The sequence below is a fragment of the Lissotriton vulgaris genome, chromosome 6, assembly GCF_964263255.1.
Source record: "Lissotriton vulgaris chromosome 6, aLisVul1.2, whole genome shotgun sequence".
Lineage (NCBI taxonomy): Eukaryota > Metazoa > Chordata > Amphibia > Caudata > Salamandridae > Lissotriton > Lissotriton vulgaris.
The window spans coordinates 1,730,971,567-1,731,259,924 of NC_141694.1; the positions used below are offsets into that span (position 1 = coordinate 1,730,971,567).

Below are 288,358 nucleotides of genomic sequence, written 5' to 3' on the forward strand. Positions count from 1 at the left end.
AGATCCCCCAATTCTTAGCCATGATGGCTCTAACCTTGTTAGCTGCCACTGAGTAGTTGGTGATAAGTCTAATGATACCACTTCCTCCTTCAGGGCTGCCTATCTTCTTGTCCTGTAAGAGGGTATCTCTATTGACTTTCTCTGCCTTTTTCTCAGCTTGAAGGAGGGTATTTACGGAGTAGCCGCGAGATTTGAAGCGTTTAACACTTTGTTGAGCGGCCTCTGTATAATCTCTCTCCAGAGAACTGTTGCGCTTGATCCTCAACAGTTCCCCGTAGGGGATACTTTTAACCAGGGAGGTCGGGTGGCTGCTGCGTCCGTGTAGGACAGAGTTGCCCGCCGTCTCTTTTCTAAAGAGGGCGGTCTGGATTTTGCCTGCATCAACGAAAACTCTGAGATCTAAATAGTTAACCTCACTCTTGCTGATTGTACAGGTGAAATGCAGGTTAAGGTCATTCTGGTTCAGAATCTTGATATACTCCATAGCTGAATGTTCCAACCCCCTCCAGATAAGGAAGAGGTCGTCGATGTACCTCCTCCAGCAAATCACCTTCTCCACCCAAGGGGTACTTGCCTATATCGTTGGTTCTGGAAAGTAAAAATGTTGTTATTCAAACAAAACGATATAAAGTCCAAAATCATCTGACTGTGTTGCAAGTAACGGGCGGATCGTAGATTCAAGAATGTCTTAACAGCTGCAATGCCATCATGATGACTGATGCTCGTGTAGAGGCTCGAGATATCCATAGTAATCATCAAGAAGTCCTCCTCCCACTCCAAGTCTTGTATCTGCCTCAAGAAATCCTTAGAGTCCTTGGTATAGGAGCTCAGTTCGGTAACCCAAGGTGCCAAAAATGAGTCGATAAATTTTGACATATTCTCAGTTAGCCCACCTATGGATGACACGATGGGCCTCCCTGGTGGTTGCGTGGAGTGTTTATGAATCTTGGGGAGGTGATAAAAACTCGGTAATCTCGGTTGTTTGTTCTGTAGGAATGAGTATTCCTCCCTGTTTAGTATGCCCTTGCCATACCATTGATCGACTAGGGAGTGATAGTTCCGGATACTCTCCTGATACTCTCGTTCCGTTGCCGGCATATAGTTATTGCAGTCTTGTAGTTGAGAGAGAGCTTCCTTGCAATACTGTTCACGATTTAGGATAACAACGTTCCCGCCTTTATCTGAGGGCTTTATTACTATAGAGTCATCCTGTTGTAGACTCGTGATTGCTTTACGTTGTTGGAATGACAGATTCCAATGTATATCCTTCTTCCGTGCTTCTTCAGTTTGCGAAAGCTTTTGTAGGTCCTGGTTAACGGCGTCTGAAAAGATGTCCAAAGCATCCATAGGTGTCTGTGGGAGAAAGCGGGAGGTTGGCTTGAAGTGACTTGGTTCTCCAATCTGGGTTATACCCATGGACATACCTCTCCCAACGGTGTCAGTTGGAGGAGCAATTTGACTTAGTCCTTCTTCCAAAAGGTCTTCGAGCACCGCTAGGCCCTGTCACTGACCATGTCATGAATGATGTAATATGTGACATCATCAGCAGTAATTGCGGGTGCGCGATATATAGTTAGTGCAACTAACTATATATGCGAATTTCAATGGTTTTGTGTGAGTAAAATAAGGTTTTGTAAATGCTAATTCCTAACTATATATGGTCTATAACCTATGGTTTTTTCAGTGAATATATATATATATATATATATATATATATATATATATATATATATATATATATATATATATATATATATATATATATATATATATATATCCCATAGGTTTCAGGCACGTTATAGTTAAAATTTAGCATTTAAAAAACCACTGAAATTCACTGAAAAAACCATAGGTTTCAGGGACGTTACACTTAGTTGGACATTTTACTCGTACAAAACCATAGAAATTTCACCGTTATAGTTAATTCAGCTAACTATAACTCACACCCCCGCAATGCACTGCTGATGACGTCACATATTACATCATTCATGACATGTTCAGTGACATCACTGATAACATCTCAAATGACTTCACTGATGACATCATCCAGTGACTGAGTGTTTCTATAAAGTTTAAATATGTTTAAATATGTTTTATATAGATATGCCAAACTGTATTGAAGAATGAGCGGGTGTATAAGTGTCTGGATTGAGGATTTAGTAGGTGCATGACTGACTGTATAAGTGAGTAATTAAACGTGTCTTACTGAATGCATGGGTTAGTGACCAAACTGTGTGAATGTCCGTATCAGTCTGTCAGTTGGTATGCAAGCAGCTTCATGGATTGGTGAGTAACTACAAGAGAATTTGTATGGGTGCCTGAGTGTGTGTGTGTGGGTGGGTGGGAGGTGTGTTACTCTGTGCATAGATGTGTGAATGGTTGATTCACTGGGTGTATGGGTTCAAGAGTACATGTGGAAACAGCTGTGTGGGTGGGTGAGTGTGTGCATGGGTGTGTTGTTGAGTGAATGGATGTCTCAGTGGTACATGTGCGAATAACTACATATGTAAAAGGCAGTATATGTGAGTGATGGTGTATATAAATAACTATATGTAGAGTGAGTGATTGTGAGAGTGGCTGTATGGATGAGTGTGTACTTGCATCAGTGATTGTATAAGAGTGTAAGTATGCATTAGTATCTGTATGAATAAGTGAGGTGGTGTGTGTATAACTGTATAGGTGAGTAAATGGAAGTGTGATTGAATCTTTGCATGACTGACTAGGTGTGTGAGTAGCTCTGGATGAGTGGCAGTTTGTGAGTGGCTGTATAGGTGTATGAGTGCATATGATAGTTTTGTAATGAAGAGTGACTGCATGTATGAGTGACTGTATGGGTGAATGAGTGGATGTGTGTGTAGACCTAGGAATCAGTGAGTGTGTATGTAGTAACTGGTATTCGTGTGTCTAAGGTTTCGAAAATGGTAGTCTGTATTTTAGAGTGGGTGTATGAAAGGTTATATTAGGGTTTGAGGAGGTGCATCAGATTATCACTTGGATGATGTCATCAGTGATGTCATTTGAGATGTCATCAGTGATGTCACTGACCATGTCATGAATGATGTAATATGTCATGTCATACACAGTGCATTGCGGGGGCGCGAGTTATAGTTAGCTGAACTAACTATAACGGTGGAATTTCTATGGTTTTGAACCTACGTTTTTTCCGTAAATTTCAATTTTTAAAAAATGCTAATTAACTATAACGTACCTGAAACCTATGTTTTTCAGTGAATTTCAATGGTTTTTAAATAATAATTTCTAACTATGATATTCCTATTAGGTCCTCTTGAATCCTGAAGGTCCCTGGTGGCCAAGTAGCCTACCAGGTACATTCAGTAAGCGCCACAGACCTGCGTTTCAGAGAGGTGTTCTGAAGCCATGCCCCTTTTTACACCGCGCTGCAAACGCGGCTTCTGGCACACTGCTGCTCAGAGGATGAAGTCCACTTGAGTCTTGACGTCCTCAGGAAACAAGAAGACCTCATTGCACCACTAGCAGTGCACCAGAAGCCGCGTTTGCGGAGTGGTGTGAAAAGGGGCGTGGCCTCGGAGCACCTCTCTGCAACGCACCCCTGTGGCATTTACAAGAGGTACCTGGTGGACTAGTTGGCCCCCAGGGACCCTCAGGATTGAAGGGGAATTAATCCCCCAATTTAAAATGCACTACAAATGCAGGCAGGGGGCGGGACCTAATGTGACAAGTGTGCAAACGCGCCATGTGGCATGTTTTAAGTTGGGTGATTAAGTCTCCTTGAAACCTGAGGGTCCCTGAAGGAGGCCAACTAGCCCACCAGGTACCTCCAGTAAGCGCCACAGAGCTGCATTGCAGAGTGGTGTAAAAAGGGGGCATGGTCTTAGACCACCACTCTGTTATGCAGCTCCCTGGCGCTTACTGGAGGTACCTGGGGGGCTAGTTGGCCCCCAAGGACCCTTAGGATTCAAGGGGACTTAATCCTCCAACTTAAAACGGGCCACAGGGCATGTTTGCACACTTGTCAAATTAGACCATGCCCCCTCCTAGCACCACTGTGCAAACGCGCCCTCTGGTGCGTTGTAATCGAGGGATTAAATTCCCTTCAGTTTTGAGGGTCCCTCGGGTCCAACTAGCCCACCAGGTACCTCCAGTAAGCACCACAGAGCTGCGTTGCAGAGAGGTGTAAAAAGGGACATGGCCTCAGACAACCTCTCTGCAAGGCAGCCCTGCGGCGCAATCTGGAGGTACCTGGTGGGCTAATTGGTCCAGCAGATATTTCTTAGTAATGCCACTGGGACCTGGCCCACCAGTGGGCCTCAATTAAATGAAGCGTGGGAGCCCTCGCTTCCTTTTTTTTTATTTAAAAAAAAAACGCTTTTTTGGGCCCTGTGGGTCCTTGTGGGACTCCCTGAGCAGGCCTAGGGCGTCGGGGTGTTTTTACCCTGCCCCCTTTTCTTTTTTTCCACCTTTGTTTTTCTTTTTTCTTGTGACTCGGTTTGACTGACTCACAAGATGGCTGCCAACACTTCCTGGTTTGGAGTGTTCGCAGCCAATTAGAATGAAGCGCGTGGTCGGAAGGGTCGCGAACCCACCGCCATAGATATCAATATTCTTATTTTTTGATTTTCACAGCAACTACTGAACGGATTTGTGTAATTTTACAAAAGGTCGCTTTCTAAATCAAGAACTACCTTTTTGCCAAATGTGGGGTAATTCCGTTCAGTAGTTTCGGCTGTAGCCTCGCCCAAAGTTTCCAATGGGAAATTGATTTTTGACTCTTATTTTTTTAATTTCTCAGCAACTACTTAATGGATTTACACCATTTTTTTAAAAAAGGTCGCTTTCTAAACCAACCTCCAACTTTTGCTAAATTTGGGGTAATTTCGCTCAGCAGTTCGGGCGGTAGCGCGTCTCAAGATATCCATGGGAAAAACGTGTTTTGGAACCCCCCTTTTTTCTCAGCCCCCGCTTGACGAATCACCCCCAAACTTTCAGGATAGAAGTTGACCTTGATAGACTTTTGTTTTGAAGAATTTCGTGAAGATTTGTCAAGCGACGCCAAAGTTATTAGCAAATCAAAAATGCTTTGGAAACTAGGTTCTAACTATAACTACCTACTGGCGACTGCCAGTAGGATATATATATATATATAGATATATAGATATATATATATATATATATATATATATATATATATATATATATATATATATATATATATATATATATATATCTATATATCTATATATATATATATATATATATATATATAGAGAGAGAGAGAGAGAGAGAGAGAGAGATATTTACACACACACACACACACACATATATATATATAGTGGAGGAACGCTGTGGGGGTGGGGCGAAGAGCAGTACCAATTGGGAGAGACTCTAAAGACTTTAAAAATCAGATGCCCCCACAGTTTTGTTCCAAATCGGCAGCAAAACGGGCACTGAAGAAAGCCGCAAGGCTGAAACGCATCTGCCCCTGCGTTTCGCATTTCAACAACGAGCCCTGTCAATTTCCTTTAAAGTCTGAACCAGCTAGCATGTGTCGGTTCCCTTTCTGTTGGATGGGGAGTGGTGTGGATATATATATATATATATATATATATATATATATATATATATATATATATGTATGTATGTATGTATGTATGTATGTACGTACGTACGTACGTACGTACGTACGTATGTATGTATGTATGTATATATATATATATATATATATATATATATATATATATATATATATATATTACAACAAAGGTTTGATCCCTGAGGAAAAAACGATGGTCACACCAGGAAACTCTGTTTCAATTGTCCTTTAATGAATTTAAAACAAGCAGCTTGCGGCTTAATTCCGACATGTTTCGTTCCGCCTGGAACTTTTTCCAAGGTAAGCCTCGCTCATGCATCACCCCACAGTCCGATGTTAAAGTCATTTTGTTTGCCTCCAATGGCATTCATTTATGGAATCACTTCCTGTTAAAATGCATTATGGGACTTGTGGTCGTGCCCTAATCCCAGACCCTTTGGTGCACAGTCCGAGTTCTTTAAGGGTCGTTTTTCATGGTTTATTTTGTGTCTCCCTCGGTGTTGTCTCCAATTAAATTGTTATTTTCTGACACTTGAGGTCGGACTTGTGATTCAAAGAGTCTGTTTAATTTTTAAAAACCCTCCAGTGGGTAGAGCGCTACGCTGCTGTTCTTGCGGTGCTTGTTTCAAAGTACATCAGTTGAATGACGAGCTTCCGCGGGTCAGCCTGCATGGAGACTGACACTGACGAACCAATACCCAGATTCAGTCCTCGGTGGCACCCATCTCCCTTTCTTTGGTTTTCCCGGATTGCAGCAGGATGGTTCAGGGCGGGAGATAGCTGGCGCTCTTGTGGCGGTGTGAGACCTTCGGCTGAACCCCGCCGATACGTATTACAACAAAGGTTTGAGAGAGAGAGAGAGAGAGAGAGAGAGAGAGAGAGAGAGATATTTACACACACACACATATATATATATATATATATATATATATATATATATATATATATATATATATATATATATATATATATATATATATATATATATATATACACACACACACAATGGTATATCATATGACTATCCTAAAGGGGGGATATTGTGGAAGAAAATATATATCCAGATATCCAGGTTGAGGTATCACACAGATGTGGTAGTCAATTCCAATTCCCCCCGCACTATGTCAAACCCACTGAGCTATATCTGTTTCTGATCAGGCTGCTTGCTCAGGTCCTCTGCAGTGCTCCCCCCTCCTAGAGCTATTTCAGCCCTGAGTCAAGGCTCCACCGCTGACCTCTCTGACACCTCCACTAACTATTCAAACCTCTTCGAGTCACATTAAGCTTAGCTCCTGTCTCACACATTCTAGCTTGTCAGGACAATCCACAAGCAAGGTTATATCTCCCTTTAGCCTACAAACAGTCCACCCATTTCCGTTAATTTATGCAGTTGCAACAGATTTTTGACACGATGTTCCTTTTAGTTTACCCATATGTGGCAATTCTAACTTCTATATGTTGGCTTATTTGGATTGTGCCTTTCTTGGTTTCTGCTAAGGGTTGCATTTCTGTAACAATCTATAAATGCCACACAAGAATGACTCGGGCAGAAGAAGCTTGTTCTAAGACGCAACACTGGAATGCGCGTCTGCCTTCTGCCATCTAGAACTTGGTTCCTACAAATACATTTCATCTGGTCTGGAGCTCTGCCTGGTGTCTATCTTTTCTTTGTGGCACTCTGAGGAGGGTTGGAAGTGTTATTCCCTAACAGAGGCCGCTGAAGATATTAATATAGGTGCAGGTATAAGCGGTCATCCCTGATGAAAGCTCTCAAAATGGCAGACAGTATGCCATAATAAAGGGAGGGGTTCCTCAGCTCTTGGGTTTGGGGAAGTACATTGTGTGGGGCGCATAGGGGTAAAACGTCCTCAGAGGATGTGACTAGTTCAAAGGGAGCAGCTGTAATTGTGAGACATACGAGGGCACTTTACTGGAAGAACATATGGGAGGGGAGAGGGAGGGCAAAACCAAACATCAAGTTGAGGTCAAGATAATAACCTGGAATAAAACATGGAATTAGATCTAGGAAGAAGCAAGGTCTGGTAGTAGAACATTTAAAGATGGAGGCTTCCTATAATCATGCTACAAGAAACCCACTTGGAGCATCCAGATTGTAGAGCTTACCCATAAATTCAGTTGGGTACAGGATGCTGCATGCTCAGAGCAACTTGGGGATCACAAAGGGGTGGCTATCTTGGTTAGGAAGCGTTCGGGAATAAAACGTGTCTATTATACCACAGGGAGAAGGTTAGTCTCTACACTACTCATAGGAAACAAATATCTAACATGTGAAGTATACAAGGGCCCCAATGGTGATGACCCCACATCACTAGGGACTTTGCAACAACACCTGTTAGAAATGTCTACACCCATTCTAATAGGAGTGGATTTTAATATAGTTTTGAATTCAGAAATGGAAAGAACTTCAAAAGCAAGATATATGAATACCTCTTAAATGTACCATGGACTAAAAGAAACAATTAAAGATTTAAATATAATAGATATCTGTCAAAAGCAAGAAGGGACACATAGAGGGTTTACCTTTTAAAGCAAAAAAATATGTTCATCATTCCAAAATAGATTACTACTTTGTAGATTAGACCTTAAATTATTATGTTGAGTCTGTGGCACACCACCCTGTCCTGTTATCAGACCACCCTTCTGTATGCCTAAAGCAGCGTTTACCTGAAAGGCCACACATGAGGTGGTGGACACTAAATAGAACGCTACTCTTAGAAGATGCCCTGGGTTTAGAGATGGCGAATGAAACTGAAGACTTTTTTATACTAAATATAGAAACAGTCAGTCAGCCTAAATAGGGTATACTAATGAGGCCTATCTGATGGAAGTAATTAGTAAATTGGCAAGTAGGCGAAATCAGGAAACACAGAAGAAAGAAGAGGCACTCAAAGATTAAAATCTTAAGGAAGGAAGCAGAATTACAAGTTGCATCATTAAAGGATGCTTTTAAATTGGGAAAATGTAAGTCATAATTAGAGGAGCTCCAAGGCACATATGTTATGCTATGTTATGTTATGTTATGTTATGTTATAGAGGCTTATATAGTGCTCAGCTGCACCAGCTAAGGGGTGCCCCAGCACTTCCAACAACAGAGAACTAGAACTGATTGCTACCGCGGCAAGCTCTAACATAACAGCGGCCAGAATAGACTATTTTAGAGGAAAGAGGTGTGATGGCAGTCTAGCAAGGAACGTCCAAGATAGGTGGCAAGCTAGTGAGATGCAGCATTTTGCTTATGGTGAACATTGTAGCTCACTCCTCGCCTGGTAAACAAAGACAGATAGAGCTAGGAACTCCATTGGCACTCTGGTAGACTCAGAAACTGGGAAGACAATCTGCACCAACAGAGAGATAAAAGGGGAAGTATTGAAATATCTGAGCATACTATATGGAGAAGATGTACACCCAGATAAAGAACGTATTATAAAATGGCTGGTAGATAAAGATATCACTGTGCTCACTAAAGTGAAGGTTAAATCCCTTAATAAAGAGCTCTCTGAAAAAGGGGTGCGCATGCAGATCATGTAACTAATGGATGCTATGGCAACTGGGGCAAATGTGCTTACAGCTGAATTGTATAAAATGCTGGTAGATACTCATGTACCTCTGTTGAAGTCATTATTTAATGTAGTTTACCTCCAGGGACAAAAAGGTCCGACCCTCAGTGCTCAATTTCAACTAGTGGTTTCAGGTGCTCAGCACAGGCACTTGATTGTCAACACTGGCACTTATGACAGTCTGCCACATGGTGGCGCTGTCTGTATAATTTAGAAATGAAAAATGCAAAAGTCATTTATTAAGTCAATATACATTAAAAAGGAATAAGACCTGCTGTGCAAGCCATCCTTATAGTGTTGGGTGCCTAGAACAGTGTGAATAGTCACATTTATAAAAGTGTGCTTGTTAGTAGTTGTGTTGGTATGATCATTTGCAGTCCTGGCAGGGGCAATGGGTGAAGCAAGCTGCAGTGGCCTTCAGATGAGGGCTTTGGCACTTAATTTTTAACAAATTAACTACTGTCCACCCTCTTAGTCGGTGGCTACAATTGTGTTTTTTTTAATGGAGTTTTATATGGCGCAAACTTGACCCGAAGGTATCGGGTTTCAGAGTGCTTTACATAGCCCCAGTTGTGTTACATGAGGACACATTCATTTTTTGTTTAGGCACAAGGAGATTAAGTGATTTGCCCAGAATAACAGGATGTTCAGCGCCATTTCTGGGACTCGAAGCCGGTTCCCAAGATTCAAGCCTGGCCGCCCTAGCCGTAAGGCCAACTCCTCTCCCCTTTGTTGATCCTGAAGGCAGAAAAAGACCCTACCAGAGCTGAACCCTACAGGCCAATATCCTTATTAAACACAGACTATTAAATCTTTGCTGGAATATTGGCCGGTAGAATAACAGGAGTAATCAGAACAATCATACACCCAGACCAGAGGTATTCGCTCCTGATTCAACATCTAAATGAGCTGACCTATCTCTTGATTGGCACACCAGACTTAGCTACTACTCAGAAGGTTCCATTGGCAGTGGCTGCCTTAAACGCAGCTAAGTGGTACAAAAAGGGGTGGCTTTTGATACAATTAAAAGGAGCTACCTCTGGGAAGTCCTTGTAAAATTCTGATTCAGTCGAAAAGTTATTATAACAGTCCAAAGCCTGTACCAATCACCTACTCCAAGAGTAATAGTAAATGAAGAATTGTCAGATAGCATTAGTATAACAAGAGGTACTAGGCAAGGCTGTCCTCTTTCACCACTTTTATTCAATCTCTATTTAGAGCCTTTTGCGCAGCACATTAGGTCGGACTCTTTTAGTAATCCATTTGTTGTCGCAGGGTTTGAGATAAAATTAGCGTTATGTGCAGATGACATCTTGCGATATACGAATAACCCTATTCCCTCAAAATCTAAGGTAATGGAGCATGCAGGAGGTTTTGGTTAGATCTCAGGCTACAAAATAAACCAAGATAATGACATGGGAGACAAAGAGCAGGGTTACCAAGAATCAAATGAGGTACCTCTGTATCCATCGTCCATAGCCTGGTAGACAGGGCACAAGTCGGAGTACACATGGGTGGACGGCTTCCACCCACTAGTTTCACAGGGTGGACGCCATCCACACTGCCAAGAAGTTGGGCCCCAATGTAAAATGCAGACCTCGTCCCGGTGTAACTTTTAGACACTAGGACACATTCAGCAGCCCCTATATGAAGTCTGCTTCCGATCCGAGCAACAACGTGCAAGCGATGGGGCTTATTAGAATGCAGCTATTCCCATAACAAAAACTTGTTGTAAGGGGCTTTCCGACCTCTTTTTGTTGGAGTATCCTTAGCTGGAAGCTATCTGGAGACTCACACCTAGATGCAAATGCAGTGGAGGGGAAACATAAGCACACAGCCTGTTATCACTTCACACATACTTAACAGAGGCACACTTTTGACTTTGTTCAGTCCCTGTATATGAGAGATATGCATTCACTGTGAGAATGTCAGATGTGGTGATCTGTCCCAGTATTTACACAAAATAACAATGTAAATACTACTATGTTTCTATTTCTATTATAGCTCTACTCATCAAAATGCATACTCATCACACTGAAATAAATCATACAAGTTTGTACATCAGTGTCAGGATATGATACATAAGACAGTTAGGGTTAAAAGGTGTAGGAGTCACATATCACCCTTCACAGCTCACTGCACTATATTAGAAAGATTACAATTTATGAACTGCAATTTATAAAAATATGTCAGTGTTTTAGTAACGCACATACCTATCTGCATAAAATAAAAATCTGCCAGCTGCATGTGATATGATGTACTTTGCAGGAGACACATTAACCCTCTAAGTTACTTTGAGTTGAATCGGGCACTAGACAAAACACAGATCTTTCCACCAAATGTGTTAACCATCAAAATTATCTTACTATTATTATTAATCACTCAGATTTACTGGGAACCCAAAGATCTCTACAGTAGGTGCCTTAACCCCAAAAGATATTTTAAAATTCAGACTTTGCAACCAATTAAGCAGAACAGATTTACTGCCATGTTTCTCCTTGTTGCAAATTTCTTTGCGGCAGAGTTTTATAAAAACAAATGTAGAAGTTCAGGCTCAGATTTTGTGTATGTGTTGCGTCACTTTTCTGGCACAGTCCTAAAGAAAAATCTATTTTGGAATTTACATCGTCACACAAAATGTGTTGCGTTGATGTGTTAAAAAAACAAAATAAACATGGACGCAATATGGCACACTGCCCTGCCTTGCTTTACCTTGCATCAGGTAGGTGTTACATGCGCAGGCAGCCAAAGCAATCTCATCTACATGGAGATGTGTTGCATATGGACCATTATGCGTAACCAAGATAGTTTGTTCAGTCCTTTGGTAAAGGAAGCTATACACTAACAAAAGGCAACATTGTTTTATGTGTAGCCTACAAAAATGTGAGTTCTGTATGAATCAGGAGTGTTTGCATATTTACACATAATGCACTCAAATGTACTCATGATAGCCCTGTTAAACATTTGTGTGAGGTCTTAAGATCTGATGTCACTTCTTGTGAAGTCACTTCCTGTAAATTCTAGATTTTTATGCCATTTTCTGTATGTCACTTGCGATGTCAAACCGTGATGTCACTTGCATTCTGCCTAATTTGGTTAGTCCCCCCACTTCTTTTTTAAGACCTTGTGCCCTGCTTGTAAATATCCCTTCAGTAAACCTAAAGAAACTTTCCCGAAAAGGTTAATCAGACAAATCCAGGACAGAGTCAGCAGCTTCATTTGGGCATCTAAGTGCATTAAACTCTGGTGGAAAAAGCTACACTTGTTCTTTGTGGGATGCTTGCATGTTTCACAACCCCTGTCACCTCAATGATGCAACATTGATTGCAGCACACTCACTCTGAAAATTGTTCAAGCCCATTTGTCCTAAATATTCCTTTTATTTTTTACCAGCAAGCAGATTTCAAAAAGTTAGGATTGTTTGAGCTATATTTATATTCAATAGTACTTCAATAACTTTAGGTTATTATGAAAATTCTAGTTTGTGGAAGAAAATACTATCACCCCCTTGCACCTAGGGACTTGAGCTTCGCTACTATGGCGACAGCCCAATGCTATCCTTCTAAGGTAGCGGAAGTGACGTCAGAATACGGCTTCCTCTTTTTTTCTGCAGGAGAAAAAAAAATCAAGATGGCGACTACGGAGGGGCGGATGGAAGAAGTAGGATCCACAGCTGCCTCCGGCTTCCAGCAGCGCCTCTGCCCGTCTCCGCAGGACTCCACCATGGAGCAGATGCACCAGAGCAACACGCTGGTGGGGCTGCCCATCGTGGCCATTGAGAACATCCTCAGCTTCATGAACTACGACGAGATCAGCCAGCTGCGTCTGGTGAGTCCCGGCACGCAGAGGAGGGGCCAGGGGGAGGGACGAGGGCAGAGGGAAGGGGCATCCGTGTTGACTCGGGCACAGATGTGAGAAAGGACTCAGCGATCAGGATGGGTAGCGGCCCGTGGGGAGTAGGGAAGAGAAGAGCTGAAGCAAGGCAGATCAGATTGAGGTTACATGTATCAATCGTTTACATGCAAGCGCGAGGAAGAACAGACAGGTGAAAATAAGAAAGGGCAAGGAGAGTGAAAGGCAGGAATCGGACGTGGCACAATTGAGATTGTAGACAAATAGGAAAAGAAATTGAGCGAGGCAGCAATTATACAGGGCTGCATGCATGGGGAGCGGCAATCATAAGATAACGTTGTAGGGTGAGACAAAAAGACGATCTGATGACAGTAAATATTGAGTCTGACTCGAGACAAGTCAATAGGAGAGAGTCGAAGCGATGAGACAGTGTCAAGTGCTGCGGGGCGGCAGGGGGGTGACAGGGAGGTCAGATGAAAACACAGCTAGGGGAGGTAGTTTAGCCTTCACTACAGACGGGATTGAGTTTTGTGTTTTGATTACGTGTTCCAAATACCGAGATTGGGAGGTGTTTGTTTATTATTGTGATTTACGAGACAACTAGTGAAGGGGGTGGTGGTGGTGGTGGGGGGGGGGGGGGTAGATTACATAGGAGCGAGGAAGAGTGGTGAGTGAGGTTCCCAGGCGGGACAGCTGAAAGAGTTATCTGGGAATTCGGGCGGTGGAGATGGAGGCAGGAACACTTTGTGTGACTATCCTTCCCATATATCCCAGTCACAAAAACAATCTTGTATCATTCCTTGCCCCTAACTTAGAAATGTTACCCTATTGTTTCCTGGCCAGGTTTGTGCTATTTGCAAGTACCATTTGACACGTAAAATACTGTCTGTTTCAACCACGAGAATAATCTGCTCTCCCTCCATTTGGAACGTTCTCCAAGAGATCTGAAGTTTTCTCTGGGGGTGCGTCGAGATATACAAAAACAAATATATAAACACTGGCTTACGGGCAGAGGCAAAATATTTTGAAGAAAAAGGCTGGATCGAAAGATCGAGTAATAACAGGCTGATATGACTCCTTGCAGGTAGACCTGTTAAAAGTGGCACAGGCTGTAGGCACTGTGGATATGGTCAGAGCAAATGAGTGTAACCGAGTAGGCATGTAAGGTGTTTGGTAGAAGCTCTACAGCGCCCTCTGGTTGGGAGCTTAAGTAAGAATTCAGTTTGATAAAATAGGAGCCCATTGGCTGTGTAAAGTGTTGTGCGATGTCCCTTGTATATGCAGTGTAAATGCTCGGATTATTAACCTGTGTTTTTCATTACTCTTCACCCTGCACTTCCCATCACAGTTGTTACTGAGGGCCGTAAGCAGTGTGATAAGGAATAGGGACTTGGAGGCATTGCTTGCATTACTTACATGAAATCAAATCAATGGTCCTACAATTCTTCGTGCAGTCCTTACGTGTCCATCACTGAAGGGCAGTGACGAGTGAAAGAAACAAGGGAATAATTAAGGCTTTTGTTTCCAATCTTTCCCCTGAAGAACTTCTGTAGGGAGGATGCATAAAGTATAAGGTACATTACAACAGTACCCATAGTAATTAAGGGAATCTCATGTACCTTAGTTTGGAGTCAAATCATTGACGGTGGTGAAAAAGGGATTCCATCTTAACTGACTCAATCTCTGCTGTAATTCTCTTTTGTAGGATGCTTGTAAAGTGAAGCCTCCAGCTTATTGTTTAAGTGTTTGTGGGAGGCACAAAGTGAGCAAACACATTTCAGTCTTGGGGGCTCATTATGATGGTGGAAAGACCGCCGGGCCGGCAGTGGCAGTCCTTCCGCCATCACAAGGTGAGTTATCCACCGCCAAATTAGGATGGCAGTGGGTACCGTGCCGCCGCTTTCCCACCGGTGGCAATCGCGCCGATTGCCTGGCGGACAGAGCAGGGCCACTAATATAGTGTCGGTGCCTACCTGGCACCGTCCGCAATATTAAGATGTGGGTTTCTAGGAGGGCTTTCCATGGCGGCGATGCAGCCATGGAAAGGCTGGCAGGGATTGGCTTTGTGGTGCCTGTTGCGGCCCCCCCTTGTGTGGGGGTGATGCTGCACGGGGGGGGTCGCCATGGTACTCCCTGAATTTCCATTCACCAAGCCAGCAGCACCGCCCGCAATGATAAAGGCCCAGGATGTGCTGCTGCATGTCTGGCGGGCGGTCCCAAACACCGCTATGGTGGCGGGCGGACCAAATCCACCCGCCATCATAATGAGCCCCTAGGACAGGGTAGCCTTGGTTCAAGCAGAGCTGGGATGCCACATTTGAATTCCTTTCATACTTCCTTGGTGTTTAGAAGTTCACTGGTAAAACCCTGTTTTGCTAGGAAGCTTGTCATGGGTGTCTAACTTTCATAATGTGTCCTGGCTGTTTGTAGGAGCAGACTCTGAGTGGCGCCATAGGGCTTAGTGCAAGACCTTTTACCTGTAAGTGGAAGAGGTATCTCTTTAGACATCTCTTCAACTTTGCAAATTCTATTCAAATCTTGGGGAGAAGGGGTCCTTCATGAGGACAGAATCTTGTACATTCTGAGCTCTGAAACTGAATATCTTGTAGATGGGCGGGCAGATGGCGACTAAAAACATGTAGGCCGTCAGCTGGCCTCTGAACCTGGGGGACACCTCTTAAATACCTCGTATTTCAGCCCTCGAAAAAATTTAACTTTCTATGACTCTTTGACTCTATGCCTAGTAAGATTTTATCAGTTCGAGCTATTTTTAGGGACTACAAGCCCAATGTGGCGAAAGAGCGCCTGGCAAAGAACAGGTGTTCTGAAAGGGAATGAGCTATAAAGATGCATTTTTAGGTCTCGCCTGTCGATGCGCATGCGCATCGAGCAAGGCGAGAGTATTGGCACTTATCCGCTCTTTATCCACACTGCAAGGAATCGTGGCGATTCCTTGCAGTGCACGAGAAATTTAAGCTCAATGCGCATTGAGCTTAAATGCGCGTGCACATGCCCCCAGCCTCCTACTCTCTCACACAGCCTCCCCCAGCTCCGCCCCCTCACTACTTGATTGCACGGCCGCTAGGCCGTGCCTCCCCTACTCTCCTCCCCCCTCCTCCTCTCCTCCCCTGCCTGCCTGCCGCTAGGCCGTGCCTCCCCTACTCTCCTCCCCCCTCCTCCTCCTACTCTCCTCCCCTGCCTTCCATTCCGTGTCGCACCTCTCCCCTCTCCGCCCCCTCCCCTGCCCGCCCCCTCCCCTGCCCGCCGTGTTATTTCCGTTTGTCTCTCTCCTTTCAGGTATTCCCTTCCTGTATTCTTTTTCCTCGAGCTTTACCCCCTCTCCTGCCCGCCCCCTCCCCTGCCCGCCGTGTTATTTCCGTTTGTCTCTCTCCTTTCAGGTATTCCCTTCCTGTATTCTTTTTCAATGGCCTTCCTCTCCTCGTCCTTCCTTCCTCTTGCCTCTCTCCTCCGTTCCCGGTTCCCACGCTGCCTGTCCCTGCCTCCTGCCTGTCTTTGGGGTCTGCATGCCTCTCCTGTCTGACAGGGCGGCTGGAACTAGAAGGTCAGTGTGGATTAATGAACAGCTGGTGTGTGCGCAAACAGCACTCGGCCTCTTCACCCCCCACCTCCGTGTTCAGGCTCACTGGGGCTGCAGTGCAAATCTGGGGAGAAACTCAGCGAGCACGTTCAGAGTGCCGCACGTGCTGTGCACAATTGCGAGAGACAAGGGGAGCGTCACACTCAGTTTTGCAATGTTACCGGTTTTCTGGATGACAATAAAATGATTAAGCCAGATTAAGCCATTTTAGATGCCTCGATTTCCTTTGTTGATTAAGCCTGAGAGGCTTAGCCTCAACCAGAGGGGTTGTTGAGACTTCACACACTGTAGGACCTGTGGTTTTAGACACAAATGTCGAGTTTTGGTTCCTCTCTGTACTGGCGGACTTAGGCAACACCCAGCTCAATGCAATGCTAGTTCAAGCATGTGATGTGGTCTAGGGGTGGGGTTGATGGCTTCTAATGGTGTGTTATCCGATGGCCCGGTTTCTAATCCTGGCTTCTCTATTCAAGCACATTGTGTGATTCTGAACAATTCATTTTTTTTCTCTAAATGATTAAATTCCGCTATTTGTCAGAATTGGGAGTGCCTTAAAGTGGACTACTAACCGCTAGGCCAATAGCCACAGTATTAAGAGTTTTATAAAAACACTAAACATCTACATGGATCATGTGATCCAGTTCAGTAGGGCTGGTCGAGCTCTGCAACCGAGACCTTCCAATGGTGTCATGCTGTGTTGCCATTGCTATAATTTTGTCATAGTCTTGGTTGTTGACACCTAGCTGTGGTTCGATACAACACTTGGGTTTTGGGGTTCTAGTTACAGCTCCATGCACTATTTTTATGATAGAACACGTAGCCATGAACCGGCCCACTATGGCATTGTTGAACACCCGATTGCGCTTGTACAAGAGAACATGGCATGCCGGTATCTCACTCACGTTTTCACAGGTCACACGTAATTTTAATATGAGACATCCCATACCGTAGCCACCCTCACTCACCCTCACCCTCACTCACCCTCAACCCCTCACCCTCAACCCCTCACTCTCACTCATCCTCACTCACCCTCAACCCCTCACTCACCCTCAACCCCTCACCCTCCACCCTCACTCACCCTCAACCCCTCACCCACCCTCAACCTCAACCTCACCCTCACTCACCCTCACCCTCACTCACCCTCACTCACCGTCACTCACCCTCACTCACCCTCACCGTCACTCACCCTCACTCATCCTCACTCACCCTCACCCTCACTCACCCTCACTCACCCTCACTCACCCTCACCCTCACTCACCCTCACTCACCCTCACCCTCAACCCCTCACCCTCAACCCCTCACCCTCAACCCCTCACTCTCAACCCCTCACTCATCCTCACTCACCCTCAACCCCTCACCCTCACTCACCCTCAACCCCTCACCCCCTCACCCTCACCCCCTCACCCTCCACCCTCACTCACCCTCAACCCCTCACCCACCCTCAACCTCAACCCCTCACCCTCACTCACCCTCACTCACCCTCACTCACCCTCAACCCCTCACCCTCACTCACCCTCACTCACTCACTCACCCTCAACCCCTCACCCTCACTCACCCTCAACCCCTCACCCTCCCTCAACCCCTCACCCTCACTCATCCTCAATCCCTCACCCTCACTCACCCTCAACCCCTCACCCTCACTCACCCTCAATCCCTCACCCTCACTCACCCTCAACCCCTCACCCTCACTCACCCTCAACCCCTCAGCATCACCCTCACTCACCCTCACTCACCCTCAACCCCTCACCTACCCTCACCCTCAACCCCTCACCCTCACCCTCACTCACCCTCAACACCTCACTCGCCCTCACCCTCACTCACCCTCAACCCCTCACCCTCACTCACCCTCAACCCCTCACCCTCACTCACCCTCACCCACCCTCACCCTCACTCTCACTCACCCTCAACCCCTCACCCTCACTCACTCACCCTCAACCCCTCACCCTCACCCACCCTCAACCCCTCACCCTAACTCACACTCACCCTCACCCTCACTCACCCTCAACCCCTCACCCTCACACAGTGCAATAGGTCTCGGAGCATTTGAGTTAGAGCTTTTAGAAATGTTTATGGCTTTTTTTTTTTAATTCTTTAGCATTGGCTACAGGAAACAACAAGCATTGGAAATGCAATAGGTCTCGCAGCATTAGAGTTAGTGCTTTTAGAATTGTTTATGGGTTTTTTGTGGTAAATCTTTTGCATGTTTATTTTTTGTAGCCAATGCTAAAGAATTACAAATCAAAAAAGCCATAAACAATTGTAAAAGCTTTAACTAAAAATCCTCTGAGACCTATTGCACTGTGTGAGGGTGAGGTGTTGAGGGTGAGTGAGGAGTTGAGGGTGAGTGAGGGGTTGAGGGTGAGTGAGGGGTTGAGGGTGAGTGAGGGGTTGAGGGTGAGTGAGGGGTTGAGGGTGAGTGAGAGTGAGTGAGGGTGAGGGTGAGTGAGGGTGATTGTGAGTTAGGGTGAGGGGTTGAGGGTGGGTGAGGGGTTGAGGGTGGGTGAGGGTGAGGGGTTGAGGGTGAGTGAGGGGTTGAGGGTGAGTGAGGGGTTGAGGGTGAGTGAGGGTGAGTGAGGGGTTGAGGGTGAGTGAGAGTGAGTGAGGGTGAGTGAGGGTGAGTGAGGGGTTGAGGGTGAGTGAGAGTGAGTGAGGGTGAGTGAGGGTGAGTGAGGGGTTGAGGGTGAGGGTGAGAGTGAGTGAGGGTGAGTGAGAGTGAGAGTGAGGGTGAGGGTGAGGGAGAGTGAGAGTGAGTGAGTGAGAGTGAGTGAGGGTGAGGGTGAGGGTGAGGGAGAGTGAGAGTGAGAGTGTGAGTGAGGGTGAGGGTGAGGGTGAGTGAGAGTGAGAGTGAGTGAGGGTGAGTGATTGTGAGTGAGGGTGAGGGTGAGTGAGGGTGATTGTGAGTGAGGGTGAGGGTGAGTGAGGGTGATTGTGAGTGAGGGTGAGGGTGAGTGAGGGTGATTGTGAGTGAGGGTGAGGGTGAGTGAGGGTGATTGTGAGTGAGGGTGAGTGAGGGTGATTGTGAGTGAGGGTGAGTGAGGGTGATTGTGAGTGAGGGTGATTGTGAGTGAGGGTGAGTGAGGGTGATTGTGAGTGAGGGTGAGTGAGGGTGATTGTGAGTGAGGGTGAGGGTGAGGGTGAGTGAGGGTGAGTGAGGGTGAGGGTGATTGTGAGTGAGGGTGAGGGTGAGTGAGGGTGAGGGTGAGGGTGATTGTGAGTGAGGGTGAGGGTGAGTGAGGGTGATTGTGAGTGAGGGTGAGTGAGGGTGATTGTGAGTGAGGGTGAGTGAGGGTGATTGTGAGTGAGTGAGGGTGATTGTGAGTGAGGGTGAGGGTGAGTGAGGGTGATTGTGAGTGAGGGTGATTGTGAGTGAGGGTGAGGGTGAGTGAGGGTGAGGGTGAGTGAGGGTGATTGTGAGTGAGGGTGAGGGTGAGTGAGGGTGATTGTGAGTGAGGGTGATTGTGAGTGAGGGTGATTGTGAGTGAGGGTGAGTGAGGGTGATTGTGAGTGAGGGTGAGGGTGATTGTGAGTTAGGGTGAGGGGTTGAGGGTGAGGGGTTGAGGGTGAGTGAGGGTGAGTGAGGGTGAGTGAGGGTGAGTGAGGGTGAGTGAGGGTGAGTGAGGGTGAGTGAGGGTGAGTGAGAGGTGTTGAGCGTGAGGTGTTGAGCGTGAGGTGTTGAGCGTGAGGTGTTGAGCGTGAGGTGTTGAGCGTGAGGTGTTGAGCGTGAGGTGTTGAGCGTGAGGTGTTGAGCGTGAGGTGTTGAGCGTGAGGTGTTGAGCGTGAGGTGTTGAGCGTGAGGTGTTGAGCGTGAGGTGTTGAGCGTGAGGTGTTGAGCGTGAGGTGTTGAGCGTGAGGTGTTGAGCGTGAGGTGTTGAGCGTGAGGTGTTGAGCGTGAGGTGTTGAGCGTGAGGTGTTGAGCGTGAGGTGTTGAGCGTGAGGTGTTGAGCGTGAGGTGTTGAGCGTGAGGTGTTGAGCGTGAGGTGTTGAGCGTGAGGTGTTGAGCGTGAGGTGTTGAGCGTGAGGTGTTGAGCGTGAGGTGTTGAGCGTGAGGTGTTGAGCGTGAGGTGTTGAGCGTGAGGTGTTGTGAGTGAGGGTGAGGTGTTGAGGGTGAGGAGTTGAGGGTGAGGTGTTGAGGGTGAGGGGTTGAGGGTGAGGGGTTGAGGGTGAGGGCGAGTGAGGGTGAGGGGGTGAGTGGTTGAGGGGGTGAGGGTGAGGTGTTGAGGGTGAGTGAGTGAGGGTGAGGCTGAGGTGTAGAGTGTGAGTGAGAGTAAGAGTGAGGGTGATTGAGGGTTTCAGTGTTAGTGAGGGTGAGGTATTGAGGGTGAGTGAGGGGAAGGGTGATTGAGGGATTGAGAGTTAGTGAGGGTGAGGTGTTGAGTGTTAGTGATGGTGAGGTGTTGAGGGTGAGTGAGGGTGAGGGTGAGTGAGGGGGAGGGGGAGGCGTTGAGGATGAGTGAGGTGTTTAGGGTGAAGTGTTGAGGGTGTGGGTGAGGAATTGAGGGTGAGGGAGTTTTTGCTTTATTGAAATGTAAAAACCACGTTAATATTATCTGCCTGCACGCCTCGCATCCATCTCAGAAGGATGGATGAAAGGCGGAGCAGGCCCTACTGATGGTACGTACACATGTGTGACCAGCAAGTTTAACGCGAGCCTTTATAAATTCTACTAAAAGGAAATGCAGAGATACATTTACTTATTTCATTTAAAATGTTTATTGCAAGCATGTGGCTGGCATGATTAAGGGGTGACATGTGTCTTCCTTCTTGTGTGTCATATGCTTGAAATATAAACAATCTAACTATTGCACCACCTTACCAGGCCTATTGGCTTTGTCAACCCCTTGTTCTGTGGTACTTTTGTGAAGAAACTGAGTAGCAAAGAGGAGAAGCAATTGGACAGCAAACAGGGGAGAAAGGTGGAGAGTCCAGACAGAAAAGAGGAAGTGACAGAAAGATGAAATGTGGCGAGCCGTGAAGAAAACTAGAGGGTGGTGTGGGGGAGAGCAGAAAGGAGAAAGAAGAGTGGCAAGGAACAGAACGTATATATAAAATAAAAATAAGATTGAGATAAATCTATGGAAGCAAAGGCGAGAGACAGGCTGGGTGAGGAAAGAGGGTGGAGAGATGCAAGAGGAGAGAGGGCGAGAGTACAGAGAGAGGAGGAGGGGAAGTGACATGCCCAGCGCTTCTTGGGGGAGGGCCCGTGCTGTACACAGCGAAGCTCACAAGTTTCAGCCCGACTTCATTTTAACTCGGTTCCAAGACCAGGGGGCGGGAAAAGAAAGCACTGCATGAAAAACAGTCACTGCAGGAGAGAGACACCCGGCGCTGCCTAAGAGTGATTCTATCATGATTAAGGGGTGACATGTGTCTTCCTTCTTGTGTGTCATATGCTTGAAATATAAACAATCTAACTATTGCACCACCTTACCAGGCCTATTGGCTTTGTCAACCCCTTGTTCTGTGGTACTTTTGTGAAGAAACTGAGTAGCAAAGAGGAGAAGCAATTGGACAGCAAACAGGGGAGAAAGGTGGAGAGTCCAGACAGAAAAGAGGAAGTGACAGGGGAGAAAGATGAAATGTGGCGAGCCGTGAAGAAAACTAGAGGGTGGTGTGGGGGAGAGCAGAAAGGAGAAAGAAGAGTGGCAAGGAACAGAACGTATATATAAAATAAAAATAAGATTGAGATAAATCTATGGAAGCAAAGGCGAGAGACAGGCTGGGTGAGGAAAGAGGGTGGAGAGATGCAAGAGGAGAGAGGGCGAGAGTACAGAGAGAGGAGGAGGGGAAGTGACATGCCCAGCGCTTCCTGGGGGAGGGCCCGTGCTGTACACAGCGAAGCTCACAAGTTTCAGCCCGACTTCATTTTAACTCGGTTCCAAGACCAGGGGGCGGGAAAAGAAAGCACTGCATGAAAAACAGTCACTGCAGGAGAGAGACACCCGGCGCTGCCTAAGAGTGATTCTATTACTGCATGAGCGAGTGAGAGCTAAGCATCAACAAAAGAGATGACGGCGCAGGAGAGTGGCAGCACTGCACGAGAGAGACATCTAGGCTGCGCGCGAGCAGCTGCCAGCGCTGCATGAGACACCTTGCACTGCTTGGGAGTGTTTCTCCACACTGCAGGAGAGACACTGCAGTACAGGCGAGAGACCACGCTTAAGCAAGAAGACAGATTGCGCCTCGGCGGAGAGACTGCAGCACTGCAGGAGAGACATGCTACACTGCAGTAGAAAGGGGGCTGACCTCCGAATTTCACGAGAGACCCCAACACTACTTGAGAGAGATTCACAGCACTGAAGGAAACAGCCCTGTATCGGAGACAGCACCAGATTTTAAGAGACCCCAGGGCTGCTTGGGGAACAAGCCTTTCACCGTAACACGGCGGGCAGGGGAGGGGGCAGAGAGGGGAGAGGTGCGACACGGCAGGCAGGCAGGGGAGGAGAGTAGGAGGAGGAGGGGGGAGGAACGGCCTAGCGGCAGGCAGGCAGGGGAGGAGAGGAGGAGGGGGGAGGAGAGTAGGGGAGGCACGGCCTAGCGGCCGTGCAATCAAGTAGTGAGGGGGCGGAGCTGGGGGAGGCTGTGAGAGAGAGTAGGCAAGGCAGGCGGCTGGGGGCATGTGCACGCGCATTTAAGCTCAATGCGCATGCGCATTGAGCTTAAATTTCTCGTGCACTGCAAGGAATCGCCACGATTCCTTGCAGTGTCGATAAAGAGCGGATAAGTGCCAATACTCTCGCCTTGCTCGATGCGCATGCGCATCGACAGGCGAGACCTAAAAAGTGCTAAAGATTTACAAAAAAAACCATAAACAATTCTAAAAGCACTAACTCTAATGCTGCGAGACCTATTGCATTTCCAATGCTTGTTAATCTTGTTTTTTTCATGTTACTTTTGCTGTGGGTTGAAAGACAGGTTAAATGTCAGCTTATGTCTTTTAACACATTATTGCTTATTTTATCCTGAAGATTGGTGTTTACGAAATCCTCTAACTTTGCAGTCAAAGAAAGTAAAGAGAACTGTCTGACAGTCATGCGGGGCGGGGTACAGGCAGTGTAAAACGAAAGGCTGTAGGATGTCATATTTTTCTAACAACATTTGATTAGCCTGTAAATGAACAATACAAATACTTCAAAAACATTTGAGTAATTAGGAAAGCACTGTTTGGACATTTCTAAGTGCTGATGGAAACAAAGATTTTAATAGGAACAAAACACGTTACTTGGTGCTGGGCAAATAATAGTTGCTGGATCCCGATTTCCACTCATTGTTTGTAGGCTATGTTGTTGTATCAGTAAAGCTGCTTATCAGTGGAAATGTGCTGTCTGTAAAGGACCGTGCACTAGCATATCATGCTTAAGTAATATATGTATTAAAAGTGAGAGTTTTCAAACATGAACTGAGAAACAACCCTGCACCCTCCCTAATGACTATGCTGTTAGTGAATTAAGAGGCGAATCAGTGGTCGTGTATCCTTATGTGGGTTACATTTGTTTATTATACATGGAGCAAAAGTTTAGCCTTTAAATCGAGAGTTTTTGCACAGCAGACATGCTGAACTCACACATTTGAAGGTGCTATCATATGTGATAATTGAAGAAAAAGGCGACTCGGGGAAATACATTATTTGCCTACGATCAGACAATTTGAGACCAGTGTTTGTGTCAAGCGCATTATAGTTTTGTCGATATGATTACTCAAGTCACTCGACCTGCAGGTCTAGTAAAATGTTTATGATTTTCTTGGCTTGTACTCAGAGCCTTAAATTGCGACCTTATTTAATTGGTGGCCAGTGAATCAATCGTCTATAGTGTGGATGTAATGTGATCTTGGTTTTTCAGGCCGAAAGCTAAGCTGAATTGTGTGATGTCTTTAGTGGTTCAACATTTTGAACCATTAAACATTTTGAACCACTATCCACATTTTAAAGCATTTTTAACTTTTTTGATGATGGATTCTTGCAGTATACTTCCTTTAATTAATATTTTCAGTAACCAGTTAAGCAAGTGCTGTCTTTAATGAGTTTGCTGATTCTTGTGATGGTTTATGCAAATTTAAACCTACAGTAATACAAATATACTCAGTTGAATGTGAAATACTCTTCATTCTTGGACCGGAACACCGCTCGGTTAAGTAATTGTATACGTTGCATTTCTTGTAAGTGTGTTTTGAAATGTGATATTTTTCCCCATAGCTTCCTTTTAATACTTTTTGGGTGTTTGTATTTTGTGTTGGGGTACAGGATACATTTTTGGTGAAAAGATAGTTAGCTTGCCAAGTTCACAAATAAGAAAACTTTTTTTAGATTTCCAAATTGACAACTGTATGAATATAAGGCGAGAGTATTCGGGCCGCTTTCCTAGTTGATCAAATTACTTGATCGTGAGCAATGCACTATATTTTCTTGTGCCTCACTTTTATTACTCGCCACCAGTGACGTTTGCTTGCGTCTCAGGAAAGACTGTCTTGTTCGACCTCTGGTTGGGACCACAACTTGGGAGCCTCCTAAATCTGATTACTTAGTGGTAACTTCTACCCAACTGTTTTGATCTTCTCCACAGACCACGCCTTTCTCGTAATTTACTCCTCTGGCATTCAGTATATTTGCTTAAACAAAGTCTCCAACTGCATTGCCTTTGGTATCTGCTCTGTACCACAGAATATACCCTAGTACAGTTTTAGCAGAGCGACCCTAGTCCATTGTAACTGTTTATAGACAGCTAAAGGCTTGTTTAAAGATTATTACCCTGCGCTCAAGTATGTTGGTGTCCAGCAACCACTTAATTGTGAAGTAGCTGGGGTTTCCCACTCTCTCTGTTCGACTGACTGAATCTGAGTTACGCGTGGGCAGCTTATTCAGTGACACACGGCCATTCGTAGCCAGTAGAGCTACCATAGGTCCCCACTGGCTATTTAAGCTCTCCTGTCAGGGTCCCTGTGCTTGGCCTCCTTCTTCTTCCTTGCTTGGCTCTTTTAGCTCCAGATAGAGCCTAAGGCCAAACCCCCTGCCTTTTTTCATAGTGTTCCTAGCTAACATCCTTCCTCCTACTCTCTTTTTCTTAGTAACATTAATGCTTTCCTTCCACTAAATTACCTATATCCTTCCTCTTTGGCCTCCTCGGTGGCAGTATCACTGGTAGTTTATGCTGTCTCCTTTGTTGAGTGAACCATATAACCCAGCTGAACACATGATGATTCACATGAGCTGCTCCTGCTGACCCTAAGTAGACTCCTATCTCTTTGCTTTGTGTTGTTCTCCAATAGGTGCTCCTTTTCCTGCTCTTGGTGTACATTGTATAATATTCTGTGGGTGCTTATCCTTACCTCCTGCGGTTGAATTTCTACTCCGGAACTGGGGTTGAGCTTCTACCCCTGAATGTACCTCATACAATATTCTCTGGTTGATTAACTGTCCCTCCAAGCAGTTGGTCTTCCTTTGCTCCCAAGTGTACCTGATATAATAGTCTCCATTTACTTAGACATCCTGCCATAGATTGGGCTTCTTCTGCTCATTGGTGTACACATATATACTAATCTGCGTTTGCATACCCACTTTTCCAGGAGTTCGACTTTTTTCCCTGCTCCTGGACTCCATAATTAATTCATGACCATTTAACAGTTCTCAGGGATGGGACATCTGTAATCAAGATCAGCTCGTGCTTTAACTCTGAAGCAGTCCACACTAAAGATGGTGCGTACACACTTGCACAGCTATGTCTGTTCATACCCTCTCTGCAACACTGCATGCTTAGGCACAAGGACACCTCATCACATTTAGAACACATTGCCAAACCTTACCTAATATCTCCCATACAGAAAAACTACAACCAACAGCTTTTTAACCATACACTCCAAAGGGGTGCCCAGAAACCTGATGCAAATCAACACTTTAGAACCTCCTCAGGGCCACAACATGCCGTACAAATGCTGCAAAACAATACAGTAGCAGCAAGTTAAATACAGTACAAAAGTGCTACCGACCCAATCTCTGGTCGCTTAAATTGGCAAATCGATTCACCTTAGTTGTGTATAGTTTACCTGAGTAAACAGCTTTGGGATTTATGTATGCCTTAGTACAGTGCTTCTTAAGCACTTTCTGAGTGATCTGAATTTAAGACAACATATAGATACTCAGACCCATCAAAAGGGCCACAGTCTCGATCAACTTTGGTCATTGAATTTAGCCATTGATTTTATTGATATTAAACCTTGTAGCTGGTCTGATCATTTTATTATTAGTTTCTCATTTTGTGTTGAGAAAGCTCTTCAATTTAAGTTGAAGGCTACCAGTCTGACTCGGAAATGGTCCTCGTTGGACATGTCTGCTTTCTTAAATCTGTTAAAGTCTACTCTGCCAGAGCAGAGCTCAGATGTGGAGATAGCCGAAGGTAGGCTTCAAGACTGGCTAAATTCGGCCATTAATGTTTGTGTTCCCCTCACTCGTTTTGATAACTCGCGTGGCGCGGATGCGCATAAATGGTTTACACCGGAGTTGAGGAAATTAAAACTTGAAGTGAGGCAGCAAGAGAGAACATGGCGCTCCAACTATTGTCCTCAAGCAAGGATCGCTTATTGTTCTATCCGTAAAGCCTACCAAAAAACATTGCACACTCACAAAACTGCTTATTTCTCTTCTAAAATACTTAATGCCACCAACAAGTCGAAAGAAATTTTCAGGATTGTGACGGAGTTGTGCAATGATGAGAGAACCTCTCCCCCGGTTGTCCCCTCACAATTGCTTTGCAATTCGCTGAATGACTATTTTAATGACAAAATAGCGCTGATTAAGGACACTTTATCCAAACTTCCAGTTTGTGCCCCGATAGACGATATTTTTTTAAATCCTCTTACCCTGCATTCCTTTCCCTTAATCACTCACCAAACCCTTCAAGACTTACTCACTAGAGTTAAATCAGGATCTCCCCAGGATGCCTGCCCTCCCCAAGTAATGAGAGAAATTGGTCGGGCGCTCCCAAATAGCCTGATTCCACTGCTCAATAACTCCCTCGTGACAGGAAGTGTCCCTAATAGTTTTAAACAGGCCTTATTGATTCCTTTGAAAAAAAAACCTGGCATTGACTCCTCAGACCTCTCTAATTACAGGCCAATATTGTTACTGCCTTACTTATCCAAAATATTGGAGGCGCATGTAACCAACTGCCTATCAAGTTTTGTGGAGGCTTCAGGGTATTTACAACCCAACCAGGCAGGCTTCCGGCCTGGTCACTCCACTGAGGCAGTGATATTGGCCGTTCAGAATACTCTAAGGTCTAATGCAGACAGGGACTTACACCAGGCTTTGGTGTTATTGGACCTGTCTGCGGCGTTCGACACGGTTGACTATACCATCTTGGTCAACCGTGTCGAACAGGCCGGTCTTCGAGACTCGGCCTTGGCCTGGCTCAAGTCTTTTATTTCTGGACGTACTCAATCGGTTCGACTAGGTTCCTTCACAGCCCCAAAAAAAATCTCCTTCTGTGGGGTCCCTCAAGGATCTTCCTTGTCCCCTTTATTATTTAATTTGTACATGCGCCCACTGTTATTTTCTCTACGAGAGTTCAAGGTCGATGTCTATAACTATGCAGACGACCTGCAGTTGGTTTTTGTGCTAAACTCCCACAATGCTGCCGAGGAATTTCGAGCCACCATGTCTTTTATCCAGAGGTGGATGTCTCTAAACCACCTTAAGTTAAATCCGGGAAAAACGGAGCTCATTCTACCTGGGAAGAGTGAGATTAGCTGGAGTCCCAGTTTCTGGCCATCGGACATGGGCTCGCCCCCAAAAAAATCCCGTACAGTGAAAAGTTTGGGAGTGACTCTTAGTGAGGACCTTACCTTGGTGAGCCAAGTCGGAACTGTGGTCTCCTCGGGGTTCTTTCAATTGAGGAAGATCAGAAAAATAGCACATCTTCTTACAGGCCTGGCTTTAATTCAGACAGTCAGTGCTCTAGTCCTGTCCCATATTGATTTCTCCAATGGCCTCTACTTGGGGGCACCTATTGGCCAACTTAAAAGATTGCAGTACTTGCAAAATCAAGCTGCGAGACTTATCTGCAAAGTACCTAAGTGGGAATCAATCAGACATGGACTAGAGACCTTGCACTGGCTGCCTGTGGAACAGAGAGCCACTTTCAAGGTGGGTTGCATTGTGTTCAAGGCTCTGGAGGGCAAGGGCCCTATGTTCCTTAGATCACTACTGCGCAAATATACACCTTCGCGTAGTCTGAGATCAATCCACAAAGATCTACTCGAGGTCCCTCGTTTCAAAAAGAAACGTCAAGGAGGCAGCAGTTTTCAATTTTTAGCCTCCTCATTGTGGAATTCCCTCCCCTTGACCCTACGACATAGCAAGGATCTCCTTGCTTTTAGGAAGGCATTTAAAACTCTTCTTTTTTCCCAGGCCTATTGTAAAAAATAATTGTATTTCTTTTATGCACTGTTATGTTTGATTCTCTCACCAGCGCCAAGAAGCCCCAGGGCGTATGCGCGCTTAACAAATAATAAATAACATAACATAACATAACTTAAGCTGTAGTCTGGGGACTCTTGAGGGTTCGCGAAGCCTACTCAAGGAGTCCGCGACTGCTTAGAAAATTAATTAATATTAACAGATTAATAATGTTTATAAAAATGAACAAATTTCAACCCTCGGTAAATGTGAAGGAATTTGAAATTGGAGGCTAAAAACAAGTTAGTATTCTCAGATTGATTCCTGGAAGCAGTGCAAGTGCATCAAACAGAATACAGTATGGAAGATGAGCGATGTCCGTTGAATTAAAAAAAGGTCAAACTTCCCATTAAAATGAACACTTGTATTGGTTTTATGTTTGTGAATATTGTGTAATTTTTTGTTTCAATGCTTTTTTCTGTATTTTTAGTGTGTGGTTTCGCAGTTCAAATCATCAAAAATACTTAGGCCGGAGTCCCCAGATTCCTGTAATGACTCATTGATGGTCCCCAATTTCCAATAATGGATCAGTGGGGGTCTCCGGGTTGCAGTAATGCAGTGGTTCCCAAACTTTTTTGACCTGTGGCTCCCTTGACCTAATTGGCAATTGGTCGTAGCTCCCCACCATTTTCTTACCGGTGGCCGGGTGGGAGGGGATGAAAGCCCGACCTCGGTAGTACTTCCTGTTGTCTTCCGTAAATTAATTTGGATGCAACGAACAATGAAGGTATTATAATCATTTATAACAAAACAAAAATATAACAGTTGTTTAATAAAAACTTGTTGAGTGAGAAACAATACATATTCTGTTAATGTGTTGTGTAAGGCTTTATATGTGTTTGTAAAAATGCTTGAATTGGCTGTTTTTAGGTCTCGTAGGCATTAGCCGCGCGAAGCGCGGTCTCGCCAGAGAACTATAGTCAGCGAGTCTTCTTTCCAGGAGAGGAGACAGGAGCTGGCCGCGCGTTCGGAATTGAGCGGGCTACGCGCACGCGAACGCGCTCGCTGTGGCCAGCTCCTGTCTCCTCTCCTGGAAAGCTGTACCACACAGCCACACCTCCCCCTGCACGTATGCGCACAGAGACACACACACACGAGCGCACCTACACACACACACACACACATACAGAGACCCCCACCCCCCACACATACACACACGCGCAACCTCCTGCCCCCTACAACTAAGCCCCACTTACCGGCACTCCGGACTTCTGCATCCTCCGCGGGGCTCTTCCCTCAGGCATGGGAGCCCGCGTCACCAGCACTGCTTTTCTGCCCAGTCACTCCGTGGGCGCGGGCTTCCGAAGACGGAAGTCCCGCCCCACGGCAGGTTTCGTTTTTGCTCACGGTTTCGTTTTTTCTTTACCTCCTGCCGCCCCCCGTGTCTCCTTTCTTTGCTGCTGTCTGGTAGGTGACAGATTTATTTATTTATTTATTTTTAAGGTTTTATATAGCGCGGACAAGATCTTTGCAGGTATCAGAGCGCTTTACAGAAACAGGAGGTAGGGTAGACAAACTCTTGAAAACAATATAATATTCAGTAGTGAGTGAGTTGCAAGGTAGGGTAGCAATCGCATAAGAGTATACACACTAATAACAATCAGGAAACCAATAATATAGAAACCCTGCAATGTCTTTGCTCCAGTAGCGATTGAATAAGATTATAGCACCCCAGAGGGTGAGTAAACACACTGTTGAAAACAGTATAGTAGTCCGTAGTAAGTGGATTGCAAGTTAGTAGAGCAATCAAATCATAGTGTAAACCCTAATAAACAATCTGGAAACCAATAATATAGAATCCGTGCAATGACTTTGATCCAGTAGCAATCAAACAAGAGTATAACACAGATAAACACTCAGGTAGCCGATAATATAGGAGCCGTGTAATGTCATTGTTCCAGTAACAATAGGGTTCAGGTGAACTTAGCCATAAGGATGGCTTTTACCTCTTTCTTGAAGAGTACAGTGGAGGGGATAAGCCTAGTTTCTGGCGGGAGTGCATTCCAGATCCTAGGTGCCATTCCTGAGAAGGAGCGTTTGTATGTTTTTTCCTTCCGGAATCTACGAGGTTTCAGGAGGAGGTTTTTTGTGCTTCTGTTGGATCATCAGCCTCCTGATATAGTCAGCTTGTGAGTGAGGTAGTTGGGTGACTTGTGGTGTACGGCCGAGTGTGTCATACAGGCAATTTTCAGCTGAACTCTGGCTTCAAAAGGCAGCCAGTTCAGGGCTTTTAAGTCAGGGGATATATGCAAGTGTTTTCTTGAGCCATTGATGAGTCTCGCGGCCGCGTTCAGAGAGGCTCTTAGTGGTGCCGTTGTTGTTAGGGGGAGCCCGCTGAGAGCCACAATTCCGTAGTCTATGCGAGGAATGATTAGGGCTTGTACAACAGTTTGGAAGTCCTTGGGTGGTAGGAAGGGTTTGAGTTTTCTCAGAGTGTTGATTTGGAAGTTGGCTCCTTTAGTTGCTTTGCTAATATGCTGCTGCATGTTGAGATTAGAGTCAAGTGTGATGCCAAGGGATTTCGCAGAGTCCACGATGGTGGGCTGGACATTGAGTGCGGTTAGATGATTGAGCCAGGTTTGGGTGATGGCCTTTTTCGCTGGAAGTGAGATCAGAAGGAACTCAGTTTTCAGAGCATTTAGTTTGAGGTGATTATCGGCCAGCCATGCTTGGGTGTTTTTTAGTGTGGCGTTCAAAAGTTTGATGTCTTCCGGGGATTGTAGCTTGAGGTAGAGTTGAGTGTCATCGGCGTACATATGGAAGTGTACATTTGATGCTTGAAGCAAGGTAGTGAGTGGTTCCATGACGAGGTTGAACAATGTGGGGGATAGGGAGGAACCTTGAGGGACGCCTAGTGTTACGGGCACAGGTGAGGACAATGCGTTGTTGATCTTGCACTTCTGAGACCGGTTGTGTTTTTACTTGAAGGGGGTGTGGAGGACGCGGCCCTGGGGATGCTGAGCATGTGTGTCCCCTCTGCAAAGAATGCCAGTAGCGCCCCGTTGATGGGTGTCAGCCCAGGTCTGGTTGATCGCACAGTTCTTATCCCAGTTATTTGTGTCCCTGTGTGTTTGAGGCCACATTTCCTCAGTAACAAGTGGGAATCTCCAACCCAAGGGCGTAGACAGTTTAAACCGCATCAAATATTAGCCTCCATTGAGACTGGTGTTTGTATGTGCTGTCTGCGCAAGACAAGTATCCTGAGATATTGGGTAATAGTGTTACCCCCAGTTACCTTGTTGCTCCTTACGGTTTACCTTTAAAGATATCAGTTCTGAAACCTAATTTTGTCACTTGTTCCCACGCTCCCGGCACTCGCTACTCAGCACTTGCACTTTGACTCCTGAACTGGCTCATGATGATGCAAATAACTTGGTGGTCCCATAGCTTGTCCAAATAAGTTGCTGTTAGACTTGACTGCCCCGACTACAGATGTTTGTCCTCTAATTAGATTAGTCTGGCCGTCCGCATGTCACTCAATCGACTGCAAATCAGACCCGGCTCCAGAATGTGGGATTTGGATAGGCCAAGAAGAAGAATGGGTAGGCCATAAAGATAAGCTGGGTTGTCCAGAGACCCACAGGTGTCTGTGATCTGGGTCTGTGAATGTTGGGTGGTTTTGTGCGGTTGTGAGCTGCATACAATACCTATTACCGGGTTCTGACTACTAGTTTTGACTGAGCATTTCTAGAAGTTTAAACCTACAGGGTTGATCTCTTATGCTGTCTCCACCTCTCATTCCTTTCTCTCCGTGTCACTCCCTCTCTTCCGATTTCACCCTTCTTCTCTCCATTTCACTCTGCTGTCCTGCTAACTCCACCCTCTACTTCCCCACCCCACTCTCTTCTCTCCTTACATCATCCAAACTCTCTCTCCATCTTAGCCACCTGTTTCCGTACGTACCTTCACTTTCTCCACTTCCCTTTAATTTACCTCTCACCTCACCCCCTCTCTTTCCACCTTTTCATACTTTTTCGCTCTCCTGACCTCGGGATCTTCTCGCTGTGGCTCAAGTTACTCTTGACTAGAATTCACACTTCTATTCCCACCTCACTCTTCTCTCTCCACCTCACCCTTCTCTCTCCACTTAACCTATCTCTCTCTTCCTAACCCATTTCTCTGTTCATCGCTCTCCTCTCACTCTTCTCTGTCCAATTTGCCCTCCTCTCTCCCCATCACAGTTATCCTTTTGTTCTCACTACCCTCCGTCTTGCCTCCTCCTTATTAACCCAATTACCCTCTCATCTCTCTGCTCCGCCATCACGTCTCCCCACCTCACCCTTCTCTCTGTTATCAGTTTAGGGCATAAATAGGACAAGTACAATAATCAGGGCTTCTGGAATTATGCAACAGGGGAGGACTAAATTATGCAGAGGGGTTGACCAAATTGTACTGTGTAATGCAGGGTAGTATTACTTCACTATTGTGTCATTTTTTGCACGCTATCCCTCTGTGTATAAATGTTTCTCCCCAGTAGTGATGAGTAAACCTATGTGAAGGGCCTTCCACTGTGCAACACATCACCGCATTTTTAGTAACATTTGATCCTTTTATGAGTTTTTTTTGTTAAACATTTTAAATGATGCTGTAGATGATGGATTATGTAGCTAATGTATCAAATCCATAAATATCTGGAAAATGCGGCTGCACAATCACATAAGTCCAGTGGCCCTGGTTGTAATCAATTTCTGTCTATTCATATGACAAAATGAGAGAATTTATTGGTAGAGAATAAATGCAGTCACTAGTAACCCAACGTGGAGTATGTTCTTTAAGTTCCTTCTATTTATGTCAGAGTTCCGCCTTCTGCGTGTACTTGGGGAGAATGAGAGTAGGCAGAACAGTGGCAGCACATATTTCCCGTGCTTTTCTTTAGACTATAGGCACTTGCACTGCTCCTTCCCATTCTGTATTTTGTGTTGTATTAGTGAAACTTCACTTAAGAGTAAAAACCTTGCCATTCTCAGAATGTTATTGCTTAATATACTGCTGTAAGCAGGGCCACTGGAAATATGTGATTCTGAGGGTACAGAATCTTCCACATAATTAGAGATTTGCCATATTTTTCACCTAATTCATCATCTGCTACATACTTTGCTGATGGTAGGAGAAAATTTTTTTCTGGTATAAACTGATCACAATAGGAACAGTAAAGATACATGAGGAGAAAATTACAAGTGTGCAAAGTACAAAAGCAAATGTATAGCAGCTGTGAGCCCGTGCCTGAGGTGCATCATCGGAGCTGTGTGAATAATAACTGCGTCAGCCCCGTGCGTGAGGTGCATCATCAGAGCTGTGTGAATAATAACAGCTGTGAACCCATGCCTGAGGTGCATCATCAGAGCTGTGTGAATAATAACAGCTGAGCAACAGCATACTCTTGCACACACTCTCACTGCTCACCAATTCAAAGTTTGCAAAAAATGTTATGCAACGCATTGTCATACACAATGCCTGAGGTGCATCATCGGAGCTGTGTGAATAATAACTGCGTCAGCCCCGTGCGTGAGGTGCATCATCAGAGCTGTGTGAATAATAACAGCTGTGAGCCCATGCCTGAGGTGCATCATCAGAGCTGTGTGAATAATAACAGCTGTGAGCAACAGCATACTCTTGCACACACTCTCACTGCTCACCATTTCAAAGTTTGCAAAAAATGTTATGCAACGCATTGTCATACACAATGCCAATAACTCCAACTTTAATGCTGCGAGACCTATTGCATTGTAAATGCTTGTTGTAAATAGGGAGCTAGTGAAGCTTCTTGAGGTGCAGTGTGATGTGGGTGCGGCGTGGGAAGTTGAGTTTGAATCTTGCAGCAGTATTCTGGATGGTCTCGAGTCTGTGAAGGAGTTGTTTAGTGATTCCGGCACAGAGAGTGCTGCAGTGGTCCAGCCTGCTGGTGATGAGTGCTTGCATGTAGGTCCGTCCGGTGTTCTGAGGCAACCATTTGAAGCTCTTTAGGTGCACGAGACAGAGGACAGCATGTCCTCAGTGATGAAGCAGCAGAGGTGTGGTAATTTTTATTGCAAAATTACTAACATTCCATATCACCTGTACATGGTCAGATGCAGAGGGCTAATATGCAGCAGTGCAGGGGTATGGGAATGTGAAGACATGATTCTGATGAATGTGTATGCCTCATCAGTATTGTAGAAAGTGACGCTGCAAAATCGGGGCCGACTGCTGGTAATCATGCCCCCCACCCCTTACGGTGCTGGAAGGCAACTTCAATCCAGTACTGAAATCTCTTTTGGACAGGATGAACACTAAACCAGAGTGAGAGGTGACAGCAGGAATGCTAAAGGTGTTCACACAAGCACTTGGCTGGGATATATTCAGCGCTCTCTACATGGACAGGAGAGAGGCGATTCTTTCTTCTCCAACACACAAACTATGCTGCTAGGTTAGACTGCTTCCTGACACCATTGGTCGCCATGCATAGTTTCACAGCGGCTAGGTGTCTAGCATGGGGATCACTGAGCATTCCCGCCTGCAGGTTTCTCTGACTTCAAATAGACCACTAGAGCATAGTGAATGGAGGATGGAAGCCTGAAGACTTGGGAATAAACAGGAGGTGAAACACCTAGATAGGGCTACACAGCAATTTTTCAAAGATAATACAGGGTCAGTGGGAAGTGAATACACAGCCACGATTGGGGGAGTGATCATAGAGGGGGGGTGGTGGGGGAGAAGAGAAGAAGGATAATGCACTTGTCGGATTTGGAGATAGAGTTGCTGAGGCTGGAATATGAGTATGTTGCCTCCCTGATGCCCCTGCTGAACCTCAGTCTCGCACGAAAGCGTGAAGAATACTGCATAGTAGGGCACCAAGAGATCAAAACTTCTTATTTAGCCAAACACAAAAGAATATCTGAGGCTGGTGACAAGGCTGGGAAATTGCTAGCTTGGCTGGGGAGCAGGGAGAGGGAAGGACTGCACGTTCGAGAGCTTAGGATGGAGAAATGGGACACAGTGACTGGCTGCAGGAACACAGCAGAGGCATTTGTGGATTACATGATGGATTTCTTTGAGACCAGACTGGTTGTGCCATGGGCAGAGTTGAGGGAATTTGTGCAGGATTGCATGACAAGGAAACTGAACTCGGCTATTGGGAAGGAGTTGTAATTTCAAATTGGACAAGGGACGAGGCAGGGCTGCCCTCAATCACTGATGTTTGTCACACAGGAGGTGAAGGTGCAGAATGGGTATATGTTGATGCACAGATATGGGGATGGACTGGAGGCATGGACTGGGAAGAGAGGATATCATTCTATGCAGATGATATACAGTTGTACCTTGCGAACTCGGCCCAATCCCTTACCAGTCCGTGGGATATCTTAAGTATTTATGTGAGATACTCTGGATTTACGATCAATTGTGGTAAATCTCTGATGTTTCCTATGGCTGGCAGGACGTCAGATGGGCAGCTGCCTCTGCCGCTTAGGCGGGAGCCCCATAGGTTCAAGTACCTTTGCATTTGGGTGACAACAGGAGCTGAAACCTAATGTGAGGCAAACTAGGGACCAATGGTAAAAGCGCTTGATGTTATGTTATGTTGCACGTCTGTTCAAACCAAAAATAGCTCTCGCTGCAGCATTCTGCACAACTTGGAGCCGCTGTAGCAGATACTCTGGCAGGCCCAGGTAAAGAACGTTCGAATAATCTAACCTTGAGCCGATCAGGGCCTGCACAGTCTGCTTCCTGTGCTCCTCAGACAAAAGGGGAAGAAACCTCCGCAGCATCCTAAGGAGGCCGAAGCAGGTGCCCGACACACCAAGGATCTGGGATTTCAACTTTAGCCCCTTGTCCATCTTGACCCCCAAGTTCTTAGCAGTTTGGGATGAACAAGACGGAGGGAACATATTGATGGGCCACCAAGCCTGCCAGTCTGGCTCCGTATCGACCCAAAGAAGAGTACCTCGGACTTATCGGAATTGCACTTGAGGCTGTTCAGTTGGAACCATTGAAAAACAGGCCCAAGGCAATCCCGGATACTCTCCCCATCAAAGTCTCCTCCTCTCTTACACGAGAAGAGGAGCTGGGTGTCGTCTGCGTAGGATACGATCTGGGCCCCAAACGACTCCGCCAGCGCCGCCAAAGGGGTCATGAAGATGTTAAAAAGGGTCGGGCTCAAAATAGAGCCCTGTGGGACCCCGACTCCCAGAGGCGGCATCACGGCGGAATCTGGCGAGGCCCAGACCGTTTGCCGGCGGCCAGCTAGAAAGGAGGAAAACCACCTGAGCACTGTCCCCCGCAGTCCTATCTCATAGAGTCTTGCGAGAAGGCCATCATGGGGGACGGTGTCGAAAGCCGCCGACAAATCCAGCATCACCAGCATGGCTTTGCCCCAGTGTCCAGAACCGCTTTAATGGTTTCTGAAACCTCAAGGAGCGCGGTCTCTGTGCTGAGATTTGGACGAAAGCCCGACTGGGTGGCGTGCAGAATCTCATTTGTCTCTAGAAAATTGGAGAGCACCGTCTGAACATGCTTTTCCACAATTTTCGTGAGAGCCGGCAACAGAGAGATAGGCCTATAGTTGACTGGGGCCTTCGGGTCCAGACCAGGCTTCTTAAGCAGAGGAATGACCATTGCCTGCTTCCAGGCCTGCGGAACCACTCCCTGGCTCAGAGAGAGATTCAGTAGCGGGTTCGCCAGCGGATTAATCACCTCCGCAATTTTCGCCAGAAATTTAGCCGGGCACGGGTCCAGAGGCGAGCCCGATTTAAGATTGCCCATGAGTGCTAGAGAGGCAGGGGCAGAGATAGGTGGAAACACGCCCAACGTCAAACCTGGCGAGGCCAGAGGGGACAAATTAGCCTCAGGGTTAATCGGCCCCGCAGGTGCAACCGCTGGAAAAGAGTCCTGTATAAGTTTGATCTTGCTAGTGAAAAAGTTAGCAAGGTCCGAAGCCCAGGAATCAGATAGCCTCTCATCAGAGGTATTGGACCGTGGAGATATAAATTCTCTCACTATGGAGAAAATCATTATTGAGAAAAATGTTAGACACTTGAACATGCTGCTGCTCTCCATACTTGCCAGGATGGCGATTTTTACGATGATTACATTGCCTAGGCTCCTTTTTGTGTTACTGAATAGCTCATACCACCTTCCCCTTCAGACCCGTCTTGAACCAAATTATCTGATCTTTTGAAAACAAATTATAACCGTTCTTTTTCCCTAAATATCGCTCGGAGCTTTTCTGACTGCACTGTTAGCAGCGCTGGGATGCCCTCAGGTAACCACGAGCTTTAGAAATGCTGATTCATTAATTCATTCATACCGTATCCCAGATGCCTTTTTCTAAAATCTGTTTTATTAACATGCTCAGCATTCAGTAATTAACTTAGGTTACATTGCAGCACAGAACAAGTTACGTCTTCTTTTTCAATTTTCAAATTTGTGATAAACATACGTTGAGACAAACTAACTCAGTGCCAACCCACCCCCACCACCTATCCTTAGTACATGTGTCAGTGGTCCCCCGCCCCCAGGTGCCTTTTTTACCAAGTTGGATACCCTGCTCTGAATACTTCTGTGGGAGGGGCACAGGCCTGTATTGCAATGTCGGTGCTGCAGCGCTCCAAATTTGAGGAGGGGTATAGATAGTGCTACCAAATGTCAGGAAGTACGATGAGGCCTCCCAGGATTGCCCGCTTTCTGAGTCGTTAATGAGCTCTGTGAAGTCTGCCTTTTTACACTAAAAATAATGCGGGTGATACAGGTCTAAAACAGAGGTTGGGCAGAAGATCAGCATGGCATTTGATTAATAATTAATGATAATCAAATGCCCTGCCGATCTTCTGCCCAACCTCCGTTTTACACCTGTATCACCAGCATTAGTGTTAGTGTAAAAAAAGCAGGCTCCACGGAGCTCGTTAAGAAATCAGCTGCAACAAGCTTGATTTTCCTAACGTGAGCGGGGCGCCCCTGGCTACTCATGACGGCGCACCGCGGTGCCGCGGCGCACAGTTTGGGAACCACGGCAGTAATGAATAAGTGGGGGTCCACAGACGTCAAAAGGTTAAGAACCACTACCAAAGGGCATTTGTATGGACTCTCAAGGCCCATGCTTGTTGTGTAAGTCAGTGGGAATGTCTGGTGGCCATCGAATCTGTTTTGGTATGATATCCCAGAATAACTTAATCCCAGATTAGTCACAGAGCATAAAAGTGCCTCTGCAACTATTTCAGTTTCAGCAAACCTCCCTGACCTCCCTGTGTTTTTGCCCTGGGTCTTGGCCAGTGGCTTCTGTCACTTGTATAGCTCATAGCCCAGGATCACTATCTTTTTATGTTGCTTCCTTCGAGGTCCAAACAAACTTGTTTAAGAATGTTCTGAGGGTCTTAAACATTCCTTAGCTGCTTCATTACCATGCCTTACCTGGAGTACATAATCATTAACTTGCTAAATCTCAGCCAAACCATGAAACAATTTGGAATTTGTAAAATAAGCACATTCATGCTTTGATATAGCACGCTTTTACGATGTATGTGGTCCCCTAATGTTTTCACTATCACATTTCAAGCCCCCTTACTGCTATCGTTTAATCATTTCCAGAGTTTAAGTTTTTCAAAATTATCAATGAAAATAGCCTGTTCACTTTTTGTATTAATTTAGGAGTTTTATAATGTGCTGTGCATAACTAATAAATCACACAGTGCCTGGCCCAGTACCCGAATATCCCACCACTGACGCACACTTTGGATATCCTTCTCTCATGCGGTACAGATCGCAAACTGATTTCTCTCCTGTACAAGGCTATGAAACAGGATTCCTCCCCTCTGGTACCACCGTCCCGAGCTGAATGGGAGAAGGATCTCGATATTCAGCTGCAGGAGAAACCATGGGCACGCATAGGCTCCCTCACACGCGCAGTCTCATGCAATTCCAGGTTTAAGCTGAAGCACTTCAATTTCCTGCACCGCACTTATTTAACTCCGCTAGCCCTGAAACGCATCTCTAGTGACAGGGGAGATAGATGCCCTAAATGTGCAGAGGAGAAAGCGGGCTTTCTGCATTTGGCATGGGATTGTCCAATGGTCCGACAGTTTTGGGTGGAGGTGGTTGGAAGGATTGTTACAGCCACAGGTCTCCGGATAACGCCTGAACCCTTACATTGTTTGCTTGCACTAGTCCAGAAGCCCAAGAAAAAGAAACTCCCCTACAAGCTTCTACAATTAATGCTTGTGCTTGCTAGGCGTAGGGTAGCCATAACCTGGATGGGGAAAAGGGCCCCAGAAGTCCCCATCTGGCTCAAAGATGTCCATGAGTGGTCCCTGGCCATAGAGGCCAACATGAAGCGGAGGAGGAGCCCTCTTCATAGGATACCTCCGGCAGCGGGATGAGTGGATTAGATATAGCCGGTGGGACCAGATCCGACTATGAGTGAGAGGGTCGAGTAATGTCTGTATTGGAAATCGGCACCATGCCCTGTCCTTCCCTCACTATGAGATCGCTGTCAATGATTCCTTTTTCTTTTGTTTCGCCACATTGTACCCCCCCCCAGATGCTGCCCTCTGTCCTACATGTTAGTCAACGATATGTCTACATATGCCGATTTGTTGGGTTGATATTTGTATTGTAACGTGTAAACCGAAAAATAAAGTTTATTAAAAAAAATCACACAGTTGCCTGGTTGTACCCTTCATCTGCTCCTTAAGTGTGAATGTACACAAAAGTCCCAGTTTATGTGGTGTATTAAAATATATTGCATATGTTATGTTACATTATTGCATATTAAGTTATTACGGTCAATTTACTATGCTCCTTCAGTGTTTCAAGATATGTTGTCCATCATCAGTGAAGCATTTCCCAGAATGAATGTGGTACATATTCAGATTTCATACAAAACATCAAATCGAATGAAAGAGCCCCCAAAATTAGCATATTCTGCACATTATCCTGGGTGCTGTGCCACCAGGGATTGAATAGCTATGCAGTTAGTATAAACTTGGTCAAGCAGTCCGATTTAGGAATACATGCTTGCTTCATGAAACATTTATGGACACATAAGACTTTTTAATGCACAGACTGAAAGACAAGTGCCTCGATGCAAGTTAACAGCACGATAACGTTCTGTGTGCGACTTCATCACTAGAGTATTGAACAGCCTGAAGAATCACCGTCTCACAAGTTATGATTAATACAATAAGATGACAAACCACTATACTGAGGAATGTATCACAGAGAAAGAAGCACGATTAAGCAGTGTATTTGAAACCCATAAACTAAGCTCTAGTCTGGACTCTGCACTTACAGAGTATAGCTGATAACTAGCCCAACATTAACGATTTAGTAGCTGTTCTGAAAGAAGTATCCAGCTGCAGTTGAATTCAATACTATTCTCATGTGTCTCGGCTACACAAAAACAGCATACTTATCACATGACTTCACTTTTAAGAATACTTCTACGGAGGCACCCCGTCCAGGCCTAGCCCTTGCGAGGGCATTTCAAATTAAGTGTTTGACCACCCCCACCCACCCTTCCCAGAAGTCAGTGGGCCTGACACATGTTTTACAGCATCTGCTGTGAAAGGATTAATGGGTGCATGGATTGTACTGAGCTAAAGCCAAGGCTCTAAAAGTCAACTTGTGCGTGTGGAATCGCTTGTGCAGATGCAGAGACACATGCTGCAAAAGGAATAAAAATGCCAAAAAAAACAATCTGTCTAGTTTCTGCAATGTTTGTTAGGATTTCTGTTGTATCGCCTGCAAGACTCAATCTGGGCATGTAAAGGTGTTTCGACATTTGATAGTGTTTTAACGGAAATGGAAGGCCGAGCAATGAGTTTGGGGACACAGACACAGAAAGAGTCCAATTCAGCATGACACTGGCAAGAGACATTTGGTGAACACGTAAAGCAAAGCTTTGCAGCAGAATATTCTTAGTTAGACTGGTGGATATGTTAACACCTTAACCGCGGGGGCAATTCTGCTGCGGTGCGGGCGTTCTGAAGAGTGGGCAGGGCCGCGACGGCCAGCGGACGTGCGCAGCACTACGAAGGTAGAGCTCGCGGCTGCTTTTTGGCCGACGGCAGCAATAAAAGGGTTGAGGGGGAATAGCAACAACATAACATTTAAAATGTCACATACTTCACTATTTTTTGGTTTAATACACGACTCCCCCGCGTCCACCCTACCCTGCGAAGATAAAAGGAAGCAAACAAATCTTTAGAGCTTTTAAATTCTGAACCAATTGGCCTGCTTCCCTGAATGTGAAAGGGGCTCAATAAGATCTCCTTGTAGGCCTTTGTTGGAGTGTGCTGCGTTTTAACAGCTCATTGCAGTGCAGGACGCCTCTTCTACTGCAAGCTGTCCCGGTGGCTCAGATCAAACCCGGCATAGTCAGATCAGTGGGATTTTCAAACAAAACGACAACTAAAATTTAGGACTCCAAAAGAATCCATGGCTAGGTCTGGTGAGATGCAGCCATAATTACAGCAGATACAGTGCAAGGGCAGTAGATGCTATCTTTAGTAGTCAGATGACTGCAAGCCGTGTTTTATTTATTTACATGTTCTAAATGTCCGTGTGAATGCAAGCAGCAGATTTCTATGAATATTCTTAGTAAACATGCGCCCTCGTAATTCGTACGCATGGGTAGATTTGGCTGCATTGCACTTGCAAATAATCCGCAGCCATGAGCAGACATCAAATGGTTTCAATGTTGGCTTGGTGTGTCAGCCAGTATCAGCCAACAATCACATACTAGCAGACAAATCATATAGGGCCATTCGTATATTCAATAATGTGTCTTAACGTCACAAAATAGCTGTAATGATGGACTTGGTTGAACATAAAATCTTTACAAGCAACAACATTTCATTATTGCTATTTTAATCCCATGCTTGCAACAAGCTCAAACGTGTGACCAGATGACGCGCTCAGATAAAATATGGCTGAGTTATACGCATAACAAAATTATGAAACAAAGTTTCCAAATGGTTACCAACTGCATCGTTATTATTATCAATCCGAGTTGAAAAATTCACACACATTATGCCACTAGAGTAAAACGCATTCTATAGGCGCTGCCACCCCCACAACTCTTATCCTTTTACTACTCTGAACAATAAGTAATGAACAAACATATTTGGAGTTAGAGTAAGCAACCCTTTGAAGTCAACGGGCGCCCTCCAAATACAGCATCTGACATCTGAGCTTATCTTTAAATGCACTGCAAATGTGCGAGATATCAAGATTTATAGGCCTGTTTAAAAGAGGTCAGGGCGATTGAAAACCAGAGGTACTCGTGTTAAGTGCATTTAAAGAAAGACCAGCATCTACGGGCACTAAAGCTGAACATTGGCAAATAATACAAGCCAAGCAGGAAACCAAGAAAGAATAGTTCACCAAGCGACAGATGAACAGCCGAAATGTAAAGATGCAGTACTTGGTCCCTGCTCTGTGGTAGAAAACGAAAGGGAAAAATAGGAAGGAATGACCACTAGCAAGCAAGGACTTTTAAAGGACACTGAAACAAACAAGTGAAAAGCAGTGGGCAAGCTTTAAGCCCCCAAAGAGAAGTATATACTAAAGTATACACAACATATCATGAGTCAGACCGAAAAAAATTAATCAATACTCTACTCTTTATCCGCTTGGTGTGAAAGTACTCTGAACCTGGCAAGCTTTGTATGAACATCCTGCGCCATGGAACATGTAGCCATTTCTATGAGATATTTGCATGTGCAAAAGGCTCACATTTGATAAATGTAAACCATGACCGAATATTGTTTAGTCTGGTCAAAAGTCTGATATCTTGCGTTCTCGATCACTGCAGAAATGTAAATATGACTAATTCAGAGTTTATCATTTTACTATCCGAGCACTTAGATTCCTTATCCAGAACTGCAGAGGCTGGAAGTACAGGTGATTTATCTGGTGATTAATAAAGGCTACAGAAACAACATTGGAGTGAGCGGGTACCAACTGTAATGACAAGTTCGTCCTTAATCATCTTTCATTCAGCATCACATGCTCTGGGACTAGGAGAATTGTGTGGTGACTACCTTGAGGCAGCCTCTATATGGCTGTAGTGACGGGTGTTTTCCATAGATTTCGTTATACGGAAATAGAAACATATACTTAAATGGACTGCCGCCTTCCTCATCAGAGGTTTGTAACTCCTATTTATTAACCTTCTCTAGGCTGTTATAAAGGAGCTGGTTGCTTAGATTTGTGAAATCTGAGGTTTTATTACAGTGTGATTTACCCCGGAGGATAAGGGACTTAACCAAAGAAATATTTTGACGCAAGACGTAGTATCTGACAAACTAAAAAGCGCCAAAAGAGGAGCAGCAGGAAAAACATTTGATTTATTGCCTCTGCTGCTTAGTAGCAAAGTGTACCTGTGAAGGAGAGTTTTGTAAATTGCAGAATGAAGATAGTAAGAGTTTGCACAGACGTGGGAATAGATAGTGGCGCTGTAGTTTGCTGAAGTTGAGTGATGATAAAGTGGTGTCCACTGACTCTGTAGCTATGAAAAGAACGGGGCCGGGGAGACACGGAAGCAGAAAGGCGCGGAAACCTACCCCTGGCCATGGCCATCTCAGGTAAACTGCCTCTGGAGCCGCAGACGTTTCCCAAAGTCCTAAAGCCATTAACATAAAGGAAAATTAAAGCACCATGTATATTACCATTAGTTAGATTTTAGCGCGAAGTTAAGCCGCACATTAAAGCGTCCACCCTCCGTGGAGAATAGGGTATGTCTCAGTGTACACAAGGAAGAGCTAGCTATACGACGGTGGAGGACAGGCCACTAGCTATCTTCTACCCGTGGGATAGTGATTTCATACTATGTAAGGCACCCGGAATTACTCATACCGTGGTGGGGATTGTTATTTTACAAAGTGCGGAGTTACTGCATTGCATATCGGAATGGACTATACAGTGGCAATGCTTTTTACCCGGTTCCGAGTCGGAAATTCGGAATATTAGATTTTTTTTCCTGCACTAATTCCAACAGGTTTATACCTCGTGAAAATCTTGTTGTGAACGACCAACGGGTTCGGTAATTACTGCAAACCCCGGAATCCTGACTCGGCGTCTCCGTGCAGGAGGGAGATGGCGAGCGAGTGTTTTGTCCTTGATGTGAGCGACGGCAAAGCTCTCTGGTTTAGGCTCTGGCGACCGCGTGAATGAGCGCTGTTCAACAAGTTCTAGTGAGAAAAAAAAGCATTGCGTTTGTCTCGGCGACGCAAACCTCAAACTTAATCCTTCTACAAGTAAACTTCAACAAGCAACACAACAGCGCTCCAGACAGTGAGCCACAAGGCCCGAAGAAACCCCCGGCCGGGGATCGAGCAGGAAGGGGGGGAAGAAGGTCACTCACCTCCAGACCTGGGCAGCAAGGAACAAAAGAGGAGACCCGTCCCGAGCAGCAAGGGAGGTGCCGGCAATGCCGGACCAGATTCGGGGGCGTTCCCGGCTTTTGGCTGACGTAGCGTGACGTCGCCAAAAGCCAAAAAATCTTGGGAACGCCCCTGAATCTGGTCCGGCATTGACGGACAGGCCCATCTTCCAATGGCTAGCCTCCATTTATGGAGCTAGCCAATAGAAGACGGGGGCCGTTCCTAACTCCACTACAATACTCATTAGGTTTTCGCCTGCGCGAAAAAGATGCGCAGAGCGCATCTTTTCGTTAGACAAAACCTAAAAACCTGAGTATGGGAATATAGCTGCATGCTGACTGGGGCATTTCCTGCCATGGCAGACACAGCAATCCTCTATAAATGTTTCCATAGAGTATATAACCCGCTGGTGAGCCTAAAGAAACAAGGCATGCACACTCATGACGAATCTTCGGAATGTGGCTCAGCTGAAGCAGACATTATTCATCTGGCATGGTTCTGACCAGTGATTGCATAGTACAGGGAAAATATTTGTTGACCTCTCCCAGATGATTGAGAGAGACATAAAGCTGAATCTTCTGATGGGCCTACAAGACTGTACTGGACATCCCTAAAATATTGTCAAAAGAAATATCCCCTTTGAGTAAATATCACACATCAATTAAAATGTTGCCATAGACACTTATTGCACACCGGTGAGATGAACAGAGGAAATATAACAATAAAATAAAAATGTATACAATTTATTCAAAGAATTGTTAAAACATATCAGACAAATTTTCCGGAAATGTTTGTTCTTTATCACAAATACAATTCTAATCAATTAAAAAGAAAGCAGTTGCAATACAAAATTAAGCCGAGACATACATAAAAACATTGCAGAAAGCATATAATTGGGAATACATTAATGTCCAGTACTGTAGATCTGTTGTTCAACGGAAAGTTACTTAAAAAGAATTGCTAGGGGCCGTCACTTGTCCGACACTGAATCCGGGTTAAATCTTAATTTGACTTCTCTAACACAGAAGTGTTTACATCAAATTTTGCTGAAAATCCTTTATTCGAATACATGTCCTTTCCTTTCCCTTGATCAAAACTCACAGAGATTGAACCACTCTGCTGACCAATTACTGTGCAGTAAAATAATCGGTTTTCGCTCACCTTAGGGCAGAGCACACCTTAAGTCCAAGGCTAAAAGGCCCCATTTAAAAATACAAGTAACAACCTTAGTGTTTTTTCCAGAAACGTGTAACCGCACCAAAATGATAGCACAGAGATTCTTTCCATTGGCTGGTTTTCCCAGAGCCCCCTCAATGCGAATGAAGGCTGGTAATCTTCTAAACACTGATGTACCCCGTGGATGCTTCTTTATACTCAAGCTCTTGTGATACTTCGAAGACTCTTCCAGGACAACAATGTGCAATCATCTGGACCCAACACTAGGCGGCGATCTATGCACAGATATGAATGTCAGCAGCCCTACATGCCAAGAACAGATGCATACTGGTAAGTATTCCTAACACGCTCTCTTCTTGCATTTACACATTAGATAATATTGTCCCATCTGTTGTAGATATTGTGCAAGATGAAGTGTCTGCTTTGTACCACGGTCAAAATCAGTTGCGTTCGCTTATGCAGTTTGCATGGACATTGCAGACCCTTAAGGCAGGTAAAGTGCAGTGGTATTACATGAATACATCCTTGTTTACCCCTTTTAATTTGACTGACAAGCAACGCTTACTGTCGATGAAAGATGCTTCTTTTTCCATGTTACACATTGAAAGGTTGAAGCCTTTGCCGTATTCTGTGGCAAAAGTCAATACTGCTACTTGGCTTATTCACGGTTTAGTAACTCTTCCGTTTCCTTTGTTCGAGTTTAAAAACTGTATGAAGTACTTTGCCATTGGTAGTTACGAGCCTCTTGGGAGTTCTTATCTCCATGAAGCCTGGTCGCTTCCTATTACATATAGATGCCCTAGGGAGGGAAAAGAAGTTTATTTGAATGGTGCAGAATGCACTGAAACACTGGATCATTCTTTAATGTGACAACATATCCAATTACATGGCTCTTGTAATCAAAATGAGCCTAATTTAGCCTGTATTTTGAAAGGTACCCCCGTGCCTGCAATCGTTCCCACGTTCACTTTACTGGCAAATGGGAGTTATTTACTTTTAAACAATTGGGATTGCTGTGGGTTAATAAAAGGAATTGCTTATGTCGTTACAGTCAGTGAACATGTAGTTTGTTGCAAGAATGTAATGTATCCACCCCCGCATGGGAAACTTGATGTTTTCATCTGGCCTAAGATTCAGACCTTGAAAGCAGAGTTCAATAAGATGAGTCGCATAAGAGCTCTATTGTCCCAAAAAGAAGTTGCCCTCACATCTAGCTCGTGAAACGTTTGTCCTTCACTTGGCTAACACCCGCACAGAGGTGCATGCCTTATTAAATACTGATTTGCCCTTGCACTTCGGTGAATTAATTCACACAATCTTCAATGCGTCCTCCACTTCGGGGCTGGCTCCAAGTTGTAAGCAGTGGCTTAGTGACTTCCTTCCAAAAGATTTTCGGAGTCATTCCAGCTCTCTTCCATTCTATTTTCTCCAGCCTGTTTGGTGGATTTCCCTTGCTACTGGCTCTTGCTGCTGGTGTGCTATTGCTGTTTTGTTTATTTCAAAATGGATGCACATCCTGTGTTACAAGACGAGCTGTCTCGGCTAGGGCTCCTTCGCGCCTGGATGCTTGAGTTCCATGGTGCGCTGCCTCTTGCTACACTGAGTGCAGCTTATGGATTATCTTTTTGATTTTCCTACTTTACATTATGTTGCTGCATATTTTGCCTATTCATTATTAGGATGAACTGTGTTTGCAGTCTCATTTTCTTGGCCGACACCTTTCCTTGGATTATTGGATTTTTTTAGACCCTAAATTTTTTGAAACCCTTGCCTATTGACTTTATCATATGTCCAAAAAAGGAGATTTTTTTTCCTCCTCAATTATGTTTCTTTTATCTCTGTATTTAAGGTACCAAATTGGAGACTTGTGTTTCAACTATCGATCTTGAACTCTGCGTTCCTAAATTTGCCCCTTCTTACTTGTCCTATCAGTGCTCGGATCAAAGGGAGGGTGTCTTGTGTTTTGGTTTCAACTTCGCACTGTGTTATGTTAGCATGAGCTTGTTAGGAGTTTATACGCCATTTTCCTTTTCTGCTGCCTCTGCACACAACACATTTTGTTATTGAAGCTTTTTGCCTAGTTGGATATTTTGCTTCACACGAGAATAACATGTTTGCTTATAATATCAGCCTTGCTTGGTAAGCTATGTCTGTACAGTGAGTGCCGAGGTCTTTAAGGTTTTTTCAACACAGCGCTTGTTGTTTGGATTGATCAGCGCACTGAGTAGACATATGTATGCAGCTGTGGCCAACTTAGGGTTTAGGCGCAATTAATAATGCAATGCACTGCACAGAGCATGAGTTACACACTTGATGAATATCCGTATGCAGAGAGTTGGTGCAGGAGATGCTGTGATCGATTACTGCTGAATCCAAAGGTATGGACCCGCCCTTCTAAACCCAAAGAGACCTTCTGTAGATATAATATAATATACTAGCTAGGGAGGGTAAACAGAGGTTCTATTTGGACCTTTTCCCTTTAGCATTTTAACATGCTTTCGCCTTTTGTATTCTATGGAATAGTAACCATGCTGTTAACCTTGTTCCTTATAATAAGGTTGCTTGTATTAGCTAAGATACTGCGTTCGAGAACACTGCATTAGAAATAAACATTTCAAACTCGCACGTGTCCTCATTTACTCCTGGTTCTGGATTGGTATGTTAGTGTAACGAAAGAGTGTTCATGTGTTCCACGTTACCTGAGGTGTTCTAAGTCCATGTTCTGGGTTGTCTAAATCATTGGGGGTCGGTAAGAACCAATGAGACACTGATTGTTAGTCTGGTAGGGGATTTTGGATACTAAGGTGAGTTTTGGCACACCCTAATTCACTGAGGTTCTAAGTCTCTATGCACAGTTCTGTGTAGGAGAAGAATCCCTTCTACGATATCCTTAGTGCAACAACATCAACTGTTGCATGGCTAAACACTTATACGGTCCCAAAGGCAAGACCTATTGGCCAATACTTGTTATAAAGTGTAAGCTCTACTCGAAAGTATTGGAGTGCTTTACATGAGCACCAGTTACAATACACCGCACATTAATTGTTTTGGCACGGGGACATTAAGTGACTTGCCGGGAATCACAGGATGTTGAGCCGATGCCAAGACTCAAACCTGGTATCCCAGTTCCAAAGTCAGCAGCTCTGACCGTTATGCCACACCCCCTCCCAATTATCTGGTGAGTTACAACGAGGGGAGTCACAGTACTCTGCGGTATCAAATTCATATAATTGATACTCTTCCCACTGCCCCAATGACTGAGCATATGTGATAGAGGACGAATGATAATGCTAAGTGACATACATGTGTAAGTGTCTTTAAACATCTGATACAGAATGTATTCATGATATTTTTTGTCCCACATTAAGTGTCTGATTACAGAGGGTGTCCTCCCTAGTACAACTGAAGGCTTCATATTCTCATTTTTTCCATGCAGATTTGCAGGGAACACAGTCTTCGCAATTGAGAAACAACTTGTGTGTTTTTACTGCCAGACGAAAGGTGTATATGATTGATGTCCTAACACATCTTAAGCATCAGCTCAGGTCCTTGGATTCACTAAATCTTTCCTTCAGAAGTGATATTTATGAATGAGTACATGTAGTACTTCGATAGGGTTCTACATCAGCCTTTATGAAAGTCTCTGACCCGCTTGGACAATATAAAAGGCTAAAACATGACACTTCCACTGATGTAGGAGTCATCAGCACTCTTACATTTCCACTCTTTTTTTGTACCTGCACTCTTGGATGTTGGTATATCATCACAAGTTTGCTTCTGGAAGCTTGGCAGTTTGTGTCCTAAAAAAACCCTTTGACATGGTCCGTTAAGTTTCAATCCTTGTTTTAACAGATACCATAAAGGAGGCCAGAAGACCATGTATAAGAGTTTACAATGCCAAAGACTTGTTTGTGAGTCACAACCCTAATTCGGATTTTGAGGGGATCACACTCCCTACCAGCCATTAGCTACTTCTTTCATTGGGTGACTCAACATGGGTTATGGTCATACCAAGAAAAGGCTGTAATTCCACATTTACAAAATGTGACCAAAGCCTGTACAGAGTTGGTAAATTACTAGACGGCTGTGGCACTATGGACAACATTTTGCAAATATTGTATGAAGGTGAAGATGGCAGCCTGTCTACCTGGATTCAGATGTCTGAAAGGACTGACAAGGGGATCAGCCTCCTATATGAATCATATCTCCCCCTGTGAATTGCTTTGTAGTCTGCGTTACAAAGTTTTAAATAAAATAATGATCATATGCTGGAAAGCAGTTTCTTCCTTCGAGCACTCGTTCTTCAGCATGGATGTGTTCCTCAGTGGTTGGAGTTCTCCTGTTTTTCCTAATAATGTTTCGGGGAACGTTGAAGAGACAAATTGAGAATGGCAAATCTCTTTCTGGATAACCTAAGTGTTTTTGCTCCTCCTGAGTGAACCATAGACCCTCTGTACCCTTGGATTCTGGCAGTTTTCTGATCTCTGCATGCCTGCCCCTGCGATGGCCTGGTCTCCATGTGCTGACCTGTCTTCCAGAACTGTTCTTTCTTGACTTTTGGGGCTCCAGTACTCCAATCGCCCTAACAGTTCCCATCTCACATCTTGGAGTTGTTGGCTGAGCCTCTCAGGTGCTTATGTCTCCCTCCTTTGCACTGGGATGTGACACCAAAAAGCTCCTGTTCACTTATTTATTATTTATTTATTTAAAGGTTTTAAATAGTGCTGGCTAGACCCGGAGGTATCGGAGCGCTCTACATGAGTATCAGACAATAATTGCCGGTTACATCTTTACAAAGGTTACACAGTTATTAGAGCAAGGCACCATAGTGACAAGTATGGTTGAGACAAACAAAAAGGAACATATAGGTAAGGGAAAAAGCAGGCAAGGGGAGAGATTCCGGGGAGGGGGGGGGGGTAAGAGCAGGGGAAATAGACAGAGAATGGAGGAGGGAAAGAGGAGGGGAGGGTGAGAAACACAGCATGGCAAGAGGAGGGGGAAGGTGACTGGGAAACAAACCGGTAGACGAGTCAAAGCTGCGCCCAAAGTCCAGTAATGTGTGATCCCAGGGGGAGTGGTATCATTTTCCCCATCTCTGTTGCAAGAGGCTCCCTAAGCGCAGTGAAGTCTCTCAGATGGGTCTCTGAGACTCCAAGGCCTACTTACTGGATCCTTCCCCAAAAAGGGGAGAGGGAGTGCTTTGGCAAGGGGTGCCATACCATACCTCAATTGTGAGTGGCTCCCTTGGCGCTGTGGACTCTCTCAGCGGGTTCGCTGAGACTCCATCGTATATATCTTGGATCTTTCCCCAACAAGGGGAGAAGGAGTGCTTATTCAAAGGGCACAAAAGGGCAGGGGGTTAGGCGGTGTAGCGGGCAAGGGGAAAGATTCAGGTGAGAGGGGATAGGAGCAAAGGAAGTAAACAAAGTACTAAATAATGCTGAATGGGAACAGATAGATAGGTGACAAGGAAAAAGCAGAGTAACAGAAATACGATTGGGGGGGGGCAGACAGGGAGACACAGAGAAAAACTGTGCCCAAAGTCCGGCAGGGTAGGTGACGGTCAGGGGATGAACCAAGGCCGATCTCCTCAATAGCTGAACAGAGCAGCTCCACCGGGCGTCGGACATAGTGCTCGGACTCTGCTGTCAGGATGGAGATCAGGAGTATGCTCCGAGATTGTCATTGTGAGTTGATTAGGTGGTAGTCACTCCCACCCCTCGTTCACCTCTGCTCCATTGCTGCCTCTTTGGTCTGTTTACTCTGCCCCAGGGTCCCAACAGGCGCAGTGGTCCCAGGCACATTCTCTACCGAGTGACGGTAGCAGCGAAGAATTGTAAGACCTTGTTATTTGAGGCTCTTTTGAGTGGCATAAGGTGAGCGCCGTCCGGTCAGCCACCGGCCGCCCTTCGTTCTTCGTGTATCGAAGGCGCTTTCTCATCTGCAGATCCCCAGCGGGGCAAATTAGGAGGAGGAGGAGGGAGGAAAGGACATGAGGTTGTCTACCTGGCCGCTGCGAACGACATCTTATGTTGCGCGGAAGGGCACAAGCTCGGTTTAATGAGTGGCAGTAGCAGTGGATTGGCTGGGGTCAATTTGCACTGCTTGTGGTCATATAGTACTTTACTTTGCATTTTCTACCTCTGGCCCAGACACAAGCCCACAGTATTGAAGCCACACGGCTCAGGCGTGGGTGGGGGTAGCTGGTCAAATCTCTCTCACCCCCATGAATGTTCAATGCTCGAGCCACTTTGTTCACATATGGGTGAGGACCGTGGGGCAACCTCCAACTGCCTTTCTCTTCTTGTGAATACAGGGTCTGAGCGCTCCACTTTGGACCATTGTGACTGCGCCTGGCTCTTCTCCCATCTTTCTGACCTTGAGTGTGGTGCGGTGTCTAAGCCACACAATTATGTTCTTTTTGTGAGGGGCTGCACACGTTGCAGGTGCTCTTTTCTCATTGTCTCTACAACTTTTGCCAGGCCCAGGTAGTCTGTGCAGATACTGAACGCCATTTGACCTCTATAATTGGCGTCCTTGCAGTCACTAGGGTCATGATTTCAATGGGGCAGCAGGTGCAGTAACACCGGGGCTCAAAGCTCTAGGAACCCCGTGTCCCATTAACAGAAGTAGATCAACTTTTAGGATGTATACCGGATGGTGCACTTTGAAGAAATGCCCTGACTGCTGTGCTTTAGTAACAGAAGTAGATCAGCTCACGATGTATACGGGACGGCGTCGTTCCAAGAAATGTCCATACCATGAAGGCTGCAGATCACCCCCATCCTAGGTTCTGCACTAACTTAGCACAGCATGCATAGCACTATTTGCATCTGCACACTTAGAGTAAGGAGCCAGCCACCAAGACAATATATGGGCTTTTCACACCCTCTGAAGAAAAGCTACTCTATTTTCAATCTCAGCACTTTTATAATTGCATTCCTTTTGTGATTGTTTCTGCACAGATATCTCTGAATGTCGGGATCACAATTTACTGAATTTAATCTATTAGGCTTCAATGTTTTAACTTTAACATGAAGGTGTGGTTCGATTTGCAGGTTCTCTCCTCTGCAGGTGAAGCTTTAAATGGGGGAGGGTGGAGCGTGAGCTCCAGGGCCCCCTCAGCAAAAGTGGTAGGTGGTGCCAAGAGGGGGAGCCCCCTATATGTACTTTGCAGGGGAGCACCCTCCCGTTTCGTTGGACCACCAGTACTGCGAGGAGGGTTTAAGATCACACGGGTATCAGGCAGCGCTTAGTGAACTGAGTTCCACTTGATCTATTCACATTTCCCGGAATTTCTCCTAATCTTCTAGCAGCCAAGGGTTTTCTTTTGGAAAGAGTGCTGCCAACACAGACTTTACCGCCATACTTGGCAACGGTTCTCTTCTGGATCACGTTTGTAGTATTCAGCTGAGAAACTGAAGGACCCTCTCAGATGACCGACCAGGGGAGCCACTGTGTACCGCAGTAGTGATCTACTGCTATGTGCCTCGTGGTCCACAGAAGCGCCTTTATCCTTTTATTCCTATGAACAAGTCTCACTTTGACGTGTGCGTTGGTCTGCGCTGCCATCCCTCACTCACCCCGTGACTTTCTCATTGGCGCTGCACGTCGTGCTTTAGCGACAACAAATAGCAGCGGCATAGCTAGATATTCCTTTTACCACTAGGTGGCGGTAGAGCCTAGTAAATGGTTATTGTAACCCTAAATTGATGGTTTGGAAACGTTTATCATTCAGGAATGTAACGGCCCGGGCTGTTTCCAGCGTTACCGTTGCGGTTTACTTGCATACCAGTGGCGCAGGGAGGAGCCCTTGTCAGGGAGTTGTTTCTTTAGTAGGTACTTTGGGTCTGGCTCAGACGTTTATCGTGTTTTCTAAACCCACATTTGATAGGCATATTTGACATTATGGGATTTGTATTTATTTATTTTTTGTTAACTCTGGTTCGACGGCTGTTCTGTAATTGCTTTTTCAAAAGCTCTGTTCTCAGCTGTAGGTAAATCTAAAGGGGTAGGTTAGAGTTTCTTTACGTTTCATTCCTCTGGGGGTACGTGCTGAAGATCGCTAATGTGTTTGGCGGTGTCTAGCCTTCGGTAAGAGTGTGAACTTCTTTATTTCAGAGAGACGCAGGTTCCTCTGTTTTACTTAGGGTATTATTTGTTTGCAACTTCCCCCTTTAAGTCCATTTACGTATTTAAGAGTTGTCTCCCCAGTACAGGGTGCGGTACTAATGGCGCCATGGGAAAATCAAGACTGAGCGTACAGTGATAGACTCTTTCCACTAAAGCTGTAAAATAAAGTTTTCCTACAGTGTTTAAGCAAAGGGTCAGATTCGTGAGGTTGTGTTAGATATTCTGTGAGAACTGGCTCACAATAAAGCATCTCTTACATTTAACCTTCAATTATTTGGTTATTCCAATATGGCATCCTTTAGGGCCAAATAAGTGGATAGTTTGACTAAATGAGTTTCGATGGCTGTGTTTGTATGGCAAGTCGGTGAACATGTGTGTGGTGGGACAAGAGGAGATTTGGAAGGGGAAGTAAGGGGTGGGGATCTCCGTTTGACTAGCTCTCCCAATCCTTTTCCCTGATGGGCTCTTTACACGTGGCAGTGGCACCACAACAACTGAGTGCTACCTGTAAGCAACAGCGGTACATGAATCCAAGGACGTAGAGTGGTCACCCTCCCTACGTTCTCAAGGGTGTTAAGATTTCACACATGCCTTCTGTAGGTTTTGTGTTGCGGTAGGGACTTCGCTTCCCTACTTTGGGTTAGTGAGTGTCCTTGCTACATCCGTCCGGGTTATGAAAGTCAACGCATATTTCCAGCTTCACAGGGCTCCTGTTTCTTTTAATTACTTGACTTGCTGACTTAGTTTATTTATTTCTGGTAAATTTGTAGCACAACCAGTTTTTCAGCTTCCTGTGCTCTAGATTTGTTTTCTGGAGAGTACGTTTGCAGTCCCGGGGCCTTTTTACAAAAATACGGTACACTTTTCCTGTTTGCGCCACAGTGCACCTTTCAAAAGGTGCGCCCTGTGCAAACAAGGAAAGTGCAGTGTATTAGAATGAATGCGCTGCCCCCAGGGCAGCCGTGAACTTGCATTGCAGCCAAGGCAGTGCATTCACGTGAAATACGGAGCAGGAGCCTTATTACATATACTGTAACTGTCCCTGTATGCGTCACTGCGCATCTTCAAACAGGTGTGCCAGGCACAAACAAGGAAAGTGCGCCCCATTAGGTTGAATGTGCTGCCCTCACGGCAGCTGCAAAGTCGTACTGCCTTGGGGGCAGCACATTTCAAATGAACTACAGAGAGGCTTTGAAACAGCTGCTCAGTGTTTCACTGTGCTGGCAGCGCTCGCTCCCCTGCACTTAAAAATGGGAGAGAGATCCCTGTGCAGGCAGGTGCAGTGAGTGACTGCATCTGCTTGCAAGGGGATGTCAGGAGAGGGTCCATAGGGCCCCCTTGACCACCTCCAGAGGGCTGCCTTGAGGGGATGAACTGACAGTGCCCCACTTTTTTGTGGCGCACTGTAAGCGCACTTCCTGACAGCTTCTTTACCTCTGCGCCCGCGTCCATGATAGAGCATGGGCGCAAATATAAAGAGATTCCCACATTTGCATAGGGTGAGAGATTGCCCTATTGAGAAAGTGCTGGATCAACATATGCACCAGCTCGATCGGTATTACAGAAGGGGTCGCACAGGCATCAGCCGCCCTGTCTGTAATACCAAAGTGCCCCTGGGGCTCACAAAGCAGGCGCAAACTCCTGTTGCGTTCCAGGGGCACTTCTGTAATAGGGGACCAGCTGTTTAAAAGCTGCTCCATGTTTCACAGTGCTGGCAGCAAGCTGCTTCCACCCTTAAAGGGGATTGGAGATCTTGTAGGCGGGTTGGAGATCTCCTTGCAGACGGGTGCAGTTAGGAGCTGCACCCACCTGCAGAGGAATGTTCAAGGGGGACTACCAATTCCCCCCCCCCTTTCACCCCCAAGGGCTCCCTTTAAGAGGGGAACTCAAATTGCGCCTCTCAAATGCTTTTTTTCCTCTGCTCCCTCATCGGTAATGCAGCATGGGCGCCGAAGCAATGTGATTTTCTCATTTCCATGGAGAACACCCCCTGCAAATGAGGATACGCCCTCTTATGATATCGCTGTTGCAACATGCGCACCAGCGCTATGTGTATTCCAGAAGGGGACACACAAGCATCTGCGCCCCTTCTTTAATACCGTTGTGCTACGGGGGGATGCTCAAAGCATGCTCTTGCGCCCGTTGCGCCCCCAGTACACAATGTATAATACAAGCCCAAGAGGTCAGCAGCCTCGAGACAGGCAGGCGTTCCCCCATTAGACAGTAGCCACTTTTAGTTGCACGAACAACCTAAGTCCAGTAATATTTTCTTTGCTTGTCTGCGCTGCTACATTTTCTGTTTCCATAGATATCTGAATTCCATACTGTAGTCTGCTCCAAAATGTGCATATATATATATATTCCACGCTGTCCATGAAATGCACTAGTGATTAGTAATCTAGTAGCATGACATACTGATTAAAATGAAATGTCGCACAGGTCTATGTATGCTCGTTTTATCACAAAAGTAATATGCTGAAAATATACAACATTGTTCATTGTTAATCTCTTGACCCGCATTAAAATTTCGGTATGAGAGTGTTTTATTTATTATTTTTTTTTTGTTGCAAACTCCGATGCCCTGAAGTCCGTTTACTGTTGGAGGTTCAAAGAAGTAGAAGGTCAGACCATGGCTATTATACTTGACGTCCTGGGGTGGCGTGGGGCTGGTTAGCACCATAGGAGCAGCATCACCCAGAGATGTGGGGGCCACTGCACCCAATCATTAATGTCCGTTACTGCCCATCCAGGGTTTTACCGGTGAGACCATTTTTAGGTCTCGGCTAGACAGCGCTTGCCCTGTTTCTTCGAGTCATTTAAATATACTTTTTTGCTTCAGCCCGCCAATAGCCTTCCCATTTTCTGTCTAAATCATTACTTTCACATTCTTTCTCCCCATTTGTCCATGTCATGCATTTGTCTTGCCTCTTTCTGGGTTTAGCCCTGCCAAAAACCGGGGGCCAATTACACTATCCCTGCACTGCTTTTATTTTAGGATTTGTTTCAGAAACTACTTTTTTCTTAGTTAAACAGCACCTATCTCGAGCACACACATTTTCACTGGCTTCTCTCATCACATTTGCTGAGTATTTATTCAATCAGGAGTTTGTATAGCATAGCTACTCACCTGTGAGGGCCTCAAGGTGCTGATGGAGGGTGGGGGGCTGCCAATCAATCTGGGCATTTTGGTTCAATCAAAGAGCCAGGTCTTGAGGTCCTTCCTGAATTGGGTCAGCGATGTGGATTGCCTGACGTGAAGGGGCAGGGTGTTCCAGGTCTTGCCCGCGAGCTTGGAGAAGGAATTTCCTCCGGTTCTGGTCTTGTGAATCCATGGGACAGTGACCAGGGCAAGTTGGGAGGAGCAAAGTTGTCAAAGACCAAGTTCCAATCGGTGCTTCAGCCATCCCTCTCCCATCGCTGCTTGTTGACACTGTATGCATCTTGTTTAATGGCTGCCTTGGCTTAGATATGAAACACAAACTTATTATTTGTTGGGAAAATCCTTCACAGTTGCTCATTGGCTGTAGGATCTCGGAAAGTGCACATGCCCCCCGTGGCTCTGTGTTTAGCGGCTGCACCCCCGCCCTCAGTCAGTAGGCGACTCTAGTATTGATAGCGCAAACATGCTGATTTATCAAGGGTGTGTAACTCTGCTCGTCCATTTCGGTGAGCCGATGCCCCAACGTCTGACAGCCGGATGTTTCCCATGTCCATGTTGCACAGGGTTGGTGGTAGTATGTTGACTCTTCCCTAAGGTGGGCCGAAGTCTGAGCTTTGACTCTGCCCAACGGCAGGTTCCTTGGTGCATTCCGCTTGGAAGAGACACCCAGTCTGTACTTGCCTTACCAGCACGTCACCTCCTGCGGTACCCCCTTCTGACTGTCCCTCCTTTCTGCTTTTAGCCCGGGCCTAGGCACAACGCTGTCCCATTGTTGCAGAGATTCCCAACTTTGCAAAGGCCTCAGGCTGACCTCCACAGTTCCTGCTTGTTTAAAGTGAGACCGGTTTCCATGAGATGGTGTCTAAGGGCTCTCGGTCTTTCATTCTGTTATTTATTTCGTGCTAAACAGCAATTAAAAAAAATAATGTTTTAGTGAGTTATATATAGTTATAAATAGCGTGGACTAGACCCGAGACAACGGGTTTTAGAGCGCTTTACATGAGCAACAGTTTCGTTACAGAGAGTCACAATCATTTTTGTTAGGCACAGGGAGATTAAGTGATTTGCCCAGAATCACAGGATGTTGAGCGTCATTGCCGAGACTCAAACACGGTTTCCCAGCTTCGAGGTCTACTGCTCTAGACGTAAGGCTACATTCTCTCCCAATGTCATTTATTAAGGCCCAGTTGTAAAACTTACATTATATGAGTCAAAGTAGCACAAACCACTCTATTGGCTTACTTTCTTATGCAGCATATATTTTTTGTGCCACCAAATCGACACAACCATGTCAACCACTTTGCGTCATGTAACGCAAAAAAATGAATGCAAAGGGGGTTGGTTAGCAGGAGTGGAAAGACACAAAGGCATCTAGAATTTCACTCAAAACCAGATCGACTCAAAGCCAGATCGACTAAATTAACATGACCTGGCTTTGAGTGAAATCCTAGCGTAAATGAAACCCGTTTGAAACACTGGACAAGCGGAATACGGCTAAGTATTCCATTTGGAGCTGTGTAATTTCTGCATTTCATGTGGTTTACCTTTGATCGGTTATCTTTGTGCAGAAATTTGACCTGGATGATATACCTTGAGTACAAATGTCATGCCAGATCCCAAGTGTCAGTATGCTTTTAACTCTGCTTCCAAACTGAAACAGTTGGCATTAATTACAGCCTCCTTGACCTTGCAATCTTGATATTGACTATAAATGGAAAGAGCACGGAGTACCCCGAATCCGATGATCTCAAACACTTCCTGGCAGGACAAAGAGTCTGTGGAGTCTGCCGTCTTACCTGACCAAGTTCAAGCAGAGGAGCAGAAGGACTCACACTTATACCACCGTTGTCCTTTCATCACACTTACGGGAACAACATGCAGATCTTTCAACAGCGGTAGACTGAATCAGATGATTGAGTCACTTTCAAAGGTTAGATTAAAGTCCATGTCCCAATTGAAATGAGACCCTGAATCCTACTTCGCTTGCTACTGCTGGCCCCTTGGTTGCTATTTGTCTGCACCCCCTCCCAAATCTCCCCCTTATAAGCAAACATTGCTGAACTCCCGCCATGATCTGCAAGCTTGAGAACTCTGCCCTGCTAACGAGATGTGCCTCAACCCTGAACGAGTTGCAGCCCTTTATGGAAACCACACACCCATTTGATCCAACCGAAGGAAACTGTAGAGACCATGGCTGCGTAGTCTGCTGGATTTTGAATGAGTTGTGCTTGTCTGTGTCCTATTTCTGCTTAATGTGTACAATTTGCCAACTACCATTTTATATTTTACAGTTCATATTGGTCCACTTCCCCATAATGTGGGATTTTGTGATTGGCCTACTGGACCATTAGTAGCTAGTTTAATGAGTAAAGCTCCTAATCAGAAGTAGTTTTAAAGCTGGTTTGTCATTCGCCCATGATTAGCAGTTCCTTGCCCCCATTATGTTATCTTTTCGTTTTTCCTAGTAACTCACTCAGCTCTTATGGGTAGCATACCTGGCAGTCTATCCTGCGTAGTTTGCTTGAATTGTCAATTTTTTTGTACAGTGACAATTGGCAGACCGACCCAATTGTAATCACTTGTTATCCCGAGTGACCACCCAGATTTCCCTGTGACCCCTGTGATCACTGCCTCTTACATTTATTTCTCGTTACCAGTTTCCATAGTGAGCCATCATCATCTAGTTCACATAACACTGCCCACAACGGGTTGGCCCGAAGCCACATTCCCTGACCTTCAAACTACAGCTCTTCTCATACACTCTATGAATGTTAAAGGCTTATTTAATTATGTCAGGCCTAAGAAGGTATTGCACTACCTAAACCGCAAATTCTGTTTGCTGGCTTTATTTGTTTTGGGCCGTCCAGCTTGAGTGTGTCCCTTCCCTTGCCCAAATTCCTATTTACTGTATTTTTCCACCACTCCTGATTATCTGTAAATTGGCCTTAAAATCTTGTTTTTTCTTGTCACATTTGCTGTACGTTTAAAGTCAGAGGTCAAATGTCAGGCTCTGTCTTCCAGGGAGCGTACTGTATTCTTACACCATTGCTGCATTTCTGTAAACAGGCCTTTAAATCTTGTTCTTATATTGTCACGTTTGCTGTGCATTCAAATACCGAGGTCAAATGTCAGGCTTTGTCTTCCAGGGAGCTTTGTGGTTCATTTTCTTTCTCTGTCTTAAAATTAAGAAGATTAATGTGACAATTATGCTGGCTACTCGGGGTGTGCTTCACAATGTAATTTTTTTTCTAGCACAAAACAACATTTAAATGTCTAAACGAATTGTCGTAGATATTTCAGGATAAGGAAAACACTAATGAAGCTATTTTTTTGTTAATTCTGAAATGTGATGGAAACAGATTTTTAATATGATCAAAACAAACCTATACACTAGGCGATGACATCTTGAGGGTAGCATTCGGGTTGCGGTGCAGTAGTCTTGCCCCTCCCACCCTCACCTGTTCATATGGCCACTTCCACCCGGCCGCGCAGCGGACGAGCGCAGCAGGCGCGCCAAAGGTGCGCCTAAGGTAAGCCCGTCTGCACCCGTTCGCAACCTTTACGCGATCAGGGCCAGGGACGCTGCTCGTTCAAACACCCTTAGTAATATAACTAACAGTCGTCGGGAACTGCTGTCCCTTAGACCTACGGGGTGCCTCCATATACAGTCACTTTCTCCCGAATCTTTTGTCAGAAACTACTCGTGTTAGGCCTGCCACCCGTAGCGGGATTATAATGTCCCTAAGCAGACCCGCCCTCTGCTGCTTGTTTCTTCTTCGTCCCAGGCCCCTGAAGTGACATTTACCCTTAATGCTGGTCTAATCAACTGCCGCTCTTTGGTAAAACACTCTTATGATATTTTCCAATCTCTTAGTGAGAACGACTGGGATTTATTATTCTTGACTGAAACCTGGCTGGGCGAGGAAACTAATCCCGCACTGTGTCTGGCCATTCCCGAGGGATATAACATTCTATGTGCCAACCGTCAGAGCGGCAGACATGGTGGGGGGATTGCCATTATTTATAAATCTCTATGGACAATTTCCTCATTTTATTACGAGCAAATTGACACTATTGAGGCGCTTCCTTTCTGCATTAAACTATCCGCTTCTACTTCTTGCTCAGGCCTCTTGGTATATCGCCCACCCAAATCCAGTCTGTCGCACTTAGCCAGCTTCATGGATTTCATTCTTCAAGCCAGCTCGCTCTATGCAAACTTCACACTGCTAGGAGATTTTAATCTTCATGCGGAAGACGTTACTTGCTCGATCAGTACTAATTTTATTTCCACGCTGGCTGGCTGCGGTTTGACGAAATTGGTCACTTTTCCCACACATAGAGCCGGCCACATGCTGGACCTCATTTGCTCAAATCTCACAGGTATTTCAGTAAGGGAACCCAGTCCGGTGGTTTGGTCTGACCACTATATCATCCCTTTCGCTATTCAATTGTTCCATCAGGATAGACCCATGATATTGGCTAAAGAATACGGCAGAAACTGGAGTAAGATCTCCTCAGCACTTCTACAGGAACACCTTGTCACTGCTAATCCTCCAGGGGCTTCGGACCTTGGCTTGCGTATATCCCTTTTCAACAAATGGGTGACCTCGGCCATTGATCTTGTTGCCCCTCTCCGGCCTATTAAAACCTATCGTTCTGCCCCAGCGGCGCCATGGTACTCGGACGAGTTAACACAAAAAAATCTGCTTGTAAATCTCTTGAACGTCATTGGAGATGGACTTTCTCGGCAGAAAGTAAACTAAAATACAGAGCAGCCCTTAAAGAGTATCGTAAAATGATTATTAAACAAAAAAGGTGCTATCTCTCTTGATAGAATTAACAAAGCTCGTGGCTCTTCCAGGGAGATATTCAAGACGGTTAAATCTTTTACCGATCCACAGGCCCTTAATCGACGATCTCCAGTTTCCCAGACCCTTTGTACTCATCTCTCCGATTTCTTCGGAGAGAAAATAGCCTTAATCTATGCCTCTTTTCCAACTTTCAATGGCCCGGTCACTTGGGACTTACTGCCAACTAATCCTGAAATGTCACCTGTTTTTGCTGACTTTACGGTAATCCCGGCAGATCTCTCCCTCCAGGAACTTCTTAAATGCAAGTCAGGATCACCCAATGACCCATGGCCAGCTAAACAATTTAAAATCTTAGCAGCATTTCTTAACCCCCATCTCAACAGCATTTGGAATGCTTCCCTGAGTTCTGGCATATATCCTGAGTCGTGGAAACATGCTCTTTTGGTCCCCATTTTGAAAAAGGTCAATGCTGGCCCTGAGAATCCGGGTAATTACAGGCCCATCTCTTTACTCCCTGCACCGGCAAAGATCCTTGAAAGACTTGCTCATCAACAGCTTGCCAGTTTTATCGAATCTAATGGCCTACTCCATGATTCCCAACATGGGTTTCGGCCCGGCTATAGTACTGAGTCGGCCTTGATTGAAATGGCCGACCCCGTGCGTTGGACCCTGGACAAGGGATCGAGAGTGGTGTTGGTGCTGCTGGATCTCTCGGCAGCATTCAACACTGTCTCCCATCCAATCCTTCTCACTCGCCTTCGAGCTATTGGCCTTCCGGCAACAGCGTTGAAGTGGATCGCATCATTTCTCTCTAACCGTACACAACAAGTATACACTCCTCCTTACACCTCTTCCAGTTGCCCACTCAAATGGGGAGTGCCGCAGGGATCTTCGTTGAGCCCGCTTCTTTTTAATGTGTACTTTTCCCCTTTGGCCGAACTCCTATCTCGGTCTGGAATTAAGATGACATCTTATGCTGATGACATCCAGCATCTTTTTTCTTATGACGACCCTACTCTGTCTACCTTTGACCCCCTAAAAAACTGTCTTAGGGACATTGCAAAATGGATGGATCTCAATTTTTTGCGACTTAATGCAGGAAAGACCGAGGTTCTTTTCTTCAATCAAACCTCCCCTTTGGACTCTAACCTTTGGTGTCCGGTAGATCTCACCCTAGCCCCCTTCCCCAAGGACTGTCAGAAACGTGGGTGTTAGATGGGATACGTGTCTCTCTCTCCATAATCAAATTCACACGGTCTCAGCAGCCTGTTTCTCTAAAATTAGAATGATAAAAAAATGTATCAATTATTTGCCCAGTTGCACCAGAAAAACAGTTGTCCAGGCTCTAATTACATCACACCTGGACTACGCCAATGGTTTGTACCTTGGCTTAACATCAGGCCTGTGCCACAGACTTCAGATGGTGCAAAATACCGCAGCCCGGCTAGTCTGTGGCACATCACTTAGAGAACATATTTCTCCTCACCTGCAGAAGTTACATTGGCTTCCTGTCCACAAAAGGATTGAGTTTAAAGCCATGACTTTAGCTTTCCGGGTCACCAAAGGCCTTGGCTCAGCCTATCTCTCCTCAAGTCTACGACCTTACTGTAACTCTTGAGTTCTACGTTCCAATTCTAAGCTGTTACTTGTCATCCCGAAATTTTAAAAAGTGCGCATGGGTGGAAAGACATTTAAAGTGTGCGCTTCCACCCTATTGAATAAACTTCCGATCTCCCTTCGCTTGATTCAAGAGGAATCGGCATTCTGCAGATCTTTGAAGACCTTTCTTTTCTGTTAAATTGCTTCCCCTGGCATGATCTAGCAGTCTGAGCTTTAGCGCCGGGACACCCCGTTGGGGTAGCTGCGCGCTTTATAAAATACACAAATAATAATAATACATTTCTACACATTATTGTTTGTGAGCTGTATACTTTTATCAGTAAAACGGTATGCCTGTGCAATGTAATGGTCATTTTAATTGAAGATGTGTTATCTGTAATAGCAGTACGTTACCACACCATGCATACTCCACTTTACCCCACTCTACGCCATTGCACTCTACTCTGCAGCTCTCCACTCTACGTCAATCCACTCTACATCACGTCACTCAACACCTCTCTACTCTACACCACTCTACGCCAGTGCACTCTACCCCACACTACTCTACTAGGCACCACTGCACTTTATGCCAATCCACTCTAATCCAATTTAATCTACTCTGCACCACTGCGCTCTACAGCCCTGCACTCTTCTCTGAAACAACCTACTCAACACCGCTGCGCTCTACGGCGCTTTACTCAAAACCAATACACTCTACGCTACTGCACTCTGTGCCAATCTACTCTGCACCACTACAATGTAATGCACTTTACTCTACTGCAACACGCTACGCCACTGTACTCTACACTATTACACTCTACGGCACTTCACTGTGCACCACTCTACGCCATTGCACTCTACACTAATGCACTTTCTGCGACTGAACTGTACTCTGCGACACTCCACGCCACTGTACTACACTCTATGCCAATGCACTCTAGGCCTCCACACTCTGCGCCATTCCATCTACGTCCCCTTACTGTGCACAACTCTACTGCTTTTGCACTCTACACTAATGCACTATAAGTCACTTTACTCTACACCACTACACTCTAACATTCTACTGTACAGCACTGCACTTTCTGCGACTGAACTCTACTCTGTGCCACTCCACTGTACTCTGTGCCACTTTACGGCAATGCACTCTAGGCCACTACACTCTATACCAGTCCACTCTACGCCACTTTAATGTACAGTACACCACTACACTTTTGGCACTGTGTTCTGCACCACTGTATGAGAGTGCACTCAATCCATTTGCACTCTGCGACACTGCAGTCTGACACTGCACTCTATTCTGCAAGACTGCACTCTGCCACTGAACTCCACACCACCCTACTCTCCACCACTTACCTACACCACTCTACTACACTCTATGCTACTACACTCTACGTCACTCTACTCCACGCCACTCTATTCTACTCCATTGCACTCTACTTGAGTGCCACTGCACTCTATGCCACTCAACTCTACAATGCACCACTCATCTCTACGTTGCTTTACTATACTCTGAATTAATCTACTCTGTGCCACTGTAGTCTGCTGCGCCACTCCACTCTAGGCCACTCCACTCTAGGCCACTCCACTCTAGGCCACTCCACTCTAGGCCACTCCACTCTAGGCCATTCACTCTAGGCCATTCACTCTATGCCACTGCAGTCTACGCCACTGCAATCTACCCTGCACAACTATACTCTGTCACTGCACTCTACGCCAATGTACTATACACCACTTTACTGTACACCAATCTACACTGTACTTTCCGCCACTTCATTCTAGTCCACTCCACTCTACCATTCTCCCTCTAATCTGAGATGCTCTACTCCATTAAACTCTACTCCACTCTGACACACTACTTCATTCTGGGCCACACCACTCTGCGACACTCTACTCCATGCCACTCTGTGATTGTTCTCCATTCTACGATGCTCTACACAACTCCCTCTACATCACTCAATCACACTTTATTCCACTCTCTTCTAGGACACACTACTCCATTCCATGCCACTCTACTCCACTCCATTACCACTCCACTCTACTCCATTACCACTCCACTCTGTGCCAGTCCACTTTCCTACACTCTGTGCCACTCCACTCTGTGCCACTCCACTCTGTGCCACTCCACTCTGTGCCACTCCACTCTGTGCCACTCCACTCTACGCCATTCTGCTCTACAACACTCTACTTCACAACACCTGCTACGCCACTCCACTCAACACTACTCCATGGCACTGTAAGCCACTCCACTCTGACACTCAACTTCACTATGTGCTACTGTGCCCTACTCACTTCCACACCCTTCCACTCTACGATTCTCTGCTCCCTCCACAACACGATTCTCTGCTCCCTCCACAACACCGCACTCCACACCTGTCCACTCTATGCGACTCCATGACACTCTGCTTCACTCCCCGTCACTTCATAACACTTCGCGACACTCCACTCTACCTTACAACAATCCACTCACACTCCTTTACCCCACTACCTTTTAGCCATGATGAACAGCGGCCACGCTGGTGTGCAACATGACTAAAACATATTGGCAGAAACAATATTCCTTGTATAGGCGAGACCTATTAGCTTTCCCAATGCTTGTTGTGCATGTAAACAGGAGACTATATCCTGGAAGTGCTGACACACTAAGGTGAACGGATAGTTAGGTCTGTGCGTCGTCAAATGAGGGGTGATTTTCTTGGATGTAATAGATATTCTACTGTTCATTTGTCAGGTGGAGTGATGAGGCTGTTTATTTTTAACTCTGGGTTCTGTTTAGTTTGCAGGAAAGAACAGTAATTAATAATGCCAGGGCGGTTTTCTTGTTCTAAATTCAAGCAGGGTATAGAATATCTCCCTCGAAGTAGTAACCTGAGGAGGTTAGTCTTTTAGTAATAAGTGGAAGTTTGTTTTAAAACTGTAAAGAACGTAGTGAATGAGATAGCAAAGCTATGTGTCGAAGCTATGCTGCTTGTGAGACATTCACTGACTTGTGGTTTTGTTTGTAGAGCAGCGATGTAAAAAAAATAGCCTTAATGGGCTCTGTTTATTAATGGGGCGTTAGCATAGAAGGTACCTGCCTTTTAATCGTTGTATGAAGGTATTAGTTATTTAACTGGAAAGCATAAGGAAACTGAGTTATGACAATAAGATAATGAGGTATGTCAGGGAAGGCCAGTTTGGTTTTAATATGTATTCTTTTGTGTTAAATAGAACAAAACATTTATAACATTTAAAAAGCACAGGATGTTACAAAAACAATAGTAGGTTTACAATCCTGAATTTATATTTTGCAAATGATATGGTGAGTGGGCTTTTTGAGAAATGTATGACTACTTTTGATTTCCAATATCGAAAGAAGGGTCATCGTAAGATCTGCGATGTTCACAAATATGTGATAACTGAATAGGCGGCTCTTATCAGTGAACACGCGTACCCCCCTCTTCCATGAGTAATCGACCTCACAACTGTCTGTTTGACATCTGCACTAGAAACTTGCCCTACATGCTTCGCATACAATCCACAGGCACATGGGGCTATTCCAAGAGTACCTACTATCCTGATTGCTGGTTCATAGGCACCCTGGCGCCCCCTGACAACTGTGTTCATATTAGAGCGCTAGGCACCACATGGGACTGGGGGCAGTGGATTGTCCTATTAGATGTTTTTTTTTAATATTATAAAGGCACAACTTATTGATATGCTTTACTCAATACCACTGACATTTCTCAGTAATAATCTATCCTTATGAGACTCTACTTACTACTTGACTGATTCGTCATCGAATTGAAATTTTTTGTTTATACAAAATGAAATAAAGTGTGGTTTTAAAAAATCACTGAATAGGCAGGGCTATTGTGCATAGCATGGAGATAAATGTAATCATTTTGATATAGCCATTATCAAAAGGCTGTTGCAGCTTACGGCTCATAAGTATATAAAGTAAACTCGCATAGTGGAGTCTGTGGAAAGAGCTGTGTGATAAGATACAGTTTTGAGGTCTATCGTAGAGCGAGACATCATTAAACTGCGGTGTATGGCTTATGAACATATAAAAGAGATTGTAACTTCATGATACTGTGGGAGTCTGTGCAAAAACAAATGGTTGTATAATGGTTAAAAGAAGAACTTTGGGGAGTATAATAACATATTACAATGGAGATTAAATTAAAGACTTATGTTTGTTATATGTGGTCTTTGGATAATTTTTGTGTGTTGCACATGGTGGTTCATTGGTTTTATAATCATTGATGGATGAATAAATAGATTGATGCCCTGAAAAGGGTAGACAGCAAAAATGTACACCATCGAAACAAGTTTGTTTGTTTGTTTCAACTTTATTTCGGCTAATATAGCCATAAAAGCAGGAAGTACAAAAGAAAAACATTTACAGACAAATATATACAGTGCCCTATACCAACAAATAATCACATGAACAGGTTACAATTAATAGAATGGGGCAAATAGACAATTGATCCATATCAATAATTTTACAATACTGCGTTAAAATCTAGATCTCACTTTATAATTTAAATAAAAGTTATTTTCCATGATTTAAAAGCCAGATTTAAAAGCCAGAGTTTAAAACCTTTAAAAACCACATTTAAAAAGTGAACTCAGTGCATTCTATGCTAACTTATGCAGGGTGGAGAAGACTTCGGACCCCAATATTTCATTACAGCTTGTGGCCAAGCCGTTTTCTAATGAGGTACACGTTAAATAAAAACCTACTTATGCAAAACACTACCAGTTGTGAGGTATTAGACTTAATTATACGCTCTGCCTCTTTGTATGACCTAACGCCCATATTTTTGCAGAGGGGTCTAATCCAACGGTTCCTAGGTAACTTATAGACCGGACAAAAAAACAATAAATGGACATCGTCTTCCTTTGCCTTTAGAGAGCAGATGATACAAAGACCATTATCATTTTTACCCCCCCCCCTCCCCCCCCCATCTGCATGTATTAGCATTCGTCTGGAGCACCCCATATCTAAATTGCAAGTATAACGTTTTTAGGTCTCGCCTGTCGATGCGCATGCGCATCGAGCAAGGCGAGAGTATTGCGACTTATCCACTCTTTATCTACACTGCAAGGAATCGTGGCGATTCCTTGCAGTGCCCGTGACTTTTAAGGTCAATGCGCATGCGCATTGAGCTTATGCGCATGCGCATTGACCTTAAAAGCGCGTGCGCGTGCACGTCCGTCTTTGTTTACCCGCTCCGCCCCTCCCGCCGTGTCGCATTTCTCCTCCCCCTCCCCTCTCTTCCTTCCGGCTTCTTTTTTGTTTATTTGTTACGTTTCTACTTGCAGCTGAAGGAAACTTTTTTTCAAACAATGTCTGAAGTTTGCACCACTGTCCTTCTGTATAGAAATACATGCGTTCGCAGTGTGCTTAAATAAGTTATTTCTCGCGTCACTGCCAGAATAAACGAACATCTTTCAATTTCAATTGTTTCAGAAGTAGACACTTATTTAATCATTTTTTGTCATTTGGGGCTTGACATACGTTAAAAGTTCAGATATTGTTTGTCACATGCGTTTTTTCCTTTCTGTAATATTGCAAGTTCGTGTCGCATTTCTCCTCCCCCCTCCCCTCTCTTCCTTCCGGCTTGATTCTTTATTTGACCCGCTCCGCCCCCTCCCCTTCCCGCCGTGTCGCATTTCTCCTCCCCCCCTCCCCTCTCTTCCCTCCGGCTTCTTTTTTTGTTTATTTGTTACGTTTCTACTTGCAGCTGAAGGAAACTTTTTTTCAAACAATGTCTGAAGTTTGCACCACTGTCCTTCTGTATAGAAATACATGCGTTCGCAGTGTGCTTAAATAAGTTATTTCTCGCGTCACTGCCAGAATAAACGAACATCTTTCAATTTCAATTGTTTCAGAAGTAGACACTTATTTAATCATTTTTTGTCATTTGGGCCTTGACATACGTTAAAAGTTCAGATATTGTTTGTCACATGCGTTTTTTCCTTTCTGTAATATTGCAAGTTATAATAAAAAACACACTTACATATCACCCATTATACACGTTTACCTTCTGAGGCTCGCATTTTGACGTTTTGGGCAATTATACTGCGAATTAATACACTGTCCCTATAAAAAAGAAAAAATTCCAATACTCCTTTTATTTAATCGGTCGTTTGTAAAAATTAAAAAACATGGGCACGTGTGACCTTAGAAAAATCATATCGCCATTAATCGGCAAACAATAGGTTTTAAAAATATCCTTTATCAATAGAATTTTTTATAGAATGTGATGCAATGTTTCCACTCTATTGGCTGGGAAGAAATATTTAACAAAAAAAAGAGACAGCAGATAAAGAAAATACTTCCAGTCGTGGCACCGAGTCACTTCAAACTGCGAAAAGTTTCCGTAAATCCATAATCGCGGGAACGCAATTCATTTCAATTTCACCCCAGTGACTGAGTCAGGCTGGCAGGGAAGAGAAAATATACCTTCGAAGCATCATACGGAATTGGGTTTTTGATGTTATCCTTTAAAAGTCTCCTGATCGTCTTCTAAACGATACCCGAGCACTTTAAAGAACGCGCATCAATGTTTCAGTAGACTCCCTTAAATGTGCATCAATACCGGAAATTCACGGAAACTTCCGAAATCGTATACTTACGCAAGTTAGCTTTTTTCCCCGCCAAATACTACTTTAGCCACGTAAAAAGTAGTTTCCCCCACGTGCATGGCAATTCTTAAAAGCGTTGCGTTGTTATTAAACTGTTTAGCGACGTACATTTTTTTTCAGTGGTTGAAATATAACAAAAGATTATTAGCCTTGCTACCGGTGGAGTTATAGGGTAGCAGGGGAGACTCTGCGAGGAGTCCAGACGGAGCTTTTAGAAATGTTTATGGCTTTTTTTTTTTAATTCTTTAGCATTGGCTACAGGAAACAAAAATGCTAAAGATTTACAAAAAAACCCATAAACAATTCTAAAAGCACTAACTCTAATGCTGCGAGACCTATTGCATTTCCAATGCTTGTTGCTAACGGTGGTCCTATCTCGTCCATGAATGGTTCAAATGCAGCATTATCCTTTACAATCAGAAATTTCTGGGTCAATGTGCCAATGGATTAACTATGAAGTAGCTCACCATTGACATAAGACTAGAGAATGGACTTTAGGAGCTTTTTACACAAGGGTGTCATATTCTGGGGTTCATCCCAAAAATGGCACAGGGAATTAAGAGTTTGACAGGGGGCAGTCTCCTAGATCTGTCAGTGATATTTCTTCTGGAGAAGGAGAATATGCTTGCAGACCACCTGAGTAGGATATTTCCATCCTCTGTGCCCAAATGCCAGTGTCCTACTCTATTCTGACAGATTATTTCCTGGTTTGGTGCTCCATTTCTGGATATGCTTGCTACAGAACAGAATTCCCTTCTAAACAACGTATTGTCTTAAATTCCATCCCAAAAAGCTTGGTGGAGGGTCGTACCTCATTCTCAGAGATAGCCAGCAGGTCTTCTGTATGCTTTTCCTCCATTGCCCCTTAAGCACAGGTTTTTGAAAATTCAGAGCGATGCTGCAAATATCCTGTTGGTAGTATAGTGTTGGACACAGTAGGTCTTTTATCCGCTCCTCCTTCAGCTGTAGTGTCAAGCGCACTGGGTGAAATGAAAATGAAATGAAAAGGAGATTTGTAAAGCGCAATTGCTGCCCTGGGGCGTCCAAGCGCTACAAAGAAATGGTGTTACCTGCCTGACACAGTCATAACAGAAAATTAGTTGTGTATATTAAATAGAAAAGTTTTGAGTTGCCTACGAAAAGAAAGCAAATTAGAGTTAGCCCTAAGTTGGGGCGGAAGCGAATTTCATAGCTTGGCCGCGTTGTACGAAAACGACCTGCCAACTGCTCTAGTTCGCCTGACTCGGGGGACTGTAGCCAGAAAGGCTTGACTTGAACGAAGCTGTTTACTAGGGTGTTAGAGTGATCAGCGCATGGCTGATCACCGGGCCCGTATGCCAATAGGCTTGGTGAGAGATGCACATTGCTTTGAAATTGATTCTTTCCCTAACCGGGAGGCAATGTAGGCCCCTGAGCCCAGGTTTTACTGACATCCTGCAGGGCAACTGAAGCAGCGTACGTGCAGCCCAGTTCTGAATAAAGCTGCAATTTCCGCAGTGTATAATCAGGTGCCCCTAGGTACAGGGCATTATTAAAGTCGAGTCGAGACTGGATCAGGCCCTGAATGACTATCTGTTTGGCTTCCCCAGGTAAAAGTGGAAGAACTTTTCTCAGAAGCCTGAGAAGACCAAAGCAAGTCGCAGATAGCTTGGTTGCCTGGGTGTCGAAGTTCAAAGACTTAACCAACCATACATCCAGACGTTTTATATTGACTTTGGGTGTAGGTGGCGTGCCCAGGCTGGGGGGGCCATAAAGAGTCAATAGTAAGTAAGGTAGGAGGACCAAGGAGCATCAGCTCAGTTTTGTCTCCGTTGAGCTTGAGACAAGATGTTGTCATCCAACTTTTTACTTCCTCCAGACAGTTCATCAAACCACTCTGTGCTGACTGGCCGTTTTCCTGCGCGAGTGAGACCACTAGCTGCGTATCGTCCGCATATGTAATGATCTTTATATCATATGAACGGACGACCTCGGCCAGTGGTCTCATATAAACATTAAATAATGTAGGGCTCAGTGATGAGCCCTGCAGTACCCCGCAGCTCAGGGGTTTACTGGAAGAAACAGTATCTCCCTCAAAGACCTGAAAGGTCCTGTTGCTCAAAAAAGATTTGAGCCAGATTATTGCCGTCCCTGATATTCCCAAGCCAAGAAGGCGACACAGTAGCGTGTTATGATTGACCGTGTTGATTGCTGCCCTCAGATCGAGGTGGACCACTGCCACTGATCCCCCCTCGATCCATAATCCTTCTAGCTTCCTCAGTAACTGTTAGTAGAGCGGTCTCCGTCCCGTGTTTGGGGTTGAATCCCGTCTGGGTGGCATCAAGCAGTTGGTTACTCTCGAGAAAGTTCGTTAAGTGTATATTGATATGTTTTTCGAGGATTTTGCTCACCCAAGGAAGCAGAGAGATAGGGCGGTAGTTGTTTAAGTTGCTGGGGTCTGTGTTAGGTTTCTTTAAAAGTGCGCGCACCATGGCTTGTTTCCAGGTGGACGGAACTATACCGGAGGACAGTGAGGCGTTAAGTAAGTTCATAATGATGGGAAGAACAACATGGATTACCGAGACCAGTGTGTCCGGGGGGGCTGGGTCACATGGGGAGCCTGACTTTACATGACGCATCATCAGTTCAAGGGTCTCCTGATCTAATAAAGGAAACTGCTCCAACGTGACTGAGGGCAAATAGACATCTTCTGACGGCAATGTCCGTTCATGGGCAGAGGAGTCTGGGTTGGCATCTGTAAATGATACATAGATTTGATGCACTTTTTGGTAAAAGAATTCTGCTAAATCGTTGCAGTGAGCCACTGTAGTACGGTTGGACACAGGAGGAAGAGAAAGTTTGGTAAGACTCTTTACTGTTTGATAAATTTCTTTTGGTTTTGATTTAGCCAGCATCATTTTTCCTGTAAAGTAGGCAGATTGCTTCAAATAGTTCTGTGCCCCCCTGCAATGTCTGATTGTACCAGAGACCTCAACGCAGAGACTTTTGTTAGTGATTTGGGATGTTGAAAGCATTAAGTTGCTCCAGCTTAGCATTCATCTTTCTGACTTAGCAGCCAAATTGTTAAAAAGTTTAGTTTTTTCTCAGAAGGCAAATTCTTTGTAACCCTCTTCCTTCTTGGTATCTAAAACTGGGTTTTCAGGCTTCACAAGCACACCCTTTTGAGCCTCTAAAGTCGTCGCCTCTAATGTTTTTATTAGCTACATTGTCGTATTCAGTGACTGTCTGTTCAGGTATGCATATAGTAGGGCTTAGCTGCCTGGTTTTCTAACCATCCATTTTGACGGTTTAATCAGGACACAGTCGGGTTTAGGCCTGACCCTTCCTTTTGTGCCCCAAATCCCTTCTGATTTACATTTAGATAAATGTTTGGCAGTGCTGTTCTGTTTTTGCAACACTCAAATAGGAGGAGGAAGAGCTTTTAGAAACACTTGTATTAGATGGTGAACACACTAGTTTGACTAAATGGTAGTAATTCGCAATTTGTAATTAGGGCATTGTGTTCCTATTTAATTAAGCCTGATGCTCCCTTCAGTGAAGACGTGTGGTGACTTCCTGAGCAATATTTAGTTTCCATAAAAGACATTTGTCTTGTAGTTACCCTCCACCCGCACATTCATGTCTCATGACTCACAGGTGGGTTATGGTTAATGAGCACATTTTGTAAGAGGTTTTCACAGCAATGTCCAGTTCAGCCTAAGTTCTGTTAATGACCACTGGGGATAGCAGTATTATGTGTCTAGACTATTTTGTGGCAGCCTGGTATGACCTTAGGTATCCTCTTACGCTCAGGACAAAGACGAGGCAGATGAACAGGGAGGTAATGCCTTGGTTGCTTGCTGTAACCTTTATCAATCTGTGTCTTAGTCTTTTGCATCTTCGTCCTAGTTCCGGACTTTCCAAAGTGTTTTCAGGAATTCACTAACCTAGTGACTAGTATATGATTATTTGTTTTTGCATTTTGACATGTACAGACATTCGACAGTACATCAAGTAGTATCAAATAATACAGGTGTTGAGTGCCTTACATTAGTTAACTGACAAATTAAAAAATCAAAGCAGAAGCATCATAGTTATGGACTATATGTACGAGATAGCACATCACACATTCATAGCTAGGACAAAATGTACCATGTGTGGGTTATGTGATTGGAGCCATGGTATGAGTTATACAATAACATCATGATGTCTGAACATGGAGTGGCGCAGGAGGCGGGAACCGAGTCAGCGCAAAGCTCTTAGCGATGACTGGCAGGAATCTAGTGACTTGTATATGCTTCAAAAAAACAGAAATGGGTTGTGTGGCTCCTCTCTTTGAGGAATAGGAAGATTGTGGAGTGAAAATAATTGTAAACAAAGCATTTTAACTTGTATAGGAAGCGCTTCCGTGTGCGATGAAAACCTAATTCGGTTAGGACTGTACCGAGGAGGCATAGAACCCGAAGTAATGAAGATTATTGATAAGTAACCGGAGCATTAGCATTCAGCTTGGTAAAGAACAGAGATGCCACTTCAGTGTTTTTCTGAAATAACTCCCTGTGACATTGTCGATGTGTGACTAGAGATAAGTCCAAATAGGAGAACTTTTTTAATGCTAAACAGCACTGAACAATAAGGCTCCCTTGCAAGAGAAGGAAATCGTCCTCGACTTCAGTAATAGCTATTCTGCATGGCACCTTCCTTCACTAACCAGATGTGATTGCCGTCCCCTACTCCTAAAAATACTGCTTCAAACAGAATTGCAGCGTGGGCTAATGATTATGGGTTCTTATTGATATCAGTAGAATGTGTGTGTGCATATATATTATTAAAACCTATTCATTCAAAATGTACTTCTGGTTAAGGGAGTTGCAAGTACATTTTTGTATTTGGTCATGCTTAACAAATTCTGTTGTAGACAAGTAAACTTTCCTTTTAACAAACTGTTTCTAAGCTCAATATTTCCAAATTATGTTTGGAGTAAGGATGGAACTTCGGAAATAAATAGAAGATGTATTAGGGGTTCTAACATTGTGAAATACTGTTTAAAACATTTTGGAACCAGAGGGAAGTGATTGAGGTACATCTAATTCAGAATGTTGTAACACAGACCAAATTCAATGTGTCTGCAGCTCAAGATGGCTCAAAAGAATGAAGAACTGGTGTATGAAAACTGTCTGTAGGTTCAACACAGAGTCTTGACGTGGATGCATTATCCAATCCAACCAAATGTCTCCAGTGCGAGACTAATTACTGAATATGACCTCTATAATGGCAGCTTGAACTTAAAAAACGACTTTGTTTGTTCTATAAAATGTATTTGGTGCTTTGCCATTGTGTGCCTCAGGCTGCCAGCACTTTCTTTCTCCAGCTTAGTATCTGACTAGGAATGGTCTATAATTATTTTTGCAGGAGAATGATACCTTGTTACTAAATGAAACTAACACCGTTCATATTCTTTTCAGGTTTGTAAGAGAATGGATGTGGTCTGCCAACGAATGTTGAATCAGGGATTTTTGAAAGTGGAAAGATACCATAACTTGTGTCAGAAGCAAGTGAAAGCTCAACTTCCAAGGTAAGGTGGGTCAAAATTGACAAAGTAATGTTTAGAGTTTTGTAGTTTCAATGTAGCTCCGTAGATCTGTTGCATGCTGGCATGATTCAAGAGTAGTTATGGCCACGGGAGTTGCTGGTATACCCTCACTATTAGTAGGCCCCCCTCCCACTCTCATGTACCAGTTGTTTCATTTGATTCAGTTGACCGATCTGTGGACGCCAGAGATACAACACTGATACAGGGTTTTAAAAGGGCACCCGAACCCACCACATGGTCATTCAGGTTGGCAGTTCTTGCATGAAACATAATGGTAACTTGACACATGCAAATGCCGGATTATTGTACAAGATCTCTCTGCTTCAAAGTTAATTTGTAGTGTTGTCACATAAGTGTATACATGTTCTCTGTTGATCAACAAATGAAGTTATTCGTGCATGCCATATCCCTGTAATACAAAGTTATTTTTTTCAGCAGCTAAGTCTGCTTCATGTGTAATCTCAAAAGCCAATAAAATGGATCAAACAAAAAAAATGATTCAAGAGCAGTTATGGCTATTACCTTACCCCGATAGAAGCTACTGAAGATACTGCTTTCCTTGGACAGTTCGAGCTAGCTTTAGAAGTCGGCTACGGGAATACTCCATCACAAACGTGATGGATATCACGTCTGCGGTGTTACGATCCCCCTACGATAGAATGTGATTGTAATACGGCAGATGGGATATCCGTCACATTTGTGACAAGTGTTCACCTCCGTCGACTTATAAATGAGGCTCTTAGTATTGTTCTTGTTAACAGGCTTGAATAAAGGAAGAACGGTGTGTAAAAAACTGAAGTTTACTAAAGGCATTCAAGATTTCGAGGTCACAGTGTTTATCACTTGGACAATGGCAAGAGACAGGCAAAAAACAAGTTGTAAAATTCGTATTCAACTGAAATGTTGTCAGAAATAAGAGCTGTAGCATCACTATTGCTAAACTCATTTAAAGTATGCTTAGGTGAAGTGTAGTATAAACGATCAAGTAAGGACTTGGATGATCAAAAAGTATTACAATTACCATTAAAGTAATTACTGATGCAATATAAAGTTGCTCCAAAAAGTTCCCTTGTTTAACCCATTTGTTTCTTGGAGTCGAACAAAAACGTTAATTTGACTAAAACGGGGTGCATTTAAAAGAGCTAAACGTTTGTGTATACACATGGAATGGAAGTTTTCTTAATCTGCTATAGTACAAGCCTGGAAGGCAGTTGGGACGTTCTTTCCTTTTAGGCATTTCACTGCGGCACATACTGTTTTCAGATTGAGGCTGTCCTTTAAGTCCATGATCAGATGTATAGTTTCCCAAAGCTCACTATGATGATGTCTTTCATCCAGGAGAATTCCCTTTTCTGGATCATTAAACTATTTATTTGCCCCACGATATGCCGGTATATCAAGTTTAAGTGGTAAAAAAATAATGGCACTTGTCTTTTTTGCAAAGGGTTGTGAGGGAGGTTTTCTTATTTTTTTAAAATTTTTGCTAATGGGTGACCAACCTTGCTCTGTGCAGATTTATCAATCAGTTGACCTCCCCTGCCCCTTAATGCTCACTTCGATCCACCTTGTTAATATGCGATCCACCTTGTTAATATGCAGGTTATGTAAAACTGTTGATACCTGCATAAGGGAATGGTTCCCTAGCTTATTCTTGATCTAACCTCAGGATTGTACTGTTTGGCACGTCTATGGAAGCTAGAAGCAGTTATCACTCCTGCCTGCTCCTGACTTCTAACTCGCCATGTCCATTGGCATGATCCTATTATTTCGTTGGTGGGGCTGAAAGGAGGATGGGAGGGACTACCTAGATCATTTCTACCACTCCACTTACTTCCCTACTAGCCAAAGAAATTAAAGACCAGCTGTGTCCCAGAAAAGGAAGATCATAGATTGTTCCATCATCCACTACTGTTTTTTTATTGATGGGTTGGACTGATGAGAGAGGATATACAGGTCATGGCTCCCCTGATCCAAATCCATGCATTGAACAAGAATGGAAGGAACTTGGAGCTTTCATAGCGCCTCTCGATTCAACCACTCCTTAGTTGTCCATTTCAGTTGTGTCGGTTAAGGAATGGGTGTGAGGTTGAGTGACCAACCACCTCTTCTCCAGAACTTGGTCCTAATCCTACCCCCTCCTCACCAACCTAAAACCATGAGTGAAGTGGATGACAATGATCAGGCTGGGTAAGAAGGGCATCAAGGTCCAAGTGAATTAATGAGAACTTCGAGCCACAAGTCAATTGTGGGAATATTGAGGCACAAGTCAATGATGGAGGTGTTGAGGCACAAGGCAATTATGGGGTATTGAGGCAAAAAGCAGTAATAGGGTGTCAAGGCACAAAACAGTGATGGGGCGTTTTGGAACACAACAGTGATGGGGCGTTGTGGAACCTAACAGGGATGGGGCGTTGTGGAACCAAACAGTGATGATGGGGCGTTGTGGAACCAAACAGTGATGGGGCGTTGTGGAACCAAACAGTGATGGGGCGTTGTCGAACCAAACAGTGATGGGGCGTTGTCGAACCAAACAGTGATGGCCATGTCGAGGCACAAGGCAGTGATGGCCATGTCGAGGCACAAGGCAGTGATGGCCATGTCGAGGCACAAGCCAGTGATGGCCATGTCGAGGCACAAGGCAGGGATGGGGCATCGAGGCACAAGGGCATTGATGGGGCCATTTTGCTTCGATAAAGGCATGGAGTCAGAAAGTAACAAGTGCATTGCCAGGTGCGGAAAAGAAAAATTGCATTGCTGGGGACAGACATATTAGCATTTCCTATTGAATATCTTATTTCAAAATGTAACAGAGTGGTGAAGTAGATCCATGCAGGGTATAAAAAGTAAGTCAGCTTGTGGAGCAATGCAAATACATAGATCCTAAGTTTGGGGCTATAATTTAAGCTGTTTTTTTGGGTTTGTAGTAATGTTGATGAATTTTATTCTCTTTATGATTAATGAAGCGATGCTTAATCTTCTTAAATTGCTTTCATCCAGATGTACGGTGTCAATCTAGCTCTACCGGTTCATTGGAATAGTACGTTGAGGTGTTTAAAGGAAACAAATTGGGAGAGCAGCATCTCTTAGACCGTTAAGAGTTCTTATGACTGAAGAACATCAGTATATCGAACAAATTGCAGGGTTAATATTTATTTTGTTCAATAATTATGAATTCAGTTATCCGATAAAAAACTCACAAATGGTTGTAGCCTCGGTTTTAAAATAGTGATGTTTAAATATTGTATTGGCTAGCCCAAATATGCTGAATATAAAGAGAGTAGATAAGAATTTGCAGGTCAGATTCCATAGCCAGTTTCTTTCTAGCTGGCCCTGTTGGTATCCAGGTTATATATCAGATAGAAGCCTTTTTAAGGTGTTCATTATGCTGGATTCTAGTGATGCTGGGGTACATCAAGAATTTAGGCGATCCGTTGTAATCAGTGACAGGCATCAATCTAATTCATATTCAGATAGTGTCTTATTACAGCTTATTTAAGGAGCACGATGTACTAAAATCATTGCTGAGGATCACACTCAAGTATTTAACTGTCTTCCAACACCACAAAAGCCCTATCTTAGCATCGGTTTAATATGTTTCTTCCTTTAACTGTATTATCTTGAATTGCCCAAATGGGTAGGCAAGAAAATTTAATTCTCAACACTGAGCTCTATCCATGATCAGTGTAAGCTTACTAGGTAAGGATCGGCCTGCAGTGTGTACATGCACGATAATGTGACATGCCTACTAATGAATAATGTATGTGAAGGAAAATAAACTTCTTATGAATGGGCTTCACCCTTACAGCAGTGTGGTACCAGAATATCTTACCTACGGTGTACCAAATATTGTGCCATTGGAGTTAATAATAAACAAATCTCATCCCTATGGGACAATATCGTTGCAAACAATATTTAGGACATGATATTTGTCAGACAATATTTCTGAATGCAATTTTCAGACCTACCACCCCTATAAGGTAAAAGGTTCATTGCCGCTAGTGCGGGAAGAGAGCCTCTCTACCTTCACCCATTGTAAGTGTAACTTGATAACATGAAACTTAATTTGTAGTTGGGCATAAAGCAGAGAAAACCAGGTAAGGAAGTGGTTCCCACCTACCATTATTCAGGGCACCCCAAACTAAAAAGCCATTTAACTGAATCAAATGCTATTTTGGCTTCCTGCATTGGAGTAATTGTGGAATAAATTGCTCTTGGATAAATTTACATATTGAGAAAGGTACTCATGAATTTGAACTAATGATTTAACATTCTAACATGTATAGATATTCTTTTCGGAGTCCTTGCCGACATTAATATTCAAATAATTTGTCAGATGCAGTCTCCCAATTTATTTTCATACTGAGACTGTCAAAGAACTCAACCTTGCTCTAAATATCCTGACTAGGACTCTGGTCAGTGGTGTGTGTCGCCATACCGCCTTGCAGCACCTGAATGTAATTTCTCTATAAGCTGCTTATTGGAACTTATCTACAGCTTGTCTTATCACCCTAGAATTGGTTTTCACTAGAACTTATTTACTGCTTATTCAAAGCAGAAAATTATTTCACTTTCTTAACCACGTATTTCTTTCACATTAATACAGCAGCCTCTTGGTCAATGCAAATCCTCCCGTAAATCTCACGTTTCCACATGCTCTACCAATCCAAGATTTATGACAAAGAACTTTTTTGTGAAATAACTCCGACAACAGCGCGGTTCAAGCTGCGGTTTTAAAACTTGACATGCACATACTTGTTTCAGGCTCTTAGGAGATGCAGGCACAGGAGTGATTTCGCAAATCCCTTGGTGAAATTTCAATGATTCTGTGGATTGGGCCTTTCAATGTTAGAATCCGATCTAATCTGGGATGTATTGTTCCAGTTTTGTAATACATGTATTGTAAAGCATCTGTGTTATCTGGTATCTGTTGTATACAAGATTGTGGCATACTATCTGCAATTATCTGATTAATACAAGATTGTACGTGCGCTATTGCTTATGCACCCTTCGAACAGATCCAGACAGCGCAGAGAAGAATGTTTTGAGCTATCCATTTGCAGATGAGCGTAGTATTGAGGTCATATGAAACGTGAGCCTAGAAACTCATTTCAACCTGTGGGAATCGGGGCAGTCTTTGGCAGAATCTTATTCATTAATGTAACAGTGAAATCTTCTGTATATCCATGAGGTACAGCACACTTTCGTAAGTATGAAATGTGACTAATTTATATAATTGGACATACCACATTTGATTGGGTCAAATAAGGTCTCTGAAATTGGTGGATCCAGCTGAATTAGTTGTTTTTTCCACATCGAGACTTAAGCTTGCTGTGTGAAGCTCTGGTGGTAAACCTCAAGGATTCGGTGGAGAAATAAGAATTCCCACGTGTTATCACCCAAAAAGTTGTAGCCACTGTCAATTCCCCACCTCTGTAATTACTGGGGTCCCCATGACAGTAATTAGAGGGTGGTGATCTAATATGAAATTTGACGAGAGCCTTCAAGTCAATGTTGAAGTATCTATCCCTCTACAATGTAGTAGTATTCACCTCATTCGTCTTTAGGTAGAGCAGAACATATATATTTTTTTATGTAGTTGATAACGCTTCGAACATTTCACATCTGACTATTGACGTATGTCTATACTGTGCCCAGATTCTGAATAAAATGCACATCCAGTCCTACCTCTCCTAAACACAGTCTTGTTGGAATGTTATAATCTTCCACACTACACCCTTCACCAATCCTAAAATCTCCAACTCGAAGTGAAACAAATGCAACCACAATTTACCTATTGCAACCTTAACCGTAAATGTCCTTACAGCTTAGGCTATGCCAACCGTCCTGTGAGTCCCTGTGGCGGATGCTTGGCTGAAACCAATATTTGAATAATTCTTACCTTTTGAGCAGTCTTTTGTGGAGAGAACTTACTGGTGCAAGTACATTAGCGTTGAGGCTCACGATCCATCAGGGTGTTGTCAGTGGCCAGTCCCTCTGACTTGAAGATCCCTTCCAATAGCGGCACATCACCTTCTGCTTAGGGGTAACGTTCCGCTGCACAAATTCAACAGAAGTGTTTGTTGAGCTGAACAAATGTGTTTCAGCAAATTGTTCATCGCACAGAAAGAGCTGTGCATATTTGACCATGAGTTCTTTGAGAATTTTCTCAATTTCTAGTAAATTGAGTTGCCTCACCTGAGTGAGAAGATCTTAGGAAATCAATTATTGCGCCCTCTTAAGGTATATCTCCCTTTCTTCCAGCAGATTGAAGAATTCTAAATCAGTCTTGGAATTGGATATCTGTCAGCAGGCCAGGAGCAGGGTTTGTCGCAAGAGATCCGCGGACTTGTTCTACAGCAGATGGCAGGAAAGATCTGTGTCAGGAGAGGTCTGATGAGACCAGTTCCTCCAGGGTGCAAGATCTGTTGTCAGGAACTTCATGGGCCATAGCAGGATATTGTTTCCTGCACTGGGCCATGGAGAAGTGATCTTTGTCTTTCTTTCTATGTCTCAGCACATAAATTCATTCCCAGAGTTAGTGTCTGATTTGCAGACTGCAGAGCTCGGAAACACAGGCAGTAATTGGCTCTTCCTGATTCCAAGCTGTGCTGCCAGCAGCACGTGCACCAACCCAGAGATGTTCAGAGTTAATGTTGGCGCTGAAGATGCAAAAAACAAACTTAACACCTTCTGAGCCGGGATTTTGGTGTTATCATTGGCACGTCTAATAGTACTGTGCTTTCTGCACTCTTGGCCCAGCTTCATGTTTTACTTGTATGAAACCACAGATTAGGCTCCAACGTGTTTAGCCTTGCCCCAGACGAACTCTTGAAATCTGTTCTAGTTTCTTCTGCCTAGCCAGAATGTGTATTGACTCTGGCTTTTATGTAGTCACAGCTCCATCCATGCCTGCTGTCGGCCCAACAAATATTTATTTTGCTGTAACCTGCGAGGTCCACACTGTGCTTTTAATCGATTGCTCTTGTCTCTCGGCTCCGCAACATATGACAGCCTTCAAATCAAATGTTGTTTGTTGTTGCTTGCACATCTGTGGCCGGATTTCACCCAAATGCAAGGATTGAGTCAGTTGCTATGCCTCTAGCTAGGGATAAGTTTTGAGAAAGAAACATTTGCTTGTAATTTGCCAGATAGTGTAAGGAAATAATTAATCTTCAAATTAGTAATAAAACGTGTATCTGAAGTCATTTTATTTTAGTTTAGGATTTGCGTTAGTATTCCTGTAACTAATTGAAAAGTAATTTCATTCAAATTAATACAGAGCTAAGATAAGTATTATAGTAAGGTTAATTATGAGTTTGATTGTATTGAAATTAAATTGACCTGTTCAGTTGGTGCTAGTATAAGTAATAAAATCGGCTACATTTATAATTAAATACATTTACATTTAATTAAATGCAGAATTTTTAATTAAGGTTTGCTGATTTATAATGTGCTTATAGCTTTTGTAATTCCACTTGCTGTTTGGAAAAGCTAATTTCATACCATAATATATAACAGTTGAGTTTTGGAGTTAGTATTACGTTATTATAATAAACATTTGTTAAATGACTATCATTTAAGGCCGTGTTTAGGTTTATTGTAGTAACAAAGTAATTTATTATTTTAAATCATTGTTACCCTGTAATTAAATAGAATTTCGGTTAGGGTAGGAGTTGATGTTTAGTAACTTTAGTTCATTGATTTAGAGATGGGGTGAAGGTTGCAACGTTTAGGGCAAGGGAACAAGGTGAAGGGAGGAAATGTGAATTCGCTGTGAGGGTTGAAGCAGTCAGTAGTTGAAAGTACAGAGTAGTAGTAGAAAATGCAAAGGACATTTGCTTTATGATGAGCATTTCTCAGTTTCGCCAGCAGGTGGTAGCAGAAGATGACTCCACACAACAGCGTTTTAGAATCAGCATTGCAGCCTGCTGGATTAACACCGCTCTGTCCTCTGATTTAGAACATTCTGCTGCAAGCTTTTCAGCCCACAGTATACGGTTCGACAGTTATCGGATTGCGGTGAAACACCTTCAGGGCACAGAAAACAAGTGATGTTGTGACGAGAGATGCACAGCTCGCTAGAATCATGCTCACAGTAGAGTCTGTGAATCGGGAAGGACTCTGAGGATCCTTTGCGCTGCGCGCCTACTACCTTGGCCTGGGTGGTAAATTCTGTTCCGCTCGCGGAATTTGGATAATTTTGCATTCCACGGATATCGCGGAATTAGCAAAAATTCTGCGGCTTCGCAGACTTTTTTGCTTGTTCGCGCTTTCAAAATGCATGTACACATGGTATTTCCCCCCGAGCACGCAAACAGCGTTCACGAACAGGGTTCACGAACAGGAAAAAAGCATTGCGAATGTGCGGAACAAACCATTCCGTGTGTTCACGGAACTCTCCATGCTCGCGGAGATTTTTTACAGTTTTGCAGAGCTTTGCGTACTGCGACGACGCAAATTCCGCCCACCTCTACTACTACCACCCAGCCGTAGTGCTGACTGTTCCGGCCCAGGTTCAGGGCAGGCCCCTCTAAAGACAGCAGGCAGAGAGCGGGGGAGTGCTCAAAGTCAGCAGAGGTTCATGCCACCGACACCCGTCAACCGGTGAGAGCGGAGGTGTGTGATGTGCCAAGGAGAATTGAAGCCAGGCGGAGAGACGATAGTGTGATGTCACGACATGCCACACACACAACGCCCAAAGCAGAGGCCGAAAATGGTATCAAGGGTGAAGTATTCTTAAGGAATGAATGTGAAGGACCATGGCGACGGCAGCAGTAAATATTGATTTTTGACAGGGACAGAGATCCCGTGCCCTCAGTCATCCCATAACAACTCCCCACCAGTGCTTCTTTGGCAGGCATTTATTCCGGGAACCGATACATTGGGGCATAGGAAAGGGGTCAGACTTTGAGTTTGACAGTCAACTGCAAACAAATTGGCAACAAGTATACCAGTACATCTGTTGTACATCTGTTGTAGTTTACTGAAATGGGCTCAAAAAGGTTCCATTTTAAAATATCTTATCGAGGTTAAGAAACCCGCTGCAGACATCTTTGTCTGCACCGCAATTTTGAGGCGATTATAATAGCAGTAAGATAACTCTGGTGGTTAATACAGTTCTTTCAGGGTTCTGTATATTGTCCAGTCACAGCGTATAGAGGGTTAATGTACCTGCAGCAAAGCAAACGTGTAGCATGTAGATCACAGATTTGAATTTTATGTTGATGGGTAGGTCGGCTACTGCTTTTAACACAGAGATTATTTTGGTATTCCCAGTTTACACATTGCAACCCATCTAATATAGCTCAGGAGCTTCATGCAAAATAAGTCATGGGTTTTAGATGCTAATTATTTTTCCTCTATCTGTCGTTCTAAGATTGCAAAGGAAGGTTCCTATGGGAACTAATAAAGTCTAGGTAGAACAGACAACCCCAATCACTGTACAGATGATGTGTGATTCCTACACTGTATAACCCTCATTTATTTACTTATAAAGCGCCTGAATCGACTCCCCGAGGAGTATCTCCGCGCTGGGAAATGTATTATCAGAGGGAATTATTGCTCAGACGCTGAAAAGAAAAGTTTTTAATTGTTTCCAAAAGGCAGAATGCTCCGCACTTAAGCGGAGCTGAGCGGGTAGCTTATTCCAATTACTGGGGCCAAGCACAGAAAGGGCTTTACCACCCTGTCTGGTCCGTTTTATTCTTGGTACAGAGTAGGTGTTTGGCTACCGAACGCAAAGACCGTGTGGGGACATATATATGAAATTTATCTTTCATAAATTTTGGGCCTTGGTTCAACAATGCCTTGTGAATGATGCAATGGATTTTAAACTGCACCCGTTTCCGAATGGGCAGCCAATGTAATTGCTGGAGCAATGGCTTGGAGGCTGATCTTACCGGCGGCCAGGCTGATTCCGAATCAACCTGGCCGCCGTGTTCTGCACGACCTGTAGTCTGTCTAAGGCTGATTCATTGGCTGCTAGTAATAAACCATTGCAGTAATCCAGTCGACCCCTAGGTTTTTAATATCTGTTTTAGGAGCAGGTGATATACCCATATCCGATGGCCAACAATCCGGTGACCACAATAACTTGGCCTCTCCAAACAGCATGATGTCGGCCTTTCCTACCTTACACTGAAGATAATAATTATTCTTCATCCACTTGGAAATTTTTCCCATTCCAATGGAGAATGCCCTTTTCACCTCCGGCGTGAATTTTTTTAATGGAAACAGCAGTTGGGTATCATCCGCGAATGAAACGGGGAGGAATCCGCTGCTTCTTAATAGTTCTGCCAAGGGAGGCACATATAGTAAAATGTAATTTCCTGTCTATTGATTTACACATGTGTATGATATATGGTCTCTTTTTGTGTTGTTAAATTCTCGGACACCCTACACTGGGATGAGTAGCACGTTTCTTACTGGGGGGAGGGGGGAGGGGGAGGGGAGAGGAGGCGGGGGTTTGAACAAAGTCAAAAACCTGTCTCCAAGTAATAGCTTCTCCAAAGTACTTGTGAACTGATAAGCAGAGTGTCTTTTTTCCTTCCATTGCTTTGGCATCTATGAGTTAGTCCCTAGATGGCTCCTAACCATGATGATACTTGAACAGAAAGAGGGTAATGGCTTTTTAAATCAGGCTTTTGTTTTGGGGCCTGCAAGAATTGAAAACAAGACAAAAACCCTTGCCCCTGCATATTGTTGCTCCGAACAAACAGCAAACAACGTGTGGACGCTGCTGAATTATGTCCCGGTGCTGGAGAATGACACCAGGACAAATTCAGCATATTTCTCTGGGTAGGCAGGATCCCAGATCTGTCCTTGAAATATTTGATAGAACCGGGATCCAGGGGCATTTCCCTATTTTTCAGCACTGGTCCTCACCAGCAAAAAGCTGGCATAGATGGAGCTTTAGCCATGAGCTGTACATGCAGCATATTCTTTCAGTCAGCTGTCTTTTGTCATTGGTTAGTTTGATTTCCATTTATAATTTGGGTGAACGTACTGGGTACAGATATATACTATGGAAATGGGTCAACCCTATAGCCATTGGCTTTCTGTGCCCGCTTCATCCCAAACCTCATCTTTTGAAGGACAGTCGAGCATTCCATTGAGAGGTTGATTGCAATATGGTTTGTTGGCTGGCGACAGTATGTGCTTGCCTGTCAACTGTGCCATTGTTATTAAACTTGATATTGAATCTTATCATCTAATGCTTTATTTATGGAAGTGTTTCCGTTCATTATTTACACTCTTGTGGTCAATCAGTTTTATGATCGATGTCCCACCAACCCTCGCTCTCATTTTGTTGCAAATGCTGACAACGTGGCTACTCGTAAAGTTAATGTTTAAAAATAATTTCTTGCTTCATCTCTGCGTTATTTTTGCTGCGCATGTAGTTTTCAACAGCAACCTCTTTAATGCTCTTGGTTGCAAACACTTTACTGTACCATTTCTAATGATCTCTCTGTTAATATCAAAAACATTTGTGTAAACCTTTCCTTTATTTAGGCTGGGTTTAGCTTTGTGTGGTTTTGACAAGAAGCCACATTTGGAATAAAATAAAAACCAGAGATGTTTTTAAATCGTAGATATATGTAACCGATTTATGGTCTTGTACTATAAATAATTAAAAGTAAATTTTACAGCAAAAATAATTCGTAACTGTTCCTATCTTGTCTTTTTCCTTTAACCTTTCCACGCACACTGAAGCAGTGGCTTGTGTACAGTTGGTGTTGATTTTAGTAAATTCTGTTAGCATTCAGAAAACGGCACTCGTGGTCTGTTTTGCCCTTTATAAATAATTCTAAGACACGCAGCCTCAGTTTTTTTGTATGTTATCTTAGGATGTATGGGATGAATAATATTTCCATCCATTCTGTAAATGAAATAACAATATTCTTGTTTTGTTTAAAATCGGCACATCTTTTTCAAAATGGCTGTAAGAATGTCATACATTCTATCACATGCTATCACTTGATTTGCAGAGCGTGCATAGAGTGCAGCGTGACCTTTGACATTTCTGCACAGTTACTGCTTCTGTTACCCCCAATCTGACTCCCCCGGGAGGTGGAGCAGAAAGTCTACTAGCCACCGGGAGCATTAAAAACAAGCATTTGCAATGCAATAGGTCTCGCAATTACTGTCTGTAAACATGTCACCATTTATTTCATGTTCTTGGTGTCCCCCAGATACAGAGATTGTAAATACAACACTATTTGTATTTTGTGCACACCGGAGACACACCGGAGACCAGACAGCCAGTAAACACAGCCCTGTTTGTATCATGCAAGTCAGCAAAGCCACAGACGAGAGATGGCGGTGCTACGCCCATGGACTTCCTGTTATGATAAAGGTTGCCTTTCAGGATTTCATGTTATCTAGCAAATTACCTTTCCTGCGAGAATATATCATATTTAAGGATTCGGTGATCAGGCCTGGTATAGATGATGAAGGGGAAGCCAGATCAGTGGGCAATCAAGAGCCCAGGAAGGGCTTTTAATTTCATTTCGCGGCCGCTTTTTTTTTTTCCATGTTTCTCTCCCAGCCCTCCATTGACTATATTTCACGCACTTATACTACACTACAGGCAATGCCGAGAGCATTTCCCGGTTGCTTTTAATTTCATTTTGCGGCCGCTTATTTTTTCATGTTTCTATCCCAGCCCTCCATTGACTATATTTCACGCACTTATACTACCGTAACCAGGCTATTTTGACACCTCTCTTACCAGCCTGCGGCATCTTTTATTCCCAGTCATATTCTGCTAGGCATCACAGCATCACTCAGCACCACCACAGCATCACTCAGCACCACCACAGCATCACTCAGCACCACTCAGCACCACCACACCATCACTCAGCACCACCACAGCATCACTCAGCACCACCACAGCATCACTCAGCACCACCACAGCATCACTCAGCACCACCACAACATCACTCGGCACCACCACAACATCACTCAGCACCACCACATTATCACTCAGCGCCACCCCAGCATCACTCGACGCCACCCCAGCATCACTCAGCACCACCACAGCACCACTCAGCACCACTCGGCGCCACCCGAGCATCACTCAGCGCCACCCAGCATCACTCAGCACCACCCCAGCACCACTCAGCACCACCACAGCATCACTCAGCGCCACCCCAGCATCACTCAGCACCACCACAGCACCACTTAGCATCACTCGGCGCCACCCCAGCATCACTCAGCACCACCACAGCACCACTTAGCATCACTCGGCGCCACCCCAGCATCACTCGGCGCCACCCCAGCATCACTCGGCGCCACCCCAGCATCACTCGGCGCCACCCCAGCATCACTCGGCGCCACCCCAGCATCACTCGGCGCCACCCCAGCATCACTCGGCACCACCCCAGCATCACTCCGCACCACCCCAGCACCACTCAGCACCACCACAGCATCACTCAGCACCACCACATTATCCCTCAGCACTATCACAGCATCACTCAGCCCAACCACAGCATCACTCAGCCCAACCACATTTCAGCACCACCACAGCATCACTCAGCACCACCACAGCATCACCACAGCATCACCACAGCACCACTCAGCACCACCACAGCACCTCATCATGATGAAGTTCCGGCAGCTCCCACAAAGATAAAACCATGTCAACATGTGGCCGGGCATGCCCGCCTCAGAAGCCCCTCGAAGAAGACTGGTGGACCGTGTCACCCCTGTCACCCTCTCTCTCTCGTTCCCAACAGGAGAACTGGAATTGGGACACTGAGAACGAAGAAAAAGAGCAGGGAGCCTTTAACTGGGCTTACTTTTGTGACGAGGCTCCGCCCACAACAAAAATCAGCAGGGAGGCATTTGATATATTCCGGGAAGCCCAACAGATGGTGTGCGACGTCACCGACGCGGAAACAGAGGAGAGTAGCGGAGCCGCGGGAGAATTGAGAGCAGGCAGCGTGTGCAGCCCGAGGAAGAACGAAGGAGGACACCTCGAGTCATAAGTAGCAGAGCCAGGAGGCCAACGACCCCACTTATCCCCGAGCCACGCTCAAGGGCGAGCGTGGCTACACCAGGTTTCGAGACCGTTGGGCAGGGAGGCGGGGACGCCCTTAATTTGTCTAGGAGCACGCCGAGCCAACTCACACGGCTATCCCCCCTCCCGACTCAATCACCTACCTTACCCGTGACCTGCCACCTCACCCCCTCACTAAAACGGCACTGTAAATAAAAGAGCACGGGTCTTACAGGTCTCCTCACCCCCGGCCCTTTAGTATTGGTAATCCCTGACAGCACAACTGATACCTACCTTTTATTTCCATGTTGGCACAACTCGGGAGCTGACACCGCCCTCGTTGAAGGGTACCAGAAGAGGTTGCAGGGTCCCGGCAAACACCAAGAAGACCCGAGTGATACCCGCCACCATGGACCCAACACAGTTTGCAGCTGAAAGACTCACAAGTAGGCCCAAACTTGTATTAACGAAAATAAAGCCCTACTTACCTCGAGAAAGGTTTCCGTCCTGTTCCTTCCACGCTCCCACACAACACTAGACACGCATTGACAAAACCAAAAGGCTGACCTGACCCCCACTGTCACACCTATTGGCTTTGGCAATGCTTATTTATTTTCATGTTTCCTCTAATTTTGTTGTAACTAGTTACACTGCTTTTCCATTCTGAATATTTTTGGGAAATGCTAGCGTGCATCAACACATTTTACTAAATGATGCTTCAAACAAATGGCACCTAAAATTTCACAGTAGTTAAACACATCGTTTTTTACGAGTTGAATTATTTAATGAACATTTTACTTTGAAAGTAAATAATCTGCAATCTTGCTTTCAAACTTTTGCATATATTTGCATCTAATCAGTGTACATCCTGGAATCATTATATAAAGCCTCATATTGCTAAACTTAGCAAAGGCGTGTACACATTTTTATACTGGAAGCACTGATGGTTGTGTAGTCTGAACTTATATTTCCTTAGAGCACTCACCCTCATAATAAAGGCTTGGTAATACAAGTTCGAACAGTATTAACCCCTTCCAGGCTCATGACGAGCTGGGCTCGTCATGGTGTAGCCTCCTCGCACGCTGATGACGAGCCCAGCTCGTCATGGAGCATGGGTTTTTTAAAATCTCAGCATAGAAGGAGAATTCAACTAGCGCGGATGTGGTTAACATATGGGCATAAAAATTACCTGAACTGCAGACAATTGCCTTCCCTGATCCATAATGTGGTACTGTAATCTGTCAGTCGAAGGGTTTTTTGCTGCAGGGGGTTGGCCTACTTGTCCCAAGGACAAAATAAAAATGAAAACGTTTTGCCCTAAACAATATGCCTTCGGCGTCTGGCTATTTGAATGAATTCCACACCCCTGCCTCACAGTGGCCATTCTACCCCCGCTTGGCTCCGTGCTCCTGGTGTGTAAAAATAGCCATGAACTGAGATCGGCACGTGAGGTGGCACGTATACATGGCATTGTGCATGTCATTTCCCACCTGAAAGGCACCACACACAGCTGAACTGTGCTACCTACCGGCAAATGGGTTGGTAAAAAAATTCTGGATCCAGTGTGATGCCTGGGGAGTATTCTAGGATAAGGAATCTGCGGCTAGAGAGTCTCTACTAGATACGACGTTACTGAAGGTAAGTAACTTGTTCACCGAGCTACACGGAAAGCATTGTGTTGCATGTTCACCTTTTGGGTTTGTTTGGTTTTATGATGGTTTTTGTGAAACCTTTTGGGGGCATCTTCAGAGCCTTTATCCATGTTAAAAAGCAAAAACACATTTTTCGTTTTAAAAATGGCACAGTTATAGTGCCAAAGTATTCCCTTGTACTGGAGGGTCCTAATTTGTGTATAGATGTGCTCTTTGTAAACAAACAAAGAGCCATTTCTCATCATGAATTTATCCAAAGGCTGAAGTGGGCTGACCCATTGCCCTATGCTGTAGTGGACAGAAGAAAAATGTGAATAGCACTACAGACTAATGGATGAAGTGGGACCGCTGAAAGCAACTGTAACTAAATATGTGTATGATTTTAGCAAAATAAAAGGTTGTGGCTAAAACTAGACCAATTTTCTGTAGTTAAATTTAGTACAATCAAAAGCTTTTGGCAAAAGCTGGCCTAATAAAATAGGATTTGGAGAGGATATTTAAAAGTGTTTCACACGCCACAAAGTGCAATAGAACAGCACAGGCTCAGCCACTAGTCAGTCCTTACATTGGAACTGATCTTTGCATTGGCTCGTTATTGATTCTCTTGCTGTCTTGGTCTCCCAAATAGCTCCACAGCTGGGTAAGGTGTGGCAGGTCTCTTTTTTTCAAGACCTTGTACTCCTTGTAAAGAAAATATCGTCCTTTTATACGTTTTTAGGGTTCGCCCCTTTCCTATTCCGCAGGAATAGGAAAAGAGCCCTAATGCAGCCAAACCATACTTTCTGCCAAGGGGCTCTCCAGCGGATTTTGAGAAGTGCACGTCTCGTGCACGAGCTTGCCGCGTGCCTCCACATCAAAGCCATCTGTTGCTTTGCGCTCGGCCTCAGGCCGGCATTTCTCCTCCCCTAATTATTCACTGCATGGCCGGCCGGCCGGCACATCAAAGGCTGCTGCTCCCCATGCGTCTTGTCACCCTTCCTCCATTGTTTTCACTTCTTTCACGGCCGCTCTCTGCTTTGCGCTGGATTCATAACCCGCTGTGATGCTGGCCCCGTGAAGAACCTCTCTTGCCCCCCTTAAAACTTGCTTCCATTGTGCTTGCGTACCTATCAGTCACTGTGGTTATTACTGTTAAGAGCATCTTGCCCCAATTTAAACTTGCTTCTGTTGTGCTTGCATGCCTATCGGTATACAATAAACAATAATTCGTGATACATTAAAAACAACCTGCACTTCTAAAAGCACCTTAGAAACGGAAAACACTTTTTTATTATCACCGTATGCTGCCATAGCAAGAATTAGCTGCTGTGCTGTCTGCTCCAACTGAGAACGTACTTAAACCCACTTGAACAAACGTTATCTGCTAAATTACCGAGTACCGTGCGCCCTGTGAGTTGAACCGCCCCCTGTTTCACTGCTGCCTCGAACACCTCGCTTCAAACCCTGCGCGCTGCTGGAGCCGTGCTCATCGTGTTCTGGTTACCACAATAAAAGCTTAGCTACAATTCTCTTGTGGCACTATGTAACATGCTACATCGCCCTTACTAGACAAGAGGTTCCCGCCTCCTATGGGGGCCGTTTTATTGGGGAGGGGGGAACTTTAAGCTGTTTTTGACTCAACTCCACTCTTACCCCCGCGGTGTCGCGAAAATTAACATAGCAGCGTGGCCTTTATGCTCAACTATCCACAAAGAGACTTTCGCAATGAAGACACTTCCAGACGTGGTGCGCCGATTGATCCCTTTGCAAATGGGGGTACCTGTAATTAAATCCCCTTCCATGTAAAGCCATATTTGATTAAGCTACATTGCACCCCCACCCTCTGTCCGCCTATGCTACCAGCAACCTTCTGGATCCCGACCCGAGGTCAGCTCTATTCTCGCACATCCGCCGTATCGGGGGCACCACCGCCCACACCTATACCCGCCTTGCGATGCATGACTGGATCGCTGGTCCTCGTAACTCCAGGCTGGGCCTCCTGCCTCAACCCAAGGCACTGCTGTATTGACTTCAAGTGCCCCGTAAGTCCTGAAAACTCTTCAGCTTGTCCCCCCGTGGTCTTTGTGAATCGCTGCCCTTGCACCTCCAGTCCTTGCGAATCGCACTTGCTCTGCTCCAACTCGCTGCTCACGGTCAGGTTTCAGGTCTTGTTCTCAGGTCAGTTATTCGTCTTCCCGGCGATTCCTCATTTCTTCTTCTCATTGCAAGGGGGGGGGGGTTGTAGTAACTCAGGGCTTTGTGCCCTTATTTAAACCCTCCCCAGCTGCTTGCCAACTCGCCCTTCCCCCCCCGATTGGAGGGGGGCGCCCAGACTTGCATGCAGAAGACAGCATTATACTGGCCTGGGTTCTCATCAAGTATTTTACCAGAAAAGTCCCAGCAATGGTTCAGTTTTTCACCCTACTAGTCTCCTCTGTGCACAACCCTCACCCAACCTCACTCACCCACACACCCTCACTCACCCTTACACTCTCACCCACCCCCCCCTCCTCTTCCCGGCGATTCCTCATTCCTTCTTCTCATTGCAAGTGGGGGGGGGTTGTGGTAACTCAGGGCTTTGTGCCCTTATTTAAACCCTCCCCAGCTGCTTGCCAACTCGCCCCCCCCCGCCCCCCCCCACCGATTGGAGGGGGGCACCCAGACTTGCACGCAGAAGACAGCATTATACTGGCCTGGGTTCTCATCAAGTATTTTACCAGAAAAGTCCCAGCAATGGCTCAGTTTTTCACCCTACTCGTCTCCTCTGTGCACAACCCTCACTCACCCACACACCCTCACTCACCCTTACACCCTCACCCACCCTCACATATCCCACTCTCACACACCCTCACACCGCCTCAACCTCACACCCCCTCACCCTCACTCACCCTCTCACCCTCACTCACCCTCTCACCCTCACACACCCTCTCACCCTCACACACCCTCTCACCCTCACACACCCTCACACACCCTCTCACACCCTCTCACCCTCACACACCCTCTCACCCTCACACACCCCCTCACCCTCTCACCCTCACACCCCCTCACCCTCACACCCCCTCACCCTCACACCCCCTCACCCTCACACCTTCTCACCCTCACACCCCCTCACCCTCCCTCACTTACCCTCACACACCATCACACACCCGCTCACCTCACCCTATCACCCTCACACATCCTCACTCACCCTCACACCTCACCCTCACACACCATCACTCACCATCACACCCTCATCCTCACACACCCTCACACACCCTCACACCCCCTCACCCCCCTCACCCACACATCCCCACACCCTCACACACTGTCACACCCTCATCCTTACACGCCCTCACTCACCCTCAAACCCTCACCCTCACAATACTCAAACTCCACCCTACAACTCCACCCTACAACTCCACCCTACAACTCCACCCTACCACTCCACCCTACACCTCCACCCTCCAACTCCACCCTCCACCTCCACCCTCCAACTCCACCCTCCAACTCCACCCTCCATCTCCACCCTCCAACTCCACCCTCCAACTCCACGCTCCAACTCCACGCTCCAACTCCACCCTCCAACTCCACCCTCCAACTCCACCCTCCAACTCCACCCTCCAACTCCACCCTCCAACTCCACGCTCCAACTCCACGCTCCAACTCCACGCTCCAACTCCACCCTCCAACTCCACCCTCCAACTCCACCCTCCAACTCCACCCTCCAACTCCACCCTCCAACTCCACCCTCCAACTCCACGCTCCAACTCCACGCTCCAACTCCACGCTCCAACTCCACCCTCCACCTCCACCCTCCAACTCCACCCTCCAACTCCACCCTCCAACTCCACGCTCCAACTCCACGCTCCAACTCCACCCTCCAACTCCACCCTCCAACTCCACCCTCCAACTCCACCCTCCAACTCCACCCTCCAACTCCACCCTCCAACTCCACCCTCCAACTCCACCCTCCAACTCCACCCTCCAACTCCACCCTCCAACTCCACCCTCCAACTCCACGCTCCAACTCCACGCTCCAACTCCACGCTCCAACTCCACGCTCCAACTCCACCCTCCAACTCCACCCTCCAACTCCACCCTCCAACTCCACCCTCCAACTCCACCCTCCAACTCCACCCTCCAACTCCACCCTCCAACTCCACCCTCCAACTCCACCCTCCAACTCCACGCTCCAACTCCACGCTCCAACCCCACGCTCCAACCCCACGCTCCAAATACACCCCTCAACGCCACAGCACCACTCAACGCCACAGCACCACTCAACGCCACAGCACCACTCAACGCCACAGCACCACTCAACGCCACAGCACCACTCAACGCCACAGCACCACTCAACGCCACAGCACCACTCAACGCCACCGCATCACTCAACGCCACAGCACCACTCAACGCCACAGCACCACTCAACGCCACAGCACCACTCAACGCCACAGCACCACTCAACGCCTCAGCACCACTCAACGCCACAGCACCACTCAACGCCACAGCACCACTCAACGCCACAGCACCACTCAACGCCACAGCATCACTCAACGCCACAGCATCACTCAACGCCACAGCATCACTCAACGCCACAGCATCACTCAACGCCACAGCATCACTCAACGCCACAGCATCACTCAACGCAACAGCACCACTTAACGCCACAGCATCACTCAGCACCACTGAAGGCCACAGCATCACTCAGCACCACTAAAGGCCACAGCATCACTCAGCACCACTGAAGGCCACAGCATCACTCTTTGCAACCAATCAACAACAACTGGTTCTAATATGTTCTCTTAATGTTTTAAGCTTTATTAGAAATGTTACAAAATAATGTTAATATTTCACTTCTGTTCTTGGATTTTCATCACAGTAAAATACACTGAACATAATCTTCCCATAAGTTATTTACAAAAGTTTAAGCTATTGCCATTATACATTACAATAACTTTTATTTAAGTATTAATTATTAAAACAAATAAAAGCCATTGTGGGAGAGGTGTGGCGCCACGGCCAGGGTGACTGATGCTGGAACCTGGGGATCACGGTTCGATCCCCAGCTCCGTCGGCAGGTTAGCCCAGCACCATGTGACTCTGGGCAATAGCTTGCTTAATCTTCCCGACGGCCCCCAGCGCCTAGAGACCCTTACGGGTGATTGTGCGCTTTACAAATGTGTATTATTATTATTATTATATTATTTGTAATATTAATACTTCAAAGGCATGTAAATACAACACATATTGCATTAGAATGCTATAGGTGTCACGTTTGCAAAAGTTAAAAATATTGGCATTGTAAATGACAAAGCTAGTAATTTCCCTACTTTCAATACCAACACATAAATAAAATATTTGTCATTTGCAATACCAATACCTCAAACTTTCCTAATGCGAGACCTATTGCATTGCAAATGCTTGTTTTCGAAGCAGTGAAAAAACATTCCCTGTGTTCAATCGCATTAAGTGCCGGTAGTAAGAAAGGCGAATAATCAGTTGTGGCTCTACGCATGCAAGGTAGAGTTGGCCTAGATAGAACATTGAGGTGCAGCTGGGCCAAGCCTATAAAATGTGAATGTTTAACCATCACCGAAGGTCCAAGTCAGGTAAAATACTACATTACATGAAAGCAAAGGCGGCGGAAGGTGTTCCGGATAAGAACAGGCGGACGGCTTCTTTGTGCTTTGAAACAAAAACAAGTTACTGAAGATCAACAGGTCTCTGTGGCAGATGGAATCCTCAGTAGATAGGAGCTGAGAAGGATTGGACTGGGAAGAGGGTCTGGGGTGTTCTCCAGTATTGAATCTTTCATAGATTCACATGCTTGTATCTTCCCCATCATCATGGTGGGAGTCTCCCGGTAAAAAGAATAACCATAGCAGTAGATGAAAAAACTGCCTGGAAACCATATAGGAACATAACATTAGGCAACCTCTCCTCCTCATTATGTGGTCCAAACCACAGCTAATCAGCTGCCAGCCCCAAGATACACCATCCCCAGCAGAGCCACCATACCTCAGATTTCCAACCGCCTTCATGTGAGGAGTCTCCCTGAGCTTTGCTCAGTTTATCCTTTGCTGAAATTTTGACCTTCTACAGTTGGAAGTGAGGTACTGATTTTCCATCTTATTTCTTTCAAAACGTCTGAAGGCTCTAAAAAGAGACTTTTCAGATCTTGCAGATCCTGTGGAAAAGCCAGATTATTTTTTGAAGACCCACATAAGGAATGTTTGTACTGCTTGTCCCCCAAGCATGTTGCAAAGGACTGCAAACATTGTCGTACTTTCTCTGCAAAAACTCTCAAGGACAGAGAAGCACGCCTGTTACTATGGTTTCAAAAGAAGAAAACCACAGACTGAGTCTGATGGAGATGCTAAAGGACATTCCTCTAGAAAACACGAGAGAGTCCTCTGAGGAGAAAGGAGATCAAAAAAGACAAAAACCAGGAAAAATTATAGAAGGTAAATCTTCTTCTTCTCTTCCTCAAACTCCTCACAAATCTTCCTTGGAGAAGAAGACTCCGTCGTCATTGCCACCGTCGAAAACTAAGAAAATTCCTGTCAGGTAGCCAACAAAGGCGTCACCGACTCCTACGACGATCTCGTTGACGACGACTACCATCTCGACGACGACTGCGTCGTCGACAGCGATTACGACGACTCCGTCGACGGTGAGTGTTAGACCATCGTCGACATCTACGTCGACAACGATGCCGTTGGCGATCCCGTCGACGAGCAAGTCGTCGACGGTGACAGTTTTTAGATAGACGACGACGAAATCTTCAACCTTCATCTCAATTAAAAGAATTACCCCTTTGACGGGCTCGTCGACGGGCAAGAAAGCTGAATTTTTAACACCTAAAATTTCTCCTCTTCTTCCATCCACTATTCTGGATTGTCAGGAATCTGAGGATGAAGGTCCTAATGGAGCAGCCTATAGCCCCTCTCAACTACACATTAAAAGACAGGAATCCGGGGGGCGTGGCTAGCAGCCAAGCATGGCGGCCGCTTAGTGTGAGAGCTCCCGAGGGCACTGCAGCATTTCCAAAATCCGTCACACTTATCCGCCTTCTAGCGCGCCTGAAGCGGCTGCGTTCGGGTCCGGGACACAAGCGGTGTCACCGGTCCAAGTTTCGAAGCAATCGGAGCACCGGAGCCAGAGCTGCACCGAGTGGCGAGTTGGGGCCTACAACCGAGGGTGAAGCACCGGCCTCGCGTGAGAGCCGGACCCCGACGGCAGTGCGGCAGGGCCGGCCGGAAAAGTGATCGCACCCCGGTGCCTCTCGGGGAGATCGGATCATACATACAGCTACTGGCGGAGTCCTCCGGTGGCAGCCGGGCAGCCACGAAACCCAAGCAGGACCTGAACAGTCCGACGGTCAGTGCAACCCCGACTTTGGCAGCGCGACGCGGATACAACACCATACAGCGCACCCCCTCCCCCCCCCTCACCCCCAAATGAAAGCATAGCTGGCGCAGTATTACTACAGGGGGCAGAGGAGGTCGCCGCAAAGGAACGAGGCAGCAGTGGGCCCGCGCGGTGCGTCAGGACAGAAGCCAGGTAGAAGGTGCCCCGGGGGGACGGCGCAACGCCGGACGTATACGCGGGATCACAGGGGGAACCCCCAGGCCCGCCACCAGCAGCGTCGAAACAGCAGAAGTACCCTAACACGCAGCGGCCGGTCCAGTGCACGAGACACGGTGCAGGGCAGACCATCGTGGGAGGGCAACAGTGCCCGCTCCGTCCCGGCAGGAGGCCACCAAGAGCACAAACACGACACACGTCAGCGGCCCCCAGGGCTCTCACACCAACATCCAGTGAGACCCAATGCTGCCTGGCTGATTCCGCCTATCGAAACTTTCAATTGACCCACAGGAAGCGGTCAACTGGGGCACTTCTCTGGCGCTCGCAGGACCCAACACCATGGCGGGGAAAGGCCTCAGGAGCGGATCCACGCAAGCCAAACTGGACAAATTCGCATACGGACACCAGGGCCAACAGCAAACTACAGGGAGACCCTCCACAAGCCATGCCCAGGAAGCAGAAAAGACGACGAAAATTACGCTAGAGGACATCATGAAAACGCTCTCAGAAGTTAAAACCACAGTGGGCGCCATCTCCTCAGAAGTATCTCTGCTGCGAGCGGACTTTCATAAAATGGCGGAGAGGGTGTCGCAGGTGGAAGTGGTCACTAAATCGCTCGTAGAAGACACCTCAGAGCTCCAACTGGCCATGGAAAAGATGCAGAAAGTTACCAAACTCCTGCATGACAAGCTGGACGACCAGGAAGGGCGTTCACGCCGCAACAACGTCCGTATCCTTGGGCTTCCAGAGACGGAGGGGAAGGGGGCCATGGACCTCTATGTTGAAGACCTCATCAAGAACAAGCTCCAGCCCAAGGGCCTATCACACTTCTTTTCGGTGGAAAGGGCGCACAGGGTCCCGGGGGGCCCACCCAGGACGGGGACGGCTCCGAGACCGGTGCTAGCCCGGCTCTTCAACTTCAGGGACAGGGACGCAATATTGCAGGCAGCAAGGAATTCACCACCAGTACGGATTCAAAACGCAACCTTGGCGTTCTTCCCGGACTACACGGCAGAGGTGGCTAGACGACGCAAGTCCTTCACGGAGGTTAAGAAAGCACTGCGCGACAGAGAACTGCCGTATTCCATGATGTTCCCAGCTAAACTGCGAATAGTGGCCGAGGGGAAGACCTGGTTTTTTGACACGCCAGAGGGTGCTCAAGAATGGCTGGAGGGCTGGCGACCAGCGGGGCGACGGCAACGCTCGCAACAAGACCGGCAACGACACCGCACTGAACAGACACCGTCCAGTCAGTCCTCCCACCGACCGCACCAGGGAGGCGAAACGGAAGTGGAATCGGACCTTGAGAGAGATCCACTGGACTCTGGACAAGTGGCTCCGGTGTGACATTTCACTGCTTTACTTTTTCATGACTGTGTGGGCCGCGGGACCGTGGCTCGGACGTAGCTGAGTAGGGTGGGCACAGGCAGTGCCCGGAGGGGACTCACCAACCCTACGTGCAAGTAAGATGTTTAGGGGGGGGATGAAGCACTCTGCACAGTTGGGGAAGCGGGCGGGAGTTTGTCCGTGGAGCAGGGTAGCAGGGTGGGGGGATGGGTTTGAAGTTTATTTGTTGAAATGTTTACTTTGGTTTGTAGTCATCGTTCACCACCTATACAGCAATATCACCCTGACGTTAGCACGTCTCCTGCACAGTGCGACGCTAGTCGACGCATGGGCCCTGCCGCAGCACACGTTGTGTGCAAGACTCCTTCAACAGCATGATGGCCAGGCCACCTAATCACACACCCACTGAGGAACCCCCCGCGGCCGGGAGGATTCCCCCGCTGCGCATACTGACATGGAATGTCCGGGGACTGGGTGACAAAATCAAGAGAGGATTGGTCCTTCAAGCCGTGAAGCGGCAAAACCCGGATGTGGTCCTCCTACAGGAAACCCACCTCACGGGATCCACCTGCAAAGCCCTAGACAGACGGGGGTACACAATGGTAGTCCACGCCGACTTCACTACTGGCTCCAGGGGTACAGGCATACTGGTGAGAAGATCTTCCCCCCTTATGGTGTCCAGCCACGTGGCAGACGACCAGGGTCGCTACGCCGCAATACACGGCCAGTGGGAGGGCAGGGCCCTGAACGTGATCTCAGTATATATTCCCCCAGCCCTACACTCGGTAGCCTTACCAGCACTAGGCAAATTCCTTCTTGGTCTCCCTGAGGGCGACATGATTGTTGGGGGGGACTTTAACGCAGTCATGGATCCACTTCAGGACACTTTCCCCACCAGAGCCAGACCACGAGGTGCTACACCACTGTCAGACTTTGCGGAAGCCCTAGGCCTTATAGACCTCGGGCGGGAAGTACACGCTGAAGCCACCCCCTACACTTACTACTCAGCGGTGCATAACAGCTTATCCCGGATAGATTACTTCATGACACTGGGGTTGGGGATGGATATGGTGGAGAGGGTGGACACACTACCCAGGGGGATCTCGGACCACTCTCCAATCGTCTTGTCGCTGACCACCGGAGGGAAACGGAATGCCCGACTATACCGAATCTACCCCAATTTCCTGAAAGTCCCCAAGATTCGAAAGAAACTCAAATTGGCGACGTCACTATATTTTGCTGAGAACAAGGGCACAGTAGAGTCGCCCTCCATCTTATGGGAGGCGTACAAAACTGTCCTCAGGGGGGCGGCCATTGCAGCTATCACAGGACACAAACGAGACTCACGAAAGGAACTCACGGATCTGGAACTTGCACTAGATACGGCCAATAACGCTCATATGTCAGACCCCTCCCCGGCCACGACACACACACTCATGCTCCGGCAACAACAGTACCTAGCCCACCTCAGAACGACGGAGAAGGGATACATCGCAAACACTCGGCATAGGATCTATGATGTGGGCGACAAAGCGGGACGAATGCTAGCGTGGTTGGACAGGAGAGGGACTGGAGTGAGGGGTATACATAGGCTCAACACGAGGGATGGGCAGACACTGGTACGCCCGGAAGACATAGTGGGCGAACTAGCTCGACACTATCAGGAAATCTATACACCGGGAAGGAGGGTCACACGACAAATGGCAACGGCAACGCTTGCAGACATTTCCATCCCCAGCATTACACAGGAAGATAGGGACACCCTAGAACTAGACCCGACGGGGGAAGAAATCCAGCTAGCGATCATGGCATTACAGTCAGGTAAAGCACTGGGCCCTAACGGGATACCGGTGGAGTGGTACAAGTCCGCGGCTGCGGACCTCAGTGCCCCATTACTGGACATGTATCTGGAGAGTAGGGACAAACTAGAGCTGCCACTGGATCAACGCACGGCAACGATTGTAGCAATACCCAAACCCGGGAAACCACCGACAGAATGCACATCATACCGCCCGATCTCATTACTGAACATCGAAGCCAAAATACTAGCTAAACTTCTGGCTACCCGATTGCTGCCCCACCTCAGTACTCTAATCCACCCTGACCAGTCGGGCTTCATGCCCCACCGGAGCACGGCGTTAAATCTTAGACGAGTCCACGGAGTGTTGGCCCGTGCACACCTCCTCACGGAACAGGCAGTAATCCTCTCCCTCGACGCCAAAATGGCGTTCGATTTAGTAGAGTGGGAATACCTCTTCATGGTACTGGAACGCATGGGTTTTGGGCCAAAATACATACGGTGGATACGGCTGCTCTACACAAACCCCGTGGCACAAGTGGTGGCCAATGGCCACACGTCGCCGAGATTCCCTCTGGGCAGGGGGACCAGACAAGGCTGCCCCCTGTCCCCCCTGCTCTTCGCGCTCGTACTTGAGCCCTTGGCCATCCAAATCAGATCGACACCTCTATTCGCGGGCATCATGTGGGAGGAGGGGTGGGAGGACAAAGTCTCGCTATACGCGGACGATATGCTCATATACATGACCGCGCCCGAGACCGGCATCCCAGCCCTACTAGACCTTTGTGACACGCATGGGCGCACATCGGGCTACACACTCAACTGGGCGAAATCCACCATATACACCTTAAAAGGCCCGGAGCCGAGATTACAGGAGAGCTGTCCAATGCTTAAGACGTCAGCCTCCTTCAAGTACCTAGGCATTGTCGTCGCGAGCGGGGAAGCGGACTTTTTCGTGATCAACCTGAAACCACCCATGGATCGCCTGCGCGCGGATGTTAGGCACTGGGCGAACCTCCCCCTGACCCTACTGGGCAGAGCGGCCTTGTACAAGATGATGGCCCTCCCTAGGCTCCTTTACGTGCTGGAAAATACTCCTCACCTGGTACCACAGCGTTACTTCCAACAGATTGTGGCGCTGGTCGCGGTCCTACTCTGGGACACAGGACCGGCGCGCATAGCATACGACAAGCTGGTAAAGAGCTGGTACGAAGGTGGCATAGCACTCCCCAACATCCAGCTATATTACTGGGCGGCCCAACTCAAGATAATAAACCACTGGATCCACGCCCCGAAGAACGACCCGGCATACCGGGCAGACTGGTCGCAACTTGGGACGGTCTGCATGCTGTCCGTGCTATACAATAAGTCACAACTGAAGGACCTGATCGGTCCGACCAAGCACACGGCGGCGCTGTGGCACATGGCGCAGGCCCGTCTGGGGTGGACAGGCCGACTCACTAAAATGACGCCCTTGTGGGACACGAAAGCGTTGGGGAACCTAAGAGACTGTAAGGGGTTCGAGCGGTGGGACTCCATAGGCATATCTACGATAGGGGACCTCTGGGACAATGGCACAGTATTACCATTCACACACTTACAACAGCAATACAACCTCGGACCCACAGAAACATTTAGGTACGTCCAGATAAGGCATGCATTACTGCAGGCAATCCCTGCCGGCACCACATTACCAGATTCCTCCCCTTTGGAAGATAGATTACTAACCGAATACATGCTCCAAAGCGCCACCTCCCTTACATACAAAAAGTTGATCAACAATCTCAAAGACCCGACACTAAAGCTCAAAGGGAAATGGGAGGGGGAACTAGGTGAGACAGATGAATTCGAATGGAATGAGGCCCTGTCCTCCCCGAAAGAGGTGGGAATCTCTAGTAGGCTTAGACTGGTGCAGCTTAAAATCCTACACCGTATCTATTACACCAGGACACTGCTACACCAAATACAAAGAGCACCACACCCCTTCTGTTTACGAGGCTGCGGGGAGGAAGGGACACTATTCCACACGCTATGGGAATGCCCGCAAATACGCGAATTCTGGAGGCAGGTGCTCCGGTCCATCTCCCAGGCCCTCAAACTCTCCGTTCTACCCGAACCACGTAAATGCCTTCTAAACATCTGGGACCCAAATGACCTGGGTAGGTATGAACTGATTTGGGCGTCACTGGCATTAACAGTGGCTAAACGGGATATAGCACAAAAATGGGGGGCGCCGGAAGTGCCCACCGCCAGTAGGTGGGCCAAGAACATGGACATTATAATGGTGACAGAGAGAGCGGTGTATGTGCTTCGAGCGGCGCCCCGAAAATGGAACAAGGTATGGGCGGCATGGAACATGTACAGAGGGGAGCTTTGTGAGCCCTTGCCAGAGGGAGAGGAATCAGACTCTGAAGGGGAGGAGGAGTGAATGATCTGTTGCGGGGAGAGAGACTTGGACATATGACACGGCTGCATGGGCGGCGATGAACTGGCCATTTAATGCACTACAGGGTGCAGCGCAGGGTATCACGTACTATGGGACACGTCCAAGGGTTACGATGACACATGGTTGGGGGGGTATGTTGGGAAGTTTGTTCTTACGGGTAACTTGGAAGAAAATGTAACCATCACTGAAGCTTGAGGGAAGGGCTACCGAGGGTCCGCGCTATACGACCGGATGTTATGTGTTGAAAGCCTATGAGAGACCCATGATGTAGCAGAAACTATGTATTAATTTCAAAAATGTAGCCAGTGCACTACTGCACAGATAACTTGTACAAAATGCGTAATTGCCGATTGGATGTATGCAATTGTTTAACCACTATTCCTTCCCAACAATAAAAGTCTATAAAAAAAAAAAAAAAAGACAGGAATCCGAGGATGATGATTTTCAGGAGGTTCAAGAACAATTTTCCTTTAAAGAACGGCCACTACACGGTTCAAAGCATTATGAATCATTCCATTAGGCATATAATTATGAAGAGGAGGAAGAAGTGAGTCCCAATATTCAAGAAGAGGCTGTGTTGGTGCCTTTATCCTTAATTTCTGATTTGAGGCACATGATTGACAGTTAGTATCAACGTTTTCCAGAGGATAACGCTCCAGCCTTAGCTCCTACAAATATTCCTCAGACTGTAGCTGAAACACTAATGGTTCAATCTCCGCCTCCAGTGCAAAGAATAGACACCCCGAAAATAGTAACTATTCGGGATGACCTAATGGAAAGTGATCATAAAGACCAAGCAGAAGAAGGAGAGATTCCCCATGATGACATTGTTGGGGATGAATGGGACTAATACAATGTTCCAACTTCGCCTTCGTCCCCATTACCTCAGGCGAGTTCTCCACCAGAAGACATAGCCAGTTTCCATGATCTAATTGAAAAAGCCGCAAAGAGATTTGAACTTACAATGCCTGTGAAAGAAAGTGAATGTTTTCTTTGATTTTTCCCTTTCAGGCTATGCATTTTATCCTAAACCCTTCCTCCACGATCTCCTTCACTGGAATCTTGATCTACAGACCCCCTGGCCCCAGGTCCGCTTTTAGTCAAGGACTCCTCAAGATCCTGGAACCTTACATTGATAGACCCAATCTAACCATTCTTGGGGATTTTAATTTCCATCTGGGAAATTCCAACTCCCCCGATACTGTCCATCTGATGGACTCCCTAGCTTCCTGTGGCCTGCCGCAGTTAGTGGCTAGTCCAACCCATCTAGCTGGGCACACTCTGGATGGTGTATTCACCAATGATCCCCGACTTCAGACCGGCTCTCCCCTCCCTCTGTCCTGTTCGGACCACCTGGCCATCCCCCTTGAATTCGTTTTTTCCCTCCCCACTGGGTCCCAGTCAGATCACAGCAAGTGGGAACTGAGGAGGAATTTCAGGGAGATAAACAATGGCACTCTTACGCCCTTCCTATCCAGACTTAAGCCCCTGCCAAGAGGGGATAACGATGCTGTGGCTCTTGAACTCTCTAATAGCTTGGCGGAGGCCGTCGAATCCCTTGCGCCAGCCTTGCAACACTACTCTGCCAGGAAGCGGCCTTCGGCCTCCTGGTTCCCGGACTCCCTTAGGACCCTCAGACAAGGATGCAGGAAGCAAGAAAGACTATGGAGGTCACACTTGGACCCCATAGAGAAGGATAAACACAAAATCCTCCTCAATGGCTATAAAGCTGCAGTGCTGGCAGAAAAGAAGGCGCACTACTCCAAACTAACTGCCTCACTAAATTCCCCTAGGGACCTGTTCAAAATAGTCAACACCCTATCCCTCCCCCAGTCACCTGACCCTATAGTAGCTTCCCAAGATCTGTGTGATCAGATTTCCACATTTTTCCATACTAAGATCTTGGATATCTACACAGACATGGAAGCTCTTAATCTCAACCCTGCAACCTCTGCCCTTCCTGCCGTGACTCTGGAAAATCAGGTGCCCGATCCTCACTATCGCCTTACCCATTTTCCTCCTCTCACTACCGACCATCTTAGCCTGCTTCTGGACAAGCTTAAGTCCGGATCCCCGCTTGACCCCTGCCCCCTGAAAATTCTTAAAGAATGTAGGCAGGTAATTTTGCCCCCCTTGTGGAGGTCATGAATCTGGCCATTTCAGAAGGGGTTTATCCCCTTACTTGGAAAATGGTAATCGTCAAGCCCCTACTGAAAAAACCTACTCTGGACCCCGGGATATTAAAAAAAACTTCCGTCCCATTTCCCTTCTCCCTGCCCCTGCTAAGCTCTTGGAGGCACACCTTAACCACCATCTGAGTGCCTTCCTCGACAGCTCCAGCTCCCTGGATCCCTCCCAGCACGGTTTTCGTAGGGTACACAGTACTGAGTCGGCGCTTACTGTGGTTGTCGACAACATCCGGGCCAAGGTCGACAGCGGCCAGACCACTTTACTGGTGCTGTTAGACCTTACGGCGGCTTTCGACACCCTGTCTCCTACTATTCTGGCTAGCCGACTCAGTAAGCTGGGTGTTGATGGTCCCGCACTCAGCCTTCTTACATCCTTCCTTGACCATCTGAAGCAAAGGGTTAAGCTGGGCGATTTCATCTTGCCAATCAAGCCTGTGAAGTGTGGGGTCCCCCAGGGCTCCTCCTTGAGCCTGACGCTTTTTAACGTCTACGTGGCCCCACTCGCCAGGCTTGTAAGATCCTTTGGACTAAAAGTTCTTTCCTACACCGACGACACACAGGTCATGGTCTCCATATCACAATCTGTGAACATAACAGCTCTTAACTTTAAAAACTGTATGGAGGCGGTTGCTGACTGGATGGGTAAGAACTTCCTCAAGTTGAATGGGGAAAAAACTGAGGTCCTGGAGGCAAAAATGAGACCTGGTCAATGGACTGGTGGCCCCCTGCCCTTGGTGCTTGCCCCACGCCATCCTCCTCTGCCCGCAACCTGGGTGTCATTTTGGACACCACTCTTTCTCTTAATAGACAAATCAGCAGGACAGTATCCACCTGCTGTGGTGCCCTAAGGATTTTAAGAAAAATCACTCATTATCTCTCCCCAGAAGCACGCAAACAGGTCATAGTGGCCCTTATAGCCTCCAGGTTAGACTACTGCAATGCACTATATCTAGGCATTAACAACGGTTTGGTCCAACGCCTTCAGATTGTGCAAAATGCAGCTGCCCGGTTTGTTGTGGATGCCCCGAAACACTCATCAGCCTCGGCCATCAGGAAAAACCTGCATTGGCTCCCCATGCAGGCAAGGATAAACGTTAAGGCTCTCTGCCTTACGCACCGTGCCCTGAACTGGACTGGGCCCGAAGACATTCCCTCACTTGTGTCCCACTATATCCCCGGTAGGGCAATTTGCTCCTCCAACAAAAATCTGTTGGTTGTTCCCCGAATATCCAAGGCCAGATGGGGCAGAAGGGCCTTCCGCTTCCTCGCACCCAGACTTTGGAACACGCTCCCTGATGACCTTAAGGGTCTTGCGTCCCATGCCCTCTTCCGCAAAGCACTCAAGACCTGGCTATTTCAAGAAGCATACCTGTAACTTACCCCTTGCCTGCCTCTGATCACACAGTTGCACCCTCTCCCAGCACTTTGATGCCTATGGGTTTAGTTGCGCTCTATAAATTCAACTTCATTCATTCATTCATTCATGATGTTAAAGAATAGGATCCACCGGAAGATCTTTCCGAGCATGTGCAGGGTGTTGAGACATGATGACGAGATGGCGTTGACTTGCTTGGTCATCGTGAGAGAGGAGTCCAGGATGAATCCCAGGTTGCGTGCGTGGTCCTAGGGTGTCACGCGGAGCCCAGAGCTGAGGGCCACCAGGACTCGTCCCAGGCGGATGGGGATTGTCCGAGGATGAGGACCTCCATTTTGTCTGTGTTCAGCTTCAGGCGGCTGAGCTTCATCCAGTCTGCGACGTCTTTCATTCCTTCCTGTAGGTTAGTTTTGGCGGCGGCTGGGTCTTTGGTGAGGGAGAGTATCAGTTGGGTGTCGTCTGCGTAGGAGATGATGTTGATGTTGTGTTTGCGTGCGATGGCGGCGAGGGGGCTCATGTAGATGTTGAAGAGGGTTGGGCTGAGTGAGGAGCTTTGGGGTACGCCACAGATGATATCGGTGGCTTCTGAGCGGAAGGGAGGGAGGCGGACTCTCTGGGTTGTGTCGGAGAGGAACGAGGTGATCCAATCCAGGGCCTTTCCTTGGATCCCAGTGTTGAAGAGGCGGGTTGTTAGGGTGCGATGGCATACAGTATCGAAGGCTGCCGAGAGGCCCAGGAGGATGAGGGCGGTCGTTCCTCCGTTGTCATCAGGGTCCTGATGTCGTCGGTGGCCGCGATGAGGGCCGTCTCGGTGCTGTGCATGGAGCTTTTCCAAAAATTAGGTCTTCGGATAAACAGAGAAAAGTCTTTCCTTACTCTGACAGTCACTCCAATTCCTCGGGCACTGTTAAATACTGAGGAAGCTAAAGCAATTCCCTCGGAGGAACGCATAAGAAAGATTTTAAATTTGACCGCATCAATGGATCTTCAAATCTTTGCTGGGAATGATGTCATCATGCATCCTATTGATTCCCAACTGCCGGTTGCACATGAGACCACTGCAAGAATCCCTAGACAAGCAATGGGTTCAAGCCCTAGGTTCATTTGAGGACAAACTCATCATCGTCACGATCAAACGTGCAATGTCCTGGTGGGGTATCAGGAGCAACTTGACAAAGGGCCTCTTTTTCGAGCCTCAATCTCCCAGTTACGTCATGACATCAGATGCTTCATTACAGAGTTGGGGAGCGCACCTGCAAGACCTACAGATTAAAGGTCATTGGTCATCTCAGGAGGCAACACTGCACATCAATCTTTTGGAATTGAAAGCAGTTTTCCTGGGTCTTCAAGCCTTTCTTCCCAGAATTCGTGGCTCGTACGTCCTAGTGAGGACCGACAGTACAACAATGTTTTATCTTCTAAAACAAGGTAGCACGAAGTCAAAGCCCCTGTCTTCTCAAGCCCAGAAAATTCGGAATTGGCTTTTACATCACAACATTACTCTGCAGGTAGAGCATGTCCCTGGAGTGGACAACACAAGGGCAGATTAATTAAGCAGATCTTCTTCCATATGCCCCGAATGGTAACGGAATCAAGACCAACTTCTTCGAATATTCAACCTATGGGGCAAGCCGAATTTGGACTTGTTTGAGAATCGAAGCAACAAGAAATGCAAACATTTCGCAAGCAGATTCCGACAAAAAGGTTCAAGGGGAAATGCTCTACATCTTCACTGGACAGGGATGTTCGCATATGCATTCCCCCCATTCCCTCTAATTCCAAAGATATTGAGAAAAATGAGATCAGAACCATGCCACTTAATTTTGTTGTTATGTTATGTTATGTTACAGCGTTCTTTTATAGCGCACGGCTACTCGAAAAGAGTGTCCCGGCGCTTTCCACCTGCATCTCAGAATAAAAATAACACAACACAGCAAAAGAATGAGAAAAAGAACTGAAACTGAAGCAATAAGAATAGCCTAAAGATTAAAAAGCCAGGTCTTCAGGCTCTTCCTGAACTGGAACAAATTGACAGTGCTGCGCAGCGAAAGAGGAAGCGAGTTCCACAGCTGTGGGGCTTTGCAGCTGAAAGAGCGCCCTCCCGTGCGGGCCTTCCTCACCCGAGGGACCACCGCTTTGTAAAGGGATTCCGAGCGCAAGGAGCGGACTGGTCGATAGAAGGCTAGTCTCCGCCGCAGGTATCCAGCCCCTGATCCAAACAGGGCTTTGTGCATCAGAGTCAGGGATTTAAACTGGATCCGCTTCCGGACAGGCAGCCAATGTAGCGCCTGAAGCAGCCCGGAAGCTCGGGCTCGTCTACGCAGGCCAAAGATAGCCCGGGCGGCAGAGTTCTGTACCACCTGTAGGCGCTGAACTAGGTAATCAGGGAGGCCAAGAAAGAGGGCATTAGCATAATCAAGCCTCGAACCGACGAGAGCCTGCACAGTAATACGTCTGTGCTCCTCAGACAGCAGGGGCAGGAATTTACGGAGCATTTTAAAAATTCCATAACAGGTGCCAGCCAGACCCAGAATGTGTGTTCGCAGCGATAGCTGGTTGTCCAGCTTGACACCCAGGTTTTTAGCCACCAAGGAAGACTGTGCAGGAGGGCTCATGTCGGACGGCCACCAATGCTGCCACTCCGGATCGACACCGCAACCAAAAAACAGAACCTCGGACTTGCTCGAGTTGGCCCTTAGACTGTTCCGTTGGAACCAGTCAAAGACCAATGTAAGACAGTCCCGAATTCTCCCTCCATCAAACTCCTGGTCTTTCCCGCATGTGAAGAGGAGTTGCGTGTCGTCGGCGTAAGAGATGATCTGGGCCCCATATGCTTCCACCAAGGCCGCCAAAGGGGACATAAAGATGTTAAACAACGTGGGGCTCAACACAGATCCCTGTGGAACCCCAACTCCCAATGGCGGCATCTCGGCAGAGCTCTGGGAAACCCAGACCGTCTGGCGTCGGCCTTCAAGGAAGGATGTAAACCACCTGAGCGCCGTCCCCCTAAGGCCGATGTCATAAAGCCTCGCTAAGAGCGCCCTGTGGGGGACGGTGTCGAAGGCCGCCGATAGATCTAACATGACCAGCATCACCCTCCCGCCGACATCAAGAGTCTCCCTGATGATTTCAGTGACCTCTAGCAATGCCGTTTCCGTACTAAAATTAGGACGGAAACCGGATTGAGATGGATGGAGCAGATTGTTAGCTTCCAGAAAGCGCGACAGGACACCGTGGACGTGTTTTTCCGTGATCTTCGTGAGGGCCGGAAGAAGTGAAATTGGCCTATAATTGGCCAGAACCTCGACGTCGAGACCCGATTTCTTTAGGAGGGGGATCACCATCGCTCTCTTCCAAGAGCTGGGGACCCTCCCCTCCCTCAGCGAGGCGTTGAGGATGGGATTAACCAGCGGATTCACCACCTCCGCCATCCCAGCCAAAAATTTGGCGGGGCAGGGGTCAAGTGGCGAGCCCGATTTCAAATTGGCCAACAGCTGCCTGGACACATCGCTGGAAACAGCAGGAAAATCAGACAGCACCGCCGTCGGTGTGAGCGGAAATCCGCACCCAGCCCCGGTGACGCCGCTTCCATCCTCCGGTCCTTCCACAAAGGAGGCCTGAATCGCCTTGATCTTATTAGTGAAGAAGCCGGCCAGATCACCTGCCCATGTATCTGAAGAAACTAGAGGGGGCGATTGGGAACTAGGGGTCGTGAACTCCTTCACAATGGTGAAGATCTCCTTACAGGAGTTCGCGGATGCCTCGATCCTCCTAGCCAAATAGTCCCTCTTAGCTCCCAGAATGTCCCGATGGTAGGCCTTCACCACCGCCTTGTAGGCGAGTTTAGCCTCCCCATCATACAAACGTCGCCAGGCCCTCTCGGTCACCTTACATTGGCTGCGAGCCACACGAAGAGCCTCCGTAAACCACGGTGCAGATTGCCGTGCCACCGTGGATCGGAGGGCTACCTTGGGGGCCAGATCGTCCAGCCTATCAATGAGCCACCGCTGCAGAGCCTCAGTGTCGCTATCCAGATCACCTGAAAGATGGCATGGGTGATCCAGAAGCGCCTGTTCCAGCATGTCAGGTGTCACTCTGTGCAGCGCTCTCGAGGCCGGTCTAGACAAGACCGAGGCGCTGTTATCCGGCCGCGCACTCTCCAGCACCGAAAATCTGATCAGCCTGTGATCGGACCAGAGCACCGGCAGGGTGTCAACCTCCGTAAGAGGGACAGACGAAAACACCTGATCCAGGGTATGCCCCTTCTCATGGGTTGGCCCCGACACGAACGGTAACAATCCCAGTGGAGATGTAATATCCAACAGTTTGACCGCATCCGAGTCATCCGCTACGTCAAGGTGGAAGTTGAAATCACCAGCCATGACGCAGTGCTGTGAGGTCAGCACCAACTCAGAGACAGCTGTCTGCAGATCTTCCAGGAAGGAACCCAAAGGGCCTGGTGGCCTGTAGACCAGCAACCCCTTCAGGGCCTGGCCCGGGGACAGTCTGAGCGTGAAGGCGAGCGACTCAGCGCTCCCGATGGAATTAAGAGGAAGAACTGAGCAGGAAACGCTCTTTTTCACCACTACCGCCACTCCCCCGCCTCTACCCTTCACTCTATCCTGCCGGAAGATATTGTACGCCGGAGGAATGGCTGAGAAGACATCCGGATTGGAAGCCTCTCCCAACCAGGTTTCGGTAAGTAGCAGGCAAAGGGGATTTTCCCTAACAAGGAGATCGTAAATATGCAGGGCATGGCAGCCTACCGACCTTGTATTCAGCAGCAAACAAAGATGCTGTGCGCCAGCCGTAGCAGGGCGAGGAACATTAACATGGGTCCAGAAAGGCGTCCAGCCACAACACGGACAATGGCGTTTACCCTTAAATCGCCCCGGGAAAACGGAACGGCAGGAGCTAGAGAGGCCCCGCAAATCCCGCAACATCGCAGAGGTATAACAGATCATCTCAGCCAGTGTGTCACCGGACCAGCGTCCCCCGCCGCCCCGTCGCCTCCGGGACGCTGACGGGCGCAGACGGGCAGGACTCCGGCACGACTCAGGCTAAGCGAAGGCGTCCACCTGCGCGTCACGCTGCGCGTGAGGGAGCGACTTTAAATAGGCTCTCCAATCAGCCCTGAGCGTGCGAGTCCACTCCAAGATGGCGGCCGCCGCTGGCTGAGGTGTCCCAAACAAAGATGGCGCCCAAAATGACCCCCAGGACCCGGACCCACCGAAATGGTGGTGCTTGGCAGGCAGAAAATGCCGTTTTTTAAATGCAGGTAAGGGGAGAGAGGGGCGCAGGCTACAGGCAAGCAGGCTAAAAGCAGGGAAAAATCGAACAGAAAAACGAACCTAAATACAAAAACCAGGCAGCATTAAAATACTCTGCGCTAGTATCAGCGCGAGTGCAGCGATGTGGTAGATGGTCTGACCAGCACCGCGCTAAAGCCCGCCTTAAATAGGCTCTCCAATCAGCCCTGAGCGTGCGAGTCCGCTCCAAGATGGCGGCCGCCGCTGGCTGAGGTGTCCCAAACAAAGATGGCGCCCAAAATGACCCCCAGGACCCGGACCCACCGAAATGGTGGTGCTTGGCAGGCAGAAAATGCCGTTTTTTAAATGCAGGTAAGGGGAGAGAGGGGCGCAGGCTACAGGCAAGCAGGCTAAAAGCAGGGAAAAATCGAACAGAAAAACGAACCTAAATACAAAAACCAGGCAGCATTAAAATACTCTGCGCTAGTATCAGCGCGAGTGCAGCGATGTGGTAGATGGTCTGACCAGCACCGCGCTAAAGCCCGCCTTAAATAGGCTCTCCAATCAGCCCTGAGCGTGCGAGTCCGCTCCAAGATGGCGGCCGCCGCTGGCTGAGGTGTCCCAAACAAAGATGGCGCCCAAAATGACCCCCAGGACCCGGACCCACCGAAATGGTGGTGCTTGGCAGGCAGAAAATGCCGTTTTTTAAATGCAGGTAAGGGGAGAGAGGGGCGCAGGCTACAGGCAAGCAGGCTAAAAGCAGGGAAAAATCGAACAGAAAAACGAACCTAAATACAAAAACCAGGCAGCATTAAAATACTCTGCGCTAGTATCAGCGCGAGTGCAGCGATGTGGTAGATGGTCTGACCAGCACCGCGCTAAAGCCCGCCTTAAATAGGCTCTCCAATCAGCCCTGAGCGTGCGAGTCCGCTCCAAGATGGCGGCCGCCGCTGGCTGAGGTGTCCCAAACAAAGATGGCGCCCAAAATGACCCCCAGGACCCGGACCCACCGAAATGGTGGTGCTTGGCAGGCAGAAAATGCCGTTTTTTAAATGCAGGTAAGGGGAGAGAGGGGCGCAGGCTACAGGCAAGCAGGCTAAAAGCAGGGAAAAATCGAACAGAAAAACGAACCTAAATACAAAAACCAGGCAGCATTAAAATACTCTGCGCTAGTATCAGCGCGAGTGCAGCGATGTGGTAGATGGTCTGACCAGCACCGCGCTAAAGCCCGCCTTAAATAGGCTCTCCAATCAGCCCTGAGCGTGCGAGTCCGCTCCAAGATGGCGGCCGCCGCTGGCTGAGGTGTCCCAAACAAAGATGGCGCCCAAAATGACCCCCAGGACCCGGACCCACCGAAATGGTGGTGCTTGGCAGGCAGAAAATGCCGTTTTTTAAATGCAGGTAAGGGGAGAGAGGGGCGCAGGCTACAGGCAAGCAGGCTAAAAGCAGGGAAAAATCGAACAGAAAAACGAACCTAAATACAAAAACCAGGCAGCATTAAAATACTCTGCGCTAGTATCAGCGCGAGTGCAGCGATGTGGTAGATGGTCTGACCAGCAATTTAATAGCCCCGAATTGGCCGAGACAGTTTTGGTACACAGAGCTTCTCCAATTGTCTGTGGAACCCAGAATACAATTTCCAATAGTTCAGAATTTAATTTCCATGAATCAAGGCCAAGTTCTTCACCCACAATTAAACTCTCTAAGATTGTCAGCTTGGAACTTTAGGAACATGAATTTTAATCACTAGATATTCCTCAAAAATGTTGTGAAATACTGGCAAGTTGTACAGCAATCTCTACTAACAAGACATATACAGCAAAATGGAAGAGGTTTTGTTACTGGTATGCGTCAAATAATGTACATCCTTTTAATTCTTCTCCAGAGCAGATTCTTCCATATCTACTTCAACTAGCCAAATCTGGACTTTCTCATACTTCAATAAAAATTCATTTTGCGGCAATCTCCAGATACCACAAATCTGCAGACTGTCCGTCGCTTTGGTCTCAAAGGCTGATTAAAGAATTCCTAAAAGGTTTATTCAGGAAGTTTCCTCCAATTAAACATCCACTGCCTCCTTCCCATCGCAACACGGTTTTGTCTCAGCTCATGAGAGCTCCTTTCAAACCAATTCACAAAGCTGAGTTGCAGTTTATTTCATGCGCTATACAAGTACAAAAAACAAAGTAGCCTTACTTCTTGCTCTCACTTCAGCAAGGAGAGTCAGCGAGATCCAAGACTTCTCCATTCTGTAGCCATTCCTACAGTTCAGGCAAGATAAGGTCATTCTCAGAACACATCCAAGGTTATCCCTAAAATTCCTTCACCTTTTCATCTCAGTGAACCTGTGATCTTGCCTACATATTTCAGGGACCCTTCCACTACAGCAGAAAAGTCTCTACACACTTTGGACATTAGGAGATGTCTAAAATCTTGGAGAAGACAAAGTAATTTCGTAAATCGAATCAATTGTTCGTAGCTTATTCGGGACCCAGGAAAGGTTTAGCCCTTTCAAGAACCTCCATTTCCAGATGGATTGCATCCGCCATTGTCTTCTGTCCTGAAAAAGCTGGAAAGTCCTTGTGCACAAGAGTGCGTTCTCATTCTACTCGAAAAATTGCAACTTCAGCAGCATTACTGGCAGGTGTCTCGCTTCTAGACATTTGCAGAGCAGCAACTTGGTCAAATGTGCACACATTTACCAGACATTATTGTCTGGACACAGAGTGGAAAGCAGATTCAGCAGTGGGTCAAGCAGTTCTGCTGCACCTGTTTCACTAAGGTACTTGTTTGTTTTTCTCTTTATAGTTCGTAAATTATGTAATTGTGAACGTATATATATATATATATATATATATATATATATATATATATATATATATATATATATATATATATAGATATATATATATATAGATATATATAGGAAAGTCGACACTTGAAGGCAATGGAAGGACGACAGCGGACCCAGGAGTTGAAGGTGCAATTTTCTTTATTAGTGCATAAACCCCCGCACCTCAGCCATGACGCGTTTCGAGCCTACCTTGGCCCTTGATCACATGACACGCTATGGAGTGTGAATTACAAATTTAAAGTGGCAGTGCATGTCGTATTTTGAAACGTCATCATGGAAATAGACAAAATGACTATCCCAATTCACACAGTATGTCTTTGTCAACCCAACATCAGTACATAGCATAATTATAATGATGCTGCAAACATTATACATATGTGGATGGTGGTATTGATACCAAATTAAATCCATTGAATAGAAGCTAAAATAGCAATTAAAACCATGTAGAACATTGGTACATGTGAAAAATGCCAAACTTTGTGTGGTTGATGCTTGACCATAATAACTGTAAAATACAGATGCTGTAAATAAATAGATGTTGAAATTCATAACGAAAGTCAGAAAAATTATTGCTAAAAATAGCAGTTTACCTCTACAATAGATACTGACACATGAAATAACTGTAAAATACATTTGCAATTGATGTATGATCTGATAGATATTTCTCAATAATTAGGATCAGAGGCAAAGACCCTGCTGGTAACCGAATTATGATGTCCAAGGCGACATGCAAAGCTGTGCAATACAATATTAAAAAGAAAAATATGTGCAAACCGTGCATATATATAAAGTGTAGAACAAATCACTATTTAAAAATGTCAATAAATAGTAAAATTGTTAAAAAGTGTAACTCAGTGATAGATAAAATTGATTATAATCCATAAAATCAATTTATCAAAAAAGTAGAAAAACAAAGCAGTCATTTGATATACGCTAAAAAAGACGACAGATAGGAATGTAAAACTTGAAATTCTATTAAGACTGATCAACTATCGATAGAAGGTATAAACAATAGTTTAAAGACAGGTATGAAGGTCCTCCCATGAATTCAATCCATTTGGATGTTTACTGTCTAGATTGAGGATATAGTAAGTTTCTAATTTACGCAGTATTCCTTCCCTGTCGCCACCTCTTCTGAGGGGCATAACTGCATCAACCACATAGTACTGAAGTAATTGCAGGTCTCTATTGTGACAGTCGTTAAAATGTCTTGCGACGGGATACGCCTCATCACAATGTGTGATGGCCCTCATGTGTTGAAGCACTCTCTTGTGGACTGGAAGTTTAGTACTTCCTATGTACTTAAGTCCACAAGGGCACTCCAAGACATAAATCGCAAATTCGGTCTTGCAAGTAAGATACTTTGAAATGGCAATCTGTCTATCAGAGAACGGGGAATTATATGATTTTTTGTTGACCCCGTGCTTGCAGGCTTTACACGTCATGCATTTGTAAAAGCCTGTGCGGCTGCTGAGCCAGTCGGTCTTGGCCAAGACCTCTGGACTGCTGCTGACCAGGCTATTCTGCATTGATCCAGATTTTCTGTAGGTTATCATTGGTGATTTCAAGGATCCCATATTTAACACTGGGTCATTTTGAATTAACGGCCAGTGTTTTCCCATGATTTTTCTAATCGCCTGATGCTGTTTACTGTAGGTGACTATTAGGCGAATGGTATCATCATGATTCTCTGGTAGGTTACCTTGTCTCATAGCCTTTGTAATAAGCGCTTCATTTCTAGGTAGGGCCTGTGTACGTTTAATAGCTGTCATAATGGTTTTATCATTATAGCCCCTCGCTAGAAAGCGCAAACGGCACCCGCCTGAGCCTCCTCCATGTCTTGAACTTTACTGCAAATGCGTTTGATACGCAGCATCTCCCCGTAGGGGATGCTGTGAATCAAATGGCGGGGATGGTTACTGGACGCATGCAGTAGAGTGTTGCCTGCTGTTGCTTTACGATGTAGTCTAGTATGGATTGTTAGTTGATCAATAAAGACTTCGACATCTAGAAAGTTGACAGAGGACTTGCTTATGTTGGAGGTAAATTTTAAGTTTAAGGAGTTGGCATTCAGATTATCAATAAATGTAATGGCCAAACTCTCCTCCCCTCTCCAAATCAAGAACAAATCATCAATGTATCTGTAAATGCAAACAACATTATATATATATATATATATATATATATATATATATATATATATATATATATACACACACACACACATTTTCAATTGTAAAGAGCTGTTTCAAAATTCTTAAGTCCTTTCTTAAAAAAAAAAAAAGAGGCATAGCGGAGCCCTGAGACAAAGGGGTCTAGCCTAGAAACGCTCTTTAGAATAAGGACTGCTATCTATTCTGATACAAGCATGTGAAACTATGAAAGATTCAATACTGAAGAAAAAACTAGTTACCTGTACACTACGGTTATCCAGTATTATCTTTCATAGATTCACATGCGGCCCGCCCTCCTCCCTGTTTCTTCTTGGGTAGACCACCTTTATCTCTGGTTTCTTTCGTAGCTAACTCTTGGGCTGTTGGAAATCTGAAGTATGGTGGCTCTGCTGGGGATGGTGTGTCTTGGGCCTGGCAGCTGATTGGCTGTGGTTTGGACCACATAATGAGGAGGAGAGGTTGCCTAACGTTATGTTCCTATATGGTTTCCAAGCAGTTTTTTCATCTACTGCTATGGTTATTCTTTTTACCGGGAGACCCCCACCATTACGATGGGGAAGATGCAAGCATGTGAATCTATGAAAGATAATACTGGATAACCATAGTGTACAGGTATAAGTAACTAGTTTTTCCATGGAGAAGTAATCCCTCTTAAGACTCCACCTTTCTTCTTTGGGGTTAATTGTACTATTTTACATATGTTTCACACATGCATGGCGACACGAGGCAACCATTTTCTGTGTGTTTCTATTTTCAGGCGAGAGTCGGAAAGGAGGAACCACTCCTTAGCCCGCCACGCCGACATCCTCGCTGCAGTAGAAACCAGGCTCTCCTTGTTGAACATGACCTTCATGAAGTATGTGGATTCCAACCTGTGCTGCTTCATTCCTGGGAAGGTAAAACCAGAGGGCGAAGATAAGCCCTTTCATTGTGCTAGCGTTGTCTTGGAATTAGTGCCCTATGTATGAATTGTTTGGTACTTTTGGAGGCAGTAGCTTAATATGTCAAGCACCCCAATGATTAAATAATGTTTGTAAATTGTCTTGTTCTGGTGCCTTGCTCTTCAACAAGCCCTTTGTATAACTTCCAACACATTATGTTTGTCAGCCACAGTCCATCTATTTTTCCACATAAGTGCCTATTATGTATTCTGTTTTCTTCACTTTCTTAATTTGGCATTTACTTTGTGCAAGAAAACCCTGCAATTCGGTTTTTCAAGAAGCAAGAGACGCACAACTGGCATGGGGGTGTGTAAGCAGCCTCACACCTGTTATCACTTGCATCACAGCTGCCTTATGCCTGCTGATATACAGCGTGGCAATATGGTTCTTTTTCAGTATTCTCGGTCCCTGTTTTAAAGGCATCCTTTCTCTTTTCCTTCTCACTGCCCTCCTTGTCCTATTGGTTATTTTGCTAGTAGCATTTGTACCAGGCTTGATGCAGCAAGCCACCTCACCCCCTTTGTTCACAGAGCCTTGGCACCAGTTCGACCAGGCATTTCAATAGTCACAATAGAGCTTGGGCTGCAGCATGATAGAGAGCACAGATATGTTCATGTGCTTTGGCTCCCCAAGGTCATGATATGAAACTTTTTATACTGGCAGCACTAACAGGTCTGCACTTCATACAGAACTCCAAAGGCATGTGGCCTTGACCATGAACTGCTTTTTCAATGCTAGTGGACTTTTTGAATAGAGTATAGACACACGCCCTCACTGCAAAAAACAAATATTAAAGTGGAGTCATGCATAGGCCTTTGAAAAATAACGAGTTTTAAAACCCAAAAAAGCACTGAAGTTCATCAGTAATGCGTAAATGACAATTGCGTAACACGCACCGCTGTAGATCTCAGTGATGTAGTGTGTGATGTCATAAGCAGTGCATCATACAATACCCAAAGTAACAGTATCTTTTTTTATATATAACAAGTCTTACAATACTTTTAATATTTCTAAGTAATATGTATGTAACCAATATTAATATTAACCAAAAAATGGGTTTAAATTTTCCAAGCTATGGAAGGCCGAGTCGGCTTTGCAAGCTTTCAAACACGTGACCTGCCTCTTCCAGTAGTGAACACTCAACTAACTGATGTTCAACTCACTGAGCCAACCTGCTGACAAAGTCCAAAATCATATGGTCTTGTGTAAGGAGCATTTCATAATATATATTCTAATAATATAGGTAGCAACACACCTACAGATTATGTCCTTAATGTTGAACTGTAACAAATGTCCAATCCTACAAAGACACTGTTGTGCAATTACTATATAAGTTGAATTCTTGCTCCGTGATTTAGTCACAGAATGGAATATACTGTGTAAGGCTTACTGAAATACTCATTCAGCCTCTCGTTCACGTCTTATTTTTACTTTTCACACATGATGGTAGAAGTGGAAGATAAGTTTAAGGTGGTTGCATAGTTTATGAATTCCACATCCTTTGGGTTTTCAGTTCCTATTATTGACACCCCTCACCTTCCCCATTAACCTTCACTCCAGTTTTTAGTGTGTATTTCTGAATGGGGCAGATAAATAATTGGGGGTGTAAATTACCAATAGAAAATTCCAGAGGAAACCTTCTGAATGAAAGCGCCCCATATTTGGCAGATGCAAGGTGCTTGGCTCCATTTGTTATTTTTAGCTGGATCTGTATTAACGATTATGAAAAAATTGAACAAAATGCAATTGTTATAAGATATACCCTTCTTTAGTCATTGAAGATTCCAATTAGGAAAACACGCCTTTGATAGTCTGATCATCTTGGAATTGCATCCCTTCCCGGTGCTTCCATCTGCCCCAGTGATGGAGTAAACAAAATGCCATATCTGCACTTCTGCCAGGAAGTTATCCATAGGAGGTACCTCCATCTTCGGGAGCCACAAGCACGGGAGGGCACACAACATTTTCTGTGAGCATACAGGAGTGAGAGAATAGCAGGTTTGGGGGGCTTTCCATTGGGTCAGAAGAATTAATAAGACACCTTCCCACTAACTGCAGTTTATGGCTTTATGGGAAGGGCACAAGTCCTGACAGCACCTCAGACTGGCCTGTAGAACAATCGTAAGTATCGACCCTGCTCCAATGGGAACAGCCCAGCCCAAACTTACAGGCCAGACCCTCGGTGAACCAGAACGCAAACAACCCAGGAGCAGTTTCAACTTAGTTAGGGCTAATCCGCCAGGTATAGCTTGGCTGCAGTGATTGAATGCACAGGACCCATGCCTGGGCATACCTGTCCCACTTAGGGCGACACTAAAATGTATGAAAAAGTGATGGATGGAATGCTTGCATTCATCGTAGCCCCTGTCAAATACTTGGGGCCGCATCCCAGTCCATCGTCATTTTGCACACAAAGCCACCTCAGTTTGGACTTATTCATTTGCAATTCAGTCTCGACCCTGCTCTAATGAGAGTCTAGCCTGCACTGCCAGGCAGCACCTCTCTAAACCAAAATACAAGCAACCCAGGACCGGTTTCGCCCTAACTAAGGTGACATGGTGTGCAAAATAACATATGATGCAGGAAAAAAAACAGAATAGTAAAGTTATAAACTTAAATAAAACAATAATGCTTATGCCATCCAAACGAGACAGGCTGTTAAGGAGCACCTTGTGGTTGAGGTTGTTGAAATGGGGCCAGTAGGTCTGATAAAGTAAAAGCAGAGTCTCCCTTGGCCCTGGATACTGAGTTCTTCTTCCTAATATTTAGCAGTGTAGACTGAGAGGTCTGAAACTCAGTTGTAAGTCTATGAGAGAGCCATTTGATTCCAGGTGCGAAGAAGGTTCACTTTTGACTACTGTTTCAAGGGCCTTGGAGACGCAGGATGAGTCTGAGATAGGTCCTTAGTTTGAAAGATGACCTATCCACTGAAATGTCTTCACAATAGGGGTGATGACGGTGTCTTTAAGGTCTTGATGCTGCAGAGAGGGGGATCTCAAGACCCAGGCTAACCACTGTTGAAAGACATCAGTGTTTTTCTTACATTATTGTTAGTGAGTGGTGACAACTCATAAAGAGGGATAGGGCATGAAAGGGTCATCAGGGCATGGGCTGGTAAAAGAGATAATCTTGTTGGTGAAGAAGGTAAAAGAGGTTGGTGCACATTCCTTTTAAGAGTAACTGGAGGCTTTTCATTGGACTATCGATTACCATCTCCATATGGGTATCAAAAAGGTTGTTTTGTTCAATTATCTACCTCAGTAATCCGGGTTTGGAAGTATTATTTTTAGCTGTTGCTGCTAGGCGTATTGTATTCAGTAAAGGACTCTGAGCCTGCCCATTACTTACTATTTGGTGACTTAATTTTCACTGTTCTTGGCTGCCTCCTTATTGGCCACCATATTGCTTAAGTCACTTCCTTTTATCATCTCGGGACACGGACCAATGCTTATTGATTTCGCTTCATTAATGTCCTTGCTCTGCCTCATTTTGTTATCCTGTCCTTCTCCCTTTTTGCTACCTGTCTGACCCTGCTCCCGTCCTTTGTAGCTCCCTCCATCTATCATTGTTCCCCCAATCCTGCTTATTTAATATGTTGCCTGGTTTTGACTGAAAAACACTTCCTTATGGTGCACAGACAGTGCCGTAAGGAAAAAATACTTGTTGGGAGTGATAGATGTTTCCGCATCTCGGCGGGGAGCATTATACCTCCTTTTTTGTGATTTCACCATCATTATTGCTTCCTCCCTTCCCTGTTGTGCTTGCCTGTTCCCCCATACCCGCCTGCTTCGCTGCTGTCATGGTTATTATTACTTTTTAGGCTAATCCACAGTTTTGCACTCTACTTTACCACTGCTAAAATATGGAACATATATTTCTCTGTTCTCTCTTGAGGCTAATTTGCAGCAAATATCAGAATGCACTATTTGTTCAAAATTACAATGAATGTAATTAATAGCCACAAGACAGAATGGATGAAATGATTGAATTCATCTCCGCTACTGGCTATCTCTCGGACTGCATCCCAATCCATTGTTTTTCACCTACATGCCACATCAGTTTGGACCCAGCCACATGCAAATCTAGCCTGAGCTGCCAAGCCAGGTCCTGCCTGTACCAGATTGCAAAGCAACCTAGGACTGGTTTTGTCCTTATTATGGTTTCTTCAGTCAGGTATAGCTTAATTCCAGTGGCACAGTGAGGACAGGACCCTTGTCTAAGCATACTTGTCGCACTTGGGGCATCAACTGCAAAAAGAACAAAGTGATGGATGGAATACTTGAATTAATCTAGCAGTCATTCAGGGCCACATCTCAATCCTTCGTTTTTCGCCCACCATGCCACCTTAGTTTGTACCCAACCTTATTAAAATCAGTTTTGACCCTGCCCCAATGGGAACTGTCCACACTGTAGTGCCAAGTCAGGTTCTCCCGGTACCGGAATAAAAGCAACCTGGGACTTGTTTTGTCCTTATTATGGGCTCTTCATCCAGGCATAGCTTGGTTACAGTGACACAGGGAGCACCGGCCCATGTCTAGGCATACCCATCGCACTTGCGGCATCAACTACAAGAACTACGCGGTGATTGATTGAATACTTGAACTATTCTCAGCCACTGGCAATTGCTGTGAGCCGCATCCCAGTCAGAGTGATACCCTGAGCTATTGCCATTGGTTAGACTTATTGCAAGAAGCCGTCCATCACCCATTTTGTGTGTTTCAAGTTCTGCCCTAAGTGGTATGGGTATGTTCAGATGAAGGTCCCATGCTTACTGTGTCACTGGAACCAAGTTGTACCTGGCTGATGACCACATAACTAGGATGGAACCGGTCCGGGGTTGGTTGTGTTGCAATTTAGGGAGGATCTGGCTTGGCAGTTTGGGCTGGACTGTTATCATGAGGCGCTTGGTCAAGACTGATTTGCATAAGGCTGGGTTCAAATGGAGGTGGCATTTTGAGCAAAAGAAAAGAAGGATGGTTTGGAGTGCCACCCTTAGCATTTGCCAGTGATAAGAATTATTGCATGCAACCTCCCATCACCTTTTGTGTGTTGCAGTCTCAGATGCTCCCCTCCATCGGAGTTATTCTGGACTCTGTCTGATTTCGTGCCTTTCCCACAAGAAAGAGAGACCAGGACATTCAGGCTATGATCCTGATCTTTAAGCCCCGGCCCTTGATTTCAGGGCGGTCAACTCTGAGGTACTGGGGCTGATGGCCTTCTGCATCCTGTTAGTCGAGCATGCCAGTGGCATATGCATGCTCTCCTGTGGATTTTTATTTTATTTTTTATTTATTAGGTTTTATCTAGCGCGAAGAAGAACATTTCTGGTAACAGAGCGGTGTACAATGGGAAAATAACAGAATGTACACAAAAAAAATACACAGAATCTCACAGTGATATCACAAACAAGACTGCTTCGGGTAACAGCATGTTAATGTCATAAACATAAACAATAGATTGTCAAAAATAGGGAGTTAGCAGGAAAAACTGGATACCCCAGCATTAAGTTTAATCGGTATTGCATCAGTGGGGAAGGAAACTATTCAATAATAACATCTTTGCTTCTTTTTTGAAGAGGGTTATTAAAGGGTTGGTCCTGGTCTCCAGAGGAAGAGAGTTCCAAATGCTCTGGGCAAATCCGCAGAAGGCTTACTTGTAGGTTTTCTTTTTGTTGAGTTGTGGGGGAAGGCCTTTGTGTCCAGGGAAAACATTTGCGATGAACCCTTGCCTCATGGTAGCCAATTCAATGTATGGAGGACAGGGGTGATATGATCCTTTTTTTTCTCGTGCCTGTGATGAGCCGAGCACCCTCATTCAGGCTAGCCTTCAGAGGTGCTGGTTTTCTTTTTGGTAGGCCCACGAGGGTAGCATTCCGAGGAGGTCACAGGTGCTTGAACCACTAGTTTTAGATCTACAGTGGAAAGGAAAGATGTTTAGTTTCCTTAGTGTATGAAGTTGGTGATAGGCCCTTCCGGTGGAGGTGCTGATGTGGTTCTGCATGGAGAGGTTATTTATAGGGATTTTGCTGATTCAATGGCATGTTGGGTACAGTACAAGGTTGTCAGATGTGGGAGCCAACCTTTGATGTTAGATGTGGTATTGGGTGGAGATATGAAGCAAAATTTTATTTGAAGTGCATTAAGTTTGAGGTGCTTACGAGTCAGCCAGTGTTGTGTTTTAGTTAAGGGTAGGAGATGTTAAATAGTTTGAGTATTTCAGCCAGGGGTTCCATGTACAGGTTGAACAGGGTAGGGGAAAGCGTTGAACCTTCGGGAACGCCAATTGTGACTGTCGTCTGGTCGGATAGGGCGTGGTTGATCAGGAATCTTTGAGATCTGTTTTGTAGGAGTTAGAACCATTTAGCACAATACCGGAGAGACCCATCCTGAATTCTAAGAGGGGCAGGAGAATCTCGTGTTTGACCGTGTCAAATGCCACTGATAAGTCCAGTAGGATTAGCAAGCATGATTGGTTCTGATCGAATTAAAGCGCCGCTGACAGTGTGGACCAGGGCAGGTTTAGTACTGTGACCTTGTCTGAAGCTAGATTGGCATTGGTCGAGGAGTTGGAATTGCTTAATGTAATTACAGAGTGTCTGACGAACACGTTTTCGCAGCGGCTTAGCTTAAGTTAGGATGCTGGAATTTAAGCAGTAATTGCTGTGATCCGACTACCAGGGTATTTTTCCTGAGATATGGAGATGAGATGTGGTGGGGCTTCGATAGGTAAGAAATTTACAGCATTCTAGAGAACAATGTCAATGAACTTGGTTTTCAAAAAAAAAAGGAGGAGTTACGTTTCCCAATAATTTGATTTTGGACAATTTCAAAGAATTTTTTGGGTCGGTTCACGGCTGTGTCTAACTGCTGAAAATTAGAATGATTTGGAGCTTCTAATGCACCTACTGTAGGCACTCGGTGTTTGCCTCTGAAGTTTGTGGTTTGTCAGTGAAGGGGTAAAGCTTCATGCTCTTTTCTCAAGTCTAAGGGAGCGGAGCTCCTCATTAAGGCTACAGTTAAACCATGGGTCGGGTCTTTTTTATCGAGACTCTTTAATTGTTTGGGGGCAAAGTCCAGGATGTTTGACATACAGGTAAAAGTTTGCTCTGTGAGGTTTAGTGTGTCAAACATGACGGTGGGAGGGGGCAGGAGATTGTGGCTGATAGCAAACAACTGGGTTGAGGTTACGGGTGTCTCTAACCCATTATTTGGTTTTCTCAAGTTGACCTTTTTAGATGATTGACCTTTCAGCTGTGTAGAAAGTGATGCAGTGGTGGTCGGTCCAGTCATAAGGTAAAATAGAGTCAATTTGGATGGTGTTCTCCTTAGCTCTGATTAGCCTAAGGTGTCCCCTTTAATATGAATAGGGCTATTGCAGGCTTGAGCTAGGTTGAAGTCACGGAGAAAGGCCTTGAAACAGTTCACTAGCGGGTCACTCATGTCTCTCGAGTGAATGTTAAAATCGGCGAGAAAAATCTGATTGTTGTATTGTTCATTGTTGGTAGATATGATTTTCCATAGCCTCTACAGCTACCCGAAAACTGATCTCTACTGATGAAGGATATTATCCTGAAACACGAGTCGTGTCTAGAGATACCAAATACTTACTTGCACCAATCATGGTAAAACACTTACGAACTTTTTCCTAAATCTTCAACTTATACAGACTGCATGTACCAGAATGCAAAGGGGCGATCCAGCTGAGGGGCTAGGAGTGTGCTCCCATCTTTGTTTCCTGTTAAAGGGCTCCCGCGAGCCTCCGTAGGTGACGAGCTATTGGTGATGCACCTGCGTGCCCGAGAAGCAACGAAGCCTGTGACTGTTGTTTGGCAGCCTCTACAGCTACCCCAAAACTGATCTCTACTGATGAAGGATATTATCCTGAAACACAAGTTGTGTCTAGAGATACCAAGTACTTACTTGCACCAATCATGGTGAAACACTTACGAACTTTTTCCTAAATCTTCAAGTTATACGAACTGCATGTACCAGAATGCAAAGGGGCGATCCAGCTGAGGGGCTAGGAGTGTGCTACCATCTTTGTTTCCTGATCTTCATGATTTGTTTGAATGTATGATTATCTCTAGGAGGGTGGTAGATGGTGTGCAGTGTGCAAGTTGAGTTGTTTTTGGTTGAGATGTTAATCCTCAAATATTCGCAGGATTAGTATAGTATATTTCTGTTTTACTGAGAGGTTCATCCGATGTATACAGGTTAATCCACCCTTGGGGCAGACTGCATGGTTCAGATGGATGGTGCCACAGCTGGGTGAAAGTATGATGTCTAGAACAGTGGATGAGGATTAATTTAGCCAAGTTACAGTGAGAATTAGGAAGTATAGGTCCAGGTTGAGTATAAGGTCAGGTATGTCGGCAGCTGATTGGCAGTTTATTAGCGAGCAGTTTAGCTAGGTTTTGTTAATTTTGATCAATGAGTGAATTATGGGGACTAGTTTGAGCTTTGTTTTATTAATGGATCTAGATCTAGGATGGAGTTCCCTCGGTGGATGGGTGATAATTGTTGGAATTTGTTCTGTGGACATAACGTGCTCAGTCGGGCGGGGTTGTACGAGTGAGATGGGAGAGGATATATTTGTTCAATAGGTATCTTACTAACCTGTTGGGTCAGGTGGAATGGTCTAGGTTCGGTTTGCATCCCCATCTGGATTGAGGAGTTCCTGCATTGGCAGGGCTATCAGCAGGATAACTTTCGGGAATGAGGATGTTACTGTTCTGGTCGTGGGTGAATTGATTTGACCAATTATGTTCCAGGTTAGAGGTTATATGCTGTAGATTAAGGATGTCCGCCCTCATCAGCTGAAGAGCTGATTTTATTGCATTTAGCGTAGAATAGAGCTGGGAGGTACTATTGGAGTTGGAGGCACTATGGGATTGAGCGATTTGGGGGGGGGGATGTAATATTTTGTGGGTGAGGTCCTCGGTTTGAGGCATTGGATAGGAGAGTTGGGTGTTTTGTGGGGTGCGATTATGGGATTTTGGTCAGAATTCGTACTTTTGAAGTAGAGCAAGGAAGGTGATCATGGACACTAGAGGTGTAGAGATAGCTATTGGACTCCTGTCTGATAGCACTGTCATAAAGAGAGCTTGTCAAATCTGAGGAGATGGGTGAATGGTAGTTAGTGGGAACCACTATCGGTATCGTACTATTGGGTAGCTGATTAGAAGTGGTGTAACTCCTAACCTGACTAAAAGCAGTGTTGATAATTAGTGCACATGTAGGTTAGGTACAGGAGTTTTCGGATCCTGTCTTGGGGCAGGGTCGGCACTCTCGGGTGAGGGGAGTGTATTCTGATATGTAGAGATATCAAGGGTGTATGATTGTCTGCCATGGGAAACTAGTGGGTAGAGGTGGAGGAGGGAGTGGATGGACCTTCTATCGCACTCGGTGGACGCCCTGATACATTATGAGATGCCACACTCTAGAACTCCATAGAAAACTACGTGAATGGCAAAGGATATTTGGATATTTAAGTTGTATCAGGAATAACACAAATTTATTTGGAACCCCAGTGTGGGTTGGAATTGTCACCACATTCAATATTTCAACACTTTGAAGGATTTAGCCTTGATGAAGTCGCTGGATCACGCCCCAATTGCGACAAAACACGTGTTGGCTGTGGCTGAAATCAAAAGAATAAAAACCTGAAAAGAAAGGATCAAAAGAATTTGTCTATGTTTTGTATTGTAACTATTGTGTTTTTGAGCAAACGGGGAAACCTTTTCTACACATAAAGTGTGCTTGTGAGTGAAGTAGAGTTGTACAGGCCTATGCTATATTCTGTGGAGTTGAGTGGTTCTCCACACCTTTGAGCACCGTTGGCATAATATTTCTATAGTTATAATTTGTGCAAATCCACCAAGTGGCGCCAGAATCCCTATACTAAATACCACGCATCTTAGGACTTGTGGATGAGATGTGGTTATCATTGGAAAGGGATTAGTTGGGGAGTTGGGATAATGGGAGTGGGGTTGAATCACGGTTTATCTTAACCTTGAACTAGAGGAAGAAGTTGTCAAAAAGTTCTGAGTTGCGATTAGAAGACTGAATGAGCACAGAGCCTTTGTTATGGATGGAGATGATGGCTTCCACATTGTCCACAGAGGAGGGTGTGATGGTAAGTTTATAGCGGTGAGGTATTTACTTGGTGGAGGTGGTCTTGAGTAAGGAGGATTGCACTTTTCTCCACTAAGCACGGTGATTGGTGAAGAAGATAAGGGTTTTATGTATTGATCATGTAGTGATGCAAAAGTAGGGGTCTATCATAAGTGTTTCTTTATTCAATTTGAGAATTTGATGTTTTCATTTTATTTTTTTGCATTTCTGGTTAAATTTGGCAGATAATTGATTTTAAACAAATTGTGTCCTGTGTGGGACAGTAGGTGGTGTTCAACTTGTTGATTTGGGATGGTTCCATGTGGACAGTCCTAAGCAGGGAGGAGCAGATGAGAGAGAATAGTAGAAATTGATTTCAAATAATGGAGGAAGCCACTACCAAGATGGCTGCCCTTATGCAGGCAGAAGTGAGGGCTACTTCTATAGTCCTATTTCAGCTTTTGTTCTCGTGACATGGTGGATAGACCCATGTTGCGGCTAATGTATTTGGATGGGAGAGGGTTCACAGGACTGAGATGGGGGCCATCTTGGATTTCATGTCTAGCCTAATTTGGGGAATAGGAAAGAGGAGGACTGAGATGATGCGATACAGATAAAAAAAATCTGTGGCAAATTGGCGGGCAAGTTATTTGTAAGTTTAATCGTAGGTGCGTGCAATTAAAATAATATTCATGGGGTTGAATGAATACTGAAAACAAAGCATCTGTAGAGGGGACAGAGTGGCCGGGTAGCAGCGGCTGTGAGAGCAGAGACTCGTAGGTTTATGAGCAAGATAAAACGATCGAACATTAATACCTTAGATGAACGAGGGCAGCCAACTGCACACCTGTGTCTAACTCGCACAAGTCATTTGGGAGGGCGGGGAAGACAGGAATGCCTCAATCACTTTATGGGCGGATTAGGCGGAGCTTGGTGGGCTCGGCCAGGAGCAACGGACCGGCAAGCATCGTGCTCACAACTGGCACCGTAAAAGATTTTTGGAGTAGTGCTGCAACACTGCAAAGCGAAGCAGCCCTTTCGTGGTAGGGAGTGTTGAGCCACAAATACAGACATGTACAACAAATTTGCGCCTGCCTCATGGGGTCAGCTCCACTGTATAGCAGCCATGCCCTCAAAACTGTCCCATCTTGCAAGACATAGCTCCATGGCAGGGGGCAGGCAGCGCCGACCTGGGAATAAGATTCCGGACCCAGAAGGGAGCTATCGGCCACAGCATGGTCACAGACTGAGGACCCAGCACCTCGCCATTCTCTTGCTGTAGGGCTCAATGTGGGATGGGAGTTAACGGATCGGCGGTGGTCTCGGTCAGAGGTGTAGGGACGGGTGCGAGCACCTTGCTCAAAAACAGCCCTGAAGAATATATACAGCGGAGCGCAGCAGTGCTGAGAAAGACAGCATTGGTCAGAGCAGGGAGGGGCCTCCAGACCGCAGTGCGGGTACCGCTTTCCTGATCTATTGGTCATCGTCGTCGCCAGGGGCGACTCCGGTCTCGATCGCTGATTCCTGAGACCGAAGTTCATCTACTCGGATAGCAAGTTAACATACACAGTGCAGCACTGAGAAAGACAGCATCGGTCAGAGGCAAGGAGGGGATGCCAAGTCACAGAGCATTTACAGATTTACTGATCTAGAGGTAATCGGTGTCCTCATGGTCGACTCCGGTCTTAATTGGTGATCCCTGAGACCGTGGCCCACCTATTTGGAGAGTAAGGCAGTGTACGGTGATCACCAAGCGCAGGCAGTCCACTCTCTAGGTCCAATCTGCAGGTGGGAAGGCCCCGTCAGATCAACAGGACAGTGCTCGGGCCCCAGAGAATTCCTCTTCTAGCTCGATCTAAAGTCCCAGTGGGCCCAAAATCAAGGGGAGCTCTCCGACCACATTCAAATTTCAGCCAAGACAGCACATGTCTCCTTCGGAATTCTGGCTCCACATCAACTTTCTGGAGATGCGTCCCATCCGCCAGGTACGAAAGACTTCCTTCCGTATATCAAGGGGAGGCTGCTTCAGGTGCTCATGGGCAATACCACCGCCATTTGGCATTGCAACAAACAGGGCGGAGGGGTTCAGATGCTGTGGCAGGAGGCGCTGCACCTCTGGAAATGGCTGGCTTGCCTGGGAATGTTCTGGTGGCAAACCACATGGTGGGCTCTTTCAACGCCAGGGAGAACAAACTCAGTTGTTGGCGCTTAGTAGATCACAAGTGGTAGTTACAAAACTGGAGGTGGTGCAAAGCCTCTTCATGAATTGGGAGAACCTTGGCTCAGTCTATTCACCACTGCACGTTGGAGTTTCCAAGACGTCTCTCACTCAGTCGCGCTCCACCTTGAGTGGAACTCTGCACTCCTATATGCCTTTCCATCAATATGGCACCCCAAGTACTCAATAAGGTCAGGACAGATCAAGTCATCCTAGTGGCTCTGAACTGGGCACGGCGAGTAAGATATCCAGAACTCCTAGGCTTTAGCATATGTCCTTCGATCAGGCTGCCTCTCTTGTAGGATCTGCTGCTGCAGCAAGAGGGCAGGGTTCTGCGTCTGAGTCTTCACAATCTCCACTTTCATGCTTTGAGATTGGGAGGCACTACTGAGCACCTTCAACCTTCCTCCGTATACGCCTGTTGTTGAGAGACATTTGTGGTTTGGTGTCTCACACACCAGGTTTTCCCCCTTCTAGGCCAAGTTGTTTTGTTGCTTGCCCAACATGGCTTTGCACACTATTAATGGCTGTCTTTCAGCCATCTTATGGTTGCCAGATCAGTCCTCCTTGTTTAAGTCGCCAGTTCAAGTCAAAACCACTTTATTCGATTTAGTTAAAAATCATAAAAGCATTCTACATTCACAAAAAAGGGACGATACAAATTCATGAGAAAATACAGATTCAATAAGTCAATAATATTTACATATTCACAATATTAAAAATAATTAAAAAGCATCAGTATAATTAATATAATTCACAATTTTAAAAATGCAGCTAAAAAAGGAGTACGTATTTCGCTAAAAATTTACAAATACACAAAACATTATCCATTTTAGCCTTCCGTGCAAAAACCCATGTATTACATTTTAAATCTTATTCTCCTGATCCTAACTGCAGCAACAAGATAATTGGCCACGCTAAACATAGCCAAAGCAGAATCCAATAATTGGAGATACAGGAGGGCTGGTTTTGCCTGATGGAAGGCTTTATCCTTCAATAATGGAACCAGGTATTTCTGTCTGGGCACAGTAAATAACTGACAAAACAGCATAAAGTGCATATTATCTTGTATTGAAAAGTTATCACAGTTGCAAACAGGGGCGTCCTCCTCCCTATACCAGCCTTGCCTATCACAGAGAACCATATAGATCTGATTAAACCGAAGTTTAACCAGAAGCCACCTGTGAAAGGGGATGTTAACAATAGTAAGGTATGGTTGTATAGTGAGGCGAGTAATGGTCAGGTAATGAGCTCTGACCGTGGTTTTAGTCAATTGTCGTTCCTCCCTCTCCACATTTTTAATTTTAATGAAGTTGAGCTTAACCCAGTCTAAATCAGATTTCTTTAGACCTTGAGGGACCGAAAAAATATCGGGACGTCCAAGGTCCGAAGAACACTTTTTAATATATGAAAGCCAGACTATTTTTTTGAAATTGTCCAGTTTTAAACAGTCAGCCAGAATTTTATGGTTCAGGCCTAGATTATTATTAGTCCAGGTCCTTATCCATAACAGAATTGGGGCCATAAGGAGAGTGTCTGAAATATACCCTAGACCAAGTTCCTGATGGACTGAGAACGTGGCTGTGGATTGGGGAAGCCCTAATATGGATCGAAGGAACTTATTTTCTTCCCTTTGGATCGATTCGCCATTCACATGCCCCCACAAACCTGAGCCATACCTGGCTATTGCCACAGTTTCGCCCTATACAAGTTTAATAAAGCACCAGTTGGCTTCCCACCCAGTCTCCTGGAGAAACTTAAAATGGTGTTAGCCGAACTCCTAACTGCTTTAGTTTTAGCTGTAATTTGGGGAGCCCAGCTCCCCTTGGTGTCAAAAATCACACCCAAATAGGTAAAAATGTTGACGTTAGTGATCACGTCGCCATTGCAGTAGAACTGTTTAAATTTATTTTTAACAGCCCCAAAAGCCATGACGTGAGATTTAGAGTTATTTATCACTAAGTCCAATGAAGACATAAAGTCATTAAAACCATTTAAAAGTCTTTGCAAACCTATGGGAGTACGCGCTATCAAAGCTGCGTCATCCGCGTACAGGAGAACAGGAATACGAGTATCCCCTGCACGCGGAATGTCCAAGGTGGCATTTAAAAGAGTCTTCTCAAGTGAATTTATATAAAGGGTGAACAGCATGGGAGCAAGAATGCAGCCCTGCCGCACCCCCCTGCTCGATTTGAACCAAGCTGTGCAATTTCCTTCTTGGTCCATCCTAATAGAAGCTTTTAAATCCTTGTGTAGTTCTGCCAGGAAATATACAAGGGGTGGATCAAGTCCCAGTTTTAACAACATGGTCCACAGCCGAGCTCTATTAACTAAATCAAAGGCCGTGGACAGGTCCATAAAAGCGACAAAAATTGAGCCCTTTTTAGCAGTAGTGTATTTCGAAATTATCAAATGAAGATTTAAGCATTGGTCCTCTGTCCCTCTACCTGCACGGAACCCATACTGGGCATCTGCTAGAATATCATTTTCTAGGGACCAAGTGTTAATTCTAGCTAACAGGACCTTGCCCAAAATCTTCATAGAAGAATCCAATAGAGAAATTGGTCGAAAACACTTGGGGTCACTTCTTTGGCCCTTTTTAAAAATGGGTACTATAATTGAACATGCCCAGGTTTTTGGCAAACCCCCCTCATGTACACAATTAAAAACATTAGCCAAGATCTCCGCCCACAACTCAGGTTTAAGTTTGTAGAGGTCCAGAGGTACCCCATCTGGGCCCGGAGCTTTGTTGGCAGCAGAGCCTAGAATAGCCAGCTCTACTTCTGACTTGCTAAAAATTAGCTTGGTAGGATAGGATAGGGAGTAGGGTATTGCAAAAGCCTCAACTGTTTCATTTGAGCCATATATATTGGAAAAATGATTTATCCAGTCTGCTTCAGGGATATTTATATCAAGATCCGTGTTATTAGTATTAGCAAACAAAGGATTATTAATTATGGCCCAAAATTTGGAGCTTTGTTTAAGAGTTGTGGAATCCATTAAGGAATCCCATGCTTCATCTTTAATGGCTTTTTTCCGTAATTTAACCGCCATTGCAGTTGCAATGCGATTTTTGAAAGGGCTACAACAAATGTTTCCGCCTTTGTAATTCCCCAATGGGACCTTAATCTGGTCCTCACTTACTTGATGTACTTTCCAATCGAGCCGCTTCGCAGATATATCTTATGGCTTCTTGCTATTAAGACTGTGTTCCTCGTCGCCATCACCTTTGCATGGCGTGAGTGAGCTTCAGGCTCTTTGTGTGAATCCACCATACATTACCTTCTTCCCGGACAAACTGGTTCTGTGGCGTGTGCCTCATTTCTACCACAAGTTGTGATGCCTTTCCATGTCTCTCAAAGTACCTCGTTTCTGGCTTTCTATGCTACACCTCACCCCTGTCAAGAGGAGGAGAGGCCCCAACGCTTGGATCCCAAAAGAGTGCTCAGCTTTTCCATTGATTGTACCAAGGAACGCCGGGTGGACGATCAGCTCTTTGTTAGGTTCTCTTAAGCGACATAGAGCAAGGCAGTGCAGAAGAGAACCATCTCCCGTTGGATTGGCCTCTGCATTAAGATCCATGCATTGACCAAAAAAGCATCCTCCAGAGGAACTGCATGCTCATTCTATCAGGGCCAAAGCTGCTACCACTGCGTTAGCATGTGCAGTCCTGTCCTAGACATTTGCCAGCCAGCTACATCGGCATCCCTCCATACATGCACAAATCGCTATTGTCTGAGAAGTTAGATTTGCCAAGAGGGGCATTTTGCCCTCTCTCTTTATTTTCAGTGTATTCACAGAACTGCCTACAAATATGTACTGCTTTGGCATCTATTCAAAAGGTGAGGAATATGCGGCTACAAGTCACTATCAAAAGAACAAGTCTGTTACCTTCTGTAATGATCTTTATGGTAGAGGGTATTTAACCACAGATTCCTCACCGATCCTCGCTGTTTGTGATTGAACTCCATTACTGAGATCCAAAGTCTAGGAATCTCCATACTGGTCACAGCCGGTTTGCTCTGGGGACATAGACTGTCTCAAAAGCAAATGACATCCGCGAGCATAGGTGGCGCCTATCTAGACTTCACTCCTCATTACGGAGCAGAATGAGTTCAGTGTGGACCTGAAAAGTCACTGTTGAAAAGGTTCCAGATCTGATCTGACTCCTGGGGAATATTCAAAAGGTGAGGAATCTGTGTTTTAATAGAGTCTCTACCAGAAACAGCAATAACCAAAGGTAAGTAACTTGTTCATTGAGCAGTGTTGAGATCCCAGCAATATGTTTTCAGTAATCATAACTTTACAACAAAGAAACAAAATTATTTGGTCAGTTCTCCCAACACATATGACTGTTTCCGGTTAAGTTATCTGTAGCATTCCAGTTTAACAATATTAGATGGCAAGAAATTCCAGTTGGTTTCTAGTTAAACATTATGAAAGATGTTGCTACATGACCATACTAGTTGCATGTGCAGAGCTATTTGCTTCATAAGATTAGTTTTAAGCTGTTGAAATATTTCTCCTACCACCCTGTAACTGGTCCATTGTGACTAAACTGGGGGGAGAGAGCCTCTACGATATTGCTTTACGCTGGACTTAGTATTAATGTTTGTATACCCATCACTGTTAGGCTAGTGTCAAGACAACACTGATTTAGCAAGGCTTCACTCCCAGAAATAGAGGCTCCTTGTTTGAAAACAGCGCATTGACCTGCAGGGCTCAGACCACCAAAGTCTAAAACTCAAAGGTCTAACTGGAATGAAGTAGGGGAACTCTCTAAGCAGATAATGAATTTCTTAGACTACCCTAAAGCATGTGTAAAAAGAGAAATAAATGTTTGCTATTTGTGTCAGAAATATACACTTACTGTTACCTTTGTACTTGTACTGTTTTATAGTGATAGTTTTTAACTATTATAGGTGATTGATGAAATCTATAGAGTTTTACGATATGTAAACTCTACCAGAGCACCCCAAAGAGCCCATGAGGTCCTTCAGGAGTTGAGGGACATCTCATCCATGGCCATGGAGTATTTTGATGAGAAGATAGTCCCAATTCTGAAGAGGAAGCTACCTGGCTCTGAAGTTTCAGGACGTCTCATAGGATCTCCACCAGGTAGTGCCTTATTTCCTTTCTGATAAATCGTGTGGGTGCATGAGGGGTGGTTTTGATAGACAGGTGCAGGTTGAGTTTCCATGTGTGTTATAAAAACTTAAGTGTAGCTGGAAGTAGTTCTAATTAAGGTATTTGCCGTTTTAGGCAAAAATGGTAATGTTATATGGGTATATTACTTAGGTGGTTGAAATATCCATCTATTGCTGTGTAAATTGCCCCAACTTTTGTGCAGCTGCTATAAATAATGTAAATAAAATATTTCTACTATGCTACTGTAAAAAAGCAATTAATCTAAATCTAATTCATTTTATGCTTTTAAAATTAATTTTCTCTGAGCATTCTGTGACAGGTACATTTACTCGGATAGAAGTGTCTCTGTGTCTGGGGCACCTGTATTTGCACTAGGGATACCAGATAAACCGCTTTGCATCTCTATGGGCAGCTGCACAATGGACCCCATCTATGGATTTCTGTCTGTGGGGATCAATCCTGCACTCTTCATTCAGTCTCCCACCTGCCATATTGCGCACCTGGACCTCATGCCTGAATCGTGCTTGCTTTGGGCGCCCTGTGGATCCCTCAGGAGCCAACCTGACAGACAGTTTGCTAACGATGTATACCTGAGAAGCTGCAGGGCCCACCTCAGATACTAGTGAGCACCACAGCTAAACAAATCTGATCGATCAGCAAAGTGATTGCTAGCCCTGCAAAAGTGAGGAATTACACCGTTAAGCACCCATACGGAGTTTGTACTCTAACTTCCTACTGAAGTCCTATTTGAGATCATAGTTAAGACTGCTGCATAGTTGGACCGACAACATGGTGAACACGTGAACAGGACATTAGGTTGCTGCACAACTGAACAACATAAGCATTGGAAACAAATGGCTGAATTTAAATAGCACAGCATTGAGTTATGTGAAGCAGGAGAATGCTCCATATGCAACAATAGTTGCATTGGGTGTTCGCAGGGCACTGAAAGGAAAGGACATTCAGCAATATCTCCAGAACCTTGCATCTATGACTCCACCAGAGATTCCACAAAATGTAGACTGCAGCTATGACCTCTAGGGGGCGCAGTATGGATGCTCCTTAAGATCCTTACAAGAGTGCATTTTTCTGAGTAGAAAGGAAATGTTATGGCATAGGCCACACTGAAGGGATACCTACTCAACAAGATATAGTTATTATAAGACATGTTAATGATTACCCTTCACTGACTGGTCTTTTGCCCCATTAAAAGACACTCTTAAAAAGCTCCTCTCCTACCAAGGGGACACCCCTCCCATTTGTCCTTCTCCTGGAAGGGGAAGAAGCATTCAGTGAACCCTATGTGAAGCAAAAATGATGGTGGGTTTTGGTGAAAGACCAGACTAAGCTTCAGCGGGAGCAAAGGAAGATGAGTGGGGGTCTCATTAATGTGACTGATTGTGCCTCTCCAGGTTGGGGTGGGTTGTTATCCTTCCCCTTGGACATTATGCTGTAAGTCATCATCTTACAAAAGGCAGCTCCACTGCGAAAGAGATCAGGACTTGTAGAAATTAGCAGAATTTCTAGACACAAACTTTTTGACAAGGACCCAGAGCCCGTATAATTTCTCAGCCCTGGAGATAGGCTGGGAAACTATAGGGGCTCATTCCTGTGGATGCAATTATGTAGGCTGGCTGTGCTAGAATGCTGGGCATTTTTAACCTTGTGCAGCCACACCCAAATCATCCGTAGTAAACTACTGAACTGAGACTGCGAAGAGTTGGAAATATCTGGAAAAATATGGTATTGAAAATTAGGATATCTAAGCAGCTTGCTTGTTTTTCACACAGTTGTTAAATTAATGTTTGGGCAAATGAGACTTCTGGGATGCAAAGGGTAACAAGTCCATCCACATATAGGTGCTAAACCATAAACAATCTTGAAGACCGCAAACAGTGAAGCAACGAGGACCAGAGAAAGTTCATAGGTTGTCCAACCACCACCCCCCATAATTGTACACAATGTAAAGGAGCTTTGTTTCCACTATCCTTGGGAAGCTGAGCGACAACAAAGCCGACATCTGGTTAGGCAGGACTTGGGCGGCTGACGTTGATGTGGTTCCCCCAACAGTTCTGGGCCTAACATAAAGCCAAAACAGAGGTTGTGGTAATGATTTGCCTTTATGGGACTTCTCAAGCAGGATAGCAAACAAGAAGCAGATCTCACTGGTCACTGTGTCTTGCTGATTGTGGAGCTTGTCACTGAGAAATATACTGTAGGATGAATTTAATCAAATGACTTGGACAGGAATGGATGGACACTATTTTTTAAGTACTTTGGTTAGTGGAGTGAGTGTTGATCATAGCGAGAAACTGCAATATCGACATAGATCCTTAAAAGGATAGAACACATTCTAGAGCGGGAGAGTCTGGGTCACTCGCAGGCAGAGAGAGATACAGTAGATAGTGGTACTCGACATCTAGATAGTTGTTGGTCACGCAATTACAGCCCCAGAAAGACTATAGCGTTTATCTTTGGTGAAATGTTTGCCTGCCTAGACATGTTATCATTACCAATTCTCTTTGGGAGAGCATTGAAGAGACCTCGTTGGTTACGCATTCACAGTCCCTTACGACTAAAGCTTACATGGGGGAGAAGCAGTCTAGTTATAAGTCCTGGAGGTTTACTGTTAACTTCTTAAGGGATGTGGTGACAGTGGTGGAAATAGGGGAAGGGGGGAAACAACCCTATTGGAAATAACCAAGGGCATAGACAAAGTTCTCCTGTTGAGCTCCATAAAGGCAAATATAATTGACTGGTTCCTGGAGGAAGTATGCAGGTTGCACAGAAAGCGGGCAGCTGCTTATATCAAATTTGGAACTAATTTGACAGAAACCTTAAAGCCACTTTGTCCCAAAAGACATGGGGTTAAGACCCAGATGGAAGACTTGGACTTAAGCAAGTTATAATACACATTTTACTGCTAAAGTAACATTATTAAAAATTAGAAGGTACAGCCCTGAGACCTTTTCTGTCCCAGTTATGGGTGAAAACGGCCTGGTCTAGAATCTAGAGGCTCAGAAAAGCGAAGTGATGGTAGTGCATTGTGATTGCGACACAGTGAATAGCTTCAATTTCATTTACTTATAACGAAAAGTCCATCAGTAAAACAGAAACCCCTGGCCTATATTGACCATGCCGGCCTACTGCAATATGGAAATAAAAGCATAACCCAGTAGAAGCCTTAGTGCAGACTGTATACTGCAGACTGTATATGAAAAACGCTATGGGCTGACTGCTTTTCGGTGCCCTTTTTAAAAATCTTTTGGCGTAAACTGGCGCCTAACCTAACGGCACTCCTCCAGTACCTTTGCACTTAGCTGCTCTCATTCGAAGACTATGTCAGTATCAATCATTTCAAAACCAAGCAAAGATTCAGCTCGTCTTGCCCAATCTCTCTCCTCAGTCTGCACACAAAGCTGTTCACAGGTGTCCTGACCTTAAATCTGGAAGACCTCATGTCTCAGGTTGTCTAGCCAGACCAGTTGTGGTTTATTAAAACGAGGCAGGGGAGTGACAACAAGGACATCTTACACCTTGTATACAATAGAAAGAGTACATGCCGAAGCAGAGTGATGCAGAAAAGGCATTTCATTGCATATATTGGTGCTTTTTAGAGAAACTATCGTCAGTGATAGGCTTGGCAGAGAATATCAGGACATGGATCCTTACTTGGATGCACATCCCCTGCAGTGAGGGCCATAGTGAATTGGGACCCAATGTAATGCAGCATTACCATAGGCATGAAAAAAGACTGGCAGCTTCCCAGTGCTATTCATGATGGAGCTGCTTGCTGTGCGTATGTGGTGCATGGACACAAGAGGTTAAAATAGGGCACGGCAATTTGGAATTAAGCATGCACATAGAGAAATTTCTGATATCCCTCTCAGGTCCTTTTGAGACGCTTCTGGCAGTGATGGAGATGGATTGGTACAGACATATGGTGGGTTTGACAGTGGAGCTCAAAGGATACTTGCCATAATGTTTCCAATTCTTTGTTCGGCAAGCATCTGCTCCACTTCGGCTAGACAGGAAATTTCCCCTTTTTCTCAGCATCACACAGCAGTTCATACCAGTTTGCGACTTCTTTTCTTGTGTTCCTCTTATATGCAAGTTTTTTCCATAATCTGATTCTTCAGAATCTCCACTTGTTTTAGAGCAGCGAACCAGGAATAGAGTTGTATATATTTGAATTTATATCAAATCACAAGGGGGTAGAGTAGAGGTAGGAGATGGGGTCTCGTCCTCCACGAAACTTGTCAAATAACCAAAAAGAGAGTCCCTTCTAGTGGAAGAGGTGTGGTGCAGCGGCCAGGGCGGTTGACTCCGGAACATGGGGGCTCGCGGTTCGATCCCCAGCACTGGCGGCTGGTTAGCCCAGCACATTGTGACTCTGGGCAATAACTCGCTTAATCTTCCCGACGGCCCCCAGCAATGGGCCACCTCTCTGAAGGTATCTGTGCGCTTTACAAATGCTGATATTTAATATTTTACATACTATTTTGATATTTGTGACGTTTACTTCCAAAACCCACTCCCATCTTCATAACAAGACCACACACACGTGTATAGTTGTACAGGAACCCCCTTCTTTTTCTATTAAATGCTCCCGCGTATTCGTAGGTTGCAGTACAGCCCTGTCTGTGGAGGGCAGGGCTGGCCCATATGATGATGCATGCCACCAAGGGGAAACTCGAGTGAGTGAGGGGTATTTGAAAGAAAACGTTTTTCTTTCTTTACAGTCCTAACGAGGTATATTTGAATTTAGACAAACTGCCCTTATTTTCCGATATATTTCATCCCATTAAAATCTGAGGTCACTCCACTTTACACAATTTGCTGACTTAAGGTTGAGGCTTAGGGCATCTTCCTGGCATTTAGGTGTCCCTGACGAATCCCAGATCGGTACCTGATGTAAATAATATGGAATTGCCAATCTGCACCTTACCATGTACCAGGCTGTGGCCCCCGCCATTAGTCTGACTTTTATAAAAAATATTTAGAGGAGGCAGACTTATACAGGAAAGCCTCGGTACTGTTTAGGCTGTGACTCGCCGCTAAGGACACTGTCCTAATTCTCAGTTGTTTTGTGTTCCAAGAAGGATCTTAAATGTAACTGGAAGGCCAAACAGTATAATTGAACATCTGGAAGATGTAATCCTACCTTCCTTAGTCTACTTCTCATTTTTTTTCCTTTTCACCTTTTCCAGCCCAAATAAAACTAATGATATTGCTCTGGATTTTTAAAAGGGCACTCAAGTCGAACATATCCGGATGCAAGTGAATAGATAGGTCAACCTTGAGAGGATACACATCTTTACTAGGTTAACTCTACCAAAAATAGCTAAAGGGAGATTCAACCATTTCTTAAGAAACGTCTTTACATGAAGGGCTACCCTGCCCATATATTTTTTGAGGGACTAAATCCAAATCTTGGAATATGTCTATCCCCAAATCTCTGATTTTAGTGCAGACAGACATGTTGATATTTTCTATTTCCAGATCATAATCTCTGTTTTCTCTTGAATAATTTAATCAATTTAATCTTAATAGAATATCCAAGGACTTGCATTGGTCTGCAAGGTGCTGAAAGGTGTAAATAGCTGACTGGCTGCATGGGAAATAGTATTAAATAGTCTACATACAGTGCAGTCTTTTTCCTGTATCATTCAAGTGGAAATATAGTTTCTTCTGCCCTGATAGCCTGTGCAAGGGGCTCAATAAAAAGATCAAAATAAATGGGCAAAGGGGGCAGCCCTGTCTCGTATATCTCCTTTTCGAGATCCTATCAGGAAGTATGTTGTTTATTAAGATTCTAACAGAAGACTTACTATGCAGAGATTTGATTGCCTCAATAAAGTCAGGAGGGAGCTCATAATTATTTAAGCAGAACCATAGAAATTACCAGTTCACCTAATCAAATTCCTTAGTTGCATCCATGGCCAGTGATGCATGAAATGAGCTAGCTAAGTCAATAGCTCCAATCATCTGATGAAGTAACTCATCCAACTGTCTACCTAGCACAAAACCCTTTTTAACATCCAGCACCAATTTCCCCACTACACCTGCAAGTCTTTTGCCCACTGTTGCTGCAAGGACTTAATAGTTATTATTCAGTAATTAAATTGGCCAATAAGACTAACACCTGCTTGGGGATTTATTTAGTATTAATGCTATAGTTGCGTCCCCCCCAGAAGGTGGAGGTTTTTTGGCCATTGTTCAAAATACAATTGAACAACTGCGACCACAGAAGAATTTATTCATCAGCCAAGTTTTATACAAATCTCCAGGTAGACCATCTGAGCTGTTCCTTTGCCTCTCTTTAGTTTTGCTATGACGCCCTTACCACCTCTTCTGAAATATTTTGTGCGAGCTTTTCCTGCTCATGGGCATCCAGTACAGTAAGTTGTAGAGGTTTAAACCTAGGTTCCTTCTCTTGTTCTCCCAGGGCCTGTACTCTTTATATAGAGCATGATAACATTTGTGGAAAGCCCCTCCAATCTTTGCATTATTAGAGCAACCCTCCCATTGTAATAATTCCTGGATATAGGATATATCTGTTTTAAAATTATTCGTCCTGCCTTTCTAGGCCAAGAATTTTCCACATTTCTCACCTTATTCTAAGTTTCCAGCTTTCCATCTTTCTTGCACTTTACGTTCTGCTGGTAACTTGCTTTGTTCGTGACATGTGTAGCTGTAGATACACATGCTGTACATACTCCTGCCATCTAGTGTTTGGCTCAGATGTGTGCAGGTTGTTTTTTTTCAAAGAGGTATAGTGACTCCACCTATTGCTGGTAATGTGCCTGTGCAGCAGCTTTATTGTAAGATAGTTCCGCCATCGGGTTCAGACATGTCCCTTTGAGCTCCGGTTCAACTCTGTGTGGTGTTCTCATTGGGTCTTCTTGGATCTGTTCCTCGTTGGTAGAAACTACAATTGCGCTTACTCGTCTGTTCTACCTGCCGCTTACCCTCTTTAACTCTGCTCAGCAGTCTGACAACTTAAAAGTCCCATTAGAAGTCTCATTCGGGACTGCCCCCTTCGAGCTTCCTTCACCGCTTTGACATATGAGAATGCCCCAGTGATGGAAAGAACTCCATTCCATTTAAAGGATGACAGACCTTCACCAAGTCTGTAACCTTTGCTTGTCTCCCGTACACCAGAAGGACTGCAGCGTGTCTCGCCTTTCAGAACAAAAAAAACAACATTCAGAAACAGCCAAGCACGTTGTATCGCCTTGGATTCGATGGCGCACCATCAACAGGAAAATGCTCCCGACCTCTTTGGATACCAACACATCGAGGGCTACCAACAGCAGGAAGCCTCAGGCACTGAGATATAGGAGCTGTCATCAGCAGAGAGTTCTAGCTCTGATGCCGAGATGGACGAGCCCCTTTTCACACTTCGCCTGTTATCTAAATCTGTTGTAGTGAGTACGACCTCTCACAGACCACTCCTCGCTCACACTTGAGGGGAGGCTAGAGCTTCGAGCTTTCAGGCTAGTCACGAGGGCTCCGGTCCACCACTGCCGCACGGATATGGCCAGCACAGATTAGAGGAGCCTTACCTGACGCCTGCCCAAACTTTGGTGCCCTAGTCCAACTTAAATGCTGCCATAGTTCTGGTCTTGACGTCCTCAAGGACCCCCTCAGATCCGAAGACTTCGAGGGAAGTCTAAGGTTTCCCTATGACTCTTATGACTTTCCATATGACACACTTACCCATGGTGACCCTTAGTATGACTGTGATGTGAAGCCCCCTGATGACACTGATCCAGACCTCTATCTGGCCAAGCCTTCGCCCCCAGACGACATCACCTCATATCAGAGATTCTGCACTGAGCAGTCACATTTCACAAGTTGGGGATGTATAAACAGCCATAGGAGGATGACTTCTTATGGAGGCTGTCTCCTCCACACTAAGGTCTATGCAGTATTTGACTATGCTTAATGGGATGCTGCCATAATATCTTCAAAGAACCGTGAAGGTGAGAGTCTTCACACCCAGGGTGAACAAAAGATATAAAGAATTTCCTTCTGACCCACCTTATATCAGTTGGCAGCTGCCATCCGACTCCCTGGTCATACAATACAAATGTGCTCCCATTTCTCAGGGCACAGGAGATGCGTCACCCCCCTCCTTCCTGACCGGGAGAGCAAAAAGATTGATGCAGAGGACAAGCATGTTAACACCCAATCTACCACACAATGGCGTATTGCCAATTCAGTGGGCCTGCTCTCTCTGTACGACCGGGCTGACTGGGATTAGATGGAAGACTTAATTCAGGACCTTCTGGACCAGTATAGGAAACAGAGTGAGGAGTTGGTGGCAGAAGGTAAGATCATTTAACAACATCAATATTAGATGCATTTTAAACGCAGCAGACACCACTGTTCAAAGCATCACCATGATCTTCATGTCTGCGTGTGTCCGGTTTCAGACCAGAGGTGCAACATTTCCTCAACTTCCTTTAGATGGAGACCCTTTGTTTGGCACGCAAATTGATGTGATATTAGTGAAAATTAAGAAGGACACAGAGACAGCCAAAGCCATGGGTACTCTACAGATCCCAACTGCTTGTGGCTCCTTTCGCCGCACATAATATCGTGGTGAGGCTAAAACCACCACACACGAGGCATCCATATCTTTCCCCAGACAGCAGGAAACTGCCTTTCGTGGTTACTGATATGGAAGTTGAAAGGCAATAACGAAAGGGGCAGGGGAACAGACCTGAAGGACTCCCACTTCCATATCCAAATCCATCCTGCTCATCAAAGGTTCTGCATTATCAGTTCAAAGTACCGCCCTTTGGAGAAGCCACAGCTCCCAGGGTGTTTATAAAGTGCTTGCAGTGGTAGCCACTCACCTCAGAAGAAATGGTGTTCACGTCTTCCTTACTTAGACGGTTGGCTTTTCAGGAGCTCAACGGAGCAGCAATGCCTGGCGCACACCTAAGCCACCATATATTTTTGCCGAGTGAATCTTTCTGGATTCACTATGCTGTGCATATTCCGCGGTCTTGTGGTTGGGTCCGGATTCGTAGTCTTTTCTTTGTTTTTTTTTTTTTTTTTTGTAGCCCTTGTGGGCGTCGGCGTCACACCTCCTCGGGTGCATTTCCGGTGACGTCGGCATGCTTCCTGCGGAAGCTCCCACTCTTGGGCGCCATCTTCAGATTCTTTTTTCCGCGGTCGGGTCTGGATCGTTCCCGTTGGGCTCCAGACATTTTTGGAGAAAGTACTGAAAAGAGTGGAAGTTGGAGGAGATATTGGAAGAAGAAGACTAAAGAAGACTTCACAAAACATTGACGAAGAGGAAAGAAGGTGAAAACCTCGAGAACTTCGACGATCGTCGACGTCCACGCGCTCAGGAAGGCCTGAACGCAGGAGGATGGACAACACGCCGTTCAAGTTCTGCCCGAACTGCAGACACAAGTACGCACAGAAGGACCAGCACCCGGTTTGCAACCTCTGCCTACCGGTGGAACACAGAAGCAAGGACTGCAACGCCTGCGCCGTCTTCGCCCAGAAGACCCTCCGTGTGAGGAAGAGACAGAGGGTAGCACACGCCGCCCTCGGAGGAAAATCCCCGACGCCATCGCTGTACGAGCTGGGGATGTCCTCAGAGGAGGAGGACAACGCTGCCGCCGAAGACGACGGCTACACGGTCGTAGAGACCGATTACAAGAAGACACCTGATAAGGTAGGAGACTCGACGTCCCACAAGAACACGAGAGACTCTGAGACTCGAAAGCACGAGGCCAAGAGCCCGAAGGCGCCGACGCAGCGACAGCTGCCGTCTGCGACCACGAGCAGGCCCAGCGGATCCTCGGAGAAGGAGTCCCTGGCGCCGAAGGCTGTTGACCAGCAGAAAACGTCGAAGATCGTCGCCGAAAGGGACCGATCGACGTCGAGGGAGAAAGACCCTAAAGCCTCGGCAACGCCCAAGGACCCGTATGCCAGTTCGACGCCCAAGCCGTCGACGCCGAAAATCTCGACGCCGAACCAGGCGCCGAAGAGAGGAGCCGAACGTTCCGAAGCCGAAAACGCGGCCGAGGTGGAGAGGAAAAGACGTCGGCTGGAAGCCGAGATGGCAAGCCTCTTGCAGCGGAGAAAGGAGGTCGCCGCCGAGATGAGTGCCTTCACGATTCCACACAAGACCAAGCACGCCGTGCTAGATCTGGTCGAGGAGGAAGAGGAACATGTCGACTACCATGTGCCTAGCGACGAGATGGTCGACGACCGGGAAGCTGAAGAAAATCCCTACGAGGATTACAGCTACGAGGACGAAGAGGGCAGCAGAGTGGACGCCGAGTCGGTCACCTCTGACCCGCGTGAGGAGGATTACCTAGACCTCGACACCGAGAGCCCGGAGGAGGCGGTCGACTCATACCCCTCGAGACCCTCGCCGCCGGACGACATCGGGGTATACAACTCGGCGATACAATCTGCCGCGACTGCTTTCAAGTTAAAGCTCGACGAAGAAAAGCAGAAAGCAGACTTCCTGCTAGAGACATTGCTCCCAACACAAACAAGAAGCCAGTTCCTCCCAATGCTCGAGAGCGTCTTGGCGCAGGGAAAGGAAGCGTTCAAAGAGCCCGCAACATGCAAGGCGGTAACTCCCAGAACAGAGAAAAAATACAAACACTCCTCGAAGGACCCGGCCTACATTCGAGGCGATGTCTCCGCTGACTCCATTATCACGGCCACAGCTAGGAAGAGGGCGAGCGTATCTACTACCTCGGGCCCACCGCCGGATAAGGAGAGCAAGAGGATGGATCTGGTGGGGAGAAGGAGCGAGCGAAATGCCGCGACCCACTGGCGCATGGCTAATTCCAACGCCCTGTTAAACAGGCGCATGTACCAGATCATGGAGGGACTGGGGCACTTCGTGAAGGACCTACCCCAGGATGCCAAGCAGAAGGCCGAAAAATTGATCGAAGAAGGGAAGAACGCGGCAAATTCTTGCCTTAAGACGGCCCTGGACGGAGCAGACACCGCCAGCAGGCTAATGATGATGGGTGTCACGGAAAGGAGACACGCCTGGCTCAGGATCTCAGGGTTCAAACCCGAGGTACAACACAGTATCCTGAACACACCGTTCAACGGCGAAACACTTTTCGGAGCAACGGTTGACGACAAACTATGCCAACTCAAAAAAGATAACGAGACTGCAAGATCCATGGGGGCATTGCAGTTCAGAGGCAACAGAAGAGGCACCCCGGTACATCGCACCAGGCCTTCCAGCAGACGCACCAGGCAGACTCGCAGGCTCAGCAGGGTCACCAGAAGCAGTCCTGGCAATACCAACCAAGGGGTCAGTCCTTTTGAGGGAGAAATGGACGTGGCCAGAACAGAAGAGGGGGGCAGCAGCCCACCTCGTAGTGACTTCACACTCCCCCGGGTGCCCGACCACAGAAAAGATCCCAGGGGGACCACGTACGAAGGGGTCAGGACAATCTAATGACCTACGACCACATGACAATGTGAACAACAAGGACCCCCTGTTCAAATACTGGGTTCGTAATACAGGGAAATAACAATGTGAGAAAAGAATAGAACATTTGATAGTACAACCAGGGAAGAGACCAATATGTAAGGCACACAAATTAATTAAAAATATAACAATTCAGATGTATTAATAAAATTGCATTCACAAAAGTTTATACAAGAACATATTCATTACACAAAGAATACACAAAAATATGTATAGCTAAAATATTTGTAACACAATATCACAAAAAATTACTTAAAACATAGGTGGCAAACAATACAATTTGTCGACGCGCGTTTCGGCGTTGTCAAAACGCCTTCATCAGGAGCCACATACAATCTGTAAAACATGTTTTTTTAAAAGAGACAGTTAGAAACATTTCTTAATAAAAAACTCTTAACCAACAAACCATTGTTAAAAATATATCTTTGTGCTTACATATTATGGCCAGCCCTACACAAGACAGTTACCATATGTAACTGAAACTGATACAAGCTAGTTCATTTATATTAAATATAAATGAACTAGCTTGTATCAGTTTCAGTTACATATGGTAACTGTCTTGTGTAGGGCTGGCCATAATATGTACATATTTTTGTGTATTCTTTGTGTAATGAATATGTTCTTGTATAAACTTTTGTGAATGCAATTTTATTAATAAATCTGAATTGTTATATTTTTAATTAATTTGTGTGCCTTACATATTGGTCTCTTCCCTGGTTGTACTATCAAATGTTCTATTCTTTTCTCACATTGCTACGACCACATGACACCAGTGGGAGGAAGATTAAAGTTCTATCTCCAGGAATGGAGAGAAATAACATCAGACAAATGGATCCTAAACATCATTCAATTCGGATACTGCTTGGAGTTGGAGAGAAAACCAACGAACAGAAAACCAAGGGGGAAGCCACCAGCAAAAGAACAGCTGGCGAGGCTTCAGGAAGAGGTGCAAGAACTTCTACAAAAAAAGGCCATAGAAAGAGTTCCCTTCAGGGAAAGGAACAAGGGAATATACTCAACGTACTTCCTAGTACCAAAGGTCGACGACAAAATGAGACCCATCCTAGACCTGAGGGTCCTCAACAAATTCATAAGAACACAAAAGTTCAAAATTACCTCCTTGCAGGAGGTGCTGCCGCAGTTGCAGGTCGGAGACTTCATGGTCACAATAGACCTCAAGGACGCCTACTTACACATACCAATGAACGGGAAGCACAAGCATATGCTCAGGTTCGCAATCGGAGGAGGCCATTACCAGTTCACAACGCTGGCCTTCGGACTGAAATCAGCACCGAGGGTTTTCACGAAGTGCCTCGCGGCAGTCGCAGCGCACTTACGAAGACAGGGGATACACGTATACCCTTACCTCGACGACTGGCTGGTGAAAGCAAATTCGTACCAGAAGTGCAAGCAGCATGCACATACAGTGACGAGCACACTCATAAACTTGGGGTTCTCCGTCCATTGGAAGAAATCATCAATGGAGCCGGAGCAAGTGAAGATCTTCCTGGGGGCAGAGATCAACACCTTACAGGGCAAAGTGTTCCCCAGCGAGAAGAGAGCAAGGGCACTGGTCAAGGAAACTCGCCTATACCGGAAGGGGCAAGCTCGGACAGTGAGGACTGCGAGCAAGATCATGGGGATGATGGCATCATGCATCCACCTAGTGCCGAATGTGCGGCTCCACATGAGACCCATGCAAGAATGGCTGCAGGAACAATGATCACAGGCTTCGGGCAGTTGGGAGGATCTTGTGGTGGTGACGCACGCAGTGCAGAAGGAGATGGCATGGTGGACCCTGGAGAACTTAAGAAGGGGACAGCCTCTTACACTCCCAACTCCGACAGTGACCATCACCACGGACGCATCCCTGAGGGTATGGGGCGCTCACATGGAGGAACTCAAGGTGAGGGGTCTTTGGACGCCAGCAGATGCGACAAAGCACATCAATTACCTAGAACTAAAGACAATCTTCCTTGCACTGAAAGCCTTCCAGACAAGACTGTACAGGCAGAGGGTGTTGCTACAGACAGACAACACCACGGCGATGTTCTACATCAACAAACAGGGTGGAACACAGTCAAAAACGCTTTCGACGCTGGCGCAGGAGATATGGAGGTGGGCCATCCCTCTCCAGATAGACCTGCTGGCCATACACCTACCAGGGAAGGAGAACATTCAGGCAGACTGGCTGAGCAGACAGACCTCGGCATCCCACGAGTGGGAGCTCAATGCTCAGGAGACAAGGAGGCTGTTCAACAGGTGGGGAACACCATCAGTGGACCTGTTTGCAACACGCCAGAATGCGAAATGCCGAAACTTCCCATCCAGACAACACGAAGAAGGGTCCCTTGGGAATGCCCTATGGATAGATTGGTCCGGGAAATTTGCATACGCTTTTCCCCCGATACCACTGATACACAGAGTACTGAGCAAGTGCAGGGAGAGCACCATGACCCTGATACTGGTCGCGCCGCAGTGGGCGAGGCAGACATGGTACTCGCAGATCATGGAGATGTCGCAGGGTGCGCCCCACAGATTCAGCAGGAGAAAGGACCTGCTCTCCATGCAGAACGGAGAGGTGCTGCACCCAGAACCAGAGAGCATGAGCCTAGTAGCATGGCTCCTGAGGACATCGAATTTGCACATTTGAAACTGCCAGAGAGCACCCTCAGGGTCCTTCGGGAGGCACGAAGGCCCAGCACAAGAAAGTGCTATGTCGCAAAGTGGAAAAGGTTCACGATGTGGTGCAGGAGGGAGAGACTTCACAATAAAATGAAGAAAGACTCCACGGTACTGAAGTACCTGACACACTTGCTGGACAAAAAGCTCAGCTCGTCCTCCTTGAGAGTTCACCTGGCGGCTATAGTGGCATACACAAGGGGTGAGATGGGCAGAAGCTTCTTCACATCACAAGTTGTAAAGAGGTTCCTGGAAGGAGCAAAAAGGATTGCACCACCCAAGCGGGTGCCACCACCGGCATGGAACTTAAACGTCGTCCTGACGGAACTCATGAAGGAGCCCTTCGAGCCGCTTCACAAGGCCTCTTTGAAGATGCTAACTATGAAGACTGCCTTCCTGGTTGCAATTACGTCCTTACGCAGAGTGAGCGAGCTGCAAGCGCTAACGCTACAGGAGCCCTACTTACAAATACACAATGACAGGGTGGTGATGAGGACCGACCCACACTTCATGCCGAAGGTGGTGTCCAGGTTCCACATGAACCAGTCCATACAGATACCGAGTTTTTTCCAAAAACCAACCACTAGCGCAGAGCGAGCTCTGCATACCCTGGACGCCAGAAGGACGGTCATGCATTACATCGAAAGGACAAAAGGACACAGGAAAACGAAACAGTTCTTTGTGTCGTTCGCCAACAGTTACATGGGCAAAGCAGTCACTAAGACCACTATTGCACGATGGATCGCGCAAACAATCCAACTCTGCCACAAAAGGGCAGGAGAAGAACTGGCAGAGGGGGCACGCGCCCACTCCACTAGGAAAAAGGGGGCTACAATAGCCTTCCTGGCCAATACACCCATACAAGACATATGCCTGGCGGCAACATGGGCTTCGGTGCACACATTCACGGAGCACTATTGCGTGGATGTTCAGATGAACAAGGAAGCACAAGTCGGACAAAGGGTGCTCCAGCATATATTCAGAAACCAGAGCTCATCTTCCACCCAGCCACCACGGAAATGAGAAACCGCTACGAAATCTATGCACAGCATAGTGAATCCAGAAAGATTCACGCTGCAAAACGAATAGTTTCTTACCTGTCGGTGTAGTTTTGCAGCTTGAAGATCTTTCTGGATTCACTAGCGAACCCACCCACCTCCGCCAGAAAGATGAGGCTGGAGAGTGAAGAGGTGGTCAAAAGAAAAAAAAAAAAAAGAAAGAAGGGAGATAGGAGGAGAAAAAGTAACAGAATATAAGGACAAGTGGTAAAGAAATTATCACCTGAATAGAACATTGCCATTGCTTCGGAAAAAAAGGAAAGACGGAAAAAAGAATCCGAAGATGGCGCCCAAGAGTGGGAGCTTCCGCAGGAAGCATGCCGACGTCACCGGAAATGCACCCGAGGAGGTGTGACGCCGACGCCCACAAGGGCTACAAAAAAAAAAAACAAAGAAAAGACTACGAATCCGGACCCAACCACAAGACCGCGGAATATGCACAGCATAGTGAATCCAGAAAGATCTTCAAGCTGCAAAACTACACCGACAGGTAAGAAACTATTCGATCTTGCACAGCCTATGCTTCACCATCAATACAACCAATTCCCATCTCCAGCCCCAGCAAGTACAGCACTTCCTCATGGACATACTCGACTCTCCATTAGGGAAAACATACTACAGCCCAGCAAGGGTTCAAGAATTCCAAATCCTTCTACCTCATTTTCAAGCCTCCTAAGCATGATGGCCTTGTGCATCGCCATAGTCTCACATGCCAGGTTACACATGAGTCCGTTTCAGGAGGCCTAGCGACAATGCAGTCACAGGCAGGCCGGTCAATTGTAGATCTGAGGTCACACTCATTGCTCTCTACAGTGGTGGAATACAAGCAATCTGTTGCAGGGATGGCCCTTCCTGGACCCAGTTCCGCAAGTGACCATCACCACGGGTGCCTCCCTCACCAGTTGGAGAGAACACCTTCAGGATTTGATCATACAAAGAGTGTGGATTCCTGAGCAACTGGATTCACACATCCACCACCTGGAGTTGTTAGCAATCATGCTAGCCCTATTCCTTCCTCTCATTCAACACAAGGTAATTCCAGTCGGTACCGATAAATAAAACCACCATGTTTAACTTACAGAAGTAGGGTGGGACACACACTCCCTGTAGTTGTCTGATGAAGCTCAGAGCATTCGACTGTGGGTGATACATCACGGAGTCCATCTCATACAGTACGTACCCGGGGTGGACAATTACTTTGCTGACCTGCTCAGCAAGAGATCAAAAAGTCCACAAGTGGGAATTCCACCCCCAAATCCTATTCCTGTTCTTCCACCATTGGGTGTTCCCCTGCTTAGAACTGTTTATCTGAAAGAGACACGTTAGTGATTAATTCCTTACCTTAGAATATCCCCAGGCGTCCGACTGGATCCGGAAATTTTTTCGTAGCAGTACCCTTGCACGTCAGTAGGCGTCGTCTGCGGCTCCGCGTCCGTCGTCGGCGCCGTGATGACGTCGTCGGAGTACTTAGACGCCGCCTCCGCGTGCTGACGGCAGTTCTTCTTTTTTCCGCGCCAGCAATTGCAGATCTGGAAAAAGCAGTAACCCGTAGTCAATTTTTGACTAACTATTTGGGATCATTTTGATCATCTTTTTGAAGTCGTTTACGACTCCGTTGATGCCATAGGGATGCCCGGGTTTAAGCACTGTGAGGATTGCGACCGCACGATGTCGGTCACGGATCCTCACCGTCTGTGTCTAACTTGCCTCGGCGTCGACCACGACGACAAGACCTGCTCCGACTGCCGGGCCCTGTCTTCGAATGCCAGGCGGGAGCGGTCCCGCAGGCGACTCAAACTCCGGCAGTCGGCCCGCGCCGCGAAAGGTCCCGGTCCCACGGGAGGTCGAGGGACAGGTCGCGGGGTCGGAGCCATCACAGCTCCGAGAGTCGGCACCACTCTTCCTGGTCGAAGTCGTCGACAGGTAAGAAGCACAAGAAGTCGAAGAGGCGTCATCGTTCTTCTGACTCCCCACGACGCGGCCGGGGGTTCGGGTGGCACCGCCCACACGGCTCGGTCGGAGTCGCGGGCGCCACGTCCTGCCCCACACCCTCCGGTCCTTGGGTGAGACGCGACGCCGGAGGAGATCGAGAGCTTCCTCATGGCCATGAGGTCCCTTTCTCCTCCGACGGGCTTCGCGGCGCCTTCGGGCCCAGCGGACCCGTCTTGGGGCCCTAGCGGGTCGGCGGCTTCGGCCCCGAAGCCGCCGGCGCCGCAGGGCCTGGCGCCGCAGGGCCCCAGGATCCCGACGCCTTTGGGCTCGGCACAGCCGGGCCCCACTGGACCCGCTTCGGGATCGGGGTCGTCGCCGGTGGACCTAACGACCCCCCCGGCGTCGGTCCGTCCGGTGTCACCTCCGGCGCCGTCCTCGGGCGGCGCCTTCCCCGATGCCTCCCTCGCTCCGGTTCCGGCGTCGGAACGGCGCTGCTGGGCGGCGCTTACGACGCCGCTTGGAGAGTTTAGCTTCTATGAACCGGCCTCATCATTTGACAACCCTGACTATCAGGCGATGGGTGAAGAGGAGTAATGGGAGGGGGCTGAGGACCCTCTGACCAGAGAGTGTCAGTCTCGAGAGGACTAGACAGGTGACCTTGGGGATGCCAGTGGTCTGGACACATCACCAGACACTTGCTTTGTCTCACCTCCTACCGTGGCTTCGGAGGAGGGGGCAACCTACAGTGTGGTGTTGATGAGGGCAGCCAAGGCCTTGGGCCTTGAGCTCCCCGTCGCGGCCGTGAGGATTAACCTCCTCACTGAGGTCCTTAAACCACAGTCAAGCTCGGCCGAGCCTCTGCTGTCCTTTAATGAGGCCTTGACCGACGTTCTTTTGGGCACTTGGTCCAAGCCCGCTACGGGTTCGCCCGTAGATAGGAACGTGGCCAGACGCCACCGCCCGGCCCCGGGCGACCCATGTTTCCTGTCCACCCACCCCACCCCCGAGAGCCTGGTCATCCAGGCATCCAATTCCTAGACCGCATTCCTGTCAGCTCCGCCGGACAGGGAATCCAAGAGGTACGAGCAGTACGGTAAAAAGATCTTCTCCTCCCTTAGTCTGGGACTGCGGTCTTCCAACACCGCCTGCCTCTTGGGCCGCTACACCCACTCTCTGTGGGATATGGTCGCGGAGTTGCTGCCAGAGTGTCTGTTGGAGGTACGGGCCAAACTCGGCCAAGCCCTTGAGGAGGGCCGGGATGCAGCAAGATATTCTATCCAGTGTGGGCTGGATACCACCGACTCACTAGGTAGAGCGATGGCAACAACGGTGGCTGTTAGACGCCACGCCTGGTTGAGGTCTGCCAACTTTTCGGCCGATGTCTAGAACACACTATGGACATGCCGTTTGATGGCCGTCTCCTTTTTGGCGACAAGGCAGACCATGCGCTAGAGCGCTTTAAGGACTCCAGGGCTACGGCCAAGTCCTTGGGCCTTTCGGCCCCGCGCCAGCAAACGGGTGCCTTTCGCTCCTTTCGTGGCCAAGGAAGGGGCGCCCCCACACGTGCTGCCAGCCACGCACGCAGACTAACATCCAGCGCGGTGGCGGCCGTGGAAATCGCTGTGGCGGCGGTCGGGGACAACGGCGAGGCCAGTCCACACCCTCCCCCGCAGCATGCGCCTCAAAACCTTCCTAGTCTGTGCTTTTCGGCCCATGTGACGCCAGTGGGGGGCAGGGTTCGCCATCATCACTCTCACTGGCGCACTGTCACTTCGGACAGGTGGGTGCTGCAGATCGTCCGAAGGGGCTACTCCCTCCCCTTCGAGACGACCCCCCAAGCCATGCCACCGCAACACCACCGCGTATCGGGGGATCATTTGCGGCTTCTGCAGGAGGAAGTTTCGGCCCTCTTGGCCAAGGGGGCCAGAAGTAGGACGTGGTTGCTACTCCCACTACTTTCTGGTACCCAAGAAGGGCAAAGGGGGCCTACGCCCTATCTTGGACCTACGGAACGTCAACGGCTTCCTCCGGAAGAAGAAGTTCAAAGTGCTGACTCTGGCTCAGGTCTTAGCTGCCCTGGACCTAGGAGACTGGATGGTGGCGTTGGACTTGCAGGACGCTTATTTCCACATCCCCATCCTGCCGGCCCACCGGCACTACCTACGGTTCACGGTAGGCCACGAGCACTTTCAGTTTACCGTGCTCCCATTCGGCCTTACCAGCGCCCCTCGTGTGTTCACGAAAGTGTTGGCGGAGGTCGCAGCTCATCTGCGCAGGTTGGGGGTTTCAGTCTTCCCCTACCTCAACGACTGGTTGTTGAAGGCGGGCTCGCCCCAGACAGTCGTCAGCCACCTCCAGACAACGGCAGACCTCTTGCACCAGCTGGGGTTCTCCATCAATGTGCTGAAGTCACCCCTGTGTCCCTCTCAGAAGCTCCTTTTCATTGGAGCGGTTCACGACTCGGCGCAGTTTCGGGTTTACCCACCCGAACAGCGGGTTCGGGATATACAGGCTCTGATTCCGATCTTTCAGCCTTTATCCCGAGTTTCAGTCAGGTTGACGCTGCGGCTTCTGGGGCTGATGGCTTCCTGCTTCCTTCTGGTGCATCACGCCTGTTGGCGGATGCGGGCTCTGCAGTGGGACCTGAAGTTTCAATGGGCCCAGCATCAGGGCAACCTGTCCATGTCCTGATCTCGGAGGGCACTGCAAGACAGCTGCAGTGGTGGCTCATGGACCGCGATTGGGTCAGCGGCAGATCCCTCTCCTTCCCCCAAACGGAACACGTAGTTGTGATGGACGCGTCCCTCCAGAGCTGGGGAGGCCACATGGGAGAGGCGGAGATCAGAGGCCTCTGGTCTCCGGCGGAGTCCCAGCTCCATTTCAACCTTTTGGAGCTGCGGGCGATTAGTCTAGCACTGAAGGCATTCCTCCCCTCTGTCCGAGGGAGTGTAGTGCAGGTGTTCACGGACAACACCACCGCCATGTGGTACTGCAACAAACAGGGCGGGTGGGGTCGTGGACCCTCTGCCAGGAGGCTCTGCGCCTCTGGCAATGGCTGGAACATCAGGGCGTGACCTTGGTGGTTCAACACCTGGCAGGTTCTCTGAACGCCAGGCGGACAAACTCAGCCGCCGGTGCATGATGCATCACGAATGGCGTCTGAACTCGGACGTGGCGCAAGGTCTCTTTCTGCAGTGGGGAGAGCCTTGGTTAGATCTATCCGCCACCGAAGAGAACGCTCAATGTCATTAATTCTGTGCGTTGGAATTTCCAAGGCGGCACTCGCTCGGAGACGCTTTTCGTCACGAGTGGAGTTGCGGTCTGTTGTACGCCTTTCCGCCTATACCACTTCTGCCCAGAGTGCTGAAGAAGAACAGGCGCGACCGGGCACAAGTCATCCTTGTGGCTCCGGACTGGGCACGAAGGTACTGGTATCCCGAGCTACTCAGTATGTCAGTCGATCCCCCGGTTCGTCTGCCTCTTCAGGAGGACCTTCTGTCGCAGCAGCAGCGGACGGTCCTCCACCCGAACCTGTCCAGTCTCCCCCTCCATGCTTGGAGATTGAGTGGCGACAGTTGAGGCCACTTGCCTCCTGAAGTTTGTAACATCATTCTGGCAGCCAGGCGTCCCTCCACAAAGTCGGTATACGCCTGCAGGTGGAACAGATTTGTGGCATGGTGCACAGCAAAGGCTGTGGATCCTCTCTCTGCCCCTCTCTCTGAGGTTCTTCTCTTCCTTCTTTCTCTTGCCCAGCAGGGCTCTGCTCTGGGCACTATCAAGGGCTACCTTTCTGCTCTTTTAGCCTTTTTGAGGCTGCCTGATCAATCTTTTGTTCAAGTCCCCTATTGTTAATAGATTCTTGAAAGGCATCACACATACGTTCCCTCCTGTTCCCTTTGTGATGCCTCAGCGGGACTTAAACCTGGTTCTTACTTTTCTGATGTGTGCTCCTTCGAGCCACTCCATAACTGTCCTCTCCGCCTTCTTGCTTTGAAGACTGCCTTCCTGGTAGCCATCCCCTCTGCCAGGAGAGTGAGTGAGCTCCAGGCTCTATCCTGTAAACCTCCTTTCCTTTCGGTCCATCCGGACAAGGTTGTGGTGCGGACAAGGCCTTCTTTCCTGCCCAAGGTAGTCACAGCCTTCCACATCGGGCAATCCATCACCTTGCCCACCTTCTTTCCGCCTCGCATCCCTCAAGAGAGGAAGAGAGGCTCCACCGTCTGGACCCAAAACGTGCGCTCTCTTTCTATCTGGATCGCACACGCCAGTTCCGGGTGGATGACCAACTCTTCGTTGGTTACGTGGGCGCTAAGAAGGGAAAGGCAGTACACAAGCGGACCATCTTGCGGTGGATCATCTTGTGTATCCAGGCGTGCTACTCCTTGGCTAAGAAGGAACCCCCTGTTGGGCTGAGGGCTCATTCCACTCGAGCCACGGCTACTACTACTGCCTTGGGACGAGGAGTGCCCTTGAAGGACATTTGCCAGGCGGCTACGTGGGCCTCGCTGCACACGTTTACGAGACACTATTGTCTGGACAGCCAAGTCCGGAGGGATGGCTTCTTTGGCCGTTCCGTCCTCCAGGACTTTCTGGTGTGATTATTGGTTCGCAGACCCACCACCGGGGTTGGTATTGCTGGGTTATCTATTCTAAGGTAAGGAATCTATCACTAACGTGTCTCTTTCCGATGCACAAGTTACTACTTGTGTAACGATATATCTGTAAGAGACATTAGTTAGTGATAGATTCCTTACTGACCCACCCATCCTCCCCGTTCTGCGAACCGATATCTAGGGTTAAGGTCATCCCCTTTCAGGGCCCTAGTTTCAAGGCCCTAGTTTCAAGGCACCAGTGTTGGTTTTTGGCATAGCTCTGCGTTTCTGGCGCGGAAAAGCGGTGTCTAAGAACTGAGGTCGATTCAGAAAAGGGGGTGGTGATGAACAGAGTGTCTGAATTAAGCAGACCACTCTTACCCAGTCCAAAGATCAGGGCTTGATCCATCACCGTTATTTAGCTCACTGCACCATCCCAGCTCAGAACCTGGCTATATGCAAATTAGTCTGTCCCTGGCCCAGTGCATCATGGGAACAGGGCAGACCAAACTACCAAGCCAATTCTTCACCAGAAAGGAGACAAGCTTCCGGGGACCGGTTTCTGGCATGACCAAACTACCAAGCCAATTCTTCACCAGAAAGGAGACAAGCTTCCGAGGACCGGTTTCTGGCATTTCAGCCGTCGTCTGCCCGGCTTGCTTGAATCCTGATGGTGCAGTGAGCAAGGGACTCACATCTGAGCATACCCTTCCACGCTTATGGTGGACAAAACGATTCAGAAAAGGGGGTGGTGATGGACAGAGTATCTGAATTAAGCAGAACACTCCTACCCAGTCAACAGATCAGGGCTGTGTCTAAGAACTGAGGTCGATTCAGAAAAGGGGGTGGTGATGAACAGTGTGTCTGAATTAAGCAGACCACTCTTACCCAGTCCAAAGATCAGGGCCTGATCCATCACCGTTATTTAGCTCACTGCACCATCCCAGCTCAGAACCTGGCTATATGCAAATTAGTCTGTCCCTGGCCCAGTGCATCATGGGAACAGGGCAGACCAAACTACCAAGCCAATTCTTCACCAGAAAGGAGACCAGCTTCCGGGGACCGGTTTCTGGCATTTCAGCCGTCGTCGGCCCGGCTTGCTTGAATCCTGATGGTGCAGTGAGCAAGGGACTCATGTCTGAGTATACCCTGCCACACCTATAGTGACCAAAAACGATTCAGAAAAGGGGGTGGTTATGAACAAAGTGTCTGAATTAAGCAGACCACTCTTACCCAGTCCAAAGATCAGGGCTTGATCCATCACCGTTATTTAGCTCACTGCACCATCCCAGCTCAGAACCTGGCTATATGCAAATTAGTCTGTCCCTGGCCCAGTGCATCATGGGAACAGGGCAGACCAAACTACCAAGCCAATTCTTCACCAGAAAGGAGACAAGCTTCCGGGGACCGGTTTCTGGCATTTCAGCCGTCGTCGGCCCGGCTTGCTTGAATCCTGATGGTGGAGTGAGCAAGGGACTCATGTCTGAGTATACCCTGCCACACCTATAGTGGCCAAAAACGATTCAGAAAAGGGGGTGGTGATGAACAGAGTGTCTGAATTAAGCAGACCACTCTTACCCAGTCCAAAGATCAGGGCTTGATCCATCACCGTTATTTAGCTCACTGCACCATCCCAGCTCAGAACCTGGCTATATGCAAATTAGTCTGTCCCTGGCCCAGTGCATCATGGGAACAGGGCAGACCAAACTACCACTGCGCAGACGACGGACGCGGAGCCGCAGACTTTCCGGATCCAGTCTGACGCCTGGGGATATTCTAAGGTAAGGAATCGATCACTAACTAATGTCTCTTACAGATATATCGTTAAAAAATGCAGGATGTTAAGGCACATCACCTTTTCTGATGTCTCTTGATGGGGTGCTCTGTTCAGAACTAATAATCCGTCAACATGCTTCCTCTGTGTAGTATGGCTGGGAAGGACGTGTACCATTTGAAGAGCCACAGCCATTGCTCTTACCAGGCTTTTCCTTTTTCACATTATCATCATTGTGTAGAAGGTTTCCTGCTTTACTCTAACAGTCTTCCTGCTGCTGTGTGGTAGTTGGTGTAGGATGATTGTTATAGCTCACCAATAACATGACTGTTGTGTTTTATATAAAAAATAAGAAAATAGTCCCACTACCCCTCAGTTTATCTGGCCATTGATTTGAGCATCCCCAGAGAAGTAGCACTGAGCTGTGCATGTAGTACGGCCCAACACACTGGCATATATCCTCAGCAGGTTAACAATGGCTCTCATGAGTGAGAGGACACCTATCCAATCTTTTTTTTTTCCACCTTTGGTATTAGTTTGGAATCATTTCTGTCATATACAGCAGATTAAAGTTCTAGTCTGGGCTTTCAGTTTATAGGCTAGAAATCGTAATTTCATCATCCTTCTCATAATACCTCTGGTGTGTTTATATATAGTAGTTTGTAGGCCGCATCTTTCATTAAGAGGCTTTCAAGTTCGCCTCCGGCGATGCGAATGCCGGTAAACATTGTAAGTGAAGTTACTTTTATGTTTGGTCTCGAGATCTGAAATTTGCTTCTCCAAGTCATCCATGTACTGGCGCTGTACACGCTTAAAACTCGTCAACTCTTCCTTAACAGCATCCCAGACAGTGTCCCAGGACACATCTCTCTCTGCATTTTCATCAGAATAGTAACTAATGTCTAAAAATTGTCATAGCGACCGCAATAACATAATCTATCTCCGGGGTCGATTTTTCATCCACTACTCCAGGCAAGATTACCTTTGGGCTCAGTGCAACATTAATATCTAGCTTGGTACATAAAAAAAGTTTTGGATTTCATTCTTAAAAGGATTCAAAGAAGCACATGTTGCAAACATATGCACAATGTTGGCACTAAACATTGAACAACGAGGGCACTTAGTACCCTGCCCCGTGCTCCACTTGGCAATTCTTGCAGGGGTATTATAAAGCATAAAGCAAGTTTTAAAAAACTGAATTTGCAGATTGGCCGACATTAGCACTGTTTGGGATAAGTTGAGTGCTTTCGCAAATTCATTTTCAGTCACCGTCCGCTTACCCTGTCATTTCATTCACTGTTTGTCGAGATCATCTTTATTTTCACAATTCAACATCTGATAGATTGACCCAATGCAGATTGTGTCCTCAGCTATTAGCCGATCCACCAGGGAATTCTTATCAAAGCCACTGGGCCCCCCCGCTTTCCGCAGAGGGTAATCTCTTACTTGCAGGTACTTAAAAAAACTCGTTGTTGTTTATGCCGAATTTTGTTTTTAACTTCTCAAACCGAGACCAGGCCCGCCGGGGAGAAAAAGACACCCAGTTTATCTATACCTGCCCCAAATCATACATGCATATAGCAGTCTTGAAGATTCCAGGTAAGTTTGGATTATTTAAAATATGGGTATAAAAGTTCAGTCTCCCCAAGCCCAGCATCTTCCGTATTACAACCCATGCCTTTGCCGTGCCCAAATGGCACTTGAACGTAACTTTTTTACAGTAGTTATATTCGACTTGCCTTAGCAAACATACCCAAGCAAATATTTCGTACATGGAAGGGGTAGTATTGGGCACTGCCGCTTGTAATGGTCCCATCAGTAAGATCTGGCTATATTGCAATAGTGAAGCCCAGTAGTACAATCTGAGGTTTGGGAGAGAACACCCCCCACCCCCTTCCCCCGGCTTAGAATAGTCCCATAAAAATCTAGTAAAAACTGCAGCAAAGATTTTAAAACATTCACTAGGGAATTCTAATGGGATTGCTCTAAAAAGTACAAGATTTTCGGGAAATAAATCATCTTTATCAGATTTCAGCGGCCTATCATAGTAAGGTGCAAATTATTTAATCTTACCAAACCTTTCTTAGTTCTATCTGCAAAAGGATCTAGATTAATATTGACGATAGATTCAACTTTTCCAGGAGATCTAAGCACCCAAATATAGTGCTTTCTCCACCACTCTGTTATCCACTAGTACAATGGTGGAATAACAGTAATTTGCGCTATTTTTCTTAAAAAAGGATCTATATACAATGCAAGCAGGAGTGGGGAGCAAGGGCACCCCTGTCAGGTACCTCGAGTAATCGTCACTGCTCCTGTCAGGCTATCCCATATACAAACCCTAGCCGTAGGTTTTTATATAGGGCCTTAATTCCATGCACAAAACCTGGACCAAAGTCCCTTGCATACATTGCCTGCCAGAGGAACTGCTAGGGGACCCTATTGAATGCTTTTTCGGCATTTAACAACATCGGAGCCATAGGGTCTGCTGACACTTCCGCTGCTTCAAAAAGTGATATCACTCATCGAATATGGTCAGTGCTGTCCCTACCAGTGATGAAACCATGTTGTTACTGAGTCACCAGTTTTTTTAATGACCTGGGCAAATCGAGCTGCCAGAACCATGGAGTAAATCTTTGAATTACCATTTATTAACATGATTGGCCTATAAGAGCCAGGCTTGGCAGAAGGTTTATGCTTCTTCAAAAAAGACAGCTATTTTTGCCATGAACCACGAATCAGGAGGTGTAGAGCCATTGAATATATGATTAAAAAGTGGCACCATCTGATCTTTCAACTGTGGTGCAAAGGTTTTGTAAAATTCTGAAGGGGGTTGTGTCCACGCCAGCCGCTTTGCTGGGGGTGGGGGGCTAGGGATTGTGGAGATTTCATTAACATATTGTAGAACTCAGTGATGTCATAGAATGACATCACTGGGAGATTCTGAGAAGACAGTCAGTTGAAGCTGGAGGTCGCTGTACATTGATGTAGATGTACTCTTGAATAAATGCACTTTATTAATCGACCACTGCCTCTGTGGTTACTACAATTTTTGGCGACGAGGATGGGATTGGGTGTAAGGAATAGATTTTAGTTACGGACAATGGAGTTCAGCTTCTTTCTTCTGTCATGACGGAGTTTATCACAGGATTAGGTATTAAGCATGAGAGAGTGGCCCTATTTAGACCACAGGTTAATGGATTAGTTGAGAGGGTTAATCGTATCATCATGGACAACATCCAACTATCTTTAGCTAATGAATTAAGGTGGAAAGGGGAATTAAGTTAAGATGATGTGGGCACATAGGGTGACTCCCCGCTCTGTTACAGGTGTGTCACCTTTTGTGGCTTTGAAAGGAAGAAAACCGGCAACCAAAGAATCTCCTGTGTGGTTGCAAAAGAAAGATCAAGTTTGGGTAGACCGGGAACGAATTGCAGCAAGAGTTAAAGGATCTCAAGAATTAAATAAGGAAGATTATGACAGAAGAAAAGGGGTGAAGGGTGTTAAAATTGTTAATGATGACTGGGTGGTTACTAGAAAAATGGAATATGTAAAAAAGGGAGAGAGCAAATTTTCTAAACCACATAGAGTAATAAAAGTGATGAATTCAGTGGTGACTCTTGATGATGGAAAAGAGTGGAGCATGGGTAGTCTGTGCAAAATTGATGTTCCTAATTCAACTGAATGATTCTTTTGTAATTGTTCATTATAATATATGGTTTTCCTCCTTTCCATTATTTAATGATATTTTGTCATAGTTGTATGTTAAATTTCTAAATTTGTTAATCTTAACATATATAGTTTATCAATTTTGTGTTGAAATTCTTTGTTAGGGGGAGATGTGTGGAGATTAAATGAACATATTGTAGAAATCAGTGGTCATAGAATGACGTCACTGGGAGATTCTGAGAAGACAGTCAGTTGAAGAAGCTGGAGGTCGCTGTACATTGATAGATGTACTCTTGAATAAATGCATTTTATCAACCACTGCCTCTGTGGTTACTACAATTAGCTAGCAATATCTCTTCCCACGTTAGCTCTTCTTCTAAGATTTCACACTTTTCTAAGGATAATTTGCTTAACGGTATTGCTTCCAAAAAACCCTTAATTCGTTCAGGACTTACCCAATTTCCCTCTGTGTACAGGTTTTGATTAAACACTTGAAATGCCTCTCTGATTTTATTAGTATCGGTAACCACCACAAGAGTAGGATTGCTTATTTCTCTGATCTTGCTCTTACTGCCAGATGGTGCCCTACCTGATCACTGCACTCATAAGATCTTTACTTCCAGGCAATATACTTAGCTGCTGCCCTGTCTGCAAAAATTGCCGCCAGGTCTGTCCTTGCGAATACTACCTTAGTTTGTGCTTCACTTCTATCCCTGCGTGCTGTATGGTCTTCACTAAATCCTCCTCAGCTACTACTAAATTATCTTGTTTAGCTTGCATCATCAGCCTATCTGGCTTTCCTTTATTCAATGAGAATGTTTAGACTGGTATTAGCTACAGCATGGCTAGATCCACAACCCCCGCAGTTCCAACTTTGGCTTGCCCGCCTATTAGCTATTTCCTGTCTAAAAAAAGCAAATTATGCCTGAAAGGGTGCTAAAACAAAGAAAAAGGTCTGCTAATATGGGCGCTCTTATCTAGATTAGAAATTTGAGGGGGTTTGAAATCATAGGAGGGATTGCCCTGGCTCTCTACTACTACTGCCGGTTTTTATCTCGGTCAATTATTATTATTGTCACTCCGGCATATTTATTCCCCACGTTGCACTTAAAATAATGTTTTGCTGCTAACAATTTTGCTTTATTACTGCTGATTTTACTCTGCTCTCTTTCCAGTTGATGTATCAAAATGACTTTGTGCGGTTTAATGATGTTCTACCCTGTCCGGGGGGGGGGGGGGGGGGGTGAGAGGGGAGGTGGTTGGGGGTTTTCATGGTTATTGTTATGAAAGGTCAGAAATGCGCAATAAAGATTATTTAGAAAATAAAATAAATAAAAAAGAGAAAAGTAACTAATGATCTCATGCAAGACTGTGTCCCGGTAAGCCATCTCATTTATCATGGATTGGATCCTGGTGGGTTCTCATGAGTGTAATCCAGTTCAAAGGTGGCATAGACTTGATTCGACAAGATCTGGTTGCTGATCTTAACAGTTATGACCTTTGACAAACGACATCTCTGAAGCAGAAGAAAACAATTCTCGAGCAGTCTGTTAACATTAGTCTCTCTTGTTCTCATGCAAAGCCACCCATACATCTGATCGATCCAAGTCTTGCATACCCTTCACAAGAACTGGGTTCAGATCTCTTGTACTGTATTAAAAGGCTGTGCGGTCAAGGGGAGGTATTATTAAAGTCATTCCAATAGTCAGTACCCCCTTCAAGAAGGAGGCATGGCCAGAAATAATGAGAAGATCAATTCCTTATGGTTATTGAGCCCTTAGATAGAAAAGAAGGGGAGCCACATGCAAGCCATTGTACCCAAAACACCGACCACTGCCCACATTGTCCGTATATTTAGAGTACACTACAAAGCTGAAACCTCTACGCAAACAAAAAAAACGGTTCTATAATTATTGTCTAGGTTTGGGATAACACTCCAAGCTCAAATGTTCTTCGCAAGCAAAACAAGTTTGGCTGGTGTTTTCTGTTGCTTTTGGTATCTGTTTAAAGGGTTTCTCTTTTTATGTATTGCCTACACAGCACTTGTGCTGTGCTGCAGACGTATTTTTTACAGTTCAGAGGACTTACAACTCGCCCACAACATACGCATACCTTTAGTTGTTGTCATTGTCACTCTCATTGTATATTTCAATTGCTTAGCTCCTCAATATTGCATTGACCCGAGTACTCCTCACCCCACTATGCCACTCATTCCACTCTACGCCACTCTGCGCAATTCTACTGTACGCCACTTCACCCCACTACATTCCACCATACGCCACTCCATTCCACGCTATGCCACTCCACTCCTTCACGCCACTCTACACCTTTCTCTCTGCCACACCACTGTACATGCCACTCCAATCTATACCAATCTACTCTACGCCACTTCATACCAGTGTACTCTATACCACTCCACTCCAGTTTGTGTCACTGTGCCACACCCCTCTACTCAGTGCTACTCAACACCACTCAGCAAAATATTGCACTTCGCCACTCTGCTCTTCGCCACTCTGCTCTTCGCCACTCTGCTCTTCGCCACTCTGCTCTTCGCCACTCTGCTCTTCGCCACTCTACTCTTCGCCACTCTGCTCTTCGCCACTCTGCTCTTCGCCACTTCGCCGCTCTGCTCTTCGCCGCTCTGCTCTTCGCCGCTCTGCTCTTCGCCGCTCTGCTCTTCGCCACTCTGCTCTTCGCCACTCTGCTCTTCGCCACTCCACACAATGCTAACCTATGCCACTCAACTCCACTCTGCACCACTCCACTCTACTCCACGTCCCTCTACTCCACGTCCCTCTACTCCACGTCCCTCTACTCCACGTCCCTCTACTCCACGTCCCTCTACTCCATACATGCTACTTTGTCCCACGCCGCTCTACTCGACCGCGCTCAACGCCACTCCACTCTGTGCCACTCCAGTCTACTCCACTCTTTGCCATTCTATTTTATGCCACACCACTCTACACCACTGCATACCAGTCTACTCTGCGCCACACAAGTCTATGCCACTGCAGTCTACAGAATGCTACTCCACCCCACTCTACAACACTCCATTCAACTCGTGCCACTCCCATTCTGTCACTACATTTCACTCTACTCTACTCCACTTTACACCGCTCCACTTTTTATCATTTCCACTCTATTCTACATCATTCCACTCTTCAACGCTCTACATCATTACACTCCACTCTACAACGCCCTACATCATTCCACTTTACTATAAAACTCCCTGCATCATTCCACTCTGGGCCACACCACTCTTTGTCAATCTACATCACTCCACTGCACAGTGAGCTTATCTATGGCACGCCACTCCACACAATACCATTGTACGCCACTCCACTATATGCCACTCCATGGCATTCCATTACACTCCACTCTACGCCACTCTGTCATTTCACTCTTTGCGACACCACTCGATGCCTCTCCATACCAATCTACTCTACACCACTCCGCTCTACACAGTGCTAATCTACGAGACACTACTCTAGCTACGCCACTCTATGCCACTCCACGCAACTCTACTGTACGCAACTCCATTCTACTGTACACCACTCTACGCCATTCCACTTTGTACCAATCTACTATACAACACTCTACTCTATACCACTTTATACTTTATCATTCATACCGCCACGTTGACCCTGAATACCTCAACCAACCAGCGAACACCAGCCAAACCATCACTACATGGTCACCGCTCACCGTTCTGACCAACTCTGCCATCAATCAATCATTCAACAGCTTTGGTCCTGCAGTTACGTGGGATGGTAGTCAGGGCCAGTTGGGTGGAGCGGAGGTTTCTGGTGGCTACGTGGAATGCGAGTCAGTGGTTGAGGTACGCATGTCCTGCGTCATGTAGGGCTTTGTAGGCGTGGGTTTGGAGCTTGAAGGTGATTCAGAACTTGGACCTGCACCCACGCCAACCGACCACGCTCGCAACCTGGGCATCATCCTTGACAGCCAACTGACCATGAAAGGACAAGTTAACGCAGTTGCCTCCTCCTATTCCACACAGTTCACATGCTCTTCAGAATCTTCAGATGGATCCTAACCAACACCAGAAAGACCGTCAATCAGGACCTCGTCACCAGCATCTCCACCCAGCTCCTCAGGAGACTACAGACCATACAGACTGCTGCAGCCAGACTCTTCCTGGACCTCTTAAAACCTACCCATATCGCCCCCCTCCCCATTCCCTCGTGAGAGACCTCCACTGTCTCTTCATTCAGAAAAGATATCAGTTCAAGCTCCTCACGTACGCCTAAAAAGCTCTTCACAACCTAGGACCTGCCTACCTCAACCATCGACTGAACTTCCACCAACCTGCAAGACACCTGCGCTCCTCTTTACACACTTTCGCACACACCCGCTGCATCCATCGCAGCTGTAGCAGTGGCAGCTGCTTCACCTACATTGCCGCCAAGACCTGGAACGACCTTCCGCTCCAGCTTCGTACAGCCCTCTCGCTGGCAGATTTCAGAAAGAGACTGAAGACTTGGCTGTTTGACTGAGACACAGCACCCAGATACGCAGAGGGGTGATAGTGCTGCGCTTTACAAATGCTGTTTGATTGATACGCCACTCCACTCCTGCCTATGCCTTGTTAGTCTACGCCACTGTCCTCTTCGCCACTCTACCCTAACCCAGTCTTCTCTATGCCAGTCTGCTCTGTCACTCTACTGTACGCCACTCTCCTCCACGCAATGCCACTGACTTTTAGCCATGCATAACTGCAGCTAGGCTAGGCAAGACCTATTGGCTTTGCCGATGCTTGTTTGAAAATAACGGTGTGAAATCTAGCTCGGTCTAGGTTTTGACTATTCTGTAGGACTTTATCTCGTGGCATTACCAATTATCACAAACATCTTACTTAAAGTCCTTATTTTCAGAGTATGGTTACTTATGGCCTCCTTTACGATTTCAGGTGTACCTTCCATTCTGTATATTTGCCAGCACCAGTATAGGAAAGTATATTGACCAAAGTTGTAGGCCCGTCCTTTGAGTGGATACATGGGCAATATAGCTTTGAAGGTGGCAACCAAAAGTGTTGTACAGAGTTCCCCAATGGGAGCTAGAAAATTAGCTCAGCCTATCTTCTCTCTCACTCAATAAAAAGGTGGGGGTAAAGTGCATGGTGTAGACCCTTTTCAGAATGTTAGGATACCTCACACAGGCTAACGGCAGGACCACAACTGTTGTCCCAGCCGATGACCGTCCAGCGTCATCATCGGTATCCTGCTCCTGCGACAGGCTGGCGGTGCAATGCCCGTCGGGCAGCAAGGGAAGCTGCACTTTGGCGGAGATCTTCTATTCCGAGCCAACGGGTGTGTGGGTGTGAGGGGCCTAAAGAAAGTGCAATAGTGAGCGTGGTGGTGTGTTTTTTTTATAAAAAAAGTCAGTAGAGTCCTAATAGAGAAGATTTTATTGGTCAGGCTCACTGCTTTATTAAAAAAAGTGAAGGGGTATTAAGGAGTGGTGAACAATGAGACCAAACCTTTATTCAACCCTTGTTGTGAAAACGGTCAACATGTTTCTCGCCCTAAGGGCGATTCATCAGGACCTTTGTGCTCATATAATTGCTAGCATCCTCCGGATTAAGAGGACACTGGTATACGACCTGTATAGTGTCGTTCGGAAACGGTTCCTTATGAGGGACCTCCCGTTGTGAATCCTCTTTAAAGCCTCACGGGCTGTCCAGGTGGGGCCAGCAGCGAGTGAGGAATTCCTCAAAGGTCGCTGGTGGCAGGCATCTCTGCACCTACCCCTCCCACAGGAACTCAGATAACTGGACAGCCGGCCATTAAAGAGATTCAACTCTTTAAAGAATGTTATATCACTGTACATTAACCATCCACAACCCAGCTTTCTCTCTCCTTACTCGTTGGCTTTATGCACATTTTTGGCTATGTACAGCACACCGCTGCCTTTTGGCTGCAATAAACATATATACAAATATGGAGTCTGTATTGTAACTGTGTTCATAAATTGGACTTTAATGGCCTGTTTTCTGTTAATAGGTGTGTACTAAGCATAACTGCTCAGCCCCTGTAGGCTCCACGAAGTTACTGAATTATCTATTTTGTCTGAATTAAAATTATTCAGTATGTGGGTGTCATTTTTAGGTATCGCCTGAGCCAGCGCATGCGCTACTCTGGTGAGACTTTTAGTAAGTGCGCTTTGAAAATGCTGCCATTGCCTGGAGCTTGCGGTTACACGTCCGGGATCAGACGTCATCTGACTTTCCTCAGGCGCCATCTGGCTTTCCACCTTTCCACCTTTACACTCGTAGCGGCTTTCATCGCTCGCGATTACTTTCACTTTCAGGGCCGCGCGGCCGTGTCTCTTTCATGGCCGCACGGCCAATGCTTGTCCAAAGATGCATTGCAGTGTGACCCTCATCCAGGCCTCAAAAAGAGCGTGCTAGAGGCTGTTGGAGGGAACATGATGTCACGCCCTTGAAGGACGCAGTAAATTATGGTGCGCCTAATGATCACCACCACACTTAACATGCCCACCTCACTTGAAAGAGCAGCCAGTAATGAGTTAAGTGTTTGTGTACATCAGCATACAGTAGTGTAACCGCACTCCCGACTTCTTTGCCGGCGGCATTTATCATCCTAATTTCTCCTTAGCCTCTCGAACTGTTTCTGCAGTTGTGACACACACCATGCTTCTGCAGGACGGCAGCGGCGCCGGTGATTAATGTGCCCTTTGCCTCCGTAACAGCCAGCGATCAGGAATTCGAGAAACAGTCCCAGACAATTAGCGGGCTGTTAACCTCAGTCAGGCCATCGTTTTCCCCCTTCAGCGTGACGCACCCTCCAGACGGTGCAAACTATGTGCACAGTGTCTGCAGCATTCACGCTAATGATGGCACCCTGTTCATTGTCAAGATAAGAGCGTCCGTGTCTGTCTCCTCCGTTCCTGGTTTACACTGCATAATGTAATAATCATATTCACACATTAGTATATATAATGCGGTCCATTAATAACTGGCTTAAGAGTCAGCACTGGGCTTTCACTCTAGCATACCCCTTTCCCCATAAACAGTTCCTTCCTTCTTTTTCTTCTCCCTCTTCTTTCTCCTGTTCCCTTCTTCCCTTTCGCGTTTTTTCTTCCCTCCGTTTCTAACCTCTACAGTCCATTCCTTGCTCCTCCTTCTCCTCGTTCCCCGTCATGTTCCCTTCTTCTCCACCTGCTGCCTCTCGGTGCTTCAAAGTGTAATGTAAGCGCTATTCCTCCCATGAGGGGAGAGGATGTGGCGTAACGGCCAGAGCTGCCGACTTTTTAGTTAGAGAAGCAGGTTCGAGTCTCGGCACCCTGCTCAACACTGTGATTCTAGGCAAATCACTTCATGTCCCCCCGCCTACTAACAGTGAATATGCCCTTGTGTAATATAATTGGTGCTAATGTAAAGCGCTTCAATGCATTAGAGTTGAGTTCGCGCTATCTAAAACTACAGAAAACAAGCATTTGCATAGCCAATGGGTCTCGCCTTTAGGACCTTATATAAGTGTTTAGCCATGCAACAGTTAATGTTGTTGCACCAAGGATATTGTGCTGCATAACTAAATACTTACAAGGTCCCATAGGCGAGACCTATTAGCTATGCCAATGCTCGTTTTACCTGCTCTCTTAAGTTCAACAAAACACAGATTCACAAAGTAACTGGAATAACATATTTATACCTTTGTCATTTTAATTAATTGATGCATTTCTCAGGGAATTCCTAATATTCTTATATATTGGTTTACATTATTTTTCAGTTGAATCTGGATTATCATGCTGCCTTTCTTTATTTTTTTTCCAAGTATGAGACAGTTGACTTGTTCTTTTAATTTTCTCAGTTCCAGGCCCTTCAGCAGCTCTTACAACGATGCAGTTATTCTCCAAACAAAACCCCTCCAGACAGGAGGTCACAAAACTGCAGCAACAAGTGAAAGCGAACGGTACAGGAGTGACTGTACTTCGTCGAGAGATGACCGAGCTACGCACCAAAGTGCAGGAGCAGCAGAAGCAAGTGCAGGACCAGGACCAGAAACTGCTAGAGCAAACCCAAATAATCGGAGAGCAGAATGCCAGGTTAGCCGAGCTGGAGCGCAAACTGCGGGACATAATGGAAGGCACAGTGGAGAACACTTCTGGACAGACTGACGACTCCCCGCAGAAACGCAAGATGGCTGCCGAAGCCATGGACTCGTCTAGGAAATCTAAGCGCATTCGGAACAGGAAGTAAGAGCTTTGCAATGGAATTGCATCTGCGGAAGTGAGAATGGAGGCTGTACAGCTGTCGCTGAGATACTGTGGCTGGATGCGTGGCGTCTTGAGGGACAGAGCTTTCGGCCATACCACAAAGACTTGAACAGTAATTTTTCTTCTCATCGTTGAGACTCTTATCTCCCACCTCCCCTTGCTTCTGTCTGGGTGGGCCTGATGCACAAAATGTTATCATTTGCAATAGATTTATACTAACCAGAGCTGGTCTATCATGTTTTTGAAGAGTTTATATATTTTTTCTTGTGCCGATACGTTCACAATATGCGTTGTGTTGAGGAGCATGCGCAAAAAGCTCCCTGGGTTTGAGGAAGAAATAGTCGTGACTGGCTAGGAGTAAAACTTCTGCCAACGGAAATGTCCTGCTCGCTTGAAAGAAAACAGACTTTTTTAAGTACAGTTTAGCTCAAATGAACAGTTGACTTTTATTTTTTCCAAGTGACCTTGTCTGGAATGTCTTATAATTTAATAATCTTGGTATCAATGTTAACCATTAATATAAAAATCACTCTGCAGTGTTACCTGTGCATTTTGAAGGCACCTGGCTGACAACATTTTTACCTGTATGTAACCCCAGTTCAGTTGCCGATGAGCTATTTTCTACATGTGCATGATTAGATTGTATAGTGAACTGCCTTGCCAAATTGTTGACCCATGCTGCTCCACTGGTGATCTTCCGCTGATTGGATTCTGCAGGTATAAACCAGTTTCCGTCTTCTAAGCATCTACTTTCAGCATAGCTCCTTTCCACACAGTCTGTAGGGCTGGCAGGTGATTTTCTCTGTTTTACAAACTTTTACAAGAAAAAACCTCTGTTGATGGCAACTTGATGTCTACTTATTGTAGATCGGGATACTTTTTAGACAGCTACATTTTCCTTGTGTATTCGTGTTCTTGAGTCCAGGATGTCTAGCTTGTTCATGTACTCTACTTTAGATTGCTTTTGAGTTAAATCACCACCACACAGAACCTAATTCTCATAGAACAAACATAACACGGCCTGTGTGTCTGTCTTTGTGGGCAGGCACTTTTTGAACCCGCTTCGAGGAATGAATAGAAGTAATTTCAGGCCGCTGCGCTAGCCATGACTCTTTAAACTGCTGTATGTTCTTAAACGTATTACAAGCTCTTGTGTTTCCTAACTCCAAAACTCTGATTAAAAAAAAAAAAGTTACTCATCTTTTTGCACTTATTTGAATTTCTAACTGGAAAAGCAAGTCTTGCACTGTTTAGACTTCTGATTGGTCACTTTCACAATCTAATAGTTTACAGTCACTTTGTCCCATCTCAAATTGTATATTTATGACACTTTATAGCAATATTAGTAATTACTCTATTGATGTACTAAGCTGTGCCAATGTTTCTGTAAATTGCTTTTAAGAAACAGTGTACATCGGAACTGGTAAAATAAAGAACCATGCTAAGTAAAGTCAGAGACTTAAACACGCACACAATGGAGAAAAGAGCGTACTTGGCCAATGATCCTGAATTGGGCTTGTGTATGTAGTGCAAATTAGATTTCATTTTGTTTCCCCATCTCCCTTTTACATTATATGCTCACACTGCTTGCAGCTTTGTTTAACAAAAATACATGTACTGTTTGCTTAGTTTCCTTTTGAAATTGTCATCTTTAGTGTAACCGTTAATGTTTATTAACCACATATACTTGCATCGTACTCTTAAACCTTGTTATTCCTTTACAAACCTGTTCCGGTTAAGTTAGGTTCCAATATAGGAACCAGTGTAGACTGAGGCTGTGTCATTAGTAAAGGCGTGACTTTTCTTAAAATTTGAATGTTCTATTTTTTGTTTGGAGGAGGAATGTCTACATTACCATCGTATTGCAGATGTTTTACGTCTTGTGTTATTTCCTAGAATAACATCTAACTCAGGCTGCTGGAACAAGTCTTCCAAAAGGCAAAATATTTGCAATTTCTTATCCAAAATGAAGCTGTCCGGTTTTATGGCTTGCTTAGCTATGCTGTAGTTGATCGATTGTTTTAATTCAACCCTCAATATATTCATTCTGGGGAAATGTCCTTCTCAACAGGTTTCACTGCCTAGGATATAGGGTTTGTATTCAGTTAACAGCAGTATGTCCTCCGGGTATGTGTTATAAAACTCCCTTGAATAAATATGTTCATAAGTGTGTTTATTTTCATTTGTTTTTTTTGTGTGGGATCTTCATATTATGAATATAAAAATCTTAAATGGCTATTTAGACTCCCCCTTCACGGACGATGAAGTAGCGCAGGCGATTAGAGGGATAAAATCCGGTAAGGCGACTGGTCCTAATGGGATACCAACAGAATTGTATAAGTTGAATGCCCAGAAGTTCGCCCCGTATCCCTAAGTCATGTTCCTGGAGAGCAAAGAGAAGGGTCAGCTCCCGTACGACCAGCGTGTGGCAAATATAGTGGTTATTCATAAAGCAGGTAAGCCCAGGACTCAATGCTCTTCTTATAGGCCCATTTCACTTCTTAATGCAGAACCTAAAACCTTGGCAAAACTGCTTGCTACCAGATTGGTCAAGGTAGTCACAACCCTGATACACCCCGTTCAGTCAGGCTTCATGCCGCATCGTAACACGGCTCTGAACCTGCGGAGGCTGCATGGGATTCTTGGGGGTTCCTCGAAGATACAGGAGCCGGTGGTCCTAATGTCTTTGGACGCCACTATGGCATTTGATCGGGTTGAATGGAACTATTTGTTCGCGGTTCTGGTGAAGCTGGGGTTTGGAGGGGAGTCTATTGGGTGGGTGCGGTTATTATACGCTAATCCCCTGGCCATAGTGGTAGTTAATAACTGTAGCTCGAACGATTTCTCACTGGAGAGGGGCATGAGACAGGGATGCCCGCTGTCCCCGCTACTCTTCGCACTGGAGCCGCTGGCGGTGTGGGTCAGGTGGGATCGGTCGATACGGGGTTTGCGGTGGACACCAGACTGGGAGGATAAAATTTCATTGTATGACAATGATATTCTGCTCTATCTTACCAACTCCAGAGCGTCTTTGATCAGTTTCCTGGATGTGCTTGCCATCTTTGGTAGGTACTCCGGATTTGCTATCAATTGGTCAAAGTCGGAGCTTTTTGTTCTTGCTGGCGAACCGCCGGTAATTCCGCAGTCGTGCCCCATTCAGATTGAACCAGTAGGATTTAAATATCTGGGCATTTATATAACGCTAGACCCAAAGTTGAGATATGCCAACAACTTGGGCTCCCCCTTGAGCAGGTTTAGGAAAGATGTGGAGCACTGGAGAGCTCTTCCGCTATCATTGCTTGAAAGGGCGGCGCTGTTGAAGATGATCGCCCTGCCTCGATTCCTGTATGCGCTACAGAATTCAATGGACCTAGTGCCAGTCTCCTATTTTAAAGAAATCGAGGCGCTTCAGAGGCAGCTTCTTTGGGACGGGAGACCCCAAATAGCGTTCGTCAAATTAACCCTCCCGCGGTATGGTGGGGTATTGGACTCCCGGATTTACGAAAGTATTATTGGGCGTTGCAATTAGCAGCTGTGAATCATGTCGTCTATGGACCCCCCCGGGGACCCAGGATTACGCCATGGATCGCGGGCTAGCGCCGGGTGGAGATATTAATAGAGCTTTGTACACTAAGCCAGGGCGATTTGCCTTAACGGGCCCAACCGCACATGCAGTGCAGGTGTGGCACGCTGCTATTAGATATCTAGGATGGGAGGGAAGATTGACATTGGCAACCCCCTGTTTAATTGGGAGAAACTCGAGAGTTTGTGGAAATCTAAGGGGTTCGACAAGTGGGATCTTATAGGGATTACCCAGATAAAGGATGTTTGGGGAGGAGACAAGATACATACATTTGACTTTCTTAAGCAACAGTATAGTATGCACGACAATGAGCACTATCGATATCGACAGGTGAGACACGCTCTCCTCACCCATGTACCCAGGGACGCCACGCTTCCAGAAGCTTCCCCTCTTGAAGATAGTCTTCTCGGGAAGGTGCCCATCAAGTACTCTATCTCGTTGATATATAAGAAGTTAGTTAACAATATAGAGGACCCATTGGGGCGTATTTTGAGCGCAGTGTAATGCGGACGGGTTGGAAATTAGACAACGAGGATTGGGTAGAGGCAGTTTCCTCTCCGAAAGTAGTGGCGATTCAGATGAGACTTCGACTGGTGCAGCTAAAGATTCTGCATAGATCATATATTATCGGACCCCGACTGGTGCGAATGGGGCGAGTAGAGAGTGCAGAAGGAAGTGTGGAGAGCCTGGCACTTTCACGCATATTCTCTGGCACTGCGGGGCAATTCAAGCGTTCTGGACGAAAGTTCATGATGAGATGAAAGAGGTACTGGGGGAAGATATGCGGCCGGAGGCTCGGAGGTGTCTACTGAATGTGTGGGAACCCATGTACCTGAGTGTATACCGCAGGCAATGGGTGAAGCTAGCGTATATGGTAGCTAAACTAAACATAGCTCAGCTTTGGGGTGCAAGTCAGCCGCCCGAGTCTCCAGATGGGCCGAAGACTGGTGTATGTTTATGGAGAGGTCTGTGTATATAGCCAAGGGGTGCCCGGGGAAATGGGGGAAGGTTTGGGGGGTGTGGAACAGCCATCGTGGAGAGATTTGTGAACCGCCGGAGCCACGAGCGGAATCGGAGCCACAGGAATCCCTGTGATCGTATTGAATGCAAATATAGTTTTGCAGCGTGAATCACTCTGGATTCACTATACTGTGCATATTCCGCAATCTGGTGGTTGGGTCCGGAATCGTAGTCTTTTTTTTCTCTTTTTTTTTTTTTTGTAGCCCAGGTGGGCGTCGACGTCCCACCTTCTGGTGTACCTTCGGTGACGTCAGCATGCTTCCGGCGGAAGCTACCACCCTTGGACGCCATCTTCAGATTCTTTTTTCCGCCGTTGGGTCTGGATCGTTGCGTGAAGCTCCAGAAGTTTTGGAGGGGAAAAGGGAGAAAATACAACTACTTTTTGACGGTAAAGACCGGAAAAGATTGGGAGAAGAAGACCATCAGAAAGGAGACGACTAAGAAAGGGAAGACCATCGAGATCTTTGACGTCCTTGGAGGAATGCGCATACAGGGGGCCCCCTGAGCGCAGGGATGTACAAGACTCCATTTAAATTCTGCAAAAACTGCCACCACAAGTTCGCGCCGAAGGACCAACACCCGGTGTGCAACCTCTGCCTGCCTATCAACCACAAAAGTAGAGACTGCAACGCCTGCTCCGTCTTCAAGCCAAAGACACTTAGAGTTCGAGAGAGGCAGAGGATGGCTCATCACACGATGCAGGGCAAGGGCCAGGCCCGACGCTTTACGAACTGGGCCTCTCCACCGACGACGAGGACAACATCGCCGAAGGTCCAGATGACTTCACGGTCGCAGAGACCGATAAGAAAACGCCTGACAAGGTAGGAGAGTCTACGACCCCGAAAACTCCCTCAGGGCCTCGAAAGCCAGAGGCGGACCCTCAAAAGGCAGAGTCCAAAGCCTCGAAAGGAGCACCGGCGCCGAAAAGTTTGACGGTCGAAGCTGCATCCTCTGAAAAAGAGCCCAACGGATCCTTCGACAAGGACTCCCAGAGGCCGAAGACCGGCAAAAAGCAAGTCGTCGAAGCAAGCCCCCGAAAAAGGGTCTTCGACTTCGAAGGAAAAGGAGCTGAAGAAAGCTTCGACGTCGACCACGCCGCCGAAGAGAGCGGCCGAAACGCTCGACGACGACCAGGCCGCAGAGATGTTGAGAAAGAAAAGAAGGCTCGAGGTCAAAATGGAGAACATCCTCCAGAGAAAGAAAGACTTCGACGAAAAAATGAGAAGTTACAAGATTCCCTCGAGGCCGGCAACGTCCGTCGCTGAGGTGACAGAACAGGAGGAGTTCGACGTCGAAGAGCCGCCGAAACCTCCGGAGCTCTCAGAACACGAAGAGGAAGAGGACCTCTATTATACAGAAGGCGATTACGGGGACCAGCAGTCAAGCTACGGCTCGGGTTCCTCGACGGCCCAAGACCAGGAGTGGCAGGACATCGAGGCGGAAAACCCGGAGGAGGCGGTGGAGACATATCAGTCGAGGCCTTCGCCACCGGATGACATCATGGCATACAACAAGGTCGTCAGGAAGGCAGCAGCAGCTTATGGGGTTAAGCTAGAGGAGGAAAAGCCAAAAGCAGATTTCCTGCTGGAAACATTGCTCCCCACACAGACAAGAAGCCAATTCCTTCCCATGCTGAAAAGTATCACAGACCAGTGGAAGGAAGCCTTCAAGGACCCGGCTACATGCAGATCAGTAACGCCGAGGACAGAAAAGAAATACAAATTCTCCTCACAGGACACGGCTTATATCAAGGGGTCCGTCACAGCAGATTCAATTATCGCTGCGACGGCCAGAAGGAGGGCCAACGTCCCAACAGCATCTGGGCCTCCACCTGACAAGGAAAGCAGGAGGATGGACCTGACTGGGAGGAAAATAGAGAGAAACGCCGCAGCGCACTGGCGGATGGCGAACTCAAACACCCTCCTAAACAGACATCAATACCAACATTGGGATGAGATGGGGCAGTTGCTCAAGCACCTCCCGGAACAATACCGTGAGAGGGCATCACACCTTGTGGAAGAAGGAAAAAGCATTGCAAACTCGTGCCTGAAGACAGCCTTGGATGGGGCTGAAACATCCAGGAGATTGATGGCAATAGGCATCACAGAGAGAAGGCAAGCCTGGCTCAGGATCTCAGGTTTCAAAGCTGAGGTGCAGAACAACATCCTGAACACACCCTTCAATGGTGAAACACTGTTCGGAGCCCCAGTTGATGAGAAGCTCACACAACTGAAGAAGGACAACGAGACAGCAAGGTCCATGGGGGCCCTGCAATTCAGGGGGATGAGAAGGGGCACTCCTACGCGGAGGCCAAACGGCAGAGGTGTAAACCAGCGAGGAGAATCACACCAGGCGTTCCACCAGGGACAACAGAGTGACAACCAGGGTCACCAGGGCCAGCAGAGGCAAAACTGCAACTACCAGAACAGGGGCCAGTCCTTTCGATCAAGAGGAAACGGACGAGGACAAAGAAGAAGAGGCGGTGAACAACCCCCCTCTAAGTGACTGCTCACGAGAAAAAGTGCTCACACACCCGAACCCTCCGGGGGAAGAGTACGGAAAAACAAAGAGGAGAGGGATACACGGACAGGACACAAAAGATCATATAACTCCAGTAGGAGGCAGGCTAAGATTTTTTCTCCAGGAGTGGAGGAAAATCACCACAGACAAGTGGATACTGAACATCATGCAGTTCGGATACTGCATAGAGCTGCTAAAGAATCCACCAAACAGAAAGCCAAAGAGAAGAGAGCACTCGAGAAACAGAGCTGCGACTGCTCCAAAAGGAAGCCCAAGAACTACTCCTCAAAGAGGCCATCGAAACAGTCCCATTCAAAGAACGGAACAGAGGAGTGTACTCAAACTACTTCCTGGTACCGAAAGTGGACGAAAGCCTAAGACCCATCCTGGACTTACGGTTCCTAAACAAATATCTAAAGACCCAAAAATTCAAGATGACGTCCCTGCAAGAAGTCATCCCACAGATAAAGGCCAGGGACTTCTTGTCCACCATAGAGGATGCGTACCTGCACATCCCCATGAACAGGCAGCACAAGCACATGCTAAGGTTCACAGTGAACAACGATCACTACCAGTTCACAACCCTGGCCTTCGGTCTAAAATCCGCACCAAGGGTGTTCACCAAATGCCTCGCGGCAGTGGCCGCGCATCTGCGAAGGGAGGGGATACACGTGTACCCCTACCTAGATGACTGGCTCGTAAAGGCATGCTCGTACAGGACATGCAAAGATCACGCACAGCAAGTCACGAGAACGCTAACAGGCCTGGGTTTCTCCATACACTGGGGAAAATGCTCAATGGAACTGGAGCAGGTGAAGATCTTCTTGGGTGCTCAAATCGACACCGTCCAATGCACGGTGTCACCCAGCGAAAAGAGAACACGCAGCCTTCTGAGGGAGAAACGTCACTACCAGAGGGGCGAGCTCTGACAGTGAGGACAGTGAGCAAGATCTTGGGGATGATGGCGTCGTGCATACACCTGATCCCCAATGTACGCTTACAGATGAGACCGCTCCAAGAGTGGCTACAACAGCAATGGTCACAAGCTACAGGAAGTTGGGAGGATCTAGTGGTTGTAACGCACAGGGTGCAGGAAGAAATAAGGTGGTGGGCCAAGGAAAGGATAACAGTAGGGAAACCTCTAACACCACCGGACCCAACAGTGACCATTACCACAGACGCATCCCAGAAGGGGTGGGGCGCACACATGAACAAGCTCAGAGTGAGGGGCCTGTGGAGCCCTACAGATGCGGTCAAACACATCAATTACCTGGAACTGAAAACAGTGTTGCTAGCACTCAAGACCTTCCAGAAACACCTGTACAGCCAGAAGGTGCTGATACAAACAGACAACACCACAACGATGTTTTACATAAACAAACAAGGGGGAACTCAATAATTCCCCCTGTCAAGCTTGGCACAGGAAATCTGGAGATGGGCAATACCACTCAAAATCCTGCCAGGGAAGGACAATGTAGAAGCGGATTGGCTCAGCAGGCAGAATTCAGCATCCCACGAGTGAGAACTCAATATACAGGAGACAGAGAAACTATTCATGAGGTGGGGCACTCCGACAATAGACCTATTTGCAACACGCCGGAATGCAAAATGCCAATACTTTGCATCCAGGCAACCAGAGGCACTATCACAGGGGAATGCCCTATGGATAAGCTGGTCAGAGACATTTGCCTACGCTTTTCCCCTGATACCACTGATCCCCAGGGTTCTGAACAAATGCATGACAAGCAACATGACGCTGATCCTGGTGGCACCTCAATTGGCCAGGCAGACCTGGTACTCTCAGATAATGGAGATGGCGCAGGGGCCCCCCCCCCCCACAAGTTCTCAAAAAGAAGAGACCTACTCTCCATGGAAAACGGAGAAGTTCTACACCCAGAGCCGGAGAGCCTCAACCTCTCAGCCTGGCTCCTGAGGACTTAGAGTTCGCACATCTAAAACTACCAGAGAGCACCCTGAGAGTGCTGCGAGAGGCAAGAAGGCCCAGCGCACGCAAATGCTATGGGGCAAAATGGAAAAGATTCACTCAGTGGTGTCGCAAGAAAAAACTACACAGAAAACTGACAAGGGAATCTTTGGTGCTAAGGTACCTCACGCACCTAATATAGGCTAAAGTAAGCTCATCCTCGCTACGGGTACACCTGGCAGCGATTGTGGCATACACAAGAGGAGAAACAGGGAGAAGCTTTTTCACATCTCAGGTCGTGAAAAGATTCTTGGAAGGGGCTAAAAGGATAGCGCCACCAAAAAGAATGCCACCACCGGCTTGGAACCTGAATGTAGTACTGACAGAGCTCATGAAAGCACCTTTTGAACCTATCCACAAAGCATCACTGCAAATGCTGACTATGAAAACTGCCTTTCTGGTAGCAATCACATCGCTACGGAGAGTGAGCGAACTGCAGGCTCTAACACTACAGGAACCCTACATTCAGATACACAGTGACAGGGTCCTAATGAGAACGGACCCGCACTTCATGCCGAAGGTGGTGTCAAGGTTCCACATGAATCAAAGTATTCAGATCCCTAGCTTCTTCCAAAACCCCACTACAAGCGCTGAGAGAGCACTCCACACTCTAGACGCAAGAAGGGCAGTGATGCACTACATTGAAAGGACACAGGAAGACGAAACAGTTCTTCGTATCCTTCGCAAACAGTTACATGGGTAAATCAGTGACAAAAAACACCATAGCGCAATGGATCGCACAGACTATACAATTCTGCCACAAGCAAGCGGGCCAGGAGCTAACAGGAGGGGCACAGGCCCACTCAACCAGGAAGAAAGGAGCAACAATTGCCTTTCTGGCCAACACACCAATTCAGGACATATGGCTGGCGGCAACATGGGCTTCAGTGCACACGTTCACTAAGCACTATTGCGTGGACGTTCAAATAAACAAGGAAGCACAAGTAGGACAAAAGGGGCTTCAACATATTTTCAACAACCAACGCTCATCTTCCACCCAGCCGCCACAAAAGTAACAAAAACCGCTACAAAATCTATGCACAGCATAGTGAATCCAGAAAGATTCACGCTGCAAAACGAATAGTTTCTTAACTGTCGGTGTCGTTTTGCAGCTTGAAGATCTTTCTGGATTCACTAGCGAACCCACCCGCCTCTACCAGAAAGATGAGGCTGGAAAAGAAGGTGGAAATGCATAGAAAAGGAAAGAAAGTTGAAGCTTGCAAGATACGTGAAAAGAATAACGTTTAAAAAAAAATAAATAAGAGGATTAACATACATAGCCATGGATTCACTACAAGCAGAAAAGACAAAAAGAGACAGAAAAAAGAATCCGAAGATGGCGCCCAAGGGTGGTAGCTTCCGCCGGAAGCATGCCGACGTCACAGAAGGTACACCAGAAGGTGGGACGTCGACGCCCACCTGGGCTACAAAAAAAAAAAGAGAAAAAAGACTACGATTCAGGACCCAACCACCAGATTGCAGAATATGCACAGCATAGTGAATCCAGAAAGATCTTCAAGCTGCAAAACTACACCGACAGGTAAGAAACTATTCGTTGTAAGTGATTCAGTACATGTGACATGCAGACCTATACGATAAGAAAAATGTAGTCCACCTGATGCACTTTTTTAAAAATAATTTTTGTTAATTTGTTAATAAAGAGTTTAAAAAAAATCTTAAATGGGCGCCTAAGGCAAGCCAGTCTGCGCCCGTCCGCACCTGGACCGGGCCTAGGGCCAGAACCCCTGGACTAATTACTGAATTTAGGTATACTTTAAAATATTTGGGGGAGAATCTCCACGCCCTTCGTCGACCTAGGAGTAAGGCATGAATGCTGTTCTGTGAAGCAATGCCAAGTGCATATTACTTTCAGTGTCCAGAATGTCTTACCGAAATTTCCAGGAGCACCCGGGCGTTGCCTAAACCCAATAAAAACCTGGCCACTTCAGCCACAGAGATTTTAGAGCTCCAGTTAGCACTTATCAACGCTAGGTCGTTGATTAAAAACAAGTACGAAATCGCAGGATTTTTTACTGATAATAAATTGGATATCCTATTTGTGACTGAAACCTGGGGCGAACAAACATCTGATCCGGATTTTAACATTGCAGTTCCTCATGGGTACAAAGCGGATAGGCAAGCTAACAAGCATTTGCAATGCAATAGGTCTTGCAGTATTTAAGTTAGAGCTTTTGGTATTGCTTTTGATATTGTTTTTCACAATCTATTGTAGTACTCCTAAATAATTTTTCCGTTAAACAAGAAAAGGTAGTAGTGTCCAAGATGGAAAAGTCCGCAACATTCATTGGAATATTTTAGATAGTCATAAAGATGGAAACGCGTTATATAAATAGACAGTCAAATTCTAAAATGGTATATACTGGGTGCTCCAGAAACTCAAGGCGCCTACTACCTAGAGGCGCTATATTGATGTACAAGAATGTACAGCCAAAAATAATGCTTTGTATAGGTGAGGTTCTAATTACAGCACTCCAAATAATTAAATTCTTTTAGTCTTTATCTGCGTATTGCACAAATGAATATATATACTATTGTTAACAGTAGGGTCAGAAGGTAGGGTAAGGATAGTGACTATATTCACATCAGCATGTAGGTCAGGTAGCTTGACCGGTGAGACCACTGAAATCAATGGTGATCAGGTTTTTTTTGGAAGGTATGATGGTGTTAAAGTCTGGGAGTCCCAGTGCTTAATTTGAGCCAGTGGTAGTGGAGCCCACCAGCACTCATTTATGGACTCCAGAACTTATCTTCCCTCATTAGGTACTGACCAGGAGCCTGAGAGGGGAAACACAGAAAAGGATGGGAAAGACTGAAAAAACGGCAAAAAAGGAAGAAAGCAAGAACCTGCAAGAGTGAAACAAAGGGGCAGAGAGTGGCTCAAAGAGGCGTGTGGTAAATTCAAGACTATGAATCCTTGGTATCTGGCACGCCGACACTGAATTGCACTGACCGCGGACTTCTGAGCAGTGCTTCAGCACCGGCACTCATTATTTTACCAATTAAACACTGACTATGGGATGCATTTCAATTGGTTGCAGGTTAGATGGGTCCAAGGAAGGTGACACCCTCCCACCCACACACACCTCCACATGTGGGTGAGTTTAGAGATATGTATTCGTGGACGATAATCAATCCCAAAACATGAGTCTGTCCCATGCATGCTAATAGACGCGATTCAGGCTGCAGACTCAGGATTTTTTTAAGCCAAAAATGGCTTTATTTTGGCAGTTTCATGCCTGAAATTGAAATTGTCGCTTCTTCAGTAGAAGTCAATATGGGCAATACATTCTCTAAATTTTTTTTTATCTCCAACTTTACTCTTTAAAAATGTTGCTGTCTCCTTGGCAGAGTTAAAAATTCTCCTTTTCACAGATGTTATCATAACTGAAGACACGTCGATTGGCTGTTTCCTTCTGAAATTGTCTATTCTTCAGTAGAAATAAATTGGGGAAATACTTTCTCTCAAATATGTTTTCTTTATTTTTCAAATCTCCCACTTAACTCATCTACAATGCTGCCAGGCATGCTGTCCTTGGCAGAGTAAAAAAAATCCTTTTCGCCGATGATATCTAACTTAAGACTCATCGAAAAGTAAGACGAAGGCAACTTCCAACACTTGGAAACACAGGCCGGTTCGTAGCAGCAGAGAGAGAAGCAGACAAAGCTGGCAGACATCGATCCGATCTGCACAGCAAGGGGAGGGGGCGCGGGGAGGAAAATTAAGGGCCGAGGGAACACTTGTTGCAGTGTTTCAAAACCCGACAACAAACCTCTGGTTCTGGAGGCAGAGCATCCCGCCTCCCGGGTCCTTCTTTTACCACTACATGTCCCACCCCCCCAAACCCTCTTCTCGTACCCCCAGTCCACAGTGTGACTTTGAAAGGAAAATTACTAAATCTTTCCTAGCACTTGAGAAATGGCAGACCCTCGACTCTTAAAGACCCGAACTGCACCCACACTCTCGCGGATCCCATCAAAGCGCTGGACCTACAACTATATCCACACATCCATGGCACACGTCACAGGACGTGACCTCATGAAAGGTGGCTTGCACCATCTGACTCATTGCCTCCCCTCACTCACCCCTTAGATGCGACTGCCTCAGAGAAGCCAGTGCATGAGCAGCGTTCTGTCTGGGATTCGATCTCGCCCCAGAGAGGCCAAAGAGTGAATGTGTAGCTCCTTTTGCTCCAGTAATCAAGCTCCTGGTAAAATAAGTGGGGGGACGCCGTCCACCCGCGTGGTACCCCGGCTCAAGCCCTGCACACATTCCCTCAACTCTACTCCGTCATCCCCGGTAGCCCCTCAGATCTTTTAACAGCCCCTGGCCCCTTCACCTCTCCGATTCCACCCCCACACACGTCCTCTCTTACCTGCCGCGACAAGAGCTTCAGTCAGGAGAGACAAGTTCACCAGAAATGTGGGCATTGTCCGGAACCATGAACGGCAGCTCTCCGTGGAGGGGGGCTGAGAGGGGGGCACTGCTGAGGAGGGAAGGAGGGCCACAGACAAGGGAGTGAGAAAGAGGGGGGCAGTGCTGGCAGAGGGAGCCCTGATGACAGAGTGACGCGGAGGGGTCACTGGTCACGTCATGCGGAGAGGGGACGCTCTCGGGCTGGCCCTTCTGCGAGAGTGGCGCAAAGAGTGACAGTCCCAGCAGAGCAGCTCTCTTCAGGTGGCCGCGCTGCTGCGCCAGCTCCGCCTGCTATGGGATGTGCAAAGCCCAGAGGATCCTGTGCCGAGAGAGAGGGAACGAGGGAGAGGGGAGGGGAAGTGTGCTACAACTTCTGGGAGGCAGGAAACATGTGTAACAACAACTGCAGGGGGAGGGGAGGGGTCACAACTTCAGCCACAGAGAGCGAGAGAGAAGCGAGTGATTCCAGAAAGTGCTTGACAACACCAAGCATAAGTGTGGGAAACAAAAACTCTAGGGGCCGAGAAAGGGGCAATGCATGCTAAGCGGAGTAATGTCTACATACAATACGCCAGATAGAGGGGTTTGGAGAGTTTAACAGACTTACAAAAAAGGAATATTACACCATGGACTAAATCATGGGTACTCGCCAACATTTCCTGGGGGAGGGGGCGCGAAGTACTGTACAGCAAACGCGATCTCGTGCGCGTTTCAAATCGCCTTTAACAGACTTACAAAAAGCTCTGATGATGCACCTCAGGCACAGGCTCACAGCTGTTATTATTCACACTAGCCAATCCTAATAAGGCTGAGGATACCACAGAGCCCAAAGACTCAGTCTGTGCCACCCTATGAGGAAGAGGAATGCGTTGGAAGGAGCAAGGGGCTGGCGGCACCTGACTGAACCACCAGGATCGCGAAGGGGTCTGCCTGAGACGTTGCACCCTTGCTGGGCTGCATTCAGGAGCCAGAGGATCGAATTCGCCCTTAAGGGAAAGAGTGACATACCTTATCTTTGAGGAGAGGTCATCCGAACGGTGGGACAAGCCGGTAGCATGGCTTGAGGGGAGAGAGCCTACGTCTGCTGGCTCAATTTTCCGTGGGACGCCTGACTTTGCCAAACAGTATACAGGCTTGTGAGTGCCCGCGGAGAGGGCACTCGCTGCACCACTGGAAGTTTTTATACCACCAGAGCACACACCAAACGCATAGTTTTCAAAGACGGCGGCTGCCTCCGCAGGCCACGCAGAGCCCCGCTCCGTTTTCTATGTTCATGCCGGCCCGGCTGCTATGTATGGTAATGATAGAGGAAAGCAGGAAGTAATAGGCGGAGTCCCCGCTGCACGCTGGTCGATGGGATCGCTGGAGGTCCTCCCTCCGGCCGCGCGCGGTGCAGGGTGGGATCGCGGGGGCGGCTGCGGGCCCCGGGAGATAGTAGGTGGAAAGGACTGCGGAGGACCCGGCGGTAGCCCGCAAGGAGCGGCTCACACCGGGGAGGGGGGCACCCGGCACCAGCGAGCGACCCCGACCCCCCCCCCTCTCCGGGATGGGAGACAGCCGGGGTGAGCTGCGGCAGCGCGCGTGCCATAATGTAAGGTATTTATTTTATGACTGTGTAAAGCAGGAACCATGCCAGGCGTCAGAGCACTTTTCTTATTTATTCCAGCGTGGGGAGCTATGTGACACCCTCAGGGGAAGGGGGGAATGCCTGTATGTGTGCGTGTGTGTATGCGACGGCGGAGGGGTGGGGGGGACGTCTCCCCGTGCGTGTATTTGCGCTTGTGTATGTGTGTGGTGCTGTGTGCGCATGCGTGCAGGGGGGGTGTGCCTGTGTATGTATGCTTCCCAGGAGACAGCCACGGCCAGCGCGTTCGCGCGCGCGTGGCCTGTGCCGATCGCCTTTTGCGAGATGCGCGCGGCCGGCACTGTCTCCTGGGAAGCACAGTCAGCAACAAAAGATCTCTGGCGAGACACAGCGCTGACGCGCTGTGTTTTCGCTACGAGACCTAAAAAAGGGGGGGGTGGCTTGGAATCATTCCTAAGAGCGAGCTCAATACACATTGCTCACGCGTATCTACACCAGAATGCGGGGAAATCCATTTTAAAATCTCTATTCTTTATCAAGAGACTTTTAACTGAATACTAATATACCGTCCACCTGGCCCCAGAAATAGCTTCCTAACTAAGGTTCATCCTCTTTTAGAATTAGGGCTCCAATCTAAATTTTTCACCATCCTAGGTGACCTGAATTTTCATCTTGATTTACCAGATGATAGGGACACACAGGTGCTCCGTGACATCACATCAGAATAAGGACTGCAGAAGCTTATACATGATCCCACCCATTTAGCAGGACACACTTTAGACGGACTGTTTACTAACAATCCAGCCATCTCTAAGATATCTATTTTCCCCCTGACCTGGACTGACCACTGTGCTGTCTTATTTAGTTATAGCCGGCCCAATCTTACACTGGTAATACGTCTAGCAGTAAGACCCTCGGCAGACTATGGCATAAAATTGACCAGAGCACACTGGAAAACCAGCTAGTACAAAGTCAACCTGCTTTGAACTGGGAAGTAGAAGCTTCAGCCATAAACTACACAGAATGGCTGGATTCCAACGTTGCTATTGTAGCACCTACCACAGTGATAAATAAAAACAGGAAAGTGCCATCACCCCCTTTATTCACAGAAGCCCTACGATAAGATAAACAAGCATGTAGAAGGCAGGAAAGAAGATGGAGGAAAAACTATGAAGCTTCAGTAAAAGATCATTACAAAGCCATACTGGCAGATTACAAGAAAAAGTTATTTGCTGAAAAAAGCCAGTACTTTACAATGCAAATTGAAAAGTCTGGTACGTCCAGCAAGGACCTCTTTAAAACAATAAAAAACCTCATTTCCGTCCCCAAGGATGACACCGCCAATTCAAATAAAAAATGTTGTCACACTCTTGCCCACTTCTTTAAATCCAAGGTGAACCAAATATATGACCAATTTGCCAAGCACAAATCAATCGCTAATGACGTAGTACAAGTAGCTACAGGCAAAGTGTTGTTTTTAGGTCTCGGCTACCGTTGCTGCGCACATGCGCAGCTCGCTCTGCAAGATTTAATGATTTTGAGGAGTTTTGGTAAAGGGCTTTAAGCCCAGCCCCTCTTTTCCATTCGCTGGCGTCACCATTTACACTAAAAGGTGGCAAGCCATTGGAAGAGCTTTTTATGACGTGTACTTTTGGCTTTTTCAGACGGCCCACTTGGACTGGCTCGCCTTCTTTCCTTCTGCCGTGAAAGGTTTCTTATCTTTATGGGGCCATGTGTTTAAACCTCGGCCCCTCGCCAGGAAGGGCAGCACCTTAAGAAGCAGGTGCAGGCTTCTTCTCCACTTCCCTCGTGATGTGCTCACCCTGTGTGCTCCCTCCGCACTTTCCTCTGTGATGTGCTCACCCTGTGTGCTTCCTCTCCACTTTCCTCTGTGATGTGCTCACCCTGTGTGCTTCCTCCCCACTTCCCTCTGTGATGTGCTCACCCTGTGTGCTTCCTCCCTACTTCTCTCCGTGATGTGCTCACCCTTATGTGTTCTTCCCACTTCCCTCCGCGATGTGCTCACCCATGTGTGCTTCCTCCCCACTTTCCTCTATGATGTTGCATCACCGCATCCAGAATGAATTTTAAGCCCCCCCACCTCCCCTCCAAGGTTTTAGTGTCCTCTTTGTTGAACAGCTCAAAACATGTTTACGTTCAGGGTGGTGTTGCCTCGCGCCGCCCTAAGCAGCTGTTGAGGACTAAGGTGCCTACTGAGGCCCCTCGTCGGGAAGTGCAGCGCATTAAGGAGCAACTGCAGGGCCTTGAGCAACTGCAGGGCCTTGAGGAACAGCTGTTCACGTGACGATTGCAGGTCATTGGGGAAATGACAGTACCCTCAGACCTCAAAGTAGGTGAGGCGTGCTGTGCATTGTGAGTCTGGTGTCCGTGAGGCTCAGGGGTTCCATGTAGACACAGCCCTCCTCCCCCATGTATGGAGGAAACCAGCCCCCCCTCCACTTACGGAGGACACAGCCAATCCCTGTGCATGTGACCTGCTGAGAGAGTTTGCTTCACTGCTGTCAAAATGTCCGCTTGGACGCTCGCTGGTTAAATATTGAAGTCGATGAAAGTATTGGGGTGCTTTACATGAGCACCAGTTACATTAGGCACGTTCATTTTTGGTAGGCACGGGAGAAGGAGATTAAGATGTGCTCCCCTTGTGTGCTTCCTTCCCACTTCCCTCAGTGATGTACTCACCCTGTGTGCTTCCTCCCCACTTACTTCTGTGATGTGCTCACCCTGTGTGCTTCCTCCCCACTTCCCTCCATCATGTGCTCATCCTATGTGCTTTCTCCCCATTTCCCTCCGTCATGTGCTCACCCTGTGTGCTTCTTCCCACTTCCCTATGTCATGTGGTCACCCTGTGTGCTTCCTCCCGACTTCCCTCTGTGATGTGCTCACCCTGTGTGCTTCCTCCCGACTTCCCTCCGTCATGTGCTCACCCTGTGTGCTTCCTCCCCACTTTCCTCCATGATGTGCTCATCCTGTGTGCTTCTTCCCAATTCCCTCTGTCATGTGCTCACCCTGTGTGCTTCCTCCCAACTTCTCTCCATGATGTGCTCTCCCTGTGTGCTTCCTCCCCACTTCTCTCTGTGACATGCTCACCCTTGTGTGCTTCCTCCCCACTTCCCTCCGTGATGTGCTCACCCATGTGTTCTTCCTCCCCACTTCTCTCCCTGATGTGCTCACCCATGTGTGCTTCCTCCCCACTTCAATCCATGATGTGCTCACCCCTGTGTGCTTCCTTCCACTTCCCTCTGTGATGTGCTCACCCTGTATGCTTCCTCCCCACTGCCCTCCATGATGTGATCACCCATGTGTACTCCTCCCACTACCCTCCGTGATGTGCTCACCCATGTGTGCTTCCTCCCCACTTCCCTCCGTGATGTGCTCACCCATGTGTGCTTCCTCCCCACTTCCCTCCGTGGTGTGCTCACCCATGTGTGCTTCCTCCCCACTTTCCTCCGTGATGTACTCACCCTGTGTGCTTCCTCCCCACTTTGATTAAGTTAAAGCCATTTGCTTTGCTAATGGTATTGTATAGCAAAGCAAATGGTTTTAACTTAATCAAAGGCGAGAACTATTGCATTTTTAATGCTTGTTAGATTTCTCCTCGGTCTCCTCCATTCAAATAGCTACACTTCTCTAATCAACCAAATCAGGATCCCCAGACGATCCCTGCCCCCCTAGGATCCTTCAAAGCATCAGTCATATTATTAGTCCACTTCTAACTAATATGTTTAATCTGATGCTATCACAAGGGCTCCTTCCTTTAATATGGAAGCAGGCATGCATATTGCCTCTTTTAAAAAAAAGCAAATGTGGACATAGCAGATCCAGTCAACTACCGTCCTGTTGCAGGGCTCCCACTTTCCGCAAACATTTTTGAGAAACTGTTAAAAACTGAGCTCTCCACCTTCATTGCAGAGAATTAAATCTTGGACCAGAGTGAGTTTGGTTTCAGAGCGGCTCATAGTAACGAGACTGCTCTTATAAAAACTACTGAGGTCTTTGGTCTTCAAACTTTTGTCGGCCAAGCCCCCCATCTGTACCTTTTTACATGTCACCAAGAATTGCCAGTGGGCTGCGAGGGTAGGCGATTACTGCGGGGGGAGATGCGAGATCTATGAATAAGCGCGCTCTGGATTACGCAGCATTGGTGATCTCGTCCTGCCCCGACCCCCACTGCTAGCGAGGTTGCTGCGTGGAGCTCTCTATCGGCATAGCACTGGAACACATCGGTGGCGGAGTACTGGGCCACTAGTGAATCGGAAGATACAGGTCGTCTTGAGGTGGCGCTGGAGCTACAGCTGGGTAACGGACGAGGGAGATCTTGCGCCTCAACCCTGCGGGTGCGGCCTGGTAGTCCTTGACATGGGCAAACCTAGAGGGAAGAAGGATGGGGCGCAACAGTTGTCAGACCCTGAGTCCCCGCCTCAACCAGAGCAGGATGCACAGGAACTCCCGCAGGACTCTGGGCTGCAGCAGCAACTGGATAAGATCCTGGCGGCCATCGCAGACTCTTGTACTGCCCTGCAACAGGATATTGCGCAGGTGGCGATAGGCCTGGGCCTCCTGCGGGCAGACCACTCTAAATTGGCGGACAGGGTGAAGCACATAGGAGTAATCCGGGAGGTGGAACCTGCGCAGACGGCCCTGGCGACGACTGTGACAAATGCCTTTGTTCGGATTGCGGCACTGGAGAGGCGTGCTGAGGATGTGGAAGGGAGAAACAGATGGAACAACAATCTCGTAGTGGGTCTGCCTGAAAAAGCGGAGGGACCGGATATGGAACGCTATTTGGAGGACTGGCTGAGAACGGTAGTGGCTCCTGAAGGTCTGTCACCCTTTTACAACCTGGAACATGCACACCGAGTCCCTGCGAAACCACCGAAGCAGGGACGGCCTTCCCGGCCGGTGGTGGCACGCCTGTTGCACTTTAGAGACAGAGATTTGCTGCTTCAGAAGGCCCCTACTGATGGCCGATTCCATGTGGGTAATAGTAGGGTTACTCTGTTCCCAGACTACACCTTCGAGACTCAGCGGCGCCGTGCGTCCTTCCAGGCAGTTAAAAAGGAACTGCGGGCGGAGGGGCTCCAATACTTCCTGCTGTTTCCTGCCAAACTCCGAATAATCCTAGATGGGAGAACTTGCTTCCATGAAACACCTGAAGACGCGTGGATATGGCTTGAAGCTTATAGAGCCAGTAAAGATGGATCGGAACATCAATCCCAGAACCTTGCCGAGAATCCTCAGCTCTGGAAGTCACAGCGGATACGGCGCCGGCGGCGGGGACTGCAGAAGCCATCTACTTCACAGACGGAAGTGGAACGCAGGGGTGCACTGGAGGCGGTGTCAGCCATATCTGGTGACTTGATGGCGACTCTGCTGTAGGAATCTGACTTGGAGAGGGATAAGGAAAACTCGGAGGCTGAATCATCGGGGTTTGATAGTGTACATTTGCCGCTGGTCACGCCTGGGACGGCGGATGGTCTCCTGGATGAGTAACTCTGAACTTTTATGTGGATGTGAGGGTCGGGTGACACTGGGAATGAGCGGGTCGACGGTGCTGCGGACTCAATGTGTTGATACCTGGGGCTGCGGATGGGAGGAGATCCAGGCCGGGTTCCAAAACAACGCACTTGGATACTGACTAAATGTTAAGGGTCTCTAGTAACAAGTAGGGGGGGATTGGAAATGCTAAGTTCCTACTATGGGGCCTTCGCGACATTAATTGGCTGTTGCTTTACTTGATCGTTGTTTGATTTCTAGGCTCTATCCAGCCCCCACCGGATGGTCCCCAGTTAGTACGCCTTCAACAGCTTTAGGGGGGATTGTTGAGTTTGTTTGGATGGGATTCACTATGTTAGTACCTGTTCTAGAGTGGGAGGGTGATGTGGGACTGTTGGGGCAGGAGGTTATCATGTTTGGGCAACGGGACTCAACGGCATGTCTAGAAAAGAATACGGTTTTTTGGTGCTTTATTCAACTGAACAATGAGTCCATTACCTGATGTAAAATGCATGACTTGGAATGTGCGGGGGTTGCACTCTATGCAGCGCAGTTATAAAGTTCACTCATATTTAGTACGTACGGGCGCGCAGATGGTATTCTTGAAGGAAACACACCTGACTAAGACCGAGGGGATAGCATTGCAGCGCAGATGGCGAGGACAGCTCTATTATACTACCTACTCAGCTTTTGCAAGGTGGGTGTTCATTTGGGTCAGGGTCGGGGTTCCCTTCCAGATCGCAGACCAGTTGATAGACCCTGAGGGTCGCTATGTAGCTGTAAGAGGCCGCCTGCATGGGAGAGATGTAACCCTCTGCAGCGTTTATGCCCCTAATGTAGAACAGGCGACCTTCTTTGCGCACATGTCCGATACCTTGGCAGATTATTTCACAAACCCGATATTGTTGGGAGGGGACTTCAACTCCATTGCAGATGTGACCATGGATAGATCCCACCCCCCGTTACCCACTGCCTCAATTCATAAACTATCAAAGATTAGAGCCCAGTGGCAGGATAGCTGGGGTCTTATTGATATATGGCGTGCGCAGCACCCCGGTGAATGAGATTACTCCTATTCTGCATGATTTGCAGGTGAGGTTTGATGCGGTTTTGTGTAGCACTGGCCTTGATTCTATGGTACTTAACAGTGAATATTTATCTCGTACCATCTCGGATCATAATCCGTTGCTGGTGAGTTTTTGCTGGACCCTGGAGCGCCCAGCGATCCCGACCTGGCGATTGTGCCCGGAGCTGTTGGAAGGCCCAAGCACACGCCGATACTCGTGCTGACTGCCGATGCGGCACACAGAACACGTACAAGTGTGTTGGGGTCGATTTTGGGTGAGCGTAATTACTTTGGAACTCCGTGAACAACTGAGAACAAGTTTTTTACCGGGGGTAATTGTATTAAGATATAATAAGATGAGAAGACACTCTCATAACTTCTTTGTAACATGAATTTATGGTGATTACTGATCAGCTTACCCGAATATCTACTTTTAATTTGATCTCTGCTGATCTCTACTGTTGAGAATTATACAAGCCTTGTACTGACTAGACGAAACACGTGTTGGCTGTATTTTCCTTGTGAATTGAACTGGATTTTCCTGATTTCTTTGGAGAAATAAAATTGGACATTTTCAACTGGAAAACAACATTTGGAGGACTTCCATTTATTAATTACTGACTTTGAGTGCTTGGAAGAATTATTCTTTAAATTGTTTAGCACACCCTATGGTGGGTTAATTGTGGGGTTGTGGTAACCGACCCTATCTTCTTGGAGCACCATTCTGGACATTGTTTTGTACTTACCTTGATTTGCTGTGCGCTCTTTCTCAGCTGTTACCACGTTCTAAATACTGTTGGAAGACCCAGTTTTCCGAGTGGAACTGGAGACGGGGATAGAGCGATACTTTAGAGATAATTAAACAGTTGGCGCGTAACAAAACTCCGGGAATTGATCAATCAGGAGTTTGTTAAAGCGCAACTACTCACCCGTAAGGGTCTCAAGGCGCTAGGGGTGAGGGGGGTGCAGGTTCCATTCCATCAAGGAGGGGGTCTGTCGAAGAGCCAGGTTTTGAGGTTTCTTGCGAAGATGGGGAGCGATGTTGTCTGTCTGAGGTGGAGCGGAAGGGCGTTCCATGCTTTGGCCGCGAGGAAGGAGAAGGAGCGGCCTCCCGATCTGGTCTTTCTGGTGCGGGGGACCTCGGCGTAGGAGAGCTGGGCTGATCGTAGGGTCCTTTGTTGTGCGTGGAATTTGAGCCGGCTGTTCAGGTATGCTGGTCCGGTGCCGTGGAGGGCCTTGTGTGCGTGGGTGAGCATCTTAAAGGTGATTCTCGCCTCGACGGGGAGCCAGTGGAGTGTGCGCAGGTGCTGGGAGATGTGGCAGTGTTTTGGCAGGTTGAGGACCAGTCTTGCGGCGTCGTTCTGGATGTTCTGTAGCTTGCGGATGAGGTTTTTGTTTATTCCGGCGTAGAGTGCGTTGCCGTAGTCGAGTCTGCTGGTGACCAGGGCGTAAGTGACTGTCTTTCGGTGTTCGAGGGGGATCCATTTGAAGGTCTTACGAAGGAGGCGGAGGGTGTGGAAGCAGGAAGATGAGACAGAGTTGATCTGGCGGTCCATTTTGAGCTCGGAGTCCAGGATGATTCCCAGGTTGCGTGCGTGGTCTGTGGGGGTTGGCGCGTTTCCGAGGGCGGTGGGCCACCAGGTGTCGCTCCAGGCGTCGGGGTTTGGGCTCTTGATGAGTACTTCTGTTTTGTTGGTGTTTAGTTGTAGGCAGCTGTTTTTCATCCATTTGGCGACGGCTTCCATGCCTTCTCGAAAGTTGCGTCTGGCGGTGTTGGGCTCGTTGGATAGGGAGAGGATGAGCTGGGTGTCGTCTGCGTATGACACAATGTTGAGTCTGTAGGTTCTGACGATGGGGGCAAGTGGAGCCATGTAGACGTTGAAGAGCGTCGGGCTGAGGGAGGAGCCCTGGGGGACTCCGCAGGTGGTAGGTGTGGGGTCTGAGAGTAAAGGGGGGAGTCTGACCCGTTGCGTCCTGCCGGAGAGGAAGGAGCAGATCCAGTCGAGGGCCTTGTCCTGGATTCCTACGTCGTAGAGTCTGCGTATTAGGGTGCAGTGGGAGACTGTGTCGAACGCCGCTGATAGGTCTAGGAGGATGAGGGCTACTGTTTCTCCTTTGTCCAGTAGGGTGCGGATGTCGTCTGTTGCGGCGAGGAGGGCAGTTTCCGTACTGTGGTTTTTTCTGAAGCCGGATTGGGAGGAGACGAGGATGTTGTGTTCTTCAATGAATGTGGCGAGTTGGCTGTTGATGGCTTTCTCGATGACTTTCACTGGGAAAGGGAGCAGGGAGATGGGTCTGTAGTTTTTGAGGTCGGTGGGGTCCGCTGAGGGTTTCTTCAGGAGGGGGTTGACCTCGGCGTGTTTCCAGTCGTCGGGGAACGAGGCGGTCGCCAGGGAGCGGTTGATGGTGTGGCAGAGCATGGGTGCGATGGTGTCAGCGGCTCTGTTGAAGATGTGGTGGGGGCAGGGGTCCGTGGGGGCCCCTGAGTGGATTGACTTCATTGTCTTCAGTGTGTCTTTGGTAGTGAGGGCTGTCCAGTCATCAATCGCTGGTTTCCGGGTGTCGGGGGTGGTTGGTGAGGGTTCAGTGTGTTGGTTGTCTTCGTCGAAGTTGTCGTAGATGCTCTTGATTTTGTGGTGGAAAAAGGTGCTGAGTTTGTCGCAGAGGTCTTGTGAGGGAGGGATGTCGGTAGACTCGATGGTGGGTTGGGCGAACTCCTTGATGATGCTGAAGATTTCCTTGCTGTTGTGTGCGTGGGTGGAGATTCTGTCTTCAATCGCTTTTTTCCTCGTTTCTCTGATGAGTTGATGGTGAGCGTTGGTGGCGGCTCTGAAGTTGTTGTGGGCTTCTGTGGATTTGGTGTTTCTCCAGGCCTTTTCGAGGCGGCGGCATATGCGCCTGGACTCTCGAAGTTCGGTGGTAAACCATCTGGCTTTCTTGGCACGGGTATTGTTGTTTTTCTTGAGGGGGCTATGGTGTTGGTGCTGTCCGAGATCCATCTATGCAGGGTTCGGGCTGCGGTGTTGGGGTCGTCGTTTTCCGCGATGGTTGGGGTGGAGTTGTTGAGTGAGGAGATGAGCTGGTCATCTGTGATTTTGGTCCAGTTTCTTTGTGGAAGCAGGTGCTGGTGTCTGTGGATGGTGGGTGTTCTGAAGGTGAAGTGGACGCAACGATGGTCGGTCCATGGGAGTTCGGTGGTGTGGCTGAAGGTGATGGAGTTTCCTGTAGTGAAGAGGGGGTCGAAGGTGTGTCCTGCTGAGTGCTTGTGCTCGGTCACGATCTGGGAGAGTCCAATGTTGTGGAGGTTGTCCAGGAGGCATGTGGTGTTGGGGTCCAGTTGTTTGTCGACGTGGAAGTTGAGGTCTCCCAGCAGGGTGTAGTTGGTGGATGCGATGGCCTGCGGGGAGATAATGTCCGTGATGGAGTTGGCGAAGGGTCCGCGGGGTCCAGGGGGTCGGTAGATGAGGGTTCCTCGGAGGGCGGCAGTGGGGCTGGCCAGTATCTTGAAGTGAAGGTGTTCCATCAGTTCTGTGGACTCGTCAGGGAGTGTGCTCAGGCGGAGGCTGTATTTGTGGACGATGGCGATTCCTCCTCCTGGGTGGGTGGGGCGGTCCTTCCTGTAGATCTTGTATCCTTGGGGGATGGTGATGGCGATGTCCGGTCTTGAGGTGGCGTTAGTCCAGGTTTCGGTGAAGAATGCTACGTCCGGGGTGGTGCTGTCGAGGAGGTCCCAGATTTCTGTGGCGTGTTTGTGAAGGGATCGGACATTTAGGAGGATGCATTGCAGGATCTTCGGTTCGGTTGTGTTCTTGTGGGCGGGTTGTGCTGGATCCGTGTTTTTGGCGATGCTGCAGGTGTGCCGGCAGCGGTGATAGCTGAAGGGTCCATGGGTGTCGGCTGGTGATCCTAGCTTGCAGTTGTTGTTGCATCCTGGGTTGAGTGCGTGGAGTGCTGCTGGGTCGTAGCATTGGCGGGGCGAAGGTCCAGGGTTCCTGGTGCTGGTCGCGGACGGGCTTGCCTTTAGCGCGACTTCGGTGCACCAGCGGCGCGCCAGCAGCCCGCGGCCGCCATTAAGTAGGGGTCGGGGAGGGCTGGACAGCTGGGAGGCGGGAGCGGGGAGAGGAGCTGGATTGGGCCGGTCGCGCTGGGGGGGAGGGGCCGCGGGGGCAGCGAGGGGCCGCAGGGGCAGCAGTGGCGGGGAAAGGTAAAGGGAGGAAAGAAGGGATAAAGAAAAAAGGGAAAATAAGCAGAAATAAGGCACAAAAGAGCAGAGATGCAGAAAAGGGCAGAAAGGTGAAAGATAGAAAGGGTAGAAAAACGAGTGAAGGAGCAGAGGAAGAGCAAGGGAAAATGGGCAGAAATAAGGCACAGAAGAGCAGAGATGCAGAAAGGTGCAGAAGGGTGAAATATAGAAAGGGGAGAAAAACGAGTGAAGGAGCAGAGACAGCGGTCCACTGGACCACCAGGGATGAGGCGCAGGGAAACCTGCGGGTGGAGGAGGGCCTCTATCACTAACACTCAAGAGTGCAGGGGCAGGGGCACCTCACTTAATGGTGGAGCTGCGAGTGTGGGAGAGCAATTTCACTGACAATGAGTCAGTGGTCTTAGTCGCCTGTCCCCGCAGTGGCCGCCATTAAGTAGGGGAGGGCTGGACAGCTGGGAGGCGGGAGCGGGGAGAGGAGCTGGATTGGGCCGGTCGTGCGGGGGAGAGGGTGGGGGGGCGGGGCAGCAGCAGCGGGGAAAGGTAAAGGGAGGAAAGAAGGGATAAAGAAAAAAGGGAAAATAAGCAGAAATAAGGCACAAGAGAGCAGAGATGCAGAAAAGGGCAGAAAGGTGAAAGATGGAAAGGGTAGAAAAACGAGTAAAGGAGCAGAGGGAGAGAAAGGGAAAATGGGCAGAAATAAGGCAAAAAAGAGCAGAGGTGCAGAAAGGTGAAAGATAGAAAGGGTAGAAAAACGAGTGAAGGAGCAGAGGGAGAGAAAGGGAAAATGGGCAGAAATAAGGCACAAAAGAGCAGAAGGAGCAGAGTGAGAGAAAGGAGACAGAGGTCCACTGGACCACCAGGGATGAGGCGCAGGGAAACCTGCGGGTGGAGGAGGGCCTCGATCACTAACACTCAAGAGTGCAGGGGCAGGGGCACCTCACTTAATGGTGGAGCTGCGAGGGTGGGAGAGCAATTTCACTGACAATAGCCTACCCATCGAGTTTTATTCGGCTTATGCCGACATCCTTGCCCCTGAATTGCTATCGGTGTATAAGTGAGCCAGGCAATTGGGTGTGCTGCAGTCCTCGACTAGAGAAGCCATTATCATCCCTCTACTTAAACCAGGGAAGGCCCCAACGGACCCATCTGCATACCGACCCCTGTCCATGCTCACAACTGACTATAAATTTTTGAGTCGTATTCTGGCCACTCGACTACTCCCACACATGTTACGCCTGGTTCATCCTGATCAGGCTGGCTTCATTCCTGGAATATGCAACCGGGTATAAGTTTTAAAACTACTTGATATACATGAATATAGTAAACCAGAACTCAGGCGGTAGCTATTATTCGCGTAAAAACAAGCATAGCGATGGATAGCTATTTTTCAGGCTAGTAACAGTTACAACAGGCGATACATTGTCTGAGCTGTTTTGGTTCTACACACGAACTTGCAGTAAGTTTTAGGCATCTCAACATGTGCCTAATACTGCATTGATTATAGTCATCTTAAACGATGCCACATAATTAGTTTCTTGTGTCACTTTGTGAATTTTAACAAAAATTAGCAAATAAAAGCATCAAAGACAGCTCCATATTATAAATCACCTTAATCTTAAGTTGGAGCAATTAGCCATCTAGTACAGCGTTTTTAAGCTATAGTCGAGTAACATATATAACAAATAAATATAATGGATAATATTTTTCTCTAGATATTTACTGGTGACGCGGACTAAGCACGCTATATCAATCTTGTTTTCGTGTTCAAGCCTCAACATAAGAAGGTAAATTTTTTCGCCTACCAAAGTTGTTCTTAAGGTTGGGTTGGTGTATCATTGAAACTATCCAGAAGGACTAAATACAGCCCAGTGTTTTTCCTTGGCAGGATATTTAGACATCAAAGTCCCACACGAACCACGTGGTTGGTGACGATCAAGTGGATATACAGGTATTTGGAGTCTTAAGACATCTAATTATAGAGCTAAATAGTCTCCTTATATAACAGCACTAGAAAAATACAGTTTTGTGCTAAGCGGAATAGACAAGTTACATCCTACCAAAGAATAAGTCATAAAAATCGACTGTAACTAATTACTGAATAGATAGATTTGGAGTTCTAAAGTACGTAGACATAGAGTCCAAGAAGTACCACTCTCTATCCTTGATAGAAATGAATTTCCAAAATGTTTGAAATAGGTTGTGAAGTAACGCCTTAGCCAAACAGTATGTTGTAACAAATGAATGTATGGTATTTTGATTAAGAATACATTTGTATAGACAATATGGAATTGAGCATACATTGTTCTCAGTTTCTCTTTCTTTGCTCACGGGTTAGATTTGAGTGTTATAAAGGTAACAATATGGTTATTGTATCCTTCACAGGGGGTCATAATTCTCAAAAGATTAAAGGTCCTGAAGATGGCTTTAAGGATTTTACAATTATAAGGCCGAAACGTCGACTTGTCCACATCTTTCTACTCAGATTTATTCTGTACAGCTATATCTTTGTGTATAGCCAGCAAGATTCGCTGTCATCTATCTATAAAGAGTGGAACACAACGCAATTGTATTTTAGGAACAATTAATCTACTTCTTGTCCATTTGTATATTGTTGATTTATTTCCATTGTTTTATTAAAAATTGTACCCTTGATGATGAAAACTTAACATAAAGTGATATCTCTATAAAATCTATTTCCGGTGTAGCTTTTCTTCTGTGAGTACTTACCACTGTGTCAAAATTGAAAGTGACAAATTAGATTAACAGGTTTTAATTGAATTAAGTTGGTCCTATGTTTTGACAATTTAGATCGATCAACCGCCTGTTACTTAGGTATTTTCAAATAAATCCCCTTGTTAGCAATTTTCTATATAGATTTCAATTAGTGCATTTCTTCATATTGCATAGGGCGTACCTTACTCCAGCGAAGATTAACCAGTATTATATGTAGATAGTGCACAATGTCCCCGCTGCAAGTTGAGAGATGCGGGCCTGTTATGGGATTGCCCACGACTGGGTACTCACTGGGAGGACAGAATTACATTACTAAGTAATATAACGGAAAGACAGATTAATCCAGACAAAGGAACCTGCCTATTACATTGGTTTCCTCATACTAGTAAGACAAAGTTGACGAGTAAGTTCCTGGACTTGGGGTTGGTGCTGGCCAAAAGAGAGATTACGGCCCACTGGAAAGCTACGGGAGGTCCCAGCTTCATCAGATGGAGGGCTGCGTTGCTTACATGGGTGGGGAGTGAGAGTATGATTCGCCTGCAATAAGTCCAAAGTTCCCACAACGATAAGGCGCTAGAGGCAGCGCGGGGATGGGAGGCCCTGGTCACAGAGCTGAGGGTAACAGATGCGGACTCTGACTCGGAATTGACTGCACCCACTGGGGATGGTGACTTATAATGTAGCTGCCCTATGGAAACGGTACAGAAGTGCATGGAAGGGGTTGTTTCCCCCTGTCTAATATAGTCACAATACCCCATATTGCCGTGTATTTAATACCATGCACATGATCAATCATAACTTATTGGTTTGTTAAAAGATGCTGTTTTGATTGGGACGCCGGTGAGAGGGGGTGGGAGAAGGGAGGGCAGTACAAGCTGACCTGTTTATGATAAGGCCTTGCACCGCAACGTACAATGTTTGCAGAAGTGTCCTGGTGCTACTATGGAACTATTTCAGCCTGGGCAAATTGATGACAGATGGTTTCCTTTTCTTTTGTTGCTTACTTTAATATTCTGCTTTAAATGTAATATCACAAGTCATATTTTGTTGCAAGTGCCATGTCATGGCCACGCTCATGTATAGATTGGATTGATCATCTTGTACACTAGTTGAGCATAGAAAACAATAAAAACATTTAAATCAAAAAATTAGGTTTGTGGACTCAGCTCTAGGGATTGAAACATGTTAAACAAGCACCAGTGACTTTAATCAAGGTCAAATTCCTTTTTCATAAGTCACTGGTAAATTAAGTGATTTTGCCCATGATCACAAGATGATGAGACGATACCAGGACTCGAACCCGGGTCCCCAAAACCAAAGTCAGCACCTATGGCATTAATGCCAAATTCGCTCCTCCTTGAAACATCCAACGTTCCCACTAGTATTGGGACGAAGGGGAAAGGAGCGGAGAGGAGTAGATTACTCTGCCGCCACCGCCATAAGAACTCTGCTCCTATCTCACGACGCAGCTGAGGCGACCTTCTGCTGGAAGCGGTCCACTATTGCTTCCCTGGCGCCGGCGCTCCCGCTGTCCTGGGGGCCCGCGGGTTGGAGTGAGACTGAGCGGCGTTGCCCGTGGGAGTGCCGTGGTGCCTGGACTTTGCAGGACATTTCGCCCTCTGGCACTGCCGCATCGCGCAGACCTTGGCAGGCGCCATCTCTCCTGTTGCGCCTCCCTGCTCCCGCGATGTCAGGCACCAGAGGGGGTAAGAAAGGCGACCGCACCTTGCCGGAAATGCTGGGCAGGGGTGCCCCGAGGCAGGATAGGGGTCAACCAGCCCGAGCCCTTCTAACAACTCAAGAGGCGCAGAGGGGGGGGAACCCCCGGTAACCAGATCTTTCCTGGAGTCGCTGTTCAGCTCCCTCAGGGAGGACTTCCAGACGCTGAAACAGGAGGTGGCCGGGGAGGTCCGTGAGGTGAGGAGAGAGGTTGACTCCCTGGGGGAGAGAGTGTCCACTGTAGAGGAGGCCAGCCACTCCCGAGAAGAGGAGATCGCGCACTTGCAGCAGGAGGTCTTGCGGCTCAGAGATCAACAGATCGACCTCCAGGCCCACACCGAGGACCTTGAGAACAGGTCTAGGCGCAATAACATTCGGGTCCGGGGAATTCCTTCTAAAGAAGAAGGAGATGACATAGCCGCCTACCTGAGGGACCTGTTTCGTGAAATACTGGGCGAACCTGGAGACTTCCCAATTAGAATTGATAGGACGCACAGAGTGGGCCTGCCGCGACGGGCCTCGGCACCGCCCCCGGATATTCTGGCTTCCCTTCCGGACTTGCCTCTGAAAGAACGGATACTCCGCGAGGCACGGCGACAGCAATCCCTGCGTTTCCGGGGTCATCAGGTGGCCCTGTATCAGGACTTGTCAACGATCACATTGCAGAAACGTAAGGCATTCAAAATAGCCACGGATTTCCTGCGAGAGCATGACACGCAGTACTCCTGGGGCCACCCCTTTTGGCTCATTTTTCGCTGGAACGGGACTCTACATCAGCTCCGGTCCCTCCAGGACGTTTGCGGAGTGTTGGGAATTACCGCGACAGATGAAGACGCTCCCACGCCTCGCCGTCGATGCAGCACCAGGGATGGCTGGCAAACGCTCCAGGGGCGGCGATCCCCACCCCCGCGACCCGACTCGCCCACTATCCGAGCAGAAATGGACAGTGCAATACGAGAAGTGACCAGGGACACGTCGTCCAGTGAAGTGGCCTTGACGGCCTAAGCATACTCCGGGGGGAGATCGTCTTGGCCTCATCATCATAGCAGGTGCGAGTGTTCCGGGGGTGGGGGGTGGCGGGAGGGAGTGTGTTGTGGCTGGACGTCCACTTACATAACTTTCCACGGACTTGTCCGTTACGGACCAGACTGGGACAATGGTGTTCTTTGAACGGTTGGGTGTGAGGGGGGTGGGAGAGGGGGTTGGTTTGGGGGATTTTGGGTTCGGGGAGTTGCAAGGAAGGGTAGGGGGTGGGGCCGAGTTGGGCTATTGGAGGGTAGTTCTGAGGGAGGGAGAGGGAGGGATTCGGGGACCGTACTGTACTGTTGTGACATTTGCTTTCACCTCACACCACCTTTTCACATTGTTGACACTGGTTCCGCCCCTACAGAGCCGCGACCGGCTCGTAAAGCACTGCCCTTATCCTTGTTGCTGATGGCCCTTAAGATTGTTACCCTTAATGTGAAAGGAATGAACAATCCGGTCAAACGGAAGGCAGTGATGTCCCTACTTGATGACACTCAGGCAGACATTTGTCTCTTGCAGGAGACCCACCTCCTAGCCAAAGACTGCCACAGGCTGCGGTCACCGAAATTCCCAACACAGTTATTTTCCTCCGGAGCTACCCAGGCAGCGGGGTTGCAATCTTCGTGTCTAGGAAGTTTAAGGGAGAGGTCTTGCATAAAGTATCAGAACAGAAAGGGAGGCTCCTAGCTTACAGGGTCAAAACGGGAGGTCTGGTGTTCACTAGTGGCTCGATATATAGCCCCAACGACCACCAGGAACAGTTCCTGCGCTCGGCCCTGGAGGACGTTGCGACCACTCCAGATAGACATATCATTATTGGAGGGGACCTGAATATGGTCTTCGACTCGTCCTTAGATAGGTCGACGCAGAGACGCCCGCAAACAGGGCAGATCTCGCAACTGGCCAAGTCCCACGTGGAAGATCTTGACTTGCATGATCTGTGGCGACGCCTCCACCCCACTGCCCGAGCCTACTCCTACTACTCACACGCACACAAGTCCTACGCGAGATTAGACCATCTCCTGGTGACTGGACCGGTCTACGAGCTAGCCACGACCTCTGAAATAGGGGTTCTTTCACTATCGGATCATGCCCCGGTGGTGGTACTTTCCAGCTACCACCAGTGTCTCCCTCGCGAGGGGTCTGGCGCCTCAGGGACACCCTACTGCACAAGCAATCTGTAGTGAAACGTATGCGAGACTTGATTGGCGAATATCAGCGGCACAATGATAATGGTGACGCCACTCGAGCGACACAGTGGGCCACCTTGAAGGCGGTACTCCGCGGTGAGTTTATCGCCGTTTCCTCAGCAGAGAATAGGGAACGGCAGCAAAAGAGGGACAAACTTACGTGCAAGGTGAGGGAGCTGGAACAGGTGCATCAGAGAACCGGGGCCCCCAGAGTCTGGAGGCAACTTAAAGCCGCCCGGAAACTCCTGTCTGCACTAGACATGGATAGGGCGGAATACGCGGCGTTGCGCCTGAAACACGCGTACCACACTGGCGGTGACAGGTGCGGCCGACTCCTGGCGAATAAGCTTCGTATAAGGCACCAGCAACATCGGGTGAAGGAGCTATCGGTTTCCGGCGGAGTGACGGCCACAGAGGATGGCCAGATTGCGGACGGTTTCCGTCGGTACTACGCCGACTTATATGCGGGCGCGCCCCCCTCGACGCAAGCCGAGGCTGACTATCTGGATTCGGTCGATCTCCCCTTACCCCGGAACAGGCAGAGCACTTGGAACGGGAAATTCGGATCGAGGAGGTGATCACGGCTATTTTCCGACTCAAACATTGGAAGGCCCCAGGACCCGACGGATACACCCCACTTTTCTATAAAACGTTCTGCCCCGAATTGGCGCCGCTGTTGACGCGCCTCTCCAACTCGTTTTCTGAGCCGGGGGCTATCCCTCCGGAACTACTCCAGGCGACGGTGTCGGTTATCCCCAAGCCGGGAAAAGACCGGACTAAGTGCGGCTCCTACCGGCCGATCTCACTCTTGAATGTAGACCTCAAGCTGTACACCGGGATCCTTGAGGCGCGTCTGGCACCTCACCTGCCGGGGCTGGTAGGTCCGGACCAGGCGGGGTTTATCCCCGGTAGGCAAACAGTTGACAATACCAAAAGAGTGGTCCATATCCTAGAAAAGGCCTCCCGAATCTCTGGGGAGCGAATGCTTCTTTTTATTGACGAGGAGAAAGCGTTCGACGGGTGCACTGGCCCTACTTGGAGAAGGTGCTATGCAAAATGGGCATGGGAGAGAAATTTTGCGTCCTGATATTCAATTGCTATAGATTTCCATCCGCAGTGGTGAGAGTGAATGGTTGCAACTCCAAAAAGTTTGCGATCGAGCGGGGCACCAGACAATGGTGCCCGCTGTCACCGCTACTCTTCGCTCTTTATATGGAGCCATTTGCTCAGAGGATTCGTCAGAACCCGGATGCGACGGGCGTTCGGATGGGGAGGTATGTCCACACCGTTAACCTCTACGCGGATGACGTGATTTTGACAATTGAAGATCCGAGAAAGGCGCTCCCTGCTTGCATCACCGAGTTGGAAACCTTCGCTGCTGTGGCAGGTTTCAAGATGAATATGGGGAAATCGGCGGCCCTTGACACCTCGCTGGCCACCGCCACGAGACTCGAGTTACAGGGCCTCTTCCCCATGCGCTGGTCTACGGACCTGGTGCCCTACCTGGGCATCCTACTGGCGCCCTCTTTACCTGCCATGGTGACGGCCAATTACGCAGCCTTAGGCAGGAAAATTAAGGAGGAATTGACCCGCTGGAACAAGGGAACGCTGTCATTGCTGGGCAGAATAGCCGCGGTGAAGATGACTCTCTTACCGCAGGTACTATATCTATTTCGGGCCCTACCACTTCAACCCCCGAAGGGGTGGATTAGACAGGCTCAGGCGGATATCGCACGTTTTGTATGGCAGGGCCGCAAACCCAGACTCAAGAGAGCCCTGTCCACGCTGGCACCTGAGTCCGGGGGAATTGGCATACCGGATCTACACAAATATTTTCAGGCGGCGCAACTACGGTATTTGGTGGAGTGGAGCAGGTGGGAATCTGATAAGCACTGGTTATTCCAGGACCAAGCAGTGGCGGGCAGAACTCTACAGGAGGTACCCTTCCTGCGCAGAGCTCACCGTCCCCCCAACCTCTATGCGTCCTTTATCACATGAGTCCCGCTTCGAGTCTGGGACGCCGTGAATGCTAAGCATGAGCTCGCTACCTTCCCGTCACCGTTCACGCTAGTGGTCGAGAATCCGGACTTCCATCCTGGGATGGAGCCCGGGGCCTTTGCGCACTGGCGGATGGCTAGATGCAGTGCACTGTTTCACATGTACGGCCCAGATGGCGCCATATCCTTCCAGGATCTCCGACGGGAATACCACCTGCCTGAGACCGAACGGATGAGGTATATGCAGGTGCGTCATTGGGCGCTTCAGCCGCAGGTGCAGGACTTTGCTGACCGGAAGCTCACGCCTTACGAGATGTGGCTGGTGACGCGCTCCTCGGACTCCAAACTCATCTCAGATCTATATAAGCTCCTGCAACCCCCCCCTTTTCACATCTACAATCCCGGACGGGAACGCTGGGAGCGGGAGCTGGGAAGGGCGCTGAGCCACACAGATTAGGATCACATTTCCTACCGAGCACGCCACTCCGCGTACCATACCGGACTCACCGAAACGTTCACTAAGATATCCACCTACTGGTACTACACGCCGGAGAGTTTGCATGAAATGAATCGTAACATTGCGCGCACCTGTTGGCGAGATTGTGGGCAGATCGGCACGCTTACACATGTACTATGGGATTGCCCTTTATTGAGTCCCTATTGGAAAGAGGTCTTGGATGAGATAGACCTGTGCTGTGACATTGAACTGCCTTGCTTCCCCGCCTATGTCCTGCTGGGCTTGCCCAACGGCCTGATGTATCCTCTGAGATCTAGAAAAGGTAGACAGATAGCGATCGCATTGGGCTCGGCGATCCAGAACATACTCATTTACTGGCGCACTGCCACACTCCCCACCACTGTTGGTTGGTTACACAGGTTGTGGCATGTCCTGGGAATGGAGAAGTTGTCCCTCATGGTGGCGGGTGAGGTAGATAAGTTTGAAGAGCTGTGGCTGCCATTCCATACCTTACTACAATCAGAATTCAAGGAAATTACCTGTCCCCGATTTTTTCGGCTGCTACGGCTAACATCCCTAACTGCTCCGTCCACCTGAAATGCCTGGGAGAAATGTAAGGTGGGAGGGGTGGGCACATTGCAGAGATGGTAGGGGAGGGCGATTTTAGCACAGTACGGGGGGAGGGAGGGAGGGACCCGGGAGTGGGATGGGAGGGGGGGAGTTGGGTAAGGGGGTGTTGGTTCTTGAAATTGTCGCCACCGCATGCGCACCTGACACCATGCTCTGAGGGACGTTGTACATGCCGCATCTTACTCGCTGGTTGCGCTCCTGTAGCGGAAACTTTGCACGACCTCTTTCGAGACAACTGTATTAATTTGTTTGTATTGTTTTCATTGATGCAATAAAATACTTTAAACCTAAAAGACCATATATGTGTTAATGAGGCTTTGTTTTTCACCCCTTCTTAGAGCCACTGAATCTCTACTCTTCCTATTGCTTGAAGAATTAGCTCCCCCCCCACTCCCCACCACCTCCGAAATCATTGCGCCTCAGGCCTATAAATACCTGTGACTCCAGACACTCTCAGCCGAGCTCCCAGCAGCTGGGGCTGCAGCAGCCCGGGCTGAGATACACAACTGGCATCTGAAAGCAACAATAGAAGGTGAAGTGCGCCCCCCCCTGGAGGGATGCTGCACCCCCCCAGGGGGCCACGCCCCACAGTTTGAAGACCTATGCTGTAGATGGTGCAGGGTGGGCAGCCCTCGTTCTCCTCGACCTGTCCGCGGTATTTGATACTGTGGACCATACGCTTTTGGTCAAACGCTTAAAAACCAAAGGGATAGGAGGAAGGGCCCTCTGCCTTTTTACCTCATTCCTTTCGGATCGAACTCAATCTGTGCAATTGGGCATTTTTAAATCTGCACCTTTTATCTTGCCATGTGGGGTGCCTCAGGGGTCCTCTTTAAGCCCTTTAATATTTATGTTTCCGAATAAGCTTCCTTGATTAGAAGCTTTGATTTAATTCCCACCTCCTATGCCGATGACACTCAGTTGGTTATTTCAGCATTAGACAAGGACATCAACTACTCTATCAAACTTCATGACTGTATATGAGGACATTTTGTGACTTCGGGTGGCGGGGAGAGGGAGGGAGGAGTTGGCGGGGTTTGATTGTATTAAGTTATGCATTTCTATTATTTCCTTGGATGACATTTGCGAAAGTCAGTTGCTCCTGTAACAATATACGGTATGATCCAGCAGATGACTCTGGTGTGCAGAGCTCTGCGATGTGTATGCAATTGACAAAATAGGTTTTTAAAACAAAAAAAAATTAATGACTGTGTGGTCACCCTGAGTAACAGGATGGGTAGGCATTGCCTGAAGTTGAACTCAGGAAAACTGAGGTGGTGTTATTTGGAAACCTTTCTCCTCAGTGGTGACCAGTTTGGGGGCCAGACACACTAGGCCCTACTCCTACACCAGTAGCCAACGGAAAGAATTTGGGGGTCATCATTGAAGAAAAACTGAACATGAAGTCCCAAGTTTCTAAGGGGGTCTCCTCCTCCTTCCTCACTATGAGAATTGTACGTAAAATTCTGCCTTTTATCCCCCCCTTGTCTTATCCAAATTGGATTACTGTAATGGGTTTTATATTCACTTACAATCCAATTTACTTAGAAGGTTGCAGGCAGTACAAAATGTCGTGGCCAGACTGGTCTTGGATATTCCTAAATGCCAGTCTATCAGAGCAGGCATTCGGGAATTGCACTGGTTACCAGTTGGTCAGCGGATCAAATTAAAGGCTGTTTGCACAGCGTACAAGGCATTGCATAGAGAAGGACCACGGTTTCTGTTGAACCTTTTTAGCTGGTATTCTCCCAACAGATCGCTTCGCTCAGCAAATGCCTACCTGATGCCCACCCCTAGAATCAAAACGACTAACTGGGGCGTGGGGGGAAAGGGGGGAAGAATCAGCTACAACAATATAAAGGAATGGAACGCCCTTCCACTCTCCCTTAGGAAGACTTCATCCCTGCTTGAGTTCAGGAAACTGCTCAAGACATGGCTTGTTAGAAATTAGCTTTTCCTGACACAGCATGGCAGACCGTGAGCGCCTAGACACCTCCGGGTAGTAGTGCGCATAATAAATTGCTATAACATAACTCTTGCTTCCGAATTGCAAAACAAAAATGTTTGTGTGTCATAAAAAAATCAAGAGAGAGGAAGAGGTAAGGACAATAGGTTCACTTAGCCTCCCAATGTCAGTACACATAATCAAGGAAAGTGAATCATAACACAAAGAAAACTGCTTAGGCACTATGCTGAGGACTATTCAAGACCCTCATCCAAGTGTGCTTATCTCCGATGGGGTTCATTCCGAGGACAGCTTCATCACAGGAGGGTCTCCTTCACTTGAGTGTACCATTTTCCAAGTGAAAAGCAATCTTCCTTCCAGAATAGGGAATGAGTTACACATAGAATATCAATCCCCAATACCCCTAAGAGGTGTGATCATCTTTATATAACCCAGTGCTGAGGATGCTGAGGTATACCTTAATTAGGGGCTTAATGTTTGTATATTAACAAAGGCTCCTAAACAGTGGAGCTAGAAAAAACTAAAGCTAAAATATTGCGGTAAGAACCGTGGTTTAAAGAGTATCCAAACACGGAGACATGTTTAAAAATATATCTAAAAGTTTCTAAAAGTACCTTGACAATGTAATAGTACAGCCTCCATGGGGTCAGGGAGGATCAACAGGTCCATTCACATCTAAAATACAAAAGAGGGAATAAGTACGGTATAAAGATGATCACACCACTTAGGAGTATTGGGGATTTATATTCTACGTGTAACTCATTCCCTATTCTGATCACTGTGTTCTCCTCGTTCTGTTTGGGTTTTGTCTTTTCAGGCCACTTCAGGGCCTAAGATTCTGGAGTGTCCACTTATGATTAATGTTCTGAACAAGGTATGTGAAAGTTATTCTAGTTACATAGGTTTCCTCAAAATCTAAGAGTTACCATTCCACCAGGTCCTGACGAAAGCGGCAGATCCTTTAGGACTACTCATTGCTGAAACATGTCGACCTGACCATATAGACCAGATGTGTAGGTCTAGTAACTCTTCCCAACGACCTTGCCAGTTTTTTTAACCTTTCTATCACCTTTTTATGTGTTTTTTATTAAAATAAACATTTTCTTGGGATTGGAGATAATTGTATACTTACTTCACATGTCACCACTGTCTCCAATTAGACAGTTGACCTTCAGGAAGGAGGATAGCTTTTCACCTGGAGAACGGGGCACTCAAGTGATCATCCTATGATGATGCTGTCCACAAAATCAACCCCAGCGGAGATGAGCATACACTTTGAGGTCAAACACGTGGATGAGGGTCTTGAATAGAGTCCTCAACATACTTCCTAAGCATTTTTCTTTGTGTTATGGTTCACTTTCCTTGATTATGTGTATAGCATATTATGCCCCTGTGAGAAATTATACATTGGCAAGACTAACTAGGAGGTGTAAAAACGAATAAGTCGACGTAAATCCAAAATTTTCTGTAGGAACAGGACTCCTCCCCTTGTGAAATATTTCATGGGCAACGCTCACAATGAAAACTTTATAAGATGGCCTGCACTCCATGTGCTCACAAGAGACCCAAGAGGGGGAAACGATGAAGCCCTACTGTTATGGGAAGATTCCAGCCTAATACTACATTTTACCACATTTACTACAAGCTTGAATGAGGCCGAGGTAAATTAGAATATATAACGAAGAGCACTGACACCACTTCTATGTTAGACATTCCAGTTTGGGGTACTCCGTTCTGCTCAGATGGCTGCGCACTGGAAGAAGCTTTGCCCAAATGAACTGCTTTGATGCAAAACCAGTTATACTGAGGCCTTCAAATTTCATTAACCAATAACCTATTTCTAATTGGAATTATAAAGTGGGTAGCTCAGAGTGGGTCTTAATAATGGTGATTGCTACCAAAACCTATGTAAGTTCGAATGCAGAACAACACAGACCATGTTTAAACTACGAAATCCATCAGACCATAGCCATCGCATCATCATGCAATTTAACCTTCTGCTAATGAAAATAACTTAAAGCTGCTACCAGACAACATGAATATCTATTTGAGGTCCAAAAAGTTCAGATTTAAGTACCTGAGACCAGATCAACATCCCCCTCAAAACCTGGCAACATCCACAAGGCCCTTTTTGAAGCAGTTTAGAAACACCATTCAGTTGTGCACCACGACTCGACATCCCTCCCACATGAGGCTGGGGACATTGTGTCTGCCTGAACTTTCCAATTGTAAAGAGGTACATTTCCTTTTTTATTTAAAATTGAAAATAATTTAAATGTGTCTCCTTTCTTACTGAGGTTTTGCAGTTGACATTAGCTCTATCATAATGGTAGCGGAAAGCTCTGATAAACAGTCTCTCTACATATTCCCCCACAGTCAATATGGATGCCCAATATACCTACTCACAAGGTACGTCCTCTCGTGACACTTCTACACACATAGGGGACGCACAACAAGCGCACTAGAATTTATACCTGGCATATTCTTTGTCCTCCCAGATACTGAACCCACCAGTCCATTGTCATGAGGAGACCCCAGGGGATGAAACCCACCAAACCCACTTACCAAGGGAGCAATATGACTCCTTACCCACAAAGACACTAGAAACTGAGTTTTAAGAAAGAGACTGTGACCCTCTAGTGGCCATTAATTAGCGCAAGCTTCCCTGCCACTTGGAACAACGTATGTAGAAATTAAATGTACAGTTTACAATTCGTTCATTTTTTCCCTTATAAATGACAAAGTGGTATCATTTTCTCTCCCACCTCCCATGACCAAATTACTTCTTTTATTGGTGTCACTCAGGCTCACTCCATCCTTTGCCCCTATTAGATCTGCCAAATACCTGTTCCAGCGCCTACTGCTAACCATCAAACTGATACAGAGGTAATATTTTGCACTATTCCAAGCCATCTTAAGTTGCAAGAATAGCCTAGACGCATTAGTTCATAATTTTTTTCATTCTTCTAAGAATAAGGAACTTCAAAACATTTTTCTGGTCTGAAAAACAAGCGAGACAATGCCACTGCGTGGTGGACTGTCATAATAAAGTGCCAGTGCCAAACACTGACAAAAATAAAGCACTAGACGGGAGACGCCATTTCTCATAAATAAGACAATGATAAAAGAATTAGGTTTTTTGATTCTTTTCTCTATGTCTCATACAAAATGAAACTTTTCAAATAACATGTTTTTGTGTACAGGGATAAACAAAAAGACAACGAAATAACTTTGTGCTGATCACTTGGCTTTCATAGATTCACATGCTTGAATCATTGCCTGTCGTCGAGACAGAAGACCCCGGTACATCAAAATAGCAATGCAAAGCTAATACAGAGCAGAAAGCAGGCCTAGGTCCATTTCCGTTTTGTAACATATCTCCATTGTTTTGTAAAAGAGACCAAAAGACAATCCTGAACCAATCAGGAACTCTCACCCTCTAGAACACTCCTGAGAGAACCTTAGACCCCAAGATTTTCTACTGCACGTTGTGCTAGAGAGTCTTATCTAAGCTCTGCTCAGTTTCTTCTACATCAGTGAATTTTGATAGTTATTTACTTCAATCAACATTTTCTACTGCAGTACCATCTTCTTCAGTACTGATTTAAAGGATTCTGACATTACATGTCTGATGAGGAAAAAGTCTTTTGAGAACCTGTGCCGCTGAGAAAAGACTTCTTACAGACTACCCTCACAGTGACTCTATTTATTGCCTGTATCCCAACCATAAGATAAAGGAGTGTAAGGTATATCGTACCTTTTCTAATAAAACTTTGAGGGATCATGAGGGGCACCTTCTTATATGGCTCCAGAAACTTAAGCCAGAAAAGAAGTGATCTCGAGTGAGTAGAGTGATGAGGCGTCCTCTTCATCATACAGAAGGTTCCATAAGGGGGGGGGGAGATCACCTCACACCCATTCTTCTGGTGATCGTCCAAAGAAAGCCCTCAAAAGACCTCCCATTAGTCTAATGGATGCAGCCCTTCAAAGCCGCCTCCCAAACCTAAAGAGGAGAGAAAGGGACATTCTTCATGGGACAGATCACAAAAGGCTAGTTCTAAGCCTTCTACTACACCCCTCAAGGCAGGCACTCTTTCAAGAAGCCTTCTTCTGTGCCTCCTGAAGAAAAGTCAGCGATAAAAATGTCATCGTCGGCGAGACAGTCAACAAAGAAGTCCTCACCTTCGTTGGCGAGTACAGAGGTTCATCAGTCATGACTTCTAATCAGATGGTGAGTGCCACACCATCGTCAACGCCAGTGTCGATGGCTCCATCGTCATTGAATAAGTCAGGTTAGTCACCGTCAATTAAGCGGTCGATGACAACATCATCATCGTCGAAGCTGGAGGGTAACATCGACTACTACGACGACGCTTACTGCAGCTATGAAGAGGGCACTGATGACGGTAACAACATCAATGGCAAGGATACCGTCGATTATGGTTTCTGAAATGTTGCCGATATCCACTTTTCCGGTGGTGGTGTACTCAGCGATACCATCGACGTGATCGTCGACAAGGAATAAAACACCAGAAAAGAGAGAAATCTAAAACAAGATAGATTACACCAGAAGTTACATCACCCAGCAAGGTTACGTCTCTGTTGCCATCTCATCTATTGGAAGAGCAGGATTCTGAGGAAGATGATGAGGATGAAGGTACTTTTGGTTATGCGAGTAGCCAATCACAACTGCATGTTAAGTGCCAAGAGGATGATTTTGAGGAGGAATATGGAGAGCATCAATATTATATTCCTCAGCAGGAATACTATTGGGACTACCAAGAAGAGGTAGTCTGCATGCCGTCATCCTTGCTAATAGACCTGCAATTCATGTTGACTGACTATAGAAAGAGATTTCCGCCAACACCTGCACCTCCTGAACAGTTCACATTGGTGCCCAGGCCTTGATCTATCCCATCTACTCCTAAGAGGGTTTAAGATTTACAGTCGGAATCTCTCCAGAAACCACCACCACCATTTCCTCAACAAGATCCAGAAACTACAGATGATGACCAGGAAGAGGGGGAACTCGGAGATCCACATTGAGAATGGGTCGACTACCTCATTCCTGCCTTCTTCTTTCTCTCCTGTACCCATTGTCTCGCCACCAGAGGATATTGGTGGTTTTCACAACTTACTGGAACGGGCAGCCAAGAGGTTTGATCTGCCACTGCCAACTTCTCAAACTGACAGTTTTTTATGACTTTAAAAAGCCCATCAGAAAATCTGTGAGAACTATCCCTATTGTAAGTCATATATGGGAGGAAGGACTCAAGGTCATGAAAACGCTAATGACAGTGACACCATTGCTATCCAGATTTGAGAAAAAAATACAAGACTCTGGAGGATGCTCCTGCTTGCCTGCCTGGTGAGTCATCCCAAACAGGACTCAGTAATATCTCAGGGAGCACAGAGGAATTCCAAGAACTCTTTTGCGCCCATCACCACACCTCCAGATAAAGAAAGCAGGTGCTTGGATAACACTGTTAAGCGTTTTTCTACGATGTCAGGTCTACTATTCAGAGCAGCAAATGCTCTTGCTATTCAAGGTCCATATGATCGACAAATGTGGTGTGTCCTGGCTCCTTATGTGGATCAACTTCCGTAAGACAGTAAATCGTAGGTGAGGAAAATTCTCCAGTAAGGAGAGAGAATATCTATGGAGGTGATAGATTGTGCGATGGATCAGCTCTTCACGTGATCACCACTGATGCCTCCCTGGAAGGATGAGGAGCTTTCCTGCAAGACCTCCAGGTCAGTGGCCATTGGCAGGCTCAAGATTAGCATCTTCACATCAATTTGCTGAAGCTCAAGGCAGTGAGATTGGCATTGCAGGCATTCCTGCCACAGATAAGGAACACTGCTGTGTTAGTCAGAACGGACAACACAACGGCAATGCATTATCTCAACAAGCAAGGCTGCACCAGTTCCTACCCCCTCTCTCAGGAGGCTCATTGCATCTGGAAGTGGGCGATGCAGAATGGAATCTCTCTGAAGATGGAGTATCTTCCTGGAGATCAGAACACAACAGCATTCACATTAAGCAGGCTCAGATCGGCCTACCACGTGTGGGAGATCCATCAAAAGACGCTCTACAGCATTTTTCTCAGACATGCAGGCCAACGGTGGTCCTCTTTGCGACGTTGCAGAACAAGAAATGCCGGTACTTCACAAGTTGGCAACACCAACCAGGATCCCAGGGGGACTGCATTTTTGATGGTATGGTCAGGCATCTTTTTGTAAGTTTTACTGCCGATTGCCCTCCTGCCACGAGACCTCATGAATATCAGTGCAGAGCCCTGCAGGGTGATCCTAATAGCTCCATCGAGCCACGTAAACATTGGTTTTAAGAACTTCTTCTTTGGGGAGACAACCTATTTTTCTGCATCCCGCTCCTTCTCTTATGACGATGTCCCAGGGACAAGTGCTACATCCAGATCTCAAATCGCTTCGATTGGCGGCATGGCTCCTGAACACCATGAATTTCAGCATCTAGAAATCCCAGCTGAGTGTAGAGATGTTCTTTCCAATGCCCAGCACAAAGCACTAATAGAACGTACAAGATGAAATGGAAAATAAAATAAATACTCTCATCGACAGGGTGACACAAGTTGAAGGTGAAATAGAGGTATAAAACAAGAAAACTGAGGCAAACCACAAAGCAATAACTAAACTAACAAGCATTTGCAATGCAATGGTCTCGGCATCATTAAAGGTAGAGCTATTGGCATTGCTCATGAATTTTTTTTTTCTTTAAATCACAAATAAATGGCATTGTCATTAACATTGCCAATACACAGCACTCTGCACTCAACAGCACACAATGCTCTGCACACTCACTCTGCACTCACTGCTCTGCACACTCACTCTGCACTCACTGTTCTGCGCACTCACTACTCTGCACTCACTACTCTGCACTCACTACTCTGCACTCACTACTCTGCACTCACTACTCACTACTCTGCACTCACTACTCAGTACTCTGCACTCACTACTCAGTACTCTGCACTCACTACTCACTACTCTGCACTCACTACTCACTACTCTGCACTCACTACTCTGCACTCACTACTCACTACTCTGCACTCACTACTCTGCACTCACTACTCTGCACTCGCTACTCACTACTCTGCACTCACTACTCACTACTCTGCACTCACTACTCTGCACTCACTACTCACTACTCTGCACTTACTACTCTGCACTCACTACTCTGCACTCACTACTCACTACTCTGCACTCACTACTCTGCACTCACTACTCTGCACTCACTACTCACTACTCTGCACTCACTACTCACTACTCTGCACTCACTACTCACTACTCGGCACTCACTACTCACTACTCGGCACTCACTACTCACTACTCTGCACTCACTACTCTGCACTCACTACTCTGCACTCACTACTCACTACTCTGCACTCACTACTCTGCACTCACTACTCACTACTCTGCACTCACTACTCTGCACTCACTACTCTGCACTCACTACTCTGCACTCACTACTCTGCACTCACTACTCTGCACTCACTACTCTGCACTCACTACTCTGCACTCACTACTCTGCACTCACTACTCTGCACTCACTACTCACTACTCTCCACTTACTACTCTGCACTCACTACTCTGCACTCACTACTCACTACTCTGCACTCACTACTCTGCACTCACTACTCTGCATTCACTACTCACTACTCTGCACTCACTACTCACTCACTACTCTGCACTCACTACTCACTACTCACTACTCTGCACTCACTACTCACTACTCTGCACTCACTACTCACTACTCTGCTCTCACTACTCTGCACTCACTACTCTGCACTCACTACTCTGCACTCACTACTCACTACTCACTACTCTGCACTCACTACTCTGCACTCACTACTCACTACTATGCACTCACTACTCTGCACTGACTACTCTGCACTCACTACTCTGCACTCACTACTCTGCACTCACTACTCACTACTCTGCACTCACTACTCACTACTCTGCACTCACTACTCACTACTCTGCACTCACTACTCACTACTCTGCACTCACTACTCAGTACACTGCACTCACTACTCACTACTCTGCACCCACTACTCACTACTCTGCACTCACTACTCTGCACTCACTACTCACTACTCTGCACTCACTACTCACTACTCTGCACTCACTACTCTGCACTCACTACTCTGCACTCACTACTCTGCACTCACTACTCACTACTCTGCACTCACTACTCTGCACTCACTACTCACTACTCTGCACTCACTACTCTGCACTCACTACTCTGCACTCACTACTCTGCACTCACTACTCTGCACTCACTACTCACTACTCTGCACTCACTACTCTGCACTCACTACTCTGCACTCACTACTCTGCACTCACTACTCACTACTCTCCACTTACTACTCTGCACTCACTACTCTGCACTCACTACTCACTACTCTGCACTCACTACTCTGCACTCACTACTCTGCATTCACTACTCACTACTCTGCACTCACTACTCACTCACTACTCTGCACTCACTACTCACTACTCTGCACTCACTACTCACTACTCTGCACTCACTACTCACTACTCACTACTCTGCTCTCACTACTCTGCACTCACTACTCTGCACTCACTACTCACTACTCACTACTCTGCACTCACTACTCACTACTCTGCACTCACTACTCACTACTATGCACTCACTACTCTGCACTGACTACTCTGCACTGACTACTCTGCACTCACTACTCTGCACTCACTACTCACTACTCTGCACTCACTACTCACTACTCTGCACTCACTACTCACTACTCTGCACTCACTACTCACTACTCTGCACTCACTACTCAGTACTCTGCACTCACTACTCACTACTCTGCACTCACTACTCACTACTCTGCACTCACTACTCACTACTCTGCACTCACTACTCTGCACTCACTACTCTGCACTACTACTCACTACTCTGCACTCACTACTCACTACTCTGCACTCACTACTCTGCACTCACTACTCACTACTCTGCACTTACTACTCTGCACTCACTACTCTGCACTCACTACTCACTACTCTGCACTCACTACTCTGCACTCACTACTCTGAACTCACTACTCACTACTCTGCACTCACTACTCACTACTCACTACTCTGCACTCACTACTCACTACTCACTACTCTGCACTCACTACTCACTACTCTGCACTCACTACTCACTCTCTGCACTCACTACTCACTACTCTGCACTCACTACTCTACACTCACTACTCTGCACTCACTACTCACTACTCTGCACTCACTACTCTGCACTCACTACTCTGCACTCACTACTGTGCACTCACTACTCTGCGCTCACTACTCACTACTCTGCACTCACTACTCTGCACTCACTACTCTGCACTCACTACTCACTACTCTGCACTTACTACTCTGCACTCACTACTCTGCACTCACTACTCACTACTCTGCACTCACTACTCTGCACTCACTACTCTGCACTCACTACTCTGCACTCACTACTCACTCACTACTCTGCACTCACTACTCACTACTCACTACTCTGCACTCACTACTCACTACTCTGCACTCCCTACTCACTACTCTGCTCTCACTACTCTGCTCTCACTACTCTGCACTCACTACTCTGCACTCACTACACTGCACTCACTACACTGCACTCACTACTCTGCACTCACTACTCACTACTCACTACTCTGCACTCACTACTCACTACTCTGCACTCACTACTCACTACTCTGCACTCACTACTCTGCACTCACTACTCTGCAATCACTACTCTGCACTCACTACTCACTACTCTGCACTTACTACTCTGCACTCACTACTCTGCACTCACTACTCACTACTCTGCTCTCACTACTCTGCACTCACTACTCTGCACTCACTACTCTGCACTCACTACTCTGCACTCACTACTCAATACTCACTACTCTGCACTCACTACTCACTACTCTGCACTCACTACTCACTACTCTGCACTCACTACTCTGCACTCACTACTCTGCACTCACTACTCACTACTCTGCACTTACTACTCTGCACTCACTACTCTGCACTCACTACTCACTACTCTGCACTCACTACTCTGCACTCACTACTCTGCACTCACTACTCACTACTCTGCACTCACTACTCACTACTCACCACTCTGCACTCACTACTCACTACTCTGCACTCACTACTCACTACTCTGCACTCACTACTCACTACTCACTACTCACTACTCTGCACTCACTACTCTGCACTCACTACTCACTACTCTGCACTCACTACTCACTACTCTGCACTCACTACTCTGCACTCACTACTCACTACTCTGCACTCACTACTCTGCACTCACTACTCTGCACTCACTACTCACTACTCTGCACTCACTACTCTGCACTCACTACTCTCTACTCACTACTCTGCACTCACTACTCTGCACTCACTACTCACTACTCTGCACTCACTACTCTGCACTCACTACTCTGCACTCACTACTCACTACTCTGCACTCACTACTCTGCACTCACTACTAACTACTCTGCACTCACTACTCACTACTCACCACTCTGCACTCACTACTCACTACTCTGCACTCACTACTCACTACTCACTACTCTGCACTCACTACTCACTACTCTGCACTCACTACTCTGCACTCACTACTCTGCACACACCACTCTGCACACACTACTCTGCACACACTACTCTGCACACACTACTCTGCACACACTACTCTGCACACACTACTCTGCACTCACTACTCTGCACTCTGCACTCACTACTCTGCATTCTGCACTCACTACTCTGCACTCTGCACTCACTACTCTGCACTCTGAACTCACTACTCTGCACTCTGCACTCACTACTCTGCACTCTGCACTCACTACTCTGCACTCTGTACTTACTACTCTGCACTCACTACTCTGCACTCACTACTCACTACTCTGCACTCACTACTCTGCACTCACTACTCACTACTCTGCACTCACTACTCACTACTCTGCACTCACTACTCTGCACTCACTACTCACTACTCTGCACTCACTACTCTGCACTCACTACTCTGCACTCACTACTCTGCACTCACTACTCACTACTTTGCACTCACTACTCTGCACTCACTACTCTGCACTCACTACTCTGCACTCACTACTCACTACTCTGCACTTACTACTCTGCACTCACTACTCTGCACTCACTACTCACTACTCTGCACTCACTACTCTGCACTCACTACTCTGCACTCGCTACTCACTACTCTGCACTCACTACTCACTACTCTGCACTCACTACTCTGCACTCACTACTCAGTACTCTGCACTTACTACTCTGCACTCACTACTCTGCACTCACTACTCACTACTCTGCACTCACTACTCTGCACTCACTACTCTGCACTCACTACTCACTACTCTGCACTCACTACTCACTACTCTGCACTCACTACTCACTACTCACTACTCTGCACTCACTACTCACTACTCTGCACTCACTACTCACTACTCTGCACTCACTACTCTGCACTCACTACTCTGCACTCACTACTCACTACTCTGCACTCACTACTCTGCACTCACTACTCACTACTCTGCACTCACTACTCTGCACTCACTACTCTGCACTCACTACTCTGCACTCACTACTCACTACTCTGCACTCACTACTCTGCACTCACTACTCTGCACTCACTACTCTGCACTCACTACTCACTACTCTCCACTTACTACTCTGCACTCACTACTCTGCACTCACTACTCACTACTCTGCACTCACTACTCTGCACTCACTACTCTGCATTCACTACTCACTACTCTGCACTCACTACTCACTCACTACTCTGCACTCACTACTCACTACTCACTACTCTGCACTCACTACTCACTACTCTGCACTCACTACTCACTACTCTGCTCTCACTACTCTGCACTCACTACTCTGCACTCACTACTCTGCACTCACTACTCACTACTCACTACTCTGCACTCACTACTCACTACTCTGCACTCACTACTCACTACTATGCACTCACTACTCTGCACTGACTACTCTGCACTCACTACTCTGCACTCACTACTCTGCACTCACTACTCACTACTCTGCACTCACTACTCACTACTCTGCACTCACTACTCACTACTCTGCACTCACTACTCACTACTCTGCACTCACTACTCAGTACACTGCACTCACTACTCACTACTCTGCACCCACTACTCACTACTCTGCACTCACTACTCTGCACTCACTACTCACTACTCTGCACTCACTACTCACTACTCTGCACTCACTACTCACTACTCTGCACTCACTACTCTGCACTCACTACTCTGCACTCACTACTCTGCACTCACTACTCACTACTCTGCACTCACTACTCTGCACTCACTACTCACTACTCTGCACTCACTACTCTGCACTCACTACTCTGCACTCACTACTCTGCACTCACTACTCTGCACTCACTACTCACTACTCTGCACTCACTACTCTGCACTCACTACTCTGCACTCACTACTCTGCACTCACTACTCACTACTCTCCACTTACTACTCTGCACTCACTACTCTGCACTCACTACTCACTACTCTGCACTCACTACTCTGCACTCACTACTCTGCATTCACTACGCACTACTCTGCACTCACTACTCACTCACTACTCTGCACTCACTACTCACTACTCACTACTCTGCACTCACTACTCACTACTCTGCACTCACTACTCACTACTCACTACTCTGCTCTCACTACTCTGCACTCACTACTCTGCACTCACTACTCTGCACTCACTACTCACTACTCACTACTCTGCACTCACTACTCACTACTCTGCACTCACTACTCACTACTATGCACTCACTACTCTGCACTGACTACTCTGCACTGACTACTCTGCACTCACTACTCTGCACTCACTACTCACTACTCTGCACTCACTACTCACTACTCTGCACTCACTACTCACTACTCTGCACTCACTACTCACTACTCACTACTCTGCACTCACTACTCTGCACTCACTACTCTCTACTCACTACTCTGCACTCACTACTCTGCACTCACTACTCACTACTCTGCACTCACTACTCTGCACTCACTACTCTGCACTCACTACTCACTAATCTGCACTCACTACTCTGCACTCACTACTCACTACTCTGCACTCACTACTAACTACTCTGCACTCACTACTCACTACTCACCACTCTGCACTCACTACTCACTACTCTGCACTCACTACTCACTACTCACTACTCTGCACTCACTACTCACTACTCTGCACTCACTACTCTGCACTCACTACTCTGCACACACCACTCTGCACACACTACTCTGCACACACTACTCTGCACACACTACTCTGCACACACTACTCTGCACACACTACTCTGCACTCACTACTCTGCACTCTGCACTCACTACTCTGCATTCTGCACTCACTACTCTGCACTCTGCACTCACTACTCTGCACTCTGAACTCACTACTCTGCACTCTGAACTCACTACTCTGCACTCTGCACTCACTACTCTGCACTCTGCACTCACTACTCTGCACTCTGCACTTACTACTCTGCACTCACTACTCTGCACTCACTACTCACTACTCTGCACTCACTACTCACTACTCTGCACTCACTACTCACTACTCTGCACTCACTACTCACTACTCTGCACTCACTACTCTGCACTCACTACTCACTACTCTGCACTCACTACTCTGCACTCACTACTCTGCACTCACTACTCTGCACTCACTACTCACTACTTTGCACTCACTACTCTGCACTCACTACTCTGCACTCACTACTCTGCACTCACTACTCACTACTCTGCACTTACTACTCTGCACTCACTACTCTGCACTCACTACTCACTACTCTGCACTCACTACTCTGCACTCGCTACTCACTACTCTGCACTCACTACTCACTACTCTGCACTCACTACTCTGCACTCACTACTCACTACTCTGCACTTACTACTCTGCACTCACTACTCTGCACTCACTACTCACTACTCTGCACTCACTACTCTGCACTCACTACTCTGCACTCACTACTCACTACTCTGCACTCACTACTCACTACTCTGCACTCACTACTCACTACTCACTACTCTGCACTCACTACTCACTACTCTGCACTCACTACTCACTACTCTGCACTCACTACTCTGCACTCACTACTCTGCACTCACTACTCACTACTCTGCACTCACTACTCTGCACTCACTACTCACTACTCTGCACTCACTACTCTGCACTCACTACTCTGCACTCACTACTCTGCACTCACTACTCTGCACTCACTACTCACTACTCTGCACTCACTACTCTGCACTCACTACTCTGCACTCACTACTCTGCACTCACTACTCACTACTCTCCACTTACTACTCTGCACTCACTACTCTGCACTCACTACTCACTACTCTGCACTCACTACTCTGCACTCACTACTCTGCATTCACTACTCACTACTCTGCACTCACTACTCACTCACTACTCTGCACTCACTACTCACTACTCACTACTCTGCACTCACTACTCACTACTCTGCACTCACTACTCACTACTCTGCTCTCACTACTCTGCACTCACTACTCTGCACTCACTACTCTGCACTCACTACTCACTACTCACTACTCTGCACTCACTACTCACTACTCTGCACTCACTACTCACTACTATGCACTCACTACTCTGCACTGACTACTCTGCACTCACTACTCTGCACTCACTACTCACTACTCTGCACTCACTACTCACTACTCTGCACTCACTACTCACTACTCTGCACGCACTACTCAGTACACTGCACTCACTACTCACTACTCTGCACCCACTACTCACTACTCTGCACTCACTACTCTGCACTCACTACTCACTACTCTGCACTCACTACTCACTACTCTGCACTCACTACTCACTACTCTGCACTCACTACTCTGCACTCACTACTCTGCACTCACTACTCTGCACTCACTACTCACTACTCTGCACTCACTACTCACTACTCTGCACTCACTACTCTGCACTCACTACTCTGCACTCACTACTCTGCACTCACTACTCTGCACTCACTACTCACTACTCTGCACTCACTACTCTGCACTCACTACTCTGCACTCACTACTCTGCACTCACTACTCACTACTCTCCACTTACTACTCTGCACTCACTACTCTGCACTCACTACTCACTACTCTGCACTCACTACTCTGCACTCACTACTCTGCATTCACTACTCACTACTCTGCACTCACTACTCACTCACTACTCTGCACTCACTACTCACTACTCACTACTCTGCACTCACTACTCACTACTCTGCACTCACTACTCACTACTCACTACTCTGCTCTCACTACTCTGCACTCACTACTCTGCACTCACTACTCTGCACTCACTACTCACTACTCACTACTCTGCACTCACTACTCACTACTCTGCACTCACTACTCACTACTATGCACTCACTACTCTGCACTGACTACTCTGCACTGACTACTCTGCACTCACTACTCTGCACTCACTACTCACTACTCTGCACTCACTACTCACTACTCTGCACTCACTACTCACTACTCTGCACTCACTACTCACTACTCTGCACTCACTACTCAGTACTCTGCACTCACTACTCACTACTCTGCACTCACTACTCACTACTCTGCACTCACTACTCTGCACTCACTACTCACTACTCTGCACTCACTACTCTGCACTCACTACTCTGCACTACTACTCACTACTCTGCACTCACTACTCACTACTCTGCACTCACTACTCTGCACTCACTACTCACTACTCTGCACTTACTACTCTGCACTCACTACTCTGCACTCACTACTCACTACTCTGCACTCACTACTCTGCACTCACTACTCTGAACTCACTACTCACTACTCTGCACTCACTACTCACTACTCACTACTCTGCACTCACTACTCACTACTCACTACTCTGCACTCACTACTCACTACTCTGCACTCACTACTCACTCTCTGCACTCACTACTCACTACTCTGCACTCACTACTCTACACTCACTACTCTGCACTCACTACTCACTACTCTGCACTCACTACTCTGCACTCACTACTCTGCACTCACTACTCTGCACTCACTACTGTGCGCTCACTACTCTGCGCTCACTACTCACTACTCTGCACTCACTACTCTGCACTCACTACTCTGCACTCACTACTCACTACTCTGCACTTACTACTCTGCACTCACTACTCTGCACTCACTACTCACTACTCTGCACTCACTACTCTGCACTCACTACTCTGCACTCACTACTCACTCACTACTCTGCACTCACTACTCACTACTCACTACTCTGCACTCACTACTCACTACTCTGCACTCCCTACTCACTACTCTGCTCTCACTACTCTGCTCTCACTACTCTGCACTCACTACTCTGCACTCACTACACTGCACTCACTACACTGCACTCACTACTCTGCACTCACTACTCACTACTCACTACTCTGCACTCACTACTCACTACTCTGCACTCACTACTCACTACTCTGCACTCACTACTCACTACTCTGCACTCACTACTCTGCACTCACTACTCTGCAATCACTACTCTGCACTCACTACTCACTACTCTGCACTTACTACTCTGCACTCACTACTCTGCACTCACTACTCACTACTCTGCTCTCACTACTCTGCACTCACTACTCTGCACTCACTACTCTGCACTCACTACTCTGCACTCACTACTCAATACTCACTACTCTGCACTCACTACTCACTACTCTGCACTCACTACTCACTACTCTGCACTCACTACTCTGCACTCACTACTCTGCACTCACTACTCACTACTCTGCACTTACTACTCTGCACTCACTACTCTGCACTCACTACTCACTACTCTGCACTCACTACTCTGCACTCACTACTCTGCACTCACTACTCACTACTCTGCACTCACTACTCACTACTCACCACTCTGCACTCACTACTCACTACTCTGCACTCACTACTCACTACTCTGCACTCACTACTCACTACTCACTACTCACTACTCTGCACTCACTACTCTGCACTCACTACTCACTACTCTGCACTCACTACTCACTACTCTGCACTCACTACTCTGCACTCACTACTCTGCACTCACTACTCACTACTCTGCACTCACTACTCTGCACTCACTACTCTGCACTCACTACTCACTACTCTGCACTCACTACTCTGCACTCACTACTCTCTACTCACTACTCTGCACTCACTACTCTGCACTCACTACTCACTACTCTGCACTCACTACTCTGCACTCACTACTCTGCACTCACTACTCACTACTCTGCACTCACTACTCTGCACTCACTACTAACTACTCTGCACTCACTACTCACTACTCACCACTCTGCACTCACTACTCACTACTCTGCACTCACTACTCACTACTCACTACTCTGCACTCACTACTCACTACTCTGCACTCACTACTCTGCACTCACTACTCTGCACACACCACTCTGCACACACTACTCTGCACACACTACTCTGCACACACTACTCTGCACACACTACTCTGCACTCACTACTCTGCACTCTGCACTCACTACTCTGCATTCTGCACTCACTACTCTGCACTCTGCACTCACTACTCTGCACTCTGAACTCACTACTCTGCACTCTGCACTCACTACTCTGCACTCTGCACTCACTACTCTGCACTCTGCACTTACTACTCTGCACTCACTACTCTGCACTCACTACTCACTACTCTGCACTCACTACTCACTACTCTGCACTCACTACTCACTACTCTGCACTCACTACTCTGCACTCACTACTCACTACTCTGCACTCACTACTCTGCACTCACTACTCTGCACTCACTACTCTGCACTCACTACTCACTACTTTGCACTCACTACTCTGCACTCACTACTCTGCACTCACTATTCTGCACTCACTACTCACTACTCTGCACTTACTACTCTGCACTCACTACTCTGCACTCACTACTCACTACTCTGCACTCACTACTCTGCACTCACTACTCTGCACTCACTACTCACTACTCTGCACTCACTACTTACTACTCACCACTCTGCACTCACTACTCACTACTCTGCACTCACTACTCACTACTCTGCACTCACTACTCACTACTCACTACTCACTACTCTGCACTCACTACTCTGCACTCACTACTCACTACTCTGCACTCACTACTCTGCACTCACTACTCTGCACTCACTACTCTGCACTCACTACTCACTACTCTGCACTCACTACTCTGCACTCACTACTCACTACTCTGCACTCACTACTCTGCACTCACTACTCTCTACTCACTACTCTGCACTCACTACTCTGCACTCACTACTCTGCACTCACTACTCACTACTCTGCACTCACTACTCTGCACTCACTACTCTGCACTCACTACTCTGCACTCACTACTCTGCACTCACTACTCACTACTCTGCACTCACTACTCTGCACTCACTACTAACTACTCTGCACTCACTACTCACTACTCACCACTCTGCACTCACTACTCACTACTCTGCACTCACTACTCACTACTCTGCACTCACTACTCACTACTCTGCACTCACTACTCTGCACTCACTACTCTGCACACACCACTCTGCACACACTACTCTGCACACACTACTCTGCACACACTACTCTGCACTCACTACTCTGCACTCACTACTCACTACTCTGCACTCACTACTCACTACTCTGCACTCACTACTCACTACTCTGCACGCACTACTCAGTACACTGCACTCACTACTCACTACTCTGCACCCACTACTCACTACTCTGCACTCACTACTCTGCACTCACTACTCACTACTCTGCACTCACTACTCACTACTCTGCACTCACTACTCACTACTCTGCACTCACTACTCTGCACTCACTACTCTGCACTCACTACTCTGCACTCACTACTCACTACTCTGCACTCACTACTCACTACTCTGCACTCACTACTCTGCACTCACTACTCTGCACTCACTACTCTGCACTCACTACTCTGCACTCACTACTCACTACTCTGCACTCACTACTCTGCACTCACTACTCTGCACTCACTACTCTGCACTCACTACTCACTACTCTCCACTTACTACTCTGCACTCACTACTCTGCACTCACTACTCACTACTCTGCACTCACTACTCTGCACTCACTACTCTGCATTCACTACTCACTACTCTGCACTCACTACTCACTCACTACTCTGCACTCACTACTCACTACTCACTACTCTGCACTCACTACTCACTACTCTGCACTCACTACTCACTACTCACTACTCTGCTCTCACTACTCTGCACTCACTACTCTGCACTCACTACTCTGCACTCACTACTCACTACTCACTACTCTGCACTCACTACTCACTACTCTGCACTCACTACTCACTACTATGCACTCACTACTCTGCACTGACTACTCTGCACTGACTACTCTGCACTCACTACTCTGCACTCACTACTCACTACTCTGCACTCACTACTCACTACTCTGCACTCACTACTCACTACTCTGCACTCACTACTCACTACTCTGCACTCACTACTCAGTACTCTGCACTCACTACTCACTACTCTGCACTCACTACTCACTACTCTGCACTCACTACTCTGCACTCACTACTCACTACTCTGCACTCACTACTCTGCACTCACTACTCTGCACTACTACTCACTACTCTGCACTCACTACTCACTACTCTGCACTCACTACTCTGCACTCACTACTCACTACTCTGCACTTACTACTCTGCACTCACTACTCTGCACTCACTACTCACTACTCTGCACTCACTACTCTGCACTCACTACTCTGAACTCACTACTCACTACTCTGCACTCACTACTCACTACTCACTACTCTGCACTCACTACTCACTACTCACTACTCTGCACTCACTACTCACTACTCTGCACTCACTACTCACTCTCTGCACTCACTACTCACTACTCTGCACTCACTACTCTACACTCACTACTCTGCACTCACTACTCACTACTCTGCACTCACTACTCTGCACTCACTACTCTGCACTCACTACTCTGCACTCACTACTGTGCGCTCACTACTCTGCGCTCACTACTCACTACTCTGCACTCACTACTCTGCACTCACTACTCTGCACTCACTACTCACTACTCTGCACTTACTACTCTGCACTCACTACTCTGCACTCACTACTCACTACTCTGCACTCACTACTCTGCACTCACTACTCTGCACTCACTACTCACTCACTACTCTGCACTCACTACTCACTACTCACTACTCTGCACTCACTACTCACTACTCTGCACTCCCTACTCACTACTCTGCTCTCACTACTCTGCTCTCACTACTCTGCACTCACTACTCTGCACTCACTACACTGCACTCACTACACTGCACTCACTACTCTGCACTCACTACTCACTACTCACTACTCTGCACTCACTACTCACTACTCTGCACTCACTACTCACTACTCTGCACTCACTACTCACTACTCTGCACTCACTACTCTGCACTCACTACTCTGCAATCACTACTCTGCACTCACTACTCACTACTCTGCACTTACTACTCTGCACTCACTACTCTGCACTCACTACTCACTACTCTGCTCTCACTACTCTGCACTCACTACTCTGCACTCACTACTCTGCACTCACTACTCTGCACTCACTACTCAATACTCACTACTCTGCACTCACTACTCACTACTCTGCACTCACTACTCACTACTCTGCACTCACTACTCTGCACTCACTACTCTGCACTCACTACTCACTACTCTGCACTTACTACTCTGCACTCACTACTCTGCACTCACTACTCACTACTCTGCACTCACTACTCTGCACTCACTACTCTGCACTCACTACTCACTACTCTGCACTCACTACTCACTACTCACCACTCTGCACTCACTACTCACTACTCTGCACTCACTACTCACTACTCTGCACTCACTACTCACTACTCACTACTCACTACTCTGCACTCACTACTCTGCACTCACTACTCACTACTCTGCACTCACTACTCACTACTCTGCACTCACTACTCTGCACTCACTACTCTGCACTCACTACTCACTACTCTGCACTCACTACTCTGCACTCACTACTCTGCACTCACTACTCACTACTCTGCACTCACTACTCTGCACTCACTACTCTCTACTCACTACTCTGCACTCACTACTCTGCACTCACTACTCACTACTCTGCACTCACTACTCTGCACTCACTACTCTGCACTCACTACTCACTACTCTGCACTCACTACTCTGCACTCACTACTAACTACTCTGCACTCACTACTCACTACTCACCACTCTGCACTCACTACTCACTACTCTGCACTCACTACTCACTACTCACTACTCTGCACTCACTACTCACTACTCTGCACTCACTACTCTGCACTCACTACTCTGCACACACCACTCTGCACACACTACTCTGCACACACTACTCTGCACACACTACTCTGCACACACTACTCTGCACTCACTACTCTGCACTCTGCACTCACTACTCTGCATTCTGCACTCACTACTCTGCACTCTGCACTCACTACTCTGCACTCTGAACTCACTACTCTGCACTCTGCACTCACTACTCTGCACTCTGCACTCACTACTCTGCACTCTGCACTTACTACTCTGCACTCACTACTCTGCACTCACTACTCACTACTCTGCACTCACTACTCACTACTCTGCACTCACTACTCACTACTCTGCACTCACTACTCTGCACTCACTACTCACTACTCTGCACTCACTACTCTGCACTCACTACTCTGCACTCACTACTCTGCACTCACTACTCACTACTTTGCACTCACTACTCTGCACTCACTACTCTGCACTCACTATTCTGCACTCACTACTCACTACTCTGCACTTACTACTCTGCACTCACTACTCTGCACTCACTACTCACTACTCTGCACTCACTACTCTGCACTCACTACTCTGCACTCACTACTCACTACTCTGCACTCACTACTTACTACTCACCACTCTGCACTCACTACTCACTACTCTGCACTCACTACTCACTACTCTGCACTCACTACTCACTACTCACTACTCACTACTCTGCACTCACTACTCTGCACTCACTACTCACTACTCTGCACTCACTACTCTGCACTCACTACTCTGCACTCACTACTCTGCACTCACTACTCACTACTCTGCACTCACTACTCTGCACTCACTACTCACTACTCTGCACTCACTACTCTGCACTCACTACTCTCTACTCACTACTCTGCACTCACTACTCTGCACTCACTACTCTGCACTCACTACTCACTACTCTGCACTCACTACTCTGCACTCACTACTCTGCACTCACTACTCTGCACTCACTACTCTGCACTCACTACTCACTACTCTGCACTCACTACTCTGCACTCACTACTAACTACTCTGCACTCACTACTCACTACTCACCACTCTGCACTCACTACTCACTACTCTGCACTCACTACTCACTACTCTGCACTCACTACTCACTACTCTGCACTCACTACTCTGCACTCACTACTCTGCACACACCACTCTGCACACACTACTCTGCACACACTACTCTGCACACACTACTCTGCACACACTACTCTGCACACACTACTCTGCACTCTGCACTCACTACTCTGCACTCTGAACTCACTACTCTGCACTCTGAACTCACTACTCTGCACTCTGCACTCACTACTCTGCACTCTGCACTCACTACTCTGCACTCTGCACTCACTACTCTGCACTCTGCACTTACTACTCTGCACTCACTACTCTGCACTCACTACTCACTACTCTGCACTCACTACTCACTACTCTGCACTCACTACTCACTACTCTGCACTCACTACTCTGCACTCACTACTCACTACTCTGCACTCACTACTCTGCACTCACTACTCACTACTCTGCACTCACTACTCACTACTTTGCACTCACTACTCTGCACTCACTACTCTGCACTCACTACTCTGCACTCACTACTCACTACTCTGCACTCACTACTCTGCACTCACTACTCTGCACTCACTACTCACTACTCTGCACTCACTACTCACTACTCTGCACTCACTACTCACTACTCTGCACTCACTACTCACTACTCTGCACTCACTACTCACTACTCAGCACTCACTACTCTGCATTCTCCCTTCCGTAGTGTAAATGCCCTTCACGGCCGGATGCAGTATGTAGGTACTCTCATATATTTCTTGGCACCTACGATGTAAGACTGTGTGTTGGATCTAGGAGGACATATATAGCAGTTTTGTTTCACTCATTGCACTAGCACTGTGCTTTTATCCTCTCTTCTCCGTTTGATTAAACACATAAGCCAGCCTGTAAACATTTGTATTAATGAACACTGTGCCTCGGAAGTCAGGCACGGTCGCCTGTGACGGGGGCGGGGCCACGTCCAGACCGGAAAAGGAGGCAGGCGGAGTCAAATGCGTCTCGCGCCCGGGGCTCCTGTGAGCGATGTGGAGCCCCGGGGCCGCGCCAGCAGGAGGTCGGGCGCCGCGTGCTGAGAGCAGAGTCCCCGACATTGGCCAGGTAAGTTCCAAAAGGCTGGGGGGGCTTGGTGCACTTGTGTGTGTGCGTGTATGCTCGTGTGTGTATTTATGTGTGCGACGGTGACGGCGGGGGAGGGAGGGAGGGATGGGGGGCCTCGGTGCACTTGTGTGTGTGCGCGTGTGTGTGTATGTGTCAGGGTGGGGTGTCTCTGTATGTATGTGCGTGCGTGCATGGGCGCTTGTGTGTGTGTATGCGCATGCGTGTGTGGTGCTTGAGCTTCCCAGGAGACAGCGCCTGGCCACAGCGCGCGTTCCTGTTTCAAATCTCACTCACTCTGCACTCACTGCTCTGCACACTCACTCTGCACTCACTGTTCTGCGCACTCACTACTCTGCACTCACTACTCTGCACTCACTACTCTGCACTCACTACTCACTACTCTGCACTCACTACTCTGCACTCACTACTCTGCACTCACTACTCACTACTCTGCACTTACTACTCTGCACTCACTACTCTGCACTCACTACTCTGCACTCACTACTCTGCACTCACTACTCTGCACTCACTACTCACTACTCTGCACTCACTACTCTGCACTCACTACTCACTACTCACTACTCTGCACTCACTACTCACTACTCTGCACTCACTACTCACCACTCACTACTCTGCTCTCACTACTCTGCACTCACTACTCTGCACTCACTACTCTGCACTCACTACTCTGCACTCACTACTCTGCACTCACTACTCACTACTCACTACTCTGCACTCACTACTCACTACTCTGCACTCACTACTCACTACTCTGCACTCACTACTCACTACTCTGCACTCACTACTCTGCACTCACTACTCTGCACTCACTACTCACTACTCTGCACTCACTACTCACTACTCTGCACTCACTACTCAGTACTCTGCACTCACTACTCACTACTCTGCATTCACTACTCACTACTCTACACTCACTACTCTGCACTCACTACTCACTACTCTGCACTCACTACTCTGCACTCACTACTCTGCACTCACTACTCACTACTCTGCACTCACTACTCACTACTCTGCACTCACTACTCACTACTCTGCACTCACTACTCTGCACTCACTACTCTGCACTCACTACTCACTACTCACTACTCTGCACTTACTACTCTGCACTCACTACTCTGCACTCACTACTCACTACTCTGCACTCACTACTCTGCACTCACTACTCTGAACTCACTACTCACTACTCTGCACTCACTACTCACTACTCACCACTCTGCACTCACTACTCACTACTCTGCACTCACTACTCACTACTCTGCACTCACTACTCACTACTCTGCACTCACTACTGTGCACTCACTACTCACTACTCTGCACTCACTACTCTGCACTCACTACTCTGCACTCACTACTCTGCACTCACTACTCTGCACTCACTACTCACTACTCTGCACTCACTACTCACTACTCTGCACTCACTACTCTGCACTCACTACTCTGCACTCACTACTCACTACTCTGCACTTACTACTCTGCACTCACTACTCTGCACTCACTACTCACTACTCTGCACTCACTACTCTGCACTCACTACTCTGCACTCACTACTCTGCACTCACTACTCACTACTCACTACTCTGCACTCACTACTCACTCACTACTCTGCACTCACTACTCACTACTCACTACTCTGCACTCACTACTCACTACTCTGCACTCACTATTCACTACTCACTACTCTGCTCTCACTACTCTGCTCTCACTACTCTGCACTCACTACTCTGCACTCACTACTCTGCACTCACTACTCACTACTCACTACTCTGCACTCACTACTCACTACTCTGCACTCACTACTCACTACTCTGCACTCACTACTCTGCACTCACTACTCTGCACTCACTACTCACTACTCTGCACTCACTACTCTGCACTCACTACTCTGCACTCACTACTCTGCACTCACTACTCACTACTCACTACTCTGCACTCACTACTCACTACTCTGCACTCACTACTCACTACTCTGCTCTCACTACTCTGCACTCACTACTCTGCACTCACTACTCCGCACTCACTACTCTGCACTCACTACTCACTACTCACTACTCTGCACTCACTACTCACTACTCTGCACTCACTACTCACTACTCTGCACTCACTACTCTGCACTCACTACTCACTGCTCTGCACTCACTACTCACTACTCTGCACTCACTACTCAGTACTCTGCACTCACTACTCACTACTCTGCACTCACTACTCACTACTCTGCACTCACTACTCTGCACTCACTACTCACTACTCTGCACTCACTACTCTGCACTCACTACTCTGCACTCACTACTCACTACTCTGCACTCACTACTCACTACTCTGCACTCACTACTCTGCACTCACTATTCTGCACTCACTACTCACTACTCTGCACTTACTACTCTGCACTCACTACTCTGCACTCACTACTCACTACTCTGCACTCACTACTCTGCACTCACTACTCTGAACTCACTACTCACTACTCTGCACTCACTACTCACTACTCTGCACTCACTACTCACTACTCTGCACTCACTACTCACTACTCTGCACTCACTACTCACTACTCTGCACTCACTACTCTGCACTCACTACTCTGCACTCACTACTCACTACTCTGCACTCACTACTCACTACTCTGCACTCACTACTCTGCACTCACTACTCACTACTCTGCACTCACTACTCACTACTCTGCACTCACTACTCTGCACTCACTACTCTGCACTCACTACTCACTACTCTGCACTTACTACTCTGCACTCACTACTCTGCACTCACTACTTACTACTCTACACTCACTACTCTGCACTCACTACTCTGCACTCACTACTCACTACTCTGCACTCACTACTCACTCACTACTCTGCACTCACTACTCACTACTCACTACTCTGCACTCACTACTCACTACTCTGCACTCACTACTCACTACTCTGCACTCACTACTCTGCACTCACTACTCACTACTCTGCACTCACTACTCTGCACTCACTACTCTGCACTCACTACTCTGCACTCACTACTCTGCACTCACTACTCACTACTCTGCACTCACTACTCTGCACTCACTACTCTGCACTCACTACTCACTACTCTGCACTTACTACTCTGCACTCACTACTCTGCACTCACTACTCACTACTCTGCACTCACTACTCTGCACTCACTACTCTGCACTCACTACTCACTACTCTGCACTCACTACTCACTCACTACTCTGCACTCACTACTCACTACTCACTACTCCGCTCTCACTACTCTGCACTCACTACTCTGCACTCACTACTCTGCACTCACTACTCACTACTCACTACTCTGCACTCACTACTCACTACTCTGCACTCACTACTCACTACTCTGCACTCACTACTCTGCACTCACTACTCTGCACTCACTACTCTGCACTCACTACTCACTACTCTGCACTCACTACTCACTACTCTGCACTCACTACTCTGCACTCACTACTCTGCACTCACTACTCACTACTCTGCACTTACTACTCTGCACTCACTACTCACTACTCTGCACTCACTACTCTGCACTCACTACTCTGCACTCACTACTCACTACTCTGCACTCACTACTCACTACTCACCACTCTGCACTCACTACTCACTACTCTGCACTCACTACTCACTACTCTGCACTCACTACTCACTACTCACTACTCTGCACTCACTACTCTGCACTCACTACTCACTACTCTGCACTCACTACTCACTACTCTGCACTCACTACTCACTACTCTGCACTCACTAGTCTGCACTCACTACTCTGCACTCACTACTCACTACTCTGCACTCACTACTCTGCACTCACTACTCTGCACTCACTACTCACTACTCTGCACTCACTACTCTGCACTCACTACTCTGCACTCACTACTCACTACTCTGCACTCACTGCTCACTACTCACCACTCTGCACTCACTGGTCACTACTCTGCACTCACTACTCACTACTCACTACTCTGCACTCACTACTCACTACTCACTACTCTGCACTCACTACTCTGCACTCACTACTCTGCACACACTACTCTGCACACACTACTCTGCACACACTACTCTGCACACACTACTCTGCACTCTGCACTCACTACTCTGCACTCTGCACTCACTACTCTGCACTCTGAACTCACTACTCTGCACTCTGCACTCACTACTCTGCACTCTGCACTCACTACTCTGCACTCTGCACTTACTACTCTGCACTCACTACTCTGCACTCACTACTTACTACTCTGCACTCACTACTCACTACTCTGCACTCACTACTCACTACTCTGCACTCACTACTCTGCACTCACTACTCACTACTCTGCACTCACTACTCTGCACTCACTACTCACTACTCTGCACTCACTACGCACTACTCTGCACTCACTACTCTGCACTCACTACTCACTACTCTGCACTCACTACTCACTACTTTGCACTCACTACTCTGCACTCACTACTCTGCACTCACTACTCTGCACTCACTACTCACTACTCTGCACTCACTACTCTGCACTCACTACTCTGCACTCACTACTCACTACTCTGCACTCACTACTCACTACTCTGCACTCACTACTCTGAACTCACTACTCACTACTCTGCACTCACTACTCACTACTCTGCACTCACTACTCACTACTCTGCACTCACTACTCACTACTCAGCACTCACTACTCTGCATTCTCCCTTCCGTAGTGTAAATGCCCTTCACGGCCGGATGCAGTATGTAGGTACTCTCATATATTTCTTGGCACCTACGATGTAAGACTGTGTGTTGGATCTAGGAGGAAATATATAGCAGTTTTGTTTCACTCATTGCACTAGCACTTTGCTTTTATCCTCTCTTCTCCGTTTGATTAAACACATAAGCCAGCCTGTAAACATTTGTATTAATGAACACTGTGCCCCAGAAGTCAGGCACGGTCGCCTGTGACGGGGGCGGGGCCACGTCCAGACCGGAAAAGTAGGCAGGCGGAGTCAAATGCGTCTCGCGCCCGGGGCTCCTGTGAGCGGTGTGGAGCCCCGGGGCCGCGCCAGCAGGATGTCGGGCGCTGCGTGCTGAGAGCAGGGTCCCCGACATTGGCCAGGTAAGTTCCAAAAGGCTGGGGGGGCTTGGTGCACTTGTGTGTGTGCGTGTATGCTCGTATGTGTATTTATGTGTGCGATGGTGACGGCGGGGGAGGGGGGGCCTCGGTGCACTTGTGTGTGTGCGCGTGTGTGTGTATGTGTCAGGGGGGTGTCTCTGTATGTATGTGCGTGCGTGCATGGGCTCTTGTGTGTGTGTATGCGCATGCGTGTGTGGTGCTTGAGCTTCCCAGGAGACAGCGCCTGGCCACAGCGCGCGTTCCCGTTTCAAATCGGCTCCAAGGATGTGCGCGGCCAAAACTGTCTCCTGGGAAGCACACTCGCTAACAAAAGTTCTCGGCGAGACGCGCTTCCGTGCGTTTAGCCGAGACCTAAAAATCAGGGAAGCTGAGATCAGCGAAAGAAGAATGGAGCCCCTGGAAATCACGCCAGGAGAAACATCAAAATCCTGAACATTCCGGAGGGAATCGAAGGAGAAGACATAAAAGGATTCATAATCCAGCTACTAGAGGAAAAAAAACCCTGGTCCAAATCGGTTAATCTAAACGAAGACATCCAAAGGGAAACCCGGGACCCCTTTAGGAAGGGGAAGTTTAGAAAAAACCTGAGGAAAGTTCTGATTAACTTAATGACATACTCACTGAAAGAGCGAATACTTAGTGAAGTCCTAAAAGCTGTATCTTACACAAAGGACGACTGGTCCTGTAAAATCAGATCAGATCTATCTAAAACGACACAAGATAGACAATGGGAGCTGGGCACACATATGCCTCAACTGAGGGCACTCATAGTGAATGTCCAGATGCGTTTTCCAGCGCTACTCAAAATCATGTGGAACAATAAAATGTTCAACATAAGAGACCCGAAGGAAGTGGAAAGGCTAATAGAACAAATCAAGACCCACCAGGAAGATCAATCCATTTCAAAATAGGAAACAAGAAGGAGGCCGAAATACCAGTGGGAAAAGTAAAGAAAAACTTGAGTAAACCAAAGGCAAGGAGCTCGAAAAGGGCAGTTTCAATGCCCAGAAAGAAGAATCCAAGGGAGGCTTCTCCAGGGGGGGGAGGGGAGACAACACACACAATTTCACCAAAAAATCCTAAAAAAGAAAAAAACAAAGCACACGGTGGGGAGCAAAATGAGGAAAAAAAATTTAAAAATTATAAAGTCCTAAAAGTAATACCTGAGGAGTATAAAGGCCCAGTCGGAAGATACAAAGACCAGACCAAAGATGATGGCTATCGGTAAGAGCGTAGGAAAAGAACTTAAAATCTTAACGTGGAATACTAATGGACTGAGAATTAAATCACAGAGAATGAAGATATTAGAGTACTTAAAAAACTGCAATAGCGAAGTAATTCTAATCCAGGAATCACACCTAACAAAAGAGGAGTGGGAACCGATCTGCAAAACTGAGGGTTGGATAGACCATTGTATCTGCACAAATCAAAACTGCAACGTAAAGGGAGTTGCAATATTTCTTTTTAAATCTCTGAAAGCGGTGATCGAAAAAACAGAATTAGACAGAAAGGGCGGATGGGCCATCGTGACTGCAAGAATCTATAGCAATACATATACACTGGTGGGCTATCATGGCCCAAATACAGACGACCCTGAATCACTTCAGAAGATATATGCCAACCTCCTAGCAACCAATACTCCGATAATAATGGGAGATTTTAACATTATATATTATATTAAACACCCTGCAAAGAACCTCCCCAACCTGCCAAAAATAAGAGAATGGGTGAGGCGATGTATGAAAGACCTCGGCATTGTGGACGTATGGAAAGAAAAAGGGAATAGAAATCACTAATTGACCTATAAAAGCAAAAGACTAGGACATGCATCAGGAATAGATTTTTTCCTTATCAGTAGGAGCCTGGCAGAACAAACGGAAAAGGTGGAACCATTCCCAGCCCATATCTCGGACCACTCAGCGGTACAACTCATCCTGATGCTAAAACTTTCACCTCTTCCGCAGAGATGGACTGTGGATAGGAGTACCTTCCTAGTCCAGGCCGACAATGAAAAACTGGCAGATGAAACAAAACTGTTCTTTGAACTAAATAAAGCTGGAACTACAAAAAAACTTCCTGGGATGTCTATAAAGTGGTTATCAGAGGGAAAATCCTCAGTATGGCATCATACAGGAACAAAGAAAAGAAGCACTTTACTGAACAGATTGAAAAAGATTTGCTATCTCTAGATGCGGACCTCAAAACTGCCAAATCCAGCAAGTCAATCTCTGAAATAGAAGAAAGCATAAGAAACAAGAATACAGAGCTGAATGACTTCCTGGAAACAAGAGTTAGAGATAAATGGGAAGCCAGTAAACTATCACATTATGAATACAGAGAAGGTTGCAGGAGGATCCTGGCCTGGAAGGCAAAAAAAGAAAGAACTAAAAATAGGATCACAAAGATACAAAGAGAAGGCCATCCTGGATACACCTCAGAAAGCAATGTAATTAGGCAGGAATTTAAACGCTTTTTTGAGGATCCTTATACAGAAGACCTAACTAGCTCTGGAGACCAAATACAGAATTTCCTAAATGGAATTATGACTCCAGCAGCATCTCAGGAACAGAAGCTTGCTCTCAATCAAGAAATCTCAAAAGAGGAAGTCAGAGCCGCAATTAAGACCCTAAAAAGAGGGAAAACCACTGGCCTGGACTCCCTACCAAACAAAATGTATCTACAACTCCAAGAAGCACTGCTAACACCTCTTACAGAACTTTTAAGTTGTATATTCCTAGATAACCAAAAACTCCTGGAATGATGCAATCATTACCATCATCTTAAAACCAGGGAAAGACCCAACTAAATGCGAATCATACAGGCCCATCTCGCTCATGAATACGGATTACAAAATATACACGCAGATTCTGGCAAAAAGACATGGGGCAGTGGCAGGGTCCCTAATCCACCCAGACCAAAAGGGTTTCATCAAAGGCAGGCAAATACATGAACTATCCCACGAGCTCATCACTGCCATAGACATTGCAACTCACTATACTGTCCCTTTATCTGTAATAACCTTTGACACAGCAAAAGCATTCGATCGAGTCAGCTGGCCCTTTCTGAATACAATCTTAACTAAATTTAATCTAGGAGACAAAATCGAAAACGCTATATTCAACATCTATGAAAGTCCTAAAGCAAAAATACTAGTAAATGACGCTCTCACTGACAACGTACTCATAAAAAGAGGCACATGGCAAGGATGCCCCCTGTCTCCACTTTTATTTAATTTTTACATTGAACCATTGGCTGTTTTATTAAGGGGGGAAGAAGAGATCAAAACTTTTAAACACCAAGGATGGGAGGAAAAAAGTCGCATTTTATGCCGACGATTTGATGATATTTACTACAAATCTAGCGAATTCACTCCCCAAAATAGAGGAAACCATAGCCCAGTTTGTAGCAGTGTCAGGCTACCTGGTCAACCAAGCCAAAACAGAAATTCTTGAGTGGAACACAGCCTCAGGAAACCCTCTTATCAAAGACAAAATCAAATATCTAGGAATAGAATATACAAAGGATCCAGACGAAGTAACCAACTTGAACCTCTCTAGGATACACAAAGAAATAAGACAACTACTTAAGGCCTGGTCAGGTCTACAACTATACTTCCTAGGAAAATCTAATTTAATTAAAATTACCATTATTCCAAAATGCACATATCTATTTAACTCCATCCCACTGAGTTTTAGTACGGAACAAATTAAAAAACTCCAGGGGAACTATCAAGCTTCATCTGGGCAGCCAAAGGGGTCAGAATCTAGTGGAAAAAACTAAGAAGAAACAAAGCACAAGGGGGAATCGCCAGTCTGGACATACTGGAATACTGTAGATCCTCCCAGTTCAAGAACATCAGGATACTACTAACCAAATGGCGTAACTGGCCCACATACCTAAAAGCACTCCTAGGCCCTGAAGAAGACCACTATTTGTACAAAGTTGGCCACCGAAATGTTTCAAAAAAATAAAACTAAAGATGATAAAAGCTGCAGCAAGATCCTGGCTTGAAGTAAGAAGAACCCTAAAAATACCATATCACAGCAAACATAAGCAAATTTGGGAATCACCAGGCACCCCAGAATGTCTAAAAGTCACACTATCGATTCCGCTAAGGAGGCACAATATAGACTACTGGGGACAGCTGATAGATAATGACCGGACTGTGAAATGGGAAACCCTATACGAAGAAACACAGGGGTTAATATCCAGATTTAAATTCTATCTCAAAACAGTTGGTTAAATACTCTAAAATAAAAACTACAAGGAGACGAGATCATTGAACAAAAACTCTTGAATCCGGAGACTTTCAAAAAGGAGGTTTCTTACTGGTACTGGGATCTTATAAGAGATGGGGAGCTAGAGTACAAAACCCCACAAGACATCTGGGAGAAAGACATGCCGGGCATGGACCACCCAAACCTTTGGCTTACCTCTATTGCTATCATGGGCCGAGTAGTAAAATCCGCCCCCTTGAAGAAAACCCACCTCTTCACGATCCACAGATCATAAATGTCCAGTAATGAGCCAAAAAAGTGTACTAAATGTGGAGAAGAAAGAGACGATGATATACACATGTTCCGGGCCTGCATAATGCTTAACGACTACTAGGACCAGATTGGTAAGACTCTCTCTAACGTGGTAGACCAGCATATAAAGGTAAGCACAGAAATGGTTGTTTTCGGGATACTAAGCAATGAAATATCTCTGCCATTTTCTAAAGACCAAGAAAACATTCTTTTTATTTTGATCCTGCTGGCTAGAAGAGAGATCTGCATAAGCTGGGTTAAATTATCACCACCAAAGCATACAGATTGGTTAAACTCTATACTAAGGGTGTATAATCTAGAGAAGCAAAGGAAAAGCACTAAGAAAAAACAATTTCTGGAATCTGTGGGAAAGGTACAATCTGAGAAATACTAGGGGGTCTAATGTATAAGGCAAAGGAAACAACGATCTCAAGTTAAATTCTTGACCTGAGTAGTCATAATTACTAGCCCCCCTACCACCGAAAATCGTGTGCCTTTCGGTTTGGACAAAAGAAGGCCCCAAAAGGACAACGTTAAAAAGTACTCCACTCAGGGCAAATCCGGGCCTCTCACGCCAAAGCTCTGAATGGATCCTGGGGCTTTCGACTCCTCCTTACCTCAAATAAATTTGCTTGATGAGGACTTAAATTTAAAAAAAAAATTTTTTTAAGAAATTGAAAAGATTCTGTATATGGTGTCAAGATTCAAATGCCCATCCTCTGTGGTCCTCACCCCATGAGATCCTTCCGTATATTCTGCTATTAGCAAAATCCAGATTCGCGCATGCCTCGATTTAAAGTTCATCTAGCTTCTATATTCCGATTTAGGAGGACATCTTCAGGACCATCATTCTGGTCAGAAAGGATAATTAAACAATTCATAAGAAGCTTATTCCGTACCTTTCCTCCTGTCAAGCCTCCGCCACCTCTCTGGCATCTTAATATAGCATTATCACAACTCATGAAACATCCTTTTGAACCTATACATAAGGCGGACCTTAAGTTTCTATCATGGAAGGTTGCCCTTCTTTTGGCGTTGACATCTGTCAGGAGAGTTGGGGAAATTCAGGCTCTGACAATGCAGGAACTGTTTCTACCGTTTAGGGATTACCGAGTAGTCCTTGATACTAATCCCAGATTCATCCCCAAAGTTGCGTGGGACTTTCATCTGAATGAGCCTCTTATCCTTAAAATCTTCTTTACATGACAAACAATTGCTGCGGAAAGAGTTCTTCATTTGCTAGATACTCTGCGCTGTCTGAATTTTTATCTACAAAGAACCAAGACATTTCACATATCAACCCAGCTTTTTGTATCCTTCAGTGCACCCAAGAAGGGCTATCCTCTATCCAAAAGGGGATTGCTCGTTGGATCTCGAGTGCTATCCATTATTGCCATCAAGCGGTAGGAAAACCTCTGCGGGCACAAGTACGCGCTAACTCTACAAGAGCTGCTCCTTTTGCCGGAGTCAAGTCAAGTCAAGTCATAAAATTTGTATAGCGCACTACATACCCAGAGGGTTTCAAGGCGCTTAGGAAGGGGAGGAGGATTATTTGTCAAATATCCACGTTTTAAGCTGCTTTCTGAACGCTAGGTGATTCTGGGTGAGGCGAAGGTAAGCGGGGAGTGAGTTCCATGTTTTGGCAGCCAGGTATGAAAAGGATCTGCCTCCCATGGTGGTCTTGTTGATGCGAGGAACAGTGGCGAAGGCTTGGCTGGAAGAGCGAAGTTGGCGGGAGGGGGTGTAGAAGGACAGTCGAGAGTTGAGGCAATCTGGTCCGATGTCGTAGAGTGATTTGTGTGCGTGGGTAAGCAGTCGGAAAGTGATCCTCTTATTGACGGGTAGCCAGTGGAGGTCTTTAAGGTGACCAGAGATGTGTTCGTTGCGTGGGATGTCTAATATGAGCCTGGCTGAGGCGTTTTGGATTCGTTGTAGTTTCTTCTGGAGTTTAGCGGTGGTACCTGCGTAGAGGGTGTTTCCGTAGTCCAGTCGGCTCGTGACTAGAGCGTGGGTGACTGTTTTCCTTGTTTCAGAGGGGATCCAGCGAAATGTTTTTCTGAGCATGCGAAGAATGTTAAAGCAGGAAGAGGATACGGCGCTGACTTGTCTGTTCATTGAGAGTGAAGAATCCAGGATGACGCCAAGGTTCCGTGCGTGGTCTGTCGGGATGGGTGCTTTTCCGAGGGCTTCCGGCCACCAGGAGTCGTCCCATGCAGAGGGGGATGTACCTAAGATGAGCACTTCTGTTTTGTCTGAGTTCAGTTTTAGACGGCTTTGTTTCATCCATTCGGCGACTTCTTTCATTCCTTCGTGTAAGTTAGTTTTGGCGGTGCTGGGGTCCTTGGTGAGAGAAAGGATCCGTTGAGTGTCATCCGCGTAAGAGATGATGTTGAGGTTGTGTTGGCGGGCGATGGCCGCGAGGGGGCTCATGTATACGTTGAAGAGGGTGGGACTGAGTGAGGATCCTTGAGGTACGCCGCAGATGATTTCAGAGGCCTCGGACTTGAATGGTGGGAGGCGGACTCTCTGGGTTCTTCCGGTGAGGAACGAGGTGATCCATTCCAGTGCTTTTCCTTGGATTCCGATGTTTCTGAGGCGTTGTAAAAGGGTGCTGTGGCAGACTGTGTCGAAGGCTGCAGAGAGGTCGAGGAGGATGAGGGCGACTGTGTCTCCATTGTCCAGTAGAGTTCGAATGTCGTCTGTTGCTGCGATGAGGGCGGTCTCAGTGCTGTGTTTGGCTCGGAAGCCAGATTGTGAGGGGTCGAGTGATTTGTTGGCTTCGAGGAAGGCGGCGAGCTGGTTGTTGACGGCTTTCTCGATGACTTTGGCCGGGAATGGAAGAAGCGAGATGGGGCGGTAGTTTTTGAGTTCGGTGGGGTCTGCTGTTGGTTTTTTCAGAAGGGCGGTGAGTTCAGCGTGTTTCCAGTCTTCTGGGAAGGTAGCGGAGTTGAAGGAGCAGTTGATGACGTCTCGGAGGTGCGGAGCAATGACGGAGTCTGCTTTGTTGAAGATGTGGTGAGGGCATGGGTCTGTGGGGGATCCAGAGTGGATGGAATTCATCAGGCGGATGGTGTCCTCAGTGGAGATTGGGTTCCAGGCGTTAAGGGTGTTTACGGGGGGAAGATGGTCAGCAGATGGTAGGGTGGGTTGGCTTCCGGGTTGGTTGTCAAAGCTGTTGTGGATGTCAGCAATCTTGTTGTGGAAAAAAGAGGCTAGGGAGTCGCAGAGGGTTTGAGAGGGGGTGATGTCGTTGGAGTTGGCCGAGGGGTTGGAAAATTCCTTGACGATGTTGAAAAGTTCCTTGCTGTTGTGGGCGTTGTTGTCAAGTCGATCCTTGAATGCTGTTTTCTTGGCTTTTCGGATCAGTTGGTGGTGAGTACGGGTGGCGCTTTTGAAGGCGTCCTTGTTGCTGGTGGATGGGTATTTTTTCCAGGCCTTTTCAAGGGAGCGGCACAGTTTCTTGGACTTCTTGAGATCATCGTTGAACCATGAGGCCTTCTTGTTGCCAAGTTTGTGTTGACGTTTTTTCAGTGGTGCTAAGGTGTCGGCGGTGTTGGATAACCAAAGGGTGAGGTTGGAGGCGGCTTCGTTGGCGTTAGAAGAGAGGGCTGGGGAGGTTCGAAGGAGCGATGTGGAGATCTGATCCGTGGTGATTTTGTTCCAGTTTCTTTGTAGAGTTGGTTGGAGGTGGATGATGGGTTTCGGCTTGTTGTAGGTGAAGTGAACGCAGCTGTGGTCAGTCCAGAGGAGATCCGTAGTGTGGCTGAAGGAGACATGGTTGCTGGAGGTGAAGATGGGGTCGAGTGTGTGACCTGCGATGTGTGTGGGGGAAGTGACCAGTTGTTTAAGTCCGAGGTTGGCGAGGTTGTCTAAGAGGGTGGCGGTGTTGCGGTCGTTGATCTTTTCAAGGTGGAAGTTGAGGTCTCCCAGAAGGATGTAGTCTTTGGAGGGGAGCGCGTGTGGGGTGATGAAGTCCGTGATGTCTTCACTGAATTTTGTGCGGGGTCCTGGTGGTCTGTAGAGGAGGGTGCCTCTAAGAGTTGTCTTGGGGTCGATGTGGATCTGGAAGTGAAGGTGTTCGGAGTTAGCGAGGTTGGCGTCGGAGCTGGTAGAGATGCGGATGGATTTCTTATGGACGATAGCGATTCCTCCTCCTGTATGGTCGGTGCGGTCCTTGCGTGTGATCTTATAGTCATCAGGGATAGCGATGGCGATGTCAGGGGCGGAGGAAGCGTTCATCCATGTTTCCGTTAGGAAGGCGACGTCTGGAGAGATGGTGTCTAGTAGATTCCATAGGTCAATGGCGTGTCTGTGGATCGAGCGGGTGTTGAGGAGGATGCATTGTAGGAGATTGGGGTCGGGAATCTGTGGTGTGGTCGTAGCGGAGATGTTGTCGGTGCCGCTAAATTTGCAGGAGAGGCAGGAGAACGGTCCATGGGTGCGTCCAGGAGCGGCTTGGACGCAGTTGGGGACGCGACCGGGGTTAAGGGCTAGGAGGGTGGCGGCATCGTAGGTAACGCGGGGGGGCTGGGCAGCGCGAGGGGCAGGGGGTCTGGCGCTGGGCGCGGTCCAGGCGCGGACGGGCGTAGACGGGCTTACCTTTGGCGCACCTTCGGCGCGGATTGGGCGCGGTCGCTGCGCGTGAACGCTGCGCGCGGGAACTCCTGTCATATATGGATGGTGGAGGGGGAGGGGCGAGGGCGGCTCAGCTGGGAGGCGGGGCGCGTGTACAAATAACAGCACAAACAACAAACAAAATGGCAGCGGAGCGCTGGGGGCTAACGCGCTACCTCTGACAAAGTTAAGCAGGGGTTAACAAGCGCTGACTAAACAGAGCAAAAGCGTCTATTTACTATTGGCAAAAAGATAGGCGGCAGGCGAGGCACAATGCAGGCTGATTAAACAGATCACAAAGCGTCGCTTTAACAATGAGCAAAAAATGAAAGGCGGCAGGCGAGGCACAATGCAGGCTAATTAGACAAGGCAAAGAGCGTCTATTTCACAATAAGCAATAATGAAAAGCGGCAGGCGAGGTACAATGCAGGCAGTGAGGGCACAACGATACCAGTAGCAGGGGAGCGACCACTCGGCTCGAGAGCTGGGAGCGAGTCACAGCGCTAGTTGGGTTTGGAGCGCTGGAAGTAGTCTGTGGGAGGGCGGCTCAGCTGGGAGGCGGGGCGCGTGTACAAATAACAGCACAAACAACAAACAAAATGGCAGCGGAGCGCTGGGGGCTAACGCGCTACCTCTGACAAAGTTAAGCAGGGGTTAACAAGCGCTGACTAAACAGAGCAAAAGCGTCTATTTACTATTGGCAAAAAGATAGGCGGCAGGCGAGGCACAATGCAGGCTGATTAAACAGATCACAAAGCGTCGCTTTAACAATGAGCAAAAAATGAAAGGCGGCAGGCGAGGCACAATGCAGGCTAATTAGACAAGGCAAAGAGCGTCTATTTCACAATAAGCAATAATGAAAAGCGGCAGGCGAGGTACAATGCAGGCAGTGAGGGCACAACGATACCAGTAGCAGGGGAGCGACCACTCGGCTCGAGAGCTGGGAGCGAGTCACAGCGCTAGTTGGGTTTGGAGCGCTGGAAGTAGTCTGTGGGAGGGCGGCTCAGCTGGGAGGCGGGGCGCGTGTACAAATAACAGCACAAACAACAAACAAAATGGCAGCGGAGCGCTGGGGGCTAACGCGCTACCTCTGACAAAGTTAAGCAGGGGTTAACAAGCGCTGACTAAACAGAGCAAAAGCGTCTATTTACTATTGGCAAAAAGATAGGCGGCAGGCGAGGCACAATGCAGGCTGATTAAACAGATCACAAAGCGTCGCTTTAACAATGAGCAAAAAATGAAAGGCGGCAGGCGAGGCACAATGCAGGCTAATTAGACAAGGCAAAGAGCGTCTATTTCACAATAAGCAATAATGAAAAGCGGCAGGCGAGGTACAATGCAGGCAGTGAGGGCACAACGATACCAGTAGCAGGGGAGCGACCACTCGGCTCGAGAGCTGGGAGCGAGTCACAGCGCTAGTTGGGTTTGGAGCGCTGGAAGTAGTCTGTGGGAGGGCGGCTCTGCTGGGAGGCGGGGCGCGTGTACAAATAACAGCACAAACAACAAACAAAATGGCAGCGAAGCGCTGGGGGCTAACGCGCTACCTCTGACAAAGTTAAGCAGGGGTTTACAAGCGCTGACTAAACAGAGCAAAAGCGTCTATTTACTATTGGCAAAAAGATAGGCGGCAGGCGAGGCACAATGCAGGCTGATTAAACAAGGCAAAGAGCGTCTAATTCACAATAAGCAATAATGAAAAGCGGCAGGCGAGGTACAATGCAGGCAGTGAGGGCACAACGATACCAGTAGCAGGGGAGCGACCACTCGGCTCGAGAGCTGGGAGCGAGTTTGGATGCCTCAGCTCACAGTGGTGTATGTAGCAGCAGTGCTGAGGAACCTTTTCCAGTGACAGTGAGGTCTCTCCTTCACCCCTGCTTCCTTTCTGCTGTAAGACTGCGCATATATATATATATATATATATATATATATATATATATATATATATATAAATATATATATATATATAGAGAGAGAGAGAGAGAGAGAGAGAGAGAGAGAGAGAGAGAGAGAGAGATTTTCATGGTCGTTATCTTTTACCCTTATAAGGTCTTATAGTATGATTAAAGTATACAAGTCTTTATGTCTCCAATCATTATCAGTTGTAAGAGTGATGGTTTAAGTTAGATCTGCTTCTGTACAGATTGAAATTTGGATTTGACGCATTTAGGGAGTTACAAGGAAAAATGTGCTACTGACTGCTAACTACCCTGATTCAAGCATGTGAATCTATGAAAGTTCCAATGCCGGAGTAAGAAAATAAGTTACTTACCTGTAACTGTAGTTCTCTAGTATAGGAATCTTTCATAAATTCACATGCAACCCACCCTCCTACCCGAAAGGCTCGCCTTGGGATTTTGTACAGGTGTATCTTTTGCACGTGTGCCGAAAAAATCTGAGGGTCTAAGGTTCTCTCAGTAGTGTTCTACTATGGGATTTTTGAAAATTCTATGTCTAATACCTTTGGCGTTTGTGGACGGAATCGGCTGAAATTTTCAGGAAAATGGCACATTTTGTTTCTGAGCAGCCCCTGAAAATTTGGGGGGGTTTCGTCAAGGGGGGGCTGAGAAAAAAGGGGGGTCCCAAAACGCGTTTTTAACATTGAGTTTTCCATAGGGCGGTTGGACTCACTTTTAGCTCGAACGGCTGAATGGATTTGCACGAAACTTGGCAAAATTGTAGGGACTGTTAGCCCGATGTGCCTTTGCTAGGTCTCAATATATGTGCTCCAGTAGTTTTTGAGAAATTAACGTTCAAAACAAGATATATATCTGTAACAGCGCTCCGGGCTGCGCTCCGGTCCGCTTACTTTTCGCGAAACGGAACTTTGCGCGCAGAAAGCTGATTGGCTCTCCGGTGTCTGTCAACATTCTAAACAGTCCGGAGCGGCCGCCATCTTATCTCTCGGTAGGATCGAGAGAGAAGAAGAGGTGAAAAACGAAGGGGGAATTTATTGAAAGGGGGCAAGGTATACCCCTCTTGACACCCTAGGAATGTTGTTGGGGTTATTAAAGGGTCCCGTGGGGAAAATAAAAAAAAAATGATTTTTCACGGTAGAAGCGCTTCACGAGCCGCGAACTGGGCCGCAAACTGGTAGCGAAACGGGAATTCGCCATTTTGTGCTTCGTTTTAATTGTTTAGAGACAAAAATTATCGCCGCACATCGGCCACAATGCATGAATATCGCTGAAAAGTCAGCGATATTCATGCATTATCCAGCAAATGCTCTTAGCCATGTTATCCACCTTCCATTGGATAACATGTCTAAAAACTGCTCTGTGCGTGAGCTTTTTTTTTTTTTGCTGCGTGACAGTCCGGAGCGGCCGCCATCTTATCTCTCGGTAGGATCGAGAGAGAAGAAGAGGTGAAAAACGAAGGGGGAATTTAATGAAAGGGGGCAAGGTATACCCCTCTTGACCTCCTAGGAATGTTGTTGGGGTTATTAAAGGGTCCCGTGGGGAAAAAAAAAAAAATGATTTTTCACGGTAGAAGCGCTTCACGGGCCGCGAACTGGGCCGCAAACTGGTAGCGAAACGGGAATTCGCCATTTTGTGCTTCGTTTTAATTAAATTACTAGGTATAAGGGGGTGCGGGAGACGTATCCTAATCCCCTATGTTTCATGAGGGTGGCTGAGGAGGCTCATATATGTTGATACATGTCTTCCAGCGGCTGTGCGTGAGCTTTTTATTTTTTTTGCTGCGTGACGTCTGTTAACGTTCGATTCGATGGAAATCAGGAAATGTGGACCGCCAATTTGTCACTGCGATAAAATATTTTGTTATAAATGAATCCTTATTGATAAACATTGTCTGCGCCATCTTGCCTTTTTTCCAATGCCACAATTTTGTCGTGCACGGCAGCCATTTTAGATGCCAGGCTGGTCCCAGGCTATCACCTACCCCTGCGGATGTAGTTTATGGCCCCAGCTAAAGAGAATCCAGACATGCCAACCCTCCCGATTCAGGCGTGAGACTACTGATTTCAGTGCTAGTCTCCCGCCTCCCGATTTCTGCAAGCAAAAACCCGGGGGCATATTACGAACAACTAGCGATAATTTTTGTCTCTAACTTGTTTAGAGACAAAAATTTAAACCTTGCTATTATCGCAGAAAAGTCAGCGATATTCATGTATTATCGAGCAAATGCTCTTAGCCATGTTATCCACCTCCCATTGGATAACATGGCTAAGAACTGCTCAGGGCAGGTGTTAGCTTTTGGAGATATTCGCGTTTAGCGCGAATATCTCCAAAAGTTGGTAATAGGAGATAGCGATGTTAGGGACTGTTTCCAGTCGCTAACATCTTGGCACGCCCACTTTGCATGTCATTAGTGATAAGTATCACTGACATGCAAAGCGGGGCCCAAGATGGTCGCTATCTCCTTTTAGCTGTCACTAACTGGTGTTAGCGACAGCTTGGTAATAGGGAGATAATTTTATCTCCGCTTTCATGGCTTTTAAAGCCAAAAAAGCGGAGATAAACCCCCTTGATAATATGCCCCACGATTCCTCGGGGGTTTCAGCTGACAGGGCTTGGTATTGTGTTACGTGGTAATTTTACCAGGAAACGTCAGAGGGTCGATGCAGGTGTTCTAGAAGAGGTGATAAACCATTTAAGCCTCATGAACAAGCGCATGGTCTTTTAAAGATTTGTGAAGTACTCGGGGCGGCGGTGTGTGTGTGCCCTCTTTCAGGAGCGGGCGGGGGGGCACTGCCAGCAACTTGCCAGGTCAGGTAGTGTTCAACACGTGCATCACCCTTTCTCTGCCTGCTATTGCGCTCCATGCTTCGGAAAGGTAAGAAAAAGAACGTGCATTTGAGTTTGAAATGTCCGATCCTGTAGCAGTACACTTGCAAAGCCCACACATGGCAATAACCCGATTCAAGGCCCCATTCACCCGTTTTTAAAAAAAATTATAACACTCCAACAAAGTAACATTATAAAACTTTATTAACTTTTAAATATAATGAACGGAACAAAAACTGTAAAAACATTTAAACATTTTTCACCCAAAAAAGCAACAATGGTCAGAAGCTGTCTTTTGTGCGAATAGTCCCAAGGCAGCACAACGTGCAGAGTTCTGGACGGCACCAAGGTGATGTCGCCTGGGTGCCGCACTGGTTTTGGGATCCTACAATGCTGCTCCGAAAATTGGCGTGGGACGTCCCGGGTGGTGCGGGGGGAGGCCTCGTCAGTAGCGGTCTGTTGTGCGAATAGTCCCAAGGCAGCAGAACGCGCTGAGATGTTGATGGCACCCAGGTGATGTCCAGTAAACTGCCGCACTGGTTTTGGTATCCTACAATGCTGCTCCGAAAATTGGCGTGGGGCGGCCCGGGGGGGGGGCGTGGGGGAGGCGGCGTGAACGGGCCTCCCCAGGTGGCGGCCATCCAGCTGAGTTGCGCCCGCTCTTGCGGCTACAGCGTCTCGCTCACCATGTTGTTGAGTTGCTCCCACTCTTGCAGTGCAGCGATAGGCGGCTGCCACATGACTCTTAAAATGGCGGACGGCTCTTCGGTTTTGGGCCTGGTCCACTGAAATGGCCCTGGGACACCTTGGAACTCGGACGCTTGCCTGCTAGGGCTTGGGCTCCATTCTCGAAAAGCGTCCCCTCAGCCGTGAAGATTCTACAAAAGTCTTGGGGGCCCCCGACTCCCGCAGGCTTCCGGTGGGGAGCGGCTGCCATGATTGCTCGCGGAATGACCACGACGGAGCCACGAGATGGTGGTGCTCTCATGCTGACGCCAGCTTCAGTCTGAATGATCCAGAAACAAGGTGGGGCTTTCATCGTTTGGGAAAAAAAAATGTTCTAAACCAATGAAAAGTGTTATTTTAAGGTCATATGACCAAGCCTTCCATCTTTAGGAAACCAAAAGTAAAATGAACCAATGAAAAGTTTTATAAACAAGTCACATGACCTGTTATGCGGCATAGGGCTACAAAAAGCGTAGAAAATCCGTTGGCACGTGAGGCGGCGTCAGTAGCGGACCGATGTGCGAATAGGCCGAAGGCAGCACAACGCGTCGAGATCCGGATGGCACCGAGGTGGTGTCTAGCAAATTGCCGCACTGGTGTGGCCATCCTACAATGCTGCGCCGAAAGACGGCGTGTCCAGCTGAGTTGCGGTCACTCTTGCGGTACAGTGAATCGAACGCGCCGAGATCCGGATGGCACCGAGGTGGTATCCAGCAAGTTGCCGCACTGGTGTGGCCATCCTATAATGCTGCGCCGAAAGACGGCGTGTCCAGCTGAGTTGCGGTCACTCTTGCGGTACAGTGAATCGAACGTGCCGAGATCCGGATGGCACCGAGGTGGTGTCCAGCAAGTTGCTGCACTGGTGTGGCCATCCTACAATGCTGCGCCGAAAGACGGCGTGTCCAGCTGAGTTCCGGTCACTCTTGCGGTACAGTGACTCGAACGCGCCGAGATCCGGATGGCACCAAGGTTGTGTCCAGCAAGTTGCCGCACTGGTGTGGCCATCCTACAATGCTGTGCCGAAAGTCGGCGTGGGGTGCCCCGTTGGCTTATGAGGTGATGTCAGTAGTGGACCGATGTGTGAATAGGTCGGAACCAGCACAAGGCGCCAAGATCCGAATGGCAAGTCCTGGATGTTGAGTGCCTCAGTTGAGAGTTCTGAGCAGTGCTTGTAAGACTGTCTGAAGCTTATTTGCACCTGCTGCAGCTTCACTATTGCCCTGGTGTGGCCAAAGGTCGCACATGACATAGGCGGCCGGCTCCCGAGGTCCGGCGGAACTTTTTTCCTTTTCCTTTCTGTTTCTTTTCCTACAATCCGTTTCATCTGAAGACACGACCAGGTCCCTGAATATTTGCAGGGGGACGCTATTGATTGAATGAAAATGGCGGCTTGACACAAAGCTGACTCAAGCGTTGCTGTTGATGCTATACAGACAAAAATTGGTTTTCAGTTTGTACATTCTTCAGGATTTTTTTTTCCATCCAAGGCTGATTGAGAGTTTGTAGAAAAATGGCTTCAGATTTTCCACATACTACTCTTCAACATTCTTCCTAAATGTAACAATGTGAAACTCACTAGGAGAACGGCTGTTTCTGTTTCCTTTCAAAATGCTGCCAACAATATTTTCTGAATGGAAGACACCATCTTGTAGCATACAGGGCCGAAAGGGGTTCTGGTCTGGCCGATGGTTGGTGGAGATATTTTGACTATATCTTGGACCTGCCCGGGCTCGCCCAAAATGGCGCCGGTATAAATGGGACTCGTAACTCCTTGCCCGCAAATGTATATCTAGAAAATTTTATTGTAAGTGGCCCTGTCTTATTTTAATTACAAAATGTACGTCTACCGATTCCGCAACTGTTAGACACCTTAGTTCTTCCAACCTAATGGCCCGCTCGTTACGTTCCTCTACAGTGTAAATGTCTCCTCATCATATACGATTTCAGTTTGCTCCATGGCCGGCCCACGTGGTTATAGGCCCGTATTTGTATACTGACATTTTCACAATAAAGGTTTTTAAAACAAAACACGGTAGTAGTATTTACATTGGTAAAGTTTTTACTTTTAGTCACTGTTTTCGAATCAGTAAAAGGCAAGTGAAATAAAGCAGTCCAATTACATGACGGATAAAAGGTATAATATGTAGGAACGCAGTAAAGATAAATGGTCAAGGGCAGTTTTTTTATTTTATTTCTGCAACATAAAGTGATCGATAAGAATCTGATAATCAGGCGTATCGGCGACTAAGACAGCAGGCCGAGTCTCTTTTACTCAACGGCTCCGTCATGGAACGAAGAAACGCCCTTTTTCTCGAAAAAGGAATATATTTTACTTGCAGGACAGTTGTAAATTTTCCGGGAAAGTACATTAGCCTGGAATATTATAACATATGTTTAAAAAAAAATAATGTTCGAAAACAATAAAAAGCGTAGTTTTTAGGTCATATGACCAAGCTTTTCATCATTAAAATAACAAAAGTAAAATGAACAAATGAAAAGTTTTATTAACAAGTCACATGACCTGTTATGCTTACGTTACGCGCTGCGCGCCGCGCCTCGGATCACTTCCGGGTGCGCTAACGCGGCGTGTCATATAACGCATTACGCTACAACGTAGGTCAAGAATATAGTCAAAATGTCTCCACCAACCAGCGTTCGGAACACAACCCCTTTCAGCAGTCCAAAAAGTTCTGTTAAATGACAACAGAGGGGACAGGCAACAAGAACCATCAGTCAAAGAGGGGAGGGCAAGTTCTTCTCTTCCGGGTCATGTTGGGGCGCTACCGGAACTGATCGAATTGGTAGTCTACAGTGTTTGTGGATGTTTCAGACTAAAGCTGGCGTCAGCATGAGAGCACTACCATCTCGTAGCTCCGTCGTGGCCATTTCACGAGCAGACATGGCAGCCGCTCCCCACCAGAAGCCTGCGGTAGTCGGGGGCCCCCAAGACTTTTGTAGAATCTTCACGGCTGAGGGGACGTTTTCGAGAATGGGACCCAAGCCCTATCAGGGAAGCGTCCGAGTTCCAAGGAGTCCCAGGGCCATTTTAGTGGACCAGGCCCAAATCCGAAGAGCCGGCCGCCATTTTGAGAGTCCTGTGGCAGCCGCCTATCGCTGCACCGCAAGAGCGGGAGCAACTCAACTACATGGTGAGCGAGACGCTGTAGTCGCAAGAGCGGGCGGTAAACAGCTGAATGGCGGAAGAGGCACAGTGTAGCAAAAGCGGGCGGAATGGCAACTGAAACGGTAAAGGGGCGCCCCACTACAGCGTGTCTTCAGGTCAAACGGATTGTGGGACAAGGTCCAGAATAGAAGAGTCATCAAAAGGCAAAAAGTTCCGCCGGACCCCGGGAGCCGGCCGCCTATGTCGGGGGCGATCTCAGGCTACACCGGTGCTATAAGACTTGGGGAGGGGGTCGGAGCCAAGTGTCTTCTCCGAGTCCATGGCCATCACACCGCCCCTCGGGGGCCTCCGTCAAGCTGTTTAGGAAGGTTTCATATGACATTGTTTTCTAATGCAGTCAGGTCCACAAACGACACTCACTTACTTTGAGAATAGTGAAGCTGCAGTAGGTGGAAATAAGCTTCAGACAGTGTTACAAGCGCTGCTCAGAACTCTGAACTATGGCACCCAACATCCAGAACTTATGCCATTTGAGAATGGCAGTGACATTGAAGCAACTCAGGGACCAAAACCATTAACGTACTTTCACGTATGAAAATCTTACTTGGGGAGGGGGCAGGAGCGAAGCGCCCCCTCCCAGTCCGCGCCACCACACCGTATGTTGTAAATCTGAAGCCATCGTTCTACAAAGTCAACCAACCTTGGATTGAAAAATCTAGAAAAATGTACAAACTGAAAACCAGTTTTGGTCTGCATAGCATCAGTAGCAACGCTTGCTATCAGAGTGCATGAGTTTCATGCTCGATCGATTGAGCTAGCCGGATCGGGCAATAAAAAGTATAAAATAGTTATGTAAATAGTTATTTAATAAAATGTTTTACCCTGTTTCTTTGCTGGTGTGTTGTCTATATTTTTAATATTTGCATAGGGTTTGTCGTTATTTTGGGCGGGGTGGGTGACGGAGTCAAGCTGTCTTGCAGCCCTCATGGTGTGGAGCTAAGTTCATCTCACTATTTTCGTATTTCTCATGAAGGGTTGTTCCTAATATTTCTATTTCAGCGAGGTCAAAAAGAGATCCAATTAGCGGCCTACTGATTTTGCTCGATTACTTTTATTTTTTTACACGATTTTTCACTATCTGCAAAGACTAAACAGAGTATTGCGACTTTGTGCTTGTTTGTAAATAGAGAATGATCCAAAGAGAACCAATTCTAAAACAGTAAATGCTTGGATAACAATCAATCAAATGGAGAGACAAGCAGGTACGACGGATTACAACGGGGGTAAAGGTCTGCGTTAACTACCCTTCACTATCTGCAAAGAGAGAGTACTACTAAGAGAAAAGAGGGGAGTGGGGGGGGGGAAGCGTTCAAAGCACATGAGCGTGCATAAACACGAAAACGTTTTTACCTATCACGTACTTGACATTTGACAGCTTTTGATATTTGCTATTAAAAAACCATTGAAATTCACAGAAAAAACCATAGGTTATAGTCCATATATAGTTAGGAATTTGCATTTACAAAACCTTGAAAATTCAATGAAAAAACCATTGGTTATAGAACATATATAGTTAGGAATTTGCATTTACAAAACCTTATTTTACTCGCATAAAACCATTGAAATTCCATATATAGTTAGATGCGCTAACTATATATCGCGCACCCGCAATCCACTGCTGATGATGTCACATATTACATCATTCATGACATGGTTAGTGACATCACTGATGACATCACTGATGACATCTCAAATGACATCACTGATAAAATCACTGATAACATCTCATTTGACATGACTGATCACATCACTGATGATATCATTCATGTGATAATACCATGAACCTCTTCAGACTCTAATATAACCTTAGATACAATCAGTGTAAACAGACAGTCACAGACTGTCACTCATCCATGGAGTTACTCACACACCTAGTCAGTTATGCAAAAAATCAATCACACCTCCATTTTCTCAACTATACAGTTATACACACCTTACTTATTCAAACATATACTAACACATATTTACTTTACTCTCTTATACAATCCCTGATACATGTTCACAATGATCCATACAGCCACTCACACATTCACTGGCTCTTATGCACAGTTATTTATAGATGTCAACTCTCACATGTACTGTGTTTTACATATGTACTTACTTTGACATGTAGCACTGAGATATCCATTCACTCACTAATACACTCATGCACAGTCAACCGCCCATACAGCTGTTTCCACATGCACTTTTGAACCCATACATATAGTGAATCAACTACTCACACATCTATGTACAGAGTCACACACCTCCCAGCCACCCATACACACACACTCAGTTTCCCATACAAATACTTGGACAACCAATGAATAACCCATACAGATACTCATATAGCTACTGATCAACATATGCAGCAGTTTGTAGAACAACAGATATAATGATGCACAAATTAAAACAGTTTAGTCACTAACCCATGCACTCAGTGAGACACATTTAATCACTCACTCATACAGTCAGTCATGCACCTACTAAATCCTTCATCCAGACACTTATACATCCACTCATTCTTCAATATGTAAGACATATTTTAACTTTACAGAAACAAACAGTCACTGGATGTTGTCATCAGTGATGTCATCAGTGATGTCATTTGAGATGTCATCAGTGATGTCATCAGTGATGTCACTAACCATGTCATGAATGATGTAATATGTGACATCATCAGCAGTGGATTGCGGGTGCGCGATATATAGTTAGCGCATCTAACTATATATGGAATTTCAATGGTTTTATGCGAGTAAAATAAGGTTTTGTAAATGCAAATTCCTAACTATATATGTTCTATAACCAATGGTTTTTTCATTGAATTTTCAAGGTTTTGTAAATGCAAATTCCTAACTATATATGGACTATAACCTATGGTTTTTTCTGTGAATATATGTATATATACAAATACAAATAAAGCGTGTTTCCTTTCTTGGATTCCCCTCTGGCCCTATTTCTTCGTTGGGAGAGATGTGGTGATATATTTTCTGCGCCGGCCAGGGGTGCAGTACAGAAGGCCCTGCTGCGTGAAGTGACCCGGACTTTTTACTGGCATCCCGTTGGTTGACAGCTTCTACACGACTCGGGGTACCGAGATGTCCGGAGACCACCAAGTATTTATGACCTTCACGAGAGGAGCAAGGTATTTCACATCCATTAGGGCGCTATATTGTCGTGTGGCTGCCCCCTCTCCATTGCGGTCTTAATTTATTTGGTAGCAGCAGTCCGAGGGTACTCAAGGAGGTGGCCGCGGACTTTGGACTTCATCTGGGGGATACCTGTACCACCTACCTGCATAGAAGGAATATGCCCGCACCAACGTGTTTCACTTCTCCCCATGCCGCCAACCCAGATACATAAACATGATGTATTCTGCGAGTTGTAGTTAGGACATTTGTGCAACGATCAACAGGTGTGTTGAGTCATTTCGTTTGGGGAGGAGGAGATTTCTGGGCATGTAAAGCACAAAGGAAGCAGCAGGATTTGGCAAACAGGAAGCAGGACTCCATGCAGTGCAGGGCGCTGAAGAAGGCTGCGTGCTGAAATGCTTTCGCCGCCACTGTGATGTTTCAAATAAAGCGTGTTTCCTTTCTTGGATTCCCGTCTGGCCCCTAATTTCTTTGTTGGGAGAGATGTGGTGAGATATATATGAATTTGTTAATACCAGCAATATTATAGCATGAAAGATGGGACCCCCTCAAGGAATAAATTATGACCAAGGAACAGAGGGGAAAGAAAGAGTTCATTCTAGAGAATTGTTCCTTCACTGGTCATGGATTTCACTTGACAATATACTTAGAATTATTTGAGTAAGGTGACAGAATAATATGACAATATTTACTTTATCATTATTTTTATTTTCATTTAGTGTAATTTCTCATTTTTCTTTCTTATAAAAAGGAGACAGTTCATCATAAATACATTTTTAGAGTGAATATTTTTTGCTTTTAAGAACGAGTACAATTATAAACACACCAATGATTGAAAATATATACACAATTATAATATACAATTAATTTTAAGAAAACCACCTGATATCGAGCACCCAATTCAAATCACTCACATACACACATACATACTGCAATCAACCCGCACTAACAAAAAGGAAAAAAGGGGGGAAAACTGAGTGTTAGTTGACAGGATCAAAAATGCCAATACTAGGGTCTCAGAAGGTAATTCGAGACCCCTGCACTAGGTCGGTCGATGCGCGTTTCGGTGGGTAAACCACCTTCCTCAGGACCTTTTTTTCATTTTGGACTCAAGGATATCAGGGGACCTATAAAAATGTGTACATGAGAAAAGAAGAAAATATATCTGTCACCAACACTATCATAACAAAATAAAGACAAATGCGACAAAAAAACCTTGTTCAGATTTTACACAGCAGCTTCTCACATGACCACCAATTGCAAGAGAAAAAAACCTGAGCAGAAACTTTACTCTCTGCATATCATAGAGTCATAATATAAATTGAGACTAAAGTTGCATAAGGGCAAGGAATGATAGATTAGGCTCATATTATTTACAAGATTCCTTTCATGTTAAATTAAAGATACAAAAGGCATTTTCATATTGACCAAGACATCACTCTACTTACAGTGAAAAGCAAAGAGGGTTCCTATTCCTTTGATATTCTTTTCCTACCAGTTGAACGATTTTAAAACAGGATATATGTTAAGGGGCACCTGCATAGAAAATACAAGGACCCTTACTCTACATTCTACAGGTAAGTAGGCTCAACATACATTTCTCCGTTTGTGGTTAAACTTACCAGATCATGGTAAAGGGTAGAGAACGATGGTAGCGATTATAGCGATTATTCCAGTCTACTTGAAAATAGTTACATTTAGAATCTGTACCTCTATTTTTGAGCTACCATCTTACGATTGTGCATTGTAATCCTGCAGTTTTTTCTCTTTATTTCTCTGTACTAAGACTGCATCCATGGTTGTCTTACTTTGGCATGTTATGAAATACTATAATATAAACATGCATCTAATCTTTTATTATTATTGGCATTCAAATATGGTTCCCAGTTTTATTTAATTGGCTGGAGTCTAATATGTGATCGTTGACTATGGATATTTTCTATTTAAGGGACCTCATCAATTTTGTACATCGGTGGTCTACTTCCCATGAATTACTTTCTGTGCTCTACAGTCTTTGATCCTCCTTCCAGTTGCACTGGGTGTTGTGTAAATATCTCAAGTAACTGGCCAGTATACTATAGTCCACCCTTTATGTTAATTCAGAGCCAATGCTACGGAGGACCCGTCGAGTAATGGGTTAGTGAAACATAGTCCACTTTTTATGTTAATTTTGAATTGACGCCCGTACTCTCGTGGCAACACAGTAAATATCGTGTGATCTCACATCTCAAAGGAGGGATCATAAACCGGGCGCAAAACGCAGTACGTCGTCTGCCGCCGATTTTACAGGAAGATGAGAGTAGACGCCGCGTGACAAGACGTTCGGGTATGTAGTGATCTAGGATCATGTATAAGTATACTTATTCGAGCCGTTTGCTTGATAGTTACGGAGGTAAACTCTTGTTTATTGTACCGGCTTAACCTTTTATGCCGTGATCATCCTGCCGTTACCTCGTAAAACTAGAGTTTCTTTACCACCCCGCATCTACTTGTCCGTTTATATTTCAGATGCACGCAGTATAGTGAGCGGCGTTACAAGCCCCTATCAACATATACTCTCTATGAAAATACCGCTCCCAGAAACAATAAACGTAAGATTCTTTTTGTAAGCACAAACTTAAGCAACTCGATTTGCCACTCCTTTCATCCTTAGCCGAGACATCTCACGTTTGTGCATTTGCATCTTTTCCCTATCTTTTAGATCACAATTGTCAAGACCAAGTCACGCCATATTAGGAACCAATTTCAAATTCACCTGGGACGCATCGTTGAGGTTACTATAAATTATTTAGGAGGTGCTTTTTTTGATCTTTATGCGCCTTAAGTTATCCCTCACAGTATTGTGCTCGTAGAAAAAAAAGGAAAAAAAAGAATATTAATACACATATTATAACATTGGCATGTTTATATTTTAGCCAATTTGACTCACGGGAGAATAGACAACTATTTTCAAGTAGACTGGAATAATCGCTATAATCGCTACCATCGTTCTCTACCCTTTACCATGATCTGGTAAGTTTAACCACAAACGGAGAAATGTATGTTGAGCCTACTTACCTGTAGAATGTAGAGTAAGGGTCCTTGTATTTTCTATGCAGGTGCCCCTTAACATATATCCTGTCTTAAAATCGTTCAACTGGTAGGAAAAGAATATCAAAGGAATAGGAACCCTCTTTGCTTTTCACTGTAAGTAGAGTGATGTCTTGGTCAATATGAAAATGCCTTTTGTATCTTTAATTTAACATGAAAGGAATCTTGTAAATAATATGAGCCTAATCTATCATTCCTTGCCCTTATGCAACTTTAGTCTCAATTTATATTATGACTCTATGATATGCAGAGAGTAAAGTTTCTGCTCAGGTTTTTTTCTCTTGCAATTGGTGGTCATGTGAGAAGCTGCTGTGTAAAATCTGAACAAGGTTTTTTTGTCGCATTTGTCTTTATTTTGTTATGACAGTGTTGGTGACAGATATATTTTCTTCTTTTCTCATGTACACATTTTTATAGGTCCCCTGATATCCTTGAGTCCAAAAAGAAAAAAAGGTCCTGAGGAAGGTGGTTTACCCACCGAAACGCGCGTCGACCGACCTAGTGCAGGGGTCTCGAATTACCTTCTGAGACCCTAGTATTGGCATTTTTGATCCTGTCAACTAACACTCAGTTTTCCCCCCTTTTTTCCTTTTTGTTAGTGCGGGTTGATTGCAGTATGTATGTGTGTATGTGAGTGATTTGAATTGGGTGCTCGATATCAGGTGGTTTTCTTAAAATTAATTGTATATTATAATTGTGTATATATTTTCAATCATTGGTGTGTTTATAATTGTACTCGTTCTTAAAAGCAAAAAATATTCACTCTAAAAATGTATTTATGATGAACTGTCTCCTTTTTATAAGAAAGAAAAATGAGAAATTACACTAAATGAAAATAAAAATAATGATAAAGTAAATATTGTCATATTATTCTGTCACCTTACTCAAATAATTCTAAGTATATTGTCAAGTGAAATCCATGACCAGTGAAGGAACAATTCTCTAGAATAATACCAGCAATATTGACTCATCCAATTACCAACCCGGCAACTTACGTATATGAATTTAGCCCACTGGGGCAAGGATTTTGCTAACTGATACGTGACATTATTTCAAGTGGTTTGATGTCCGCTATATCTGCTACACTTGCCCACTTGGGCTGGATTGTCAAAGATTTCAATAGTACTTTACGCTGTTGTCATTGCATGTTATTGACATCTGTATCTTAGCAACAGGAACCAATCGTATTAAGCGTATTATGAGCTTGTGATAGAATAGCCAATGAGAATCGAGATAACGTGTAGATATACATCACGTGATCGCGACTGATGATACCAAGCAATTGTCGGGTACTGTATTACAGCCCGGGCACAACTGAGACATTATCGATTTGAATGTCGCTTGGCTTGAGTAATTGTGGTATTTAAGAACATGTCCAACAAGTTAAGAAATATGTTTACACTTGAAATTGTTTGGCATAATCGCGCTTTGATTTTCGATATATATCTATCGCAATGAGTGATTATGGCACCAACACAATGGAATTTGATTTAATCCATATACACATTGTACAAGTATCCTTACTAACATGGCTGCCCGCATTACCATGGTATTGTTATGTATACACTTGGGGGTGTGTTTTGAGCACTTTAAAAATGGCCGTCATTGTAATCAGGACGAGCGTGAGCAAGCCTTATCGGCGAAACGCGTCGCACTTTTTTCATTCTGCCGAATAAAATCTGCAAACAAATTCCGGGTGTCCTGGTTTACTTCTGGAAGGAGGAGGTATTTGTATATAATTTAAAGGCCTGTCGGTGGCCTATCCGGGACCGTTCCGTGACAGCCCAGGGTGCACTAACCGGCACTGGAGGAGAGTATTTCATAAAGAAGTGCACGGGCTGACCTTTGGTCCAACGACGCCGTTCGGATCCAGCTGACCTACTGTCAGCGTGGAGGATTACCGTCTAATTGCATCTCAGGTGATTTTTGAACGCACCGACGGTGAGCTTTGGAAGACCGACACGGAGGGGAAGCGGAGGACCTGCGAGAGACACGCTGGCGGAGAGCAAGAGGTGGGAACACCTGGAAGCTTTCACGTAGGCGTGTACGAAACGGGACCGCTGCCAACCAACGGTAACACACCAAAGTAGGAGAGCGTACAAAAGCTAATAGGTGATTACAAGCTTTTGAAACGCACGGAAACTGTTTGCCACAATAACGATATCATGGCAGATGAATTGGACTCTCGTCGTAAACTGACAGCGGATAAGTTATTCTTCAATATGGCAAGTGATAACACGGAGCCAGCCCAGACCTAAGCGAATAGGCAGGACCAAGTGCTGAGGAAGTTGAGAGTGATATATCGGATGGTAACCTGTCAGACGCCTCTACATCTGGGATCACACAAGAGCCCCCCATACTTGCCAACAAAAGGGTGAATTTTTTAGCACAATTCCAGATGATGAGCCAGAATCGGACTGACACCTTTCAGGGGGAAGGGGGTAAACAAAGAGGTCGAGGACGTGGAAGCAGAGGAGGAACAGGAGGAATAAACAGGCAAAAAAGAGGAGGATCAAACGCCACACAAGCTCCAATGGGATTGGCGACAAGGAGCAAAAATTCGAAATGAATAAGACTGTGGTGAACCTGTCCAGCCATGTGCTAACTGAAGGTGAGAGAGAGATCTTGGTACTTGGCCTTTCCTTCTGTCCATCACAAAATATGAACTTTGCTCAGACCCGCATTGACTTGTTTCTATTTGCAAGAAAGTTAAAATTGAAAAAATGGTACTGCACCAAACCTAAAGAAAAACCTGTTTAGTCTGCCAACAATGTGCTCAGCAATCTTGATGTAGATGACATTACACTATTAGAGGAGTTTCACAGGGACCGTGTGGATATGGGAGAGGAACCGGACTGGGAAAGCTGGGGTTTTGACCTAGATAACAACCCAGGGTCTAAATTCAAACCTAAAAGTGTATTCTTACACGCAGTTCAATGTGACGCGATTGATGTGTTCGAAAGGGGTGTATTAAAAGATTTTTTGAAACTAAGATATAAGAAGTTGCCCCATAATAATAAGAATCTATCTCACAGCCAACAATTGTCCATTGAATCCCTCAGAGCAGACAAAGAGATAGTGATACGACAGTCTGATAAGGGGGGGAAATGTGGTGGTCCTGGATAAACAAAAATATCTCCAGGAAGGTTTGAGACAATTACAGGATGTTGCGTGCTATTGCAGATGTGATAGGGATGATGTTTTAAGATCTACCAGCAACTTTAGAGATTTACTACTGGAGTGGAAGGATAAGGGGTTGATAGAAACTGAAGAATATCAATATCTATACTGTGCCCATCCGAAGATCCCAATACTGTATCTCCTCCCCAAACTCCACAAAGATCAATGTAATCCACCAGGGCGCCCCATTGTTTCCTCTATTGGTTCTCTTCTTGAACACACTTCCAAATACATTGATCATTATTTGAGAACCTTTGTGGTGGCACTACCTTCATATGTCAAGGATACCACCCAATTTCTGAGTATCATTAATGGGATCCATTGGGAGACAAGTTTCACACTGGTCACCCTTGATGTCAGCAGCTTATATACCAGCATTCGACACGAATATGGTTTGAAAGCAGTGAAACATTATTTAAACACCAGGTCGATTTCGCTGTTACTGCATTCCCAAATGCTACTGTCTATGATAGACTTTTGCCTTAATAACAATTTTTTTTATTTCAGTGACGTCATGTACCGCCAGTCACAGGGCACAGCCATGGGAACCTGCTTCGCCCCCAGCTACGCAAATTTATTCATGGGCTGGTGGGAGGAGCAGGTTGCCCAAGAAATGACTGAATTCAACAATGTGTCCCTGTGGCTGCGGTACATTGACAATATTTTTTTCATTTGGAATGGAGACATGAACTCTGCCAGACAGTTCATTGACAAATTAAATGTCAACACTCTCAACCTGACTCTAACTGAACACATCAGTAAGACAAGGATGGAATTCCTTGATGTGGAAGTGGAAGGGGTCAATAACATTCTGACCACTAGACTCTTCAGAAAGAGCACATCAGGAAATAGTCTTCTGAGAGCCTCTAGCTGCCATCCTAAGAGCCTTATTTACAGTATACCATATGGAGAACTACTGCGCGCCAGGCGCATTTGCAGTACAGAAGATGGGTATAAGAAAGAAGAAACAGTGATGTGCCAGAGGTTTAGAGAGAGAGGATATGGCAAGAAGGTAATTGCTAAAGCAGTAGAACGCAGTAACACCAAAACCAGAGATGAGCTATTAGCTCCTAAATTGCCCCAGACAGAATCTGAAACAATCAGATTTATCACCATCTTCTCGGGACAATCCCAAGAGGTGAGAAAAGTGTTCAATAAATACTGGCATGTTCTTAATACCGAGGAACATCTGAAAAAGTATTTGAGTGACAATCCCCAGATCACGTTCCGGAAGGGCAAATCCTTGCGGGACGAGCTCAGTCAAAACTATGTAACAGACAGAAGTCAATCAGCTCATGCTACGAATGTGGGATTTATATGTTGCAGAAAATGCAAGGCTTGCAAGTTTAGCAAAGACTGTGTTAACTTAACGATACCGGGAACATCTACAGAATTCACAATAAAAAAGAAACTAACATGCAACACCAAATATAGTATTTATTTACTAATATGCCCATGCAATAAATGGTATGTGGGTAGCACCAAACACGAGGCCAAAAAGAGAGTGTTAGAACATCTGAGAGCGATAAGGAATTTGAATAGACAATATCCGGTCCCAAGACATTTTTTTGAATATCACATGCAAGATGAGACCAAATTACGCATGGTGGTTATTGACTGTATTGATCGGGGAATTCGAGGGGGCAATCATGAACTCTCAATGAGAAAACTAGAGTCCAACTATATAATTGACTTTCAATGTCTAACTCAAGCAGGGCTCAATACGAGTGAGGAACTGGCAGTACATCTGTATGAAGAATAAGTATGTATAAATGTAGATCATTTAATAAGATAATTCGCTGTCTGTAATTTTAAACATGTTTTAATTTTATTCACAGGTAATGTGGGATACTTCTGGATACAATGAAATTTTGGAATGATATCATCTAATTTGTTGGGACACTAAGTGCTAATTATGTTCATGATTTGCCCACTGGGGCGGGGAAGGATTCCATGAATTTGTTAATACCAGCAATATTGACTCATCCAATTACCAACCCGGCAACTTACGTATAAGAATTTAGCCCACTTGGGCAAGGATTTTGCTAACTGATACGTAACATTATTTCAAGTGGTTTGATGTCCGCTATATCTGCTACACTTGCCCACTTGGGCTGGATTGTCAAAGATTTCAATAGTACTTTACGCTGTTGTCATTGCATGTTATTGACATCTGTATCTTAGCAACAGGAACCAATCGTATTAAGCGTATTATGAGCTTGTGATAGAATAGCCAATGAGAATCGAGATAACGTGTAGGTATACATCACCTGATCGCGACTGATGATACCAAGCAATTGTCGGGTACTGTATTACAGCCCGGGCACAACTGAGACATTATCGATTTGAATGTCGCTTGGCTTGAGTAATTGTGGTATTTAAGAACATGTCCAACAAGTTAAGAAATATGTTTACACTTGAAATTGTTTGGCATAATCGCGCTTTGATTTTCGATATATATCTATCGCAATGAGTGATTATGGCACCAACACAATGGAATTTGATTTAATCCATATACACATTGTACAAGTATCCTTACTAACATGGCTGCCCGCATTACCATGGTATTGTTATGTATACACTTGGGGGTGTGTTTTGAGCACTTTAAAAATGGCCGTCATTGTAATCAGGACGAGCGTGAGCAAGCCTTATCGGCGAAACGCGTCGCACTTTTTTCATTCTGCCGAATAAAATCTGCAAACAAATTCCGGGTGTCCTGGTTTACTTCTGGAAGGAGGAGGTATTTGTATATAATTTAAAGGCCTGTCGGTGGCCTATCCGGGACCGTTCCGTGACAGCCCAGGGTGCACTAACCGGCACTGGAGGAGAGTATATATATATATCTATAGATATATATATATATATATATATATTTGTCACACACTCCTAGAAATCGGCTCCAGGGTACAAACGGCCAGCACTCCAGTGTCAGTGTTCTTAGTTCATTTTATTTCCAAACCCCCCAGCACCCTCGACAGACGCGTTTCGCACAGGGCTTCGTCAGTGTCATCTGTGTACAAACTTGCTCGCCATATTTAAACCATCCGCCCTTTTTGCAGTCATAGACATCGAAAATGGTGTTTACACAGATATTCTTGGCGGCCATCTTGTAGTATATACATATATACATCGATATTTACATGGTTTCCGCTTGGCGATTAATAGAAAAGTGCTCAGTGCAAGTGAATTGTGGTGAAGTTTGACGTTTGACAAAAATAAATGTTTTTTAGAGACTGTCACCTATATACATTATTTGAACAATTTAGTGCTCAGAGCAGTACAAAGAAAACTTTCTCTGCATTCTTCATGAGGGGGTGTATCCCCAAGTTGTACTATTTGCATTAAGCAGACTGTGTTGTCTCATGTGGTATGTTGTTAACCTCACAATATCTGGTATTTGAACATCTCTCTTGTTTTGCAGGGGTGTATCCCCAAACCCAAATATCACTGAGTAAAATACCTATTATTTACACCATTTACAAATATACAGTGTACCAATGGTATTGGCCTATGTCAGCACAATTTACATAATTACATTGTATTTACATGTATTTCACAGGAAAAAATACTGGCATTTAACTTCTGGGTTTTGCCTTCGTATTCTATTCACTAGCAATTGTGCCACACTAAGACCTGATCAGATGTTCTTCTGTCTGCATAGCGTTACTATTACTGCTCTCATTGTTCAGTGTGAAAAGGGAAAAACCGAAAAATACAAATATTTACAAGCCTGGACGTGTAGTGTTCACATATTTACAAAGAGTACTTCTATGTTTTTGTTTCAGATTTGTTCTCTTCTTACAGAACCCACGTTGTTCTATAAATGCACCCACATTTCAGCATCATTATTTAGACCCCATGGTGTCATAGTTTTAAGGTCTAAAATATAACGAGATTCCAGTATCCTCAGGGATTTCTCTCTGTCTCCTCCTCGCTCTTTCTTCGGGACCTGGTCTATACAGTAGTATGATAATAAATCCCTGTTGCTGTTGTGATGCTCGGCAAAATGACGGGCTATTGGATAGGTCTTGTCTCTGTTTACAATGGCCCTCATATGCTCTAAAATTCTCATTTTTGCCGGTTTTATGGTGCTCCCTATGTAACGTTTGTTACAAGGGCATGTCAAGCAGTAGACCGTAAAGTCTGAATTACAGTTAAGATGTTTTGTAATTTTTCTGCTTGGTCCTGCTTCGCCTGTTCTGCAGGGGTACTCCTTGATTTTTTTGCTGAACTTACACGCTTTGCAATTTAAGCAAGGGTAAAAGCCAACTATCCTGGTTCTTGTTTGGTTGTCTCTATTGGGAGAGTAGTGGCTATGGACTAGATGGTCCGACAGAGACTGGCACCTCCTATAGGTTATCATAGGTCTATCTGATAATACTTTTTTCAAGATGGTGTCAGTTCTAAGAATGTGCCAGTTTCTTTTAAATGCTTGGACCAGTTCCCCCGATTGATTATTAAATGTTGTAATCATTCTGACCTGCTCGTTATCGTTTTTTGACTCTTTCGCAATCAGAAGGTCCCTTCTGTCGACAGTATCTGCCTTGATTTGGGCTTGTTCTAAGATGTTTTTTGAATAGCCTCTTGCCTGGAATCTGTTACTCGCTTCTTCCTGCGCTTTCTTAAAGTCCTCAGATCCAGAGCAATTGCGTTTGAGTCTCAAGTACTCACCATACGGTACATTTTTAACTAGACTTCTAGGGTGGTGGCTGGCAGCGTGTAGTACTGCATTGCCAGCCGTTGGTTTTCTATAAAGTCTAGTGTGGAGCTGATCATTAGCCACAAAGACCTCTAAGTCCAGATAGCAAACGGATTCGTTGCTTATCGTACTGGTGAACCTAAGATTTAGTTCATTGTCATTTAGAGCACAGACATACTCCTCAGCCGAGGCCCTGTCTCCCCTCCAGATGACAAACAGGTCATCAATATACCTGGTCCACATCAGTATGTGGTCATTCCATCTTTCATTCCTCCCACCCCATGCTTCGTGCTTCTCCCACCAGCCCACGAAGAGATTCGCGTAACTGGGGGAGAAGCACGAACCCATTGAGGTCCCTCTGATTTGCTTGTAGATTTGGCCTGCAAAAAGAAAATAGTTATGGAACAAACAGAATCTTATCATGCTGAGAATCATCTCACTATGGGCTTGGAATTTCGGATGTTTCTGTTCTAAAAAACATTTTGTAGCATAGATTCCCTGTTCATGGTCTATGCACGTATACAAATTCGTGACATCCATAGTGATAAGTAGCATGTCTTTGTCCCAGGAAATGCTGTCCATGATGCGGAGAAAGTCCTGTGTGTCCCTAACATATGAGGGCAGGTCTTTGACAATTGGTGCTAGATATATATCAATGAATCGTGACGTATTTTCAAGGAGACTCCCGATTGCCGAGACAATCGGTCTCCCTGGTGGTCTTTTGGCGTTCTTATGAATCTTGGGTAAATGATAAAAGCTGGGCAGCGTCGGGGAATCACATTGAAGAAAGGCGAGTTCATCCTGGCTGATCATGCCTTCTTCTCTCCACTGTTTGAGTAAGTTCTCATACGTTGTTATACTCTTGACATATTCTTCTCTCCTGACTGTGATGTAGCAGTCCTTGTCGCTTAACTGCCTGAGTGCCTCCTGCTCATAATGTTCTTTCGAGAAGATGACAATGTTCCCGCCTTTATCTGAAGGCTTAATCTCTATTGTGTTGTCATCTCTTAGAGATTTTAAAGCTACCCATTCTTTTCTGGAGATGTTCGAGAACTTCATGTTCATTTTCTTGTTCGCCATTCTCTCCAGGTCCGCTGTCACTGCTTCACTGAATACGTCTATCGCATCATGTGATGCATTGGGTAGTCTCCTAGATTTTAGTTTAAGATTGCTCGGATCCCTCACTTGATCTAATGGAAGTGAAGCTCCTTGGTTAGTTTGTAGTAAGTCTTGTGTTGGTGTTAACAAGACTTCCAAAAGATCATCTTCATCTGTCCCGGTTAAGTTGTCTGCTTCTCCTGGGACTTTGTTACTTGGGGTTTGCATGAAGATTTTCTTGAACTTCAACTTCCTTGTATATTTAAACAGGTCGATTTTGGCATCTACTAAATTAAATTCACTGGTCGGACAAAAGCTGAGTCCTTTCTTCAAGATTTTTACTTCGTCATCAGTTAAAATTCTTTTTGAGAGGTTGATGACGTTATTGTCTTCCCTGGTGGTTATTGTTTCTTGCGGTTGGAGGCACTGCGTGTTACCATTGGGGTGGTGTTGTTCTGTGTACCTCCTCTTGTGCCTCTTCCCCCGCCGCGTCCTCCTCTTTGTTTTTGTTGAGGGGGGTGACTCCTCAATTGTGGTCTCTGGCGGGTCTCCTTCATCACCTGGTACTCGTCGAAAAAAGGCTCTTCTGCTTCATTTGCATTTGTTCTAGGTGCTCTTGAGGCTTGATTTTGTTCGCCATCTGAATTCTCCAGTTCCGACTCCTCAGTGTCCAATTCTGTTGGTGGTGCTATTCCTTGAGCCAATCTCTTCCGTGTTGCATCGAATTTCCGAGCGAAAGTCAGGATTCTACCTGAAGCATAGTCTTGCTCATCCCTTTGGAACTTTGTTTGTTTCCTTTTCCGTATTCCCAATTCATAATCTTTAATTCTTTTCATCATGGCATTACGGAGTTCTTCACAGGTTTTTACGTCTGTGTCTTTTGCAATTTCCACTTCGAGGTCCGCTATATCTTTCAGGCATTTCTCCCGGTCGCTCCATGCATATTTCACTAGCAACCTTACCATTCCCTTAGAGGACTCTGCACTGTGTGCCGCCCAATCTTTCAAGAGGGCAGGGTCCGGATTCTCATAAGAGGGGATCGTATATATGCGCAAACCTCGTGGGACTCTGTTGCATTCCAAAAATATATATATATATATATATATATATATATATATATATATATATATATATATATATATATATATATATATATATATATATATATATATATATATATATATATATATATATATATATATATATATATATATATATATATATATATATATATATATATATATATATATATATATATATATATATATATATATATATATATATATATATATATATATATATATATATATATATATATATATATATATATATATATATATATATATATATATATACTTAATAAATAAGCTTTTTTGACAAAACCTGTTCGTGAGTGCCTGGATGCTTTTGGTGGAATTGTGGATCTGAAAACTCATTTTGGATATAGATAGATATATATATATATATATATATATATATATATGCTGAGGTGGCGTGCTTCTGCCTCTTGGAACGGCGGGCTCACGATGGGTACGCCAGGCCCTCAATATACACACACTCCTGGTTTGCAATCCTTCATTCGTGAAAAAACCAGAGTCGGAGCCCAAATGCAGTAAACGGTGCTTTCAGATTTTAATCGGCAAGAAAAAACACACCCAACGCGTTTCGAGATCAGCCGATCTCTTGCTCACGGGTGGAGCTTACCAGTACCATCCTTCTTTTAAAGTTACATACTTTGTTTTGAGTTTCACCACGTGATCCATAGACACAAAGAAAACATTCAGTTAATGCAGTGTCCCCAGTAATGTTTAAATAACCGTTTCATATAAACATTAATACCATATTATTGTCCAGGAAGGGAAAACATACAGTGGAAGTCACATTTCCATTGGCAGTCATATTTACAGGCATACATATACACATACACACACATATATATACACATACACATATGTATTTCCTTTGTAGCCTTCTTCTCTCAAACACAAATCGTTTGGCACAAGGTAAACAGACAATTACTGCTTCCTTTTCAGTTTTTTCTAGAAGTTCATTTTTATTTTTCTTTCGTGGCAAAAACACACAGCCAGTTCTGTTTTAAAGATCGTATGTATATATATATATACATGTGACCAAGAGCCTGTGTGCTCGGAACGTGTCTTTTTGCCCGCAAAATAAATAATCTTTGAAGTACCTGGTTGGTGTGGCTCGATCGTCTTCTTTGAAGCAAGGAGATTCCTGTGGATATATATATATATATATGTGTATATATATATATATATATATATATTCACTGAAAAAGCCAAAGGTTTCAGGGACATTATAGTTACAAATTAGCATTTAAAAAATCTTTGAAATTCACTGAAAAAACCATAGGTTTCAGGGACGTTATAGTTAGTTGGACATTTCACTCATACAAAAACATTGAAATTCCGCCGTTTTAGTCAGTGATGTCATTTGAGATGTCATTAGTTATGACATCAGTGATGTCACTGACCACGTCATGAATGATGTAATATGTGACGTCATCAGCAGTACATTGCAGGGGCGCGAGATATAGTTAGCTCAACTAACGATAACGGCGGAATTTCAATGGTTTTGTATTAGCGAAATGTCCAACTAACTATAACGTCCCAGAAACCTATGGTTTTTTCAGTGCATTTCAAAGGTTTTTAAATGCTAATTTGTAACTATAACGTCCCTGAAACCTATGATTTTTTTCAGTGAATTTCAATGGTTTTTTAAAAAGCTAATTTCTAATTATAATCATCTTTAAACCTATAGTTTGTTCAGTGATTTTAAATTATCACTCCATTCTCAACCTAGTGAAAACAGCCGATATCCACAGTTTTCCAGCAATAGCTTCCACAAATTTGTTTTTTGCCACAAATGAGCGCAACAACTAACGGTAAAAATATGCAGAGTAGAAGTTCCCGTGCAAAAATAACACAAAAACACCACTTCCCGATATTTTCAACGAGCAGCCAAATCTGGGGTACGATCCAAAAACAGGTAATAAGCTGCGTTAGCAGTAGGAATCGAACATTTGCCTTTTACTGGTGTAAACCAGGCCGACTACCTACAGTGTGAAAGGGAGCCCAACCCAAAATCACATCTGAAGACCAACACATGTCCTAGAGTTACTGATCATGCAGCTCAGACACCCATGAAGGCCACAACACCCACTGCCACCAGCCTCAGGACGTCCCCGCGTACAACCCCCCACACTACTACCACCGAGGCAGCGCAGAACAGGACTGCGGACCTTCCAAAAACGGCATGGTCCCTCAGCCACATTATACTTGAATGTTGGCAGATATGGCAACCAAGTATGTGTGATGGACGCATGGCACCCATCAATAATTATAACACACACAATACCAAGTGTAGTGGTGATGTGCTGGACAGACCTCACTATGCAGAGCACAGGCCTCTCCATGTGTACATATACTGCTGGTGCTTGTAGTGTTGTGGACAATAGACACAACCATGTTACCTCAGGCAGTGGGGAAGATCTCAGTCATGTAGCTGTCTTTTCCACCCCTGCAATCGGAAGCGCAGTCGGCTGGTCCAACGTACGCCACTCCAGCGTAGGAGTATGAATAAATATGCGGGGCTCTGGGCATGGTTCGCTTGTGTGAAGGCCAACGAGTCTGCCAGAGCGGCGGTCCTGACCCTGCCACGTGGCTGCCGCCATGAATGCAGAAAAAGGGGGTGATGATGGACAGAGTATCTGAATTAAGCAGAGCACTCCTACCCAGTCAAGAGATCAGGGCTTGATCCATCGCCGTTTTTTAGCTCACTGCACCATCCCAGCTCAGAACCTGGCTACATGCAAATTAGTCTGTCCCTGGCCCAGTGCATCATGGGTAAAAGAATTGGCTTGGTAGTTTGCTCTGCCCTGTTCCCATGATGCACTGGGCCAGGGACAGACTAATTTGCATGTAGCCAGGTTCTTAGCTGGGATGGTACAGTGAGCTAAAAAACGGTGATGGATCAAGCCCTGATCTGTTGACTGGGTACGAGTATTCTGCTTAATTCAGATGCTCTGTCCATCACCACCCCCTTTGCTGAATCGTTTTGTCCACCATAAGCGTGGAAGGGTATGCTCAGACATGAGTCCCTTGCTCACTGCACCATCAGGATTCAAGCAAGCCAGGCCGAAGACGGCTGTAATGCCAGAAACCGGTCCCCGGAAGCTTGTTTCCTTTCCAGTAAAAGAATTGGCTTGGTAGTTTGCTCTGCCCTGTTCCCATGATGCACTGGGCCAGGGACAGACTAATTTGCATGTAGCCAGGTTCTTAGCTGGGATGGTACAGTGAGCTAAAAAACGATGATGGATCAAGCCCTGATCTGTTGACTGGGTACGAGTATTCTGCTTAATTCAGATGCTCTGTCCATCACCACCCCCTTTTCTGAATCGCCATGACCGCAGGCCACCTCGACACAGGCCCCCTGCGAACCCAGCTCCACAGCACCGCAGACTTATGTCTGTACAGACTACTGCCTTCGATCCACACTGCGGACAGCAGGCCTCACAATTCAGATGGAATGGCGATTGCAGATGACGCAGTCCAGTACGCAAGAATCATTGCTCCCAGTACGGCCCCCCTGGACCACGCATCATCGCAGGGTGCCCATACTCTGGTTGCTTCAGGTGACACTAACTCAGTGTACCACTTATCATCGCTGGTTGCACACACCCTGAATTTCCAATACTGTGCAGCTCTACTCAGCGCTACGTGGCTATGCGCCCTTGCTCACTGCTGCCTCCTGTCTACACTGTGGTCATCAAGGCTCACAATTAAAATTTAATTTTCAGTCAGTGCTTATAGAGTGGAGTAGGCAACTAACTACAACGTCCCTAAAACCTTCTTAATATCCTTTTAGTATCCTTGCTTCAAGAACTTTTTTTTATCAATTATAGCATCATCGCAGGCTGCACACACACTGAGTTTTTCAGGAGCCACTAACTCAGTGCTGTTATAGGCAGGGGAAACCCAATAAACCCTTGTAGGCTTGGGCTATGTGCAATTCAAAACAAAAGATGCTACAAGGGATTTGTTTTTAAATTATTCGGTCTAAGTTCTGAGTTGTACCACAGTAACACACTCAATAGTATCCACAGGATACCAATATTATTGTATATGGATAAATAAATTAATGGAAGGTCAGAAGAAAAACAGAGCAGAGGAATTTGTATTTCAAAGAAAAATCTTTACTGAAAACAAGTTATGGGAGATAAATATACAAATTAATTTTAGCAAAAAATCATGAACAAAGATTGGCAAAAACTTATCTATGGTTCATGACTTAACACATCAGCTCCTTATTAATGAAAAAAAGACAACCCAAAATGATCAATTAAATGTGGTTGTGAATGCGTGTTGTAAAACAAAATTAGAGGAGTTGATGGAATGTCGACGTTTCGGTCTCGGTTGCTGATGTCAAGAAGACCATCATCAGGACGAAGACTATTCAATTGCTGAAGCAAAGACTCCCTATTTAAAACAATAAATTCATATCAATAAACAAATTAAATTGCTATGTTAGTTACATACATAAAAGCTCTGCAATTATTTAAAAAGCAATAAATATTCACAGGATCATACACCTTCCAAGTATTTCCCACGTGAAGTTTTTGTAAAGAATAAGTTAAAAGAAGTCAAATGACTCCATTAATCACTCTATGAATTTGATAGCATAATCATGTTGTAGAACCACATTAAGTTCTGTTTGGAGAGTGAGAACGAATAAATCTTGTATGAATCATTGAAAAAACTGAATTGTATATACATTCAATCCGTTATATGAGTTGACTTTCTAAACATAGAGGAGGTACAAAATTACAGGATAGTCTAATTTCAACATCTACTTTTTAAAAAAAATTGTTGTCTAAACAATAAATTATGCAAGTTCAAGGCAGCATCTATCTCAAAGAGATTCAATTGATACTTTGAATTCAACTGTAATGACACAAGAAAAACTCATGGATAAACATTTTCAGTTGGTATGGTCGACTTGTCATTGTGAATAACCTTTAGAAAGCTTGTGAGAAAAACACGGATACTCTGTGTTGTTGACAACTAGCACAAACCTAGCAAGTCATGTGTTTCATGCTATGTCAATGGGAATAGGATTAGTACCTTGGGGTATGAAAGGTTAGGCCTCCTTTAGTTGGCCGTCAAAAATCTCGATAGCTTCAATTAAGTTCTGAGGAAAGAGTGAAAGCGCCACGTTATATTAAATCACAAAAAGTGTGGTTGAGGACTTGGTCATTTAGAAAGTCGTGCCTACCTTGAAAAGAAATGTAAACCGCCTCAGTTGGTTGCGCTAGGTGAGTTGAAACACCAAGGGTGTAGGACGCTGTTCAAATCTGTGCGTTCTCTAAAAAATTAATAAATTGTAATTCAGTCTCGGTTCACCAAGATAAGTACACGCGGCCAATTGTTAAATCTCGATAACTTCAATTTGGTTCTAAGTGAAAAATGGAAAAGCCACGTTATATTGAATCACAAAAAATGTGGACGAGGACTTGGTCACTTACAAAGTCGTGCCTACCTTGAAATTAAAGAAATGCAAACCGCCTCAGTTGGTTGCTCTAGATGAGTTAAAACACCAAGTGTGTAGGACTCTGTTCGAATCTGTGCGTTCTCTAAAAAATTAATAATTTGTAATTCAGTCTCGGTTCACGAAGATAAATACACACGGTCAGTTGTAATTGCCAACATATACAAATATGTACGGAAATGGACAAAAGGTCTTCTTAACGCAGACCGGGCGCATAATTTTAATGTTCAAAGCCACATGATATATTGGCTGTGATTAGAGAACGAATATTAACTAACAGTGCTCGTTGTATTATTAATGCGAGTGGAAGAGTCGTTTTACGATTGACTGCAAAAGCAGCAAAAACGACAGTAAATTCAAAAAACGGCGGCTCTTAGCACTTACTTTTGAACAGGGTCGGTCGACAAAGCAGCGTATCGTGGCTCAATAGTCAGTCGGAATGACAGAGCTAATGGTTGTGGGTTTTAAAGACAATGAACCGGAAGTGATCCCGGACACGATTACATGCCAAGGAGGAGTTTGTTGGGGATATTTGCATCTTCACTCTGCAAGCTCATAGCTGGAAACTTAACAATTGGGAGACTCATTTACTTATAAATATTGATCGAGTCTGCAATTATGAAATAATAATGGGTCCATGAACCGGATGTGTTTAGTATATCGTTCAAGGGAAAGTCGGCGGCCATATTGGGTGAGGGGCCAAGTGACAAAAAAGGTTTATCTCCTAAAAGGACGAAGAATCAGCTTGGATTTTTTGCATAAACTCATGGTTGCCGTGGATTTTGCAAATTAATATTTCTTTTTTTAAAAAAGGGGGGAAATTCAGATGACAACTCAATCATTTACAAAAATTCAAACATTAAAATTGATAAAAGATTAAATAAAAACATACATAATATTACAACTTCGAGTGTTAGTGTTTGCTGTTGTAAAAAATAACTAACTGACTGGTCACATTAATAGGAGAGTGTATGTTGTCCTTCTGGTTAGCTAAGGCAAGCTAGGGCTTGCCACTCTGTGCAGGAATTAAGACCTTTTTTTACAGAATCGGCTTAACAAATCCAGCGTTGTTCTTTAAGGGTCAGTAAATAGTCAACATTTGGTTGTCTGATTGTAGGTTTAACGACCTCAACTACCCACCAGCGAAGGTCATTTTCACTGTGGTTTTTGGCAACATAATGTTCCACAAAGGGAGCATTTTCTGTTTGGCACCGAATTCTGGATTGGTGTTGCAGAATTCTCTTTTTGATTTGTTGGGTGGTCTTGCCAAAATATTTGAGTCCGCATGGGCATTCAATGCAATAAACAACGTTGGTTGTATTGCAGTTGGAGAAATTTTTAAGCTTGAAATTTTTGTTGTTCAAGTCAAAATGTTTGATATTGTTGGTGGTATTGCAGGCTGTACAATGGTTGCACTTGAAATGTCCAAGTAAAGGACTTAGTTGTCGCATATTGTCTACTAGATCAGAGTCTCTGTTCTTATATGCGTGGACAAGTCTGTCTCTTAGATTTCTGCCCCTTTTGAAGGCAAACATTGGTTTGTTGACCAACTCTGGTAAATCTGAAAGTAGGGACCAGTGTTTAGAAATCACTTTTTTGATTGAGTTACTGAAAGTACCGAAGGTTGTAACACATACTAGTTTGGGTTCATTGGTTTTGGTTTTAACTTGTAAAAGTGAATCACGGTTATTGTACCAAGCCCTCTTAAGGGATTGTTTCAGTAGTCTATTTGGGTAACCACGAGCTAACAGTTTTTGTCTTAGTATTTGGGCTTCTTTAAAGTAATCTGTCCTTCTGGTACAGTTTCTACGCAAATGTAGAAATTGGCCGAATGGTAGCCCATCCTGCAGTGCTTGTGGGTGACAGCTATTGTATTTTAAAAGAGTGTTTTTAGCCGTAGGTTTGGTGAAAAGAGTGGTATATAATTTTTTGTCTTCATTCACCTTTATTGAGATATCTAGAAAGTCTATACTATGATTGTCAGACACCATAGTGAACTGTAAGTTGGGATTTATTGAGTTGATCCATTCGTGAAAATTTTTGAGATCTAATGAAGTACCATGCCAAATGAAAAAGATATCATCTATGTAACGCAGCCAACATTTAAGGTGGTCTGCGAAAGGGTTGTTGGCGTCATAGATGAACTTGTCCTCGAAGTCGGACACATATATGTTTGCTATGTCGGGCGCAAAAACTGCGCCCATGGCTACTCCTTTGAGTTGTTGGTAAAAGGTTCTTTTGTGGATGAAAAAATTTTCACACAGTGGGATTCGCAAACACTCAATAATGAAATCAGATGGTACTTGATGGGGTCTGGGTCTGTTTTCAAGTAATGCTAGCAAGATGTTTAAAGCTTCTTCTTGAGGAATGTTTGTGTATAGACTTTCAATGTCCATGGACACTAGGAGTTCTTCATTACTATCAAAGGGGATGTTTTCAACCTTGTTGATTACTGCCATTGTGTCTCTGATGTAGTTTTTATTATCATAATCTTTTGCCACTGATAATAAAAACTACATCAGAGACAGAATGGCAGTAATCAACAAGGTTGAAAACATCCCCTTTGATAGTAATGAAGAACTCCTAGTGTCCATGGACATTGAAAGTCTATACACAAACATCCCTCAAGAAGAAGCTTTAAACATCTTGCTAGCATTACTTGAAAACAGACCCATTATTATTTCATAATTGCAGACTCGATCAATATTTATAAGTAAATGAGTCTCGCAATTGTTAAGTTTCCAGCTATGAGCTTGCAGAGTGAAGATGCAAATATCCCCAACAAACTCCTCCTTGGCATGTAATCGCGTCCGGGATCACTTCCGGTTCATTGTCTTTAAAACCCACAACCATTAGCTCTGTCATTCCGACTGACTATTGAGCCACGATACGCTGCTTTGTCGACCGACCCTGTTCAAAAGTAAGTGCTAAGAGCTGCCGTTTTTTGAATTTACTGTCGTTTTTGCTGCTTTTTACAGTCAATCGTAAAACGACTCTTCCACTCGCATTAATAATACAGCGAGCACTGTTAGTTAATATTCGTTCTCTAATCACAGCCAATATATCATGTGGCTTTGAACTTTAAAATTATGCACCCGGTCTGCGTTAAGAAGACCTTTTGTCCATTTCCGTACATATTTGTATATGTTGGCAATTACAGCTGACCGTGTGTATTTATCTTCGTGAACCAAGACTGAATTACAAATTATTAATTTTTTAGAGAACGCACAGATTCGAACAGCGTCCTACACACTTGGTGTTTTAACTCATCTAGAGCAACCAACTGAGGCGGTTTGCATTTCTTTAATTTCAAGGTAGGCACGACTTTGTAAGTGACCAAGTCCTCGTCCACATTTTTTGTGATTCAATATAACGTGGCTTTTCCATTTTTCACTTAGAACCAAATTGAAGTTATCGAGATTTAACAATTGGCCGCGTGTACTTATCTTGGTGAACCGAGACTGAATTACAATTTATTAATTTTTTAGAGAACGCACAGATTTCAACAGCGTCCTACACCCTTGGTGTTTCAACTCACCTAGCGCAACCAACTGAGGCGGTTTACATTTCTTTTCAAGGTAGGCACGACTTTCTAAATGACCAAGTCCTCAACCACACTTTTTGTGATTTAATATAACGTGGCGCTTTCACTCTTTCCTCAGAACTTAATTGACGCTATCGAGATTTTTGACGGCCAACTAAAGGAGGCCTAACCTTTCATACCCCAAGGTACTAATCCTATTCCCATTGACATAGCATGAAACACATGCCTTGCTAGGTTTGTGCTAGTTGTCAACAACACAGAGTATCCGTGTTTTTCTCACAAGCTTTCTAAAGGTTATTCACGATGACAAGTCGACCATACCAACTGAAAATGTTTATCCATGAGTTTTTCTTGTGTCATTACAGTTGAATTCAAAGTATCAATTGAATCTCTTTGAGATAAATGCTGCCTTGAACTTGCATAATTTATTGTTTAGACAACAATTTTTTTTAAAAAGTAGATGTTGAAATTAGACTATCCTGTAATTTTGTTTCTCCTCTATGTTTAGAAAGTCAACTCATATAACGGATTGAATGTATATACAATTCAGTTTTTTCAATGATTCATACAAGAGTTATTCGTTCTCACTCTCCAAAAAGAACTTAATGTGGTTCTACAACATGATTATGCTATCAAATTCATAGAGTGATTAATGGAGTCATTTGACTTCTTTTAACTTATTCTTTACAAAAACTTCACGTGGGAAATACTTGGAAGGTGTATGATCCTGTGAACATTTATTGCTTTTTAAATAATTGCAGAGCTTTTATGTATGTAACTAACATAGCAATTTAATTTGTTTATTGATATGAATTTATTGTTTTAAATAGGGAGTCTTTGCTTCAGCAATTGAATAGTCATCGTCCTGATGATGGTCCATCAACTCCTCTAATGTTGTTTTACAACACGAATTCACAACCACATTTAATTGATCATTTTGGGTTGTCTTTTTTTCATTAATAAGGAGCTGATGTGTTAAGTCATGAACCATAGATACATTTTTGCCAATCTTTGTTCATGATTTTTTGCTAAAATTAATTTGTATATTTATCTCCCATAACTTGTTTTCTTTAAAGATTTTTCTTTGAAATACAAATTCCTCAACTATCTCAGTGCAGCACACCTCATGGACCCTTTATGATACAATATTTTGTTATTTTCAACAAAATGGATTACTACATGCAGTTGATACCTGTGGTCGTTATTATGAAGTGAAAAATGTCTCTCCAATTGAAAAATAAAAGATAGTTCCTAGAAATGTTGAACAAGTAATAGCTGAAGAACTTCAAAGGAGACGAACCCAGGCTCCAGTGTTTACATGGGATTGTAGTAGTATTTGTAGTATACGTCAACAATCTATTGATGTTTTACTAAATTTCCTAAGACAATATAGAAAAAACCTGGGAAACAGAATATTAAGATATTACAAGAAGTAGATCCTTCCAAAGTGAGAAAATATACAGGGTTGCAAGGTCATTCCCTGGCTTATCTTTCCAGGAAAGTGTGTCAAAGTCGTTTTATTCATTTAACATTGTTAGCAGTACATCATTCCGAAATGCGAAAGTTAGTTAGAAGATTATACTACGTTAAAACTCCTGCATACGTCTAAATGAAATGAGTACAGCTTTATTGCATGGTTCATTGTTGGATGTAAAACAAGTTTGTGATGATATAGAGTTACGTTTCTTTGCTAGTCAAGAGGAGTGTACAGAAAATAAAAGTTTGATAAGTGTACAAGTTGAAGAAGAGATGGGAGATAGTACTGATGTGAACTTTGAAAAAGAAATAACAAAGTTTAAAGTAGTTTTTGGTGAAAATCCCAACTATGTTTGTATTTGTTCTCGACGTAGTCATTATAAAATTCAAGCTAGGAATGTAGATGTGTTTTTAAAATGTGAAAAGAAAAACAATGATAAATAGAAAGAATTTGCTGCTTATCTGTTTGTGGAGGGTCGTTTTGAGTTACGTACTGTACAATGTATTTGTAAATATTGTTACAATAAATTAGAAGAAAACAAAATGCCAGCTAGAGCTGTCCATAATGACTTAGAATTAGTAGCTTTACCTCCTAAACTTACAGATGTAAATACATATGAGGTCATCCTTATACAATCTGTACACCCTTTTCAGGCTATAATTCGTATGCAGCCTAAAACAGTTAAGCTGCCTCCAACAGCTCTACAAAGAGGTTTAAAAGGAAGAGTTGTGTATTTACTTTTAGATTTTAAGAAATGTTTTGAAATTGTTGGTGTAGAAAGAGAGGATACTGAAACTGTAGTCATTCTTGTTAATGGTGTACCCACAAAGAGTCGGAAAATATGGCAAGAGTTAGTGCATGTCACGAAAATCAAAAAGGCTACATTATATCTGGTGCAAAACAATATTTACTATAAAATTGTAAATGTAGAACAAAAAGAAATGACTTTAGAAGATGAAACACATATTTCAAGTGGACAAATAGAAAAAGTAGACAATTCAAGAAAAGAAGAAATGTATGAACATTATACTATACACCCTCTACTTTCAAAAGAACTGATAGGAGATACTATTGAATTGTTCAAGATGAAAAAAGCAAAAGGAACTCCCATGAGTGTGTGGGGAACAAGTTTGGAAACTCGTTGTTTTCCACAGCTGTTCCCTACTGGAAAAGGTGGACGATATGATGAACAACCAGTTCATTGTCTAGCTTCAGTATACCGAACTTTACAACTGTACTCAGAACAACCAAGATTTCTTCAGTATATTCCATAAATGTTTCATCTTTTGTTTCATACACCTACACTGCGGTCAGCAGAGCTCACAATATAAATTGAAACATGATTTATTTATTACAGAGAGAATTGTACTCTGTGTCCTCGAACTTTGTCAAGAGGAAGTGACTAAAAACATTCCTCGATGTCTGTGCTGACTACTGCCTTTGATGTACACTACCAATAGCAAGGCTCACAATTCACATCGAGTTGTGATTGCAGATAATGCAGTCCAGTAGGTAACAGGCATTGCTCCCAGTGTGGCTCGCCCGCACCACACATCATCGCTGGTTGCGCAGACGCTAATTGCTTCTGAGGCCCCTATCTCAGTGCAGCACAACTCATGGACCCTTTCTGATACAATATTTTGTGTATAATTTCACATCTGCTGTCCTACTTCAGTGTACCACAAGTCATGAACCCCTTACGATAGAATCTTTTCTGTATTATTTCACATCTGGTGCTCATACCTTAATGCAGCACCCTTTATGATTGAATCTCTGAGTCTGATCCGATGATTACTGTTGTACTTCTTGCCAGCACCAACCATTCCCGGTGAGGTGGCTTACAATCACCCCACACGCATCCAGCACAGACGTCACTGGACATGTGACCCTGGCAATAAAAAGGAGTTGAGCGCACGTGCCCATACCCAGTTCCACTATCTATCTGTGTCTGTGTGTTCAATATGTATGTAACATGCTGCCCCTGGGGCCTACCACACTATATAGTGCTCTGGACAGCGTATGTAACCATCTTACCTTTGACAGTGGGTGAAAACTTTAGTTATGTAACTTTGTCTCGGTCATTGTACAAGTACGCACATAGAGACTGGATCATTAGAGTACTGCAAGGAGAGTGTATAGTGAATTTATAAGTGCGTAGGGATTGGCGGAGTGATTGTATAAGTACATATGTTGGCGCAGCCTAACTCCAACAATGAGCTTGTCTCTAATTGGCTGCCCTCTATGTGCCAAAAACTGAAACTTCAACTTTCCATATCTCTGTATTGCTACAGCTGCAACACTCCACTGAATGTGCCATAAACATTCATATCCACACAGATATCTCATGTCCACCATCTTTCTTGTGTGGAACTATGGATGAATGTAGGGTTGGTGATTCCCCATACCTTCCATGTTGGCCATGTTGTGGGACTTGGCTCACAGAGTGACACTTTTGCAACACGGGTGACGGCAGCACTCCAACACGGTCACACGCATCCAATGTTGTCAGATTTTTAAAAGTTTTCTATAGCCCAAAGCCAACCAAAAAGTAGCCCAATATTGCTACTTTAAGAAAGAACGGCCAGGGACAGCATCAAGCAGGCGGTGAATGCATTGGAATTTATGTTGCAGCAGGCTGCCAAGTAAATCTTTGTCTACTAAAGAGCTTTAAAAAAATACTTTGCTGGAGTGCTGTATATATATTTATAATCTAGCAACTAGCACAAACCAAAATTGTACTGCACAACTGTAAAAAATATAGCCCAATTGTGCATGATCTAGCCCGATCTGGCAACACTGATGCTACAGCCACTCCCTCACGGCTGGTATACACCCACACCACACCCATCCAGCACAGCCGTCACAGGACACGTGCCCTAATAAAAAAGACTGGGTGCATGTGCTCTACGCCATTTTAGAGTTGCTCACACCGCATGCACTGCGGCCGGCACAGTTACACCGCCAAGGTGATGGCCCATCCCAGTCTTACTTATCACTGAGTTAGTAGCACCGCAAGCACTGAGCGGGTGTACAACCTGCGATGATGATAGGTGCACTAGTATGTCCTCTGCCATGGCGATATCAAGACTCAGTACCAAATGTGAGATCTGTTAGCTTGCAGAGCGGACCTCCATGATGTGGAGGGTGCCCTGTCCGCGAAAAGGTGAGCAGTGAGGCCTGGATGCGCAGCGTCGGGCATATACCTCTTGGCGGCGGGAGTGGATGGGGTACAGCAGCCTGGATGCAGAAAGACGGCACAGCCATTTAGGCGTACGCAGTCGTATATACTCTGCCATTACTAATTCTTTACTATCTTCCAGATGTGGGAGCTTGAGGGCTCCACTAGGTCCTGGCACGTTGTTGGAGACAAAGCGGTGGCGTAAAGGTGAGCTGTGACGGTTTTGTCCACAGTGTGGGCACTCAGTGTCCCTCCTCATCTCTTCCTTTCTCCTCCTCACGCTCTTTCTCTCTTCCTCTTACACTGTTAGTCTCTTTCTCTCTCTCTTCCTCTCTCTTTCTCTCTCTATCTCACTCTTTCTCTGTTCCTCTTTCTCACACTCTTTCCCTCTTTCTCTTCCTCTTACACTGTTAGTCTCTTTCTCTCTCTCTTCCTCTCTTTCTCTCTCTCTCTCACTCTTTCTCTGTTTCTCTTTCTCACACTCTTTCCCTCTTTCTCTCTCTCTTCCTCTCACTGTTTCTCTCTCTTCGTCTTTCTCACTATTTCTCTCTGTCTTCCTCTCACTTTCTTTCTTTTTCTCTCTCTTTCTCTCACTCTCACTGTTTCTCTCTGTCTTCTGCTCACTCTTTCTTTCTCTCTCTCTCTCTTCCTCTCTCCTTTGATGGACGCATGACGCACAATATTATCCTGCTTTTGATCTAACAGGCAGTGATTCACTAATTGACGTTCCCCCCCAACACCCAGACGTAGAGGCACAGCAGCGTACTAGCTCGCAAAGGTAGAGCGCTGGTGCCGACGGACTGGCTTCTAAAGGCATAGCTGCGAAATGGTGATGGGTTATCTTCCTACTGGTGAAAGGGTTATCTTCCTACTGGTGTCCTGGAGTGGAAGTCTTGCTGCCTGGTGCTCACCTGTTTCTCCTTTATTGTTAATAAATCTTAAACCTTCACTGCGTCCATATCATCATTACACAGAGCTCTGGTATATTAAATTGCTGCTGGGACCTTTCTTTTATATTTTCACTCAATGCGAGGCACAAGATGGCTGCTAACACTTCCTGGTTTGAAGTGTTAGCAGCCAATCAGAGGACTCTTCCTGCTTTGAAGTGTTAGCAGCCAATAAGAGGCAAGCTCGTGCTCGGGAGTTAGGCACCGACCAGATATATATATATATATATATATTTTCCTTTAATATCTCAAAAACTACTGAACAGATTTACACCATTTCTACAAAGGCGCGCTTTCTGGATCAAGACCTTTCTCCCTGCCAAA

General features: G+C 46.2%; 1 protein-coding gene across 1 annotated transcript; it reads left to right on the forward strand.

The window, feature by feature from the left end:
* The first annotated feature begins 12,756 nt into the window (after positions 1-12,756).
* FBXO28 (F-box protein 28) lies at positions 12,757-175,160 on the forward strand. The gene is made up of 5 exons (XM_086927964.1): positions 12,757-12,978; positions 76,357-76,466; positions 119,870-120,008; positions 137,306-137,501; positions 172,583-175,160. Exons 1-5 carry the CDS (start codon positions 12,781-12,783, stop codon positions 172,969-172,971), a joined length of 1,032 nt encoding a protein of 343 aa, XP_086784090.1. The 5' UTR covers positions 12,757-12,780; the 3' UTR covers positions 172,972-175,160.
* Positions 175,161-288,358: the final 113,198 nt, after the last annotated feature.

Excerpts from the sequence above, each read along its gene's own strand:
- FBXO28 (XM_086927964.1), top strand. The coding sequence starts at position 12,781 with ATGGCGACTACGGAGGGGCGGATGGAAGAAGTAGGATCCACAGCTGCC. Across the intron at positions 12,979-76,356 it reads AGATCAGCCAGCTGCGTCTG|GTTTGTAAGAGAATGGATGT; the intron begins GTGAGTCCCGGC and ends TATTCTTTTCAG. Across the intron at positions 137,502-172,582 it reads TCTCATAGGATCTCCACCAG|TTCCAGGCCCTTCAGCAGCT; the intron begins GTAGTGCCTTAT and ends TAATTTTCTCAG.